This window comes from Lepisosteus oculatus, chromosome 2, assembly GCF_040954835.1.
Source record: "Lepisosteus oculatus isolate fLepOcu1 chromosome 2, fLepOcu1.hap2, whole genome shotgun sequence".
Taxonomy (NCBI): Eukaryota; Metazoa; Chordata; class Actinopteri; order Semionotiformes; family Lepisosteidae; genus Lepisosteus; species Lepisosteus oculatus.
This window is the reverse complement of record NC_090697.1, coordinates 75494469-75702261: the sequence shown is the minus strand read 5'-3', so window position 1 is coordinate 75702261 and position 207793 is coordinate 75494469. Positions and strand designations below refer to the sequence as shown.

Below are 207793 nucleotides of genomic sequence, written 5' to 3'. Positions count from 1 at the left end.
TTACACTTATATAGCGCTTTTCTGGACACTCCACTCAAAGCGCTTTACAGGTAATGGGGATCCCCTCCACCCCCACCAGTGTGCAGCCCCACCTGGATGATGCGACGGCAGCCAGAGTGCGCCAAACGCTCACCACACATCAGCTCTCAGTGGGGAGGAGAGCAGAGTGATGAAGCCAGTTCATAGATGGGGATTATTAGGAGGCCATGATTGGTAAGGGCCAATGGGGAAATTTGGCCAGGACACTGGGGTTACACCCCTACTCTTATTGAGAAACGCCCTGGGATTTTTAATGACCACAGAGAGTCAGGACCTCGGTTTGACGTCTCATCCGAAGGACGGGGAGGGGACGGGGAGCGGTCTGCAGGAGACTTCGGGAGACGTCTCAGGAGTTTTTAATACAGCAAATGGGCGACACAATTCCTGGGGTGCTGTCTGCGTGGAGTTTGCATGTTCTCCCTGCATTCACATGCTCAGCAGGACTTCGACACCTTTCCCAGCTCCCTATACAGCGGGAGTCCAGACGCTAGGATTCCAGGGGCTGTCCGATCGGGATCTCCCCCCGGCATCGTGCCGGGTTCTCCCTGGTGTGCACCTGGACAGGTACATCACCTGCTCAGCGTCCACTCTCGGGGGAAAGACGTTTCCTCTTCAGCCGGTGTTAAAATGTCGAGCCCGCCTGCACTCGATTAAATCATGTGGCTTATTTTATACGCGGAAGACCGAATATGAGCGTGGCAATATGCAGAGATCGGTAGGTGGAAAACAGAGCGCTACCTCGGGCTGATTATTCGTGAATACAGAGTTAGTGGCATTCCTGGTGGTGACGGCGGAGGGAATCCAATCTGAAAGACACGCATGGGCCTTGTGAATGCTTTCAGACAACCGGGGGCCGGCTGAAATCGAGTGGGACGCCCGCCCGTGGCTCGTCTTTGAATTGGACGTCCTCTCTGCTCGACTCGGTTCGCGCCTCTCTGGCTGCGGTCTCCCGGTGCGGGGCTGCACGCAGGCTGCTCTCTCGATCCGTCTGCTCCTCCTTGTCCCGCCGGGCGGGGGTGCCTGTCTCAGCCCTCGCAGGCTGCTCCTGAGCCGCGCTACCCGATGAACCCCTCACCTCCCAGCTCCCCCCTCCTCTTCCTGGAGCCCCGCAGCTTCCGCTGGGCGGAGAGGCTCCTCTGTGCAGCACGAGCCGTGCGGGGATTCAGCTCCGAGGATTCAGCGCGGGGCTGGCTGCGCGTGCTGCCGCTCTTTCTCCAACCCCCCCCCCGGCGAGGAGCTGGAGCACGTGCAGCGACCGTGGAGCAGACGTCGCTGGGGAACGCGCGCACACAAAAACATATTTGCGCGCCGTACGGCGAAGCATCTGTGTTGTTGTTGTTGTTGTTGTTGTTGTTGTTGTTTTTTTAAAAAAAAGAAACCCACAAAAAGCTCCCTCTTCCCCTCTTCGACGCCGCAACTTTGAAGACACCAGAAAGATGTCGGTTTTTTTTATTCTTAACCTTTGTTCCCGCTTGGCTGAAACGCCTGTGTGCGCCCCGCTGGCTCGGTGAGTGGTTGGTGGGTGCCCCTGGGTCCCATCCAATCCGCTTCAACCCTGGGTCCGAATACAGCGGGTAATCACCAATCTGCCTGCCTGCGGACCAGGCGACATTCCGGAATTCCGGAACTCGGAGTTCGGGATCAGTACGGAGGCGCGGCCGTCACTTGGGGGTCCCGTCCTCCTGGCTTTCGAGATGGGGCTGTATTCACCCCGGCGCCCTGGAGCACCAAACCGCCCATCTCGCCCGCGACCTTCAAAGAACTGCAAGGCCTTTAAACTAAATTGACGCTGCGTCTAATGAGTAATTATCTCAGTAACTGGGTACCTGCTGTGTGTTACTCAACAGCGTAACTGGGCCCCAGTAACCCTGGTCCAGAAATGCATGTTTGTGCTGGGAAATGAGAAATATATTGTGTGTATTTGCAGGGCTACCTCAGGTCCCTGTTTTTTCTGGGACGTCCTCCATTCTGATTCTCAGATCTCTGTCTGGAATTTATCCCCTATCGTCTTTAACACGTTTAACAGAAGCTGGTATAAATACCCCCCCCCGGCAGCAGACTGTTCTCTTTTTAACCCCAGTACTAGCCACATGGTGTGCAGCACAGCAAGGTCTAACGCAACAACCTTTGCCCACAAGATCCAGCCGAGGGGTAAGATCCCTGCGGCTTCCAGCTCGGTTCGGTGGCGAAGCTGCGGCGCGATCACGGCGCACATTAACAGCCCCAAAAACGTGCAAAACAAACTGTCAGCCTCCCCACTGACGAGACTGGAGTCAAACTCACAGCCTAAAAGTAGCCGGTCTCACTGGTCTCACTGGTCTCGGACAGAGCAGACTACAAGGGGCCCGATTGTGCAAGAGAGGGGGCGGCCGTCCAGACAGGCCCCAGCAGGGAGCTGTGAAGGAACGGGCTCATTCCACGCTGGAAGGAAAAGAGAAGAGGTGCAATGTTTCGGCCCAGCCAGGCCGTTGAAGCCGATACCCTGGTGTTTTTCTTCGGGGTAAACAGCTGGATGAGACCCTGGAATCAGCTAGCTACTGAACTGCCAGACAGGCCAGGTGGGTAGAACAGCCCCTCTCGTCTGCGTCCTTTCCTCTGTTCAAACTCTTGTGCTCTTGTAAGCGCTCTGTCTTCTATGAAGCAGCTTATACTCTTGTGTAAACCCCGCGCTGTCTTGTAGACACTGACTTTGTTGGTTACGTTGACATTTGGCCACGGCTCACAGGAGAAACAATTGGTTTGTTGTAGTGCTCTGCTGCTACAAGAGGAGCAAATGATTGAAGCCCCAAAGAATGCAGGCGCTTCAAAATATTTTCCTACAAGTAACTCGCTTCCAACATAAGTGCACAGTGCACCGGGGAAATCACCACGTGTTGCTTTGGAAGTATGTGAGTATGCGCTTCGTGACACTTGCGATTCCAGCCTACAGAAATCTCCGTGATACCGCCTGCCCATTTACTTAACTGCTGTATCAGCTACAGGGTCGCAGGGGAGCTGTCAGGAAGCGTACGTTCAGGACCCTACGCAGACAGCACAATCCGGGGAGGAGTCAGGAAAACACGGGGAAAAAGCATGCAAAGGGGCTGGAAGGAAAACAGGGGGCGTGTCCATGGTGTGCTGGTGTCCGGGGGGGGGGTGTCCGAGGCAAACAGTCCAACGGGTGTCCACAGGGAAATCCTTGACCACCATACGGACTAGACAGGCCTCCTCTCTCTTCTTGTGTAACAGTTCTTCTGTTCATAACATAACATAACCACTTTATTGGCCCTATACAATTTCTTGCATTAGGAATTTGTCTTTTCACAGACCCCAGCTTGCTCTCCAGGAGACACACAGACAGGGAGAGCAGTTGGGGGTCAGAGCGCAGGATCAGCTGTTGTACAGCGCCCCTGGAGCAGCTGGGATTTGAACTGATAACCTTCCTGCCACAGACACAGATCCTCAGCCACAGAGCCACTGCTCCGCCCTTCAGTGGCTGTGTGTACAGCGCCGTGTAGCAGTTACAACAGGGTGTTCATTATATGTTCACACTTAATCTTACAATCTCACACTTAGTCACATCTTAACTGAGACTTTTTGTTTCCATATCTCATTTGCTTGTGTAAGAAACTCAATACATTAACTACAGTAGTTAGAATGATATTAATTTGAAACATGTAGCAATGCATTAGTTTTATTGAATTAAAAAAATGAAAATTTAAGAGTAAAAAAGCCCTGGAATGGAATAATAACTATAGTATTCACATTCCAGAAAATGTTGCGTTTCTTTTTTCCATCAGTTTATATTGATTTAAAAGTCACTAATATAAGTGTCAAGTCTTTTAAATTAAATTACTGTTTCCCACACAACTTGAAATGTGATCCAGCTTTTATTTAGATACACATTTATTACATAAGTTTGTAAAGGTTTGTAAACTAAAAAAATTGCTAAACAACTAAACATACAAAGGAAGCCCATCCGCAAATTTAAATTTAAAATTTAAAATCTATTTAAAAGGACCAGCCTGAAATACAAATAGTACAAACGCAATAGTTTTATTAATCCGAGAACATCAATAGTCATTAATCTGTGCGCATTTACCTGCAGGAATAATTAAAAACACCAACAAAACCAGTGTGCAATGTTTGTCCAACACACATTACTGTAAATCGTTTAAAAAAATAACATTCTGCATGTGCTGTAATAATCAACAATAATTGGCAAGTATATAAAGAAACATTTCTCCTGGTGCTCCAGTTTCCTCCCACAGTCCAGAGACATACTGGTAGCTGAATTGGTTTCTGGGGAAACTGGCTGTGCTGTGCGTCTGTGTGTCCTGTGATGGACTGGTGTCCTGTCCAGGGTTAACATAGCTTTGTGCCCAGTGCTTGCTGGGATAGACTCTGGCTGCCCTATGACCCCGAGTTGGATAAAGTGGTTAGAAAATGGATGGAGGGATAAACTAAACTTTTTTTTAAAACGGCTAAATATTGATGAAGCAACTGAGTGCAGGAAGAGGGCCAGCTGATTGGAAAGGGGATTTTCATCACACTTTGTAAACCAGACAAGATTCTTGACTAAACAGCCACTGTCTTGCATAGCAGCCATGATCACTCAGTAAGGCCGTCTCATTTAACTTCCTGACTCTTCATGACCTTTTGACCCCACGAATAATCTGTTCCAAATGGTAACGTTCAACCGAGCACGAATGAGCGGAGTTTCATCATCGCACTTAGAAAGGTTCTCCTAGTGATAGGAGACCCAGAGAATAGCTGGGGGTCATACAATGGTTTCACAGCAACTCAGAAAGACTAGTCCCAGTTCAGAGAGACCGTATCCAGTACAGGGTCATGGGGAGCCGGAGTCTATCCCAGCAAGCAACGGGAGCAAGGCAGGGTCACCCTGACCAGGACAGCTGTATTAGGTAGCTGCCCATGAAGTTGGGTTGGGGTAAAGTGTCTTTTCCCTTGTGGTCTCACACTGCCCCCTACCGGGCAAAAGATGAGAAGTCAGAAACACTGATCTCCTGAGTTCGGCAAAAATCACCCAAATGTAACCAGCAGGTCTCTAGATACCCAGAACACTCCCCTGGGAATTCAGCCTAGGACTCAGAAATCAGTCATCTGAAAGACACCGCAAGATCTGGATATTTATAAAACAGGGTTCAACATTAAACTCTAAATATTTTACGAACCAGGTACCCTGATGTCACCCCCCAGGCCTCAGTAACTGAACAGGGCTGGTAAACTGAAAAACAAGGTAAGGTGGAAGCAAACACAATTGCTCTGGTAGCTCAGGGAGCTGTCTAGAGAAATCACACAGCGACCACCTCTGCAACTCTGCGTGAGTGAGTGCGACGTCTGCGTCGCAATCAACGTGGGTTAACACACCGAATAAAACTCCAGAAAATAAATCATTTTTTCAAACTTTTTTTTTTAATGTATTCCAAAAATTAAAAAAAGGGAAGACAAAAAGTAAACGGCCTGAGAAGAAGAGAGACGGGGAAGGGGGGGTAGACATGAAGAAAACAGATTACAAAAACTGAAAGGTAATGCATGTCGATGAGAAATTTCAATATGGACCATTTCAATGCTGCGGCTCTGTGTACAAGTGTGATTAATCAGGAGCATCCCTCCTCTTCTCCCAGCTGTGCTGTGGATCTTCAACCAGGAATTCTCCTCTGACCTCTGCAGGGAATAACAGGAGAAACACAAACGTCAGGTTTTTCCTCTCCGTCGGTCCAGCTGTGCAGACTGACTGGCGACCTCCGATTCCAAAGCCCAGGTTTCTCCGGAATCCACTGCCTCCGCAGGGATTGGGACTGAAGTCCTGTTGGAATCTGGTGGCCCACCCAGCGGAAGTTTGGACTCTCCGTTCACTTGGCTCCGCAGATCAGGGCACGAGGTGTGGGACTCTATGACGTTTTGGGTTACGGTGGCTCCACAGTGTGGAAGGCAGGCGCCCGGGATGGGTGGCATGTGATCAGTGCGTCCCAGGGACTCCCAGGTGGGTCCGCTATGGAAGGCGATTTCCAGGTTTTGCTCTGGGATTCGCCAAATGGGGTGAAAAGCCAGGATCACATCGCTAGACGACTGTAACCAGGTTTCACTAAGCAGTGAAGCCAGGATCGCACGGCTAGCCCACTGTAACCGAGATTCACCAGCAATAACACTAATATTGCGTGGCTAACGGACTGTACCCAGGATTCGCCAAGCAGTGAAGCCAGGGTCATTTCACTATCTGACTGTAACAGGTACTCAGCAAGCAGCAAATCCAGGATCACATGACTAGTCAACTGTACCCAACGGTGATGCCAGGATCACGTCATTAACCAACTGTAACCATGATTCATCAAGAGGTGACACAAGGATCTTGTCACTAGCCAACTATGACCAAGTCAGCATCGCATGGTTAGCCAACTGTAACTGGGATTCACCAAGCAGCAGCATGCCACTGGCTAAGTACCATCAGGTACATGGCTAGAATCTGTCAGTCAGGGTCCTCTTGGGCAACGGCACAGCCTGAGATCTCACAGTGATGTAGAGCTGTGCCCGCGCTCCTGTTGGCACAAACTCTCCTGTCCGCGGGGAACTGTGGAGCCCACAGCACCTCAACCTGCATGGCGGAAATGGGCGTGACAGGGGATCACGTCCACATTGCCTTGTCTCTCCGGGAGAGCTCGGGAGGTTGATGAGCCTTAAATGATGGTTTGGACATTCCTAAAAGGGCGTTTCTGGATTGAAAAAAAATCAAATCTAGCTGAAAAAAAAAAAAAAAACGGGTCATCATTGTGCGCACGTGCCCTGCGTCAGCGGTCCTTGCTGCTCCTCAGGTCAGTGGTCAGCGGGTCGTGCTGGATGGTCTGGTGCAGCATGAGGGCCAGCAGGCCGGCGCGGTTGGTCATGGCCGTCCTCACATTGCGCTCCTGCTCAAACAGCTCGTCCAGCTTGTACCACTGCAGAGAGGAGGAGGGCAGGGGCAGCCAGAGACAGAGAGAAACAGGTAAGACAGTACAAGCAGCACTGCACTGTCTTCTGTAAGAAGTCATGTTGGGCGATAGCAGACTGGGCAGCTCATTCAATTCAATTCAACGAGCTTTACTGGCATAGCTGACGGATTACAGTGCTGCACAAAGTGTACACAATTAATTCAACAACTACAGACATTTACAATACTAATTCATCGTAATAGATTTACATACAACATACAACCAATAATGCTCTGTATCGCTCTGTATCGCCCAGTATATTATTATTATTATTATTATTATTATTATTATTATTATTATTATTGAGAGACAGGCTCACTGTCTGTTCCTCAGGCTGGGACAGGAGATCACACACTGTATTATTATTGAGAGCCGATTACATGGCTGCTGAGAGGGTACGCCGGTTTGCTGCGCTCACCACCCTGACTCGCTCCAGGTCCACCTCGGCCCTGCGCAGCTTCTCCCAGCAGTAGTGCTTGTTACACTTGCGCTTGGCCACCCTGCAGAAGTCCCCCGTGGGGTCGAAGACGTCCCTCACCAGCGGGCACCCACACACCTCGTCCGCGGGCACCTGAGGGAGAGGAGGGGGCGAAACGGTGGGACGCGGGCGGTGCACCCCGCCCTTCAGGCCAGGGGGGGCCCATCCGTTTGTATAGGAAAACTGGGCCACTCCGTTAACTGGAACTGAACCGGAGCAGGTCTGCTTTGCTGAGCTCAGAGAGAGAGAGAGAGAGAGAGAGCGCGCGATGGCGTGATCCTGCCACAGTGCAGAGCCGCTGACCCCTGCTCTGCGCAGCACTTGCATTTCTCACTGCAGAGGCAGGAAACCTCTGGCCACAGCTGCAGCACCTGGCTCTGGATTTCACTCCAGCTCTGGATCACCCGGGAGATTAAACCAGGCCAAATAAACCAGACAAGGAGTCAAATCCGTCTTTTCCAATCGCGCCCCCTTAGCTACTGAATGTCTGCATTCCCTCTTGCTGCTGTGAAAAGCGCTGCCATCTTGTACGCGACAACGCTATACGAGTGCGGCGAGGGCAGGCAGGCCCTGCTGTATCCCCCCTGGACAAAACCCGCGTGACCCCCCCACTCCCCCTCCCCCGACTGACCTTGGGGTCTCTGGAATGCTCTGGACACAGCACCTGCAGCCTCTTGCAGTAGGTCTTACTCTGGGGGTTGTACACATCGCAGAAGAGCCGGGTGGCCCTGCACGCCAAGAGACAGTCGGGTCAGACGCACGCAGAGGAGGCTTGAAGGAAACATCCCTGGCCCGCGGTGACACCGGCTTTTTGGGGATTATTTTTCACAGCTGCTGGATGTCATTTTTTGTTTATATAATTCCCCAGCTGTTACTGTGAATGTAGACAGCAACCAACCTCCCCAACAACAACAACACCACCACCACCACCACCACCATTACACCTGGGGCAGTCAGAGATTCGCAGTCGCCCCTCGGGTCTCCCGCAGGCCCCTGGCGGGTCTTACCCTTCGATGCGCGTGGGGTACATGGAGCCGAAGGAAGTCTGGCTCTCGTACTGCAGAGGGGACACAAACAGAGACAGGCAGTCAGTGGCAGTGGACAGAGGACAAAGTGCCCGTGACACCAGCGACAGGAAGCCAAGAGAGGCTATTGATCGCTGCATTGCAGGAGTTGTTCCCTTACACTTGAAGACACGCTCGCCTGTTCCACTGCTACATGGCAAAAGGCTGTAATAAAAAACACACCAGTCTGCTTCATTTAGAACAATGTTGGAATTGAGACAACTCAACTTCTGTTCTATCACCAACCTAAAACTTGTGAGCAGACGCACAGAAACGCCAGAACTCATATTGTAATTCACTGATAGGAGCGGTTCAGCACAGGTTGAGGTCTACAACTGTGGGTTTGAGCCTGGTTCAAGTCACTAGCCGACTGTGACTACTAAATGGTGGAATTAGCCGACCAGGACTCATAGCTGACGACACAGTGACTGGTGACAGTGGGGTCAGTGACACTTAACAGTTTACTGGCAGTAGGTGCTGCTAAAAGCCAGGGATCAGACAGAAGAACCACTGTACCCACAGAACAAACTGTCACAACCAGGACTTTAAATTAATCAGGGGAAAATGCTAGATACTTCCTTTGGGTAGCAGTACCAACAAACAAAAAAAGATCAGCAATCTTTAGATTTTGCTTAGCAATCGGTTATTAATTATTGATTAGCTCTCACTCTTGACAATTGCAGGGCCAGACAGGCGAGATGTGAAGTATAGATCAGCCTGACTGCCAAGATGAAACACCTAAATGTTATGACGCAGGTTCCAACACAAGCTCCTTGTTGCCAAGCAACTATATAGACACTGGGACTCTCGCTCCCAAAAACGATTCACTGGAAAGCTAGAAAAGTTTTTTTCTAGGTCTATGAATACAGAAACACCTTAACCAGCTGTAAAAACAAGCATTACTTTCTCAAATCTTACGAAAATGTTTATGGACCAGTTCTCAGTGCACCTTTACAGCCACTCACCTTGGCATAGCACCTTTCCATGTGCCTGAGCGCCACCTTGGGGTTGATGGGGTGACTGCAGGACACACAGAAGATCTGCAGGTCTGTGTCGTCGCTGTCGCCCTCATTCACCTGCGCAGGCACGAGCGGGAGTTACAGGGACAGACATCGGAGCCGATCAGTGAACATTAGAGAAAGAAGAGCAACCCCCTCTCCCTCTTTTTCTCACGCCTGGTCCTGCGTGTCTATCAACGAAGCTGTGCCTTGCAGGCTCAGAGCTCTCCTCTCTCCTGCTTGATATTGCTTCTCATCATCCCAATCTGTAATCTTCTACTCTCTCTCCATATATATATATAAAGGAAGTTTCTACAGCAGAGTATAGTTTATCCACTGCCGTATAAACTCCAGCCCCCCTCACCTTCTTGACCTGCTGCCTGCTCTCTGTATCCCCCTCCTTCTCTGTGGGTCAGTACCCCCCTGTCCCCCTCTCCTCCCTCCCTCCCTGACCTCCTGCCTGCTCTCTGTATTCACCCCTCTCTGGGCTGATACACCCCTGCCCTGCCCCCCTCACCTCCCTGACCTACCTGCTGCCTCTGCTCTCTGTATCCCCCTCCTTCTCTGTGGGTCAGTACCCCCCTGTCTCCCTCTCCTCCCTCCCTCCCTGACCTCCTGCCTGCTCTCTGTATTCACCCCTCTCTGGGCTGATACCCTGCCCTGCCCCTCTCACCTCCCCGACCTGCTGCCTGCTCTCTGAATCCCCCTCCTTCTCTTTGGGCCAATATCCACTGGCCTGCCCCTCTCACCTCCCCGACCTGCTGCCTACTCTCTGTATTCACCCCTCTCTCTGGGCTGATACCCCCCTGCCCTGCCCCCTTCACCTCCCCGACCTGCTGCCTACTCTCTGTATTCACCCCTCTCTCTGGGCTGATACTCCCCTGCCCTGCCTCTCTCACCTCCCTGATTGACCTGCTGCCTGCTCTCTGAATCCCACTCCTTCCCTCTGGGCTGATACCCCCCTGGCCTGTCCCCCTCACCTCCCCGACCTGCTGCCTACTCTCTGTATTCACCCCTCTCTCTGGGCTGATACCCCCCTGCCCTGCCCCCCTCACCTCCCCGACCTGCTGTCTGCCCTCTGTATTCACCCTCTCTGTGTGCCGGTACCCCCTGCCCCCCTCACCTCCTCGTCCTGCTGCACGACCTGCTGCTTGGCCTTGACGATGATGCTCTCCAGCTCGTGGAAGCGGCGCTCCATCTCCTGCAGGCGGAGCCGGGCCTGCTGCTGCTCCCGGCGGATCCGCTCCAGCAGCTTCTTGCCCTGCTCCTCCGCGATGCAGGGGCTCTGCTGCCACTGCTGGATCCTCTGCGGCAGGATCTCGTAGATCCGGCTGCGGACAACGGACAGAGACGCTGGCAATAACGCCAAACGAGGGGGGCGGAGCCACTGAGAGACCCCCACCGCACGCGCGCGCGTCCGCAGCACAACCCGCAACTGACTGCTTCAGGAGCCATTCCTGCAAAACCGCAGGTCACTAGTCCTGCTTCTCTGCAAATATCCCCTGTAAACACCCTTCAGGGCGGAAGGGTCAGAGGTCGGACACGCAGGTGGCTCCTAGGCTGTCTGTCTCTCAGGAAAAGAAGGTAATCCTTCTTCTTGACTAAAATTTCCGACACGGTGCCGTCTTGAACCACCACCGTTTGAAAAAGGCTGAATGGTTTTTCACAGCGCTGTGCGTGGGACGGGAGAGTCATCAAGCAGATGCTTCTCGCCATCGAGACAGGAGAGCAGACTGTGCACCGACTCTCCTTCAGAAGAGCGAGCGGCGCTTTTACGCTGTGCTACCGGATTTAGGGGCACCCCTGTTTAACCGGGATTTCCTGAGCCCGTCTGCCTATCCCGATTCCGCCCGGGGAGATTCCCAGTTGAGCGATTCCCCTCGGACAGGGGCAGCGCACCGGACGGGCTCCTGGGGGTGACCTCCAGCCCTCCCGTGCAGCCACCCCGCCGGGGGAGTGGGGAACTCCTGCCGACGCTGTGCCTGCGCGAGACCCGGACAGAGATACGGGGAGGGGCGGGAAGGACCGGGAAGGACCGGGAAGGACCGGGGGGGGGGGGGCTCTTACTTGGCCGCCAGCTTCATGCCGCAGTCCTCGGAGCAGTACTTGGAGTTGGGGCGCGAGGCCTCCACGCAGCCGGGCCCCAGGCACTGCCGCAGGCCGCCCACGTCGCGGGACTCGGCCCGCTCGCTGTGCTTCACCCGGTCCTTGTGCTTCTGCTTCTGCTTGTGGCGCCGGGACTTGTACTCCTCCTTCTGGAACGCGTGCGCCAGGAGAGACAGAGTGAGAGGAGGGCGGGGAAACCGGACCCCGGCAGAGCAAGTCGCACTCTGGGGCGAGGGGTCTCGAGGCAAAAGCACATTTCGAAACTCTACTTTCAAAAAAAAATGTCCTCTAGAAACTTATAAGCATTCTGAGGTTGACGATTCTATGCTGGTCATGTCTAATCAGTCATTTAAAGAATCTGCTTGATCTTTTTTGCCCTGATCTGCTGGTTTGGGGTCTGAAGCTGAGGAGTAAGTACACACTGGGGGAGTCTTGCCAGACTGTGGCAGAAACTCACTGGAGCTGTGACCTGACGGCCCTACCAAACGTCTATTAGTTACGAGTCTAGCATAAAGTATATTCCATCCAAGAGGACCTTTCACACCCTTTTTTAAACAAATTCCAATTACTCCCCTCAGAGCCCAGATACAGATTTCCCTGTTTAAAAACAAACAGGTTCATAACCTTGATCAACAGCTGATTCTCCTGGCTGCGTACAGGTGCACTGCATGTCTGTGTGCTTTCTTTCTATTGACTCCCGCTGTAAAACAAGCTGCCCCTTGGGGATAATTAAGACGCGGTCCCAAAACTGCACCAGGAGGCCTCTTCCCAAAACTGCACCAGGAGGCGACAGGGAGAGGCCAAGTTTCAGCTCTTAGGTGCAGACAGGTGCTTTGGACACATCGGATGAACGCACGCGAGTCATTTGCAGAGACGAGAAAACTTTCAGTGAAACGTCTTTCGAAAAGAAGGGCCGGGACCACGTGCTGAGGGGGGGGCACCTTCTGTTCGGCTGCGAAGGAAGCGATTTCCCTCGAGCGAAAACTGAACTATGTTCAACCCGTAACCACCGAGAGCGGATATGATCATGCACGCATTGGAGGCGCAGAAATGCGCAGGCCCAGGGTTCACAAATTCAGCATTACCAATGTTTACCTCACTGGAGGCTGAATCGTCAAGAGTGAGATCCCTGCTGCTAATGTACCTCAGGCTAACGAGGCAAATGGACTGAAGGAGCTGTGTAGAAATTCTCCGAGCACAGTCGTGTGGGTGAACTGCGCTGTGGGAGGTCAGGGTGGCCTTCTCTGCATGGCGCTCGTAAACGGAGAAAAACAGGAATGACAATGCACGTTTTTGTCATGTCGCAGCACGTTTTTAAGCTGGGGGATGGGTGTACTTCATGCTCCCTAGACACATCGATCGGAGAGGAAGGTTTTCTTGGACGCCGAAAGCACACAGAAACGCACACATTGGCAACCGGAATCGTTCGCTCCCTGGAAGGGGAGAAAGGAAGCACAGAGTCTGCGGGCTCTTCCGGCTGGAGCAGCTCCTCACCTTCTTCTCCGACTTCTTCTCCCTCCTCTTCACATGCTTCACCTTGACGGCCCTCTTGCGCAGCACGGGGTCGAGGAAGGGCCCGTCGTCTTCGTCACTCAGCCATGGCTGGGCGGGAGACATCAGAAGGACACTCAGACGACACAGTTTCTTGCTGCACACTCTCAGTGTCATCAGTAAGGTACCCCCACACACACACTCTCAGTGTCATCAGTAAGGTACCCCCACACACACACTCTCAGTGTCATCAGTAAGGTACCCCCACACACACACACTCTCAGTGTCATCAGTAAGGTACCCCCACACACACACACTCTCAGTGTCATCAGTAAGGTACCCCCACACACACACACTCTCAGTGTCATCAGTAAGGTACCCCCACACACACACTCTCAAGTGTCATCAGTAAGGTACCCCCACACACACACACTCAAGTGTCATCAGTAAGGCGTGCGCACACACACACTCTCAGTGTCATCAGTAAGGTACCCCCACACACACACTCTCAGTGTCATCAGTAAGGTACCCCACACACACACACACTCTCAGTGTCATCAGTAAGGTACCCCCGCACACACACGGCCTCAGTGTCATCAGTAAGGTACCCCCACACACACACTCTCAGTGTCATCAGTAAGGTACCCCCACACACACACTCTCAGTGTCATCAGTAAGGAACCCCCACACACACACTCTCAGTGTCATCAGTAAGGTACCCACACACACACACTCTCAGTGTCATCAGTAAGGTACCCACACACACACACTCTCAGTGTCATCAGTAAGGTACCCCCACACACACACTCTCAGTGTCATCAGTAAGGTACCCCCACACACACACTCTCAGTGTCATCAGTAAGGTACCCACACACACACACTCTCAGTGTCATCAGTAAGGTACCCCCACACACACACTCTCAGTGTCATCAGTAAGGTACCCCCACACACACACTCTCAGTGTCATCAGTAAGGTACCCCCACACACACACACACTCTCAGTGTCATCAGTAAGGTACCCCCACACACACACACAGCGAGTTACCATGTTGTGATCCTCGTAACCGGCTGCCCGGTACTGCTGGTACAGCTCCATCTCCTGCTCGTCGTACTCGTCCGACAGCGGCTCGTCTTTCGGCTCCCCGTCCTCCTGCTCCTTCAGCTGCTGGAACTCGTCGTCACGGACACGCAGCATTTTCTGCAGAGCAGCAACACCTGTTCAAACCCTCTTCGTTCATTGACAGATCTCAGCTTTTCACCCTTCTCACCCTGATCCCTCTTCCTGTGGTCACTCTCTCTCTCTCTCCCCTGTGTGTGTCCCTCCTGTGGTCACTCTCTCTCTCTCTCCCCTGTGTGTGTCCCTCCTGTGGTCACTCTCTCTCTCTCCCCTGTGTGTGTCCCTCCTGTGGTCACTCTCTCTCTCTCCCCTGTGTGTGTCCCTCCTGTGGTCACTCTCTCTCTCTCCCCTGTGTGTGTCCCTCCTGTGGTCACTGTCTCCCTCTCCCCTGTGTGTGTCCCTCCTGTGGTCACTGTCTCCCCCGTGTGTGTCCCTCCTGTGGTCACTCTCTCCCCCGTGTGTGTCCCTCCTGTGGTCACTCTCTCTCCCCTGTGTGTGTCCCTCCTGTGGTCACTCTCTCTCTCTCTCCCCTGTGTGTGTCCCTCCTGTGGTCACTCTCTCTCTCTCTCCCCTGTGTGTGTCCCTCCTGTGGTCACTCTCTCTCTCTCTCCCCTGTGTGTGTCCCTCCTGTGGTCACTCTCTCTCTCTCTCCCCTGTGTGTGTCCCTCCTGTGGTCACTCTCTCTCTCTCTCCCCTGTGTGTGTCCCTCCTGTGGTCACTCTCTCTCTCTCTCCCCTGTGTGTGTCCCTCCTGTGGTCACTCTCTCTCTCTCTCCCCTGTGTGTGTCCCTCCTGTGGTCACTCTCTCTCTCTCTCCCCTGTGTGTGTCCCTCCTGTGGTCACTCTCTCTCTCTCTCCCCTGTGTGTGTCCCTCCTGTGGTCACTCTCTCTCTCTCTCCCCTGTGTGTGTCCCTCCTGTGGTCACTCTCTCTCTCTCTCCCCTGTGTGTGTCCCTCCTGTGGTCACTCTCTCTCTCTCCCCTGTGTGTGTCCCTCCTGTGGTCACTCTCTCTCTCTCCCCTGTGTGTGTCCCTCCTGTGGTCACTCTCTCTCTCCCCCCTGTGTGTGTCCCTCCTGTGGTCACTCTCTCTCTCCCCCCTGTGTGTGTCCCTCCTGTGGTCACTCTCTCTCTCTCTCTCTCTCTCTCCCCCCTGTGTGTGTCCCTCCTGTGGTCACTCTCTCTCTCTTCCCTGTGTGTGTCCCTCCTGTGGTCACTCTCTCTCTCCCCTGTGTGTGTCCCTCCTGTGGTCACTCTCTCTCTCTCCCCTGTGTGTGTCCCTCCTGTGGTCACTCTCTCTCTCTCCCCTGTGTGTGTCCCTCCTGTGGTCACTCTCTCTCTCTCTCTCTCCCCTGTGTGTGTCCCTCCTGTGGTCACTCTCTCTCTCCCCTGTGTGTGTCCCTCCTGTGGTCACTCTCTCTCTCCCCTGTGTGTGTCCCTCCTGTGGTCACTCTCTCTCTCTCCCCTCTGTGTTTCCCTCTTGTGGTCACTCTCTCTCTCTCCCCTGTGTGTGTCCCTCCTGTGGTCACTCTCTCTCTCTCTCCCCTGTGTGTGTCCCTCCTGTGGTCACTCTCTCTCTCCCCTGTGTGTGTCCCTCCTGTGGTCACTCTCTCTCTCCCCTGTGTGTGTCCCTCCTGTGGTCACTCTCTCTCTCTCCCCTGTGTGTGTCCCTCCTGTGGTCACTCTCTCTCTCTCCCCTGTGTGTGTCCCTCCTGTGGTCACTCTCTCTCTCTCCCCTGTGTGTGTCCACTCTTACCTGCTCTATCTCCTGCACACCTGAGCTTTATGTCCTCACTCCCTGTCTCTCTCCCTCACTCCTGAAGAAAGCTCTACAGCTGAATCCCTCTGTCCCTCCAGTCTGTTTCCCAGCGTGGAACTGACCTTCACTCGTGCCCGGCAGCCTTCCTGGAAGAGACTCACCCTGGCCCGGACCTCGCACTGCCGCAGGCGGCACTTCTGCCTGATCTTGTTGGGGCCCCCGAACTTCTTCATGTCCTTGCAGAAGTCACACTGGGCACAGTCCTCTGTCCTCCGGCACGGCTCGCACTCCCCACACATCCGGGCCGAGCGCTTGATCTGCAGGGCAGAGGGGAGGGGGGTCAGAGGGCGAGACGGGCGGTCAGAGGGGCGAGACGGGCGGTCAGAGGGCGAGGAGGGGGGTCAGAGGGCGAGGAGGGGGGTCAGAGGGCGAGACGGGCGGTCAGAGGGCGAGACGGGCGGTCAGAGGGCGAGACGGGCGGTCAGAGGGCGAGACGGGCGGTCAGAGGGGAGGGGGGTCAGAGGGGCAAGACGGGGGGTCAGAGGGCGAGGAGGGGGGTCAGAGGGCGAGACGGGCGGGCAGAGGGGCGAGACGGGCGGTCAGAGGGGCGAGACGGGCGGTCAGAGGGGCGAGACGGGCGGTCAGAGGGGCGAGACGGGCGGTCAGAGGGGCGAGACGGGCGGTCAGAGGGGAGGGGGGTCAGAGGGGAGGGGGGTCAGAGGGCGAGACGGGCGGGCAGAGGGGCGAGACGGGCGGGCAGAGGGGAGGGGGGTCAGAGGGCGAGACGGGCTGGCGAATGAGATTTAGATCGTGGAAAGGAAACCATCTTCTCTCAACTCACAGTCAGAAGGGTTGGAAATAATAATGGTGATTTAAACCAATTTATTTAACCAATAAAGGTTGCAAATAAGGTTGAACCCGGACTAAATTAATCTCCCCATGATGACCTGATTTCACTTTCCCATGTAAAATATATATAAATATTTCCAAATAAAAATATTTCTGTGTAGACCATGTTTGTTTTATCCCTAATGACCAGACTAATATAATATACATCTGACTAAGTAAATCTATTTCTCTAATTGCCCCCCCACTGTTGACACAATGTCCGCCGTTCTGAAAAAGTGCAACGGTCATCTAACAGAAGAGATGCAAGACAACAGAGGCTAAGCGGTCCATGCACGTTAGACCTGTAACCTGGTTCATCCATAACGAACAAGTGGAAACAAACAGGAGACGTGAGTGCGCTGACCCTTGACCCCCGCCGCCGGTCAGTCTTGAAGTCCGGAGTGCCGCGCTGCTTCTCCAACCGGTCCAGCTCTGCCTCCTTCTCCCGGCTCTTCTTGAGCCGGTACTTGATCTCCAGGGAGGAGTCCTTCTCTGAGGAGGGGAGACAGGGTCACACTGACTGACCGACACCCCTCCTTTCAGGCAGTCAGGCAGAAGAGAGCTGACCAGTGACAGCAGCGTGATCCAGTCCAGGTTTCACCAGGACCTACAGCAACAGCTGCACTTCCAGCCCGTGACCTCAGAAAGAACGAGCTCGTACGCCATGACGTTAACGTACGTCTACCTTTCGGCACCGGCTGTGCGGTTCGCACACTGAGATCGGCCTGCAGCTCACAGCAAAACCCGGAATGGACCAACCTGCTGTGCAATACGAGACAGGTCTGTTTCCCCACAGTGTCTTCTGAACAATCAGTAACACACAACCAAAACGTTTTAAAAAAATCATCCAGCCTGGAGCCCCGGATTTCTAAATTACTTTCTGTAGCCTGGATAAAACAGCCGTGTCCCTTCCCATGACTTCACAACACAGGGAACCTGAACTACACACAAGGGTCTCCGACACGCCTGAGCCTCGAGGCTGCTCCCCGAGGGAGAGTCCCCCAGAGAGAGGAGAGGCAGGTCCTCACCCCGGCACTTCCCGCAGTACCACTCCCGGATCGCCTTGGCCATCTTCTCCGTCACGTTGATGCAGTTGCCATGGAACCACTCGTTACAGCGGTCGCAGCCGCTGCAGATGAGGAGATCACGCATGGCACACACAGATGGACACGCATGCACACACAGGGCCATCACACGCACACAGATGGACACGTGTGCAAGCACAGAGCCATCACACGCACACAGACGGACACGTGTGCACACACAGGGCCATCACAAGTACACAGATGGACACGCGTGCACACACACGCATGGCACACACAGATGGATACACGTGCATGCACAGGGCCATCACACGCACACAGACGGACACACGTGCACACACAGAGCCATCACACACACACAGACGGACACGCAGACACGCAATCCAGATGCACAGGAGAAAGAAAAGAGAAGAAAACACCAGTGCAACAGTCAGAAACAAAAATGTGAGCTCAAACCCTTACACCAGAGGTGACGAACCCTGGTCACCCAGGCCAGCAGACTCTATAGGTCACCGCTAAGTCACCCATTTCTCAAGATTAGTCAAAATTTCACAGTAATGAATAGAGCAGGACATTTTGAGATAATATAGGACCAAATCACGTTTCTCTCAGTCTCCACGGACCACAGTATTGTTAACTGATTAATTATTACATTAATGTTACCAAAGTCTAAAGACCTAAAAGACTACTTGACTGGGGCTCTCCAGGACCAGGCTTGGAGACCCCTGCCTGACACAGTGCACAGTACCAAGCTGTGTCGTACAGGAAACCTCTGTACAGACCTGCACTCTAACACTGTGCACATGGCCAATATTCTGTTATAAACTGTTCCATAGCTGTTCAAAACTTTTGACAATACCCTTGTAACACACCTCGCCAACAAAGCCCATTTTGAATTCTCAATCTCAGCAAGCACAACTAACAACAACAACAACAACAACACAAATTGACTCGCAAGTTTATGTTTCTTCTAGACTTCCTAAGATATTGAAAAATAAAAAGGGAGGCTTTGTCTAGGCTGTGCAGCGTGAGTGGCAGAGGGGTGCGTCGAGGCTGTGCAGCGTGAGGGGCGGAGGGGTGCGTCGAGGCTGTGCAGCGTGAGTGGCGGAGGGGTGCGTCGAGGCTGTGCAGCGTGAGTGGCGGAGGGGTGCGTCGAGGCTGTGCAGCGTGAGGGGCGGAGGGCTGTGTCAGGGCTGTGCAGCGTGAGGGGCGGAGGGGTGTGTCCAGTCTGTGCAGCGTGAGGGGCAGAGGGGTGTGTCCAGTCTGTGCAGCGTGAGGGGCAGAGGGCTGTGTCAAGGCTGTGCAGCGTGAGGGGCGGAGGGGTGCGTCGAGGCTGTGTGGGTGACAAGAGTGTCGGGCGGTGACGCCCAGAGGCCACGAGCTGGGGCGCAGGCAGGAAGCTGCGGGCGGCGGCGGGCTCTCACATCATGAAACAGTTGATGTCGGGCTTGCGGCAGATGCAGTAAACCGGCGCGTTCTCTCCGTTCTCCCCATTGTCGCCCTCCATGCTGCTCTCGGCCCCGGGGGCCTGGTCCAGATCCGACACCTCGCTGTCCTGCAGGGAGAGAGGAGGACAGGTGACCGCGCTGGACTCCCCTGGCCGCTCACCGCCGTGAGACCGAGGGAGAGGGCTGCCAGTGCTCTTGCAAACGGTCAGCCATGAGCAAACCAGAGCCCCCTAAAGCAGAAAGCCTACCAGCGCTCTTTGCTCGCGGTTCTGTGACGGGTGAACAATTACAGGGCTACAGCATCACACCACCTGTCTGACTGCACACGAAACAAGCGCTAACATTACTTTGTTTCTAATGTCTGTCAGTTATTTAAATGTGAACAGTTCGGTCGCTCAGCTAAATATCGCTTCCAACTGCTATGCTACCGTTCCAACTGGCCTATCACAGCAGCCAACAGTAACCGAACACAATATCTGATCCGAAAGCACGACCTTTTTTCTAAATGTGAAACAAAACAGAGACCAAATGCAAATCTATGAGCGATGCGTTCACGGGCACTAACGTATAATACAGATTTTCAAGAGGAAAGGACTCCCCGGTTGCGGTCATGCTGTGATCTACTTTCAAGACGGGTTGAAACTTTCCAATTTAACATTTAACGAAGAAAGGCGACCTGGTCGTTTTACGTAAAAAAAAAAGATTAGCTTTAAGAGCGGAAAAAGAAACGTGTTTTTCACAGCTGTAACTACAGAGAAACGAATCGTTTCAAACTATGAAGCTCAACCACCTCACCATCGCAGGAAACACGCACGGCCGCCTCTTCCTTCTTCGGATAAAGAGTAAGAATGATGAAGTAAGGCTATTAGCAGGTAAAGAATAACCAATAAAAAAATAATAATCGTCGCAAAAATCCCCCCCTTTCACTCAAAATAAACACAAAACGGGCTGTCCCGACAGCCTCCTGACTTCCGCTTCCGGTTCAAACCACCCGTCTCCCCACACAGACGTATTGCCAGACTGCTCGTTTGGAGAACCGTTGGTGTCTCTTATATCAACAGAATATACTCCTAAGGGGAGAAAAAAATGTGTTTTTTTTTACAGACTGTGGTTTATGATTTCTATTATGACGAATGAACATGTTTCTATGTTTCTATATGAAGAATGGGCAGCGGTAAACACCGCCCTCTAGTGGCCGGAGGGTGTATGATACCAGAGCCTGCGGGAGCGCTAGGCTGCGCCACCTGGTCGCCTCCGCTCGGCCGAGCTGTCGGACTGGACACTGGCCTGGGACAGCCGGCAGGCGGCCATGACCACATAACATAAACGCTAATTGCGTGCAGAGTAGACTAAAGCACATTAATGAGCAGAAGGACAGGAAGGTGAATAATTATCATAAGCATTCTTCCTTTTTATTAGGATCCCAGTATGCAACGCAAATCTAAAAATCTGCTTCTCAGCTCTAGATTTATTTTCTTGCTTGTTTGTGTGCTTATACAAAGACGCCTTTTCATATTGGAGTTCCATCTGAAAGTATTTAACAGTTTGTACTATTCTTGTGTATGGTATGACCATTCTACTGTTCTGTTACCGTGACAGGACTGTTCTCCTGTACTGGGACTGTAGCCCCTACTGTAACAGGACTGTTCTACTGTACTGGGACTGTAGCTCCTATTGTAACAGGACTGTTCTACTGCACTGGGACTGTAGCCCCTACTGTAACAGGACTGTTCTACTGTACTGGGACTGTAGCCCCTATTGTAACAGAACTGTTCTACTGTACTGGGACTGTAGCCCCTATTGTAACAGGACTGTTCTACTGTACTGGGACTGTAGCCCCTATTGTAACTGGACTGTTCTACTGTACTGGGACTGTAGCCCCTATTGTAACAGGACTGTTCTACTGTACTGGGACTGTAGCCCCTAGTGTAACAGGACTGTTCTACTGTACTGGGACTGTAGCTCCTATTGTAACAGGACTGTTCTACTGCACTGGGACTGTAGCCCCTATTGTAACAGACTGTTCTACTGTACTGGGACTGTAGCCCCTATTGTAACAGACTGTTCTACTGTACTGGGACTGTAGATCCTACTGTAACAGGACTGTTCCACTGTACTGGGACTGTAGCCCCTATTGTAACAGGACTGTTCTACTGTACTGGGACTGTAGCTCCTATTGTAACAGGACTGTTCTACTGTACTGGGACTGTAGCTCCTATTGTAACTGGACTGTTCTACTGTACTGGGACTGTAGCTCCTATTGTAACAGACTGTTCTACTGTACTGGGACTGTAGCCCCTATTGTAACTGGACTGTTCTACTGTACTGGGACTGTAGCTCCTATTGTAACTGGACTGTTCTACTGTACTGGGACTGTAGCCCCTATTGTAACAGGACTGTTCTACTGTACTGGGACTGTAGCTCCTATTGTAACTGGACTGTTCTACTGTACTGGGACTGTAGCCCCTATTGTAACAGGACTGTTCAACATATTACTGTAAATTGTAAATGTATAGTATTTATTTATAATACTAATATTTATTTATAATAAATATTGTTACATTACGCGATGTGTAGGTTACTGAACATTTAGTACAAGCGGTAAATACAACACCTTTACGTCAGTTCAAGAATTGTGACCCACATAAAGTTCCAAATTGAGTCCGCAGTGAAGATACAGTCTTGTATATAATTCCTACGAACTGGGTTATTCCACTGTTAGTTTTTTTACTGTAACCCTGTAGCCACCAAGATGAATAAATAGAATTCGAAGATTCAAAACAGAAAGCTGTCTTTTCCGAAATGATGGACTACAGTCCTTGCTGTGTGTCGTGCAGAAATCAGCAGTGCTTTAAAGCGGATCGTGAGAAATCAGCCGCAGTTTAAATTTGAATCTGAAATCTGAGCGCCGAGCGAGAGAGGGAGAGGAGTCGGAGAATGTGTCTGTGTGTGTGTGTGCGAGAGAGTGTGTGTGTGTGTGAGCGATAGTGTGTGTGGAAGTGTGTGTGTGAGAGAGGGACGGGCTCTGTAAAAAGTTCTGGTTGCCGCCTGGAGTGGACACAACAGTTAACCTGTTCGGACGGTTTTCATCTGGCGCCTAACCGCGCGGACACCGGACGTGGCACTGACCGCTCAGATTCCTTAATCTTCGTTTTTCAAGAAACACAATTCGTCCTGTTTTCTCCTCCGCTGTTAGACGCTTCCACGGTCTAAGACTGGCTCTAATTACGCTAAGGTAAGATCGTGATGTTTTACGGATTTAACGCGCGACAGATTAAACACATTACAGAGATTTTAGCTGTCATATTTGTCAGCCTTGACTGTGGTAAATTGTGCATCATAACTTGATACTAAATAATTGTATTTTATATAGCCCCTTTTGAGATACACAATCTTTGGGCGTTTTGTCATAGGATCATCAGCAAAAGAGTCATAAACAAATAGACCTTAAATCTATAGTATTGAAGACATACATTCTTATACAATCTCTATATATGTTGTTTGTTTTCTTAAAATGTCGTTTAGCTTAACGTTTTGAGTTTTTAAAGTGAACGTAGTATGCCTGGAACTGACACTTCAAGAAAATCTAAAAATAAAATAAAAAACATTATTTCCTCCGGGCGTACTTACTGTACATGTTCGCCCTAAGCGTCGGCTGTAACTGAAAATGCTGCAACACGTTAAAATGCCAGCTTCCCTGTGTGTAGAGGAATATGGTTTCTTATTAAAATCTTCCATAGAGCCTTAACCACCGGAGGAACAGCCCGGGGACCCGATACTACCCTGGCACACGAGTAAATAGAAAATGATTTCCACAAACGCTTGTTCTGTTGGGTCAAAACTCGTGGGGTTGAGTCAGTCGCGTTCCTGGGGGACAAATTGGGATTCTCGGTTTGTGCTTTTCAGCGGGGAGTCGCCGATTCCCACTTAAATCGGTTAATTTTCTCAGGAGAAAAAAAAAACTAGTTCTTACTTAACTGTCTAGAATGAGTCATCAATTCCCCGGCGGGGTTCCCGCTGCCCGGAGACAGGGGGGTCAGCGCCGGTCCGTTCGGGACCCGGAATGTGGGTCTCCGCGGGTTGTGCTCGGGTGTCGCTCTCAGGGACATTTTTCTCGACACGGACCTCGAACCCGGTGTTACCCGCGCCTTTCGGAGGGACGCGGCTGGACTACACCGGGTGCCAACAGCCTCCCTGCGCCCCCCTCGCTCGGTTAGTGCCCTCTTCAGTGAACAGCAGCGGCCTGTAGTCTCCAACGTCGCAGCTTGTGACCCGGGCAGTGCGCTCGGCCTTGCCGGGGGGGGGGGGGTGTTTGGAGAAAATCCTGTCATGTTTCGTCATTTCGTGTAGAAATGGCACGTCTCTCCATTCCTGGTTCCGAGCGCACGGTGACCTTAGAGTCGGAGGGGCCATGAAGGATATCAGTGGTATGTTATTCAAATCTGACCTTTAATTAATGACAAAATATTACCTTCGATGAATGTCAAATCGTTACCACTGATTCGTTTTTTGTTACCTCAGCGGTCCTGAAATGAGGAGGACCTCAGGGAGCTGGTCCTGGGTGCGCAGAAGGCCGAGACTCACCGGTGTTTAACGGTACTACATTAGCAGCGGTGTGACCCGCCGGTCTCTGTAGGCGACGAGGAATCTGCTGGTCTCGGTGGTGGAGTTTTTGCTCTCCCTGTGAATCAGGACCGGTGTAAAACGAGTCGAGGTCTAGACGTGTTGTTTCTCTTTCCACCGGCCTCACCGGAACAGGCCTCTGTCGCGACCCGTCAACGGCACCGCCGAGAAGCCCTGCTGCTGTACGGGTCCGTTCGGGACGGGACCCGGACCGGACCGCGTCACAGTTGTTGTTGTTGTTGTTGTTGTTGTTGTTTAACTACAGCTGTTATTCCCAGTTCTGTCTATAAGTCTATAAGCCACACAACACTGTCCCATGTAGAGGCGTACACCGCGTCTTTGTCAGGTGTACCGGTTCTTTCACAGCGGGGATATTTTCTGATGCGGGAACAGATCCGATTTTCCGGGGTGTCTGGCTGGCAGAATACGGGGGCACGGGAGTGACCAGCGGTGCATGACCGTTTTTCAGGGGGATACCCCCACTGACCTGCTTTTCGACACTTCAGGCCCGAGACAGTGGCTTGCTCGTCCGGAGGCGTGCGGAAATGGAATTCGCCGCACAGTCAGGGTAACTCGCAGGGGCCAGATGGACAGTATCTGTGATTTGTATTAACGGACGAGCCCGGGGCAGAAGGATACAGCGCTGCTGGGGAGAAGTTTATACCCTGAGCGAAGCCCAGTCTGCAGCCCCACGAGCAGTTCGCACGCTGACACACTGCTACAGTTTGTGGTGAACGAGTGTTTTAGTCAAGGTTAAGACCGCGTTTCCAACCATGTGACTTTATTTTTTTGCACGGGGTTTTTGGTGATTTTTATTCCCGAACAAATCAGCAAAGCGTAATTATTAACATCGATTCGTTACCTCAGCAAAAGAAAAACAAAACAAGAACAAGGTCCAGCGTTTGATTAACAGCTGGGGTCGACCGGTGTCTTGCATCCCCCGGACAGAGTTCGGAATTGCTGTCTTGTTCTGCTCCGAGTACTGTAAAAAAAATGACCGATCAACCGCAAACACGCAGAAGAGCACTTGAAAGCGAGGCCAGGAAGGACGTCTTTACACACAGGGTTGTGGGAGTTGGGAACAAACTCCCCAGCCGTGTCGTTAAAGCCGAGGCCCCGGTGGTTTTCAAAACACCTGGAAGAGATCCTTAGATCAATTAGGAAACTGGGCTCCTCTGATTTGTACCTTTTCCTGTGTTCTGAACACGCCGTGCGGAGTCGACATTTTAGTTCGCCAGCCGAGCTACGACTGTCTCGTCTCACATGTGATTAATCTAGTTCATCCAGTAAAAGACGTGGGGTTTTGTTTTTTTCTTACTGCGCTCTGACATTACCCAGAAAGTCCGAGCCCGGAGACTTTCAGGTGTCTATGAGAGGCTGACACCCGGGGGAAAGGGTTTTAATGAGGCGTGAGGTGAGACCCGCGCGGCTCCGGCGGGACGGACGCGTGTCCAGCCCGGCGGACCAGTCCGCACGGAGTCCAGTCCGCAGATCGCCCTCAATGTATTCTGTTGGCTCTCGCTAGAGATTTTAACAGCTAATCGGTGAAAAAGAACAGTTTTAATTTAATCGAATTGTCATTTTAATAAGAATTCTTGAGTGGTTTTAAAGAGAGAGCGCGCATGTTCCTTTGATCCTTCGAGTCGTGTTAAAAAAACGTTTTTAAAAGATTCCAATTAAATTCAAAACGAGAATGATAGGATTTCTATAATTATAAGTTTTGATTTGGGGTTAAACCTTTTTTAAGTAAATGTCGAATTCCGCGTTGCTTTTTTAATGTCTGGATCCCACTAGAACACACAGTGACATGTATCATCAGGAGGGCTTTGGAAATAAAATGTGTTTGCAATCTAAAAAAAAAAACATGAGTCATTTCGAACCCCGCGTTATTACTGCAAACAATGCTGGACATCATGAAAAAAATCCCCAACAAATCTAGCCAAATAAATCATTTAAAACTGTACTCGCGAATTGAGCTGATGACATTTGGCTTCGGCGCGGCACCACATGTGCGAGTTGCGCTTTTAGAGAAACAGTGAAACAATGACCGTGTTGTGAAAAACAGGACTTGCGAAATCGCGCTCTTGGAAGAACAAGAACAGGACTGTGTTGCCCCTGTGTGACTGAAAACTGTTATTCTTCACCCCCGTTTATGCACAGTTATTCCCAGTAGCTCCGAGCTGGTTTCTGAGCGGGACGCGCACTTAGACACAGCTCGTCAGCTCCGGCGGGCAAGAAGCGCTGCCGGCCCGGTCCGGCCCGGCCCGGCCCGGACTCGCCTCGCTGCTGGAGACTCGCAGCGCCCACAGGCCGGGGAGATGCGCGCTGGGCTGGGCTGGGATGGGCTGGGCTGGGCTGAGAGGCCCCCAGAGCCCCGTGTCCTGCATTATTCAGTGCGCTGCTGAAGTGCGGTAAAGACTGGTGCGTTTTATTGATCCTCTCTGGCTGAAGTGTTTCAATTAAAGAGAGGAGGAGAGGGGGAGAGGAGGAGAGGCGGAATGAAGAGAGTGGGACTGGGACGGAGGGGGGGGGGGTGAGAGAGGGTGTGAGGCGTCATCGTTTTTATCCCTCGTTTTCGCTCATCAGCAGCAATAAGTGATGAACGACGACTGGGCAGCTCGCCCCGCGATTTAAAACCACGGTTCACTGCTCTGTCGTTATTAGCTTCCTTCTTTTTTCTTTTTTTTTTCTTTTTTTTACGGCTTCGACAAAAAGCCGCGGCGCTCCGGCTCCTGCTAATGGGCTCCGGGTCTCCTCGCGCGAGCGGGCGGCGCCGTGGTTCCGGCCGCGAGCACGCAGCAGGTGTCCGGGGCGGGGGTCGGTACCAGCACACGGGGGGGGGGGGGGCGAAAAATACAAGACGCAGAAAGTTCGTTATTAAAGTAGTGCAGCAGGACATGTACCTTGTCGGTACGGTATTTCATGTGAGGATTTACAGTATGGAAACTAAAATACAGAATTTCCAACCTCCTTCTCCCTAATCGTTCCTCAGAAAATGAAGTAAAACTAACGGACAGACGGAGCTAAAAAGACCTAATAAAAGAGCGCAGCAAAGCATATAACAGTTTCGAAGAAGCAAAAAAAAAAGTGGAAGGGCAGTGTTTTCGGGTATTATCCGAGGAGAGAACAAATCTAACAACCTCTTCTGTTTCATACAGAAATACTCGCGACAGGCTAAGGTCTGGGGGGGTAATACTGAGGCTCAAAGTGCCCAGAGATGGGGGCACCAAACTTCTTAAAAGCTCATGCTGGGTGTAGTATGAATCTAACTTTTCCCAACTTCAAAAACTGCAGCATTTCTCTGACTTGGGGGGGGGGGTGTCTTGAATTCTTTTTTGCTCGTGAAAAAACAGTGCCCTCCCTTCGAGGAAGCCATCGCCGGTCGTACGAACACACGATGCGCACCGCACCGGTGTAGAAGTGAAGGTGTTGGGGTATGTGGCTGGAGATGAAGCGGGCTGGAGTTAGAAAAAGCGACGTAAATTTGCACTTGAGCAAAGAGCCCGGGAAGGCGTGCTGTGGGGGTTGTGAGCTGAGTGAGAAGAACAACAGCCCCCCCCACACCCCACACACACACACAACCCCTGCAGCTGCAATAACAATCACACGTGGGCTTTTCCACGCTGTTTTCACACACCCCGTGCGCGATTTCGAGGCTACAAGGGGATATTTTATTTCTGAGAGTTTCTTTATGCAAGCGGTGGTCCAGTTTCCATAGTGTGGGGAGCTGGATTATCCTGCACCCTGCTCCTCCCCTTCTTGATGTAAAACAGCTTTACATAAAGGGGCTCCTTTAAGGAGGTGCTAGCAGTCGTCTGTATGTACCCGAGAGAAAATGGGCTCTAACGTCTGATGCTCAGCCTCCCGACCAAGAGAGGAAACAACAGGAGATACCAAAGGGTTCAAATCTTGTGCAGTTCTCAGGCTGGGACTTTTACTTAGAAGTGCATTTAAATCTAAGAACAGGAGGCACGTTTTACACAAAGAGTGGTGGGAGTGTTGAACGAGCTACCTTCCTTTAGCTTCTTTCAAGTCCAAAAAGTGTGTGAGATTCCCAGATCAATCTGCTACTACCAGCCGAATTGGCTAGAGAGGCAAAAATGACCTCTCATGTGTAATCCTCTGTTCTTATTTTATGGAACAGCTACAAAGATACTGGCATTACTTCCAATTTGTTTAGATACATTGGCTTTACTATTAATATCCGAAAAGAATTAAGACTACATAGGCCGGCAGATTTAGAGATCGAAGAGTAGTGTGTCATACTCATAGTTTGAACAGGAAGCATGAAGCTTCACAAACAAACAGATACGAATGAGAGACCACTTGGCCCATCTGTCCTCTTTCACATTTGGCAGCTGATTGGTCCAGAAGTCTCATCCATCTGTTTCTCGAAAGCAGTCAGAGTACCTGCTTCAACAACATGGCCGAATAGCTAGTTCCACACTCCCGCAACACTTTGTGTAAAGATGTGCCGAGTTCAAAATGCTCTTCTATTTAGCTTCGGCTTTTGTACTGTATGTACTTCAATGAGGATTTTTTGTTTCCAGTGAGCAGAATAGGGGATCAGGGAACTCCTTGTTTTCACAGAGGAACTCCTGTGCAAAGTTTTTTGGGAAAAATCGCTCCCTCAACCCCTTGTTTTAAAAAACAAATTAAAATAATCTATTAAAAAGACACCAGATGAAGGACTCCATAAAAAAGCACTTTCAAGCTGAGCTGTTTACAGGAAGCTTGTGAAAATTTACAAGACAGCTAAAAAATAATTCTGGGAGAGGTTAGATTACATAAAATAAAATACACGCTGGCTTCAGTAAAAGGCTGGAATCAGCACTGAATCAATCAGAGTCGATCTCTGGCCTCCTGCCCGAGAGGATGCTGGAGCGTGCCCGATGCAGGAGAGGAAAGTGTGGAGTGAAACATGTATCCCGTCACCCCCAAGACGGTAGTGACTCGGGACAAACCGGAATATTTCATTTCCTGGGGGCGTGTGTGGGGGGTCAGTGTGGAGACTACAGCAGCAGTATGGGGTGCCGTCCATAGGTATGGGCACATTCATTCACTGAGCAGCACACTCTCACTTCACCCACCTGAAAATGAAATATTTTATGATCTTAAATACAATCGTTCTTTTCTGATTGAGTTTGGCGCCCAATGGCAATGGCCCCCTTCGTTGTCAGCGCTGATGGCTAATTAAGTGTTCAGGTGGGCTTTAATTAGGGGGAATTCAAATCCGGCACCTGGGAGCGTGGCCAGGCTGATGTCCCGGTGTCCGCAGGCATTGGGCTATTCCACTTACAGTGCAGCCAGCAGGTGGAGAGGACTGACTGAATTAGAACCGGGTTTTGTAGCCGATTGCAGGCTTTGTGGCTAACACCTCCAGCCTAGAAAGCACGGGGTCGTGCCCCCCGCCGCCCGTTCCGGCCCCCACACCTGGGGCGCGAACCCGGGTCTCCGGCGTAACGCCACAGGGAGCCAGCCGCCTGAGCTGAAGGAGACCCCCCCCAGCCCGGGCGGCTGAGGTCCCTGCTACACGCAGGGAGGGCGCCGACGTCTCCACACCAGCTCCGCTACGGGTACGAGTGAAGGCTGTCTGTGTGCGTCCACCAGCAGGAAGAGCTTGGTTTCAGTGCCGTCACAGGGCACAGTGCTGTCACCGGCCCTGCAGGACAAGGAGTGGATGTCACCGCAGACACACTGTCGGCGTTTTCACAGCGGAACCCCGGGAGTCCCCCGGCTGGAGTCTCGAGCAGCAGCTCTGGCACTCCGAGCGATTCTCGGGGCCCTGCCGGTCACCTATCTCACAGCTCCACGGCGCCGACACAGGGGCTCCCTCCCTGGTCCAGCCGAGCTCTTTGCCACATCCGATCTCTCACGGGGCTAAGGAGATGCTTGATTGGAACCACTTCAGGCTTCGTTTTATTGGATACTCAAAAGTTTAGGGAGCTTTAGTTCCGAAATGCAATAATTACAACCGAAGAGGTCACATTAATGCTGTTATTCAGCCCAGTAAAAGGCTCAGTTGTGCAGCTGAGGGGACCGCTGGTCTGACAGACTTGTGCGCCGTTCCGGGTCCGAAGACAAACCGGCTTCAGGCTCCTGCCAGGTGGGGGGGGGAGAGAGAGAGGGGCAGAAATTTGCAGTGGGACGCCGCTGCCTGGCCCAGGCACTGTGGATCGCTGGGGATGATGGCGCAAGTCTTGGTGAGAGGTCTGTCTGACACTCAGGGGCTCTCTGTTTTGGGGTGCAGTCCGAGCTCATGCCTGTGATGAGCATCAGAGCTCAGAGGAAGTGCTGTTCCTGTGGGATCCAACCAGAATTCGCCAGGAAGGTCTGGCCAGAATTTTAAATCTGGTGTATCCTGGCCGTATGCACCAGGCGTGCCCTTATGCAGGCAGTCCTGCTGTAAGCCAGGATTGGGTAATCCTGATCCCGGAGGGTGGGTGTGTCTCCGGGTTTTCATTCCAACTCGGCTCGTAATGAGTTTAATCAATATTGACATAATGATAGCTTCTCACAGCTGCAGCTGCTGAAGACCTGCAGACACACTGACTAACCCTGCAGGACCAGACTGGACACCACTGCAGACACACTGACTGGCCCTGCAGGACCAGGACAGGACATCACTGCAGACACAGTGACCGGTCCTGCAGGACCAGGACTGAACACTACTGCAGACACACTGACCGGCCCTGCAGGACCAGGACAGGACACCACTGCAGACACACTGACTGGACTGGACATCACTGCTGTAAGCTGACATTTACTGCATATTTTACACTGCTGACCTGTAGAGGTGGCTTGAAAAACAGGCCGATTTCATTGCGCTTTGGAGGAAAGGGCTCTGTAGTGGGCTCTGTAGCCTATACTTTGGTCCACCTCCATCTTTGCTGGTCTCCACCCCTGTGTAGGCCTGACGCCAGATGTCTCGGAGCGAGGCAGACATCATGGATGCAGGACTCGGGGCAAAGGACAGAGAGACAGATCGTGAGGGCCCAGACATCCCAGGTTGCCCACAGAACCACGGCGCACAATCGGAACGCGACGGACACATCCACACTCCAGGTACAGATCCCAGAGCCAATCCCAGCTGTCCTGGTTCCTCCCGGTCGCTCCCAGTCTGCCCCAGCAGGGGACAATGCCGTCTGGCTGCTTTGGATGAGGGGAGGGTTATGGAGAAACAAAATCACGTTCCTATTCAATAATAACGGCGGCAGTAGAGCTGATACCAGCCCTCCACAACCAAACAGAAATCCACCAGAACTAGATCCAGAGTTTCACATTAAACCATTGATACGTTTGACCATCTTTGGATGAAGATGAGCAGCCCCTCAGGATAGTCTGTGTCCATCAGTCAGAGCTGGGGAGAACTGGGTTTTTGTTACTGACTGTGTGTCCTCCTCTGTCAGAGCCGCCCCAGGCGGGGGGCGCGTGTGTCCTGGACAGTGAGCACTCGCTGACTGGAGACACCTCAGCCAGCGAGAAAGCCCACCTCCTCCCTCACCAGCAGACAAAGCCCCCCTGCACAGCGGGACAAGGTAATGCTTCTGTCAGCTTTCCTCCCTCACTGTGCCTCCTCCCGCCTCACTGTCTCCTCCCGCCTCACTGTGTCTCCTCCCGCCTCACTGTCTCCTCCCGCCTCACTGTGTCTCCTCTCTCACTGTCTCCTCCCTCCTCAATGTGTCTCCTCCCGCCTCACTGTGCCTCCTCCCACCTCACTGTCTCCTCCCTCCTCACTGTGTCTCCTCCTGCCTCACTGTGTCTCCTCTCTCACTGTCTCCTCCCGCCTCACTGTGTCTCCTCTCTCACTGTCTCCGCCCTCCTCAATGTGTCTCCTCCCACCTCACTGTCTCCTCCCTCCTCACTGTGTCTCCTCCCGCCTCACTGTGTCTCCTCTCTCACTGTCTCCTCCCGCCTCACTGTGTCTCCTCTCTCACTGTCACCTCCCGCCTCACTGTCTCCTCCCTCCTCACTGTGTCTCCTCTCTCATTGTCTCCTCCCTCCTCACTGTGTCTCCTTGATGACTTAACTCAATCAGTTCATTAAGAAGATGGCTCCGTCCATCAGAATATAAGTGATGGGACAGCATTCGATTTCCGTGCACTAGGAGTCAGGGTTCTGGACCTTGTCTGAGCTATAGAAGTCGGCCATTAGAGTTATGGGCCACAAGAGCCGGTCATTTCTCTCCTGAGTGTACCACAGCTGTACACTCCTCTGTTGAGCCTGTTAGCAACATGGGCGTCTCTGAAACTGCTTGTTCTTGTTGTTTTTTGGTTTCCTTGTGGTCTAAGGAGAAGAATCTGTTCACCTACCTCAGCCAAAGACCACACCCACTGGGTGTGGCGAAGCGGACGGCACCACCCCCAAATCACAAGTCCGCCCCCACAACGGAGGCGGGCCCACCGGAGCCCCGCCCATCCGCAGCCCCCCAGGTGTCACCCGCGGCGGTCAGCGCGGCTGCTCCGGCCACATCTCTCCTCGCTCCTCCGCCTACAGCGGACACATGACCAGGCTGGCCTCCACGTCCACCACGAAGAGCCAGCACAGCTTCAAGTCCACAGCAGCCCAGATTCAGCAGGCAGCTGGAGACGGTGAGGACACATATTGAGGAAGTGTGCGTGCGTGTGTGTGTGTGCGTGTGTGTGTGCGTGTGAGTGTGTGGTGCAGTGCATATATGTACAGTATAGGCAGAAACCTAAAAAAGCTATCCTAACTCCCGGTCCCAGAGAGGCTGTTTTTTACTCCACCTGGGCTCTTGATGACTTAATTAGCCTAGCGGGTGCGATGTAGCGCTGCTCCCAGCTCCCTAACCCTGTAAACCACAGTCCTATGGCTCTCAAGGACCAGGAGTGAGGATCACCTTACATCCAGGACTGTGTTCAGATGACGGACAAAGTGCAGGCAGAAATCAGAAGTGTCAGCAGCCGGGGTCTGAACTACCCCCCTCTCTCACTCCATTAACGAGCCTCATCATCCTTCCATTACCGCTGCGCGGAGACTCGCCGGCGCACGGCCCCCCTGGGCTCGCAGAGCGCTGTGCGTGTCCTCTCGGCTTTCCTGCCCCGCGCCGCACCTGCTGCCTAATGCGCACTAACAGTGGCCTCGGCCTCTCTCTCTCTCTTTTCTGCTCCCCCCTCCTCTCTCTCTCCACCTGCTCTCCTCTCTCCTCCCTCCCTTCATTCCTGCCCTCCCCCCACCCTTATCCCCCTGCCCCGAGACTCTCCCCTCCTTGTCCCCGGATCCCCCTGCCCCCACCCCCTCTCCCAGACCTGTGCATGTCCATGCTGCTGGCCTGCCTGTGGTGCAGGCTGTGGGACTGTATGTTCCTCACCTCTGAGGCCTGCGAGCTGTGTGTCTCCTCCCTCTGCTCCTCCCTCTGCTCCTCCCCCCTCTGCTGCTGCTGCCCTGCTCTTCTGCGGCCCCTGCTGGAGGGGGCCGGGGAGAGCCCCTGCGGCTGGCTGGGGTGCTGCCTGGAGGCGCAGTGCTGCGGGTGCCAGTGTGACTGCTCGCTCTGGGACGCCTGCCTGCAGACCACGGAGTGCCTGGAGCTGGGAATGGAAATCTCCCAGCTGCTGTTCCACTGACCCGGGGCCTCTGGGCTCCAGCCCGGCCACGCCAGCGCTCCAGCGGTTCGCTAACATCCGTTTCCACCTGTTGTTTCCTGTGTCACTTTCGCGAGATTTTATGATCTGTCCAGATCATTAAATGATCTACAGGCGTACAGATCATGAGAGATTAATTACCGGACGTGTCTTATCTCATGAACTCCTATCCAGCACATCGTGATTGAAAGATGGCCAGAAGCCTATAAGGCTGATCTGGTTCTGCCTGAGAACGATGAAGGCAGACGCCTAATTGCATCTGGGTTGAGCTGTGGTATAAGTCAGGAGACCCCCCATTATAAAAAACTTTATTTGTTGTCAAACTTCTTGCTGTCAACCAGCTATTTGTAATGATTTACTTGGTACGTGCAGGCCTCTTTCTCTGACCTTCGACCTTTGGCCTTGCTGCTGAGTGGTTCAGTGGGAGCCCTTGCAGAGTGAGCGCTCCTCTGGCACGTCACAGGCGTGTCACTCTCGGTCGAGAACCCCACGCCTTCTCAGAAAAGTGCCACAGCTCTTCTGTAACAGCGCGCACGGGGACTGACGTGCGATGCACGCGTTAACATTTGAATCTTTCCCAGGGGGTGAAAGCAGTTGGACCTTTGTGTGATATTTCTCCTTAGTCTTCTGCTTCAGGACCCCTGGGGTTCGAGGGTGTGGCTGCACTGGGTCAGGGCACGGAGTGGGGGGTTTACTTTTCAGGCCTCTACTTTCTGATCCAACCAGCTCTTCCTCACCTACTGTACGGTGGCCTGCAGCTCTAGTGATGAAGATCCCTGGGCCTGGAGGCTTCCTAGGCGCTTTCAGGCCACTTCGCTCTAATCCTGACCAATAACTGGTTAACTGCTGTAATTGCAAGCTGGGTGGGAATGAGCACCAGCGAGTCCTGTAGCACTCCGGGACCAGAGACGCATGCACAGATGCATCCTTATTTGCTTGAAATGCAGAACTGCATGTTTTCATGAGCATGGGGGGGGGAGAGGGTTGAACGCTGCTGTCAAGCTATAAGGGGGGTCGAAGTAAGGACAGCGACGCACCGGGCCCTCTAGTGCTCTCTGCCACGGGAGCCTGGCTTGGACCGACAATCCTCTGTACCTGTTTCTTTAATAGCTGATTGAATACTATGGTCAAAGAGCTGGTGGCACCCAAAACCTGGAATGGACTTGAATACAGCGTAGCAAATCCTAAACATACAGAGTTCCAAATCCTGATCCCAGTGGTCCACACACCGGCTGGCTTTTCATTTTAGCCCAGTTCAGTTGCCTCATCTCAACATTAATTGAACGAACAAGTTGCTTGATTGGAATATTGGACAGTTTTTGTTTTCAACTGTTGGATTTCATGTGGCTTATGACGTGCAATAGTAAAACTGGAACCTAAAGAGCTGAAATCAGTCGAAGAACTCAGATTAGTCCTGTTATAAAGTCCATTAAGGGTTCATTCGTCTGACTTAGAGCCTGGCTGGCGTGTGAGTCTGGGAACCCTGCAGGAGAGACAGCGCCCCCAGCAGGACCAGGTAGCAGAGGGACAATAAAAAAAAAAAAACTCTAGTGTGTGACCTCATGGCACCCTGGACACATGAAAACAGGAAATTAAGGACATTTGTTTAACGTGACCAATATTTTCCTAAAACAGATGTTGATAGTTAAAGCAAGACAGCCTTTCAGTACAGAGCAGAAAATGCAAACAAGCGCAGAACATCAGCTCAATGTGTTGAACAGTCAACAAGCTGTTACTGTTTAGAAATATCTCAAATGGGCTATATCCAACCCAGCCCAGAACACAGATAATAAAAGGCCTAGTTGACATGCAGCTCTTTCTGTGCTTCGGTAAAGCTGGGCTGGCATTGAGCAACCACTGATGTCAATGAAATGACTAAGCAGCTGCTTGCAGTAAAATTCTGCAGTGGAGCGGGCTCTTCGGGATTCAGCACAAGAGCCCTGTCCTGTCTGACCCAAGAAGGCATAGGACTCTGTTTATAAAGCAATAAATTGTGGGCTGGATTATTTTATACAACATGTAGCCCTGAGCTTGCTTATTACCATCCCAGTTTAGACCACAAGCAAAGACATTGTTTATTAGCTCCTCCCTGCAGTGACGGTGGATGGGAGGGGCAGGTTTGTGTGATGGTCAGGAATGAACCGGGTGTCCTGAGCTGTATCTGTGACCTGTGTGTATGTCTCCCCCTGCAGACCGCTGTGTGCACTGCGTCCTGGCCTGCCTGTTCTGTGAGCTGCTGTCTCTGTGCTCCGTGCTGGTGGAGTGCCTGGGCTGTGGGCGGGGCTGCGGTGCCTTGTGCTGCTGCATGGGTGGGGCAGAAGGGGGCGGGGCCTGTGGGGGCGGGGAGGATGGCTGCTCCACCGGGGTGGATTGTGGGATGCTGGAGGACTGCTGCGAGTCCTCGGACTGCCTGGAGATCTGTTTTGAGTGCTGCTCCATCTGCTTCCCGGCCTAAACGCCACAAGAGCGTGACACGAAAGGCACAAAAAGCGCTCTCCATCACGCAGTCAATCAGACAATAAAACAATCAGGTTTACATTTATGCTACATCTCAAGGTGCATTACTAACAAAGTCCAGTCTAGCTGGGGCCTGGTAAGTCACTGTGTCCTCTGGTTCCTGCTCAGCTCTGAATGACTGTTTAATGAGTAAATGGAGCAATCAGTTGCTTAATTAGGATGAGATCCCAGATCTGCCCGTTAAACCTGCGGAGCATAGGCTCCTCAGGACATTGTTTGCAGAGCCCTGGCCTACCTGGTAAAGACGACAATGTTCAAGGCCGGACAACTCCTCCACGCCACACAGTCACGCGTGTCTCTTTCCCTTAACCGGCTTCCCACTGGCGCTGTGCGGCAGCGTCCTGGGGGGGCTGTGGTCCCCGTGACCTCGCTCCTCTCTCTCCGGACCCGGGTGCGAAGGCAGCTCCTGCCCGTGACACTGCGGCCCCCCCGTGGAAGCTGCCGCCATCTTGACAGCCAGCGAGTGTCGGGACTGGAGCTCCTGGCTGTCCCTGTTACTGATCACAGACCCCCACTCCCTCTTTAAATTGATTTAGTGACAATTTGTGTTGTAGCTGTTAACCTCCCCCAGACAAACGCTGGACATTAACCCAGGTGAAGTCCACTCCTTGACCGAAGTGCGAATCGGTCTGCTGGGTTTATAACTGGAAACCAGCCCACAGGTGGCGCAGGTCACTTGTCTCATTCCGCCCCTAACCTCTCAGTATGCCACCAGCATGACTGCGGTTTTAATACTATTCACATCACTGATTGAGCACGACACAGAAAACAGGCTCTGGAGATCACAAATGCGACGAGAGCTTAAGGATTTCTTCAAAGCATCCAAAGTACACTGGACATCATTCTCTTCCTTAGGATGAGGAGATCGAATTAAAAAGTATTGATTGTGGTGTAAAGCAGCGAGTCTCCACTCCCAGAGGCTCACTCCAGCTCAGCTTTAAACAAGTAATTGTCGGCTTAAATGAATGGATGCTTAGGATGCTGGAGGTATAGAGGGCCACAGAAAAATCCTACGGGCTGCAGCCCCCCGGGACTGGAGTTGGGCACCATGGGAATAAGACAATAAAGAGCCGATTTAGGTTTTATAGACAGTAAAACAATAAAAACTTTATTTTTTTAGACAATAAAGAGCTGATTTAGGTTAGTTAGGTAGGAACCGAGCAGGAATAGACACACTGACCATTCCTCCAGGACCAGGACTGGACAGCCCTGCTGCAGACACACTGACCGTCTCTCCAGGACCAGGACTGGACAGCCCTGCAGACACACTGACCGTCTCTCCAGGACCAGGACTGGACAGCCCTGCTGCAGACACACTGACCATCTCTCCAGGACCAGGACTGGACAGCCCTGCTGCAGACACACTGACTGTCTCTCCAGGACCAGGACTGGACAGCCCTGCTGCAGACACACTGACTGTCTCTCCAGGACCAGGACTGGACAGCCCTGCTCCAGGCACACTGATCATCTCCCCAGGACCAGGACTGGACGGCCCTGGTACAGACACACTGACCGTTGAGCTGGACTGCAAACACTTAAAACCAGGATTCCGACATATATTGGGAAAGATGAGTGAAGAAAATTAATTACAGTTGCTGAAGCACATCCATCTTCAAAGCCCGGGTCTGTGACAACATTATTACAGGCCTAACTGCTCACCTGAGAGAGATCCCTTCATAATAAACCCAAATTGTATTATTGTTTCTAAAAGGTTGTAAATATGTTATATTTGGCATCTGTGTAATTAAAATAAATATTCAGACTATATTGTGTGTTCAAGCCAATCTATGTTTTCTGTTTTACCTGTTTTTCTTCACCTCTGGATCTAATACCAGAAATGAATTGAATTATCCTGAGCATTTAGCATTCTAATTAGATAACGTGTTAGGGTTTAAAAATAATCCTGAGTGACGCTGTTTAGACAGTTTTCCTTCGCTGAATGAGTTCCAGTTCCTTCTTCCTCTTGTTTCTCTCTGTCCCTGGTTTCCTGCTTCACGGACAGGATATGTGTTCACAGTTACAGCATTGCCAAAGAGCTGGAACCATCAGGTCCACTGTACTGAGAGTACTGCTAAAAAAACAAGCTAAAATACAATTCTGGTTAAAAAAGAAATTCAATACACACCCCACAATTTCTCCCCCTTTCTCTCTGCTGCTGTTTCTGTCTCTCTCTCTCAATTCAATTCATTTCAATTCAAGATGTTTTATTGGCAAAACCAAAGAGTAAAATCAGTGTTGCCAAAGCAAAACAGATTCAATTAACATTTAAAAATTTACAATACAGACATATCATAAGATATTTACATCCAAACATATGGAGCATTATCGGGAGACAGGCTCGCTGTTCCTCAGGCTGGGACAGGAGATCACACACTGGGCTGCCAGTTCAACAGAGTTCCCTCCTCCCTCTCCCAGCAGGATTGGGAGCTGTTGTGATTCTGGCAGGTGAGGAGCAGTGAGAGAGGGGGAAAGAGAGGGGTCTGTAAGTCTGTCTCTCGCTCTGCTCCTGCCCTGTCTCTCTCTCTGTCTCTCTGCTGCTGTGTGCCATACTCTGTCTTCCTCTGGGTGTTCCTGAAGCAGTGTCTGGCCAGTATCCAGCGGCTGCACATCTGGCTGTGAGTGGAGTGTCCGGGGGAGGGTGGGGCAACAGGAGGAATAAAAGAGCCTTTTGTGTTCTCTCTCTTGCTTTCGGTGTATTTTCTTCTCTCTTGCTGTCAAGACACATCAAACCACAGAACCCACAGTCATGCAATTAGGCCCTCAGAAAGTATGCGCTAAAAATAGCCCCGAGAAAAACTCCGATCGCCGACTTGAATTCTGGCAAAGTCGTGCGTTAAAATATCGCCGATTCGGACTGGATCAGACCTCAGAGCTCACTCACGTGACAAATCCATTACCTGCAGGTGCGCGTCTCCCACCCCTAGGCCCGGCTGTGGATGTGCTGCTGGCCGGAGATGTTGCCGAGCCACGTCTGCACAACCCGCAGTCCTCCTTTCCAAACATCCCCCTTTGCATATTCAGTGGCAATAGTGTCTCATCATGGAGAGGGACCGTTTGCAGCTTACTGTGGCTATTCACAATGGCAGCAGCGGAGCCAGTGGGGTACTGCCATTGTGAAGTCAAAGGCACCTGCAATAATGAAGTATATCTATAGCCAAGCCTGCTCACCGCTTCCCACATGGAGTTAACGCATATGTGCTCCCAGAATGCATAGCGAGGAGCGAGGTGTCTTCGATGGCTCCAGCACTGAGAAGCTGAAGCAATTTTATTTTCCCCACAAGGCATTGCACCCGTGTGCTCTTATCACACGCCAGTTCCTGAGAGGCGTTCCCTAGAAGAGTCACAAGATACAGTGTGTTCGATTTTCAGCCTCCTTGTTGGTCTACCTCACAAAGCAGAGGCAGGGAAGGCGGCGTCCCAGGAGCTTGTGCTCAAGGTGTGTGTGTGCTTGTATAGACACTGAGGATGGCTACTCAGCGCCTGCAGGCTCCTGCTTGCCGCCCCTCCTGGTAGAGGAAGGAGCTCCTCTTCCCCCACGTCGATCACCTGACTGTGTGCAAATCCCATCCTAGGCCACAGCAGAAGTTTTCAAGATGTTTTGGGCGATACAAGGCTCTTGGAGAGGCCGGAGACCTCATACACGCGAAGCACAGCTCTACCCCTGAGCTACAGCCCCGATTTGCACGGTGGCGGTATCGTAGCCCGTGAGGTTTAGCCGAGGCACGATTATTGCTGGTTGTAAACTTTCCCCTAAACCGCAGGAGACTCAGAAGAGTGAGCTCCCTGCCTCTCTGCTTCCCGTTCGCGGCCTTGGCCCTGCCCACCCTTCCCCCTCCCGCCTCGGACCCCCCGTTTACAGCTGGGGCCCGAGAACTGCTTTCGCTACCCCCTGCGACGGCACGTCCTGTCCTGTCCTGTCCTGTCCCAGCCTCGCACCCGTGCGCGCACTGGCCCTGACGCACACGTCTCTGTTTGCACACACACAGACACAGACACACACACACACACAACTCTGTTTGCACACACACAGACACAGACACAGACACACACACACACAACTCTGTTTGCACACACACAGACACACAGACACACACAGACACACAGACACACAGACACACAGACACACAGACACACACACACACGCGTCTCTGTTCGCTGATGTGCTAAGTGCAGATTTACGACTTCCCCCTCGGCTGTGCCAGGCCTTCGGGGGGCTCTGATTTGCGTCAGTAGGGCGGGGGTGAGTGTGCCCCTGGGCACTGCTGGGCACTTCCTGCTACTCCAGCGGGCAGCCTGCCGCCACAGTGACTGACAAGCCCCCTGGCCACAAACATCCCCCCTGTAAACCAGTGCAGCAACACACTGACCCCTGCATGACCCCTGCAGAAACTCTCCTTTCCACCCGGGGCATTCACGACAGAGCTGCTGCCACGCCGTTACGCCGAGAGTTGCGGGTGTCTGGAACTGTCCCGCCCAGTCAGGCTGTCGAAGAAGAAGAAGAAATCCCTCGGGATCGATCAAGAAAACAGTCGGATGAGGCTGAGGTGCCTATTAAACGATGGACGAGAAACGACAGGAGGGAGCAGGCAGGCCGAACCGATCCCTGTCGCTTTCCCGAAACCCTGCCTGCCAATGGCCTGTTGGGTCCGGTGTTCGATTAAGGCATGAAAGGGCGAGATTACCAGGCAGGCTGCCACACTCTCACCGCAGTTTCACGGCCGCATTACAGTACGCGGACAGTGGCAATACCGATCCCGGCTAGACACCACCAGCCCTCCCGGGAGAAACAAACAGAAAATACCAGTCCACCCCTCGGCCAGCGTGGCTGTGACCTGCAGCGCACGCGGCGCTCTGACCCCTGGGTCTCTCCGGGCCGCCCAGGCGTGACCCGTGTCTGCTGTCGGACTTCTGGGCTCCGATCTGCGGCTCTGGGGGGTCTTGAGAAGGGCAAACGGGCTGGGATTTCAGGACTGATGTGGCGGAGACTCAGAGAGCCCTCTGTCGGGCAGTGTGGGAGGAGGGGGAGAGGGGGGAGTGAGAGGAGGGAGGGATGAGGAAGAGCAGGAAAGGAGAAGTGTCACACTGCCCCCGAAATCCCCCCCCCCCGCAATCCCATTGGCCCCGCGAGCCAATCACAGCTCCTGCCCTTTCACCTCAAAAACCCACCTGCGCCAGGGAGAAGACCGACAGCCCGCTCGCTCACGTCAAGCAGAGTCTGGGCCCTGACCTGCTGACCTGCTGCTCCAGGCTGGCAGGCCTCCTCTTCCTCCTCCTCCTCCTCGTGCGCCGGAGTGACCGGGAGGGGCGGGGGTGTCTGTATCCGGGAGAGAAAAATCGCACAACATATACTGTATATTTTAAGCTTTTTCGAAGAAAAAAAAAACAGCAGCAGCAGCAGCACAATTAAAAACAACAGCACTCTAAATGAAACAAGGGCAGCTCAGTTCCCGGACAGCTCCGAGGGGGATTGGAGAAAAAAGAACGGAAAAACACAAGGGCCCTGCTCGCCGGGTCCGGCCTGGGCGCTGACGGACGCGACGACGGAGGCTCGTCTTCAGCACTCGGCCGAGGCGCCGAACGCCGGTGACCCCAGAACGACAATCTGGGGGGCGCCCGCCGTCTCTCAAGGCCAGGCTGGAGCGGGGAGACTTTCTCCCTTTGGGGGGAGCGAACAACATCACCCCACCAGCCGGCGTCCCCCCCCCCCTTCTTTAGCTCGGGCAGGGGGCTGCAGTAGAACAGGTTCCGGGCTGCAGCGCCCCCTTGTGTCCGGTGGTGATCCGCGCGGAGCCCCAGCGCGCCACGGTTTTTGCCCTGCAGCCATGGGACCGGGCCTCCGGACGGGACAAACATCACAGAGAGAAGAAGTTCGAGTAGGGAGCTGCGTGGGCAGGCGCAGGCTGCAGAGGAACAAGTAGAGGTTTATTCCAGCCTGAAAAGTGAAGAAAAGAAACACTGGTGTCAAAAAACACCCGGAGAAGGCCTCACAGCCGAAACGTTGTGTTTCGTGGTCTTCTCCTTTCAGGCTTCACCTGTTCCTCCACAGAGAGGCCACGAGGCTCCTGCCGCTGCGTCAGGCTTCCGGAAACAACGGGCGTCTCTCCGGAGCGCGTTTCGTCAAGCCCGCCCTACCAGGAACCCAACGGCTCGATTAAAGATCAGCCCAGGTCCGAGATCAGCCCAGGTCCGAGAGCACCAGCCGTCTGGTTTGAACAAAAATAAGGGGAATCATCATTCCTTTGACCAGACCGGAGCCCGGCCTCCCTCCCTGGCTGGTACAGCGGCGCCGCCGCGCAGAGACACCAGGGTGAAAACGCAGCGAAGCTCAGAGAGGCTCAGGCCAGCCGTGATGCAAACGTCGAGCACAGGGATGTGGAAAACGCGCCTAAGCATGGTGGGTAAGTGTCCTACGGTAAACCTCCTTAACCGGCGGGGGCCCTGTTGCTCGAGAAACGCGCTGGGTTTTTACAGCCTGACGGGCTGCCCGTCTGCTCCCAGCATGCACCGCTCCGGCCAGGAAGAGCTTGTTTACGGTGGCGAACCGCTGCCCCAGCGTCAACAGGAAACACGGGAAGTGCTGCCCAACCCGCCGCGGGGGTGCTGGCTGACAGACCGGCCCCTGGGGTGCCGGCGTGGCGCTGCGCTGAGCCGCCCTCCGACCCCTGACCCCTGACCCCAGCGCGGCCGCGCTTCAAAGGCGCGTGGAGGAAGCAGCTGTTTCGCTGCCGGGGGCTCGGCCAGCTCTCGGAGCGGGGGGGTCACTGGCCAGGCATTGAAATCTTACAGTCCAGGGTTTGCAAACACACTCTCCTCCCACGCCGCTCCTCTCCGACAGCGCCGGCGGCAGCGCGCAGGGACGCAGACCGGCGTGACAGTCACAGTAACAGAAGGAAAGGGGGCCTTAATCAATGAACGGACTTCATAATCAATGAACGGAGTTCATCAGGCTGTGAGGTGGCCGCTCCTGTAACCTCTCTGGCGGGCCTGTTTCTCTATCAGCGTGTGAGCGGGCTCTTTTTTTTTCTTCGTTTTTAAAATTTTCCGTTATAACCCCCACCCCACCTCTTAAAGGGCCGGCGTTTTGTTTACTCGGAGTGCGTGTTCCCTTGTTTCTTTTATAAATAAGTGTCCTTCCTGCTGTCGCCGGTGCCGACCTCGCCTGCCAGCCGGGGGCTGCGCGTTCACACCTCGCGCGACGCTTGACGTATCCTCTCGTGCTTCAGCGCTTCTGTGCGTCGGTTGCATGCATGCGTGCATACGTGCCCTCCCCTTCTCCCAGCGTCCGACAAGCTTTGCTGGTCTTGCTCACCAGCAAGCGTCCCGACCCGAAAGCAACATTGCTTTACTATGGTTAGCACAGCACAGTAAAGTAGCACAACAGCACAGTTTAATTTCCACCAGGGAAGCCTTTTCCAGTGTGCGGGCTGGTGGAATCATGGTCAAGCTTAAAAAAAGGCACAACAGAAAAGTGGGGGAATTTTAAAAATCAGACCCGTAAAGGAAAACACAGAAAGGCGCGACACGATCTTTGAACTGCATCTCGGCTATCAGAGGCGAGAGAGGGAGTGTCACCGAGGTGGGGCGGATTAAAAACAGCACCAGGGGCGAATCTAGTGCCAAAGGCATCATCCTGGTGGTCCGCGTCTGCCGGTGCCACAGCCCGCCCCGGCTCTGCTTAAAAACAGAGCGCTCCCCACCCTGGCAGTAACCGCTGTCCTGATAGAAAAAAAACAACAGAATGGAATAATAAAAATGCCTTTAAACTTCATCCACCCAGCCTATAGCCCAGCCGTCCGGCCCCGGGTTAAACTAACAGAGCGCCAGCAGGAAGCGCGAGAGCCGCTTCCAAAATCAACACAGCCGCGCGGAGGGGAAATTAAATCTCACCTCCATCCAACTGAGGGACAGGAGATAAACCGGGCGATTTTCTCTGAAGCCCTGAAAAACTCTTGCTTTTCCGCTGCCTGTTTTTGTCTTTCCCCGACCCTGATATCTGCCTCCTGACCCGGTGCTTTCTTACAGCCCGGAGACCCGGCGCGACAGGCTGGGGGGTCTCTCGCTGAGCGGCTGCTGTTCCCGAGACGCACTCGCCCGCTGTCATCGCTCCCTGACCGGGTGCCTCCCCTGCGTACCGCCTTCATTCAAGCGAATCGTTTACGGGAGAGATTAATTAACCTTTTAATTGAAGTAACAAATAATTAATTGGATCCTTCTAATTGTTCTCAGCCCTTAGAACTGCTGAGAATCTAAAATATATATATATATTCTAGTTTTATAAATAACTCAGCATCAGCAATAGGGGCAGAAAATGATGATCACGTTTTAAATCAGGGGTGTCCAATCCTGCTCCTGGAGGGGGCGCTGTGTCTGTGGGGCTTCAGTCCAGCTTTGCTCTTGCAGAGCTCAATCAGCTCATGATTGACTGGACCAGTCTGACAGCCTCTCCCAGCACCCCAGCTGCAGCTGCTTTTAAGAGACTTGAAGACCTGCAGACACACTGACCGGCCCTGCAGGACCAGGGCTGGACATCACTGCAGACACACTGACCGGTCCTCCAGGACCAGGACTGGACACCACTGCAGACACACTGACCGGCCCTGCAGGACCAGGGCTGGACATCACTGCAGACACACTGACCGGTCCTCCAGGACCAGGACTGGACATCACTGCAGACACACTGACCGGCCCTGCAGGACCAGGGCTGGACACCACTGCAGACACACTGACCAGCCCTGCAGGAACAGGACTGTTCTAAATGAAGTGCTTAATTAAGCCACAGGCTGAGGTAATCCCATAGCAGCTAGACTGAAGCTGTGCACTTCTCAGCCTCTGCTCTGCTGGCTGGTTTCACAGCCCTCAGTCCAGCTGGTTTAATTGGTCGCCCTCCAATTATCAATTTCGAATCATTTTGCTGCGATTTTGCTTTGACCACTGAGACTGGTGATTTGCTCACTGTAGCCGTCGGGGTCTGTGGTTGACCTCTCCTGATTTAATGTCCTAAACTGAGCAGAAGCCGCACGTTCCAAATCTTTACAAACTGGCCGTTTAAAGGTGACCTGTGAGGTCTGCTGGTCCCTAGCTGGTCACCCCGGATGGGAGCACACACTCCATGGGAATAGTAACAACTCCCATTGTGCCATCGGTCAGTCTGACCTCTTGTGTGAAGGCAGCGTTTCTCCTTCCTGAACCTGGACCTGCAGATGTCATAGGGAATTCAGCTTCGAAGACCTTTATAATTAAATACAGCACTAAGAAACTCAACATTACTGTGAACAAACCCCCTCAGAAGGGTGAGATTCCCCCTGAAAAGAAATTATTTATGTGTAGCCCATCAGTTCTCACCTGCATGTTTGTGGACAGTGTGGGGGGGGGAGGGCAACAGCTGGCAAAGAAAGCCCACTTTTGCATGAGAGGAGCATGCAAACTCCACACAGACAGGCACCCCAAGCAGAAATCGAACCTGGGTCCGTGGAGCTGTGAGGCAGAAGTGATTCCCTTTGATGTCATGAAACCTCAGCTGCCAGGAGATCTCAGCTTCAGTCCCCTGATTGGAAGTCTCAACAGCCTTGACTGTGCCTAAGCCAGTCTCCACTGAAATGCCCCTCATGAGCAGTGTTAGTGCCTGGACACTACAAATCACCACACATCAGCCAGCAGGGACCACTGCTAATGAAGGAGAGGGTGTACACAGCGCATTACTGCATTGCAAAAACACACAGACCATTACTGCACCACAAACTGACATACAGACCATTAGTGCTCCATAAAAACACAGACCATTTCTGTACCACAAGAACACACACACAGACTATTACTGTACCACAAAAACACACACACACAGACCATTCCTGTACCAGAAACCCACACACTGCATTACTGCCCTACAGTAACAGGCACAGACCATTACTGCCCTACATCGCTCCAGCTGCCTGCAGGAGATCTCGGGTTTGGAATGTTCTGTGCTCTGTGTATGTGCACGTGTCCGTGTGTGCGTGGCTGTGTGTGTGTCCAGAGAAAGCATCAGCCACTCAGAGAGATCAGGGAGACCAAGAAAAAAATCAGAACAGGACAATGTGAGAGGCTTGCTTCTTATAGCAGTGTTTTTATTTATAATGATAATTCCACTCAGTAAGAGATCTGTAATACAACTGCAGAAGCGGCACAGGCCCATGTGCTAGATTTGAGCCTTTTCTCTCTCATTGTTCCAGGGGCAGGGATTCCCGATGTCTTGTGCACAGACGTCACCACAGTGAGCAGTCCCTGAAAGCCCACTGCAGCCTGGGGGAACACGGGGGAGCCGACTCCACACAGACAGGCACTCCAAGCTGCAATTGAGCCCAGTAAGGTTCACCTGCTGCAGACAGATGTTTGTGCGGAACGAGTCTGGGGGGGGAGCAGAAGTTAGAGGTACGAAGACAGAGGACGTGACTCCTCGGGCCACCTCCACTGCGGGACGTGGACACAGCCAGTTTGCTCGTTGCTGGATGAGATGAAAATGAGCACAACTGTTCAATCCAGGAGCTGGATGGACTTTAACAAACACCTGGACTGGATGAAATCAAAGACGGCACCTGGACTGAAACGGACAGGAAGTCGCAGATCAGCCGGTACCTGTAGATCAGATATAGGAGACTCTCCCGGAACCTGGAAGGTGGAACCAGGATGCCCCCTCCTGGTCAGATGTGAGCAACACACCCACAGTCCTGAAAGTCTTTTTCTGGACTCCGATGTTCGACCCACCTGAGCTATTTGTCCCTTATTTGAATCGATTAATCGGATTTAACCTTCAATGCAGGCAGCGATTTAATGAGACAAGATGAAAAAGGAATATTGCTTAATCACTATTAAGTACGTAATCACTTAATTACTGACACAGCAGCCCCGGGAAAAAAAAATCATCAGTTCACCCGTACTGTTTCTGAAACAGGTGTACTGTGCTTAATGACCATGAAACAAAAAACACAACAAAAGAAAGATATCTATGCTGAAGCAACTTTAAAAATAATAACTGAATACCAATTAATACTGTTTGTAACAACTGAAAAAATACATAAACCCGTTATTTTACTCGCGCAGTTTGTACCCCCTGTCACGACCGCCAGTCCTCGGAGATCGACCCACAGACGAGCTCACCAGGTCCCGCAGCGGACTGATCACAAGCGCCGCCGCACGTGTTAAACCATCCCCACCCGCTGTTCCGTTCCGCGCTCTCAGCTCTATTTAAACCCTCAACACTCACTGCTCGGTATTGATTCCTCTTCTAGAGAGCTCCCATCTCGCCCCACTTTTGTCCGATAACATTGGCTTTTTGAACTCACCTTTGCTCTTGACCACGAACTCTCCTGTCGACTCGGATTGGACACCTGTGTTGTTTCTGCCTCTACTCTCTCTCTCTCTCGTCTGCATAGGGTCCTCCTACGTCATCGCTCGGATTTGTTACAGAATTACCGAGCCGGCAAGACGGATCACGCGGACGTTCAGTCTTCTCGCGCTGTTCCCAAGCCCTCACCCAGCTTCACTCCAGCACCTCCCTAACCACGTCTCCCCGGCACCCACTACTGCGGCGCCTTTCGCCCGGGCACTGCCGGAGAAATACGACGGTAATCCAGCAGGCTGCAGAGGCTTTCCAGCCCCATCCAGAGCGTTTTCCTACTCCTAGTGAGCAGACCGGCTTCTCCTTTCCCTTGCTCACAGGTCCAGCCTTGGGTTGGGCAGTGGTGTTGCTTGCAAGGGGAGGTTCTGAGTTTTCCGATCTTCATCTTTCTGCGGACCGACCTCAGACGCCCTCTGGACCTTCTGACCGGGGACCTCGGGTGGCCTTCCGTGCGATCTGGTGTTGCTCACTATGGGCGGGCATGTCCGGTCTGTGCCAGGATTAAGACTCCACGTGCTGGGAGAGCCGGTCTCCTTCACCCCCTTCCGGTTCCCCCCGCCCTTGGTCTGGTAGCGGTTGACTTCATTACGGATCTCCCTCGCGTCGAAGGGAGTACAGTAATCCTGGTGGTCTCCATTGGCTTTTCCCAAGTCCACACATTTTGTTCCCCTCCCAGCCTTGCCTACAGCCCAGGAAATGCAGATGCTGTTTGTTCAGCAGGTCTTTAGGATACGTGGTCTGTCCAGGGGTGTGGTTCCCCATGGGGGTCCCCAATTCGTCTCTTGCCTTTTGTCAAGCACCTGGGACCCGTGTATCTAACCTCTGGATATCCTCCTGAGGCCAATGGACATGTGGAAAGGACTAACCACAGCCTTCACATTCACAGCGCAGGATGACTAGACATCGCAGCTACCCTGGGCAGAGCACGCCCACAACTCACTCCCCTCCTCCTCCACAGGTCTCTCTGTTCCTCTGCGTGTTGGGATATCGGCCTGCTCTCATCCCTGACACCCCTCCGGATACGGCCTTGCCTGCGGAGCAACACTACTTCCCATTTCCAAGTTGCGGAGGACCTGGAGAACGGCCAGGACAGCCCTCGCCAGGCCTAATTCACAAACTCGCACTGCAGACCCTGTTTTCGGAGAGGACAGTTTTTCTGGCTGTCCGTGAGCTTATCGGGAAGCTTAGCCCCAGGTGCACGGGCCCCTGCCGGATTCTCCCGGATCACTCCGGTCACTTCTCATCTCGCACTTCCTCCCCCCTTCAGGCTCCACCTGTCCTCCACACCTCTGTCCTGAAACCCCTCTGCCTGCCTCCCTAACAAGACTCGTTCTTGCAGCACCTCGACACGGGGAGAGCCGGCCTCTGTGGAGCGAAGGGTGACAACGCAACCCACCAACGGATCACACAAGAAAGGACTTCCAAATGGGTTTTTTTGTCTTTTTTTTATTTTTAATTATAAATTTCCTTACAAAAAATAACCAAAAATGAGGTGGGGTGGGTAAACAGGCGAGTGTAAAAAGTTTCTCCAACTGATAAAATGTTTTAAAAAAAATTGAAAAGCTACAGAGGGAGTGGCCGGTCACCTCGACTGGAATAGATTTTTTTTCCCTTTTAAGTTTTGCGTGAGCCTCTGGGGAGGGAACAGAGCGTTTCCCTGCTCCGCCTGCCACGCGGCTTTGTCTCGGGGGAGGGCACAGAGCAGAACGGCCAGTTCAAATCCAAAACGCAAGCTGGGGGGGAAAAGCATTCACAGAACACTGAACACCCTCCCGCAGGGCAGAGAGCAGGCCGGCTCGTTGGGCTGGGACACCGAGCAGCACGCTCCCTTTCCGACAGGTGCTTAGAAAAAATACATTTCCATGCTGTTGACCTAGAGTATGCGAACAGTGCTGAACAGCACTTCACAGCAGCAGTACATCACTACGCACACAGGGCCCTCCTGTATTCACAGAGCAGCTCATATGTCATGTGAACTGGGCAACTTCCCACTGCTCTTCCAAACGGAGCTGGGCTCACAGGAGAGCCAGGCACTGCTGCTGCCACAGGGCTGCATTCTGTGCATTAAAACCGCCAGGGGAAGACGAAAACCTCTGTTTCACTGTGCAGAAGGTCGGGGGGGTCCCCTGTGTGCCTTCAGTGCCCCCCTCCCCCCTGCGGAGCTGGGTGATAACCTCGGGGCCCAGCGGGAAGGAGACAGCGGCGTCACACCGACTGAGCAGTCCCGTAGGCCGATTCCTCTCGGCACAAAGCTCAAGATGATCCCGGCACTCGCTCTCCCCGGGCCTGGGAGCGCGGAGCACGTGGGAGTCGGTCGGCATGATCTCCACGAAGGCCAGCACAAACGGGCCGAGTGCAGTGCAGCCGCGGCCTCTTAGCCTCTCTTTCGGATCGCACCGCTTCCTCGCTACAGGTGATCTACCGCGCGTGCTGCTAAACAAGGAGAGCCGGGGCCGCCGCTCTCCCTGCGAGGCCGGAGGACAGCTCGAGGACAAGCTCGGCCGAATCGGCAGCCTCACCCACGGGTGCCGAGGCGGAGGGGCTGGAACTGGAGCAGCTCCCACACAGGTGCGTTCGCCGCATCTGAACGTTTCCTGGCGTTGGAGCGTTACGGTGGATTTTTGGAAGGCGCTCTGGAATCGGGGCGTTCTAAAGGGAGGATCGTTCCGGCAGTGTGTTTGGAATGGGAGCTCCCGGGGTGATCCGACTATCCGAACGGCTGGGCCCCGACCGCCGTGCTTGGGGGGGTGCACTGGGATTTCCCCCGCAGGGCAGGGCGCTGCTGCACGGGCTGGCCGCCTCCTGCAGGAGACGCTGTATAGATGTGCGTCTTGGGTTCAGTGTGACCAGAGACAGGCACGGACCGCCGCCCGTGTCTGCAGAGCCTCAACACGGCCCGAAACGGCGATGACCCGTGAACACGTCCCGGACACTTTCCACCCCAAAAGCGATGCCGCTTTTCCCCCGATCAAGCCTTCTAACACGCTGCCTCCAACACGCAGTGCAGATTCTACCCTGCGGGTGTCAAACTCCAGGTCAAAAATGAGTCATTTCAAAGAAAACCTTTAAAACTACGCACAGTGTGAAAGTCGTTATTAGGCTTTTAAAACCACAATGGGGAAAATAAGGGCTTCAGTTCTCGAGACCTTTAAGACAGTCTACAAAATGTAACATTATACATTGCTCTTTCATTTTTGAAAATATATACCTTTTTTGTTTTAGCACATCCTAATACATTGTACGTGATATACACAGTATATATATATACACACAGACCTAAAGAGAGCGCGCACTCAGACTTGACTGCTGGGCGTCAGTTACCTGTTGACGTTGCTATTGCTCTGTTGCTATTGGCACTGCTTGGAAGTGTAGAGTCTAGTGGTATAGCTGGCTCTGCACCTCACAGTAAACCTCCCTCCATCCCTGTATACCGCAAACATGTTCCCCAGGCTGAACAGGCACAAAATCCTTCAAAATTCTAAACCTGCTACGCAGATTATTCTGGAGTCACTGCAGACATTTTGTCCGCAGGAACCCAACTGCAGCTTGGTCACGAGGAACCTGGGTTCCATAGATCAATCCCAGGGCCCGACCCAGTTTCCGCTGTGCTTGTGATCGGCTGTGTTCCCGATCAGAAAAGTAGGGGGGGAAATCGTGCCCTGTGCTTTTTCTTCCCGAATGTTTCGTGACAACTGGAGCTCGAGTCCGGCCTGGGAATCGCCCTTTGTCCAGTTCATCCTGAATCGGCTCGGTTCGGCCGCACTAGAGATGGAGCGGTTTCCCTGGGTCCAAGCTGATCGGGCTGGACTCGTGTGGGCCCGGATTATGATTTTAGAAATGAGAATCAAATACTAAAAAAAAAATTTTTTTTAAGTAGTGACTGACATTGCTATAATCCAATACAACTGTCTTAGTTGCGTTTTCCTGGATTTTTGTTGCTGCCGTTGTGTGCATCAGAAATTAAACAGAAGCACGCTGTTTCTGGGCTTTTATGGAAACCCCCTGCACTCCTCTCTAAACCTATTGTACAAGAGTGCTGGTTTTAAGAACAAATGTGCCATGCTCTCTGGAAACCAGGTTCGTCAGGATTAATTATTGAGCGATTAATTTTAAGGGCAAGTTCTAAAAGAGAACTTCAGTGGAGTGTTTAGCACACATCCTTGTGTCTTGACTGCTCTCTGCTGATTTGTCCTTCGCAAGGCAGGAGTCCTGATTTCCCAGGATCAGCATCTTTTTAGTTTCAATTTCCTTTAAAATCATGTTGTCCTTCGCGGGCAGCAAACCTCTCATCAATCAAATGTAATTGTGTCAGATGGCTTTAGTCAAGAACAAACAGCTGCAAGTCCGCCTTTAAAAGACAGAAAACCTGATCATGGAAGAGTCACAGAGTATCTGCCGTTTATCCACAAAAAAATGATTTGTCACAAGAACGACATGAAAGTTGGGTCAGAGTGTAAGATGCATTCTCTATCACCCTGTGTGCGTCTCAGCATTGAATGAGAATGCATGTGCAGCATCTGTGTCAGTCTTAATAGGAGAGACTCTTGTTTTTGACATGCAGTTAATTAACGAAGTATTTCTTATTTAAAATCCTGCAGCTAGAAGTTCTTAGCGAGACTCTTCTGTAATGGGAGGCAAGAGCTGGTGCCCTATGGCGAAACTGGAAGGGATCAGGCCGCTGTGCCGGGGCAATCGGCTAGTAGAGTCTGGAGGGGATCAGGCCCCTGTGCCGGGGCAATCGGCTAGTAGAGTCTGGAGGGGATCAGGCCCCTGTGCCGGGGCAATCGGCTAGTGGCTGTGCCACTGTTATACACGTGTAGAAGCATATATGCATTTTTCTATTTTTTTCTGGACCCTGATCCCATTCAGTCCGTTCAGAAAAGAAATAAAACGACACTGTTTAGGGTGAGAGTCCCTGAAGGACTTCTGTGGCTCAACTCTTTCCTCCCGAAGCAGGAAGGCCGAGATCCCCGACTTCAACGTTTACTCCCTCTTTTCTACAGTTTCAATGAAGCGTCATTTTCGTCCCAGCTATCATACCGCACAGACAGGAAAAACAGAACGAGCAAACAGGAAAGACGAGAAACCGTAAAACATAGCCCGACTCTTATCTGCTATCTAGAATTCATATGTATATTTCCGCTCCTTTTGTCCATCTCACTTTTCAGCTCGGGATTAAAAACAGACCTGGCGGGTGCTGCCCAAGGGCCTCACAGCGCCCCCTGCCTGTGCTGCTCGGTCACAAGTCCTCCTCCATGCTGAAGCTGCTGCGCCGGCTGCTGCTTTTGGATGCCCCCGGGGAGACCGAGCAAAGCAGGGGGTCGGCGGCCCCGACGGGCGACAGGGCGCCCCCATCGTCCATCAGGATGTCGCCCAGGCCCACGTCCGACATGAGGGCGGAGTTAAAGGCCGCGGCGGAGTCGTCCAGCTCCGCGAAGCTCAGGGAGCCCAGGTCATGGGGGCTGTTCATGGCCACGCCCCCCGGGGAGGTGGACGGGGGCGGGGAGATGTAGGAGGAGGGGAAAGGCAGGGCAGCCCCACCCCCCAGGCTGCTGGCTGGAAGGAGAGAGGCGGACAGGGCGTCGCCCGAGCTGGGCTCCAGCTGCTGGCTGCCCTGCGGCTGCTGGGGCTGAAGGAGGCTGGCCGCCGGCTCGGTGCCGATGGAGGACGCCGGGGTCGCGAGGCCGTGCAGGCGAGCTTGCATCTCCAGCTCCTGGAGAGAAAAAGTAAGTCGTCAAGACAAAAAATACAGAAGATTTAATTTATTTTTACTTAGAACTGTATGCTTGGTTTAAAAATCACACATTTAGAAACAATGCCTGAATTCTCAAGTCCAAAGCATTGCTGTTGACTTAATGCAATGATGCAGAGACAGTGCTGTATGACGGAGCTTAGCCCAGCAGCCAAATAACTTGCAGGGAGGAGTTACAGGCAGCTCAAACTGGGCACCGTGATTCTGTTTTGGATGGCACCACGGGATTTGGGAAACAGGTCTGGAATTTCTGATCCAGCCCGAGAGAGAGGAGGGGATGAAAGCCAGGAAGGGACAGGAGGGAGATGGAGCCAAAGAGCAACAGCACCACCCGGTGGTCAGCCAGACCTCTGCTGTCGTACCGCTCCTGGGCGGAAGAGTCTGGCCAGAGCAGGGGCTTGCTGCGTGCGTCTCTCACCTGAATCCTGAGCAGCAGGCTGCGGTTCGCATGCTCCAGCTTCTTCTGCCGAGACTCGATCTCCCTGGCTCTCTGCTGCTCCTTCTGCAGCTTGCGGATGTAGTCCACCGAAGCCTTCAGGATGGTGCCTTTGTTCCAGCGCATCTCCCTGTCATGACACGGGAGGGTCAGGAACATGTAGGAGATTTGTTGTGGCCCAGATAAACAACTTGCAATAATTGGGTGTATTTACATAGTGGAATAAATCGCAAAGGATCCCAAGGCTCTTGACAAATAGGAGTGAGCTACTTCCCCCCCCATCTGGGAGACGCACAGGGGCCAGTCTGCACCGGCTGCCCCCCCCCGGGAGACGCACAGCATCGGCAGCCCCTCTGTGCTGCAGATCAGGAGGAGGAGTGAGAAACTGCTTCACCAGGTGAATTAAGGACGGACTTAAGGGAGACCAAACTGCTCCAGCCGTCTGCTCTGAGTGGAATTTCGTCACGACACCAGGGTTAGCACTGGTGCTCCTACAAACGGCAACTGGATCATCTCCCAGGTAGTGAGTCCCTTTGTTTGATATCACATCTTGAGAACAACCTCCCCTGCAGCACAAAATCACCACACTGAGGCACTGGTTTAGAGAGAAAAGTGCCCCCTACTGGTCCACTAGTAAACCTTATAGCTACAACCTGCTATTCCATGGAGGTCTCCCATCCCAGTACTTCTTGGATGTTAGCTGTTCTAAGTAGTATGGTTGTATCATTTGTCTTGTTTTCTAACCCCAATTCCCAAGACTAAAGCCCTTGTGCTACACAGGGGCACAGACACCTTGACGAAGTGTCGTTGGACTCCACCCATCCATGGCAGTGCCCTGCCAGCTGTGCGCCACCCTTTGGGAAGTCCCCGTCATGGCTGGCTGGAAGCAGTGGGCTGGGGAATGTGGAACACACCCACTTGGATTTCTGTCCCGGTGAGGACTACCCCACTCCAGTTTTACAGCAGAGGCCCTCTGGGCTTGAACACGTCAGGGCACGTGTGTCGCACAGCCTGCTTCTCCTGTTCCTCAAATCTAGTCCCCACTGATACGGTAACACCTACACGTGCACATGTGCAAACGCGCCCACGCACCGATACACACGTTTGTGTGCAAAGTCTCATCGGAGGGCTGCAGCAAGAGGACACTTACGGGTCGCTGGACTTTGGGATGAGAGTTCCCAGTTCCTTGATCCGGTCGTTGATGTTAAATCTCCTCCTTCTCTCAACTACACACAAGCACACAGAGACACACAGTTACAGCTCGGCCCGTCGGGGGGGGGGATCTCGTCGGAGCCCTTCCCATCATGCGTTGGGTTCTGGTCGTGGTCCCTGCTGGGCCAACCAGCCCTTCCTCTCCAGGGCTCACTGGCGCCTATAACTGATCTGCCTGCTCATTTCAACTGTTTTTTCTGCTCTCGGCCCTTCGATTCACAAAGAGAAAGGGGCTCCTCTTGCCACAAGCCCAGAGCTGAGGAATACCAATACCCTGTTACACCAGGCCTGCGCTGAAGAAGGATATTCCTGCTGTTTAGTATTTTACATTGCCGTACCTACAAATGCAAGCTGTAATTCTAAATTCATTGTAAATGAAAGCCCGATCTGAAACCAGAACTTGCCCCCGACCCGGACATTAGGATCCGGGGCCCGGGTCCTGCCCCAGCACGGCCGGTAATGTGGGGCGCTGAGTGCCCACAATCACCCTGTACAGCTGCACAGAGCCAGCGGTCTGTTGGTGGCTCGCAGTGCGCACGGCACTCACTCAGGTTGTGGTTGTCCTTCTTCTGCCGCTCTTTCATCAGGGCCTTCGCTTCGGCTTCTGCAAGCAGACGAGTCAGACAGAGACCCGTTAACCGCAGACGGGTCTGGACCGCGCGGGGAGGGGTACCGGCCGGCCACGGGGATTGTGGATCGCGAGGAAGGGGGGGGGGAGAGGAGGAGGAGGGAAGCCTGCAGCAGGACGGGAGAGGAAGTGAAACGGGGAGAGGCAACAGGGAACGACGGGTTCTCCCGGAGAGGACAGCGGAAAAGGGGCGAAGATCTCGGGATGGGAATGTGCGGGCTGGAGCGAGGCGGACGGAGCTGTGGGACCAGGTGTCCAGCGTCCTACCGGTCATCTCCTTCTTGATGTTGGGCAGGTCCGCCGGGCAGGAGTTACTGACCGTGATGGCGGGCGCCGCCACGCCCGGGCCGCTGTACACATCCAGCAGATTCCCCGACACCGGCAGCTGCGGAGAACCAGAACGGCACGAGTCAGAACCCGCGCAGGTCTGCCCACGGGGAGCGGCACCTTTACAGCAAGAGTGCTGGGTGTCTGGAACAAGCTCTGAACAGGGTCTGACTGTGCCGCCCGTCTTCTGGAGAGTGCCTATAGCTGGGAGCTGCTGGGTCAGACCCTACTAGTAACCAAACAAACAGGACAGACCGAATGGGCTCCCCTCCTCTCATTCGTAAGCGTACTGGAACAGTCGACTCCAGAACCTGCCCTACGACGCTGAGCTGCTTGTTTCTCAGGGGTTTCCCAGTATTTACAAAATGCTCTGTTATTCCGAGGGGAGGGTGAGACTATTGGTTTTGAAAAAGCAAGACTAAGTCTTCCGACCATTCACAGCACGGCCCGTCTCCACCACGCAGGAGTCAAAACACAGACACGGCTGCCGAGCTAATCTGTCTGGAAACAACACTGCGGAACAACACCGGGCCTGGTAGACAACACAGTCGGACACACACGCCGTTCCCTGCAGGCATCACCAGGCTCCAGGAGGCTGTTTCTGCCATGTGATGCCCACAGATGAAGGCACGACCCGAACATTCAGAACCGGGCCCATCGAGGTCATACCTTTAAGACCGTGAGAGCTCTTCCAAAGGAGAGGATACAGCTGTGGCCCGAAATAGTTATTTGCAAGTTAAACAAAAAGTCTAAGAAAGCAAGTAGCCCAATTAAGTTATCGATTAGCGCTGGTGATATAGAGCTTATCTAGAAGGGAAACCAGTAGACACAGTGTTCCTGCAGGACCAGGGCTGGGAATCACTGGTTTTACGCTAAAGGCTCTCAGAGAGGATCAGATAAGTTTTTTAACACATAAGGTGTTTACTGTCAACCTGGTGCATATACAGTGTACACACCGTATACCAGGTGTACAGTTACTAGCACAAAAGCCTGAAATTACAAAACAGAAACGTAACCGGATCTTCCTCAAGTTTAAATTGACAACTTCTGTTTGACTTATGCGGAGCAGAAAGGTTACAGAAACCTGCAGGCCCTGTTAACTGCCGCAACAGAAGAGTAGCAGGCATGCCTGGTATCAGCACAGTGTGCTTCTGTGTTACCACACGTGCTTCAGAAAAATACACCACAACAGCACAACCTTCTGCCCACATCCACAGACTCCCGGGGCATTTCTTCACAGCTCATAACAGCGCTGGGGCATCTATCCCAGCGGTTTCCCGGAAAGAGCAGGAATCTCCCAGGATAACCGTGAAAACACGAAAGCACGCCTGGCACCACCCTCCCCCAGTTGGGGCATTTTCTCGTCTTTTTCTTTAAAAAAATAAATAATCTGCAGTCGTATTTTACCTCAGCCTTCTTCCTCTTCTTGTCATGCTCTGGCAGCAAAACACAAATTCTCATCTTCAGCGCGATTCTCTTCCTCCGAGCCCCAGGAACCCCGAGAGCCGGCCGTAGAGAGGTGGGAAATGTGCTCGGTGGAAGTTACTCTACCGCTATCTCTGCTGCGCACACTGTGTCCTCCCTCTTCTTCCTCCCTCCCTCTGTCCCTCCTGCCTCCTGCCTGTTAACCCCACCCAGGGGCTGCTGGCCTCGCAAGTCTTATCTGCGTGTCAGAAGTGGATATTTACTCCCACCTCACAGACGGATTCCAGCAGCTCCCAGCGGATTAATCTGCACCATGAGCTCGGCTTCTTTCCTGGCAGGAGTAGAGCAGCTTGCAACACAACCTCATTCATTCTTTTCTGCTTTCACCTGATCTAAACTTCTACTGCCTGAGCTGTCTGTCCAGCTCTACTGGCTGTCTTATTATTACGAATAACAATGAAGTTGCAGACTGTCCCTGCAGTCTTCCAGGACGCCATATTGGAAGCCCTTGTGTTTGTGTCTTGTTTTTTTTTAATTGTGTCTATTCGATTTGGTAACTTTGATTTGGAGCGTGAGGCTGCCGTGTTTCTTGAAAAAATACACACCGTATTGGGCATCTGCAGGGAGGTGTCGATGAAAGACATGATGTCATCATTGAAACTGGACTCCAGGCTGATGATATCATCAATGACGTCATCGATCTGAGGACGGAGAGAGACAGGAGAGGAGATTTTCAAGCTGGTTCCCGAGCAGAACTCCTGAATTACAGAGCCCCCGTTATTACATTTACAAAGGGAGTTCACTAAATAGGATCACTTTTAATAAAAAAAACAATAGCGTGAATGATGGACCATTCATTTGGAAAATGAGTTTCTCTCAGAATGTTGCTGATTTCAGTGCAAGAGGTAGCACTAATATCCACACAGCAGCAGGGCATTCAACTCCGGGGACTACTGCACAGCAGTCTGACCCACTTCTGGTTCAATTCCAGTTATTACTGTTAAAAGTCATTTTCAGAACAGAAGAAGGTTGCCCAACGAAAGGAAGCCGATTGGCCCATCCAGCCTGCTTGGTAGCTGAGGATCTCATCCAGCTGTTTCTTGAAACAAACCAGGGTATTGGCTTCAACAGCCTGGCTGGGCGGACTGTGCCACACTCCCACCACCCTTTGTGTAAAGAAGTGCCTCCTCTGCTCAGTCCTCCGTGCTCTTCCACAGGCAGTTTCCACTTGTGTCCAGTGGTTGGTGTCTCACTGCTGGTTCTGAAGAAGAACCCCTCCGGGCTGTCTCGGTCGATGCCTTTGAGGAGTCCGAACACTTGCATCAGGTCTCTCCCATAGTCTTCTCTGTTCAAGACCGAAGAGTCTCAGTTCCTTCAGCCCGTCAGCGCAGGACAATCCTTTCCTCTTTTCAAATTCTAAAATCTATCAAATCGCATGTATCCGTTTATAGCTGCATTTCTGCTTTTTTTCCCCCTCCATTATTTGACCAAGAGGATTCAGCCCGAGAAGGATCGCAGTGCTGGGCCACAGGAGCCTCGCCGCTGTTCCTGGTCTCCCTGCCTGCCTGCGGGCTAGTGCAAATGCCATTAGGGCCTCTGTGTTGTATTTGACGGGAGAGTGAGACGTGGGGCCTGTAATGTGAGACGGCGGTGAGGACAGGGATCCGGGGCTCAGACGCGGTTCACACGCTGACCCCCGGGGGCTGGAACTCACTGACCCCCGCGCAGCGCGAGAGGGGCCGAGAGGGACGAAAGGTCTCCCGCTGCTGCCGATCCCCGTCTTAGTTACTCGAGCTCGATACGTTCCAGAGCTCCTAGAGGTCACTGGTCTAGAGCTCTCTAGAGACCTCTAGAGGTCACTGGTGATCTTAACGCACCAGTCACACCAGACGGGGCTCTCTCGAGTCCGGGCCTCGACGAAAACCACTTAAAAAGCGACAGATGTCCGGAAGAGACTGTGTAAAGAGATATATAATTCGGAGGAAATGAGATTCTCCTGGGAGGCCGTGCGGAGTCAGGGGAGCTCTTGCACGCGAGCAAGCATCCCCCAGCGTCGCGGGTTTGGGGGACCTGTGCCGGGACTGGGGCGCCTTACCTCCTTCTCGGAGTTGGAGCCCAGGTTGAGCAGCGCCATGGGGCTGTTGGGGGCGCTGCTGGCCGCCGCCGCGAGCTCGGGCGCGGAGCCCGGCTGGGGAGAGGGCGACACGCCCAGCGCCTGGGTGGCCACCTTGTTGCCCAGGGTGGTGGACAGGTACTGCTTGACCTGCTGGCGCTGAGCCTGCTGGATGTGGTACTTGGTGGGGTTCTCCAGGTTCGTCTGCACCTGCCAGGGGGGGGGCGACAGAGTTAACACAGGCTGCCAGCACTGCTGAGCACACACTCACTCAACACTGCTCTGCACTAACACAGCCCTGGCTTCACGTGTCACTGAACACAGACTCACTCAAGACCGCTAAACACTAACACTGCCCTGGCTTCATGCATCACTGAGCACACACTCACTCACCACTGCTGAGCACTAACACTGCTGTGGCTTCACGCGTCACTGAACACCGACACACTCAACACTGCTCAGCACGGACGCTGCCCCGGCTTCACGCGTCACTGAACACTGACTCACTCAACACTGCTCAGCACGAACACTGCCCTGGCTTCACGTGTCACTGAACACAGACTCACTCAAGACCGCTAAACACTAACACTGCCCTGGCTTCATGCATCACTGAGCACACACTCACTCAACACTGCTGAGCACTAACACTGCTGTGGCTTCACACGTCACTGAACACCGACACACTCAACACTGCTCAGCACGAACACTGCCCTGGCTTCACGCGTCACTGCACACTGACTCACTCAACACTGCTCAGCACTAACACTACACTGGCCCCAAGTGTCATTCAGCACATTACTGAACACTACGCATCCGTCAATACAGGCTTACTGACTGAGCGCTACTTCACACTACAGCTGGGTTACACTGACCCCGAAGAGGAGACAGCAGCCATCCCATCATCCTCCCAGGCAGGGCCTGCCCGTGTGACTCTTACCTTCAGCACCTCGACGGGCACCTGCGCGGGCGGCGGCCGGGAGGCGGGGCTGGGCGCGGACACGCTGATGGCGGGGGACGGGTCGGAGGGGCGGAGCTGCGCGGCGGACGCCTGCTGCTGGGCCTCCCTCCGCTCCTGCTCCCGGGCCTGCTCCCGCATCAGCTGCTGCCGTAGCAACACCCGCGACGTCATGGCGGCGCCCGGCGACGAGGAGGCGGGGCCTGCGGGGGGCGGGGACGGGCTGGGGGTGGAGACACACAGAGGGAGTGAGGACCACGCCTTCTCTCTCCTGCGTTAGCAGTGCAGCTCGTTAACGGAAAACCCATTTGTTTTGGAGAAGATAAAATAAGATCAAGATAAGATCACTATCAGTCATATACAACTTCTTGCATGAGGAATTTGTCTTTTCGAGAAGCTTGGGGTCAGAACGCAAGCACAGCCATTTATTCGGCGCCCCCGGGGCAGCAGGGGTTAGGGGCCTTGCTCAGGGGCCCAACGGAGTAGGATTCCTCTGCCAGCTGTGGGATTTGAACCAGCAACCTCCCAGCCACAGATCCTGAGCCACAGAGTCACCACACCGCCCCACACTCTGCCCCGTGTGAGAGAAACAGAACTAGCTAGAATACAACATACCGAGTACTTATTTAGTACACGTTATCTTTAGTCATAAAATTCTCCCATGACTTTTATCTACTGTTTCCGAGAAATACCAGATCCACGATCGTTTTTAAAAGGAGTGGTGAGGCCTGGAAAGCGAAGTCAAACTTGCAGAAAAAAAGGCTTCCTGCTCCTCAGCAGTTTTTTTTTTTTTACGTCCTCCTTAATTGACACAGTTTGAGCCGTTCGCTGAGCTGCTGGAGCTCCTACACAGGGCCCTCAGCGCGGGGACGTCTGTGGCGTCGCCCTCCCCTGCCTTGCCCTCGCACCCGCGCACGCGGTCGGCACAGGCCGGGATCTTCAACAGACAGACCCCCCCCCCCACAAACGCCCGGCCCTGTGTGATCTCCTGCGCCCCTGCGAGGCCTGGCGAGGACGATAATCCCGTCTCCTGCAAAGCCAAGCTCTTTGCTCTTTTATTCCTGGAGCTGCAGACACTGAGCCTCTGAGCCCGAACACTGCTGAGTCACTGTGACTGGCAGAGCGCGCGCTGAGCCACGAATCCGCAAAACCGTTCCTCCCTCCTCGCGAGCGCAGACCCCCCCGCCCAGCCGCCCGAACCGGGGTGCGCGGGGTGAGCGGTCAGGGTCGCGCCTCACGAGCCAGGCTCCGACCCCAAGGAACGAGTCTTCGCAAAGCAAAGCCCTGGAGCACGTCAAGACCGCTGAAAACGCTCGCTGCCCGAGAGCAATGGATCACACTTGCACTGCCTGCAGGCGTCACCGTGTGAGGGGGGGTAAAGGTGAGGGGCCGCTGTCGCAGTGGGAGGTTCCCCTCTACCACCGGCCTGGCCGCGCTCCTCCTCTCTCAGCTCAAGGCTCGGGCTGGGCATGTCAGGTCAGGTCAGGCGCCACCCCACCCCCGGAGCTGGGCCACGGGCCGGACGAGGAGTTCTTCAGTGTGTGAACGCTGCCTAGGGCGAGCGCCGAGCCAGACGCTGCTCATCTCCGAAAGGGGAAAGGAAAAACGTCGAGGGGGCGGGGGTGGCAGTAGGAAATCCCCCGCTCAGAAAGTGACTTCCTGCTCGGGGCCGCAACGGCTTTGCCTGCGATCTCGCAGAGCACGAGAGCCGCCTGCTGTTGTTTTTTTAAATGCCCCTCCAGGTATCCAGGGGTCTCTCTGGGCTGGAATTTACCCCAGGATCGGGACCGGTACAGTGAAGTGAACTGAGAGGGCAGGATGGCCCCTGAATGGGATGCCAAATCGTCACAGTTGAAGCAGCAGCCATGCTTGTGCCCATTTCCACAGCTCACCGAGCCACAGGGCAAGGCCAGGGCGTGCCCGGGCCCGGGACTCCACCTGAACCGAACCATGACCTGCAAAACGCAACCGGGACTCGACCCCGAAATACTCCTTTTAGAAATCACCAGTCAAGCGCACCAGCTGCGTCAGACAAGACCGAACTTGAAAGCCTGTATGACGGCCGATGGGGACCTTATCTCTTCAGACTTGTGCTCTGGCTGTCCTGCGAGGTGCGAGACTGAAATATCTCAACAGGAGGACACAGACACACAGGCGTGGAACTCCCCGAGCGTTCGGCCAGGAGCTGGGGAACCAACTCTCCCAAAACTGCGGAGGCCACGCCTGCAAACTATTTACAACGAAACCTCTGCTTACTCTTTGTCAGGCTGCGCTGCAAGGCACAGAACCGCTGTGCTCCCCTGGGTGTGGCCCTGTAGCTCCTGGCGGACAGAAGGCCAGGATCAAGCCCCGTGTGGCAGGAGGGCTGAGCTCTCGCAGATTCAGGGCCCGGCCAGGTGTGCAGAAGCATTCTGGGAAGCAGAGCACTGCATGTGCATTGTGGGAAGCAGAACTCCCACGGAGGGGAGAACGACGAGGTCAAGTGTCCCTGCGCAGAACGAGCGCTCAGTGGGGAACCGAAACCAACCGCAGTCCTACTTTCATTTAGCCAGTATCTGAGACACCAGGAACTGTGCCGTGAGACCTGCAGAATTCTGAAAGCTTTAAATCTTGTCTGTCTTGTGAAGAGCAGAGCCTTGAAGTCGAGGGACCCAACTCTGCCAGCACACAGATTTAGTCATCAGACCATCCCGTGTGTATTGTAATAATGACATCACTTTCCAAGACTGTTCACTGCTCATACAAGAAAAGACCCTCTTGTAACTCAGAATCCACAACCGGTACACAGGCAACAGCTGGACTGACTGGACCACAAACCCGGAGAAGCACCTGGAGGTGAGGAATAAGAAGGAAAAATAAATTGTTCTCCTTCCATTTCCAGAGGGCAAAGAAAGACCCGAAACTTGTACATCTGGCAGGGGACAAAAAAAATTCCTTTCAAAATTCCTTTCCTTTCAAGTTTACAGATGCCCTACTTGGAGGAGACTGCTCTTTCTGTGTGCCGCTGCGCACGCCAGCGCCGACAAGCTGATTAATGTGATGCAAGCATGTGTTCCCAGGGGTCTGGAAAACTTCCTGTTCCTTCGGGCCTGATGTTTGAAGCTCGACGGATTCTCCGCACATCCAGACTCCAGCCTGCCGAACGGCTGGCCCTTCCGGAGCAGCGGAGCGGAGCATCAGGGCCCGACAGCAAACATGACCGCGGACGGTTTGAATCGGACAGATAACGTGTCCCCTGCTCGGCCCCCGACGCGCCCCCTGTCCACAGAAGTGGACAGGTCAGCCACAGGAGAGAAAGTCGCACCTGGGCAGGACTCTGTCCGGCCCCGGCCAGCTTCGGCGTTTTGGCCACAATACGGGTTGGGGTCCGGGGGAGGTTGAAAAGCCAGAAAGCCCACGTGTTCCCTCGTTTAAAAAAAAAAGGGCGGTGTTTGGTACTGCAGATGGAGTTCTAGCTATGATGAGCCTGCATCTTTAACTGCGAGACCCCAGTACAGGTTTAGACTGGAGCCTGCTGGGCTCCTGTAGGGCCCTGTTGTGTTCAGTCAATCGCTGGTGTGACTCCTCAGTGTCTGATCCTCTGGCTGTGCAGCCCAAGACTCCGTGCCTGTCTTTAAATAGTGGACTCTCTCTGAGGCTTCCTGCTCAGGGCTGTTAATACCTCACCACAGATGTGTGCAAAGGTTACGTCTAAAGGTCGCAGTTAGATCTGCATGTTCGTAAGCAGCAGAGACCAGTGTCTCACACACTCATACAGACGGAAACACACACACAAATCGCAAGACAGCAAGACAGCAAGACAGCAAGACAGCAAGACAGCAAGACAGCAAGACAGCAAGACAGCGGCTCAAACTGATTACAGACAAGCTCTGAATTGTTGGAAAGAGTTGGGAAGGGTTTTGCAGCAGATACACAGGGGAACAGCAGTGTGGGAACATTTTCAGAGCCATCCATCTGTTCTGAATACCCCCTTGGTCCGATATAGGGTCCAGCACAGGGGGGCGGTCAGCTGCAGCCTACCCTCGCAGACGATGGGCACAAGGCAGAATATCCCCTAGACACAGACACACAGGGGGCAATTTAGAGATGCCAATCTACCTACACACCATGTCTTACCCACGCAGAGAACATGCAAAACTCACAGCTTCTGTATCAGGCCCTTAACCATGCTGTATTGAGAGCACCGGGCTACAGCTTCTCTATGCAGAGCCAAGATTAGCCAAGACTTTGCTGAAGGAGTCTCTTGGAGAGCTCTGGTAACGCATTTAGTGTTTTTTTCTAACCTGGTTCACTTCAATTGACACCAAAGTAAGACAAGCATCTCTCCTGCCTCTTGCAGGAACACTGCTGGTGAAGCACCACTGGTCTGGACTCTGGCTCTGCGTCTCGGTCTCTCCGCCCAGGGGGGAACGTGTGATGGGCTACCCTAATAGTTAACTGATCCCAGGATCTGAGACGGCTGTATCTTGAAAGAAACCAGGGTATCGGCTACAACAACACGGCTCGGCAAATTGTTCCACACTCCCACCATCCTTGGTGTAAAGTGCCTGGCCTGCTCTCACAGTGCACAAGGGAGGGACGGGCTGGGGGGAGGTGGTGTGGGGGTACCCGAGCGTGACCGGCTGGAGTGCAGAAGTATTGGGGTCACCTGAGATAGTCAGGCTGGAAGCGCAGCAGTGTGGGGGAGTTTGGGGGTGCTGCAGCGTGAGGATCACTTGAGAGAGACAGGTTGGGGCGCAGCAGTGTAGGTGCAGGAGTGTGGGGTAATTTGGGACACAACAGTGTGGAGGTTACTTGAGACAGGTTGGGACGCAGCAGTGTGGGGGAGTTTGGGGCGCAGCAGTGTGGGGGTACCTGAGTTCGACCGGCTGGCTCTTGAGCTGGTAGAAAGTCTCTGCGCTGGAAGCGACGATGTTCTCGACGTCGATGTCGGCGACGATCCCGGACTCGGGCAGGAGAGAATCCAAGCTGAGGGGGAAGAGGAGAGGGAAAACCCATTTACAAACCCCCACGGAAGGCAGAAGGGACATCCGCCGCTCAAGCGTCCTCCTGGGACGAGCAGCAGGTGAAGAAGAACCTGCAAACCACAACCAACACCATCTGAAGCAACCAGGACCCTGCAGGGAGACCGACACCACTGGAGCAACACCGGGGAGCTGATGGAGCCAGCCAGCATGAGGAACCGCAATGAAGAACAAAATTCATCAGGATTTGCTTTACTCTTAATTTATTTGGCCGATACTTTTATCCAAAAATAAAACTGCAGTTTCATAACGGGTTGTTTTCGCCGGGCGAGCCCGAGTGAACCGTCTCGCGCAAGAGGACAACAGCAGAGTCCCTAGCCAGGATTTGAACCCACAACCTTCCAGTCACCAGCCCACAGCCCTGTCTACTCCTCCACACCACACTACTGGTAAAGCACCTCCAATGCCAGCTGTACAGCAGCACAAACCCCACAGTGTGGGAAAAGACCCTTCTGGACTGGAGACTGAGGCTCTGCAGCTGCACAGGCTGCGGTCATCTACTCTGGGCAGCAGCAGCTGCTGGCTGATCTGCCTCGTTTGTGTCGGAGGAGGAGAAGTGCCCAGAACCGGGGCGGAGAAGGTTCCAGGCGGACTTTTCTCTGGCTGGGTTTCTCCCTGTGTGTCGCCCGACACCGCGGCGCTCCGGAATCTGCACAGGAAAGGCACCGAGTGGCAGGGAACCCTACTCGCGCTGCTGGTCTTGGGTTTCCCACAGCCCGGCTGCGCACAGAACCGGCTGGACTTGCTCAAAGGCTGCGTTTTCCTGGAATTCGCTCCGACTCCGCGGAATATACCATCTGTCTACAGAGCAGATACAGTACGTGCAGTGGGACTGTTCAGATATCCCATCAGTCTACAGAGCAGGTACAGCACAGGCAGTGGGACTGTTCAGATATCCCATCAGTCTACAGAGCAGGTACAGCACAGGCAGTGGGACTGTTCAGATATCCCATCAGTCTACAGAGCAGGAACAGCAGGGCAATGGGCTGCATATCTGTCTATCAATCCATCCAGAGAGCTGGGACAGCAGAGACCACAGGAGTCCCCTCGTCCAGCAGTGCTTCCAGCTGAATCCTGCCCTGAGCTACACGGATCTGAGCAGGTCAGCAGCTCACAGTCACACTGCAGTCTATAGAAGGATGCAAGTCTGAGTAGCTGCTGCATGAAGAGAGAGCTTGTGTCCCATGTTCTGGTGGGTTGTTTAGTCAACAGTGTGGGCCAGCATCTCAGTGTGTGTCAGTTTGCGTGCGTGCCACTGTGCATGTGTATGTGCCACTGTGTGAATGGCAGTGTGAATGTGTCTGTGTGTGTGTGTGGCAGTGTGAATCTGTCGGTAAGTGTGTGCGGATATGTGGCAGGGTGCACTCTGTGTGCGTGTGTGGCTGTGTGTCTCTAGCACTGTGTGGGTGTTTGTGTGGTGTGGCACTGTGTGTGTGCATGGCATGACATTTGTTATTTTTATTTTGAATTGCCTCTCCTTTTCTATTTGAAGGTCACTCAGCACAGACAACAGTCTCTACTTGCAGACAGGACTGGGAAACAGAGATGGTCCAACAGTACTGACCCCCCAGCTCTGCTAATTAACCTTAGTCTGCATTAACACCCAACGAGGCCTAATTACCCTGCAGGGCTTTCAGGAGCCTGAGGCAGATCAGACCAAACACTTTATCCCAACACTGTGATTCCAATCCAGCAGCAATATGCCTCCCAGGGTTGTTGTCATTTTTACTGATTTTTCTGATGCATTAGAATTTGTCTCTTCAGAACAGACGAAAGTTTCAAAACGAGAGGAGACCATTCGTCCTGCCCAGAGGCGTTGGGTAATAAGTAGTTAAGGAGTCCGAACACTTGCATCAGGTCTCTCCCATAGTCTTCTCTGTTCAAGACCGAAGAGTTTCAGTTCCTTCAGCCTGTTAAGGCTGGGATTTACTTTATGTATTACTGGAGCAGATGGATAAGAACATCTGCCAAGCTAATTAATAATAATAATAATAATAATAATAATTTGAATGCCTCACACACACTGGGGCCACTCCATCTTGCAGAGATAAATATGCTTAATGTAAATATGAGCAGCACAAAAAAAATACATTTGGGGATTTCTGAAACACCTCAGGGAGTTCTGTGCTGTTCTACACACAATACATTCTGATACAGTATCGTGCAGCACGTTACACAGAAAACTTCCCCAAAGCATCACACAATGCAGCTTTGATTTATGAGGAAAGGAGAGGCCCTGTACAAGCTCTGTTTCAGAGCTGTCCTGAAGCCCCTGTGCATGCGCACACGGTGGATACACGCATGTGCAAATGAATAGGCCACATTGTGATCGCAGCAGGGAGCCACACACACACACACTGCCCTGCAGGGCTCTGCGATTCATAAATCAATTATAGTTTATAAGAGGATATTTTGCACTAATCTAGCAGGCCTTGCGGTTCAGTGGAAACACGAGGAAAGTGAAGGGACACTTCAGCTATACTAAACCTCCACCACTGAGAAACCCTTATCCTGGTTTGTCTCTCCCGCACTCAGGTCCTGCCTGGGATCCAGTTCTGATCCCGCTGGTCCAGCCTGTGACCCAGTTGTGATCCCGCTGGTCCAGCCTGTGACCCAGTTCTGATCCTGCAAGTCCTGCCCACAGTCCACCTCTGATCCCGCAGGTCGTGTCCACGAAAAGGGTTCTGATCAGGCAGGTCTTGCCCACGGACCGGTTCCGAGGTGCTCCCTTAGAGGGAGCAGACGCAGACGCAGCGCTGCCGCCCCTCACAGGGGGAGGAGGTGCACATCAAAGAGCCGGCAGACATCCAGAAAGCCCCCCCATCCCAGAACAAGCCCGACCCAGTCCTGCCGGCCGGAGCGATCCAGCCGCCGGGCACACGATCAGCAGCAGAGCGCAGCGTCCAGCGGGGCTCTGCCTGTCCGGGAAAAGTTCCAGAAGTCGGCAAACGAGCTGAAGTTAACTCGCAGGGCCCTGGGGCACAAACCCGGCCCGGATCAGATCGCTGCGCAGTGGGAGACCGGTCTGGCTGCAACAAAACACGCCGCGGACTTCCAAACCAATACCACCTTCCCCACCGTCCACAAGCGCTGAAGGGGTTTTCCTGAACAAACAATCTGTTATTTTCACTCATTTTGTTTTGCTTTCTTTTTTCTTTTTTTTTTTTGGGAGGGAGGGGGGATATCTACTAATATTCCACGCTGAAACCACCTCTAACCCGGGCCAGACGATCACGGTAAACTCGCCACTGAGGTGCGGGGAAAGGCGAATCGAAAACGAAAGCCGGGGACGAGCTCGGAAGCTCACGGCTGCCTTCCCAAGCTCACTCTCCGCAGGTACCGCACCTGCCCGGAGCCCCGACAGCGCCCTCGCCGCGACAACAGCAGCGCGACCCCCGACAGCTGCAGCCCAGCGCCCCTCCTGCCTGTGCGCGTCGGTCCGGCTCCCCCAGGCGAAGGCTCGACTCCTGCTGCGTGAGTCCCTGCGCCTCCCAGCACGATGAGTTTGCTCGGGCTTAGCTACGCTCCTGCCCGCTGTACAGCTCCGGGCAAACGCGCACTGCACGGCGGCCGGGGAGCCCCATAACATCGCCCGCTGCCGCCGGGAGAGGGGGCGAGAGAATCGCAGTAATAGAAGCAGTTTAAAAATAATAATCATCATCATCATAATAATGAAAGGTGTGTTTATTTTCGCGGAGCAGACTCACCCACGTCCGTGGGGCCGGACGGCCGGGCCGGCGATGGGTGCCGACGGCCTCGCGCGGAGCAGCCCCTTTTGGAGAAGGAAAACCCGGGCTCCCCCGCTCCCCCAGACAGGGCGACAGAGGGGTGCGCGGCGCCCCGGAGTCGCCGCTTCCTCGTTCACTCCTGATTCGCCCCCGTGAAGGAGGAAGGCGCAAGCCGCGTCTCGCAAACCGGATTTTCAGAAACCAAAATAGCCGATTTGTTGTTTTTTTTTTCTCTCAAATACCAAATCTTGTCGAGGCTTTTTTTTTTCCGGCGTCGAGGACGTCAATAGGAAATAAAACGGGCCTCTCGGGGTTTAAAGCTTGTTCTTTCCGCGCTGATCAGCGCGTAAAACGAGAGAAAATAAACGGGTTAAGTTGCGCATATCCTAGGAAGCACCGACACATTGAGTTGTTGTTGCTAAAAATAGTTGAAAGACCTGAAAACATTGCCGCTGCCCTCGCTGTGGCCACCAGGGGGCAGAGCTGCTGTTCAAAAATGTGTCCAAAAAAAAAAGTTTTAACGTTTGACGACGATTGCGCGAGAGAAACGTAAACACAGCGGTCAAACAGCACGTTCCCGTTTTAGCTGTAAGGGTCGGGAAGGTGTATTTTTGGGGTCTACGTGCGTTTTCATACAAGGCGAGGTCAGCGCGAGCATTATGAGCACAGCAGGGGTTCCCTACCCTGATTATGGGGGTCCCCTGTGTTGGCTGGTGTTCAGTCCAACCCAGCTGTTAATCAGTGGAGCTAACTGACGCTTTTGACTGATCCATTTGCTTGGGGGGCGTTAACGTTTACTTTTTTTCTGCACACAAGGAATGGGTTTAAAACACTTCCAGACTTGAAGCATTTTGCTCCAGTAACCAGAGCACACAGGACGTGAGACAGCGTCTCCCCAGCCTGATCATTAAGCGTTTGCTGGGTCTCAACGCCCCTCAGCAGATCGGTTTCTGCTGCGCTGTGTCAGACACCCTCACGCTGAGCTCGTTTTCCTCCTGCACAGGGTACATTTCAGCCCAGTGACTCTGGGACGGGACAGGGTTCACACCTGTTGATAATCCTGTCCAGCCTTTTAAGAGCGGAGAGGAAACAGAACATTGAACCCTGTGAAACTGCGACTGGGAACTATGTTGGTTTCAAATATTGTGTTCAGGGGTGTCCATGACTGACCATGGACTGATCATCCCTCCCGAATGAGCACTGGACAACCCTGCTGCAGACACACTGACCATCTCTCCAGGACCAGGACTGGACAGCCCTGCTGCAGACCCACTGACCCCTCCAGGACCAGGACTGGACAGCCCTGCTGCAGACCCACTGACCCCTCCAGGACCAGGACTGGACAGCCCTGCTGCAGCCACACTGACCCCTCCAGGACCAGGACTGGACAGCCCCGCTTTACGCAAATCTCGCTCCTGCTCAGTCAGAAGTGTCTGCTTTGCCAGCTGGATTATTTAGGACATCATCCGCTGCTGCCGGGGAATTATTGGAGCTACGAAATACAAAACCTTCTATTGTACTGATGCTAAGACCACTGGAGACCAGGAAGAAATCCTCCACAATCCTGAGCTGATATTATTGCAGAATTACTATTCCTGTGCCACAAGCAGCAAGGAGCAGGCCACCACGTCCCTCCACAGACTACGACAATGCATAGGACACAGAAGGCAGTCACAGGCCCACGACGTCATTAATATTAATCATCCAGTTTTTCGTTGATGCCTTTCCTCCAATGGAAGTGACCTTCGTGCCTTTGCTTGCACGTTTGCACAATTAGGTGCTTTACTGGAGCCAATCAGAGGGGAGAGCCTTGCACAACAACAGCAGCCCTCTGTCCCTGGATTTGAACCCGCAAGCCTCCGGCACCGAGCCCAGAGCCCTGACCCCAGACCCCTAAAGAGCTTCGGCTGGTGCTACAGAGGCAGGCACCACGCAGACGGATCTTTTCAGCTAATTGGGTGTAATTACTGGAGAAGCCTGCTCATTCGCAGGGTGCCACACTTCCCTTCGCCCCCCTGCAGAGGGCGCTGTTCACCTCTCGCGCCCCACGTGTCGCGGACAGGGCCGCTGACGTGAGGAGCTGCCCGCGCTGGGGCTGTGTCTCACGCCGAGATCCCCACAGATGGAGAACTGAAAGTGCTGAGAGCGCGGGTCGACCGCCGCGGCACTCTTCGACACGCACGCCTCAGGCCCGACATATCTCAGCGTCACGCTGTCCCCCGTGTACGGAGTTTGCGTGTTCTCCCCGGGCCTGGGTGGGTTATCTCCGGGTTTCCTCCCACAGTCCAAAGACATCTGGTGTGTTACTGGCTTCTGGGAAAACTTTCCCTGTTGTAAATGTGTGCGTGTTGGTGTGCCCTGTGATGAACTGGCGTCCCATCCAGGGTGTACCCTGCCTTGTGCCCACTGCCTGCTGGGATAGGCTCTAGCTCCTATGCAACCCTGAACTGGAAGAAACGGTTGGAAAACCAACTGTGACCTCAGGCAGCCCAGCTGAGCCTGCAGCATCTGAGCTGGGTGCTGCTGCCACCCACAGCAGGGCAGCCTGGGCTTGGAGTGGTGGCTCTGTGGCTCAGGATCTGCGCCTGTGGCTGGAAGGTTGCCGGTTCAAATCCCCCAGCCGGCAGAGGAATCCTACTCCGTTGGGCTCCTGAGCAAGGCCCTTAACCCCAACTGCTCCAGGGGTGCTGTACAATGGCTGACCCTGTGCTCTGACCCCAGGCTCTCTCCCTGTCTGTGTGTCTCATGGAGAGTAAGCTGGGGTATGCAAAAAGATAATTCCTAATGCAAGAAATTGTAAAGGGTTAATAAAGTAATGTTAAAAAAAAAAAAAAGCCTGGACTTGGACCTGCAGCTCTCTGGAGCAGGGGCTACCGGTCCTGTTCCCCGAGACCCACGCTGGCTTTCGTTCCAGCCAAGCTCTCAGCCGTACAACCAGACTCCTAATTCCCTTAATAACAGGACGAGTCTGAATGGCTTTCAGAGCTTAACCAGGCAGGAAGTAGCCTTTAACTATTGCATTTCATCATTAAAATCAAATCCCCAACTTGAGCAGAAAAACAAAACGAATCAAGTAGGTTACTGGTGATTGAACTGGGCTGGAAGGGAAACCAGGGGTGGGAGTCGCTGGGACCAGGGCGCAGTCCTGGCCCGCTGGGCTGGTATCTCCAGCTCATCCTTCAGTCCTTCAAGCATGGTGTTTTTGAAGGCCAAGACGCTGCAATAAAACCTATTCTGTAACAGGAATCTGAAATTCGAGAACGGAGTCTGTGCAAGGAATTCACTTCCACAACCAAAACACGCCAAATACTCGGCCAGAGAGATTCGATGGCGGAGCTGCCTGTCCTCACCGTTCTTGCGCTCATTATTAGCCCACAACAGGGTGTGTGCAGCTTCCCCTCCGCCCCCTGACTTAACCTTTCACACGATATTGCGAGTTCAATGGGCCACTTCTCTCCCCTGGTCTGTGATGAAGTATTGCCCGAGAGCACAGGTGTAACAAAACTGAACTGGACAGACCGTCAACAACAAGGAAAGACACTCAGTGTTTTCATCTGGACTAAGCATGGGCTGACCCCAGCCCAGCAGAGCCAGGAGTGACTTAATCAGACCAATACTGACTTAATTATTACTCTTTAACATCTTTGTTTTAACCAGGCCTGCCCTCACTGGGGATTGAATCCAAGCCAGTGCCGCCTACTGTGCTGCAGTTGAATTATTTTATTCCGAATCAGCGGGATACTGGACTGAGCAGTCAGAGCGTCCCGGATCTGCAGGCTCTACTCTAAGCTGTACAGCAGAGGCACAGCACATGAAGCACATAATGGGAAAAAAAAGCACTGCTCCAGAGCAAATAAGGAAGAAATTCACGACTCCAATCTCCGTGTCCAGTAATCACCCCACAAGGCACGTTTTTTACAGTTCTCCCCACTGAGACCTCTTGCATGTTACTGGTTGAGAAACACTCACACATTCCATCTGCTGTCTAGAACGCAGGTGTCTGAATCCTCCCCTCTCTTACAGTAAAGCGATGAGCAGAGTTGCCTCAGGCACTCTTTGCTGCCAGCAAACATACTGGACATTTTTCTGCGGTTGCATTAACAAAGGCTCAATTAAGGAACGAGGATTTATAACGATGCTGTTTTTCCTCCCCGTTTTGTGCAGTATTGTTTACGAGATCCCTTCTCTGGGCACTGTTCCCTCACCATGACCCCGGGTTCGAACCCTCAGAGAGAGAGCTGAGAAATCTCTTTTAACGACACAAAAAACTTTTGTTCACTCACTCACTCCTTTCTCTCTGCCGAGGGCAGGCAGGTTCAAGTTTTGAGCTAGTTTGTCAACTGTGGGAAAAGACTCCTTTTTGCTGTAGAAGTAAAATCTCTGACTTGAGCAGCAAAAAAACACAAAAACAAGTTCCCAGACGCCGGAGCTCATCGATTTGGCTGGTGCGGGTGGGGTGGAGGGGGGGCTGTCGACTGTTTTTACAGAGCAAGAGAGAGACAAACACAGAGGAGGGGGGAGAGGAAAGGGAAAGGAATGCGACTCGAACCCGGGCCTGACAGCACGCCGAACGCCGGGCAGGTGGGAGAACAGGGAGGGAGAAGTGAGGAGCGTCTCGAAAAGAGAGCAGGAGAGCTCTGGGGAAGAAGAGGAGAGCAGAGGCAGCCCAGTGTCAGAAAGAGAAAAGCAGGGAGAGAGAGAGGGCAGGGAGGAAGTGGAGGGAAGGGTGTTGTTTTTGCGCAATTTTCAGTAAAAAGAACTCCTTGTTTTTCCGTGCGGAGAGGCTCCAGGGGAGGAGCAGTGCTGCTCTCAGCAAGAACTGCGAGACCACAGTCTGGAGAGCTGGAGCGACAACAGCCCAGCCCCCCCAACAAAAAACAGGACTTCGCTGGGCAGATTTTGCTGACTCACATCCTCACAGCTTCAAGGTCCACAGACTCGCAGCCGAGACCCGGCAGAGCTCCCCGGAGCTGGGAGGGGGTTATCTCTCCTCTGCCTGAAATATGGGTCAAAGGTCAGCAGAGTCTTCTCCTCCACGCCCACAATAATAGGTCCCACAATCCAGTGCACGTCCAAAACCGTCACCTTTATGAAAAAGTCAGAAAGCACTGAGGCCACGTGGCAGATGGACAGACCGATCGATTCAGACAAGGTTCGGTTAGATTGGAAACCTGCAGGGGGCGACACGGTCCTGGTGGAGGAGCAGGGTTCGAGCCGTGCTCGCAAGCACAAGCCGCGCGGCCGTGGGGTCAGCCCACGCTCCATGCTGGGCAGGAAGTGTCTTGTGGGAGGTATACAAGGGCAGGTTAATGCCCACTGCGCAGAAAGCAGAGAGCTCCCGACTAAACAAAAGTGCTGAGCTCATAACTTTGGTGCCGTTCAGCACAAGGTCTCCTTCGCTCTGCCTTTCGGTGGCTGTGCTGAGAGAGCAAAGTGCACTGAAGAGCAGAGTCGACGGACGCCTGACGATCTTACTTTCACAGAGTGTGCTGTCTGCAGAAAGGCAGGCGGTTCTACATGGAACTGATTTCTGATAGGCCTGTTCTCCTGTGTGTGACGCTGGCACGTGGACCTACACCTTCACACCTGGTGTGTAACTCGCATGAACAGGAGGAAACAACTAGTCCAAACAACAGAGGAGCCACAAGCAAGAGAAGGGCCGTTTTGAGCCCGTTTGGTAGCTCAGTAGTTAATTGATCCCATCCAGCTGTTTTCTGAAAGAAACCAGGGTATCGGCTTCAACAGCATGGCTGGGCATGGTGGGTTCCACCCTCCCACCACCCTTTGTGTAAAGACGTGCCTCCTGCTCCCGGTTTTAAATGCCCTTCCACGTAGTTTCTGCTTTTTTCCCTCTGCTCCGTGTTTCATTGTTTATTGTGAATGGAATCCTGGGCTTAGTGTCGGCACTTTCAGGATTTTGAATAGTTGTGTCACATCTTCTGATAGTCTCTCGTGTTCAGAACTAAAGAGCCTCATTCCTTTTAGCCTGTCAGTGTGGGCCGAAGGAGCACACACTATTCTTAATCCTTACTGGTGCGTTGTGCAATTTTAGCAGGTGATAGGACACGAAGGGTGGACAGGCCCCACAGCACGAGCTCTCGCCTCCAGCCACTGTGAGCACGAACCAGGGGTGAGTTCCAGAGTCGGCGCAGCCAGCGATGTGTAGGAGAGTGAGAGAGACTGCACCGCAACACCACCAAGAGAATCCGTGTCCCTTCAGGAACAGATACTAATCACAAACCTTACTGTATAAGGAGCCCTTCACGATACACCATCTCAAAGTTTTAACGCCCAGACATCGGTTGTCAAGCACCGAACAAAAACCTTAGTGGCCTTGTAACAGTCTACAAGTAGCCTTCAGTATATCCATCTGTGCTGGAAAACCTGCTGTTTTGGGGGACCCTGTCTCTGTAAGGAGAGCAGTGCGGGGCAGTGCTCAGGGTTCCGGACCTGTAGGTGGGAGGTTGCAGGTTCAAATCTCAGGGGAGACACTGCTGTTGTACCCCCTGAGTGAGGAGCTTCCTCCACACAGCTCTGGTGAAATTCCTGGGTACGCAAGGCGCTTTCGATGAAACCCTCAGCGGAAAACCTTTCATCAAAACGAGTGGTTTGGCAGTGGAGTCCGACTCTCATCCGCGCACGGAGAGAGGACATGCGCCGTGGCCAGTGTGCCTCACCTGGTTGAGGAAGGGCAGACCCTCTCAGACTGCCGGGACTGAGCCAGAGCCGTTCCAGGGGTGGGAGTCCCGGGTGCGAGACTTATATAAGCAGACAAGATTAGGATCCAACCTTCTTCCTGAATTCCTTTTACAACCTGGCTGTAATTCCAACAGGGACAGAGGGTTAAAGGACACCCTGACACTGCCCTCTCCCACACGCCCCTAGACACCCCAACACTGCTGCTGTCTCCCACATGTCCTGGGACACCCCGATACTGCCACTCTCTCCCACACGTCCTGGGACACCCCGATAACGCCACCCTCTTCCAAACGTCCTGGGACACCCCAATACTGCCACCCTCTCCCACACGTCCTGGGACACCCTGATACTGCAGTGCCCAGACTCTGCACCCTGTCACTGCCCAGCAGGTGATAGGACACAATCCACTGCATCTTGGCAAACAGGAAGAGGAAGTCGTCCACCTGGCAGTGCGGGAGGGCACGCTGGACATGCGAGGCCGTGACTGAGGCAGGCAGACTCTACAGGTTTGACCCAGGATTTAAAACATCTCTGACACCCCAGCCCAGTATTCTTCAAATCCAGTTCCCCCCGTTTTCTTCCATCTCCCTCTTCATTCAGGGAGAATCTGCCTGGCTAAGCAGACAGGTAAAGGAAGGGTTAATACAGACAGTGCAAAGGCACACCACTGCCGTAATGACAAGCTACTGGCGGCGAATTAGACTCTCTGTACGTGATGAGGGCAGCTCTCCCTTCTCCTGTCGGCATGTCCCGTGATACCCAAGACCTCCGTCAGGCCGGGTCAGAGAGAGTGATGTCGCGCAATGAGCCCTTTTCCACGCACACATATACACACACTACACAGCCACATAAACCGTTCTCTCAGCATTCTAGGTACTCAGAGCCGACTGTGCAATAGTACCATGGCCATGCCTACAACTCTGGAACAATGTGAATTCAGAATGTGGAACTTATTTAACTTGTTACAAAAGGGGTACGAAGGAGGAGGTTCATCCGGAAGAGGAGGCGGGCACAAGTTGCGTAAAGCAGTCTCGTAAGTCGCATTATTTAAAGGCCGTGCAGAAAACGTGACTCTGCTCCAGTGAGCGGGTTTTACACACCTTGCACAAACACAGCCAGGGTTACACAAACCAGGGGAGTCTCGCTGGAGCCACAGAACAGCCGCTATCGGGGAAACTCCTGGCGCCCGAGCCTGTGTGAACGTGCCCAAGACAAAAAAACTGCCACCGGCTCTTTCATTTCTCTGAAATACCAGCTCGCTGTACTGCCCTCACAGACCTCCCTTAAAAATCACAGCCAGGCGTGACCGTGTGTCAGCGAGAGGCAACGTCTGCCTTTCACAAGCAGCATCTTGACACCCAGACTCTGGAACAAAGAGCTCGGCTCCCCGGAACTACTTGTGGTAAAAACATAACTGCATCCATAAAACATGTTGTATATATTTTAAACACACTTAAATCATCCTATTTCACCTAAACAGAAGCAACACCTACAGTACGTACAGCACCACAGTAGTAACAGTAGCACGTAGTAGTAGTAGTAGTAGCTGCAGTTTCAGAGGAGTAGTAGCAATAGTAGCTGCACTATTGGATTAGTAGCTTTAGAGATAGTAACAGTGCCGTAGTAATAGCAGCGTGTAGTAGCAACAACAGTAGCAGCAGTACTTTTAGTGATAACAGTAACCGCAGCAGTAGTAGTTCTAGTAATATGTAATGTAATGTAATGTTGTAATGTAATGTCATGTTTCTTTATTAGCCCTGTACAATTTCTTGCATTAGGATAACAGTAGCTACAGCACTATTAGTAGTAACAGTAGCTGCCGCGGTAGTAGTATTTGTAGCAACAGTAGTAACAGTACTAACCTAATTAAGTTGACAGTGTCAGCGCTCGAGTCCAGGATGACGAAGACTGTCTGCGGCTGCTCGTGCGGTGCCAGTTGCCCAGGTAACGACACCTGCTCGCGCACCCCCCTGTCACCCCCGTCGACTCCGATGCTGTCGGCGTCCGGATGCAACTGCAGTGCCGGCGACAGCAGTAATATTCCCTGAGATCTCTTCCCTTGGTCGGGGGCGACGGCAGACATCTCTCAGCTGGTTTAGGAGAAAACAACAGCTCTTTTAGATCCCTCTTCTCGGCGTGCTGCTTAGAAACACACTTCAAAAGCAGAACGAAGTTTACGGAGGATAATGAACCACTCCACACGGACTCCTTAATCAATGTCTCTATCGGAGCAAAAATCAATGAATTATATCGTTGCTGCTTCCAATAGCCTTAACAAAATCAACGAAAAGCTTTTATAGGAGGAGCACGTCCTAAAAAAAAAATCCTATTTGAAAAGTTTCGGGTTTTCCAAACGAAAAATTAATTTTTAGTCACTTGTCGGCAGTTTTCAATATAGCGCAGTCGTACTACAAGTTGAAAACAGCGTGCAAAATAACGGCAGGCGGGGGTATATTAAAATATACCTCAATATTCACGCAATTCCATATTCGCCAGGCTTCAAAACAACCTCGTTAGGATGCGAGCTGCGCTCCCTCGGTGCGATTGAGGCAGAGTGACTGAGCTGTTGAGTCACCCAGAGCCGGCTACAGCACAACACGGGGAACTCCGAGGTGACGTAACCCTGACACGGCCGATCGGCCGAGACGAGACGGACAGGCGGCTCAGCCAATGGAGCGAGAAGAGGAGCCGGGGAGCTCGTCTTACCCAGCCAATCGGCGTGAGGGAGGAGGGGGCGGGGGCGGGCGTTCCGCAGATGTGTAGGTCAGAAAATAAGGGGTCGTGCGCATAACGTCGGGCCGGATGGGGGGGTGACAGGAGTTACCCAAGAGTTTAGAAGTTACAAAAACAGCGTTTTTTTCCCTCCCTCAGCGTTTTTGTTTTAAACGGCGTGGTGTTTTTTTTTTAACCCAAGGTGAAAATGTCCTCATCAAATACGTTTCATTGTCCTGGATTTGTATTTTGTTACAAACGCCCCTTCATCGTCTGTCAGCCCCTATTCCTTTATGTAGCGCCTATAGCCTATAATCTACGTACCCGTGCCAGAAGTAACACATCGGGCGACTCACTGGCCTGTAACCGAGACACGCTAGATCAGAATCTGTATTTTTCCATTACACACAACCTCCAAGTGAAAAACATGCTGATGATTACAAAGGAAAACCTACAGACTGTCACCGGATAAGTGTACACACCCCTGAGTTAGTATTTTAACACAACCCTAAAGCTCTTCAGCAAATCCAAGGTAGATTCTCCGTGGGCACTGTACATTTTCACCCTTTTATACACGCAAGGTCTCAGATTTTCTTAGCCCTGTGCGGTATGACGTAACTGGAGCTCCCCCTAGTGGTGTTCCAATGAGACAACACCCGGCCTCTTGGGTGCAGTACTGCCAACAGAGGCCGGTGACGCTTGAACTTTGTCAAGAGGTTATTATGATTTAGCGGTTCCGAAAGAAATGCCCAAACACACTTAACAGAGGCGTTTAGGAAAACGAGGGTTCGACAAGCCGCCCCCTACATTCCCCACCAGTGTTATTGGAGCAGGAGAATTTGCCTCCCCAGGACAGACCTGATCGAGTCACCAGTCTGCGCTGGAGATGCTGGGTTCGTTTGGAAGGACAGACAGCGGACCGCGTGTTCCTCCGGAAACAGGGTTCGGTGGCAGTGGCTAATCTGGGTAAAATACTGAGTGATTTTAACATCACTTGCTTGAATAGATCTCCATTCTTAACGATATAAACTGCTGTTGGCGTTTACAGTTGCTTTCCCGCAATGAGAACTTGAATAAAGTCAATGAACCAGACAGACTTTCTTGCGTGACACTAAAACGAATTTGCTTTACAGTGTCTAAATGATTTAATAACACGTTTAATAGCGTGTTTACGCTTTACTGTTAATGCACATATGTTGTGTTTTCTTCGCAATACAGGATCTCCGAATAAGTATTCAGGTTGCTAGTATCTGGCACTTTATTTTCAAAGCGTTTATGTGAGTGAATACAACAGTAATAATTTTCGCAGTTTCACAGTCTATCCTAAATCGGACTTTCCGTCCTGAGGCCTGTCGAATTGTCATTGACTGATTATACACACTTCTCTGTCGCCTGGCGACAGGCTGGTACAGTTCACGTCATGACATAATAAACGACGGGCCTTGCCGTCAGCAACCAATACATCTCAAGAGCCCAAGAAATGATGCACTCAAATTCAATGCGTGAGAAAACGGAACGACGACGTGACAGGCGACAACTGGCATTATCACGGCGTGACTGAGCTGCAAACGCGACTTTCTCAGCGCGGTCGGATTATGCAGAGATTCGCACGCTTGGTCACTGGTCAATCGGTCATATTAGTCTGGCAGGCGAGTGGTCGAGCCCAGCGGACAGAGATCCAGGGTCACCCCCTCCCCCATCTGTCCTAATCCAGATAGACGGGACAGTGAAATGGACGGTCACGTTCAGTAGACGCGAGCTGTAAATCGTGGCGTGACTGTTGAGGCTCGTTTTCAGTGCCTTTAAATAGAGAGATTACATCAGACTCCCGTGATCCTGTGCCGGCATTAATAGATAACTTGTTATCAGCAACCCGCGGAGCATTTGTTGTTGTTTCGTTGGTACACCTCTATCTCCAAAACCAGACAGGAGTGTGGAGGAGCAGTCTGGGTTCTGGGATAACTGCTAACTTCTGTTGATCTCTTGAGCAATGTGCCTCTCTCAGCCGGCCCCAGTCAGATGTCCAGCTGTAGAAATGGGCAGGCGTGCGATTTGATGGGGATAAAAGCACCAAGCAGGTCAATAATAATTAAGGAGCGTTCTAATTAACTGCCGGCTAACCATTTCTAAAGGTTTGAATTAATTACACTAGGATTAATTATGCAGGTGATGTACAAAATTAAGTAGAGACAATCAGACACCAAAATCATAGTATCCTCCAACCGCTGAAGACCAGAGATCTCTTCAGGTGGTCAGTAACTTAATGACTGTCTTCAAGAAGTCTCAAACCCCAGTCCCTGAGATCCGTAGATCTTCTGTCTTCCTTCCAAACTGTGCAGTCAATTAAACAATTGTGCAGTCAATTAAACAATTAAACAAACTTTTAGGAGTTTGGTGAAGGTCTTACAATGTCAAAGGGAGCAGTGAAGTGTAAGTGGGTCAGTCTCAGGCCTCAGAGCCAGGGGGTTGTGGGTTCGAGTCCTCACTGTGGAACCTACTGCTGTTCAGTGAGCAGGGTGCTTTACCCCAGTGGCTCCAGTCCACCCAGCTGTGTTACCGGGGACCAGCACAGCCAGGGGTAAGTAACCCCTGTTTACCAGCTGTCCCGCCTTATGTCCAGCACACCACGCAGTGCGAAGCAGCACAGTATCTGTGCATTCCAATATAGCACTCTTCACAATGACGTTACCCAAAGTGCCATCAGTCCAGCAGTTAAGACAAAGCGACAGGTACCCTGAGCAGCAGGCGGCTCACCGGTGCACCTGCACGCTCAGAAGCCCTGCTGTCTTCTTTGTGTCTGGTTTTTCCGCAGGTACTGCTGCTGCAGTTCATTATTCCACAGTCCTGGGGGGGGGGGGGCGGCTCAGTGGCACAGTGGTCAGCATTGCTGTCTGCTGGGATAGGCTCCGGCTCCCCTGCGACCCTGTACTGGATAGAGCGGTTATGAGACAGAGGGGTGGTGTGGGTGGAGTTTTCCTGAGCCGCAGGGACCTGCTGGACCTGTCCGATTTGGATTTCCAGGATCGGAGGATGGCCGAGCCTGACCTGGGGTGCTTGTGTACGGGGGGTCTTGCCCAGCCCCTGCTCCTGAACCCCTGAGGCACCTCAGCTGCTCACCAGACAGGAGTGGCGGCGATTTGAACGGCGAGGTGTCCACGCCCTGCAGGCACCACCAGTGCCACCAGCTTTGGGGCACTGCTGGCAAACTGGTCTGGAACTGGCCTGAGTGGCTTTAAGAAGAATATTCTCTCGTATGAACCGTGACAGAAATTATTTAAATAATACTTACTGGATAGAGTTATGTATGTTAAAAGGGTCAGTCCTCTCTCGAAGATTCTGCAGCTCAGAAATGAGGCCCTCCAGACTCTGAAGGGCCGATTCCTGCTGCTCTCACAGGCGTTTGCAACTGGGAACTGATCGAGGCGTCAGTGAACAGGTCATGTGACGTCCTATTACCTTCTTATGGGCAAACGCTGATCAAACGTCGAGTTTTTAGCATTGCAGAATGTGGGAGTCTGGAACGAACTGCTCTTCCGTGCTGTCGAAGCCCTTGGATGAGATTCCAGGGGGGGGGATGGAAGAGCTGGAGAAACGCTGATCTACAGACACTGTACCCAGAAGATGGAAGACGATCAACAGCCTCCGCTGCACACACTGAAACAATGAGTTCATAGCCACAAATTCACACCCACCACCTCCGTTTTGATGAAGAACCAACTTAAATGTTTTTATTTCATTTCGTTTTTAAGTTTTTATAAACTTCCTTTTGTCATCTTTGCACAGAGTTCATGGGGACATTAACATACAATGGTTCCCAGTGGCCTGCCACTAATATAATTAATAATAATATAATAACATCAATAATAATAATAATTATAACAGTAATAGTCATGTTTACAATAAAACCTATACAGTTTGTACTCACGATAAAACAAATCAAAAACGTGCCACAGCATGACTTCATGTTTGGCTTAGCAAGACGGAAAATACTGTTCGCACTCTCAAAGCTGAATGGTTTTTGGATTCTGGCAAAACGTTTTACTTTTCTTACATTGGAAAACAAGTCTCTCTCATGCTCACTATGCAGTTGTAACGTTTATTATCGACACAAGGTATTAGGGAAAAGATGGGGGAAAAAACCCGTCAACACCGGTGACAGGGCAGCCGGTTCTTGGTCCGAAGCCCGAACGGATTTTACTCTCATTTTCTTTTTGAATCTCTGTCCAGCTGTGGAGACAAACCGGCTGTGAAATTCCTGTGTGGAGTTTTCTTTTTAATGTGTGGAACGGACACGGCTTTTAAGTGTTCCCTCAAGAGGAATTCCCGCTCCCCTGCCGAAGGGAATGGAGTTTACTGGAGGGTTAGGAAAAAAAAACAGCGTCGGCCTGGTGAGAACAGCGGCAGGGTTTTCCGTGAGAGAGTCATTACTTATTTTACTTTTATTTTTGTTTTGTTCCGTGTTAATTTGATTATTTTTTTCTTGCTTTGGCAACGCTGATTGTACCCATCGGCCATGCTAATAAAGCACCTGGAATTGAATTGAAATGAAATTGAGTATCCGGGCGGCGCCAGCTGATGGAGTTCACACTTCTGCGGGTCCCACAGGCCACCCACGCGCGAGGCTGGGACCCACGGCCCCTGTGGTTCCAGCTGGGAGCACCTCCGCCCCCCCCCCGTGTCCGCAGCCGAGCTCACGACGAAGAGAGACGGGAGCCCCACGTCTGCGGCGGGCAGCCCGCGCTGCAGGTACACAGCTGGCCACAGGGGGGCACTGCTGAGGTCCAAGACAAGGCGACCCCGAGTGACCCAGTGCCATCTCACCCTGGAAAACGCCAGTCACTGACACCTACTGGCACCCAACCAGACTCGAACCGGCGAAGTCTGGGCAACAGGGCTCAACCTGGGCTGGCTGGGCTGCTCAGGAGCTCCTGTGATACTACGATTCAGCGCGGAAGACCTTCCTGAATGAAGTCCAGGGTGGCAAGCTTGTGCCCGACGCGTTATGACAAACCATAGACTTTGCACGCTCTGGGGTAGGAAAGCATGGGAGACCTAGGAGGAAGCGCTGCAGGGCTTGGTGAACCTGCAGAAGTTTGCTGCAAGATTCACTTTCCCAGCAGCATGCGGCTGCCCACTGTTGCCCAGTCTCTCCTCCGCACGGCAGGACAGGACAGGTCAGGGCAGAGCAGGCCAGCTCCCGGCCTGGAGACGAACCGGACAAACTGGACCAGATGGGAATAGAGATCAGCCTTAAAACCCAGCGACGCTTGGGAAACGCGTGCCAGCCCAGTGAACTGGACGAGGTCAGCGCTGCTGTGCGTCCAGTTAGGAGGGTCAAGGTCTCTGTCTCTGCTCACAACCTCTACCTTCCTGAACCGAACTCGTGGCCTGACAGACAAGGAGCCTGCAGAGGGGCTCCTCCGGAGGTCTGCGGCCGGACCCTCTCTCTCTCTCTCTGCCTGGTGCCCTGTGACTGGACTCCCCCTCTCTCTGCGGGCGGACCCTCTCTCTCTCTTTCTCTCTCTCTGCGGCCGGACTCTCTGCCCAGTGCCCTGTGGCCAGACTCTCTCTCTCTGTCTGAGGCCGGACCCTCTCTCTCTCTGCCCGGTACCCTGTGGCCAGATCCTCTCTCTCCCTCTCTCTGTGGCCGGACCCTGTCCCTCTCTGCAGCCGGACTCTCTGCCCGGTGCCCTGTGGCCAGACTCTCTCTCTCTCTGCGGCCAGACTCTCTCTCTCTGCGGCCAGACTCTCTCTGTCTCCGCGGCTGGACTCTCTCTGTCCAGCGCCCTGATGCGTAGTGGCACACATAGGCTTCATCTGAAGACGAGCTGGGTGAACTCTTCCCACACCTGCTGACATGAATCCCAAGCAAATAATTATTTCAAAGAAAAAAAAAACATACAAAAAACAACAGACACTGTTAAATATCTACAACTGTGGTCAGAAACAGATTGAATACACTCGGTAAGAGAGGCCGAGAGCTCCTCTCTGCTCTCCGGGTATAGAAGCATGATTGCAGGCTCAATGACTGGACAAGGGGTCATGTTGCAGACAGCTGGTTCTAAAGGAGAGCTCACTGTGGTTGTTATGAACTGGAGTCGTTACTGTATAAAAACACTGAGACACCGAGCTTGCCTATATCACTTGCCCAGCACCGGGCAATGAAAGAATAAATTATATTTACAAAAGCCAAAGATTTCTCGAGATTTTAAAACGCCCCTCCCCCCCTTTAATGTCAGACTTAACTTTTTATGTTTCATTATGGCTTCAAACTGCCAACATGGTAAAATGGCGCCCCCTATATCTGGAAAATATAAAAAAGTATACTGTTGCTCACATGCTGATTGAGAAACATTAAACACAGCTAACCAGAGCTCTGTGTGACAGCAAGTCTGTTAGCCATGAGCCCTATGCCTGTAGTTTTGTATGTACGCACACACTCTTACACAGCACTAAGGAAACCGTGCTCAGAAAATGACCTGTTCACTGTGCTCATTTTAACGACTCAACCCACAAAAAAAAAGTTAACTGCTGCCCAAGTGCGTAGTTTGCTACCAATAGCCGCAACTCGGTAATCTTAGCACCACCTTCTAGACCACTGACTAGTATCAGGGAGAAACAAGTAAATCCAGTCCGATATTGTACCCTGATCCACTCCAGGTCTTGCACTGAGCTGCAGGGTGCAAGTTTAACCAAATGCAAACGAAAAGCAAATATTCATATGATGTTCACACTCGACAGAGTGGCTGGAGTTATGGGCTTGAGAGTAAAATGTCAATAACCTGGGAAAACAGTGTAATGAAACTAGGAGTGGAACAAGCTTGTGTAATAGGAACCTGACCTGTTCCTCTCTGATAAACTCTCCTGACAAAGCCATTCCCCTCGAGTGCACTGGTCAAGCCCTCCACGGCAACATCCTGACTCTGTCCCTCTCCTGTCGACAGTATCCTGTACAACAACCCTGCAATAACCAAGAATGACCATCCCACCTGCATCCGAGAGTTCGATGCCACTCAACCTGCTATTGAAAATGTTAAACCACAGGTTTTGTTTTAACCCAAATACCAGGGTACTAAGCCATGCAGAGGGAAGCAATAAACATCAGCTACTTCAGCTTCCTTCTCTCGTAAAAGCTTCACATCGCTTCATCACATAATCATACTGTTCATGTACCAAACAGCAGGATATTAATCCTCCAAAATGCACACAGAGGTACACCAAAACACCAGACCCGGACCTCTCTCAGAAGTCAAGTGTTGAAACCTGTTTTAAATGTTTACAAGTAATTGAATGTCCCAGTGGAAATCAAAACATTTACAGGCCGATAAGCATCATTTGACATCATTTGATAAAAATTAAGATTTCACACAAATCACTTAAGTGTTTGAGAGCAGTCATTATCTCAGTTCTGTTTCACACATGCAAAATAGGTTATAAGCTGCAATGATTGAATGTGAAATTTACTCACAATTTAGCCCCAAAATTGAGAATGGACTATTGTAAACCTTGAAAAGTGCAATTCCAAATTTAACTTTCCCTTCTTAAACACAGGCTAGCGAATAGCTACTGTTCTATTAAACCTGTTTGGATGACTAACACTGGCATAATACCTTCCAAAGGAAACCATTCTTTACCATTTAAGAATTCAAGAAAATTACTTCCTGAGAAAAAAACAAGGGCAGAGACATCAATGTAGTAAGTGAGGAAAAGCAGTATTGTACCCTTTTTAGTAATAAAAAAAATAACCTGTGCTTACACTGACCAACAGGGGGCGACATGCATTGTAATTCTCTTATCGGCACACTAGGTGGCTCTTGTACAATAGGAATTTGAGCCAGTCCACAAAATGTCTCCCACACTTCCAGCTCAGACAAACTACTTCGCAGATTAACCCTGACTTCTCAAAATGCTGTATCAGGGGACTTGGACAAGTAAGAGACTGCGATCATGTCATTTCAGCAAGATCATCACCATTCCCCAATGCAGAGCAACTGCAGAGCACACGTGATAACATAAGGTTTTGTTATGTAATCAGGTGTTATGTATTCAGCGTGCAAGAGTGTGTGTTTTATTTTGTTTTATGCTGCAATTGACTTCATATTTCTAGAAGTCCATTCTTTTTTTTTTTTCGGGAGTGGTCTGCGTGGTCCAATCATAGCTTGCCCATCGAAGCTATCAGCCAATCACGTCGTCTCTTCAGTGGAGGCACCTGGCTCCTCCCCTTCCTCCTCTGCAGCCTCTGAGATGGAGGCGTGTCCCTGTAGCTCCTCCCCTCTCCCTGCCCTAGACAGAACCTCCATCCAGCGCCGTTGAAGCTCCTCCCCCTCGGCGCTGAAGTAGAGGGTCAGGTGACTCTGGCTGATCTTAAAGGCAAAGCGCCGCTCCAGCCTGTCTCCGGGCTCCGGCAGGGAGATCTCGAACCCGATCAGAGGCACGCTGCGCTGGGCTTTCACATCCTGGGGAGGAAGGGGGGAGACAGAGAGAAGGTGGGTGCAGGAAAGGAAGCGTAGGAAGAGCAGAGTAAGGAAGATTAAAGCTTCTGCATTAAAACACACTGTTCACATGTGCCCAATACACATGTAGGCAACCGATCTCAACACTGAAACACCAGTGTCTTGACCAGGTTACAGTGACGTCACGGTAGAAGATGTAAAAAAAAACATTCAAAGCCCATGGGGGTGGCTCCCTCTCACCTGTGGCGCCCCGTAGATGTAGAGGACGAGCGGCTCGTTTTCGGGGATGACGAACCAGGCCTTCTGCCAGCCCCTGCCGGAGCCCTTCTCCATGTGGTGGAGGAAGCTGCACAACACGCTGTTCTCCGCCACCACTGAGGCCTGTTTCTGCGCACAGAGAGGGAGGACAGGGGCCGCGTCACACCATGCAGCCCGGCCCTCAGGGTTGAAAGGCAGCTGCTGGTCAATTTCTGGGGGCTTCCAGCTGGCTCAAGCAGTACGAGGACAGACGGTATAGTCCAGACATGATGGGATGGAGTCGTGGCAACCCACTGTGACTGTGATTCCACAGGCCGTGCACAGCTGGCCACTAACCCACTGTGACTGTGATTCCACAGGCTGTGCACAGCTGGCCACTAACCCACTGTGACTGTGATTCCACAGGCTGTGCACAGCTGGCCACTATCCCACTGTGACTGTGATTCCACAGGCCTCCACAGCTGACCACTAACCCACTATGATTGGTATTCCTCAGATCGTGCACTACTGGCCACTGACCCACTGTGACTGGGATTCCACAGGCCTCCACAGCTGGCCACTAACCCACTGTGACTGGGATTCCCCAGAAACAAAGCTCGTCTGGGTGGTGGCAACTCTCCCACGAGGCACTGCAGATCGCTCAGCGTGGCATGCAGGAGGACAGCGTGAATCTGCTCCGGGTCCCAGGCTCCAGAATCCCATTCCTCCTAAAGCCAGTCTCCCTTCCCCATCAGCCTTGTCCCCCCTTATTCCTGAACCCCCCCCCCGCATTCTGCTCCCACCCCCCTTACCTCCAGGATGGAGCGGCGCCGGTGGGGGGTGTGTGACAGGCAGGCAGGGGAGAGAGGCGCCCCCTGCAGGGTGGTGTAGCAGTCCACACAGACGCGGTTCGGCCGGTTGTTGTCGTACAGGAGCCTCGCTCTGAACTCCGAACACTTCCCACAGACCACCTGGGCGCAGGCAGACAGGGATGAGGAGTGTGTATCAGTACTGTTAGTAGATATGGCGGCAGTAACGCTGCCAGCAATATCACATGGAAATTCTACATCGGCAGTGATAGCTGAATTAGCATTTTCACTATCAATTGCATCAAATGTAGTTATTAGCAGCAGCAATGTTAGAGAAGTATGAGAGGTTTCACCAGTATACCAGTAGTAGTATTAGTATTATACACCGTAATGTAGCTGTAGTATTAGCAACAGTAGTATTAGTATTATATACAGTAATGTAGCTGTAGTATTAGCAGCAGTATTAGTATTATATAATGCAGCTGTAGCAGTAGCAGCAGCAGTATTAGTATTATATACAGTAATGTAGCTGCAGTAGCAGCAGTATTAGTATTATATACAGTAATGTAGCAGTAGCAGCAGCAGTATTAGTACTATATACAGTAACGTAGCTGTGGAATTAGCAGCAGTATTAGTATTATATACAGTAATGTAGCAGTAGCAGCAGCAGTATTAGTATTATATACAGTAATGTAGCAGCAGCAGTATTATTTATACACAGTAATGTAGCTGTAGAATTAGCAGCAGTATTAGTAGTATACAATGTAGCTGTAGCAGTAGCAATGCCGTATTACATGTCCGCAGGCCTTGCAGTGGTGCCGTCTCTTGGTGATGGAGTTGAAGGGCTCCTGGCACTTCATGCACAGGGTCACCTCCTTCTCCCGGATGGGGGTCGGGGCGCGCTTTCCCAGGTCTGTGTTCTGCAGGGGAGCCGGGCAGCAGATGCCCACAGAGAGACAGAGAGCAGAAAGAGCAGTTGAGCTCTGTTCTCCACAGAACCAAGACTACGTGGGTGACAGAGAACGAGGGTGCTCTGAAGAAGACAGACATTGAGATGGTGGATATGAACTGTCTAGGAGAGGTTACAGAGAGAGGGGGCAAATCAGTAGGTGGCACCCACAACACCCCAACCCTGACACCCTCTGAATTTGTTATAATACAATATAAGTGACCATTTTTGGACCCGCGGTTCATTATTCTGCTAAATGGCATTCCCTGGACCTGCCACTGAAGGGCTGGGATCAGCACCCTGTCCTTACCTCCCAGTAACCTTTGACCCCTTGGCCTATCAGAAAAAACCTTTGGTTGGTTGGTTTGTTGTTTTGTTTTTTTAAAACATTCCTACAAACACAGCAATACCTTACGTATATGGGCACACGTGTGTGTGTGGGCACAGGTAGGTGTGTCTGTGTGTGTCTGTGTGTGTGTGGGCACAGGCAGGTGTGTGTGTCTGTGTGTGTGGGCACAGGCAGGCAGTGGTGAGACTCACGGGCGAGTTGGGGGGTGTGTAGTCCTCGTCTCGAGAGGAGCAGTTGAGCAGCTTGAAGGTTTCCAGCGTCTGTTCGTGTCTCTGAATGGTGGCCTGGATAGCCTGAGAGAGAGGAGGAGGAGGGATAAAGAGCAGGGGGAGAGAAGGTGAGACGCCCCACCACCACTCACTACAGCAGAATGAGAAGAGGAACCTGACCTGGTCCTGCACTCACTGGGTTCATGGGTTCATGACTGGGATGACTGCGCCCTACCTCTAATGTGAAGTGAGTGAGGCAGCACTGTACAGAGACAACAATGCTGACGTTTATCTTGAAAGAGTATCAACAGAAGGCATGATCTCAGCAGCTCTTCTCAGCTCTCCCTGTGTGTTTGTGCTGAAGATACGTGCAGTTCCAGATACCTGCATCCAGTCTTTCTTCTCTTCCTCTGTCCTGTAGTACAAAAAGAGAAAGATAAACAACAGAAATTAGCACGTGGTTTGAACCCGCAGGTGAGTTTATCTGCTGGGCTTCACAGTGAAAAAGACACTCGTCACTAGTGTGCATGCGAGGTAGAGAGCTCACCGCGCTTGCAGCTCCAGAGAACGTTGCTTTCCGGACACCAGGAAAGTCTGTGGTACGTTCACGCTGCTCGTCTCCTTCAGCTGGGGACACAGCATTACATCAGCATGACATCACACGCCATGACATCATATCATATCATATCATATCATATCATATCACATTACATCACAGGACGCAACATCACACCCCATGACATCATATCACGTCACATCACATCACAGGCCATGGCATCACACCCCATGACATCATATCATGTCGCATTACATCATAGGACATGACATCACAACCCATGACATCATATCCCATTACAAACCAAGCACTCCACTCTACTGCAGATCATGGGTATTGCAGGGAGAAACCAGAAAGAAACTGCCATGAGAGGACTCACCTCCATGCCATCCACATCAATCCTGGCCCGGACGCTGAACTTCTGCCCAATGAGCCTCAGTTTTGGGACACAGTAGAGTAACCTGTCGTTGAACTGCAGCGAGATACAGACGGAGACAGAAGCTCAGAGTTTTGAGTCTGCATTTTAAATGAAATGTGAACGCAGGACACTCTAATGCTATTGGAGGAGGGGGACTGCAACCTGCTCTCAAGTTCTTTGGTACCCAGGAGCAACAGGAAGCTTGAGATGCAGACATGCGCAGGGAGGAGTAGAAGAGGACAGGGACACAGGAGGAGAGGTATTATTGATGGTGATAAAGAGGGTACTGACCAGGATGAGGTATCGGTCCTGCGAGGTGCCGTTCTTTGCAGACAGTTTGAGGATGTGCCCCTCTTTAATGAGCTCGTTTGTGGGGTTGACAATGTCCTCCTCTCCCCCCAGCAGCTCGTACACCTTCAACAACTTGTGCATCCGCTCCTGGAAGGGCCAGACACACACAGACACAGAGACACACAGAGGGCCAGACACACACACACACACACAGACAAAGAGGGCCCAACACGTACAGACAGAACCAAGAAAACAAACAAACAGAAAAAACCATACATTAGTTTGTGTCCCTGTCTTTTAAGGATGTATATAGGTCTTAATACATGTTCAACGTCTTTATTTATCTTATTGGTGTCTTATTCACTCTAATTCATAACACAACCATAACAAAACCAGTGACCCACAGTGAGGGGTGAGGAGTGAGTCAGTGACCCGAAGTGAGGGGTGAGTCAGTGTCCCACAGTGAGGGGTGAGTCAGTGTCCCACAGTGAGGGGTGAGGCAGTGACCCGAAGTGGGGGGTGAGTCAGTGTCCCACGGTGAGAGGTGAGTCAGTGTCCCACAGTGAGGGGTGAGTCAGTGTCCCACAGTGAGGGGTGAGTCAGTGTCCCACAGTGGGGGGTGAGGCAGTGTCCCACAGTGGGGGGTGAGTCAGTGTCCCACAGTGGGGGGTGAGGCAGTGTCCCACAGTGAGGGGTGAGTCAGTGTCCCACAGTGAGAGGTGAGTCAGTGTCCCACAGTGAGGGGTGAGTCAGTGTCCCACAGTGGGGGGTGAGGCAGTGTCCCACAGTGGGGGGTGAGGCAGTGTCCCACAGTGGGGGGTGAGGCAGTGTCCCACAGCGGGGGGTGAGGCAGTGTCCCACAGCGGGGGGTGAGGCAGTGTCCCACAGTGAGGGGTGCACACGACAGAAACAAAACTATTTTTCCAGCTCTAGTTGAGCATTTGCCCAAAAGTGGCTCAGCTGATTGATTCCAGCACTGTTGAACTTGGAGGGGGGCAGGTTTGGGGGTCCATGGGGGGGGCGGGTCATCCTAGCAGGAGCAGGAGCCCATCCACAGTCCACACTCACCATCTTCCGGATGGCTGCGTTGGAGTGCTCCGCCGCTGTGGCGATCAGCTCCAGGGACTCTAGGAGAGAGGATTTCTCGTTACAGTGCATATTAATTAGGAACAGCAGCACATCATCCCACTGCCCACCAAGACAAGCGTAAGGGTGATCATAACAGACCAGACAGATATCATGGAGTCGTGTGCTCTCATGAAACTGCAGGACTAATGTGATGCAAAGCATTACAGCCCCTGTAATGGGAGGGGAGGGGGGGAGCACTAATGACTAAAGACTCAAGAGCTGCAGGGAGGAGGGCTGGAGCTCCACACAGCAACCGCAGAGAGCAGCCAGTGACGGCAGTCAGACTCCAACTGCACAGCAGTCTGATCCACTCCAGGTTTTACGAAGAGGAGCCTGTACAATTCTTTTGAGTCGGGAGCCGTGTCAGAATGGTCAGACTAAGCTCTCTCTCAGCTGATGGTACCCCATCTAACCTGTCCCAGCCACGGTCTCTCACTGACCTTCCTGTCTGCACCCTTTCACAGGGAAATTTAGGACTCCCACTCCAGGAAAACAACAGAATTTAAGAATATCCTAAAACCTGGATCACACCTTCCCCCTTCTGAATCCTCTCCAGTTTCAGTTATCAGCTCACCACCCTTCTCCCCCAGTACTCTCTCCCCTGTGTGTGTCCATTCTCACCCCTTCCTGTGGTCACTCTCTCCCCTGTGTGTGTCCCTCCTGCGGTCACTCTCTCTCTCTCCCCTGTGTGTGTCCCTCCTGCGGTCACTCTCTCTCTCTCCCCTGTCTGTGTCCCTCCTGTGGTCACTCTCTCTGTCCCCTGTGTGTGTCCCTCCTGTGGTCACTCTCTCTCTCCCCTGTGTGTGTCCCTCCTGTGGTCACTCTCTCTCTCTCTCCCCTGTGTGTGTCCCTCCTGTGGTCACTCTCTCTCTCTCTCCCCTGTGTGTGTCCCTCCTGTGGTCACTCTCTCTCTCTCTCCCCTGTGTGTGTCCCTCCTGTGGTCACTCTCTCTCTCTCTCTCTCCCCTGTGTGTGTCCCTCCTGTGGTCACTCTCTCTCTCTCTCTCTCCCCTGTGTGTGTCCCTCCTGTGGTCACTCTCTCTCTCTCTCTCTCCCCTGTGTGTGTCCCTCCTGTGGTCACTCTCTCTCTCTCTCTCTCCCCTGTGTGTGTCCCTCCTGTGGTCACTCTCTCCCCTGCTCCGTCCTCTGTTCCTGTCTTTATCCCTGCTCCTTCCTCTCTCTCCCACACCCCTGCAGGAGCCCTACAGCTGAAACTCTGTGTTTGTCTACTTCCCAGTGTGGAACTTCTCTGGCTACACTAATCATACCGATGCCTCAGTATGGCCAGAACGAGACAGTTCTCGGGACTCGGCTCTATTACTCTGAGCGTCCTTGTAGTCGGGGGCGTCCTGGGGCAGCCGGTGCAGGTAGTCCTTCAGCAGCAGCTCGTAGCGGGGGATCCTCTGGACCGGCTCCAGCATGTGGTGCTGAAGGGTCAGATTCCCACACACCTCCTCCTTCTGCTCCCCTCACACACAGAGAGGGAGATGCACAGAGACACACAGACACAGAGAGAGACACATACACACACAGAGGGAGATGCACAGAGACACACAGACACAGAGAGAGACACATACACACACAGAGAGGGAGATGCACAGAGACACACAGACACAGAGAGAGACACATACACACAGAGAGAGGGAGATGCACAGAGACACACACAGAGGGTGAGGAAGACACATAGTGACACACCAGAGAAAAGAAACAAAACACAGTATTAATACAAGGCTGGGTCTTTTTCAAGGATCTATTCAAACCCTTAAATTTAGCCTATTTTTGGCTTTTGGCCTCTTCCTGAGGGTGCAGGGTGAAAATCTGGGTTTTTTAAAAGCCTTAGCTACGACTGGACTCTGTGCCTTCTCTGTGCTTTGACTGGCCCAAGCTTAAGGAAATTTAATCAGGGAAATGGGGTGACAGAAATAGTGGAGTACCCCAGGGGTCTGTACTAGGACCACTTCCTAATTTAGATCAACGATCTAGACTTTGGTAATAGTACACTAGCCAAGTTTGCTGATGGCACCAAACTGAGACATTAGCAAACACCGTTTGCAAAGCTGCAAATGAGATTCAAATATGTCGAGATAAATCTCAAGATTGGGCAAACTCTGGCAGATTACTTTTAAAGTAGACAAGTGCGGGATTTTTGCATGCAGGTAGTAAAAAACTGTAAATACAAAAAAAAAGGACACGCTGACCTAGAAGAGGCTACTTCTGAACCAGACTGAGGCGTCTAGGTCGACTTATCATTTATGTCATCTAGGCAATGTGCAATGTGAGGAAGAAGTTTTTAAAAACCAAACAGAGCGTGTGGACATCTAGTCAAAAGTGGCGAATTAAAATCAAGGTCGTGATGGGAGAGGTGACAGCTCCTCCTCCTCTCAGAGAGCACTCCTCTGTGTTTAAATCTGCGCTCCCCGGCCAGCAGGGGGTGAGAGGTCACCCGGATGGGCTCCTCTTGTCCCGATCCTAATCCCTCCTCTTAAGGGCGCTCCGGCTCTTTCCCGTTTTAGTTGGTTTTGTGCACCTGCCTCCTGTCCAGCCCCTCCCTTTTTAAGCCAGATGCTCCTACCAATCTGGGCTCAGCTTTGGGAGATGGACGGACCGGAAGCCCGCCTACCAGCGGGTCCAGGAGAGACCCGACGGCATTCGGCTGCACCCCCGCGTCCTGACCATCTGGGTCCGGGGCTGGGAGCGCCTGGCCCCGTTAATTCTCTTTTTATTCACCGGGTCCCAGTCCAGTTTTTAAACCTTGGACTTGTACGCCTGGACCACTGGATCTACGCTGACACCTCTCTCCAGCAGTGCTCACTAAATCCTCAATGGGCTTTGAGACTCCCTGTGCAGTGAGACCGTGGGGCCTGTTTGGAGCTTCCCCAGCGCCGTGCTGCCAGAGACAGACGGTACCTGGATGTCGTGGATGATGGTTTTGAACTGGGATGATCGCTCCATCCAGGAGTTGACCAGCTCCATGGCGCGGTCGAAATTCTTCACGTACTCGCCGTACATCTTCAGGAAGGGAGCCAGCTTCTGCAGGATGTCGCCTATCCGCGGGTTCGAGTCCCTGGGACAGATGAGAGGAACAAATGAGACCCAGTCTCCCTCGCTAACCTGGAGCTTCACACTGATAAACTGACTGAGCAGCCCAGTGTCTAACACACTGATTGACTGAATGACACACCGATGTACTCACAGACTCATCATTTTCATTTTGATCATCACCCTTCCGGGCTGACCAACCGACCAGCACATTGACAGGCACATCGCCCCCTTCCCCACAACACCTGCCCCACCCTGGCCCCACCCCCACCCCACCCTGGCCCTGCCCAGCCCTGCCCCTCCCTCACCACTCCTCCATGCGCTTCTCCAGGGCCGGGAGCAGGAACTGCTGGTGGAAGCAGTAGATGGAGCAGATGTTGGAGAAGATACCCATCACCACCTCCGAGGGAAAAGAGTTGCGGGTTCGAGCCTCCTCCATCAGCTGGGTGCAGAACACCTGGGGGCAGGGAAGGAAGGAGGGGTGGGGAGAGAGAGAGAGACAGCCTCTCAAGTCACAGAAACACAGAACTCTATCAGCAGCATTGCACACGAAGAAAAGAAGAAGAGACCCCCAGGGAAACAGCTGAGCTCCCCAGGGCATGAAAACGCCACGCAAGGACAGAGCAGGAAACAGGAAGACAGAGAGACACAGCAGGGAGAGGCAGAGAAACAGGAGAGGAGGGAAGAGAGAACAGGGAGGTACAAAACGGGACATTTAAGAGAGGACGGGGGGGGGAGGACGCTGGGAAGATGTGGTCAGATGCAATGGGCACAGAAGAAGGAGAGAGGGGGGGCTGTGCAGGTGAGCGTACCTGGTCCAGGAGGTGCAGTCTGGACACGTAGGCCTTCTCTGTGAGCAGGAGCTCGTTGGCGATGTTGAACACCTTCTGCTGCGTGGAGAGCTGGGCAGGACAGACACACAGCACGCGCTCAGACGCAGAGAGGCCACCGTACCCAGAGGGCACAAGTCGACAGCTTACAGTACATTCTACTGTTACAGATATTAACAGACTTGACAATAGATACAGGTAAAGGTTTATCCCGTGTTGAAAAGAAAAGAGCCTTCTTCAGGTGTGGCAGGTGTGTGGAGTGTGATTTTAAGCCTGGAATAAACCTGTGCCTGTTCCTTTGCAGCCAGGAGTTTATAACGGAAGTTCTGGAGGAAGGTTAGATCCTAATCTCTCACATTTCCGCTTGCCTCTGTGCATGTACAAGTCTCACACCCAGGACTTCCCTTGGAGAACCTCTGCTGTGTCCCTCCTGCTGCTCAATCTACAGCCGTGCAGCAGCTCTCTAATACAACCTACTGTTATTCCTCAATACATGAAGCTGTTATCCACTGTGTTCACACTAGGAGGATCGGGGGTGGGAAGGAGTCTGGGGGCTGGGCTGAGTGTTGCTGTGGGGGGGTGGGGGGGGGGGCAGGGAACCTGCAGACTCACAGTGACGCCAGGCAGAGATGCGCCACTGTGGAGCGCTGTGGAGCTCTTAGTGTGTCGCTGGGTGGGAACGTGTCTCACTCTCTCCCTCGCACTCCTGTGATGGTCATGTCCAATTTCGAAAGGGAAATATCGAACACCAAACCGGTAATAGTGGAGGAGGAAGAAGGAGGGGGCTCACCTCAGACGAGTCCTGCCTCTCTGCTTTGAGGGGGCTGGCCAGGGAAGGCTGGAGGGTGGGCGTGGAGGCCAGCTCACTCTCATCCCCGCTGCCCTCCTCCATGTCGCTGTCCCCCTCCGAGTAGCGGGAGACCCCCCGGCCCCCTGTGGCACCCCTTTCACCCTCTCCAGCTGGGCAGCGAGGGGAGAGGGGGGGCAGGGGCTGGGCGGGGCTCGGGGGGCGGTCCCTCTCCGGCAGCCCCGCCCTCTCCTCCTCCCCCACGAAACAGAGCTCCTCGCTGTGGGAGGGGGAGCTGATGCTGTCGATCCCGCTGTCCCGGTTGGCCAGCTTGCCGTCCGTCTGAGGCGGGGGGAGGGACAAGCGGTCCGAGGGGACATCCGATTGGCCGGCTAGCAGGTCCCTCATCTCCAGGGCGTCCAATAACTTGTCGGAGGCGCTGTAGCCCGATTCGCAGGACAGGCGTCGCTCGGGACACCTGGCCGCTGCCCCACTCTCGCCCTCCTCTTCCTCTTCCTCCTCACCCCCCTCCATCCCTTCAGCTGTCCCCCCTGGAACCCCCCGGCCCTCAAGGGGCATGGGACACAGTCTGGGTGGTTCCAGAGGAGGAGAGGGTGGAATCTCTCCTGCCGTTTCGGTTTCCGGCTCGGAGGCGCGGGCAGGACAAAGGCAGCCACCACTGATATCGGGCACCACGATGATCTGCTCTCTGAGTGACCAACGAAAAGACAGAGGAAATTAGGAGAGCAAGTGGGACATTTCTGTGCTCCAGGGGCAGCCAGGGGAGTACTGCAGCAATGAGGACAGGGCATTTCAGAAGCAAACGGGGGGTGACCAGGTCAGCCCAGTCCATCCCCCTCATTGTCTCAGGAAGGCTGGGAGTATCGCCGAGGATAACAATCATCTCGTTTCTCACTTTCTCTCCCCTACCCTCTGGTAAGCGTTATAGGAGCATCAGGGCTCGTAGCTCCAGATTCAGAGACGGCTTCTTCCCGCAGGCTGTCAGATTACTGAGCTCTACCCCCACCACTGGCTCCCACTGACGTTTCTTTTTTTCTTCTCATACTGCTTGTCTGACCTTTTTTTAAGTTCTATGTTAACTTGTTGTGATGTTGCTGTTGTTGTTGCTGCTGCTGCTGCTGTTCTGTGTTCACGTTTCTGGCGCGCACAAGCAAAGAAGCATTTCGCTGCACTCGTCATCACACACCAACTGGACTGAGCTGAGCTCCACTACAGGAGGGGGGAGCAAGAGGGCGGCAGAGAGAGACAGCAGACAAGGGGAAAGAGAGAGAGAGAGAGAGAGAAAGGCCCACCTCTCAAACTTCTCGATGAGCGACAGCACGCAGGACGGAGTGGCGCCCCCCTCTGTGCGCGGCAGGGTGGCGCGGCCGGCCCGGGGATCCGCAGGGAGGGGGCGGGAGGGAGGCGGAGGGATGGGCTTGTCAGGACCCCGAGGAAGGCGCAGGCCCTGCAGATGGGGCGGCTTCGGGGGAACTGTGAGGTCCAGCACAAAACACACCAATCAGAGAGCAGCCGAGGCACATCAAGGACCGATTACAGAGCAGCTCCGTGCACACTGACGATCTTAGCCAATCACAAGGTACCTTTTTGCACACTGACACTCGTAGCCAATCACAGGGCAGCCGACACACATCAAGCACCAATCACAGAGCAGCTTTCTGCACACTGACATTCTTGGTCAATCGAAGAGCATCTCTGTGCACACTGACCTCGGAGCCAATCACAGAGCAGCTGACACACATCAAGGACCAATGAAAGAGCAGCTCCACACAGCCAACTTGCACAAAGGGCCAATCACAGAGCAGATTTCCAAGTACCAATCGGAGAGCAGTTGAAGAGGGATCCTGACTTGTGCCTATGGAATTTTATCTTGAAAAAGTAACTGGCCACTCAGTTGCTGAAGTGTTTATAAAAAAAGGAACAGCTCTAACGGGAGCTGCTAGCGCTCCAGTGAGCACAGGAGTCCCAGTCGCAAGAGCCAGGTCTTGAATCCAAATTGGGAGGGCGGGTAACAAACATGAGAGGTTTTAAATTGAAGAGCCTGTATAGCGAACTTCATAGCAGAGAAGGTTCTGCTGTAAAGTTACGGCACTAACAACTCTGTCTGTCACTAATCAAATTATTTTCTCCAGTTCACTGCGCCTGTGCTGCCCGAGGCAGAGTCAGCCTTGTAGTCTGATCTGGCCCGGGAGCTGCTGTGTGTAGTGCTGGACCAGCAGGGGGCGCTCTTCCCTCTTGACCAGAGTGTCCAAACCATGCCTGAGCAGCAGACAGGGGAAGCTGGTCCTGACCACTCCAAGGTCTTTAATGATCTCTACAACGGGTGGAGGAGCAGAGGTGTTGGCCTGGCTGAATTCCACTGTGGGTTTGAACACTGGTTCCCCTGAAGTTTTCCCGTAATTCCTCAACTCTTCCCTGTGATTCCTCATGTCCCCCCCAGGCTGCAGCAGGGAGGGCGGGCGTTTGCCTACCTTGCGGCTTGGGTCCAGGCAGCGGGGGCCGCGTCTTTGGGCCCGCGGGGGGCAGCTCCGGGGGCCCCCTCTCGCTGGTGCCGTTGCAGTCCTGGGGTCCCAGGGGCCCGGGGTCCGAGCAGAGGCGCTGGGGGGTCTCGCGGCTCCCCAGGCAGGGCCCCGGCTCCAGGGACAGGCTCTTGGTCAGGAGCCGCGGACTGGAGGAGGAGGAGCCTAACGAGGGATGAGAAAGGGTTTAGGAAGAGGGAGGAGGCACGGCACCCTCAAGCCCCCCAAAACAGTACTGCAGCAGGCGCTCCTGTCCACAGCCCCCCGCTGGAAAGCACAGTACAGCGCAGTCACCCCCTTCCCCCTGCAGATCCACTGGGAAAGATCGGTGCACAGGAAGACATGCAGCTTTCTGCACATTAAGAGAGCAGCTGTGAATACGCCTGATGGGCTCCTTTCAGGCGCCTCAGAGCTCCAGGAAGAGAAAGAGCGGAGAGCTGTGCTTCCAGCAGACGAGCGCGAGCCCTGAAAGATATTCTCCTCCTCCTCCTTCTTTTTATTACATTCATTCCCGTAATTGAACTTTCACAAGCAAAGAAGGAAGGGGAAAGCATGGAGCAGAGATATAATAAACAGGTCCGCATTCACAGCATGAGAATCCGCAGACAGCCCGCACCCCGAGTCCTGACCCCTCCTACACTGGACACAGCCCGCACCCCGAGTCCTGACCCCTCCTACACTGGACACAGCCCGCACCCCGAGTCCTGACCCCTCCTACACTGGACACAGCCCGCACCCCGAGTCCTGACCCCTCCTACACTGGACACAGCCCGCACCCCGAGTCCTGACCCCTCCTACACTGGACACAGCCCGCACCCCGAGTCCTGACCCCTCCTACACTGGACACAGCCCGCACCCCGAGTCCTGACCCCTCCTACACTGGACACAGCCCGCACCCCGAGTCCTGACCCCTCCTACACTGGACACAGCCCGCACCCCGAGTCCTGACCCCTCCTACACTGGACACAGCCCGCACCCCGAGTCCTGACCCCTCCTACACTGGACACAGCCCGCACCCCGAGTCCTGACCCCTCCTACACTGGACACAGCCCGCACCCCGAGTCCTGACCCCTCCTACACTGGACACAGCCCGCACCCCGAATCCTGACCCCTCCTACACTGGACACAGCCCGCACCCCGAGTCCTGACCCCTCCTACACTGGACACAGCCCGCACCCCGAGTCCTGACCCCTCCTACACTGGACACAGCCCGCACCCCGAGTCCTGACCCCTCCTACACTGGACACAGCCCGCACCCCGAGTCCTGACCCCTCCTACACTGGACACAGCCCGCACCCCGAGTCCTGACCCCTCCTACACTGGACACAGCCCGCACCCCGAATCCTGACCCCTCCTACACTGGACACAGCCCGCACCCCGAGTCCTGACCCCTCCTACACTGGACACAGCCCGCACCCCGAGTCCTGACCCCTCCTACACTGGACACAGCCCGCACCCCGAGTCCTGACCCCTCCTACACTGGACACAGCCCGCACCCCGAGTCCTGACCCCTCCTACACTGGACACAGCCCGCACCCCGAGTCCTGACCCCTCCTACACTGGACACAGCCCGCACCCCGAGTCCTGACCCCTCCTACACTGGACACAGCCCGCACCCCGAGTCCTGACCCCTCCTACACTGGACACAGCCCGCACCCCGAGTCCTGACCCCTCCTACACTGGACACAGCCCGCACCCCGAGTCCTGACCCCTCCTACACTGGACACAGCCCGCACCCCGAGTCCTGACCCCTCCTACACTGGACACAGCCCGCACCTCGAGCACTCTCAGGCCGCAGTGTGCTCAGTAGCTTGTGGGATTTAGTGTGTTCAGTAGCTCACGGGCCACAGTGTGCTCAGTAGATTGCAGGCCTCAGTGTGCTCAGTAACTCGCGAGCCACACTGTGCTCGGTAACTCGCGAGCCACACTGTGCTCAGTATCTCGCGGGCCACACTGTGCTCAGTATCTCGCGGGCCGCACTGTGCTCAGTGTCTCGCGGGCCGCAGTGTGCTCAGTGTCTCGCGGGCCGCAGTGTGCTCAGTGTCTCGCGGGCCGCACTGTGCTCAGTGTCTCGCGGGCCGCACTGTGCTCAGTGTCTAGCGGGCCGCACTGTGCTCAGTGTCTCGCGGGCCGCAGTGTGCTCAGTGTCTCGCGGGCCGCACTGTGCTCAGTATCTCGCGGGCTGTGGGGTTTTGCAGGACTCTGCTGCGGCGGCTGCCCTGCGGAAGGGCTGCAGGACACAGACGGGCGGGACGTCCCAGCAAGCTCTTCAAGCGGCGCGGGCAGCGTGCCCACAGGCGGGCCCGGGCGGCCGGGAGCTCTGGCCATCTTAAGGGAGAGGCTGTCCCCCACATGGCCTTAATTGATTCCATATGATGACACCAGTTAAGCATCGAGCTTTATTACTTCCACGTGTTGGGCTGGCTCTCCTGGCAGGAGCAGGCCCGGCTGTCTTGGCACAGGGATGTCTGGGCCTTCTTTAAGGATCTTCCCTGCAGCCTGAAATAATCCACTCACTTCATCCGGGCCGCCGATCGGCTTGCCAGCGAGACAGCACACAGGCTGTCCTCACTCCAGCCTTGCAACAAGACCCCCTTTTCAAACTGAGACACATGCAGACAAAGATGGAGCTGTCTCTTAAATGGACCCTTTAGCATGATTTTTTATTTGTATTCCAAGATCGATTTATTACTTTTCCCTGCTGAGGAGGCTTGGACCTAGTGATGTTTTAAATTTCAATGCATCAAGCACGATGTCCATTTCTACCAGATCTGACAGGAAATGCTCAATCCTGGCAGCTGTTCTGTTCAGGCTATCTCCTGGGATGTTGCTGTCCCATTGGACACCTGAAAACGCCACCTTTAGCTATCTCCTGGCTGAATCCCACCAAGCGCCCCTGGATTAAAATGCACACAAGATGTAATCTTGGTTTTTCTATACTGTGGTCCCCGTGACACAAGTGTCAGTCTTTTGCATGATCATCTAAGTCAGGCCCTACCTGGTACCAGCAGCAGACACAGCGGAATCTCAGGCCTGCTCCATTAAGGGCGGCATGAGAGGCTCCACTCAGCTCCAGAAAGAATGACCAGCTGCCACTTTCATCACTGTGAAACTTACGAAAGGTTGTGGCCGCCTATTACAGAGAAAACCCTTCTGCGCCAGGCTCTGTCTCAACACAGGCAGAGAACCGAACAAGCTGGATCTGTCCTTCTCTGCTTTCGGCACCATGAGGCCCTGCGCCTGGCAAGCACTTCCGGACGGCTTCCCTTCCGCAGAGCAGAGCTCCTCTCTCCCCGCACAACCGCAGGGTAAATGCAGGATAACTGCTTTGTGCATTTAAATAAACTGTAACCAGCTCTACTAGAAAATGCATGAGTCTAACTAAAATGGTAAATGCATACGGGAAGGCTTAAAGAGAGATTGTTAAACATATTTATCTTTTATGGGTTTTTTATGACTATTGGTTTTAGAAGAAGACAGAATGTTAAAAAAAATGAAAAAAACTTTTATCAGAATTATCAAATGGCTTTGGTCTGAGAGAGCAGGTAACAATTTATAAAGTAAACATCCTACATTCTTCCCAAGTGAAAAAAGGAGAAAAGAATAAGGCCTTTTTTCAGGCAGTCTGGAGTTCGCCACCTCAGCTAAAAATAGATCCAGAAAATGGGAGAAAAACATATCGGCAAGGAGTCAAACCCCAGAGTGTCCCGGGCCTGGTTTCCAGAGAGTCATCGAAACCATCAGGGCTCTCACACACAGGCACACGCACACACAGACACACTGACACACACGCACACACAGACGTGCATGCAGAGACACACGCACACACTGAGGCACACACACAGACACGCACGCAGAGACAGAGACTGAAACACACACACGGACGTCCACGCAGAGACACACACACGGACGTGCACGCGGAATATGTATGCACACACTGAGACACACACAGACAAATTTGCATATAGAGACACGCACTCGTGTGCACACAGAGACATGTATGCACACACACAGACATGGGTACACAGTGAAACACACAAAGAGAAGAACGCACACAGAGACATGCACACACACAGAGGAACCCACACACACACACATACACACTCACACTCCGGCACACAAAGAAGAACACATGCTCACAAATACAGACACATACACTCTAACTGTGTGTGTCCTGCAGTGAGCTAGTGACCAGTCCAGAGGCTGTGTGTGTTCTCCAGTGGACAAGCGACCAGTCCACTTGAGTTTCACTGTAGCTGAGCTCTTCCTAACTGAACTAACAGGTTGCTTGGTTAGAAAGTACACACATTTGTTCTACTCATAGTTTGGAGAACTTAAGTAACATAAAATGAATAATTAATAACATGTAAGAAGTAGCCTTAAGGAGCTGGAAAAATTATAGAGCCCAAATTAAATCCACAATGTGGTCTAGTCAGGACTCATTTTTCTAACTGAGTGCTCAGGTGGAATAAAAACAAGCCATGAGCTCCTCAGGACCACGGCTGGGAGCCCTTGATCTAAGAGCACGGGTGCTATATTTGTTTTCTTCATAACGTTGTTCTTTTGGTGTTGTTGTTGCACCACTTTTGTTGCTGCTTAAACTGCCCCCGTGGTGGTGAGTAAAGTATTATGAATTGAATTCTCTATCCTGTGATCTTATAAAAAATAGAAAAAAATAGGAAAAAAGTATATAGGAATGGCATTTAAAACAGTGAACAGGATGCACGTCTTTACATTAAGGGGTGTAGGAGTGATGAACAGGCTGCCTAGCCATGCCATTGAAACTGATGGACAGCTGGAGGCGATCCTGGGGTCAATTATCTAATAAACTAACTACCAAATGAGAAGATAGGTGGCAGGGATCCTCTTTCCTGTTCTTAACACCTCTGCGCGGAAGATACTGGCATCCGCAGCGCCTCTGGTCTCTGCCCTCTGACGGACGTCTCAACGGTTGATGGCAGGACGTTTGCCCCTTCCAACACGGAAGCAATCGGCACGTGCTTTCTTACTTTTTAAAAAAAAGTCGGGATTCCTGGTTTTATTATACCGCCTACTTGGGGATCACTGAGGTGCTTGGGGCTTGGCCCTCAAATCCGAGCCCCCAGATCCGTGCAGGCAGAAAGGGGACCTGCAGGGCCCGCGCCCCAGGGACACGCCCACCTCTCGCAATGCCAGCGCGGAGGGGTGGGGGGGGGCCCGATCTGCTCGGGGGGTCCGGTCTTGCCAAGAGGCTTGCCGAGGCCCACACTGGCCACGTCCTCTCGGACGATCCGGGTCGGCTGGGTGCTCTCGTGAGCCAGGCCCGGGCCAGTGGTACCTGTGTGAGTGTCTTTACGGGCTCAGCAGGACCCCAGCCCGGGGGCAGCAGACGAGGGGTACCCCCGAGAGCGAACGCGCAGCAGCCTGGCCCCCGGTGACGGGGTGCGTCTGACGCAGGCGAGCTGCTGGGGAGCCCCTCTCTCCCTGCCAGCTGCCCCCCATGGATGGCCCTGATCTTTGTTTCTGTTTTTCTGAAAAACGCGTTTTTGTAGCCGTGCGGAAGGTTTTGCTCAAGCTTCCCAGTGCTTCTGTATGCCCCCCGCCCCGATCCTGCTCCTGGGAGAAGAACTGCAGCCCTGGCTCGAACGGTCTCGACGTTTCTAACGGGCCACACGCGCAGTCTGTGCGCCGGGCGCAGGAGGAGGAACTCTCAAGCTGAAAACAAGCGGACGCATGAATCCTAATTTAAACTTGGTGCTGGTCAGCTACACGACAGCCTGCCTCACAGTATCCCAGTCTATCACGATTCCCAGGGAAGAAACAGGCCGAGACCGAATCTCGCGTTCCAGGACAACAGTACTCCCCAGACACACTTCCAGGAGCTACTGAACTGACTGCAGCTCGGAACTGTCTAATCTAGAATGAGATTACAAGTTCGTGTAGCAAATGAATCATTTTTCTGTAGGGACTGAAAACAGCACATGACGCACAACTTGTAAGATATATCAATGCATTCTCTGAATGCTCAAGTATGAAAGATTATATCACGATCGTGAACCCCACATGCATCTACGCTTGAAGTTTGCAGACAAAATGCTCCAGTTAACAAGACTGCTTTCCATCCACATGTCCTCAGACATAAATGAAAACAAACCCTAAAACCCTTCGGTTAAAGTCGGGTGCTTTGGACCAGAGCTCAAGGTTGAGACCCATTAGGTCGCAGAACTGGGCATCTTGCAGTTTAAAAACAGTCACGACCCCCTTTCAACACAGAGCAGGGGCAGCCGGACGGTGTTGGAGGTCGGAGGTCAGAGGTGAGAGGTCATGGGCGAGGGCACTGGGAAGTGAGCTGCCCAGCTGCGAGACATGAAAGGGAAGAGGCTGCTATTGATTATCCTGGTCCTCCGGCTCCTAATCAAACCAGCCAAAAACAGCGGGCAAGAGAGCCAACCTCATCGCCTGCTGTGAAAGGTTGTCGCCCAAAAGGAAAACAGCTTGGCTTCAAAAAACTGCCCTGACAGCAGCTTTGGCTGCATGAAATAAAATATGCCGATTATTTCAGCCCCTTTATTTTTTGATTCGGCACACATATTTCAACTAATTTGATGTCAGTTCCGTTTTCTCTCTTTTATGTTCCATAATTTATTTCTAAACTTGACATTTAAACACATTTTTGTATTATCGAACAGAAGAGTTTCAATGGGAAACATTGCACTCGTTTTCTGCTCAGAGCGAAAGGGACACAGGTATCCCAAGACAGATCCGTGAGACCCTTCATGCCATATGAAGACAGGCTGGAGGAACTGGACCTCTTCAGTCTCAAAAGGGAGAATAATAATAATTAATAACAATTCCTTACACTTATATAGCGCTTTTCTGGACACTCCACTCAAAGCGCTTCACAGGTAATGGGGATCCCCTCCACCCCCACCAGTGTGTAGCCCCACCTGGATGATGCGCCAGTCCGCTCCCCACACAGCAGCTCTCAGTGGGGAGGAGAGCAGAGTGATGAAGCCAGCTCAGAGAGGGGGGCTATTAGGAGGCCATGATTGGTCAAGGCCAGGGGGAAATTTGGCCAGAAGCTACAAGGGGACCTGATACAGGGGTTCAAACCCCTCGAAGCCATCAAGAAACCAGTTTTCTTTTTTTTCCCCCAGCAAGAAAAGTGTAACACGAAGCAGGGGACACACACGTGCAAACAACAAAGGAGCGCCTTTCAGAACGGACGGCAGGAGGCACCCTTTTACGCCAAGGGTGGGGGGAGCGTGGAACAGGCTGAAGCCGCCGCCCCGCTGGGTGAGATCCCGGGATCGATAAACCTTCAAGCCGCCACGCGAGCTGGACGGGCTGACCGGCCTTTTCTCATCTGCAGCCTCGCGTGTGTTCAAGGGGAGGCTGTGTGAAATAACGGCTTTTCCACAGCGGTGTACACAGACACAGACGGCGCACACTGGCGTTACGGGGAGAGGATGAAGTCACCGCAATCGCGACTGCTGCGACTCGGACAGCAGTGACCCCCCCAGCATCTACTGCAGCCCCCCCGTCTCCGCCCCCCACAACAAGAGCAGGAACCCCGTACCACAGGGTGCAGTGGCCCCCCGCCCGGGGACGAGGCCAGAGGCCCCACGAGCCCGGCAGCGCTCTCTCAGTCTCGCGCTCCCAGAGCCCAGAGTCCAGTCCCCTGACACCCGCTGCAACAGGCCGGGGGTGTAAGGGGTACAAGAGGGGTACAGGGGTCTCACTAAACACCAGCGCGGCCTGGACCAGCTCAGGCAGGGGAACCCCCACAGCTCAGACCCTCCTGCTAACGGCTGGGCGAGGGGCAAGACCCGAGGACAACCGCTTCCTGCAATCGGAAAGAGTTCAGAGTTCAGAGTTCAGAGTTCAGAGAACAAGGAACCAGCCGAAACGCTACACTGCCACCCCCGCCGACATCTGCCGCATTATCAAACTCCCCCCGCGGACACACAGCCCACGCGTGCCCCCCCTACCAGCGCCAGGGAGCTGGTCCGCCAGCCCACAGCTCCACTCGCGGCCGGGGGGGGGACGCGCGCCTCTCTCCTTCCTCGTCCTGTATATATAGACTCACACATCCCCCGGTTACCCATAACCGCCGGCGAGCTAGGACCAGGCCTGGCGGACAAAGGCCACCAGGCACCCCGAGGTGCACCCGCACCTCAGCGAGACAGTCCAGAGATCACGATTAACCTCGACGGCGTGTCTTTAGGCTGTGTGGAGGAAACCACGCTTCATGCGCACACACACAATACGCAATCAAATACATATTGTAATACAGATATGCCGACACGCCCACGTGATCCATGAACGCAGCAGCGCAGATGCGCCCGTACCAGTCTTGAAGGCAATTAGCATCCGGCGCAAAGGAGCAGATCAAAACCAGCGAAACTTAGCTCCACATCACACACACACACACAACCCCCCACCACCACCACCACCACCTCCACGGCACGGGCACTGACAGCCTGCAGGCGCCTCTCCCGCTGCCCGGCGCGCGCGCGCTGCATCGGCACCCCACGGCACGCGCGGCAGAAGCCCTCGCGCAGCCGCGCCGGAGACACCGGGGGTCTCGCCGTGGAAACACGCGGGGAGGCCCCAGCAGAGGCAGAGCACCGGGGCACCGTCCGGCAACTCCGGGCGCAGAGACTGGTCGGGGGAGAAGCTAACTGGAGATAAACAGATCATCCCAACCGCGGGGACGGGGCAGTGGGGTCCTAACGCGTGCTCTGTACAGGAAAACAACCACACAGCGCTTCACGAATAGCGCTGGAGAAGAGCAAGGCGTCCGCTCCGCTCTCTGCTGCTCCGGCGAGGTGTGACTCTGCGTGCAAACACACGCGCAAATAAGGACATGGGTCTGAGGGCGCGCCTGACTCACCGCCGCCACAATATCCATAATCATGACTGAGCCCCCGAACTCACAGCGCAGGGCTGGCTGATCTGGCAATATTGAGACAGCGATGTACTGCCCTCCATCGAGAGGCAACGGGGGTCGGACGACAGTTCGTGGTGGTTTCCTGAGCTTCGTTCTCACACGCGCATCACATACAACACACACACACACAACACACACACACACAACACAGGAGCGCTCGTCCTGCACCGGCTATCGCAGACAGCAGCGTCTCACACACACAACACACAACACACAACACACAACACACAACACACAACACACAACACACAACACACAACACACAACACAGGAGCGCTCGTCCTGCACCGGCTATCGCAGACGGCAGCGTCTCACACACACAACACACAACACACAACACAGGAGCGCTCGTCCTGCACCAGCTATCGCAGACGGCAGCGTCTCACACACACAACACACACACACAACACACACACACACAACACAGGAGCGCTCGTCCTGCACCGGCTATCGCAGACGGCAGCGTCTCACACACACAACACACACACACAACACACACACACACAACACAGGAGCGCTCGTCCTGCACCGGCTATCGCAGACGGCAGCGTCTCACACACACAACACACACACACAACACACAGCACGCACACACACACACACAACACAGGAGCGCTCGTCCTGCACCGGCTATCGCAGACAGCAGCGTCTCACACACACAACACACAACACACACACACACAACACACAGCACGCACACACAACACAGGAGCGCTCGTCCTGCACCGGTTATCGCAGACAGCAGCGTCTCACACACACACAACACACACAACACACAGCACACACACACACAACACACAACACAGGAGCGCTCGTCCTGCACCGGCTATCGCAGACAGCAGCGTCTCACACACACACAACACACAACACACACAACACAGGAGCGCTCGTCCTGCACCGGCTATCGCAGACAGCAGCGTCTCACACACACGCTCGCGGACACCGCGCACGGGGGAGCCGGGCCGGCGAGGGTCACGCGGCCAGCAGCTGGCCGGGCGCTCACTCACCCCGAGGCACGCCGGTCTTGTCCATGTACACGGCGCAGCAGAACACGAAGCCGGTCATGAAAGTAACGGACGCGGGAGCGGCTCCCCCCGCAGCCTCACGCCACGAAAACAGACCGGCGAATGCGCGTGTATGATCATTCGCCGTCCTTCAACGACCTGAGGGGTGGGAAGGCCGGCGGAAAATGACACAAAAAAAACCTGAATAATCTAAAAACTAAAAGGACGGAAAATCCAGGAGCATCCTCGCGAAGCGAAGGAAGACGCAGCCCGGCGATTTCGACAGCGAGAGGCGACGGTCCCGTTTCGGAGGCTTCTTTTCGGTCGAGTCGCGCACGTCTCCCGTCTCTCAGGCTAATTTTGTTTTGTTTTTTTTGTTTTTCTTTTTTACCGAAACGCAATTCGCCCACCCCGGCCCCCCGCCATCCCTGCAGGTTGCTAAGGCGAGAAGACTTCCCCGCACGCGCTGCCTCTGTCCTCGCTGTCTCGCACAGACACACACGCGCCCTCGCTCGCTCCCTCCCTCCCCGTGTTTCCTTGGCAACAGAAACCGAAATGACACCGGTTCGGTTTTCCGTCATCACACGAGTAAACATATAGATATAGATACTTAAAGTGAAAAAATAAATAATACGACCAGAGGCCACAAACGATAGCCAGTTATCGTGAGATATACCGGCGTTTCCTAACCTCGAAAGATAAAAGATGCGATTTTTGAGCAGATGTGTGATCGTTGCCACAGACAGTTCAGTTAATTTATACGGAAATATTTCTAAAGATGCAACTCTTGTTATTTTTTTTTTACTTTCCGAATAATTTGTCTTCATTCATTTGAGTATTTCCAGGATGAAGTGTTAATCTACTTTGGTGTCCAGTCAGCCAGTGCCTTTACTGTAGTGTCCAGTGTACACTGCAGTGTCCAGTCAGCCAGTGCCTTTACTGTAGTGTCCAGTGTACCTGGACTGTACTGGCCAGTCTACACTGCTACACTGCAGTGTGCAGATATCTTGCTTATCTGTGCCCAGTACATCACTGACTGTATATAAGTATCCAATCAGTCAATGCCTAGACTGTAGTATCCAAATAAGCACAACTGAACCATAGAGGCACTCAGCACACCTTTCATGTAGCATTCACTCAGTAAACCTCCATTAATGTTAATGTACTGTCTTGTCTGGTCATTCAGTGTGCCTTATCTGTAACATCTAGTCAGTCAGTGTTAAAGAACTGGAGTGTCCAGTCAGTCACTGCAATTGTACTGCAGTGTCCAGACCAGTCAGCATCACAGTAGTGTCCAGGCAGTCAGTGTTACAGCAGTGTCCAGTCACTCAGTGTTGCAGCAGTGTCCAGTCACTCAGTGTTGCAGCAGTGTCCAGTCAGTCAGTGTTACAGCAGTGTCCAGTCACTCAGTGTTACAGCAGTGTTCAGTCACTCAGTGTTGCAGCAGTGTCCAGTCACTCAGTGTTGCAGCAGTGTGCAGTCAGTCAGTGTTGCAGCAGTGTCCAGTCACTCAGTGTTGCAGCAGTGTCCAGTCACTCAGTGTTGCAGCAGTGTCCAGTCACTCAGTGTTACAGCAGTGTCCAGTCACTCAGTGTTGCAGCAGTGTCCAGTCACTCAGTGTTACAGCAGTGTCCAGTCACTCAGTGTTACAGCAGTGTCCAGTCACTCAGTGTTGCAGCAGTGTGCAGTCACTCAGTGTTGCAGCAGTGTCCAGTCACTCAGTGTTACATCAGTGTCCAGTCACTCAGTGTTGCAGCAGTGTGCAGTCAGTCAGTGTTACATCAGTGTCCAGTCAGTCAGTGTTACAGCAGTGTCCAGTCACTCAGTGTTACAGCAGTGTCCAGTCACTCAGTGTTGCAGCAGTGTGCAGTCAGTCAGTGTTGCAGCAGTGTCCAGTCACTCAGTGTTACAGCAGTGTCCAGTCACTCAGTGTTGCAGCAGTGTCCAGTCACTCAGTGTTACAGCAGTGTCCAGTCACTCAGTGTTACAGCAGTGTCCAGTCACTCAGTGTTGCAGCAGTGTCCAGTCACTCAGTGTTGCAGCAGTGTCCAGTCACTCAGTGTTACAGCAGTGTCCAGTCACTCAGTGTTGCAGCAGTGTCCAGTCACTCAGTGTTGCAGCAGTGTCCAGTCACTCAGTGTTACAGCAGTGTCCAGTCACTCAGTGTTGCAGCAGTGTCCAGTCACTCAGTGTTGCAGCAGTGTCCAGTCACTCAGTGTTGCAGCAGTGTCCAGTCACTCAGTGTTACAGCAGTGTCCAGTCACTCAGTGTTACATCAGTGTCCAGTCACTCAGTGTTGCAGCAGTGTGCAGTCAGTCAGTGTTACATCAGTGTCCAGTCAGTCAGTGTTACAGCAGTGTCCAGTCACTCAGTGTTACAGCAGTGTCCAGTCACTCAGTGTTGCAGCAGTGTGCAGTCAGTCAGTGTTGCAGCAGTGTCCAGTCACTCAGTGTTGCAGCAGTGTCCAGTCACTCAGTGTTGCAGCAGTGTCCAGTCACTCAGTGTTGCAGCAGTGTGCAGTCAGTCAGTGTTACATCAGTGTCCAGTCAGTCAGTGTTACAGCAGTGTCCAGTCACTCAGTGTTGCAGCAGTGTCCAGTCACTCAGTGTTGCAGCAGTGTCCAGTCAGTCAGTGTTACAGCAGTGTCCAGTCACTCAGTGTTACAGCAGTGTCCAGTCACTCAGTGTTGCAGCAGTGTCCAGTCACTCAGTGTTGCAGCAGTGTCCAGTCACTCAGTGTTACAGCAGTGTCCAGTCACTCAGTGTTGCAGCAGTGTCCAGTCACTCAGTGTTGCAGCAGTGTCCAGTCACTCAGTGTTACAGCAGTGTCCAGTCACTCAGTGTTACATCAGTGTCCAGTCACTCAGTGTTGCAGCAGTGTGCAGTCAGTCAGTGTTACATCAGTGTCCAGTCACTCAGTGTTACAGCAGTGTCCAGTCACTCAGTGTTACAGCAGTGTCCAGTCACTCAGTGTTGCAGCAGTGTGCAGTCACTCAGTGTTGCAGCAGTGTCCAGTCACTCAGTGTTGCAGCAGTGTCCAGTCACTCAGTGTTGCAGCAGTGTCCAGTCACTCAGTGTTGCAGCAGTGTGCAGTCACTCAGTGTTACAGCAGTGTCCAGTCACTCAGTGTTGCAGCAGTGTCCAGTCACTCAGTGTTGCAGCAGTGTGCAGTCAGTCAGTGTTACAGCAGTGTCCAGTCAGTCAGTGTTACAGCAGTGTCCAGTCACTCAGTGTTGCAGCAGTGTCCAGTCACTCAGTGTTGCAGCAGTGTCCAGTCACTCAGTGTTGCAGCAGTGTCCAGTCACTCAGTGTTGCAGCAGTGTCCAGTCAGTCAGTGTTACAGCAGTGTCCAGTCACTCAGTGTTGCAGCAGTGTCCAGTCACTCAGTGTTGCAGCAGTGTCCAGTCAGTCAGTGTTACAGCAGTGTCCAGTCACTCAGTGTTGCAGCAGTGTGCAGTCACTCAGTGTTGCAGCAGTGTCCAGTCAGTCAGTGTTACAGCAGTGTCCAGTCACTCAGTGTTACAGCAGTGTCCAGTCACTCAGTGTTGCAGCAGTGTCCAGTCAGTCAGTGTTACAGCAGTGTCCAGTCACTCAGTGTTGCAGCAGTGTGCAGTCACTCAGTGTTGCAGCAGTGTCCAGTCACTCAGTGTTGCAGCAGTGTCCAGTCACTCAGTGTTACAGCAGTGTCCAGTCAGTCAGTGTTGCAGCAGTGTCCAGTCAGCCAGTGTGCCTGCAGTGTGTGAGCCGACCCCCCTCCCTCTCTCACCCCTGCTGGGTGTGTGTTGCCCCCCCCCCCAGGCCCTGGGCCGGCACGTGTCCTCTCTTTCAGAACAGAGTCGACCCTCCTGATTTCCCAGGAGGCACTGCCATCTGCCAGCTGCCACCCGCTCCATTATCGCCACTGAAGGACCCTCACACACACACACACACCCCCACCCACTCCAGCGACACACGCCTGCCGTCCCCCTCCTGCACACAAACACAGGGGACCGTAATCCCACCCCCATGCTCACGGAGTCTCAGTCCGACCCCCCGCGGGGGGGGGGGGGGGGGGTGTTGGGCAGAGCTGTCAGGAGCCCTTTGATCCTCAGTCACAGCCCATTCGCCACGAGCCCGAGGTCAAACGGGGTCACGTGTACTGTACTGTAGCGAGTTCACTGATCGGCGCTCACACACACACACACACCCTGCTGAACCCCGGGAACCCCACCCTCGGCTCCCCCCCCTCGAGAGTTTTTAACCCTTCCCACTCCCTGAGGTTATAAACGAAGGAAGGAGGATTGAAACGTTCTGTGCCTCTGGCCAGAGAGGCTCACCACTGGCTCATCGCTGACTGCTACCAGCTCCAGCTTCGATAAATCGTGCCGGACGAGCACTGAGGAAAGTGCCGCTGCCCACCGAAGAGAGCCGAGCCCCGAGCCCCGAGCCCCGAGCCCCCAGCCCCCAGCCCCCAGCCCTGCGGCAGCAGAGACGGTCAGAAACAGCTGCTGTGGCCCGATTCAGCTCCCCTGTTACTTCATTAATGACTCCAATTAATCATTCGCTTAACGATATTCTTTACCACATCCCCAAAACTTAATGTCAAGGGACTCTTTTGCCAATCTCAGAGATTATTCTGCAATTATTTCTGAGGTCATAAAAATTGTCTACTGAAACACACAGCCCAGGTCAGAGGTCAACTCAGTAGCTCGAGTGCAATGACAACCCTGCTGGTCACAACTCCTCGGAATGAGAACCTAAAAAGTGTTTAGGAAACGCTTTGAAACATGAGTCGGAATGGTGTGAAATTTAACTTCTAGTTTGGATTTTAATTCATCACCAAGGGGCTATACAAAAAATCTAAGAACCTGTACACTAGGGGCCATACACCACTAATTGAACTCAACCAAGAGAGCAGAACTAGCTATCCCAAGGAAGCCACTGCAATTCTGATCCGGGGGTGACACGTGAGACGTCTCACTTTAAGGGGGTACTCCTTCTCTCCCTGCCCCCTCAGCTGTGGCCACTCACAGCTTCCTCCTCTCACCCAGCTGTCAGGCTGTCATAGCAACCCCACATTCCATCGCCTATGGCAACAGGGGCCAGCGAGAGAGCAAGACCCCCCAGTACTGACAAAGCAGATGCCTGAGAGAGGGCAGGACGGCAAGGAATTTTATATTTCTTAAAAATATATATATATTTTTTTAATCCAATATTTGCCATTTAAAAAATGCTTATGAATTAAACCATAGAGAAACTCTGGAACAAGTATTGTACAGTACGTGCACCAACTATTCACCTGTACTGGGACTGTAGCCCCTATTGTAACAGGACTGTTCTACTGTACTGGGACTGTAGCCCCTATTGTAACAGGACTGTTCTACTGTACTGGGACTGTAGCTCCTATTGTAACAGGACTGTTCTCCTGTACTGGGACTGTAGCTTCTATTGTAACAGGACTGTTCTACTGTACTGGGACTGTAGCCCCTATTGTAACAGGACTGTTCTATTGTACTGGGACTGTAGCTCCTGTTGTAACAGGACTGTTCTACTGTACTGGGACTGTAGCCCCTATTGTAACAGGACTGTTCTACTGTACTGGGACTGTAGCTCCTATTGTAACAGGACTGTTCTACTGTACTGGGACTGTAGCCCCTATTGTAACAGGACTGTTCTACTTTACTGGGACTGTAGCTCCTATTGTAACAGGACTGTTCAGTGAATCAGTGGTCAGATGTTCCAGGTCTCTAAAGCAGCACTAGAAGAGTTGGGAGAAGCTGGTAAACTGGCCCAGTTGAATAAGTAGTCCAGCTGGCTAAGAGCTGAGTTGGAATAAAAACCAAAAGAATAAACACCCCCCCAGGACCAGGACTGGACACCATAGCAGACACACTGACCGGCCCTGCAGGACCAGACTGGACACCCCTGGAGACACACTGACCGGCCCTGCAGGACCAGGACTGGGCACCACTGCAGACACACTGACCGACCCTGCAGGACCAGGACTGGACACAACTGCAGACACACTGACTGGCCCTGCAGGACCAGGACTGGACACTTGGTGATTTCAGTGCAATCGTTCAGCCTTTCCACCCATCCTCTCTCCTCTTTCCTGTTCTTTGGGGTCTATCGTTGCCTCCCTGCTATTCCTGGAGTGCAGGGGTGGCAGCCGGGGCGTCTGTGTGGAGGAATGCCGAGGGGCGGAATGCTGGGGCATTGCTCAGGGAATGTCAGCCCGTGACCCTTGACCTTTGCACCTATGTCCTAAAAGGGACGCCTCGATGCGTGGCGTGCGCCCGCAGCCTCAGCTCTGCGAGGAATGCCGTCTTCAGCAAACATATACATCTTCCTGGGAGACGTCTGTCAAACAGCACATCTGTGGTCAGGCACGGCGGCTGTTTACTCACTGGGCAACGCAAATTGGAGTTTTTAAGTCACACAGCACGGTGGGACCTCCATGTGCCTTAAGGATGTGGTCAGGCTAGGCTGAAGTAAAATCCAGGGCATCTCCAGACATCAAGGTTTCCTTGAACATCCGAAAAGGTCAGATACCAAGGAAAGAGGGATGTTGAAGAGTTAACAGCAGCTCACCTGGAGAGCTTTGGGCTCCCCTCTCAGGATTGTGAACACCAGAAACAATCTGTGACTCTACAAAGTCTTTTTTTCTACAGAAAATCCCCTGCATCTTCTCTTTCTCCCTCTGAACAGTGTGCTGGAAGAGCAGACTCCTCTCTCTCTCGCTGTGAAACACTGTTCTGTTCTTTTCTGAGTAAATAACATGCCTTTAAAAGGCCAGTCCTCCCTCCTCTATCCCTCTCTCTCACGAGTAATTAAAACTCTCTCTTCTGTATGATTAAGACTCTCTATCTCTTCCTCTCATGGGTGATTAAAGCTTGCTTGCTCCCTGTCTATCCCTCTCTCTCTCACGATTAAACTCCCTCTCTCTCTCTCTCTGCGGTGCCACGTTGCCTGTGGTTCACAGTGACATACTGACACACTCTCCAGTCACACACACCTCTCAGCTGGGCATGGCTGCTCTGCTGCTCTCTGTCTGCCCTGCTATCTGATCTCATCCTTCACACACACACTCAGCAACCAGAAACTCTTCACCCTCTTTTCTCAATGGCTTTTTTGTACCCTGGACGGAGCCTGTATGAATACAGTTCAGACTGGTGCTGTGGCAATCTGCAAAGAGCAGCCTGTATGAATACAGTTCAGACTGGCACTGGGCAATCTGCAAAGAGCAGCCTGTATGAATACAGTTCAGACTAGCACTGGGGCAATCTGCAAAGGGCAGCCTGTATTAGTACAGTACCGACTGGCACTGGGGCAATCTGCAAAGGGCAGCCTGTATTAGTACAGTACCGACTGGCACTGGGCAATCTGCAAAGGGCAGCCTGTATTAGTACAGTACCGACTGGCACTGGGCAATCTGCAAAGGGCAGCCTGTATTAGTACAGTACCGACTGGCACTGGGCAATCTGCAAAGGGCAGCCTGTATTAGTACAGTACTGACTGGCACTGGGCAATCTGCAAAGAGCAGCCTGTATGAATACAGTTCAGACTGGCGCTGGGGCAATCTGCAAAGGGCAGCCTGTATGAATACAGTTCAGACTGGCACTGGGCAATCTGCAAAGGGCAGCCTGTATTAGTACAGTACCGACTGGCACTGGGCAATCTGCAAAGAGCAGCCTGTATTAGTACAGTACTGACTGGCACTGGTGCAATCTGCAAAGGGCAGCCTGTATTAGTACAGTACTGACTGGCACTGGGCAATCTGCAAAGGGCAGCCTGTATTAGTACAGTACTGACTGGCGCTGGGCAATCTGCAATCTGTGTTTTACGAGAGCACACTGCTGCTGTGGTGATCTCCAATTTTCCTTTGCCCAGTTGCTATATAATGGGGAAAAAAACTATACAATGCAAGGAATTATTATAATTAGTGTCTTTTCTAGCTGTCATCTTCTTTCTTCAACTTCCTCCTTCTCGTCTCCTCTGACCTCTAGGATATGCGGAGCAACGCGACAGTTTGCCAGGATGGGATTTCGGATTCAAATTCCATTCGCTTTTCAAAGCAACCCTGCTTTTATAACCGGGCGCTGCTTATTTACACCACAGAAGGAATTCTATTCATCGTGGATATTTTTATTGTACCTTGTGAGCGCTCTTTGACCTTCACAGCTATTTGTATGAAAGCTTTTGATAATAAGACAACCTGTGTATGAGCACCAGTCCACAATGACTCTCCCAACTTAATCAGCGACACCGATCTGTGTTCCCTGTTGACTGCCACCTCCACTAAGGACCAACACCCATCCTGGCCCAGCTGTAGTGTTTATTTCACACGTCACTCTCTTAAGGCTCAAGGGCAATGTTCTAATCTCATCCTATTGCAGAATGCCTTGGGGGCCTTGTTCAGAAAAGAGCAGAGGAAGGCAGAGGACCCCAAGACAGATACTTAAACTTCCACACTGACTCGTCTCTGAGGTGACAGCTCTGAGCCCCAATACCCAGACAAGCTAAAAAACAAACCGTAAAGAAGCCTAGAAAGATGAGGTTAAAGAGTGAAGGAAGAGAGAGAAATTAAAGATCATCTACTTCACAGACGTGCACTGCGTCATTTCACAATTTACATCTTTTACGTGGGTCGTGTATCATAGTCTTGTAGACCAGACAGATGTTGACCCGATACAACCTGCTTCCTCAGCTGGGCACTGCTGCTTTTTTACACCACAGAAAAACTGTTATTGTACCATGGATATTTGTATTGTACCAGGGTTGGGGCGAAGTGTTGGCACTGTGGCTCAGGATCTGCGCCTGTGGCTGGAAGGTTGCCGGTTCAAATCCCGCAGCCGGCAGAGGAATCCTACTCTGTTGGGCCCCTGAGCAAGGCCCTTCACCCCAACTGCTCCAGGGGCGCCGTATAAATGGCTGACCCTGCGCTCTGACCCCAAGCTTCTCTCCCTGTCTGTGTGTCTCCTGGAGAGCAAGCTGGGGTCTGCGAAAATTCCTAATGCAAGAAATTGTATAGGGCCAATAAAGTGATCTTATTTTACCGGTGAAATCCTAAATGGCACCGACAAAGTCAGCCAGAAAGAGTTTTTCAAAATCATTAGTGAAACGCGAACCAGTGGACAAAGGAAGTGCGTTTAAAGCTGAAAACAGGAGGCATTTTCTTACGCCAAGGGTTGTGGGAGTGTGGAACGAGCCACTGGATGGATCCTGAGATCAATTATCTCCTAACAATCAAATACACTAGATGTGCTGACAGGACCTCCTCTCGACCGGTACCTTTATTATATTCTCAAATAACCTTTGCACAATGAAGACCGTCACAAAATGTCAGCGTCCTCCAGGCTGGATGATACGAGGCTTCTGGGCTTTTCTGTAAAGCCCTGTCCGAGGTGTGAGAATAGAGCTGTTCTCTCCTGGTGGCGGACAGAGTGACCCCGCTGCTATTTTTAGCTGCGTGTGGCTCGACTACAGCTGCTGTCACACACTCGCACGCACACACACATGACCTGGCCCGCCTGCCTGCCCGGCTGGCTCCCTCACCATTGTCATACAAGGCAGACCTGGGTGACAGCCCTTTCATTCCTCGTCCACAGACAGGCAGGCGAACGGCCAGGGTGCTGCTCCAGACAGCGCCAGCCAGCCAAAGCGTTCCTACGAGTCCAGACAGAGGGCCGGAGAGCTTGACTGTTCTACCAGCATGCCAGAGGGACTGGGGGGCACTGTCTCTGCCAGTCAGTCAGGCAGAGTGGGGAAAGTCAGACAGCGGGTGAGTCCACTGGTCACAGCTGACCAGCAAGCTGACACTCGGTCCTACAAACCCCAGCTCCGTCCATTCATCTGCAGGCTGATCACCCTCACGCTGGCATCAACTCTCACTCTTCTCCCAGCAAGGCCAAGAACGCCACCTGATGAAATCTGCTCAATCGAATGACACCGGGGCCAGCAGAGCGAAAGTTACTTGCTTCCTTCCTCCTTTTTTTCCAGTTACAAAACTCACATTCAAAGCCAGCAGAGCATGCCTGCATTCATTCAACACCTCAGAGATCTCCACATACAGGCCATCATGCCCACACTGGCAGCAGTCCATACACGCTGGCAATGCCCAGTTTATCATTACTGGTGAATCCGATCAGTGCTGAATGAGAGAAGCACTTGGAGCTGGTGTGGACTACATCATGACCTCACATGCACTCAGTATGAACTGAACAAGTAAATCTGCCATTACTTCGTGTATAATCACATCTGATTTACAACCACTGCTTCCACCCAGTTTACTGCGCAGTCCAATACAAGTTCAGGGAGAGCCCGAACCTAATCTGGTGGGCTGTGGGCACAAGGCAGGAGACAGACTGGATGGAACGCCAGGTCATCGCAGGACACACACACACACCCTGGACAGGACAACAGTTCATCACAGGACACACACACACACCCTGGACAGGACAGCAGTCCATCACAGGACACACACACACCCCCTGGACAGGACAGCAGTCCATCACAGGACACACACACACCCCCTGGACAGGACAGCAGTCCATCACAGGACACACACACACCCCCTGGACAGGACAGCAGTTCATCACAGGACACACACACACCCCCTGGACAGGACAGCAGTCCATCACAGGACACACACACACCCCCTGGACAGGACAGCAGTTCATCACAGGACACACACACCCTGAACAGGACACCAATGAAAGGGAGGAGGAAACCATGGCACTGGGAGAAAACCCTTATGGAAATTTTGAAAGAACAAACTCCAGACAGAAGGGCTCCCAGCGCCGCATTGAGCCCAGGACTCCAGAGAACGAAAGGGTCAAAAATCACCGCAGTTCAGACCCCAGCTCCACTCCAGGACGAGCCAGCAGAAGAACACAGAATGTTCACAGATTTATCTGTAATATATCAATCAGGTTCAGCTCACACTGGCCAATGGGCTGCGCACTCAGACACATACAATCAAAAACACACACATGCACACACACTCATTCCCTCTCTCACACAGGCCTCTACATTACAACATACACACACACTCTTCCTCAGCGTCAGGAATCTGTCACTTCCATGTAATCGCTAGACCAGATGGCTTTTTTTTTATGGGTGTGGGGGCGTTTATTAACCCCTTAAAGGGGATGTCTGATGCCTTAAAGGCAAAACGAAGACCCACGATGCCGAATGGGGCAACATCACTTCATCGTTACCAGCCCAGCCCAGCCCAGGGAGACCAACACGGCCCGAGCCAGCGCCACGTCACCCCGCCAGCTCCCGTAGGTCAAAGGGCTTCGTTCAAAACTCCACCGCTAGAGAAAAAACACATCGGCATGTCTTCCAGCCATCAACTGACTGTCCCTCAAATCACACAACCCGTGGAAAGAGCCTGGTGACCTGCCATCTCGGTCCTGCAAGACATCGCTGCTCGTGCAGGAGCCCATCTGAACGAGCCGTCACTGAAACGGAGTGATTTTGCACCCCACTGAAGGCATTCCAACCTTTCATCTTAAGTGCTTAGAGTAATCATCCAATTACTACCGACAGCTTGGAACTCTGACAAACCAACATGTTCACTGGCCTTCTGTGACACAGGAATAATGTATAGAGAGTCTCTTTAGGCCACCCGTGAACTATGCTCATAAAAAAGTGGGAAAAAAAGAGTTAAACTACTCCTCAGCCAATATTGAAAGCACACGGGCTCCCACTGCAGAGCTGTGTGATCCATTCCAGGTGTTACAAGCCACAGGATGTGGCACAGAAGCTCAGGAATGTGTACATCACTGACTTCCACATGTTTTCCGGGCGAATTCGCTCATCCGGAGGCAGTGAGCACCTGCATTCTGGCCTTGGCTTTGAAAAAAATAAAAACCTGGACTGAGAGCCGGGGCGAATCCGTCCGTTGTGCAACGGGAGTCTCGCGTCTGCCCGGCTGAAACATCCACGTCGCCTCTTGCACAAAGCCACTCCCTCTCCCTCTCCCTCCAGGGCTGGAGGAACATCTGTTGCCAGATGTTCACGGCGCCAGGTCAGAGGTCAGGGCCGGCCGCGATCTTCCCTCGGCCACATTCCACATGGACAGGCCGCGCGCGCACACTTCAGGCTCACAGCCGCGTCTGCCCCGCCCCCCCCCCGCGCCCACGGCCCCCACGCAGCATCCCTGCTGCAAGACACCCTTCACTGCCCCTGTCACGGGAGCCGCTGCAGAACTGGAGATATAAAACGACACCGTGTCTCCACCCTGTCTGGTGCTGCAGGCCTGTCACGTCCAGCACCAGCTACGGGCTCAGGCATGACAATCAGGCATGACGATCCAGGGCCCACTTCCTCCTCTCTCGCAGGCCGCCCTGGGCACAAGACAAGGCGCCGGGAGAAAATGAGCCGCGCGGGGAGACCCTGCAGGTGCGCGGAGAGCTGCTGGGGTCCCCTGTCCCCACGGCGGGGGACTGGCCTGGGGGAGACAGCCTCGCACATCCCGAGGAAGCGCGATTTCCTGCAGGACCCGTTCTGAGTTCGCACGCGTGGCGCCACCCCCAGCTCGCCGGGCACCGAAGCTCTAGTCCTCCTCACGGTTCAGGCGCCTGGATCGACCTGCAGCTGCACACACCTGTGTCCACCCCCGCCGCCCCTCCGGAGGCCCCCCGAATCCTCGGCCAGCACCGCCCGCAGCGAGAGGGGCTGGACCCTTTGAGCAGTCCTGCGGGAGCGTGAGGCCGAGGGGCCAGGCCCGGGCACAGCGACTGGCTCCTGTGGGCATCGTCCCACTGAAGAGGCCCCCGGGTGAGGTTCACCACAGCTTCGGCTCTCTGTCTGCCGACAGGCAGGGCGGTCAACTGGACAGCGACTCGCCGTGAACCCCCGCCCCTGCCTGAACCCCCCCCGCCCCCAACTCCAGTGGTCATTCCCATGGGATCAACACAAACTTCTCGCGAGACCGTCGCCGAGCTTCCGAAACTTTGTAAAGCCAGCTTCTAGGAACTAATCCAAGCTGCAAGGACATGGAGACCCCCCCAACATCCATCCACTTTCTAACCACTTCATCCCATTCCCAGTCAAGGGGGAACCGGGAAGGGCGGATTGGTCGGCACTGCCGCCTTGCGGCTCTCGGGATCTGGGTTTTATTCCTGGGGTGCTGTCTGTGTGGAGTCTGCATGTTCTTCCCATGTTCACGTGGGTTTCCTCCAGGTGCTCTGGTTTCCACCCACAGTCCAAAGAAAGCTGGTGGGTTAATTGGATTCTGGGAAAGCCCACCAACAGCTTTCAAAAGGACTCATTCTACACCCATGCCTGCTCCCTGTCCCATGCGTGATGTTGATTCCGAAACAGGTCACGCCCCCTGACCACAGGCCACACCCCCTGATCACAGCCCACGCCCCCCTGGAGCAGGAAGTGGGAACAGAAGAGAAGGAGCAGGGAGTGGGAACGGAGGAGCAGGAGCAGGGTGTGGGAATGGAGGAGCAGGAGCAGGAGCAGGGAGTGGGAATGGAGGAGCAGGAGCAGGGAGTGGGAATGGAGGAGTAGGAGCAGGGAGTGGGAACAGGGGAGCAGGAGCAGGGAGTGGGAATGGAGGAGCAGGAATAGGGTGTGGGAACATAGGAACAAAAGCAGGGAGTGGGAACAGAGGAGCAGGAGCAGGGAGTGGGAATGGAGGAGCAGGAGCAGGGAGTGGGAATGGAGGAGCAGGAGCAGGAGCAGGGAGTGGGAATGGAGGAGCAGGAGCAGGAGCAGGGAGTGGGAATGGAGGAGCAGGAGCAGGAGCAGGAGCAGGGAGTGGGAATGGAGGAGCAGGAGCAGGAGCAGGAGCAGGGAGTGGGAATGGAGGAGCAGGAGCAGGAGCAGGAGCAGGGAGTGGGAATGGAGGAGCAGGGGCAGGAGCAGGGAGTGGGGAGGGTTTGATGTTATCTCTGGGCTGAGCTCTCCCCTCTCGGAGACCTGTGGCTGCAGTGCTGTTTTCCTCCTGCAGTTAATTGGATTTCACAGCTCAGCGCACGAGCGCCCAGGCGGACAAGCCCACACACTGGCTCGGAGAGAGCCGGGCAACCCCGCGCCACAGCGCACTGCGGAGCGCCTCCCTCCTCCTCCTCCTCTCTGAAGGGACCCTCCTCCCCACCCCTGCTGCAGACGGAACACGCCGGAGCCACAGGCCCACAGGTCCGTGCTCTGCATGGGGGACCCGCCACTGCACAGCCGGGCCGCCGTCTCAGGGCCACAGAACCAACACTGCCGGCCCACTGCGCGCGCCGGGCTGACGGACCCCCTCCCTCCTGGACCCACGGGTCCCACTCACACACATGAGGCCGAGGGCGCAGTCTGACCTGTGGCTGAAAGGGAGAAACAAATTGTGCGGCGAACCTGCGCACAGATCAGACACGCGCTGGGGCGTTCATAACGAGCACAGCCTGTGCCAACACACTGCGGGGAAGAAGGCACTGATCCAGGACGATGGTGCTTCTTAGGGAATACCTAATCCTGCAAAGTCTCTGCACCTCGTACAGACACAGACTTCCACAAATTCAGCCGGCAGCTTGTGCAGCACCTCTGCACCGAGCCCAGCGCTGCTCGATGATGGTTTACGGTTGGGAATGTGTGTTCTCGTCCTGCACGCCCGCCACACTGATTTTTATAGCTCCCTTCCAGCGCGCTCTCCTGGGGCTGCTCGTTACTGGGAGCAGTCAGGGGGTGCAGGTTTGCCGGGCTCGTGCACGAGGGCAGTGCAGCGCCGCCGAGCAGCGAGTCGCAGGCTCACTGTGCACTGCAGCACAGCTCGCAGACGTACGCCGGGGGAGACCCGCTGCAAGCCCAGATTACAGTCCGCCGTCACGAGGGGGTCGACCGGAGGTCACCTGCTCCAGCCAAGACTGGCTCACAAGCCCACAGGACCTGCTGGAGGCCTGGGGTGCCACTGAGGACTTGGGGTGTCCTCGCTACATGGCACCCCTGAGCAGTCTGATGGAATGGGAACAGATCAAAAGTTTTCCTCTCTCTCATGCACACAGGTCCCACCTCAGTGCAGGGTGTTTCCTGGCCCGGGCTGTACTGGACCGCCAGAACACAATACTGCTATTTCCGAGCAGGTCACTCTCGCCTAGGACCCGCCGCTATCAGCCGCACCAGGGCTCGATCACCGCGAGGGTTTAAACTCGACGCCCGTGTGACACATCCGTTCTTTGAATTTCTGGTGCGACGGTTTGTTTTAAAAACGAGAGGCCCGCACCCACACGAGACGCATTGTGCAGAGCGAGCTCCAGGACAGGCCTCTCTCTCTCTCCCGCGGCTCCTGGAAGAATCGGGTGTTTGTGTCTGGCCATGTGTGCTCGTTTCTGGCTCCTCCACTGCGCCGGTGCGCGTTTCGTTCTCAATTCAATTCAAGGTGCTTTATCTCTCTCTCACCCCCACACACACATATTCTGCCAGCCCGGAAGTGACCTACCCCTCCAGGAGCATTGTTTCAAGCCGAACGACCCGCCGGCACGCAGGGCGGGGAGGGTGTGTGTGACCATAGGGCTGGGACACACCGGGTTGGGACAACCCCCCCCCAAAGACACCGCACCGCAGCGCGCCGTGCAGAGACCTCTCCTTGGGCTGTCGCTGGGCGCACTGCCCGGTCTTCAGTCACCATGAGAGGCGGTCAGAAAGATTTAACCTCCTGCCGCGCGCATTTCCATAGGTAGAGCACGAGCAGACGGGACTCCTCCGGACCCACGGAGTAGTATGTATCAGCATCACTGTCTGAATAGGTCGTGATCATGGTGGCGAAGAAGACAGAAAGATCCCTGTGTGCATTTCGAGACTGTACTGCAGTAGACGGGGGTTAGTCAGCGCCAGCTGACCCCGAGACACGTCCTGCATTCCTGACCCAGCCTAGCCCGACTGCAGCCTGGTGCTCTTCAGAAACCATCCGCCGCCTCGCTCATCGGACGGCGCTGTATCTGCTAACCATACAGCGGGCGACCCTGCTGTCAGTTACACGGATCGCAGCGCGGAGTCGAGAGTAGCGCCGGTCGCGTTCCTCTGGGGTGACGCGTCCTCCGCTTTCGAAATAAAAACGACCTTGATTTTAACGAGCTGAGCCGAGACTAGCGCAGCGCTTCACTGCCGAGCCGGAGAGACAGATCTTGGAAGGCGGGTGGGTGAGGGAGGGGAGTCACACGGCGTCCCGGAGGAGCCCGTGCGCAGAGATCTATTTATATTGCAGTGGGGGACAAACAAGAATTGGACTAGAAAAGGGGGGAACGCAAAACACACGCACACACACACTGCCTGTTCGTGTCTGGCGTGTGATCCGGCTGCATCCCTCTCCCCGGCAGCGTGATGCCTCAGGAAGAGCCGAGCCGGCCGGTCACGAACCGGCCCGCCTGCGAGGCTTAAAATAACGACACCGGCGTCAAAGCGTGGGGGCGCCGGCCCCGCTAGCCCCCGTTGTCAAAGTCGTGGAGAGGAGGCGGACCCGTTTATTCCCGGGTTGAGCACAGCACAGGCACTCAGATCGCGCCCGGGAACCGAGCGAACAGGCTACAGTTCTCACGCTCTTGTTTTATTCCCTGTACACACACGAACACAAACCGAGTTTAAAACAAGCCAACGGGCTACTTGTGTAGGGATCCCCCTCTGTTCACTCAACCGTCTCCGGAGAGAGGCTCTCAAAGCAGATTTCTTCCGCGACTGAGTGAGACCGAGACGGAAAAAAAAAGAAACTTTTTACGACTACGTGTTGACGTGGATCCGACCCCTAGTGAAATCGAAATGTTACGGCAAAAAAATGTTTAAACCCCGCGAGGAAGAGCCCGCAGCCGCCTGGTTTCACACAGAGCGAGCCGAGGCAGGGGGCAAGAGGAGGAGGAGGAGGAAGGCGGGCGGCGGCGGCGGCTCAGGCCGGTACTCACCTCTCCGGCGCAGGGGGGGCTGCGGGCTGGACAGACCCCCGCCGATGTGATAGGAGAACCGCATGGCCCTGAACTGGTTGGAGAAGGAGATCGGCGTTTCCGAGGGAGACCGCGGCGAACAGCTGACCAGGGCGCTGCGGGGTCTGTTCAGCTGCATCCCTGGTCTGTTCGGAAATAGATCCGTTCTTGTTCCTTTTTTTGGGGGGGGGGCGCTGTACTCGTTCCAATAAACACGATAACCTCCCCCCCTCTCCACGGCTCCCCGCCGGGCCCTGAGAAATTGATCTGCGGTGCGGGCGGAAAGCAGCCCGTGAGAGACGTCAGGCGTCCTCCGCCACCGGGGCAGCGAACACAGGCACAGTGGGTCCAATGATCAGTCCCGTCCCGGTACCGGGCCAGGGGAGTGCGCAGCCGGGGCTTTCTCGGGACCACAAACTCCATCCAAAAAGTCGATGCGGGTAACGAACGCCATTGGAATATCGAAGAGGATCCAAAACATCCAGAGTCGGTTTAACCGCAGCTGCCGCCTCCGGGGCGTCTCAAAACACACATCCCAAGTTCGGACCACGTAGAAACGCGGCGCGGCGTGAAAAGATCATTTCTGTGAAACGCGTTAGCGGCGTCCTCCCAGACCAAAACAATGCACGTAAAACAAAGTCACCCCCGGAGCGCCAGGAGAAACGTATCGCTAATTTCCGATAAGGATGTTTCCCTCTTCCACAAACAAAGCTTCGGAAGGCACATCTGGTCGTACTTTATATCCGAAAAGACGGCACGAAGCTCAGAACCCCCAAATGAAGAAACTCCCGACATTCGCACATGGCCAGTGCACTTTGAATTCTGAATCAGGCTTTTCAGGAACATAAACTATTTACATACATCCCCCCCGCCACCGCCACTGACCACCGACCACCGAAACCCAATTTCCATCGGTCTTTCCGCGCGCGGCGGAAACAGCTCTGGTCCTGCGGTTTCGCTTCGCTGTCTCCTTGTAAAAGACTCCCGAGTTTCCAAAATGCCCTCGGGGAAGGCGCTACAACTCTAGGCGCAGGAGCCCCGATCTCCTCCGCAAACTTACGGAGCCGCAGTCGGAAGGACCCCCCCGACAAACACGACCGCCTGTCCGACACGCCGGGGCGGGACGCCCGCGTTCACGGTGAGCTGCCGCCTCCTCCTCTCCAGTTTCCCGAGCGCGACCTGGCTCCGAGTTTCTCTCCCCCCGCCCCCCTCAGTCTTCCTTTCCAAAAAACCGTTTTCTACAAATATGCAGACTCAGCTGCTTGAGCGGGGGAGCGATCCTCGCTGGCCGTCTCTGCAGTTTCCTGGTTAAGTCTGGGTCCCCGCGGCGCGGCGCTCGCCCTCCTACGGGCCGGGGAGCTGCGGGGAAGTCGGGACCGGGGGGCTCCGGTAGATACCGAGCGCCTGTCCGCCTCTCCGCCGCCGCTGCGCGCTTTCACGCTCCTTTGTGTGCGAGTTGGCCGGCGGAGCCCAGTTCCTCCGTCTCCCCTGCGCTTCTCCGTGGAGCTCGTCGACAGCCGAAACCCCAGCCCCCCCTCCTCCCCCTCTCTCTTTCCCAAAGTCTGTTTCTCATTTGGAGTCGTTTTTTTTTTCCTCCGCTTGAAATTTGATGCTTTGTTTAAAAAGAACAAAACAGCGGGACCGCACTGCCTTCCTTTCAGTTCCCTTACGACGGCAAACGCTCCTGTGTTTGGAAAACTGCTTAACTTTACACCCCCACCCAACAAAGACACACACACTCCTTTTTTTTCTTTCCTTCTGTTTCACTGAAGGGTTTCTCACTACGCCGGCCTGTAGTGCTGCACCGAACTGCACTTCGTCAGCACTTTCTGTAGCTCTTCAACTCCAGACTCAACTTTTCAAAATCACGACACCCAACTACAGAACACCCTACGGACCAGCACCTAACTACAGAACACCCTACAGCCCAGCACCTAACTACAGAACACCCTACAGCCCAGCACCTAACTACCCAACACCCTACAGCCCAACACCCAACTACAGAACACCCTACAACACAGCACCTAACTACTCAACACCCTACAGCCCAGCACCTAACTACAGAACACCCTACAGCCCAGCATCTAACTACCCAACACCCTACAGCCCAACACCTAACTACAGCACACCCTACAGCACAACGCCTCACTACTCAACACCCTACAGTCCAGCACCTAACTACCCAACACCCTACAGCCCAGCACCTAACTACAGAACACCCTACAACACAGCACCTAACTACTCAACACCCTACAGCCCAACACCTGACTACTCAACAACCCCCAGGCCAGCTCCTAACTATCCATCATACCCTATAACCCAACACCTGTATACTCAACCCTCCATAACCCAACACCTGGCTACCCAACACCCAGTGTCCCAGCTAGATTTCATTCTGGGCTTCGACGATCTGGTTTCCCTAAAGTTTCCCCTTAATTAATTCACCCGCTATGTAAATAGGGATTCAATTCAGTTGTGGTCTTAGAAGGTCTCCTCATATCTGTGTAGCTCTTTGCGATCTTTCGGGATGAAAAGCACTAGCTAAAGGAAGGAGCTCTTATCCCAAAGACAGATCAGTACAGATATCAATGAGCGAGTGCTCTCATGTGGAGCGATCATCTGACTCGCCTGCCAGTGAACCTTGCATTGGCACATGGCCGGCAGAGGGCGCTCTTCCGCTTGACAAGGCCAGAATTCCGGTACTGTGCTACACTGCAGAGAGAGAAGTTTTGGTGCATTAATCTGCACGCTCGTTGCGGCACTGCGTGTGACAAGGGGAGTGTTGTACTGCGTAGAGGAACGTCCCCGCTATGATAATGGACTGAAATGGGCGCCATATGCTCACACACAACTAGATCTAGTAGCATATTTTGATTTACGCATGCTTTTAGAAAACTGAAGTTGAGGGGTTTGGGGTTCAGTCGCAATGTTTTAAAGCGACACGGTGGGCGCAGGGGGCAGCATTGCTGCCTCGCAGTACGGGGGGCCTTGTGCTCAGTGCCCGGGGTGCTGTCTGTGTGGAGTTTGCATGTTCTCTCCGTGTTCGCGAGGAATTTCCACCCACAGCCCAAAAGACACGCTGCTAGGTTACAGCTCTGGGTCCCCGTGTTAGGGTCTGTGTGTGTGTGTCCTTGATGGACTCTGTCCAGGGTGCACCCTGTTTTGCGCCCGTTGCTTGCTGGGATCGGGTCCGGCTCGCCCGTGACCCTGAACGGGTGGATGAATTTGTGAGCGTTCATATAAAATCCACCCCGACCTCTCCGCCTCAGTGCACGGCAGTTCAATTCAACTCGCATCAATACGCAGTAATTCACAAACCACATTTTTCGTTGCACAGTCAAAGAGGAAACTAGTAGATTTAATTCCACTGCGTTTATGAAGCGCTGCAAGACTCCTGTTCCTCGCATCTTTCTTCTTCAATTCGCAGGCTGCTCAGCTAATCGTACACGACTCTCCTCTGCGCCTGTCCGCTTGTCACGCGACACCCAAGCGTTTTTACGACAGTCCATGCGAGATCGAGCTAAACGGTGGCTTTACGGCAGCTCCATTGCCCAGCCAGGCTAGACGAAAGCATGTCGAAAGCGAGTGAGTTTGCGGGCAGATTGTTGTAGAAACCTAAATGACTGCTGTGATTACACTTGTTTTGTTTTTTTCTTTAATGACGAGTTATTAATATTTTGTTTTGTTGTTTTAGAACAGAAAAGAGCGAAGAGACTCGGTTTTACTGGGCGGAAAAAGGTAAGCGTGTTAACTATTTTCTAAACCATATGGGTAGCTCGTCTCTGCGTGAGGAGTCGCGTGGGATTATGGGTCTTGTAGTTTTTCGGGGAGAGGTTTAAATGTTGCCAATTAGGTCGGCGAACTACATCCCCCCGAAGCCCCACGTTTCGCCGGTCTGTGTGTTCTGTCTCATGTCTCATTATTTTCTGCTACTACTGTAAACAATTTGAGCAGGTTTTTTTTTTGGCATAACCGATCAATACATTGTTGTCAAAACAGTAATAACTAGCAAGACGTTTACAACACTGGAGGGTTATTTTAGGGACTCGGGAGCCGAGGTATTTCTCGCAGTGCAGCAAAAAGTTCTTCTGTCTGCTTCTCCCCGCTGGCAGTGGGAGCACAGCCTGTCCAATTCGACCCGGATACATGGTTCGAACTTTTTACGAAAAAAAAACGAAATAGTCCGGCGAAACCCGTCTCACACTTGAGTCCGCTCGTGTAGTTCAACGCTTGTGCAACTGCAATCTTCGTGACGATCGTTTCCAGAGTGTACACGCATATCCTTAAATTAATATTGATGCGCAATATAGAATCCTGTGTGATTGATAGACGTAATAAGATACAACCCAGTGTCAAAGGACTGCACATTTAACACTGTACCAGAATGTGTTCTTCCCAAACACATGCATCTGTTCACCTGCAGGCAAACGCTATCGAGTCTCTCTTTTCTGCTGTCTCACTTGCGTATAAGCAAGTGCAACTTCATGTACAGTATATATCACGTGTGTATTGATGGACGATGTGTGGGGGTTTTAAAAACCTGCTCGTTAGAGTAGGCTGTAAGATCAAGATTAATGTGCATGTGAAAGTTCACTGACTCAGCCTAGTGAGGAGCAGGAAAAAACTCCTTTAAGGTGACAGAGTTCACATGGGGCTGGGGTGGGGGATCAGTGCTGATATCAGGGTCCTGGAGGGTCCCTCTCGTGCCACGAGCAAGGTCCAATCAGTGCTGTTATTCGGTCATTTCGGGGTTCAGTTGTGTAGCAGAGGTGAGCAGGCATCCCAGAACCAGGGTGGGGGAACCCCTGTCCAGGAACACAGGAGGCCACCGCTCCTCTGACGCTGTTCTGTCGGCCTGCAGGGCGGCGATGGGGAGCAGACCAAGACGCAGGGAGGGAGGAAGGACCCAGGGGTGCCCAACGTGCGGCACGTCAAGGAGCATGCTCGGAGGGAGGCGGAGCTGAGGAAGAAGAGGGTGAGAGAGGGAATCGAGCTCCCCCCACGCACCACACGGCGCAGTCCGTTTCTGATCTTACTGTGAGCCGCAGGCTGTCGTGTGTAGCACCTTGCAAAAGTGCTCCCTCCCTCCCACTGATGTCCCACTTGAGTGCTTTGCAGATGACATATTGAATGTGAAATGTTTTAATCAGGGGGGGGCAGCTTTAGCATTGCAGCCTCTCAACACGGGGGGGGCCCTGGGTTCAATTCCTGGGGCAGCTGTCTGTGTGGAGCTTGCATGTTCTCCCCGGATCCGCGCGTGTGTTCCCTCCCACAGTCCCAAGACAGACTGGTGGGTTAACTGGCTCTTGGGGAGAGACTGGCCCAGGTGTGAGTGAGTGTGCGTGTTTGTGTTGGTCTGCCCCGTGAGGGACTGGCGCCCCCTGGTGTGATGGTGAGAGGGGGGGATAACTCCGTCCTGACTTGACTGGCCCCCGCAGCTGGAAGAGCTCCAGGAGAAGCAGAGGGCGTCCCGGGACAGGGAGCTCATGAAGCGCCGTAGCCTGGACAGTTTCCAGAGGGACGCGCAGCTCCGGCAGAGGGATTTCGAGCAGAAGGTAACGGGACACGGCTCCGGGCGCGGCTTCTCCGCAGGGAGGCTCCTGGCTTCGGCATTCCGCGTGGCTGTTTTTTAAAGAGCAGTTGTCACCCGCGGTTTCAGCACTGAACCAAAACCCGTCTTCCTGATCGTTAACGAGAAAGAGGAGCTCCCTCCTCATTCCCCTCCGGGGGCCGGCGACTGTGTCCGCAGTGCTGACCCTCCAGAGTCTCCGCTCCTGGGGTCACGGTCTCTGCGATCACGTCCCTGCAGATCTCCTGCTCAGGTGTTTGTGATCCGTGTGGACATCCATCGGGAGAACCTTATCCCTTCTGCCTCCCCACAAATTCACAAAGGCATTATAAAATGGCAGTCTTTTTTTCGTGCAGGGTGCACTGAAGTTTGATAGAGTTGATGTGAAGCAGGTAAATTCGTCACACTGATTAATATTCATCAACGGGGCTCTGCTGAGGAGTCCAAGGTACTTGGTACCGTCCAGTCGGAGTTCTGTAGCCACTAGACGCTGCAGTTGGGCTTCACACTGGGATCTTTCTCCTATTATGGCGACGCGTCTTGTCACAGTCTCCTGGGTCTTCTCTGGTTAGAATTGACTGATGCAGCTCTCTGAGGTTTTTTGAACAGTTATTAATCTCCATGTGCTTTAGTGTTCTGAAAGCACGTGTGCACAGAGTGAGACGCTTCTTATGATGTTTGTAAGAACCTCAAGCCTGTGAAATCTTGTGTCCAACCCCAGGGCAGGTCTAAGGAGACAGGCTTGGTGAAATTGACACAGAGGACCATCTGGCCCAGAGACTGTTCTAGGAGAATTGAAACAGTGGTGCTCCTACCTCGTTATGCACTTAATGCAATTTTTCTATCAGTCTTTACCCATTCTATTTGACTTTCTGTCCATAAGCTTAGGCACCTTAGTCTGTCTCCCATCAACATCTCATTCTTTCTGTTAATGAATGCTTTAAATGATCATAATGGAAGCATCTGGCAAATTCTACTGTTCTGTCTGCTGTCCACCCGTGTCTCTCATTATATTTATTTTCTGGCTCAGGAAACGGAGATCAGGAATTTGGAAAAACACGCCAACTTTGAAAACGAAAACTCCAGAAAGGCATACTACAGAGAATTTAAAAAGGTGTGTATTTTTATAAAAGTGTATCAGGTGCCACTCTGGCCAGTTTTGTCATAGGAGTGGGACGTGTGGTGTTTGTTTGACTTGTACCCTGTACAGTGATTGGCTACCAAAGATTAGTCTGTGTTGTGTTATGATTGGCTGGGTGCCGGGTGACTCCGCCTATCGTTGAGGTTTGCAGTGTCAGTTCTGTGTTACGATTGGCTGGGTGCCTGAGTGTTCCCGCCCATCACTGTAGTTGCCAGTCAGTGAGTGATGCGTGGGGAACAGAGGCTGACCCAGCCCCCCGTGATCCCAGGCTGTGTTCTGCCCCAGGTGATCGACGCGGCAGATGTCATTCTGGAGGTGCTGGACGCCCGAGACCCCCTGGGCTGCCGCTGCCCCCAGGTGGAGCAGGCGGTGGTGCAGAGTGGGACGAATAAGAAGATCGTCCTGGTGCTCAACAAGATCGGTATGCCGGGGTCGTTATTCCCTTGCTGGGAAGCTCAATGACAAGGAGCACCCGTTATGTTTTGTAAACTCACCTTGTTCAAAATAAAAGCTGAAGGACAGTAAAAGAGGGAGAGTACTGAAGTAACCATGTTTTCTCTGGTTATACTTTACCCAAAGAGTTGTGGGTGAAAGGAACAAGCTATTGTAGATTCAAAATTATTGTAATAACCTCTGTGTGTTTTTTTACTTGTCTAAACCAGTGCATAAAGTTATTTATAAACTAAACTTTTAACAAAAGAGTTCCCATGCATCTTGGAGCATTTGGGCCTTATTTTCTTAATCTGTCTCTTGCATTCCTAACTCTCAACTGTTATGTTCTCCCATCCCCCTCCTCCAATCTTCCTCTCTTCCCACTTCTCCCTCCCTCCTCAGACCTGGTCTCCAAAGACATTGTGGAGAAGTGGATCAAGTATCTGAGGAACGAGTTCCCCACTGTGGCCTTCAAATCCTCCACACAGCAGCAGAGCAGGAACCTGGTAAGAGCAGACCTGACTGACACGGCCCCCTGGACTGAGCCTGCCCCCCGGCTCATGACTGACACACCCTCGGTACTGATCCCGCCCACTGGCTCATGACTGACACACCTCCCGTACTGATCCCGCCCCTTGGCTCATGACTGACACGCCTCCCGTACTGATCCCGCCCCCTGGCACATGACTGAGACGCCCCAGTAATGACCCCGCCCACCGGCTCATGACTGACACACCTCCCGTACTGATCCCGCCCCTTGGCTCATGACTGACACGCCTCCCGTACTGATCCCGCCCCCTGGCACATGACTGAGATGCCCCAGTAATGACCCCGTCCACCGGCTCATGACTGACACCCCCCCAGTACTGATCCCTCCCACCGACTCATGACTGACACGCCCCCAGAACTGATCCCTCCCACCGACTCATGACTGACAAGCCCCCAGAACTGACCCCTCCCACCGACCCATGACTGACACGCCCCCAGTACTGATCCCTCCCACCGACTCATGACTGACACGCCCCCAGTACTGATCCCTCCCACCGACTCATGACTGACACGCCCCCAGAACTGACCCCTCCCACCGACTCATGACTGACACGCCCCCAGTACTGATCCCTCCCACCGACTCATGACTGACACGCCCCCAGAACTGACCCCTCCCACCGACTCATGACTGACACGCCCCCAGTACTGATCCCTCCCACCGACTCATGACACACCTTTGCAGGCCTACAAATTGAAAACGTGTTTGTTTATTTGTGAAATGCAGAAGCGCAGTCGTGTGCCAGTGGCCCAGGCCACCGCAGAGCTCCTGAGCAGCAGCGCGTGCGTCGGCGCCGACTGCCTGATGAAGCTGCTGGGCAACTACTGCCGCAACCTGGACATCAAGACGGCCATCACGGTGGGCGTGGTGGGTGAGTGACGCCCCAGGCTCTTGAGCCCTTCGCTTCGACACATTCCAACACATTCCGCAGAGGCCGGGTCGGGCGGAGAATCGCTGACCAGTTACTGCTTCTCAGAGTCCTCCTGCCCAAGAAAAACTAAATCCACCTTGTCTTACTGGCAGGTCCTTCATCACCAGTAGCACACGGTCACTGAGCCCTGTTCAATATTCCAGATTTTTTTCAGTAATTTAGAATGGAAACTGCAGTAATTCACTCCAGAGCTGTGGTCAGCAGCAGAAGACAGATGACCGGTCCGAGTGGTCAGCAGGGCAGGACAGCAAGCAGCCCAGTTCCCAGGGGAGTCTGGGGGTCCTGTGGCTTGTAGTCCGTCTCCTCTCCCGCTCGGGTTCCTGGCCCGATTGCTGGTCTGTCTGGGGTCGAGTGTCGCCTGTCCTCAGGGATGGCCGGGAGTCTGGGAGTCGGTACAGTGGCTCCCTACAGTCCGCGGTTTCCTGCGGTAAAGTCACACAGGAGCACAGCCCGGGGGGGGGGCTGGTGAATCGCAGGGGGGCCGCGGGAGAACACCCCGCACAAACGCGTCGGGCGGGGAGCGCGCCCCTCGGGCTCTGGGCTGAAGCACCTCCTCTCCCCTCTCCCGCCCCCAGGCTTCCCCAACGTCGGGAAGAGCAGTCTGATCAACAGTCTGAAACGGGCTCGAGCGTGCAGCGTGGGGGCCACGCCCGGGGTCACCAGGTAAGGCCGCGCTCCGCCGACGGCTCGGCCCGGCGGTACCTGCGCTCACACCGCGGGCACTGGTGTCCGCCGGCCGCAGCTGCAGCTCCGGGTTCACTGACCTCCTCCCCTGCGCGGAAGTGGCAGCAAGGTTGTTTGTACTGTTTGAAACCCAAGGAGCGGCATGGAGGCCGTGTCTCCCCGTGTCTATGTGGGTTTCCTCTCAGGTGCTCCTTTTTCCTCCCCCAGTCCAGAGACATACTGGGAGGTTAATTGGCGTCTGGGAAGTTGGCCCAGGTGTGCATGTCTGTGTGTCCTGCAGTGGAGAAGCGTCCTGTCCAGGGCGCGCCCTGCCTTGTGCCCGTTGCTTGCTGGGATAGGCTCTGGCTCCCCTGCCACCCTGAATTGGAAGAAGAAGCGGTTGGAAAATGGAGGCATGGATTGATGATTTTAGCCTTCAGCAGTACAATCGGGGCGACCATAAGCATTGCGAAACGGGACCGCGCTGCTATGCGGTTTCTGTCCTGATCCGTGTTCCCTGCGGGAGCAGGTGCCTGCAGGAGGTGCACCTGGACAAGCACATCAAGCTGCTGGACTGCCCGGGCATCGTCATGGCAACCTCGCTGACGGACGCCGCGATGGTCCTGCGGAACTGCGTGAAGATCGAGCAGCTGGTCGACCCCGTCGCGCCCGTGGAGGCCATCCTGAGGCGCTGCAGCAAGCAGCAGGTGAGTCATGTGACCGCGGAGAACACGCAGACTCCACACAGACAGGCGAGTCACGTGGTTGTAGACCGGTCTGCTCCTCCTCCTTTGTGCCTCTAGGTCTTTGCTGGCTGGCCTCTCCCCTCAGTACGTGACGCTGCACTGATAAAATACAAACAGCGCAGTTAGGAGGCATCCGCAACAGACGGCACTTTTCATCCCAGCTTTCCAGCATTGGAACTGCAGTCATAACACATTCTGTGTGCAGAGAGACAGAGCAGCGCTGGTCACCCAGACCATTAGAAAATGGATGCAGCTCTTTGTTTTTGTGTTGAGTTTCCTCTGCTCTTTGACTCCCTCGTTCCTGACACCCTTGTGCCTTGGCCCTGGCATACCGATGTTGAGCGTGCAGGAGTGGAGTGGAGTCGGGAGGCGTTGCTTTGCGCGCAGAGTCTCGGGTGCGTGGAGCGAGGGGCTCTCTCAAGCCGGCTCCCTTTCCTCCCTTCCTGTGCCCCCAGATCATGCAGCACTACGGCATTCCCGACTTCCGCAGCACGCTGGAGTTCCTGGCCCTGCTGGCTCGCAGGCAGGGCAAGCTGAGGAAGGGGGGGCTGCCCGACCACGACAAGGCGGCCAAGAGCATCCTCCTGGACTGGACAGGGTGAGGCGGCAGGACACTCGCTGGGGTTTTACTGCGGCTCAACTCAGCGGGGAGGGGCCTGCGCCTGGCACGCCCTCGGTGGGGAGGGGCCTGCGCCTGGCACGCCCTCGGTGGGGAGGGGCCTGCGCCTGGCACGCCCACAGCAAGCATTTTTCCTTCCGCAGAGTTGTGGTTGGTCACATTTCAGAAAACACACCTGGGTGAGGGTAGTACTGATACAGGAATGCAGCCCTGGTCCTGTAGGAACACTATATCTCTCTCCCAGCATCCTACTGGGGAGGGGGATACAGTATATGAGACAAGTGCACGGTGAGAATGTTACCCATTACAAATCCCATCTGACCTTTCTAAAGGCGGAAATACATTTGCAGATCTGCCCTGTATTGAACGGTGAAACCGGTGAGCCTGTGACTGAGACCCCAGCTGGAGCAGTAACCAGCAGCAGCTCTGTGTCCCAGCTACACCGGTGCCTGGTGCAGTACAGTACAGCGCCTTGTTCAGTCGTGACTCTGCCGTCTCTCAGGGGCAGGATCAGCTACTTCACCCACCCGCCCGAGACCCACACCCTGCCCACGCACGTCAGCGCGGAGATCGTGGCCGAGATGGGCAAGGCGTTCGACTGGGAGGAGCTGGAGAGGGGGAACCAGGAGGCGCTGGCTGGTAAGGCGGCGCTCTTGCAGCAGAGGTCACTTCCTGTGTGATCAAAGCGCAATGCAAGTCAACAACGAAAAAGACCTTCTCCGGGCAGGTGGAGGAAAAATGAGGTCAGCACAGTGGCCCGGGGGTTTTCCTGGGCCTGCTTCTCAGACCGGGGTCCTGTCAGTGTGGAGTTTGCATGTTGTCCGTGTGAGTGTTCTCCAGCTGCTCTAGTTTCCTCTCGGCTTCACGCGCTGGCGGGATCGGTTAGCGTTCGCGCTCGCGTGTGCCGGTGTGTGTGCGCGCGCGGGCTGCAGTCCCGGCCTGGACTCTGTGCTCCTGGCCAGTCTCTGCCTTAGAGGGCCTCCCCAGTGAGATGCAGCTTTCTGAGGACGGCAGGAGAGAAGTGGAGCAGAGCTCACGCGCGCCTGTCTGGTTCTCCTTTTCCAGAGGTGACCGGCCCCACCGAGCACGCTGGCTTCTGCATCACGACCTCGGGCATGACCCCGGGGGAGCAGGGGGAGCCCCCGGCTGAGCGGGACATGGACGACGCGTCGCGGGAAGAGCCCGACCTCGAGGAGGGGGCCGAGTCCATGGAGGACGACCAGGATGCGGAGGTGGGGTGGTGCTTAAGTGCACGTTTTTGGGGGGGGGATTTAGGCTGTGGGTGGGTGAGAACCGTGACGTGCGCGCTGGCGCCCCCTGTCTCTAGTCATGTGCACGGCGGGGCGCGTACTGGGCAGCCTCGGTGACGGCAGGGCCTGAGACCCCGCTGCTGTGCCGGTTCAGAGGCCTGTTAGCAGGAATAGGAGTGCGTGTGTCGCATTTCTCTCCATCGTTAGTGTTTGTTAATGAATCACACGCTTTTAGCGTGGAGTTGCGGCTGGAGGCGTCCAGGTGTGGCCTGGAGTTCCCGCGGTCTGGGACTGTCCCTCTCCCCTCCTCTCGCGCAGCTCGGGCCGATGACGGTGCAGCTGGCTCGGCCGCGCGCGAGGTCGGGCGGAGCCGGAGCCGCCGGGCGCGCCGAAGTGCCCCGGGCGCCCCGCCTGTCGGACATCCTGGACATCGACCCCCTGCAGCAGGGTCAGGCGCTGCTGGCAGCCGGCAAGAAGAGGAAGAAGCAGCAGAAGAGGGCAGGTACGCGGCCTCGAACCCGGGACCCCGCCTCGCGCGGCCTCCAGGGCAGCAAAGAGTGGGACCGGTCAGCTCTGGGAAAGGGCACGGGTCACATGAGCATGGCCACACAGCCCTAATTCGGTGTCCAGCAGGTCTTAGCTGTTGGCAACAGCTGTGCCCAGCTGTGTACCGGCACACCACAACTACCCTTGACCTGAGAAGAGGGTTCAAATGAGATTTCACCATCCATCCACTTTCCAACTGCTTTATCCAGTACGGAGTCGTGTGGAGCAAGCAGATAGCACAAGGCAGGATACACCCTGGATGGGACGCCAGTCCATCGCTGGACACACGCAGACAGACACACTCGAGCCAGGGCCAAATTTTCCCAGAATCCAGTTAACCCAGCAGTATGTCTTTGGACGGTGGGAGCAGATCGGAGCACCCAGAGGAGACCCACCCGAGCACAGGGAGAACGCACAGACAGCACCCCAGGAATGAATCCACCAGCCCCAACACTTTGAGGCAGCAGCTCTAACCAATGAACTCTATCCACTATTGCCCAGTATTTGATCAGATCAGTTCCATCCTTCTCCACACACGTGGCCTGGTAACAGTTTGAAGAGACTTAAGAAAATGGCTGTATGGTGGACTTGATATGTTAGAGATGGGATCCCCTCATGTGTGGTCTGTGCATGTGCCTCTAGGGACTATAGCCAGACGGTGCACTCACTGCCCCCCTGCTAGCTGACAGCAGGAAAGGGAATGGGCATGGCCGTGCATCATGGGATACTGCAGTTTCAGGCTTTAAGAGCTCGTACGATCTGCATTCCAGCTGAGCTCTCTAACTACCCCCTTGAGCTAATTAATTGGGCCAATTGAACACTTTGTTGCATTCACAGAATAAAAGGACCCAGAAATCCTGCTGGGCTACGGTGGGTGTGCAGCTGTGGCTCAGTGTGATCAACTCTGGCAAATATCTGTTTGTGATCAGTTCCTGTTTTTTTTCTCTCCCCAATCCCTCAGATAAAATCGCAACCAAGCTCTCGGACACCCTGACGGCCGCGATGAATTTCGGACTCTCCGACAGCTGAGAAACTCCGTTTGCTCTGGAGCCGAAGAAGGAGATTTGTACAAAACACGAGTGTACAGAGGAGAAACCATGTTTGTGTGTCAGCAAACTCTCTTGGCCTCACACCATCAGCGCCGCATGGTTGATGAGTGAACATTGCAAATAAATCCATATTTATCCTGTTTTTACAAGGAGGGTCACAGTTTCATTTGATGCACTTCTACATCCCAAATACAAATTTGTGAGGAACAGGTGGCGCCTTCAGAAATGGCTGTTTCCTGTCCAAGAGCACTTTCTTTATCTGCTGTGCACGAGTGACTGAATCACACCTAGACTCACACCCTCAGCTGTTCTTACAGCAGCTGTGTAGGGCCCTACAGGAGGACTGTGAACTTAGTGTTGTTGTTGAGAAAGTGGAGAGAACCTGAGTTGCAGAAGCAGACAACACTGTGAACAGAGTCCTCCTGTGAAGGGGATATTTTGTTTGCTGACCTTGCCAGTACAGAAGGCATTAAGTTATGCTGTTAGATTGTTTTTAGAAAAGGTTCAATTATAGCTTTTAATTTATATTGGATAGACATACTGTACACCTGGACAGCACTTCCGTCATTTATGTGCTCAGAGGTGATGGCATCACAAAAGAGCGCACGTTGTCAATACAGCCTTGATGTTTCACACACAAGACAAAACACTTTCGGCATCCGCTGCCAAGTTTTCATGAATCCCAGGACCCACGGCTGGCCTCTCTGGCCCCTCCACAGCCGGTCTTACTCATCCCAGAGTGCCGTCACATGGTTCAGGACCATCGTCACCAAGAGACAACTTGACAAACAAAGCTCCTTTGCCAGAATACAGATGGGTGTGGCATCAGAGCAGCCTGGGGTGGGTTGCAAGACTGCCCTCCCCCTGGAGAAATCAGTCCAGGACTCCCAGACCCCCGTCCGATCGATACTCGTTCCTGAATCAGAGCCGAAGACTTTCTACACTACACCAAGCAGCCCTGCTCTTCACAGGGCACAAGCTCATAATAATCTATCATCTACCTCGTGCGAGACGCATTTTCCATAGAAGCTACCCTGCATCAGACTAAGAATTCGGAATCGGTCAAGGGAAAGCCCAGTGGCATCTCTAACCAGTAGCCCTTCGCAGGAAGGGAACCTTTCACCTCATGGCTTAGGAAAGCAGACTGGGTCCCACAGCCTCTCTCCAAAAGAAAAGTGCTTCTTTTATAGAACAGATTTTAAGCAAGTAATTTGCAGAAACCGACCCGCAGCAAGACCCGTCCTGATCGAACATCCTCTCTGCAGACTGCCTTTTTCGACACTTTAGAAATGTAATACAATCAGCGCACACAACTCTTACCAAATGCAAAAAAATAGTCTTTATTTTAAAAAATGCAGAACAGATTGAAAATAGAAGAAGACATCACAAGATTCCACACCAAGACACAAATATGAAATAAGCCCGTTGCTATTGGGAAATTCAGGATCTGACTTGAACAGGCTGCTCTCAACGGTACTCCTGCGTCACTAGCACTGAATCATGAACAGGAGGGTGGCTTCTTCAAATAAAAACATGTTTCATCCCCTACAAGGATCTTGTCTTGAGCACAACCACCCTGACCCCAGGGCTGGCAGGCCCAGATGTGCCCCTCTGTCCCAGCGTCACTGCGATTCTCCTGCAGACACGGCGCCAGGCATGGACTTCCGACTCCTCCTCAGGTTGTACCTCGGCTGCTAAGGGCAGAGAAGAGAGAGCAGGCGATTCAGGGCAGGGAGGAGCAATCGCACCCAGAGCAGATCCTTTAGGAGTGAGGATGTGGAGAGAAGGAAGGAGCAATCGCAACCAGAGCGGGTACTTCAGTACGAGAAGGGGGGGGAAAAGAGGAGCAATGACTTGTCAGGTCTGACTGAAACAAAATGGCTTAGCATCACGGAGTGCAAGAGAGACCAAATACCGTGGAACAGCCTCCGATCATACTGTAGCAACTTGCTGGTCCAGACTGCAGTCTGAACACAAGGTCTAAAGGATAAGTACTGCACAGGCTAAAAAAAAACAACAAAAAAACCCTTCATCCTGGAACACGGATCCTGGCTTTGTGGGATCTGGCATTTTTAACAAGGATGAATGAACGGGATCAAGTACGCGAAGGCCGCTGACGACGCACCTGCTCCGGGTCCACCAGCACCGCGTACACCAGGTCCGGGGGCGCGCGGTCACCCCGCCGGAGCCGAGCCCCCGACAGCCGGGATCGGCCGCGCTTCTGCACCAGACTGGAGGCGCCCCCCTCTCCCGGGGCTCGGGGGGTCTGCCGAGCTGCAGATGAACACAGAAATGCTGAGAAACCAGGAGCCCGCTGTCCGGATCGGTGGCTGAACACTGCTGCTGCAGCTCTGAGCCCTGCGGTGAACGTTCACGTCTAAACCCTGCTCGTGGGGTCGCTCTCTACCACCTCACCTGCGATACAAGGACCCCCCCAGCACATCCGAGAGCCACCCCCAACTACACCTCTTAGAGCCCTACGAGCCCCCAGGGGCCCCAGGGGACACCCTTCAGCCCCTGTGAGCGAGCCCTTACAGGAAAGGTATCGCTGCTCTGAGATCAGTCCAGAGGGGAGCAGCGAGCTGCATCCCGGGGCTTCAGGGCAGGACCTGCACCTGCTGAAGGAACTGGATCTCTTCAGTCTTGAGCAGAGAGGACTAAGAGGGGAGCCGATACTCCTGAACCCCCATCGGCGCCGACAACCCAGCACGCCTCCTCAGGTCGCGCGGTGAAAGGGACCGGAAACTAAACTAAACGGATAACAAAGGGCCCCTTTTCCTCCGGGCCGCAGGAGGGTGGCCTGGGACGAGGTCCCGGGATCGATGAGCTGCCGATCAGCCCACGGGCCGGTGAGGCCGATGTGCCTGCTCGTCTGCCACCTCTTCTTTCTCCACCTGTGACCAGGTGTGGGGAGGGCAGCTGGTATGAGGGTGCGGGTCTCGTGTTGGACGAGCTTCACACTCAGATTCACACATCCTGCACTAGAGCTGCTGTGACACGTCTCAGGTCACGACGGTTCTGAACCTCGATGCCCTGGATGACCCATGACCTTTTCTTGTCATGAACTCCTCATGGTCTTCTTACTTGCACGCTGCACAGCAGGGTATGTTGCCGACTGAGAGGATCACTCACACTCAGAGACAGTGTCCTCAGACAGCAGGAGCTCCTTCACCGAAACCGGGGCGTCAGGGGGCATCTGGGGAGCCGGGATAAACGACCCCTCCAGCACCTCCGGATCCTGGGACACGTCCTTCCGACTCCATTCCTGGTCTCCCTCCCCGCCTGCCAGCTTCTCCTCCTTGATCCTCCCCTGCAGCACCTCCCAGTCCGCCGCCTGGGAGAGATGCTCTGAGGGGACAGAACCAGGAGGGAGGAAGTTCTCGGGAGAGAAATAAACAACTTCAAAACAAGCAGCGTCGCTCTCTGAAAGAACAAATCTCCCCGTGCACAGGAGTGGGGGAAACAGGAATGCCTCCCGGGATAGCAACTTTAAACTGCAGGCTCCCAGACTGGGTCACCTGCTGGTTTGTGTTCCAATCCCAGGGGAGACGCTGCTGTTGTACCCCCTGAACAAGATCCTGTACCCCCCACCCTCCCACCTCCAGTCCAGCACCCCGCTGTGTCAGGAGGCATGTGGGTGAAAGAGTCAGGGTGCGCTATACGCTGAACAGATGCTGTAGGACCTGACCTGAGTGCATTCTGAATTTACAGACACCTGCTGGAAGTGACATTTCAGGAACAGCTGAAAGGCGGGGATAGCGTTGTCAGAAATGGCCACTGTGCCATGGGTGGAAATATATTGTGCAGGTTCTAATGCCATGGTCACATAGGACCACGAATGGGTGTCCTAACAGAGGGTGACCAGAGCTGTACGCAGACTACAAAGTGTTTAGCAAAACTGCCCGGATTCAGAGGATGGAGGACACACCATTTTGTGTGCATTTTCTGTAGTGTTCTGTAGGCCTTGTTCATCCCAGACCCGCCCTGAACCGCGCAGTGACCTCCCGCGCCCGGTACGACGTCGCGTGCAGCCGGGGTGCCCACCCGTCCTCCGCAGGCTCAGCTCCACGCTCCTGCGCAGATCCCCCAGCTGCCTCAGGATCTCCAGGTTCTCGCGCCGCGCGTCCCGGAACCGCAGGGCCGCCGCCGCCAGGACCAGCAGGCCGGCCAGCAGCATGGCCCGGCGCAGCAGGCCCAACAGCCAGGCCAGCCGCTCCTGCTCGGGACCAGGGGACAGACGCGCGGGCCGGTCGGAAAAGGGCAGCTCCCGCCGCCGGGGGGCCGGAGGCATCCGGGCCGCACGGCGGAGCGCTCCGAGACCGGGCAAAGATCGGGAGCCAGATCAACCAAGAGCACAAGTCGGAGACGACGCTAAACGGCTAGAATCGTGTCAAAGAGGAACTGCAACTCGGATTTTAACAGCTCAGCATTAGAAAGAAGCAGCCTGTCACCCTGCGATGACAGTAAAATGTACACAGTAACGTGCAAAACCTCCAACTTGCATCACAAAATAGACTGAACTGCCAGGTGTGCCCAGCACCAAGTTCTGCCATTTAGAACGATCCTTGCATTGCAAACAAGCAGACTTGCGAATAAACTTCAGGACAGTTTTTCCCCCCACAGATACTGGATTGGATTCTGCTGTAAAATATCCGCTGCACAACCTGTATTTATTCACTTGAATATCACACTGGTCAGTGCAGGGACTGGCGAGCAGGAAGGGCTGCATCGCGTCTGAAGTCCCGCAAACGGACGCTCTCAACTGCGGCAAGACAAGGGATCTGCAACAACATGGTGCACTTTCACCACGCTCGTGATTTTGGGCTGAATTCGAAATTCCGTAAATTTTTTCTAGACGGTCAAGGAATTCCTGTTTGTCACCAAGATTTAATAATCGGTCTGAGAATGTGGGGCTGCAGTTCCCCTTGAAACCAAAACCATGCCGGTCCAGGGACATTAACAGAGGAATACCTGCATTCCGCCACCCCGTAGGGCAGTCTGCGTCAGGCCCTGCGTCCCGCTTGGCGTCCTGCTGGGTACTCACCGACTGCTGGAAGCTGGGCTCTGTGGACTCCAGCAGGGCCCGGCAGATCACCCGCTCCAGGTACACATTCACAGCCACCAGGCCGAAGAGGAGCAGCCTGGAACACAGCCACGGAACCGGCAGCTCGAGGGAGGAAGAGGAAGAGGGAGAGGCGTGTTCCCCTCTCGGAGCGGAGCGGGCCCCACCTGGCCCCGGAGGTGCGCCGGGCGGAGGTGAGCAGGAAGGCGGCGCCGAGCGCGCCCAGGTTGTACAGCAGCGACCAGAGTGTGTGCGACTCGGACAGCAGGTAGGTCTGGAGGAAGGCCACGCGGTTGAAGATCTCGGAGAAGGCCATGCGCTGCTCCTGCGCGGAGCCCCGCATCTCCTCGAACACCTCCTGCACCCCTGGGAGGACGGGCACCCGGGCCGGAAGGTGAGGAAGAGGAAGGGCGCGAGGGCACGCGCACAGACTCCTCTCCTACGACGGAGGATCGACACACAGACACACAGACACACAGACACACAGACACACAGACACACAGACACACAGACACACAGACACACAGACACACAGACACACAGACACACAGACACACAGACACACAGACACACAGACACACAGACACACAGACACACAGACACACAGACACACACCCTGGGCGGAGTCCCGCAGCGTCTGCTTCAGGAGCTCGCCGTTCCTCAGGATGGCCTCCTGCGACCTCATGGCCGCGCCCTGGGCCTCTGCCAGGCCCTCCGCCAGGCGCTGCGTGGCGGCCAGCTGGTCCGCGATGCCGGCCGAGCTCTCCGTCAGCCTGCGGGGAGATGGCTCCTTCAGCAGGAGGCTCGCGAGGCAGGCGACGGCCCGACTGGCGAACTCGAGCCAGCTCCGGCACTTCCCGGAGAACCCCGCCGGAAGAGGATCCTGGGATCCATTAGCTACTCGCAACCGGACCAGCTAGAAGCACCAGGTGGCCTCCCAGCCTTCTCGTTTGTCTCTTTTAAACGACAGAATTCAGATCACAGCAGGAGTCTACTGTCAGGCACCAGGACAGCACACAGTCCAAACCCAGCAAGGAGGTAAAGCACCAGACTGACCGCTTTCCTTGGCCTGTGGACAGAGGGGTGTCAAACAGATCAACTACTGAGCAAACAGAGGCAGTAGAATAAGAGGAGCAGGGAGCCGGATTGGGGGGAGTGAGGTGGTGGTGGTCAGCAGTGCTGGGGCTCCGGGTTCAATTCCGGACCTGAGGTGCTGTTTACATGGAGTTTGCATGTTCCCATGGCTTTCCAAAGACATGCTGGTGGGTTTTTATCTCAGGGAAAACTGGCCCTCATGTGAGTGTCTGTCTGTCTGTCTATGCCCTGTGATGGACTGGCGTCCTGTCCAGCGTGTACCCTGCCTCGCGCCTGTTGCCTTCTGGGATAGGCTCCACCCTGCGACCCTGAATTGGAAGAAGCAGTCAGGAAACGGGTGGGGCGAGAGCTGGATGGGTCCCATCCTCGACACACAACGCAAAGAGCCCAAGAGCCTCGCACACTTTCCGAGGAAGAGGGTGTTCCGACTCCTCGTCCTCCGCCGCCGGGCGCCCTGTCCTTACCGGTGGATGGTGTTCTCGGCCTGGTGCTGCCAGCGCTCGCTCTGCAGGAAGTAGCAGATGCTGTGGGCGTGGGTGAAGAACTCGGTGTAGGTGCCGAACGCCGCGGCATCCATGTGCCTGGTGCAGTCCTCCACCGAGCTGCTCCCGGTGCACTCTGGGAAGGAGCGGCCCGACCTGGAGAGGGACACCGGCGAACAGTGAAATCGCAGGCGTGGCCAAGGCGGGGGGGGGGGGCAATCGGATAGATCAAGAGGCACAAGAGCCCCGAAGACCTGGGCCTTGCCCATACTGGACCCAGATCCACAGCCGTCTCGTGCCCAAGCCCCGCCAGTGCTCTGTGAAGGAATGCATGGATACACGGGTGCGCCAACGTGCAGGCAGGTGGAAGGACGGCTCTCCCTCCCTGCGCCCTAATCACCCCGTGAGGGCCGAGCTGAGGGGCCCCCAGTAAGGGTGGGGGTGGTGGGGAGAGAGAGCCGCGCACGGCCTCACCTGCGCAGGTGGCAGTGCGCGAAGGCCAGCGCCACGCGGCTCTGCGTGTCCTCGGTGAGCTCCCGGCAGCCCCCCCGGAGCCGCTCCAGCGCCCGCGTCCAGCACGCGCCGTAGCGCGGCTGCGCGGCGAAGCCCTGCACCCGCTGCAGCTGGGCGCGGCCCTCCTCCACCAGCGCCCCGTCCGGCCCCAGCGGCCGCGAGGGGCGGGGCCAGCTCAGGGCGGCGACGCACAGCAGGGCGAGGGGCCACATGGCCAGAGGGGCTGGGAGACAGGGAGACAGGGAGACAGGGGGGTCAAGCGCCGTCTGGCCCGCGCCGCTCAGATTGTGACCCGTTCACATGCTCGTCCGGGAGCCACAGGGACAACAAGTGGCACCGCACGCCAGCCCTGACCACCGCGCGGACGCCGCGCAATGACCCGACACCGGCCGAGCTAAAGCCTGGTGATCGTTAGCGCGTCGAGCCGGCCGAGTCGGAGGGGTGAAAAGCCCCGCCACACGGCGGCCCGGCGGCCCCTCTTCAATGCGCAGGGAGGGACGCCCATCGCCCAGCAAGGGCGTTGGCATCTGGGGGCGAGAGGAACTGCAGAAATAGATATGACATGACAGTAAGACACAAAACACAAGCACACTGGCTAACGATGGTGGTGGGATCAGTCAGGCTGAGCAGACGGAAGTTTTTTTATTTTAAAAACAAAAAGCTTTCCTCTGAACCAGTTTGCCTATATTTTCGACCTCGGGTGTGTTTTTAATCAGCTTGAGCTTCGGACCGCCCCTCCCTGCTCCTGCAGCTGTCACTGGGACGCAGGTCAAATACCCCCCAGTTATTGAAATTCAGGAGAAACCGCAAGGAAAACAAGGCGTTTGACGCCGATTATGTATAATAGAAGGCTGCCAGTTCGAATCCCGCAGCCGGCAGAGCAATCCTACTCCGTTGGGCCCCTGAGCAAGGCCCTTCACCCCAACTGCTCCAGGGGTGCTGTATAAATGGCTGACCCTGCGTGCTGACCCCCAGCTTCTCTCCCCGTCTGTGTGTCTCATGGAGAGCAAGCAAGAAATTGATCCGATTTTATAATCGCTGAACAGCCTTTTGTACTGCACATTCATGCCTTCACGCTTTTGTTTGGCAGGTGACGCACAAGGCGTGCGTGCCATCACGGGGGACGTGAATCGGTTAACTTCTAGCAAAAAACAACAACAACAAAACACTTCCAAGTACGCCTCCAGCCTGAAAACGCGTCGTGTCTTCTGTTCGCTAGCGGCAGGGATCGGACAGACTCCAAGCGAAACGCAAGTGGCCGATGACAGCGACTTGATTTTGAGGTCGCATATCCCGCTCTTCGCTTTCTGCGCTTCGGAAACGTCATGTGCTCGATGCCCTGCCTTGGCAAACTCCTGGTACCCGGCTCCCCAGCTCAAATACAACACGTCGTGTATCGCGGTGCTTTGCGGGAGAATCTCGAGAATGACCGGGTGGGCGAGGGGAGAGGTGGAAGAACATACAGGAAACGTCCGGATGTAAAAAAGAAAACCAAACGCTGCGATACTTCCCTCACCCTGACGTCTGAAAAACCTACGCGTCGCAGAAACGGCATGGTGTAAAAAGACTCTAAGGAGACACTGTGTAATGAGAGAATTATGACGAACACATGCCTGTAATAACGAAATGGACTTTAACGGTTATAAAGTTGATAAAAACAAATGTTCTTTCGCGGTTTTCACGCGCGTCCCAACGCTAATATTTCATTTTACCGATGCGTTTTACGTACCACGTAACACCACGCGTTCACTCTTCAGCGATTTAGTTTGTTTTCGAGTAGATCTAACTAAATCGCTATCACTTTTAAAGTAATGATTTCAAAGACACATGCTCTTTAAGCGTCTACACGTCAATGAGAGAAACCGACTTACCCTTTAGATTTCGCTTAGAGTTGTCGAAAAACAGAGCGAGCGGATAGCGACACGTTTTTTCTCTAAAACTTGCGGCGCACAAGGACTCTCCCCATTGGCCAGCTCTTGAAATCTTCTACTAATTGAATTACCCAAATGCCGCCTCCCGATTGGGTGTAATTATACAATTATGAGTGTAGGGAACATGGGATTTGTATTTTTACGGAGATTTAATTTAAAGGTAACTGGCCTTGGATGTAATGTAGCTGCTTTCTGCAGCTGAGCGGTGCAGCATTAATTAGCGCTTTGCTGTTTCGTTTTTTTGCGTTTTTAGGCAAATGCAATAGTGAGAGTTATGTATAGGCTGGTATTTATGACTGATAAACAAACATATCAAGTTCCTCATTAAGCTGAGCTGTACAGTGTTGTCCAACATCTACATGCTTAAAAATGCTTTTTGAAATCTACATGCTTAAAACACGTGTACACCTGGAGTACAGACTCTCACTGGGGTCACTGTATACACACACCTGGAGTACAGACTCTCACTGGGGTCACTGTATACACACACACACCTGGAGTACAGACTCTCAGTGGAGTCACTGTACACACACACACCTGGAGTACAGACTCTTACAGGAGTCACTGTATATACACACACCTAGAGTACAGACTCTTACTGGAGTCACTGTACACACACACACCTGGAGTACAGACTCTTACTGGAGCCCCAGCACACACACACCTGGAGTACAGACTCTTACTGGAGCCCCAGCACACACACACCTGGAGTACAGACCCTTACTGGAGACACTGTACACACACACCTAGAGTACAGAATCTTACTGGGGTCACTGTACACACGCACACCTGGAGTACAGACTCTTACTGGAGTCACTGCACACACACACACACACACACCTGGAGTACAGACTCTTACTGGTGTCACTGTATATATATATTCCTTAGTGCTCGCCTGTTCCTAGTTGTGATTAATAACCTTCCAAATGACAATAAAAACACAGAAATGTATTGTTTTTCTATTTGCTGCAGATTTAATTCCCATCAAAAAAGAATAACATATATAAATTATGTGTCCTATGGTATCGTGTTTTTTTTTCTTTTTTTCTTTGCAGGATTACCTAGAGCAGAAGGCTTTATAATAATAATAACAGCAGAAATAAATACACATCCTCTTATCAACACTTTGTACAGAGCCGGGTAGAGCTGTTCTTCGACAATTTACAGGTGTTTTAGAACCTGTTTTCCAGAACTCGGGTACAAATTGATACACAGTGCAGAGATACTGAATTAAAATACCGTGCTAGGCTTGTCCAGTACTGACCATAAACAACGCCTTAAGACACTGACCACTGGCAATGTCATCACTTCAGTTACATTCCTCGGAGTGCTAAAAATTGTACAGAAAACAAGTTTTCCTACTTTCAAGCTTCAATCAACAGTTCAGTGCCATTCTGTTGTCATTCAGAAGGATAAAATGTGAAAACCAGTTTTTCTGTGTTAAGATATGAAGCTGCTCCCTGCATACAATTGCAAGGGCACAAGGAAGAGTCTCTACAGATTTATGTCCTGGCATGGAGTCGTCCTTTGCAAGCATCAGAAGTTCTGCAGAAATCATTCGTGGTTTCAACAGTGTCAACGTGCACATATGGGATAGTCACAGCTTGAGGTTCCCATTTTTTTTTTAGATTTAACCCCACCAAGGAGAGATTTACGCACTGATCTCCTCATATGCTGAGTGCTGTGCGTTTGTACGGCACACAGCCTATAAAGAAATAAACAAGAAACATGAAGAAAAAATACAATTCTGAGCAATCAAACTGACCAAAGCACAGTTCCAGGGGAGATTCCAGTCTCAATCTAGTCTTGTTACTCCAGCCCAAACTGTCTTGAGGCAGATGCAGCCTGCTGTGCTGCTTTCAGATTGATCAGAAAAGCTGTGTCTCATCCTGCACACCCTGTATAGCACAATGGCCTCCACGTCTGGGGGTGACAGAGTAAGATGAGACCCCTCGATTAGCCATGCCTGATCGAACAGCACATCTGGCTTATCAGACACAACAGCGTGGCCAGGTCATTCAGCATTACAGAGAAGGGGACTGCAGAGACATAAACTGTGAACCATTTGTTTTACAAATCGGATTTCTTATTGATGGGGAGATGGTGAGTGCATTATTACAAAATACACCTTAAAGAGTGCTATTTCTGAATATAAAACAGTAGTAGCAGCATAAGCAAATTTTTAATCAGCGCAATACTCTCTCCTGCGGTGTTCCTAGCGGGTTAGGAGATAATGAAATTTGAATAACGACACTTTTAAAATGAAAAGGTCCACTGGAGCAGGTGGTGGTGTGATGTAACTCAATACCTCAAAATGAGAAGAGGTATAAATAAAATATTTTTTTACAGAAATATATACAGATTTGCTTTGGGCTGTCTTTATAACACAACCGTCCCCTGTCGTTACGGTTTGCCTGTGTTGTCTGTGAGTATCTTACGCGATAGACAGAAGGCGGGTTGTGCTGATGAGTTGGTGTTAAAGCAGGGACGGTAGACCGAGAGAGTCATTAATATACTGTGTATTTGTACGAGTCCTTCACATATTTTGTTGTTTTTTTTCCCATAAGATAGTTTTTTTTCTTCTTCTTCTTTTTTTTTTGTTAAATTCGTCGGACGAGTTCTCCTGGCGGGTTCCCGCGGCGCGCGAGGTATGGCGGTTATTTTACGCGGGAGAGACGGAGGAATTTGAGACCGAGGAGACTTCCGTTTTGGACGCTGAGGACAGTTCGGACCCGTCGTCCACCTTCTTACCGAACAGCTGCATTATGCAGTTGCGGAACTGAAACGAAGAAGAAGGGGAAGAGGAGGGGGGGGGGAGACATTTGGAAAGGTGAGGTGTTCGTTAGACAGGAGTCGTCATCAGCGTCAAGACGACCGCAGCAAAGGGAGCTGCGTGTGTTGTGTTCAAACACCGGACCGTGACGTGAAAGATATTGCCAGTCACAACATCCTAGCAGCGTAGTGCGCTTACAAATTCGGTTGTCTGTGAAAAATGAGGGGTCGCTGATTCAAAACAGCGTCCTTCTGTATAGTTTTAGTGCAAATGTGTAGCGTAACGGACTGGAAGTCGGCACACGGAAAAACGCAAGAGTGTGTTGTTCTTTTTTGAAAGTCTGAAGGACTTCCCCTCCCATTTTAATCTTGCTCAATTTCTTTGTGTGTGAAAACGTTTATGCTTAAAAACGTGCGTCCCACATCTTACACACTAGGAGTTTGCCGGGGCTCATCTAGAATTTGTGTGAATCGCCCCCGTGTGGATAGGCTTTGGCACAGCAAGCGAGCTTTCTATATGTGTGGTATTTGCTCTGGTAGAACTGAACTTAAAACTTGAAATGAGAACCTCGCACCTGAAGAAGGCTCCATAGCCGAAACTTTGTTTTTCTTTTCTTTTCAGCCTGGAATAAACCTGTTCCTTTGCAGCCTACGCATGCTGACGCAGCCACCTACTTGAACTTAAAACTTTTATCACTTTTATCCTTTTTTGCTTCCCGTACTGCAAAGATTGAATGGCTGCAATTCAGCTGTGCAAGTCTTTTTTATTTTGTTCTGTTTTGAAATGGGATATTTAAGATGAAAAATCTAGCACTTCATGCATGTGAGCTTCACCACACAGGGAGTAAATTACATACAAATCTGAAACGTTGCAGGCCCTTGGATTTATTTAAAATCAAGGGTTTAAAGTAGGGAGCTGCATCAGTATGCATAGGCCGCACGGGAACTGTTCAAGGCTGTTCCTGTTTCTTCACCTTTCAGCAGGATTGAACCTTAACCTGTTCCTTAAATTACAAGGCAGGTAATGCAGCACATACTGTAGTAACAATGCAAATGATTTCATATGGTCCCCCTCCTGCTTGTAGCTACAGTGGAACACACGTCAAACTCAGCCCTCACCTGTCTGTTCATGAAGACGTAGATGACGGGGTTGTAGATGGTGGCGCTCTTGGCAAAGTAGGCAGGCATGGCGGCCGCCAGGGGGTGGAAGGCGTACCCAGGGTAGGCAGTACCGAAGCAGACAAAGAAGGTGTACGGGCCCCAGCAGACGCAGTACGCCACGATCATGACCACCACCATCCTGGACACTTCCTTCTCCGCTTTCTGGGTGGACTCGGACTCCTTCTGTTGCTGGGCGACCTGGAGGGGGAATAGGGCCAGCAGAGATCAGAGGCCTGTGAGGCAGGACCCGAGGACGGGGCTCTGCCGGCTCGGTGCTAGCGCCGCGAGCCTCAAGCCAGGAAACGCCAGCATGACGTCCAATTCATGATTATTATCTCTGGAGAACGTGACTGAAGCGGGGCTTGTAAAACTGAACAGAAGAAAATTCGAGTTTGCATGGCCACCCCCTGATCCTAAAGAGCTCCATTTCCGCAGGTCCCCTAGAATTACAGATCATCGGATTATCTGGAACAAGCAGTTCCTACTTGGCAAAACCCAGCTACAGCGTGAATTAATATATTAAGATTTGAGGTTGCCTGCCGTCTTGAGGAGACATCAGTGAGAGATGCTCTTCTCCTTCAGTCAGAACTAAGCTACCAGTACATTATTGCAGAGCTGCTAGCTTATTAAAAAGGGATTGATGCAGGTGAAGTGTGGGAACCTGTCTCCACTTCTTTACTCCCCCTCCACGGCCTCATTGTGAGCCAACACGTAAAGACACAATTGGATTGAAGATTGATTTTTTTTTTTTAATGTTGAGGGTGAGAATAACAGCTCAGAGGGAGTACAGCTCTACCCCAAAGAAGCTCCAGTAAACCCATGTGGTACTCTGCCACTTTTCTTTATGTACCAGCGCGTCTCTATGTGTTACAATCAATTTCCGATGTAGGAAATTGCGCGCATGTGTGATCTGCAGGGTACGTACAGAGCGGATGGCCAGCCACACAGCAATGTAGCAGAGGACGATGATGCCCAGAGGGATTATACAGCAGGTGATCATCAGCACCACCATGTAGGACACCATCCCAGGGTCCTCATTGCCACTGAACACATCAGGTCCACAGGATGTCTTCAGACCATGAGGCCAGTACCTGAGGCGCAGACAGAGAACAAGAGAGGGTGTAGGAAGAAGCGAACAATTCATTTAAACCTGGATTTGGTTTTTGTGCGTTTCCTTCTATCTTTATTTATACAAGAGCATTTTACGGGAGTCCTGAGTGAATCCACCTGAAAAGCCGGTCATCTGGAGCTCAGGTTTGAGCTCTGACTGAGTTCTCACTGACTTCTGTAATCCTCTGTACTGGAGCAGTTTGAGTCTGGCCTGTGTGTGTGATTGTGGTGCAGACATGGCCTTCATTTGCCGCACAGTATTGGTCCATCTTGATCACTGGGCAGTGACCTTGCAGTGTTCCCACTTAGAGGGAGACACTTGCTCGAATAAGATATTGGCTCTATTGACTGCACTGGGCCGCTTGTGGTGTAGAAATGGCGCATGGCCTGTGGTGTGACCATGTACTTGGGAAGGGAAAGATTGTACAGTTTTAACCCCTCCCCTGCTGAAAGATATAGAGTTGAGCTGACTTGCCTAGCAATCATTGATTCCAGTTAGGGGAGAGACAGAAGTGATTGATCATTATTTATGAGGAAAACCCATACCTGCTCCAGCCAAAAACGGGAGGCGCGCACCAGCCGGCAGACCACACCCAGGTAAAGATGATGCCTCCCAAAGCCCATTTGGAATCAAACTTGACGTTTCCAAAGGGCTTGCAGACCACCACCCACCTCTCCCAGGAGATCACAGTGAGAGACCACAGACCAGCAATGCCTGTGGGGAAACAGAATGATTGGATCTAGAGGCAAGCAAGAGAAGGCATTCTTCCAAATACCTGTACACTTTTTTCCTTCTTGTCCTTTATGCATTCCTATGCGCAAAAAATTCTGATCACGCACAGATTGACGTAAGATTGACGTTATGGCCTCTTCTTACTTGTAGCCTTTTATTGATTTCCTGCTTCTGTTTCAGTCATGTACCCATGACCTGACAGTTATCTTAATTTATTAGGTCAAGAGCACTTGCTTTCAAGACATCATGCTCTTGCTAAAGTAGGTGGGGTGGGTTGTGTTTCCAGCTGTGGTGACACGAATCATGAAGTGGGACCCATGCCAAATAACAGGCATTTCCAATTATTCGTCCCTCCAAGCCGACCAACTAAAAAAGTTCTCAATCCATGTACTGGAGAGTCACAGTTCAGCTGGTCACAAAGGTCACGCTTATGTCATCAATGGGTAAAGAGTTTGAACATGTTTTTAAAGCAATTTAGTAAGTTAATTCAATGACTCAAATCAGGAATGGCCGATTAGAGTCCTTGAGCTCTACAGGGTTTTGTTATTTCAATTTCAGATGATCCCTACACGTCTTAATTAAAGAGGTCACCCAACAGGTCGATTCAAGCTTCAGTGGTCCAAACTGACTTATTCCAAGTGTTAAGGAAGTGACGGTTTGTGGGTAAAACCAACTGTATCATCAACAGTGTTGGCCACCTCTAAATTGAAACGACAGGGAAAGCTTGTAATATCATGTCAATTGTTAAACGGCACTCTTTGGCACCTCCACTTTCAATCCAAATGCTTTCGTACCAACAACGGGCGATGTGACATCCTGAATCCTTCGGCTTGGCACTTCACCTTTACAGTTCCTCTTTTTTTTGTTGACCTGTGAAGCTCAACTAGACCTGTGTCTCCATGAGAAAAATGATTTCTTGCATCTCACAAGCAGAGATCAGCTTTGCACAGGAGCTGCTCACAGACTTAACACATCAGCAGTTATGTGTTAGCAATTACTGAAGGCATGCTTTGCTTGCAGTGTTAGATTTCAAGCCTTACCAAGATTTAGGCAGAGTGCTTACCGCAAGTGGCAACGGTGAAACCCTCAAAGACGCACATGGGGTGGCCAAGGATGAAGTAGCCGAAGATCTGGTTGCAGATGCTGATCGTGGTGGCCAGCAGAGTCTCGCCCAGGTCGGCGATGGCCAGGTTCACCAGGATCCAGTTCAGCGGGTGTCGCAGCTTCTTGAACTTCCAGGTGGCCACCAGCACCAGGCCGTTGGTGAAGACGGAGGCAGTGAACACGAAGATCATCCACAGGGTGGAAAGGTTGTACACCCAGCGGGGTGCAATATGGTAGTTCGGCCCCTCGAAGGGACCTGTGAATAATCACATCACGTCAACTTCACTTGTTGGTTCTCGTGTTTTATTGCATGTAGTTTACAGCATGACATGATCTAAGCAAATACTGTGTGTGTGTTCCTGGTATCCCCCAGTCTGTTTGGATCAGCTATGAAGTGATCCCTAGGTTCTTACTTTGTGTATTGGAAGTGTATTCGTAACAGAATTTGGATTTTATTCTAGCATACCACACATCTACTACTGTAAGTGCCCAGAGTGGTATAATGTAAAGAAACCAATTTAAAAGCCCCAAAAATCGGGATCTGATGGGTAGCAAGCTCATCACAACCGGTGATTGGCCCTTACGTGGGTCTTCAGTTTTGGCCAAAGGTTTCTGCTTTGGTGTAGTGTGTCCCTTGCTCTGTCTCTCACCTCTGGTGTTGTTGGTGTTGGTGTAGGTGAAGATGGAGTCCCTTGTGGTGTCCTCTTCATGTTTTCGACGGGCTGCGAACACAGCGCTCCCCCAGTGCTCCGTCATCTTGTGCCGGCGTTCTTTGTGGCACGAGAGGGCTGCTCTCTGTTTCGCCTCTACTCCTTGTCGCGCCCCTGTCTCTCCTTCCCTCTGTTTGTAGCCCTTGGTGTTTGTACGTACCGCTGTCCTGTCTTTCGGAATCTCCCTGTCTCTTTTTCCGCCTCTCACCTTATGCGCAACCAATGGTCTTCCACCCACCGGACACAGCTCTTTTATACCGGACTGGTCTCGGACGGATTACGGCCAACGTCATCCGAATTAGAGCCGAGGGTGGGAGGGGCGATGGTGTAAGGCAGGAACCAGTAGTGAAGTTTTTCGACTAACTGATCTTTTAATGAGGATCCTGGTATTAATGGGGGCCGAACTGAGCTGTGTCCATCACACACAATCACACAAAGGTAGGCTCACACACACAGGGCCCTGGCATGTATACAGTTTGAGGGTAATCTTCCTTAGATAAGAAGTGGGTCTTTTCTGGCCAGTTCAGGTGAAATCTCCGATCCTTCTCTTTGTTAATCTGATGGACTAATTAACCAGGAAGGCCAAAGTGTTAAATTTTTTTTTCCTAAATCACTCTCCTGCAAATTGGGTTGCCCTCCTTTTTAGTTTTCTTGTGCGGCCTTAGGTAAGTTGAGAGTTTGAAAAGCAGCTGCCAAAGCCATTACCAGTTCTCGTTTAAGCTTTGCTTGCGTCGGATATCATTTGTCTCTGTTACAGTGATGGGTAAGCTTTAGTATCTTCCAAGAAACTAATCAATTCGGCTGCCCTCAAATCGCATGGTGGCCACAACTTTAGAAGTTGTTGAAACCCCACACTAGCTCTTGAGCTGGGATGACCTCACCTTTGCCAATCTTTTAGGGTGTTTGGTAAACGTTGATTGCCTATCAGGCCTCATGAGAGTTTAAGGTCTGTGATCAACAGCGGCTGTTTTTATCAATGATCGTTTTTCCAAAAGTACTGTGAATGCAAATGTCTAAAAGCATCAGTTGACCAGGAGATGCCTTTAGTATTAAAATAAATGTAAAGTGGGTTTTATTTAATTCATTTATTTTACTGGTGGTTTTGGAACACGGAGGCGGAGTGAATAAAAAAAATAACAGGAACATATACCTTCGGTAGAGTGAAAGGTCACTTTTCTGTGCCAGCACTTTAAAACAACAACAACGCTCCCTGAGAAGAATCCTGAGCTGTATTTTCCTCGATGGCGTCCAGCATCAGGTCTAGCAACCTGACCCTTCAGTCTCGGAGAGGAGGCCTAAAAGGGAGCCCTATTTTTTTGGATCTAGCTCTAAATGGGACCACATCCATTAAAAAGAGGAATGTAAACGTGATCTTATTTTAAAGACCACCGGAGCAGAGCGAGGTGTTCAGGACACGTTTACATCCGTACTCGTCCTTCTCCTGTGCAAGCATGCTGCCTAATCCCTGCACAGGATGCTGGCGTTTCAGTCTGTGTCCTTCAAATCATCACTCTCATTTAGCCTTACCCTCACCTACTTGGCCTCACTGAACGGAAACTTCTGAAAAGTGGGTCTGACCGGCTTTGTGCCTTCGACCTGTACGTCCAGAAATACCCTTTGGCCCCCTTCCGGCCATAATACAGACCACGCTTGGCCTCAATGTGCGGAACTATTTTGTACTGAAGTGGTTCACCTGCGCTGTAAAAGACCAGTTAAGTTCCAGTTAACCCTTTGTGTGCTGGCCCTGGAGCATGGGGTCCGTCTTGGGTTGGACAGTGTTATTCTGAAATGAGCCGACTATGACATCATCGTCTTGGTGTTCGCTTTGTGGAAGTATGAACAGCTAAGCTTTGTGGTTACTCTGGTATTCCTGCTGTGTGCGTATAAACTCCTAATAAATATCCCAATCATACATTCTGACTTGTGTGTTTTTGTAAGAGGTGCTTCAAAAACAGCACTGGAGATGTAAGGGGTTTTTGTCTATCTGTGGGCACATGAGAGTGACCAAGCTGAGGAAGGTCAATTCTCTCTGCAAGATTCCCTACTGGGCTCATTGCTGCCAATCTCTGGCACTGAATTCCAGAGTTGCTCATATGTAGCTTTTCCCCTGGAATTTTGTAAATATGTACTGTGAGCCTCTTCTGAAACTATGGAGGCTGAAAATTAGTCTTCATGTGCTTTTTTATTTCTATTTTGCTCCCTACATAGAATGCAGCATTTTAATATTTGCTATGAAAGATCTATAGGTATTTATTGCTCTTTTTCCTCTGTACACTACATGGCCTTTGAGAATGTCGTGATTTCCAGTCTTCAGTGGTAGTGGTGTCTGATGCCTTGCTGTGTATAGCTGTAATTTCCACCTGCTTTAATAACTGCTTTACTAAACTTTTTGCCAAAATATGGCAAAAAGCGATAGATTTATTATTGCCGTAGCTGATGGAGAACATTCCCTTTGGCGGGGCACCGCTCCCTACAGCCAATGTCATCAAAACCGTACCTCCACGAGCCGCCCGTGCACCGTCAGTTAAACCCCTCGAACGCCTCAAAGGCGCGTTTCTAAAGCGCCCTTTATTTCTGCAAACCCTGACCCAAGCTGCTTATCCGGGCGCTCGGGGTGTCACCGGAGGCGAGCGAGATCCCCGCCGGCCGCTGACCCTGATTGCAAGCGACAGTGCGGGCAGCAGAACCCACGCTAATCCTCCGCGGATTGGCGGTTCAGCTCGGGCAAAGCGGGGTTTAACTGCAAAACCCTCTTCGGAGCTGCCTGTAATCGCTCGCGCCCCAGGGCTCCAGTTTCCACCTTCTGCCCCCTCCGCCTTCCCAGTCTAGACCACAAGGGCGCTGGCGGGCGGATAGGAAACTCAGACCGTCGGGCTCTGGCTGAACGGGAAGGAGGAGTGCGTCGCCCAGACGGCTGTCTGCAGAGCAACCTTTCCTTGTCCGGTCCTTGTTCTCTCATTTAAAATGCCTGTTTGTTTTTTTTTAATCTTGTACTTAACATCCAGAGTTTTTACAGATATATTTTTAGACGTAAATGCAGGGCTTGAGACTGAATTTGTACGCGGGCGGTTTGCACCATATTTCTGTTCAGAGAAGTGGTGGGGGGGAACTTTAGATGATTATTTTCAGCGAATCGCAATGTTGGCGACCGTGTTTGCAGTAGATCAGCACATTTGTTTCTCTCTTTTTCCGTTATCACAGTACAAACGGGATATGGAGATACCTTACTGAAATAGTGTATAACTCAAACTAGTGAAAGAACTGAAGCTGTTACCCTGTTTGAGGTGACCGAAAATGATAAGGCACGGGAGCAGATTTACCATAACTAGAAAAAAGATCATATTTCTAAGGAATTCTTTTTTTCTCTCCTTTTCGATGTTTTTATAAACAATTGTATAATTATTGTTATTACTTGTAAAAGTCCTGGGAATGTCTCATTTCTGTTTGGACTAATATTCAATATATAATATATGATATCGTTTAGATTTTGAAATAATATAAAATTACAAAAGAATTATTAGGGTGCGTCACTTAATTGAAATGTGTTAGACAACTGCTTAAAGTAGTTGAATCATGCCTGAATTAGCATTGTTTTTGGTTGAAAGTATTATCATATAATAAAGAACGGTTTCAGATCTCTCTGCCTAAAATCATTAGCCTTACAATCTACTGTGTTTGAAACTGATTTGTACCTGAAATTTTTTTTTAATGTTAAACTCGTGGAAAGAAGACGGTGAGTGTAAAACTGAATGCATGCAGTTCAAACTCTCCCCCCAGCAGTATCCGTTTGAGACCGTTAAGGTACTGTAGATCTCCATTGAGATGCTTTATGCGCGCATTACACTTTGTTTGTTATTGTTGTTGTTTTTTTTTTCAAATTTTGCGTTTGAAGAGGTACGAATGTAATGGAACAACCACACCCGCGCTCTGTCTGTGGAGCTGGTAGATCTCCGCATTCTCCAGCCCTCGGCCCGAGTCCGCACGAGCCGGCGCGGGGCGTCCCACCCTCGACACGCGCGTCGCTTGGAGCCGCGTCTGGGCCGAGGTCCTGCTGCGGAGAACCGGTTCACTTTAACCGAAACCAAGTACAGCACCCCAGGACAAGCCCCACAGCCCAGCCCGCAGCTCTGGTCCGTCCGTGAACGGAACGACTGATCAAAATAATATTCAGTTGGGGAAAATAGTTTTTCTTTTAAATACAGACAACTGTTTGTCTTCACCTGTCTTTACAACATATATAGCGTAGTCGTATTTATATCTCAGCTACAGTCAGCTGCTACCATACTGCGTATGATCTAAAATGATGAATACAGTACGATTTGACTGCTCGGACGTCCTCGGAACTGGCTGCCTGTGTGTGTTTTCTCTTCTGATTAGTCTGACGTTACGGGCAGGTGATTCAATCGGTTAATTTAGCGTGAGGATTAATCTTTTTCCTTCTGCTTTTTTATTTATTTTTGTTTTGTTTTTTTGTGCCCGGACAGGGGGAGATGATAGCCGGGCGGGTCGCCCGTACCCCCGCCGCCACAACTCCGTCACCCGCTGCCCGGCCTGCGCGCCTCAGCTGCCTTTCGGGGGCACGTCTGGAATTCCGCTAGTTCTGAACTATTCGGGGTTGGAAAAAAAGTTCACTACTAGCAGAACTCGGACTTGCACCCGGCTCTCCACGAGACGACCCGCCGGAGAGCGCCAGGCCACGCGGCGCGGCGCGGGGCGGGGGTAGGCTGTGGCGCGCGACCCGCCGCTCGCCCGTGTTTTGTCTGGAAGGAGGGGAGCGCGAGGGGTCGCTGTGCAGCTGACAGGCCCGGTTTCGATGTGTCTTGTTTTGTTTGTTTTTTTTTTGCTTGGGTACTTGTTAGTTTGACACGCGATAACGGGAATGTTTTATTGCTTCCAGCCAAAAAATACTCATAATTCTAATCCCACGAATGCTTCTTGAAAGTGATTATCAATACAATTGATCACAATGGCAAATACTGACGCTGATTGGTAGCTTGAAGGCAGGTTAGGGTTTCTCATTTTGAGATCGACAGTCGCTTTAGATTTTGTAAAGCACCAGTTTCATTATTTTTCAGAACCCGACTGAGTCATCGGTGACTTTGATGTTTGCAGAATGATTTATGATGATATTTTTTTGTTTGGCGTTACGATGCCTATGCTGTTGAAAGGACTGGAACTCGTTTTGCATTGATTAGTCTCGGTGCCCGCACGAGCGGAATGAGATCTGACCGATGCGCGCGGTCAGTGAGTCCAACTGTCCACCCGGAAACTGCAGCGGAACCGGGCCCAGAGAGTCGGGGGGTGCGTGCAGACAGACGCGGGGACAGTTCAAATCTGTTTCATATCGGCCTCACGTCTCTTGGCCCTGAGCGCCTTGTTTCCGGTCCTGCAGCAGCGCTGTTCGAAAATGAACAGATACTCTCGCGCCCATCCTGCGGCACGCGGACGGAGCTGGACACGCGGTGTGACGCAGGGTGACGCAGGGCATTTTCTGTGACGCATGAGCCTGCGAGTGCTCCGTCCTCTGCGCGCTGGGCCTGCGGGGCTCGGCTCGGCTCGGAGGTGCAGGAGAGGAACTGGCCCGTCTGCGGTGCTGATCTTATCCCCTTCTCCTCCTCAGCGGATTCTGTCCGTCCTTGTCTTGTCAATGAGGGTCTCCGGAGGGGAACACGTGGGAACAAGGTAGGAAACCGGTGTCTCGTGTGTGTGTGTGTGTGTGTGTGTGTGTGTGTGTGTGTGTGTGTGGTCGGGCTAATTAAGACACTCCAAGGGGTAACAGTGACCCCACAAAGTAATATACTGTTACTGCAAGCACTGCTGCTGACATTACTACTATTAATAATTTTAGAACAGCTGCTGCTATTGTTAGTAACTACCATTGCCTCTGCTACTGTTAGTAATTCTACCAATTGTAAGTAGTGCTCTTGCCACTGCTGCTCCTCCTGTTAGTATTTTTCTTACCGCTGCTCTTTCTAGTAAACGTACGACTGCATTACTGTCTCTACTCGTGCATCTCCTGCTACAGCCTCCACTTGAACTGCTGACGCTACTTCTGCTGCTACAATTCCCTGTCGTATGACGCTTGTGAGCTTCCGTTACACCGAAGGGCAATCCTGTCTGTCTCGCTTGCTGCAGATTTCTCTAAATGCCTCGTAAAGACACTGAGCTGAGGCACCACTGGAGTCTGGGGGCCCCACCATGGCTGTGGGCATCAGGGAACCGGACGTGTTTCTCAGGACGGGCGTTCCGAGATCTGCAGAGAGCACAAGGCGTCGGCAGACGGCAGAAAGCGCACCACAGCTGCCCTGCGACCGATCTTAAACATCTGCTCACTGGGTGTGAGATGAGGGGTTCGTTTTTAGGCCGTGGCTGCAATGTCTTCTGACATTTGCAGGTTGCTCCTAGGGTCACCCCTCGACACTCTGACCCCTGACCCCTGTGAGGACAGCACCCTTCCTCGCCGTGCTGTGTGACAGGGGATTGAGCCCCGGGTTCTGGCTGCCCTGCAGCCCCCATCTGAGCTCTCAGCACCTGGGGTGATGCTTCAGCTCCTGCGCCCCGGTCTCCTGTGAGTCTGGCAACAGAGTGTGGAGCAACGCGAGTCCAGTGAGGGAGAACCCCCGAGATGGGCGGTGTGCGGCTGGGGGTGATGTCATTCTCCGCGTCTTTCATTGACGCGGAGCTGTAGACCGTCAGGGCAGTGGTTAGTGCTGCTGCTTCACAAGTGGGGCCTGGGGTCAATTCCAGACCCGGGGTGCTGTCTGGGTGGAGTTTGCATGTTCTCCCCGTGTTTGACTGGGTTTCCTCCTGCAGTCCGAAGACGTGCTGATGGGTTAACTGGCTTCAGGGGAAACGGGCCCTGTGGTGTGAGTGTGCCTGTGTGTGTACCCCGCCTGGCTCCTGTTGCCCACTGCCCCGGCTCCCCCTGTACTGGATGAAAGCGGTTGTGAAATGGGTGGGTTGATGGATGTAGAACAGTAGCCGGGCTGTGGAAAAAACGGAACGTCGTGCACATGAGCGGAAACACCTCTGAGAGTCTCCCCTCTCCCTCCCTGTGACCTGCCGGGCTGGGGTCCCGATCCAGACACACGCCAGACACGGGTCGTTCGTCTTCCTGCCCGCACTGCTGCAGGGTGCACGGGGAGCCCTGCCCTGCACCCCGTTTTCAACGCCGCAGCGCCACATCCAGACACGTCATCCTTCCAGCCTGCTGCACTCCCCACCCCCCCGCCCCCCCCAAAAACACACGCTCGCCCTCCTCCCTCTGTGTACCCCACAGGTCGGCAGCTGGCCGGACCGCGGCCCGCCCTGGAGATTGGCACGGGGGCCTCCTTCAGGTTGCCAGTCCAGCCCGTCAGCACCTTTACCCAGAACCTCGGGGCCTGTGCCCCAGCCCACACCTGGCTAAAGGAGCCGACCCGGAATCGACCTGGGCTGCTGACCTCTGACCTCTGATGTGGGGAGCCGGTGACTGGCTGCTGTGGCAGGGGGTGTGGAGGGGAGGGACAGGAAGGTGTCCATCGATGCTTCACGGTTTGGGGTTTGCTTGGTTTCTGGGTCAAAGCGTCTCGCTCCGTTGTCTGGGAGCAGCTGTTGTTTTGTTGTTCAGTTAAACTGAATAGAAGCAAATTCTTTAAGCCCAGCCCAACACACAGCTGGTATCCACAAGCGGATCAATAAACAACCGGGCTTGAACTGGGAGAATTACAGGGGAATGCACAGCTGCCTGTCTTCTTGCTTCAGGCATCCTTACCTACTAATTGTGTCACTACCTGCTCAATCAGATTAAAGCCCAGCTTTGCTCAGACCATTTATTTTCTCATGCTAGAAATGCATGATGTGCTTTTTTTTTTTTTAGAATTCCCTACTGGTGCTAAAACTAGACAAGTTATGCTGCTTCATCTTTTGCAGGCAGTTTTGCTTGCAGAGTTGTTTTTGTTTTGTTTTTTAATCTGAGCCCCTGAGGCATGCTGGGAAGAGGGGTCCACGCGTTTCTGTGCGGCCCAAGACAGCCAAACTCCCGCCAAGCAGCAATCCACAACAGCGTTGAAAAGAAATGCTTCCAGAAGAATTGTAACTTTCCCCCATGTGTCTGTGTGTCTTCCTGTGCGTTTGGTGGATTGAAACTATGACTTTTTCTGAAGCCATGTGTGACTTTCCTAATTTAACATCAAAAACAAGGGCCAACAAAAACATTATTTCCATTGCACCCCAGAAATCTGATGATGACATATTATCGTTGTTCGAAATTGCTGAAACATGTGAAAAACAATCATTGAAATAAATAAAATATTAAAATCTCAGAACTCCCTAAGAACTTGGGGTCTTTCTTCCCTGTGAGATACCCACACAATGAGGGTGGTCAAAATCCTGCCGGACAACAATTAAAAGGACTAATTAATCAATTAATGGTTGAATCAAGCCATTAAACATGAAACTGAAATTAAACAGGAACTGGAACGAAAAACTGATGACACTGGGCTGATGGAGACCCAGACAGGGGCATCCTGGACCGCCCCCCGAAACAGCTTGTGGGGTTCTTCTGTCAGGCGGGGGTCAAGGACTCCCAAGAAAACCAGACCAGGCCGCAGTTCATTTTTTTGTTCTTTTTTAAAGATGCACCTTTCATTACAGATCTCTTTACTGCAGTAAACACCTGTCACAGCTACTACAATTATAGCAACGGTGTTTTCATAAGCACAGTAGCCATACATTCGTAAAAAGCAAAGTGAGAAGAAATGTTTTTTTTTCTCTCTTTCCTTTCACATTATTTACAATATACAGGAGCGGTTCGTCCGAAAACAGAACCCGGTTCGGAATGAGCGGAGAAACAGGAATAAAATCTGGTGCTTCGGTTCTCTCTAGCGAAGTAGCAACAGAATTGTCCAGGCCAACTGACCACCTGAGGCTCCCTCCCTCCCATAATAGAATGATCTAGATCCGGGATGGCCAGCCCTGGTCCTACAGAGCCACTGTCCAGCCGGACGTACAGGTCGCCTGCACATCCTCAGTTTGCACAGAGTTGGAACAATTTAGTTTTGACCACTGAAGCAGGAGATTTGGTCAGTTAAGCTGTTTAGAGACCATCTGAATCGAAAGTGCCGACATCCTGTTGTTCTTAATAATAATAATAATAATAATAATAATAATAATAATTGCTTGCACTTATTTAGCCTTTTTTCTGGACACTCCACTCAAAGCACTTTACAGGTAATGGGGACTCCCCTCCACCACCACCAATGTGCAGCCCCACCTGGATGATGGTTGATTAAGCACCACACATTACTTTGACGGACTGACTTAATTGAACTAACTAGCTGATTAAAATCGATCAAAACTCACACGTTCCAAGTGTTGCAAACCGATGATTTTAGGGGTGACCCATATGGACTGTGGCTCTCCGGGACCAGGGCTGGCCAACCTCTGGATTAGCCAGATCATTTAGGAAGATAAACGTGTGGGCAGCATGGAGGTGGAGTGGTTAGCTTTGCTGCCTAGCAGCGCGGGGGTCCTGCTTTCAGTTCCTGGGGTGCTGTCTGTGTGGAGTCTGTATGCTCTCCCTGTGTTTGTGTGGGTGTCCTCCAGGTGCCCTGGGTTCCTCCTGCAGCCCAAAGACATGCTGGTGGATTAATTGGCTGCTGGGAAAACTGGCCCTGGCGTGAGTGTGTCTGTGTGTGTGTCTGTGTGTGCCCTGCGATGGACTGGCGTCCCTTCCAGGGGGTGCCCTGCCGTGCGCCTGTTGCTTGCTGGGACAGTCTCCGGCTCCCCCGCCAGCCTGAATTGGCTAAAGAGGTTAGAAAATGTAAGGATGGAAGACAAGCAGGTGATCACTAATTTTACTTAACCCTGAAAACTGTTTTAATGCAATTTTCCAAATAGAATTGATCATCACCTTTACTGCTTTACTGTGAGGCAAGAAAAATGACAGCCACAGCAAATCATCGTAACTGATGCTTCTGCCTAAATGAGCTTATCGACAAAGAGACCCTCACCCATCTAGAAATCCTTAAGTCTTTTACTCCTATGTAACGATAAAATAAAGGAATCAATAAAGTGTGTGTGATTACTTATTGGATGGATATGGATCCAATACTACTTATTGGATGAGGATTTCGAAGGACCCGCATCACTGTGAGTTATGAGGGGCCATGTGTGATGGCTTTTCCTCTATGCGTGAAAGGATCAATAGCGCCGCCCCTGTGGCTGACCTGAGAGGTGCGGCCTCTGTCAGGGGTCGCATACGGGGGGGGGGGGGGTTGATTCAGAGGGTTAAGGGGCACTGTAGCACCGCTCGCCCCCTTTTATAAAACGCAGTACGTGTGCCTCTCCCATTTTCTTCAGGCACGAGCGGAGGACGATGCTTTCTGCGTGCAGCCCAGGGTGCGAGACAGAGAGGGGGAGAGAGGGATGCGGTGGGTGGTGAGCTGGCCGGGCTGTGGGTTGCGTAGTGTGGCACCAGTCCCAGGAGAAAGAGATTGGGGGGCCCCCCTCTTACGCGGGGGCCACCTGACTGCTGGAGACGGAGGAGACCTGGGTGGTCTGAGAAGAGGAGTCCTCTTCCTCCCCGAACGGGCTCTTCCCGCAGAAAACCATCTTCAACATGCAGGAGCGGAACTGCGGGGCAGGGAGAGAGACATTGGGACCGTTTCTAACGGGCCTCGGGTGCTGTCTTGTCCGACCCGCCGGGGCTCGCTGGGTCTGCTCTCCTGTCTGCGCCCAGCGCATCTCTGGGGGTACTGGGAGGCGCCCGAGAAAGGACGGAGCAAATCCCAGCCGGGGACAAACCGGACCCCCGAACACAGGCTTTCCTTCTTCGTTTCAGACCTCCCTCTTCCTGCTGTCCAGCTGTCTTCCTCACTCCCCCCGCTCCCCCACCTCGTCTCCCGCTTCGCCCTCCCCCCTCCGCCCTGCCCCCAGCCCCTCACCTGCTTGTTCATGTAGACGTAGATGATGGGGTTGTAGACGGTGGAGGCCTTGCAGAAGACGTTGGGGATGGTGGCCAGGCGCAGGTCGAAGCTCTCCCCGCGGTGCGTGATGACCCACAGCGCGAAGCTGGTGTAGGGCAGCCAGCACGCCAGGAAGCCCATCACCATCACCACCACCATCTTGGTCACCTCCCGCTCGGCCTTCTGGGTCGTGGCAGACTGCTCCTGAGCCTTGGCCACCTAAGAGACATGGAGAGAGAGGGGCAGATACTCACTCACACACCACACTGCACTGAGACTGAGAGAGGGGGGCCGATGCACACTCACACCACACACTGCACTGAGACTGAGAGAGGGGGGCCGATACACACTCACACCACACACTGCACTGAGACTGAGAGAGGGGGGCCGATGCACACTCACACACCACACACTGCACTGAGACTGAGAGAGGGGGGCCGATACACACTCACACACCACACTGCACTGAGACTGAGAGAGGGGGGCAGATACACACTCACACACCACACTGCACTGAGACTGAGAGAGGGGAGCCGATACACACTCACACACCACACACTGCATCTGCAACATCTGAGCAAAGAGCTCAAATGAAGCCCACTATGCGGTCCTTTGAGGTTTGAACTATTTAACTGAGATCTCAGGAAGAACAGAGACCAGCAGGACAGGAGGAACAGCCCGACACCCCACAAGAGGAGGAGAATAGAGAAAGCCCTTCCCAGAACCCCGCAGGGAGAGGAGAGAAAGCCCTTCCCAGAACCCCGCAAGGAGAGGAGACCCTGTCCAAAACCCCGCAAGGGGAGGAGACCCTGTCCAAAACCCCGCAAGGGGAGGAGACCCTGTCCAAAACCCCGCAAGGAGAGGAGACCCAGTCCCAAACCCCCCAAGGAGAGGAGACCCTTCCCAGAACCCCGCAAAGAGAGGAGACCCTGCCTGAAAGCTCGCATGGGGAGGAGAGCAAAGGAGCGCCTTGGGTGCTGAGGGCCCCGCCCAGCCTCACCGATCGCAGTGTCATGAGCAGGCGGATGTAGCAGGTGACGATGGTGCTGAAGGGGACCCCAAAGCAGAACACGAAGAGGAACATGACGTAGGACTCGTTGTTAAACTTGTTGTTGGTGGTGTACCAGTCGGGCCCGCAAGAGCACTGCAGCCCCTCGGGAATATACCTGGGAGGAGCAATGGGAAAGAGCTGCTGAGGACCGGGAAGTGGATCGTGCCAGTGCCCCGCAGTCTGGGACATTTCAGTCCTGCATTGGGCCAATGCCTGGCGATGGAAAGTCCAGTGTTTACCCAATGTTAAGCTAACTGACATTATTACATAGACTGCACTATTGCTGCTGCTTCATCAGTATAAGAGCTAGTATTGCTCACACTAAAACCTGGATGGGAATGCGAATAGTTTCCCTGTAATACAAATGCAAGCCAGGCAGAGCAAGGTATAGAGTACAGCACTGCTCTTATGTACATCCCAGTACACAGCAGGCTGGGAAAGACTGGTATATTATGAATTTTGAGGTTGTAGCCAGTACATAGCCTCCGACACGCCTATGTCTGAGTGTCTTTGCACTGCGGTCCTAAACTTCACACAAACCCAATCCAAGCAGGGGTGCTCAGACAACAGAGCAGTACAAAGCCTCCCACGTAGCACAGTGTATGCAGAAGAGTGCAGGACTGCGCAGACAGCAGAGCTACATTTATGCTCAGACTACAGGACAGGACACGACAGCTCAGGCAGTGCAATGCGCACAGAGGGGTGCAGGACTGCGCAGGCGTCTGCAGGCACTGACCGGCTCCAGCCGAAGAGTGGCGGGGCGGAGGCCACCAGAGCAAAGACCCATGTGACCGCACAGCCTATGATGGCGTGGGAGCTCCTGAAGGTGAGGTTGCTGATGGGCTTGCAGATGACCAGGTACCGCTCAAACGCCACCACGGCCAGGGACCAGAGGCTGACCATGCCTGCAGACGGAGACAGGTGGAGAGAACAGGGATATTCTGAGCATTGTGTCTGCAGGGAGTCATTCCCATCAGATACTCCACCAGGGTGGGGCAGAGCGTGGGACTGGCCGAATGTCAGGTTCAAACCCAGCAGGATCAGCATTGTGAGAGCGATTTATGATAGAATAATAGAATTCTAGTTCTGATGTTCTACAGGCAGCACGTAACTTCAGACAGACAGCAGGCAGATACAGACAGACAGCAGGCAGATACAGACAGATAGAGGCAGATACAGACACAGACAGACAGCAGGCAGATACGGACACACAGCAGGCAGATACAGGCAGACAGCAGGCAGATACAGACACACAGCAGGCAGATACAGGCAGACAGCAGGCAGATACAGACAGACAGATACAGACTGACAGCAGGCAGATACAGGCAGACAGCAGGCAGAGACAGGCAGCAGACAGACAGCAGGCAGCAGGCAGATACAGACACACAGCAGGCAGATACAGACAGACAGATACAGACAGACAGCAGGCAGATACAGACAGACAGATACAGACACACAGCAGGCAGATACAGGCAGATACAGGCAGACAGCAGGCAGAGACAGACAGCAGGCAGATACAGACACACACAGCAGGCAGATACAGGCAGATACAGGCAGACAGCAGTCAGATACAGACAGCAGGCAGAAACAGATACACACAGCAGGCAGATACAGGCAGCCCGCTTCAGTCCAGCGGACACACAAGCAGACCCCCACCTGCCAGCGCCGATGTGAAGCCCTCGATCTTGCAGGCGATGGGGCCCATTGTGAAGTACATGTTGTAGAAGCTCAAGAAGGCGGTGAAGGAGCCCAGGGAGCACACGAGCAGGTTCGCCACGGCCAGGTTCACGAGGATGTAGTTGAGGTGCGAGCGCAGCTTCTTGTACTTGAAGGTGCAGATGATGGTGAGCAGGTTGATGGGGACGCCGGCGATGGTGAGGAATAACATGAAGGCGGCCATGCTCATGAACATGGTCGTGCTGCCCAGGTGCGTCTGCGGCACCAGGAAGGGAGACAGAGCCGTGATGTTGTTGGTGTTGAGCTTGATGGGGATATAAAAGTCGTCCGGGAGCTCTTGCTGGTAGGAATCGGGCCGAAGTTGACGCATTTTGTCGCTTTATAGAAAATCGCCTACGTGCATGCAAGAACAAACGGTCTCTACTTGGGTTAAAATCTTTCTCGGTCCTTTGTTTTTTTTTTATATATATATTGTTCTTTTACAGTTACACTGCAGGAAAGTAGATGGACACGTACTTATACACAGATTTCTGAATTTGGATCTGGTCCTGCAACAGCGTCGGCGCGCGCGAGCCGATTTCCCTCCTGTTTGGCTCGAGCCGGCCTTTTATAGAAAGCATGCGACCCCCCAGAAAGCATGCGACTCGATCGCCCCCCGTCCCGCTCTCGTCCAATCAACCCCCCCCTAGCACCTGAAGGATTTGGAAGGTTTTTTCCCTCCACCATCTCCCTTAATCCAATTTTTGCCGCCCGAAAACCCCCGTTAATCAGGATTATCCCCCTCGCAAAGCAGCGGCATTCGGCGTTAGAGCCGCTCGCTAATCCGGCCCGCGAGGCCTTTGGAGCGGCTCATCGCGCGCGCTCGGCCCCGCTCTAATCCGCTCCGGGGCGGGTGTCGCCTGCTCGCGCCCCCCCCCCCCCCCGCCGGGGCGACGCCTCTCGGCTCCGGGAACCCAGACCAGTGGTCCCTCTCACTCTGAGTGCCTTTGTGCGCAAAACTTCCAAGTTGTGCAAATTGTTTCGCGCCCCCCCCAGTGACAAACACTTGTCGCGCACCACATTGAGTGTTGGTCAGATTTTAAACCTGAAATTATCATTTTTGGGGGGGTTTGTTAACGTACTCATTCTCATAGACGCACAGAGACCCTAAAGACCGGGACAGCGATCCCACGAGCCCAGCCGGTGGAGACCGAGCGTGGAGCGAGCGCGAGCAGGGAGGGACGAGACTGCGAGAGCGCGCAGATGCCGAGGGTCACGCACGCAGCCCGGCCTCTCGCCGCCAGTCTCGTGTGGTCAGTTCGGCACTTTTCAATCGGCGACCGTGTTTGTTTAATTATCATCATATTTTGGGAGGGGTTTAATTTTTGGTGCGCAGTTCAGTTTCCTATGTGCGCTGATTTCATGACCTGAGTGAGTTCAGAGCGAACATTGACCCGGACCTGTCTGTCCCCGCCTGAGTCCTGCTGTCGGCCTCTGCGGGCTGGGTCTATCCAGCAAGCCCTGGGCTCTGGAGTCCCGGGAGGGAGAACTGCCTACAGTGAATTCGGGGCTCCGTAGGGGTCTCTTCATTTAAGATCTGTGAAATTAGAGCACCTCAATTTAGAAGAAGAGAAAAACTGTGCGCTGCTTTCGCGGGAACAGAAGTGTAACCCTGGAACACACTGAGCGTGTGACTATGCAGAGTCTCTGTTGAGTTTCCTGCCCTTGTCCAAACCTCTCCGCTCCTTCACATGGCTCAGTCCAGCGCTGATTTGTGATGTGCCTGTGTCACTGTTCGCTGGGTCTGGACGAAGTCCCCATTCACAGGAAGCAGGAAAACACAGATCTTTTCCTCTTTGTTACAGAACAATTGATTTTTAAGAACTGGAGTTAGTGCAATCACTATTAGTAGTATCAGTGCATTCATTATTAGTGTAGTTACTAATAGTGCACTGATTATTAGTACAATTACTATTAGTGCATTCTTTTTTAATGCAATCACTATTAGTGCAGTAATTACTAGTGCAATTACTATTAGTACAGTCACAGTACAGCCACTATTAGCATAGTCATTATGAGGTCAGTTACTATTAGTGTGTCGCTATTAGTGCAGTTACTGTTGGTGCAGTCACTACTAGTGTAATCACTCTAAGTGCAGTCTTTATTTGTGCAATCACTATTATTGCCCTCACTATTAGTGCAATTATACTATAGGACAAGCTTTAGAGTTTTGCACTCCTGTGTGAAATTTGCTTCCTCTTTCCTCCATCATAATCGAGGATCACAGCCAGTGCAGGGTTTGGTAATGGAGACATTCGTACAGTTGACTATTTCCCGTGTATGTGTGCTGATTCCTCTGTAGGTTTTATTGTTTCCTGTGTGTGGGTTGTGTGTTGATTCATGCTATGTAGGGTGTGTACATGGTTTATTAACTTCGGCACAGTTTACTCCTCACAGTGCACATTTTAGTGAAGTAAAACGAGGAAAGGAAAAGACACAGGAGCATTTTTGTGCAGCTGGAACCCCTTTGCCATTGGTTAGCATTGCTGCCTTGCAGTGTTTCTTGGGGGCACCTGTCCCCAGAGGTGAACCACAGCTGGTGGCAAACTCGCACACTTGGCCGTTGGAACAGATCAAGAAATGAGAAAGGATCACGAACAATCAAGGAGCTGTTCTTTGCTACATGTAAAATGTTATGCAGGTAATATTGAAATGGTAAATACGGAGTCGGATAAAACAGATTGAGACTGATTTATATGCAGTTCACTGTTTCAGTTGCACAGTTGACTGACTCGATTCCACAGTTCATTCATTTGAAAGCATAGTTCAGTAATTAGGTTTTACATCCGCACACTCGGTTTTTGTGGTGAAATGGACTGTTTTTCTGTGAATCTGCTGAAGATGCTAATGTGTCGTCCTTCCCCTACGTTCTGCACTGAGCACAAGGAGAATATCTCTCTACGTCAGGCCAGAGAGCAAGCCCGGAGCTGGGCGAGCTCCCCCCTGCTGGTCAGTCTGTTATACGCCTCACGCAGATGATCCTCTCTGGGTCCCCACGTCCGTGAAGATACAGACTCGATCCTCTGTGGCATCACTCACTGACACCAGCTCACGACTCCATAATCCCTGATTAGCAGTGTGTGCACAGGGCTGACCGAGCTCTGGGCTCGGCTCAGCAGCCTGTGTGCACAAACAAGTCTCTGTTTTTTTTTTCATGGTGACAGAGTGGTACAAAGAAATCATTTTTAAAATAATGCCAGTGTTCCTGCTTTTCTTTAAATAGCACCACTTTGACAGTAGCGGTTTGAGAGAGAGAACATCAGGCGTCGTTTTTTCAGCTAGCGGAGAGGGTTTCCCACGCTGCTCGAGCCCAGACTCCAAGAGCCTCTGTGCACAGGATTCTCTCCCTTTGGCCTTCATGGTGCTCTGCTGCCGAGGAAGAAGAGGGCTTGAAGTGTCCCATCTCGTCTGTGACATTCCTGATGTTCTTGTGAGCCCAGGCAGGCGGATAAGGGAGCAAGGCAAACATCCAGGGAGACAGTTTCCCTCCGAACCCGTTACAGACTTTACAGAAAAGTATTTGCTCTGCAGTGTTGCATGATATCACTTCCATCTGAGAGGCGCCGTGTTCTTTTCCCTGTAGGTGCAGACCTACACTGCGATTGTGGACAGAGTTGAACAGTGTTTGACAGTGTTGAACTTTGTTGGACAGTGATTGACAGTGTTTGACAGTGTTGGACCGTGTTGGACCGTGTTGGACAGTGATGAACAGTGTTGAACTGTGTTTGATAGTGTTGGACAGTGATGAACAGTGTTGAACTGTGTATGATTGTGTTGGACAGTGTTTGACAGTGTTGAACAGTGTTGAACAGTGTTGGACTGTGTTGGACTGTGTTGGACAGTGTTTGACAGTGTTGAACAGTGTTGAACAGTGATGAACAGTGTTGAACTGTGTTTGATAGTGTTGGACAGTGATGAACAGTGTTGAACTGTGTATGATTGTGTTGGACAGTGTTTGACAGTGTTGAACAGTGTTGAACAGTGTTGGACTGTGTTGGACTGTGTTGGACTGTGTTGGACAGTGTTTGACAGTGTTGAACAGTGTTGGACTGTGTTAAACAGTGATGAACAGTGTTGAACAGTGTTTGACAGTGTTGGACTGACACAGGAGAGGAACGTCCCACTTTCTCAGCTCACTGAATTGCCAACAGCCCCCTCTGATGGATTCAGAGCAAAGTCCTGCCTGCGGACGATCAGAGGGAAGACAGGGAGCAGAGAGGTTGTCCGAGCACTACAGCCCTGAAACACCAGCACACGGTGGGGGTGGAGGGGAGCCCCAGTACCTGTAAAGAGCTTTGAGTGGAGTGTCCAGCAAAAGCACTATAGAAGTGTAGGGAATTATTATTATTATACAGAAAGTATTCGATATTGTCAAAATAGCGCCGTGTCATGAATGAATCTTGTAAACAGTAGACTGTGGAAATTCTCATTTAAAAGGATGTTTTCACAGGTTAAATTGCCCTTTTATGCTTTAAGCCGGGCAGCACAGTGATGCAGTGGTTAGCACCACTGCCACGTAGCGCTGAGGCCCTGGGTTCGATTCTGGAGCTGAAGTTCTGTCCCTGTGGAGTTTGTGTGATTTCTCTGTGTTTGTGGGGGTCTTGTCCTACAGTCCAAAAACACACTGGTGGGTTAATTGGCTTTGGGGAAAATTGACCCTGGTCTGTGTGTGTCTGTGTGTATCTCTGCGTGTGTGTCTCTGTGTATCTCTGCGTGTGTGTCTGACCCTGGTCTGTGTGTGTCTGTGTGTGTCTCTGCGTGTGTGTCTGACCATGGTCTGTGTTTGTCTGTGTGTATCTCTGCGTGTGTGTCTGACCCTGGTCTGTGTGTGTCTGTGTGCGTCTCTGCGTGTGTGTCTGACCCTGGTCTGTGTGTGTCTGTGTGCGTCTCTGCGTGTGTGTCTGACCCTGGTCTGTGTGTGTCTGTGTGTGTCTCTGCGTGTGTGTCTGACCCTGGTCTGTGTGTGTCTGTGTGTGTCTCTGCGTGTGTGTCTGTACGTGCCCTGCCATGGAGGGGCGTCATGTCCAGGGCGTACCCTGGCTTGTGCCCATTGCTTTCCAGGATAGACTCCAAGCCCCGGCAACCCTGAAGTGGATAAAGCAGTTAGAAAATGGATGGATGTTTAAAGCTGTCAAAGAAACCACAGAGGCTTTAAGTGTTCCTGCGGAGCGCCTGCGGAGCCGAGTCTGTCAGGCCAGTGCGCGGCAGCCTGGCTGCAGTTCCCGCACGCTGCCACCAGAGGGCGCCAAAAGCCCTGCACAGCCAAGGACGGCAGAACCGAGCCTGTTGAAGACTCAATTCTCAGTGGGAATCGGCGACAGTTATCAGCTCTTAAAGTGTTTCGAAAATACAACCCACGGTCTTTCTGTGACATAATTAAAAAAAAAAACATCCAGTCCATCAAAGCTGCGCTACTGATCCAGCTTCTACACCCACTTCTTTCGCTTCGCCACATACAGTATCTTGCCTCCTCGATTACTGTGGGTCAATTGGTGTTATAGAAGCGCTGTAATCTTGCAGAGGTTTACTGCGGTACAGAGCGCCGTTACAGAACAGTGAAACTGCAGTAAAACGTGTCAGAGCACAGAGATTTGGGGTACAGTGTGTCAGAGCACAGAGATCTGGGGTGCAGTGTGTAAGAGCACAGAGATTCGGGGTACAGTGTGTCAGAGCACAGAGGTCTAGGGTGCAGTGTGCCAGGGCACAGAGATCTGTGGTACAGTGTGTCAGAGCACAGAGGTCTAGGGTGCAGTGTGCCAGGGCACAGAGATTTGGGGTACAGTGTGTCAGAGCAGACAGATCTGGGGTACAGTGTGTCAGAGAACAGAGATTTGGGGTACAGCCTGCCAGAGCAGACAGATCTGGGGTGCAGTGTGCCAGAACACAGAGATTTGGGGTACAGTGTGCCAGAGCACAGGGATTTGGGGTACAGTGTGTCAGAGCACAGAGATCCTGGATCCAATTCATATCAGTTCAGTTCAAAGGACTTTACTGGCCTGACCGATCCAGAACAGTGCTGCCAAAGCACAGAAACAGGCACCCATTGCCTACAGTGCAGGAGTCTATACACCACATAAAACAGGACAATCAGCCGGACACTGACAGCAGCACCACTCAGACCCACAGCACTGTAACCCCAGAATCACAGCGCCTTCTCTCTCTTTCCCTGTTTCTCAAATTCACATGAGAAAAAGGAGCTATACAGACTCAGAATGCTGGTAAAAAATGACCCAAAAAGACACATTATTTGAGAGTCTCACTCTCTGTTCCCCAGGCTGGGACAGAATATCACACACGGGCTGCAGCTCTGTTGAGTTTCCTCTCCCAGTAGCAACAGTAGCTGTTCTGCTCCTGGCGGGTGGGGGAATTCTTGGATTAGATTTGTTATTTTAGGGAAGAATGTTGGTCTAATCCCAGAGAATTCCTCTCTCTTTCCTCTCTCCCCCACCTCACTCTCTCCAATGCAAGAAGCTTGATGAATACAATGTTGCCAAGGCCAAAAAAATTAGCAAAACATTTCCAGACATTATTATGGAGGCTCACTCCCTGTTCCTCGGGCTGTGACAGGAGACCACTCTCCCTCTCTCCCCTTGTCTCTCTCACCTTTCTCTCCTCTCTCCCCCTCTCTTCTCTCCCTCTCTCCTCTCTCTCCCTCCTCTCCCTCTCTCCCTGTCTCTCTCACCTTGCCTGCGATGGGCTCTAACCCTCTTTTTCTCCTCTCTCTCCTCTCCCTCCTCTCTCCTCTCCCTCTCTCCCTGTCTCTCTCACCTTGCCTGCGATGGGCTCTAACCCTCTTTTTCTCCTCTCTCTCCTCTCCCTCCTCTCTCCTCTCCCTCTCTCCCTGTCTCTCTCACCTTGCCTGCGATGGGCTCTAACCCTCTTTTTCTCCTCTCTCTCCTCTCCCTCCTCTCTCCTCTCCCTCTCTCTGTCTCTCTCACCTTGCCCGCGATGGGCTCTAATCCTCCCTCTCTCCTCTCTCTCTCCTCCCTCTCCTCTCTCTCTCTCTTCCTGTCTCCCTCCCTCTCTCAAATTCAAATTCATATTCAAAAAGCTTAATTGGCATGACCGGTTGATGACAGTGTTGCTAAAGCAGTTCCATCCATCATTACTACATCTGCAGACATTAATAATACAGACACCACGGGACATTTCCATTCACATACAATATACAACACACAGAGCGTCCCTCTCTCTCACCTTGCCTGTGATGGACCCTAATCCTCTGTCTCCGTCATCCCCTGCACGGGCTGTGATCTTGTTAAGGGCTCAGCGCTCGTTAGCCAAATGGTGTTAAAACTCTTAAGGAGGCTCTACAGGAAGCACCTTGACTGAAGTTGAGGTGACTTTCCTCCCGCCCCCCCCTTCCCCCACCCAGCTCAGCTCACATCTGCCAAAGATTTCACAGAACGTTTTTAGCAGAGGGGAAAATGGGGAGCTACAGGCTGCCTTCATTCTCCGACTGGCTTCAGTCCATTGACCTGGGAGGCCTTAACAGTGGTAGAGGTGTGAGCAGGAGGGACACGTTAGGCTAAGCAGGAACTTCATTACATCTGCGACAATATCACTTACCTGAGAGTCAGAAAACGATCTATGCAAAGGGGATCTGTGCCATAACAGCCTCACCTATAGTTCAAGACCCCAGATTCTCAGTAATAACGGGGTGCCAGTCTCTCTGCTGTTGTTTTTACCCATGGTACCCCAGCTGATAGTACAGCCTCCCTGTTCCAGCCGTCTCAAGAGGTCATTTCTCTGCTTGTCGCCATAGTGCCAGAGGATCCGCAGAAGACAGAGCTCTCTCAGCCCGGTGCGCTCATGTGGCTGGACTACGGGATACAGGGGGAACAGCCCCCTCAGGTGTGAGGACCAGTACAGGATGCACTGGGAACAGCCAGCTCAGTGTGAGGACTCCTACTAGCCTGGTGTTTGTCTTGCATCTATAGTACATCACCCTACAGCTCCCAGCTGGCAGCCCACTGGAGCTCAGCAGGTGGGAGCCTGGTCAGTACCTGGAGGGGAGACTCCTGGGAAAAACTAAGGCTGCTGCTGGAAGAGGTGTTAGTGGGGCCAGCAGGGGGCGCTCACCCCGCGGTCCGTGTGGGTCCTAATGCCCTAGTATAGTGACGGGGACACTAGACTGTAAAAAGGCGCCGTCCTTTGGATGAGACATAAAACTGAGGTCCTGACTCTCTGTGGTCATTAAAAATCCCAGGGCGTTTCTTGAGCAAAGAGTGGGGTTTTTATGTGTGTGTTTAGGTGCTCAGGTCCCGGACAGATATCCCCCTGGCCTTTACCAGTCATGGCCTCCTAATGATCCCCATCTCTAAACTGGCCTCATCACTCTGCTCTCCTCCCCACTGAGAGCTGGTGTGCGGGGGGCGTTCTGGCGCATCATCCAGGTGGGGCTGCACACTGGTGGTGGGGGTGGTGGAGGGGATCCCCATTACCTGTACAGCACTTTCAATTTCCACACACACACACACACCCCTGCCTGCCCACTCACCCAGCGCCCGTTTCAGAGGAAGCTTGCTGGCGGCCTGTGGAGGCCAGGGAAAGGCCTGCTGGGACAGCGCACCCGGAGGCCCAGTCCCGCTCGGCGCTCGGGCTGACGGCGGTTACGTGACTCCTGCCCCCCTGCCGGGGCGGCGCAGCTCAGCGCATCGCAGGTTATGAGGTCAGTGAGCGATTACAGACGATTAACGCCCTGACCCCTGACCCCCCCGCCCCCCCCCGGCCCCAAGTTGTCCGGTAAGAGCGATCCTCTCGGAGCACGCGTGCCGAGCTAAATCCCTCTCCGCCTCTAATCCCATCAGCGCATTTCCTCCTGCTCCCCCACACCCTCCGCTGCTTCAGGCAATTCATCCAATTACCCCCCCCCCCACTGACACACATCTCCTCACCAGTTACCCGGTACCCGGGGGGCGTGTGTGCGTGGGTGTGCGTGTGTTTGTGTGTGTGTGTATGTGTGTATGTGTGTCTGTGTACATACCTGTGTTTGTGAGTGTTTTTAGGTACACGTGTATGTGTAGCCATGCGTGTGTCTGTGTACGCGTGTGCATGCGTGTGAGTGTGTGTTTAAGTGTGTGTGCGCGCGCGCGTGTGTTTATGTGTGTGCGTATGTGCATGTTTATGTGTCTGTTTACATGCATGTGTGTTTGTGTGTGTTTTTAGGTTTTTAGGTGTGTGAGTTCAGGTATTGTGTGAGTGTGTGTGTTGAGGTGTGAGGTGTGAGGTCAGGTGTGTGAGTGTGGAGTTAGGTGTTGTGTATGCTCTTCTAGTCAGTGTGTGGTCTCATCTTTCACCTTTAGGGCCCAGGAACGGCAGTGTGTTGCTGAGACCCTCAGCAGCTCACGGGTGAGAACGAGCAGGAAGAGGAGGCTGTCCAATGCCCTTTGCTCACCGTTATCAGCCTACGAACCTGAGGAGCCCAGGAAATCAGCTTCTGCAGCCTGGCAGGACAGTATATTACACCCATCCACTACTCTTCATGTAAAGCAGCACGTCCCCATTTCCAGTCCTGGATGACCCTCCCTACAAACAGGAACAGGCCTCTTTCATGATGCCTGTCTGCCCCTCACATCTTCCTGATGCCTGTCTCTGTTTCTATGCCAGGCCATAGTGCTTGTTCAGAATCAGGACATGTTACAAATGTTGTGAATGAGCTTCAGGCTGCAGTACATGTGTCTCCTGTGGTCTTCAGGCTCTCAGGCTCCAGTCTGAAGCTCTGCTGCTCCCCAGCTCTGAGGGCTGCTGGCTGCTCCAGTCAGCTGTGTCTTCCTGCAGCTCCAAACCCTGGGAGAGACTGAAGGGAGACTGTGGGAGACAGTTTGAGACAGTGGGAGACTGTGGGAGACAGTTTGAGACAGTGGGAGACAGTGGGAGACACTTTGAGACAGTGGGAGACTGTGGGAGGCTGAGGGGAGACTGTAGGAGACAGTGGGAGACTGAGGGACACCGTGGCGGTCTGTGAGACAGAGTGCTTACAGCACTGTTCCTCTAGTACTGTGGAAAGGACACCCAGCACATATCAGATCAGGTCAGTCAGCACTTTCCAATCCTGTCAGATACTCTAGCTTGAATGTTATTAAACTGTGTGTGGAAGAAGTGCTATATTTAAATAAAGACTACTGCTTCTGTCTGAGAGCCCTTTCCCCAGGAACCAGGGGAGCTGAGTTTTGTTTTGGACGCACACTGATTTGTCTATTTGTCGAGCGCAGCGCAGTTCCTCAGCTGAGCGCTCCCCCCGCGAGGAAGGTACCCCGAGACAACCCGATGGCCGCGGAGCTCCGCGCGCAGCCCGCGAGCCCACGCCCGGCCCCGCGCGCGCAGATGGGACGGACAGGAAACTGGAGCCGGTGTCTCGTGTCGAGATCTGAACAGCCGGCGCGTTTTCCGGGTGACCACACTCAATCTGTTCCCAGCTAATTGACTTCATTACTCCCGCTATTAATTAAACACAACTGAGACCGTTTTTTTTTTCTTGACAGTTTCTATTGGATTAGGCCACTCTCGGTATGACAACTGACGGGCGCTTGGCTCACGCGAGCCAGTTTCTCACACCGCGTGGGTAGGAAATTAATAAGCGAGGAGATGAGCGGCGCGAGTCGTTGTTATCATCGCGATCGCTGGTTTGCGCGCGTCTTGAGGTGCGGCACGAGGAGACGGCCCAGCCCCCCCACCCCACACACACCCAGGACCGCCCCTCCGGCACGAGTCAGGGGGTTCGGATCCAGGAATATCCGGGCTTCAGTGTGCTGTTGCGCGGCGGTTCGGAACCGCGACTCGAATCGAAGTGAAATCACCCCGCCCCGCGCGCCCGTGAACGTTAAGACAGCGTGCACGCTGTCAGACCAAGCAAAAAACAAACCAACAAAATACAGTCGTGTATGTTCTTTGAGGAGACATCTATGGAACGGTACTTAAATTATTTAACCGTGGAGTCTTTAAATACTTCGGCTCGTAAGGGGCAGGGTGACTTCTGAATCACGCCCCGAGCCCGGTTCTGGTTATTTCTGTTGGGGGTCCATGGAGAAGGCAGAGCAGCTCTGTCACAGAGAGCCAGTGCAACGGACATCAGAAGGTGGAGTCCAAGAGCTCTGGACAGTGGTGTCCAGTCCTGGTCCTGCAGAGCCAGTCAGTGTGTCTGCAGTGGTGTCCAGTCCTGGTCCTGCAGGGTCAGTCAGTGTGTCTGCAGTGGTGTCCAGTCCTGGTCCTGCAGGGCCGGTCAGTGTGTCTGCAGTGATGTCCAGTCCTGGTCCTGCAGGGTCAGTCAGTGTGTCTGCAGTGATGTCCAGTTGTGGTCCTGCAGGGCCGGTCAGTGTGTCTGCAGTGGTGTCCAGTCGTGGTTCTGCAGGATCAGTCAGTGTTGAGACAGAGCAACTGTGGGCTGAAGGTGGGGGTTCCCAGCCCTGGTCCCTGGGGGACCCCTGTCACAGCTGGGTTGTACCCCACCTGTGTTCCCCATCACAGGCCGAGTGATTTCAGTTTTAAACTGGCGTGCAGCTCCTGAAAAGCCCACTGGGAGTTGCGATGGGTATGAACCCTGTCTGAGTCTCACTCAGGCGTGTTGCCCCGAAATCTCACCTGCAGGGCCTGACCGACTCCCCGCTGGGGGGCCGCCGGGTCAGAAACGGGGGGCGCAGAGGCGGGGTACAGGCCTGTGTGCTGACAGCGCAGACAAGGGGCTCCAGTCCCAGAGCTGAGGGCAGGAGTAAGGAAACCCAGAGTCCAGAGAGAGACAGCAGTGAGCCCTGGGGGCAGAGACAAGGGGGTCCCCCAGCCCTGATGATGGATGGAAGGGTGGTGGGCTCATCTCTTGCAGGGTGCGGGGCGTTATACAGACTGTCAAGCACAAGGCTGGCCTGGGATCAGATCTCAGTGCCCTTTGACCCCTTTCCCCCCTGGTCTCGCCATGGGGTGGAACAGGAGAGCGGAGGGTCTTTTTGCTGACATCAGCCTGTTTCAGAGCAGGACTGGTGCACCAGCCACTGCATAGCCCTGCAGCTCCCAACTGGCCGCCCACTGGAGCCTGGCCAGTACCCTGAGGGGAGACCTCCTGGGAAAGCTCAGGCTGCTGCTGGAAGAGGTGTTAGTGGGGCCAGCAGGGGGCGCTCACCCTGCGGTCTGTGTGGCAGATGCTCCAATATAATCACAGGGGCACCATACTTTAAAAGTGGTGCTGTCCTTTCGGATGAGACTTAAAACCAACTCCTTGTGGTCATCAATAATCACAGGATGTTTCTTGAAGAGTACGGGTGTTACCCTGGCATCCTGGCCAAATTCCCCCCTGGCCTTTACCCATCATGATCTCCTAATACCCCCCCTCTCTGAACTGGCTTCATCACTCTGCTCTCCTCCCCACTGAGAGCTGCTGTGTGGGGAGAGGACTGGTGCACTATGGCTGCCGTCGCATCATCATTCTGGAGTGTCCAGAAAAGCGCTATAAAAGTATCAGGAATTATTTTCCGCTCAAAGCTGGGCTCTGGTAGGTGACTTAAAGCATCGAAAAGTGTATCCTGCCCTCTGGTGGACGTTACGGGGAACAGCAGGAGGAGTGATGTTTTTTTTTTTCCTTAGCGCTCATTTAATACGAGACCCGTATTGGAACAGTTGGGGAATTTGTAACGAATACGCGTTGCCTTCATTTGCAGTCACAGGAAACCATGAGCTATTTCAGTATTAATGGGAGCTCACATGGTGGTCGTCTAGAATGATTAAAGTTTCAGCGTTTTCATTTTGAATCTAAAGTAAATCGTTAGAGTAAATGCGTCACACGGTACAGGCAAGGAAATCAGACCCCCATTGCTCAGTAACCAGATCCACCTCAGGCCCCTGCAGTATCAGGAACTTGTGCTCATCCCACACCACGCTTCCCCACTTGCTTTGAGCACATTACAAAAACCGAAGGACCGGACCACGTGCGCATGCTTTTCAAACTACAAACAGGAGGCACTTCTTTACACGAAGAGTGGTGGAGGTCTGGTGCAAGCTACCCAGCCATGATGCGGAAGCCACAATTTTCTTTTTCTAGCAGGGAACAGCGGGGTGAGATGCTGGGATCGGTTAGCTACTAAACTACTGAGCTGGCTTGACGAGCCCAGTGTTTCCTCTCGTTTGTAAAAAAAAAACTATTTTCTGCTCTGCTACAGAACCAGGACCTTTTATTCGCCCAGTACAAGATAGACAAGGAATTTCTCTGGGCGCAGGCGTCGACATCAGTTCCAATAAGATAAAAGAGTAACAAAAAAGCAATCCACAGGTAAAGACAGATTTCAGTGATGTAGACAATTTAAAAGTCTATGCAGTTGATTAATACAGTGTACAGTGAATGCTGTGTATATTTACAGAAAGTATCAGTAGCGTGTGTCGTTAAATGAAAGAGTCATGGCCGGGGGGAGACACCATGCAGCTGTCGGTTAGTCCTGGTTTTTAGGGGTCCCCAGTGGTCTCTGCGGAGAGGGAACACGCTGGAAGAGAGAGGGGCCGGGGTGTGAGGGGTCGTCCTGGACAAGTACACAGCTCCTCGGCAGCTCGCCGTGATCGTCTAGTGCTCAGCACTCTGTGTTGTGGCCTCAACGACCCCGGGTCGAATCCGGGCCACGGCAGGTGTGAACCTGGCACAGCAGAGGAGTTCTCTTCGGGGCCGAGCGGCGGCTCTGTGGCTGAGGATCTGTGGCTGGAAGGTTGCCGGTTCAAATCCCGCGGCTGGCACAGGAATCCTACTCCATTGGGCCCCTGAGCCAGGCCCTTCACCCCAACTGCTCCAGGGGTGCCGTATAAATGGCTGACCCTGCGCTCTGACCCCCAGCTTCTCTCCCTTGTCTGTGTGTCTCATGGAGAGCAAGCTGGGGTCTGTGAAAAGACAAATTCCTAATGCAAGAAATTGCATACGACCAATAAAGTGATCTTATCTTATCTTAACTGCTGTGCAACAGGACTCTGAGCTCTCTCCCTGTCGCAAGAACACGAGGATCACCGGAGAGGTGGAGAGTGACAGGAGAAACAGCCAAGCAGGAACTCTGACCCCTCTAGAGAAGACAGTCCACCTCCAACTGGCTACAGAGGGCCCAACCACACAGCCTGTCTCCCTCGCGGAGCCCAGCTTTGGTCCTGCAGAGCCACAGTCCGACTGGCTGCCCTTCAATCAGCAGCTTGGCAGAGGACCGGTGTGTGTCACCATCACCCTACCAAGCGTAGAGGGTCAGTTAGTTCAGGAATGGGCAGATTCCTTGGTCCAGACAAAGTGGAGTATTTTTAAAGGACACCCAGAAAACCGGCTGGACTGTGGCTCTCTGTCCCGGCCACAGAACAGGCAGATGAATTCAGGAGAGGAAACAGGTTTCAGCACTTCTCACATCTGAACTGTTGGCAGTTCTAAGGGCGTTAGCGTCAGAGCAGGCACTTTTATTCAAAATGACTCATTAACAACCATTCTTGTCTAGGCACAGTTACGGCAGTTACAGTTAAACTGCTACAGGAATATAAAAAAACAACACAAACGAAACATCACAGACGACATCGCTCAGGGTTGCAGAAACTGCTGCTTTAAGGGTGACCATGCTGGACACTTGCTGGACAGGCCCAGGGCTGGCTGTGCTTGCTCTCGTTGGGACAGCCGTTCTGCTGTGATTGGACCCGACTGGACCCGCGCTCAGCGTTGAAGCGTGAGACAGACCTCCCAGAAGCTGCAGAAGGAAACGAGGCCTCCGGCGCCGGAAAAGGGAGGGACCGTTGTGCACGAGGACAGGGTCTGGAATTTCACATCCCAAGACGGCAGGTGAGGCCCGGATCAGTCCGCTCTCAGGTTCAGCTGCCCGTGTGAACAGAACAAAGCCCACTGCGTCTTTCAGAGATCTGAGCGATGTCGCATCAGTGTGTCTGCAGTGGTGTCCAGTCCTGGTCCAGGAGGGTCGGTCAGTGTGTCTGCAGTGATGTCCAGTCCTGGTCCTGCAGGGTCGGTCAGTGTGTCTGTAGGTGTTCCAGGTCTCCTTAAAGCAGCAGCACCAGCAGACTGACCAGCCCTCCGGGGGAAGGGGAGGACCGGTCTGGTCTGGTCTGGTCCAGTCCGGTCCGACTGAATCAAACGTCGCCCCTCCTGCCTGCAGTGTAACAGCATGTCTCATCGCTCTCCTGCCTTGAATTCCTTAATTCCCAGTCCACCTGCGTCTCCTGCAGGAGAGCCTCAGTCTTGGAGCGGCTCGGTTTAGGGGTCTCTGGGGTCTGCCACAGGTCCCCAAAATTCCCCTCCCCCCCGCTCTCTGCCTCTGGACCATTAAGGGGGAACCATCCATACTGTGGAAAAACGAGTGATTAGACTCGACCCCCCAAAACACAGAAGGCAGAAAAGCACCAGTGTGTGCTAGCCCCATGGGAACAGCATAAAATACCGAGAGCCCTCCCTTGAAATACCCAAAGTATATCATGAGGAACCCTGTCTAACTTTAGAGTGACACTTTAGGATAACCTTGACCAATCATGGCCTCCTTATAACCCCCCTCTCTGGACTGGCTTCATCACTCTGCTCTCCTCCCCACTGAGAGCTGGTGTGTGGGGGGAGGACTGGAGCATCATCCAGGTGGGGCTGCACACTGGTGGGGGTGGAGGGGATCCCCATTACCTGTACAGCGCTTTGAGTGGAGTGTCCAGAAAAGCGCTATAGAAGTGTAAGGAATTGTTATTAATCATTATGGATTTCACGGCGCCGGTGGCATACAGTACCCTGCTCGGACACCTCAGGTGCATTTTCATTCGATTTTATTGGAATGAACCAGCGAGCAGCGGTGTTTGGGCTCAGAAGGATTCTCTGCATTCGTCTGCATCACAGTCGACGCAGATTTGCGGTGTTTTCTGTACGCTGACACTGAAGGCACAAGCGGCTGTAGTCCCCTCGGAAAACGACCCACGACTGATCTACAGGCTCCTGCCCCACACCTCGGGGCAGTTTCCCGGAGAGCCTGTGTCTCGCTGTCGAGCCGCTTTCGCAGGGAGACGTGGAAGCCAGCAGGTGCTTTTCCCCTTCCATCAAACACTATCTGGGAAAATAATGCGCTAAACTACTCTTTTATTTATTTTAAAGTGTTTTTGACCCATACCGTCGTACAAGTCAACAAGAAAGTAACCTGTTTTATTTTATTTATTTTACTATAGCTACTTTACTTGCGTTCAAATCTACGTATTCTATTGCACAAGACGAGCTTCATCGCCAGCACAGCGGCCAGACTACCGCTGGACCGTGGTGGAAGACGTGCACAGGCGCGGAACAACTACACCTGCGCGCCGCAAGAGTTTCAGGAAACACCCAGCCTGCAAGAGAGCACAGACCCAAAGTGAAACTGCTGCGGCTGACCCGTTTTCAGAGCTGCGACAGTTCATGCTGCTGCGTTAGAAACAGTTTTCGCGGAAACGCGGCAGGATTTCTTCTTTTTGCGTCGTCTCGTCGGGACGCCCCTCTTTGGCTGCTGAAGGGCAGGGCAGCGCTGTCCCGTCCCCCCCCACCCTGAATTAAAAATGCCAGTTGAGCTAACGAACGATGTAATTAAATAAAAACCTGGTCTTTTCCTCGCCACCTCTGACCCTCATTCATTCCGAAAGCCGCGGCGACCGGACACACGAGGCGGCTGAACCCTCTCTCTCGCGCGCGCGCTGCAGGAGCTCGCGGCGACTCCCTCGCGTCCTCCGCGTGCGGGCCGCCTGGGATGGGCGTTCACTTCTGGTTTTTTTTTTTTTAAACGCTAACGGCCACTCCGCCGACCTGCCGCCGGTAGTTTCGAGAGAGAAAAAACACACACCTCGTTTTAATTTTCCTTTTAATCGTCCCACGCCCCCCGCCGCCGCGACAATGAGCCTTGCCTCGGGTACCGGTCCAATACGCCTCGTTCACCTCGAGGTGGGAGTGAAAGGGTAAGTTTATCCGTCGTATTTTTTATTTTTTTCCTGGGCGCTTTGGTATACTTTTCGAAAGGAGGAATTGGCCGGAGTTTTCCCACGTTCGTATTTTCAGCGAATAAAAAATCCCCCCCCCAAAAAAAAAAGTTATTTTCGAGGTTTGAAACCTGCCAGGTATCACTGCGGTAGGCGAAACACTCAACTCTTTTAACGCGGAGACTCAACTGTTCACGGGCGAGCTTCAGTTTATCGCTGTAAATTCCTTTAAAATCGGGGGGAAAACCCCCACAAAGACATACAATTCTGAATCTCCGTTTCGCACTTAAAGATGCTCGGTAATCACTTTTGTACAGCAATACGTTTTTTTCCGCTTTCTTAGCTTTGCTAGCTATTCAGTTTCAGTTTGGCTGTAAGCAGTCCGTACCGCCTGGGTCGTTTAGGAGATGAATGCGCTCCGGTGTCGGGATACACATTTTTATTGGCAAAAATGCGTCGCCGTTCACAATAACGTTGTCATTGTTCTGTACATGTTCAGTATAAGTCTAATGAACGGATGTCTTCAAAACCGTTTATCTGCGTTACTCAGAAAGCATTTAACACCATCTCCCTAAGCTGAAACAGTTTCACATGATTTCAAAAAGGGAGTATCCTGTGAATAATTCAACTCCTTTACCTCCTATGTATAAACAGAAGAATGTGAATACATGTTAGGGTTTCCTGTTGAGGATTTCTTTAAAACTTAGTTTGCGCCATTTCTCAAGTTTTACAATTAGCTTTTAGATTCACCGCTGAAATATGGAGCGACATTGTTCACTCTAGGTGTATAAAGTTTTCCCGCGGTTGTAATTTTAAATCGTACAAGGAAACAAAATAATAAACCTGCTACCTTTTCCGATAGACCATGAGTACTCATTCAAAAACTCGGGAATAATGAACCAACGACTGAGCTGAGTAAAAGCCAATCAGTTCGGGTTTTAGTGGACTTTCAAACGAAGAAGCTGCGCTCCAGACACCGCTGATGTTTGGACGGATCCGTTTCTTCGACCAATCGGAGCTGACTGGCATTTTTTTTAACCTATCAGCGCCTAGATAAGGCAATTGAGTGATTTTCTGGCAAGCCAATGACATTCACCGTAGATGAGTGTCGTTTCTCGTAGCCAATCAACGGCAGGACTTGGTCGTTGGGGGCGGGCTACTCCGGGGATCCTTTTCAGCGAGAGATTTTTGACTTCGCAGTTGCCATAGAGTTCTCGCGGGAACTCCGGGCCCCAGCCTGTAGTTTCCTATGGGCTAGATGGTGTAATCTCGCGAGAGCTACACTCACCGATGGGAGGGTGATGTGGGGAGGGGGGGGCTTCCAAAAGATGTGTAGTGAATTTTTTTATTTATTTATTTAAATATAAAAAATGGCCGCCGCAGAGAGCGGAGAGGAGAGACTGTAAGTGTGAATTAAAAATATTTCTCCCTGTGTCTTTTTAGATAAACGAGAAAGCAGTGGAGTCGTACAATGTGCACTATACAATTCTCTGTTTTAAAGAATTGCATATCTTCTTTGCTCACGGAAGGCGGGGTAAATACCCCATTAAAGGGGAGTATTTTCACCCGCTTTTTCATCTCAGTGGGGTGAGAAAATCAGTATTTGCGCGATTAGTACAGGGAAGAGGTGTGTGTGTTTATATGTGGTTATTTTTTATGTGTCTGTGAACTCAGTCCTGCATTGTTACGAATATTATTTTGCTTTATTGGTGTAGATTTCTACTTAATGCATTATTTTCCTAACTGCATCCCCACCCCCTTTGTAAGTAGAATTTAAAACACAGCTTTCTGTCTGTTTGGCTCTGAAAAGAAGTACACGGGAAGGACCGTGTTTTGATTTTCCTTTCCGTGCTGGTAACACTTTGAATAAAGGGTATGGGTGAGCTACTGGGCAGCTTTTCTCTGCGTATCAGAAAGTCCTGTGTGATTCGGCACCCTCACACAATGCGTATAAATAATGAACTTTTTGGATTTGAAAATGACACGCGATTAAATATGAGTCAAGATTGGTATTTTTTAACATGCAGCTGGGTGGTGTTTGTGTCGATGTTGACCGTTTTATAGGCAAGAAAAATGAAAGTGTATTTTGATTCCTGAACGTGTGTTCGTTTATGTGTATGGAGTGTGTTTTTTTCCTCCCTTGAAAAAGACCAGACTGGTGCACACGAGTCGATTATTACGTACAGCACAGATTAGATATATTTTAAACATTTAGACGAATCTATTGTTACAGTTGTCGGCACTGAAAGTTTTGTTTTAACAAGCTGTGTTTCTTAGAATTGGAAAAAGACACCTCTAGCTTCTCAAATACACTGAACAGGCTTGTTGCGTCATTTGTTATGCTAGGGGAAAAAACACTGGAGGTTAACATCTTTCTGCTATTAGCATTTCCGTTTCAAATCCGTGCTGTGTGCGATACAAATCCACGCGTATTTTTGTGTTTTAACCAGAAAAATGAAACGGCAGTTTCTGTCCTTGGAGGGGCTTAGATGGGCTTGGAACGATCCATCTGTCTGAACTGTGCAGTGTGTGATTTAACATTTTGCCACGACCAAAAAAAAAAAACACACAAATGCCCTTGTTTTTAAACTGAGAAATTTCAACTCGAAACGTCTAGGGAATAATTTTATGCGACATATCGAAGTGTGGTTTTGCTGATTATTGCTAAGAAACGCGGATGTGAGAGGTTTTATTGTCAGGATGCGGGATAAATACACCGGTGTACTTAGCATTTCAGCTCGAGTGGCGCCGCACACAGCCGTCTTCAAAGTGCGTCATTGTGTAGAAAGACGGTCATATTTTTGGGAAATGTTTTGTAAGGGGTGGGGGAAAAAGACGTGTTTGTGAAATATTATTTTTTCATTTCATATCTAAGAATTGTTCTTTTTTTAATTCACAGCCCTGCTCCTAATATTAAAAAAGGCTATTTTTGTGCTTAAATTCGCAAAAAACTGTCCACTTCACGGCTGGCCGTTTGTATTTATTATATTAGGTTGTTTTACTAAATGCATAATTTAAAATGAAACTATTTGGGTCTCAGTACAACACTAAAGCTCAACATATATTCTTGCCCGTGTCGTAGGTATATACACACAAATGTGTGTATTCGTAATGCAAAAATACATTTTGATAGTTACTTTAGTAGCCCTAGATGATTTATTAAAATATTTCATTAGATCTCCTTTGGTGTTAGAAGCAAGATTTTAGTGGAAATGAATATATACTAGTTTTTGATTTTACAGGAATAAGACGTTGCGACGCACGTCGTTTATTTGTTGTGTTTTCTTGCCACTGTTGTGTAAAACATTGTAAAAATCTAAAATGTTTACATCGGAATCCCCCGACTAGCGTTTCAGTTCCAAAAGTATTTCAGATGAATGTGCATTTGAAATAACTTTTTCAAGAATGAGTTGTCTTGGTTTTCCTGGTGAATAATTATTCAGTGTCTGCAGTATTTTAATACTTGGGCCTAATGTGCTCTTTAGATTTCTGAAGAAAATCAATTTCTCTGTTAATCAATAGTCGACGCTCGCTTGTCATTGTGAACTGGGTTCCAGCGTAGTTAAAAAGCGTTGCAGTTAAATTATAAACCAACAAGGAAGCACGATTGTATTCACACTTTTCAATTTACATGTTGCACATCCTGACTTTTACTTGCATGAGTATCTTGGATCGATTTTCAAGAACGAGTTCAGAAGTACATGTCAGCTGCTGAACATACACAGTGCTGTAAGCTCAAAGGCCCAACATATAATGACACTATTATTCATACAAGCAGTCGTAGCATAGGACATGTATTTACAGTTTTTTGTGTTTGCAAAGAACGTTTCTACTGTCTGTCTTTCAAGGTTTTTTACAATGTGCTGTATTTACATAGCTTCAATAATACTGCTACTGCAAATCCAAGGTGTAGTCACATTTATTTTCTTGCAGTAGAAATAACTATCCTGAAAAAAGTAATTTATCCTTTGAATGAGTTCCAAAATGTAAAGGCAGAGCTCTTGTCAGGATGCCGTGGTTAAAGCCAATGGCTAGATAGCTCATATTATTGGAAAAACTTAACAGAGTGCTTGAGAGAAGTTTCTGTGAATGCGTGTGACCTTCACAGTAATATGGTTTCAGACCTTAACTAGGGCCTTCATATCGGAGTATCAAATAGCTCATAACCTGTAGTGTTTTTAGTGTCTACCGTTGAAAGTCTGCCTTCACGTGCTGGAATGTGAAATCATTCCATTTTTAAAGAGTTTGGGATGGATTTCCTACTTTCCGCCACTGGCTTTTGTGCATGATGTGCAGGGGAGTTGCTTGGCTTCAGATAGTTTCCCGAGACCCACTCATTTCTAGCTGCTTATGTGCGTGCTTTATTTCCTGGAATGCAAAAAGTGGTGAGTCCAGCCGTGTTGTCTGCTAGCCTTTATTTCCAGGGTTTTTCCTGCCTTGAAAAGGGACGAAACTGTTCTTCTGGTTAAATTAGAGGGGGCTGTAGTCGTGCCTCATAAATGACTTTAATATAAATTCCGGTTATATGCTTAAAACAAAAGCTTTTTGTTAAATGATGATTACGTAATTAAAAACTTGAAGTTTTATCATGTAAATGTTGGAAATAGGAGTCCGGGTGCATTTGTAAGGACTGCTCCCTCTTCTGGAGCACGATATATATTACTTCTTAAAGGAAAATTGGGTTTCTTCTGATTCTCCGACAATATGATATAAAATTGAATGTATCTTTGTGAAAATGTCAGAATCTATGTGGAGTTTTGAAAATGCTGTTGAATTGAGTATAGATATCGAATTATTTCACAACGGTCTTGGAATGCTCCAGAAGTTATTCTGATTAAATAGTCCTACCACAATCATTTATGGAAGTGCTTTTGTTTTTCCAGTTGTATAATTTGTTTGAGATGGTCCATATTTTGCTTTGTGTTTTTTAGCACAATTTACAAATAACTAGTGTTTCCAATTTCTCAGATAAATTTTTTGGATAATTTTATGAAGCTGTTACAAAGAAAACGATAGTTTATCGTCACTGTTTAACCTCTCCATTTCAACTATTACACATTGAAAAGTCCAGTAAAACGATTTTCACCAAATATCGCAACTTTAAGTAAGATTTTCCAGAATATTTTTGTAGTGCATTTTTAGTGCGTTTGTCCTTTTGGGTTGCGGACTAACATTTGTGGATGTGGTGTGTATATATATGTTAAATCATTTAATCTATCTGTAAACATACCCTTAATGAATATCAGTGTTACAAAGGTCTTATAAAAGGAAGCTTAAGGTCTTATTGTCTGCCTAGGGGAGCCTTCTCTTAGTTGATCAGCAATCAGATTCTACAGTAATTGAGACTTACGTATTTGTCAATATTTCTTCATGTACAGAGTTACTCTCCACAAGAACATTGAGATGCATACAATGACCACTGGAGACTTACAATTTTTTCTTAGCGCAGATCAGCCTCTCTGTAGTTATTCAATCAACAGAGAATTAATAATCTTTTCCTGAAGTCTAGGTGTATTCGATAAGTTTTTATTTAATTTAATGCCTGTCATATGAACTGTTTAAAACCTTGCCTTAAAAGTCTGATATTATTTCGCAATACAAAATGTTGTATTATAGTTCAGTCTTAAGTAAGGTTCTACTAATCTTTTACACGTATGCCTTTTATGTTGTTACTTTTGCAATTCCTGGTGACCTTTTTTGTTTCTGCATTTTATAAAGCCATTTCAAACTTTTAAAATAGCCCTCAATATCTGGGTAGCAGAGGAGGAGTTTTCAGTGATGAATTTCCCTCTGATCTCATCGACAAATCGACTTTACTCATTTAACGAGATGTACGTGAGCATGGTTTTAGCAAATTTCTTTCGGCAGTGCAGATTAAGAATTAATTGTTACTGTCACTGAGTAACAGATTTTCAGTCCACAGCTAAGTTTCTAGAATTGGCCACTACTTTTTATTCAGTTGTCAAGTTGTGAATTTTTTACATGTCTCTGTGTGTTTGCCTTATCATTATTTTAAAATCTGCAGATTGTACTGAATAGGAGGATGCATGAGCAAACGAGATAGATCTGTCTTCCTCTATATAGATGCTGTTTGTGGAATATTGGACACATATACCACCAATATAAAGACCATGACTAAAAACAATAATTGTGCAAACAATTAAAAGAAATAAAAACAGAGTTGAACTGCAGCTCATGAACCTTTCTTATATATTCCTTGGCATGCTTTCTTCAAACAGTTGCTACCTCAGTGTTGCTTAAAGTGGTTGTCAGTTTCCCACTACAAGTCTGGCACATTTAGCAAAAGTAATCTGGTTGTCATTTTTTTCCAACTGGAAATCAGAATAAAAATTGCTTATGTGTTTCTGGCCATTGTATATGGTTATTTTTACCAAAGCAAAGTAGTCAAACATCTGTATTGGGTGTTTTTTCATGTCCAAGCATTCTTTTAAAAAGTGGACACATATTTTGGTAGAGTGCTGTAATTTCAAATTAATTGCAAACACATAATCGGGTTTGTCCCGAAGAAGAAAATGTCACCATTGTAAAGAATTGAAAGCAAAATAGGAATAAGGGAAGTTACGTAGACTTAGATATTTATAGGTTTTCACATTTATTTTTAACAAGGCCTCCATTTGTAGTTTGATCTAAAATGTTTTTACCTCTTATCGGCTCGTAGAAAAGAAAACATGACCTCATATGTAGGTGTTCACTTTACATTTTGTACGTCTTAAGAGTCAATGGAGCAAATACAAAGCAGGATTGTAAAAGCAAAGTTGACAGAAACAAGTAATTGTTCATGTTTTTTTTAAAGAAGAAATGTTGTATAAGAAGCATCAGCACTGTGCCATTTCACTCGGACTGTTTTACTGAATTTTGATTAAAAAACGTTATTTCTGCCTGATTCAAGTTCATGGCTACTTTAGCTTCAAACCAATTTCTTTTATTAATTCTAGTTCGTGATTTTGTCCACCACTACTAGAGATGTCAATTAAGAATACATTTAGAAAACATAATTAGCACCTAACATTATAAGAAAAGCAAGATTGTTTCATCTATAAAGTGTATACAATCCTCTTTGCTGAGATGTGCGCTTTCCACGTGTAGCGCAGTAAATAAGTAAATTTATTTGGTTTATCATCTTACTCGGTTGTTTTCAAACCTAGCATTTGCGACTAGACGATACAACCAAGCTTTGCAACTGAAAGGAGGAACCTAAATCTGTGTAGGTTCTGATGTCACACTCTTCATGTTGCTACGGTATGATCAAGTAAATCTGCCTCAGTCGTGTTTTCATTACTGTGTCAGTGGGAGCACTCAAAGTCACACCAAGACGGGCATCTCAGTTCAGCAATCAGATAGACGAGAGCTCTTCTGGTCGCAAGGTAGACCTGATCCGTGAAATGTTTAGTGGCCAGGAGAGGCACTGGGCAAATATAGCACACTAGTGTAGGCTTAAGGTGAAATATAGTTAAAGGTTGTCAAGTACAGTGAACTCTTGCTTTAAAAAAAGACTTCAAATTTAATGGACAAAATCTGCTAAAGGGGAATTTTGTGTGTAAAATTGTAAATAACGGACTTTCCCTTCAATAGCATGCAGGACTTTGTCTAGCATTAACTGGTGAGGACAGCATGCTTGGTTCATTCTTAAAACAGGGCAAAATAGAAGAAATAATAGTATAAGTGAGTTGAAGTTTACATTTAATGTAAAATGTTGTTAAAGTACTTTTACTGAACAGTGACTCCATCAGGGTTTGAGTGTAATGTGTGCGTAATGTGGCACAGCATTTTATGCATTTACAATAAACAATTACAGTAATGTACACTAAAATGAAACAAATGTAATTTGGTTGTTTAAAGTAAGCGAAGGCATATATGTATTTTTTCTCATATAATAGTGCATTTTTGGGCTGAAAAAATGTAATTTGTGATTAAAAGGACATTCAGCAATTACAGACACCCCTTTTACCCTATTTCTCAGTTAAACTGAGGGTTGTTATGTATAACGTTTTTGTTAATTTAGGTTTGGCACTGATGTTGGTTTTTTATTTTGCAAAGAGACGTGCACAATTTCGGTGCTTTAATAGTTAGGTGCTGGAACTTTGTTTGATATTTTTTGGATTAAAAAAAACAATAAATTGAAACTGATTTTATTTGTATACTCATTTTTTTTAACATAGAAGAGCAATTTTAATCTTTTTTAAGGTAAAATTTGCTAGCTTGGCCTTTTTTTCTTATTAATCTTATTATGGGAAAATGTGTGAACAGAAATGTTTTACTGGATGTTTTCTTACATTTATTTATTCAGTTTTCTTCTATTTTGGGGCAAGATTTAGTTAATGTGGGGATGAATGAAAACATCAAAGAATGTAAAATAAGCCGAAGATGTGCGTGAAGATCAATTGAAAAGGATTATTCATGCACAGTCTCACTATTGATGCCTATGAAGACGACCTCACACAGACTTTCAGACAGAAAGAACAGACCAGCATTCTGCAGCTGCAGATAGTGTTGTCTCTGCAACTGTTCTGAGAACATCAAGGTTGGATGAAATAATAAAACAGCTTGCTTTCAGTCTTTATTGTACTTAAAACTATCTTTAACAAAAATGTATCAATACAGAATTTTATCTACCTGTAGTAAGTTGCCATTTTTAATGCAGTTTGCTTTGGGTAAAATAGGCCAAGTGCAAATTGGGCCAGAAAGGAGAAGAAATTTGCTTTCATTTTTAAATTTGTATTTTTCTTTTTTTCTCTGTTTCCAATTCGCAGTCTTGAAATTCTGAATAACTGTTAAACTTGCTTGTAATTAACTTTATTTTGGAATGCAATAGCACTTTTTAAAATATTAATTAATCAATACAATATTCTCCTTCCAAGTAGTGATGTTTAAGTGCAGTAGCTTATTATATTGTTATTATTTATTATTATATTATATTGTAGAATTAATATTGATGTATCTTGTATTTTTAAGTCATTTCTGTATGGATATACTGTAGGATGAGTTAGAACATTGAGTCAAAATAATAAAGGGCTGGTGTAATCAGATTACATTCAGATAATACATATTAACTCTTACTCTGCTAAACCCTGACAGGTTTTATAATTCGGTTTTCTTGCGTTCTGTTCTGCTTACATTTTAATACACTTTAGTTTTTCCATCTGGACGTATTTTGCTGAGAACAATTTTCATGTTTTTTAAAAAAAAAGTTAATTTGTCCTATTTTTCCCCTTTTCTGTTTACTAGTTTTCTGTTTTTAAATGTGGTCACGTTCTACCTCTGCTTTAGCTCCTTTTGCTTCTGTTCATATAAATACATTTAAAAGTGCTGTCATTACAGTACAGTAAGTATACACATCTGAATTAAGATCCTGTTCAAAACAATTTGGAACAGTTTATTTTTCCCTTTCTACACCCACATTTGGACTTGCCGGTTGTTAATCAGCTTGGTTCTCTGCTGCAGCCTTTGTACAGAAAGACAATGACAGTGCACATTGTGGAGGATGCGTGCACAAAGTCTACGTTTGCTTCTTTCACGCTGCAGCTCCACAGCACCATCAGCAGAGTTAAGCATGAGGTGGAGGGTTGAGGTAACTCTCTCGGCCAGCACTCCTGACCCACAGGAGTCACTGCTGCACAGTGAACCGGAGGACCCCAGCCAGCTTGAGCTCACCGAGCCCCATTAACGCAGGGGCAGTAGTGTGCAACAGCTTGGGGTGTCCAGAGCAGTTCCACAGCCACCGTTTCAAATAGCGGACATTTTTAACACCATGAACATTGTGCAGGGATGTAAACGTTTTAAAATAGGATAACAGGATTAAATGAATAAATTACATTAAATAAAAAATTTCTTCTAACAGAAACACTAGAAAATGTTAAAGGGATACACACCCAGTCCACATGCTAATCTAAGGCCATGACTGATTGAGCCAGTTAGTTCCATTAAGTATTTATGCTCCTGGTGGACAAATACACTTTAAAGAGAGCAGGATTGAAAAACCTAAACTTCCAAATGTGCTGCGAACAATTTGAGAGTGTTTTGTGAAATCTGAACTTAGACATATGCAAACTATAGCTCTACAAGCTCCTATATTTGTAAGTAATGATAATAAAATACAAAGCTTCTCTAATTTTAGGATCAATCACGATTTAACAATAATTAACAAAGTTTGCTGAAGCCTTAAGATTGCTTGAAAGGGTTTAAGATTACTTATAATAAAATGTCCAAATGGAAATCTTCTTGAACACAAAGAATATTGTCGTAAAACGAGACTGCAAGTCTTTCATGTAAAAGGAAACAGAATTTTGCAACATTCATTAGAGACACTGAAAATGGGCAAAGTGTGACCATGTTAGCCATTTAAATAAATGAAAAAATATGTTCTTAATTTTTGATGACCACAAAAAACGGGACAGAACAACTATACGTAAGCCTTAAATTTTAATTACTGTAACAGAACTCAGCATTGTAAATTTAACAGTGTTTTATTGATATGCAGTCACTATCTACAGTGGGCATAAAAAACTGCGAGATTAACATGCAATTTTGACGGCTCTGTAATATGCAGATAAGTATCCTGGCAGCCTATTATTAAGAAAAGATGTATTCTTTTTTTGCTTTTATATTTAACAGTACAGTGTTTTTTTAATTTATATTCTTTTTATCGATTGGAAGTTATCAATTTTGTATTAATTTTTGCATTATGCAGATATTGCTTTTAATGTTTTTTTTACCCTTCAAATATTTTCTAGCGTGTTTGAAGAAATGTGAATTTTATGTAATTAAAGATTGAATGCCATTTAATTTTTTTTCACATCCTTGCATAATGCATTCTGGGTGCTAGTCCTCCAAAGGTACAGTGATGTCATTTTTCCAGCTGCATCGAACTGTGATGAAAGCACTATATAAAACGTCAGTTTTACCTTGCACAACAAAAATAGTTATATATAGCATATACTTTATTTTCCTGTCTGTTATTTTGGACATATGAGACGAACCAATTTTTTATTTTTGTGTTAACAATTGGATGTCATGTATGGTTCGGTTTGCCTTTTGGAGCTGGATTGAACATTTAAAAGTGCGTAGAAAAGGGCTGTTTTTAGACGATTATTGAAATAACGAAAAAGTTCACCTTTGTATCCTTTCTTTATTTAACCTTCAGCTGAAGCTTTATATAAAGGCTACAAAATAAGAATATGAGAACTTGATTTTGATGATGTGTCGACTGTTCCTGGCTTTCAGCATTAATGTAGTTATATTTTCTTTGTGTGTTGTGGTAGTGGCACATTTTCAGACAGAAGTAATGGATTGATCAGAGTAATTTGGGATGCCTATAATGCCAAGGCATGACGTACAGTATATATTGACAGCATGGCTTTCAAAATTAGTTTTGCCAAGTTTTAAAAAATTTAAATATTCTGTAATGGCACTTTTTGCGTTATGGCATGTTTTGTAAATTTCCTCTGTTGGGGAAAAAAAAATCAAGCTTTGTAAATTCCCATTTAATGTCTATTACAATGGTTTATTTAATGTAAGTGGGCGAGCTTGGTTATCTCTACTTTTTTAGAGTAAGTGGCATATACAGTCACAGCAGACTGATTTTCACAGAATATAATTTTTTTGCCCTGTGCCAGTTTAATGAGAACAGCCTTTTGTAGAAATATTTGGTCAAGTTTATTTTTCAGGAACTACTTATGCCACGTTCTTTATTTTTAGAGTGACTTTTGCAGCATTTCTAAAATTTCTTCTAACAGAAGGATTTCTGGTTAGGCCTCATGCAGTATATCAAAAGGTAAATCATTAGCTTAGATGGCTTTGTTTAGGCCTGTTTTTTGTTAAAAGCAGGATTCTGTTTTTTTTTTCACAAAAAGGGTTATCAGCAGCAGACAGAGCTTATACAGACTGTGTGTAGCATTTATGTGCATTGAATGTTGAATTAGAGGAGGGGCTGGGATGATGAGTTGGAAAGATGTGCCTGCGGAATCCTGAATTTCCCCTGGGAATAGAGTGGATAAGCTAATCAGCAGCAGGTCAAAGCATGCTGTCTGAGAGGTCTCCCGAGTCGGTATGCCTGTCTGTTCCAGAGCCCTGCCATCCCGTACAGGGGGAGAGCGCACAGCGGAGCTTCGCTCTAGCAGGGATCTTGTCAAAGAGTTCGTAGATGGAATTGTTTCCTTCAACCAGAGAAAGGCTCTTCTTTTAAATCTGCCACTCCTCAGGAGTTCGTCACCTACTTTTATTTCAGGTGTTTTAAATTCTGTTGGATCCTAATTACTGTTGAAGAATTTGTCCTCTGCACATTGCCTTTCTCATGCAGTGGAGGTTTTATCTGTCACATTATCAGGGAAACATCTCAACATGTAGATTCTACTGTTGGAAATATTGAAGTTCATTAGTCACCCCCAGTGGCAAAACACTGTTTTCTCCCCTTCTGAGAACAGCCCCCCTTTTCAGTCAATTTCAAGTACTGTTTAAGTTTTGCAAGCCATGTAGTAAACACTGAAGGAGAAATATTTGGATGATCTTGCATCTGACCTTGTCACTCAGGGCGTGTCCTCCAGGAGGGAGGATACAATTAAACGAAAAATCGGTTTGCATTTCTTTTACACGTATATTTTTTGTTTTGAGTGTACAACATTGGTCCTTGCTTATCCACCAGTTTGGAATCGTTAGTTATTGCTTCACTTCTACATTCCTGCACTTACCTGGGAAAAACCAAGGTGTCCCGAGACCTGGTCCCTCTTTTCCACCCGTATAGGAAGCAGATGAGGTTACGATCTGATTTTAGAAAAGCATGGTCTCGTGCTTCCCCTCCATCATCCTGCAGATGTCTGGACAGTTGTAAGTAAGGCATTGCTGTTGTCTAACTTGGTGAGATGAGGCTAAAACTCCCCAAACCCATCCTGGGCAGGGCTTTTACCTGTTCAGATTCACAGATGGTGCAGCCTGGGGCGAAATGCTCAGACTCTTGGCTGTGTGTAAGTAGGAACCTGCTGTGGCGTTTACCGGATACGCCAGCCTTTTTTTTTTCTTTCAGTCCCTTCAAGGGTGATTACAGTTACACTGGGAAGTTGTAACAGGGACTTTCCAATGAGGTGTACATTCAGTTTCTTTTACTGTGGCTTTTCTTGTCAGACTAGTTCACTATTGTATCATCTACTTAATACTGAGCATATCTTTGGTTTCATTGTCTGTTCAAAAAAGCAAGTGTAACAAAACTTTGAAAAAGGGAAATCTGTTTTGAACCAGGATGTTCCTTCACAAGAGCAGCTGCAAAGACGAAAAGTAGAATGTGATATGGATGCTGTAATATTAGAGCTGTTGTATGAAGCAGCAGTTTTTATTTAATTCTGGGAACGTTCAAATGTACCAAGTACTTTATATTGGAACCGTAGTGTGGGAAGGGGGAGGGAGGCACGGCTCCTCGTCAGATCTCAGTTGCTTTGCGTGCGAGTTGTCGTTCCTGCGTGTCTGAAAGTGTGGGGGCTTGTGTGTTGCTTGCAGTGAGGAGAAGAGTGAAGACCAGGACCAGCAGGGCCAGAAGGATAAAGCGCCAAAGCCCAAGAAGGTAAAGAAGGAGCGCAGGGATGAGGAACGGGCGGAAGCGGCTGCCTCCGGCCTGCCCTCGGCCCCGGGGCCGCAGGGACAGCAGCCTGCGGAGGCGGGGAAAGCCGAGCCTTCGGAGGCGGTATCGGGGGCTGCTCCAGAGTCCTCCGCCTCCCCCAAACAGCGGCGCTCCATCATTCGTGACCGCGGCCCCCTCTATGACGACCCCTCGCTACCGCAGGGCTGGACTCGCAAGCTCAAGCAGCGCAAGTCTGGGCGCTCCGCGGGCAAATACGACGTCTACCTGATCAAGTGAGTAAGCGTCCTCCGAGATACCTGCACGGGCCTGGGCCTGGTCACGGAGAGCCCAGGGGTTCTGTCAGCTCTTCCTGCTTGGCTGAAAGAGTGAATCGCCTGGCGAGGGTCAGTTTCTCAGTTCACATGCCCTCTTTCACGCCAAGTTCCAATCCCCGTTCCTTTTTTATATTTTTAATTTGATTAATTTTCACGGAATTGGAATTGGGACTAAGTTTGAAGAAAGGAATTGGAATGGAAAACGGGAATTTTAACTATCCCATGTTATTGATGTGTTTGGTCTGAATTGACCGTGGCTGCAAGTCCTTATGGCAAATCATCTCCACATAAAACAGGCATAGCTGTCCAAGGTCCAGAGTATTTATGTACGGTACTTGTGTTTCGAAACCACAACTAAAAGCATTTGGTGAGAACAGGAACTTTGTTTTCCAAAGAAGGCTCAGCTAGTGTTTAAATGTATCTTTTTCCATTTCTGTGTGATATTCCATAGATCATCTTAAAGAAAATGAATAAAAAGTTTGAATTCGGTTTCCTTTTCAGATTCAAAAGTCAATTAAAGTCCGTTTTGCTTCAGACTTTAATTTGACTATGTAGATAAGAAAATAGTTTTTGTTATTCCTGTTTTGGTTTTCATTTAGTGTTAATGATAAATATGGTTTTGCGAAGACGGTAACGAATGTAAAAAATATTGAAAATGATGTAATCTGTTAAATTTACTTATGATGTATTGCAGTCTGAACGTGATGCTTTCAGTTGCATAACTGGCAAAAGGAAAACCCCAGTGCCATGTCTTTCCAGTGTCTCACTCTCACGTCTGGGAGCCACACCTGGTGTTTATGTCTTGTGTTCCATTTCTTGAACGTTAAGACCAGGTGAACAATCACAGGAAAGCAGAAGCTGTTTAGTTTCTAAGCGTATCCTTCCAACGATGTTTGTGAGTGATATCAGTGGGTGTTTTCACTTTTTTTGTCTCTTTACATGTCAGTTTCTGTGCTCTATACTCTACACGTTGACACTTGTGGGGAATGGTCATTTGTTTTAATTAATACCTTTCTGACAGGTGCCTTATGTGAAGCAGTGACACAAAGTCACAGTTCTGACTCTCGCTTCCGCCCTGAAAAACCAACACCAGGGTCCAGAAGTTGTATTACGCACCGCCTGCGTGTCACACTTTATTGACCCCACTTAGTCTGCGAAGTAGGTGGGCTGCAGGATATCTCTCTAACTGGCCTGAACAGAGCAATGTTGAATATCCCTCAAAACAGGCAAAAAGAGATGGCAGTGCAGAATAGGTGGGTCTATTTAGAAATAGTTTTTCCTGAAGAGCTTCTCATCAAGTCCTATTGTTCGTGCCAGGCAGATTCCCCCCCCCCCCCCCCCCAGGTAGTTATGCAGTTTAATTACCAGAAGGGGGGGGTGTTCTGTGAATGGCTCAAATTTATTGTTTTGTAACAGCCTTGCAAACAGGAGCTAAGGTATATCATAAGTTTGACATGTATTTGAGGCAGGATATGTAACCTTTTGGAGAAGCTTAGGAAAACAATCTCTGTGAGAAAGTGAAGTGTTCTCCTGATTTTGTGGGTCAGATTAATCTGTGTAATTTTAATTTTCCTGTTTGGTCTGTGATTTGACATTGCTAGTCTGTTATGGAAAATTCACACATGGGGTGGGGGGGGACAAGAAACATGGTGTTTAGAATTTAGTGTGGCCTATGAGCATAGAGCACTCTGATACCTTGGCTGTAAGAGCATATCAGTTTGAAGAAAAGACCAGAAAATTGCAATGTTCTTGAGCCTATTATAGAGGGGATTCCCCTTTGGAATACTGCTTTTTGGAAGAATGTTCATTGAACGTTTTTCATTGACAAGTATTAGGCAGATGCCTTAATGTGACTCTTAAGCTGAAAGGCTATTTATTTTTTGGTGAGGAGTTTTGCACATCATGTAAGATTTATAAGCTTTCTGTATATCTTTTGAAGTAGAAGTTATTTTTATAGGAATCTCAACGTAGTGAAAATTGTAATGTTATAAAGTTATAAACTTTTAGCACGTTCTGAAGTACAGTTGTCAAAATGAATAAAGAACGTGGCCCTTTTTAAAAATATTATATACAAAACATAATTGTGTATTGTGTGTGACTTACATGTGATTGTTTTTGAAATGCTGAATATTTCATTGTTTACAAACATTCTGAGGAGCTGATTCCCTCTACTCCATACCTGAACTAAAAAAGAGTCATTATTAGAAGTCTAAGCAGTGTTGACATGCTGTCAGATTGTGCTAAAAATCTGGAAAAGATCACACATTCGTATGCGGTTTCCTTTCTGAATCGGGAACTTGTGTATCAGTTCCAGAGCAGTGTTTTTTACAACCTGACAGGGCTTGTCCAGGCTGACAACAGCTACCTAGGTTGTAAAGACTTTAACACATTACATTGATGGCAGAGCTTTCCAGCAGTGTAAATAAAGGTGTAATACATCTGCTGGTGTGGAACACCATTGGAACAAGGCTGTTTTTTCGAACGATGGCCTCAACAACCCTGTCCTAGTGATAAAGTAGCTTATTGAATTTAGCCGGCAGTAATAATGGCATTATTTATATTCCACAGGACAGACATCCATTGCGAGCATTGAGGTTTGTCTGCTGTTCAGCACAAACAGCAGTCAGATATATTTTATTTCTGACAGCACAGTGTCAATTTGTAATTTCAACAAATATTTTCTGTTAAAAACAAATATACACTTGTTTGAGCAAATATATTCCTTTTTTAATTTCACAATATACTTTGAAGAAAATTAGTACAAATTGCCAAAAACATTTAAGCTATGCAGGTTTGAAAAGCAAAACATTTTAACTGATCCGTTCATTTATTTTAAGCACTGTATGAAGAAAATGATATTATCCACTAATGTACAAGTTAGTAATACAGTATGTGTAACAGTGGGAATATGTGTCACAAATGTGCACCTGTCTACCTACCCACGATTTGAAACAGCAATGCAATACTGCTTTATAGAAGCAGAATTAGCTTTTAAGAGGGAAGATTCCCAAAACATTTATACATAAGAACAGTACAGCTTTTGTAAAATGAAATTGTCACCAGAGATCATTTACTGGTAAAATGATGACACTCATCAAAATTATTGAAATATTTACAGAATTTTAAAATGTAATTTGCAACCCTTGATCCAACGTGCTTCCTTACTCTTCTCCATATAATTTAACGTACTGAATGCACACAGAAGTGCTTTTAAGAGATGCGAATCCTTCAATACTGTTGAAAATATTCTGCAACTAATATATTTTATGTATTATGAAATGGAACTTGCATATTCTGTGAAGGGGACATTTTGAATGTTACGAAGATGCAAGATAATGCTAATTTTTCATTGCTGTGAAAATGTTTCCAATTAAGGACAGCTTACACATTGTCCAGTCAACTTAAAGCTGAGGAAGTAAGCATAAATCCCAAAGTATCAGCTAATCACCTTGACTATTTATAATGTACCATTGCCAAGCCTGAAATTCACAGTATATCCTCAAATAAGATGACTTATTTTAATATCCAAAGGCTATTTTTGTCTTTAAGAGCTGGTACTAACTCTAAAAGAGTTATCTCTTGTTTAAAAAGAAAAAAACATCTAAGTATGGATATTCAGTTTATTGTACAGTGTTTGCTCTTGTATTTTAAAAAGAAAGTCAACATAACATATAAGTTACCTAGCTGACTAGTACATGTACAAATCATGCCTTTATTACTCTTATTACAGTAACTCTATATCTTTGAGCTGTGTGGCTCAGCACAGGATCTATTCTATGGAGTTGTGGAAGTTCTGCAACATGGAGAATCTAACATTGAGGGTGGAAACACTGTGATATTAATGGGGTTCTGCAACAGTCGCTCCCATCTTGAAAAATCCCATCAAAACCAATGTACTGAGTGGTGCCACTCCGTGAAATACACATTATTCTTCCTGTACCTGAGCTGCAGACATTTTGATAAATCCCGTCTTAGGTTTCTGGGTCCTAAATACATGAGAAATTGAAAAAGAATCGGGCTGTGTCCTTGAAGCGCTGTCTGGATTTACAGTAGATGATGTCTGTATTTATGTCGACCAAGGGGGGGACTATTCCACATGAAGAGCCTGGTGTCTGAGGCAGCAAGAGTGACAGATGACCTGTGTGACAAGGTCCTGTTAAACCTCCATCAACATCCCTCCATTTATGGGTTCCTAAATCACTTTTATTAACAGGCTAATTCACTGATAATGATGTCAGCCCTCAAAGTACAAGCAGTGCGCAGGGTACTGTGTAAGGAATTGATGGAGAGAGGCAGGGAGAATTGTGCCCGCTGAGGTAGAGGGGTGGCCGACTGGGCTGTAGAGGAGGAAGGATTTCATTCCTCAAGTGACTCCAGTTCCTGGTTTTGATCTTAGCAGGGAATGTGGGGCAGTGTGACACCATGCAGCTGTATTGCAGCTGTGTGCCCCATATTAGAACTATTCTTAGCTTTCTGCTATTCTACTGAACCCCCTCTAAGACACTAAGGCACCCCCACAGGGAGAAACTGGTGACAAAGTGACAGTCATTCCAAGAGCTTTTTAAAAAAAAATCAGGTCCTGATTTTTAACTTCTTAATATTATTGCAATTAACATCATAATTGATGTCAAAATATTTGAGCTCTTCATGAAAGCACAATGATGAATAGAATGACCTGTAGTTTATATTTTTTTCCCTTGACAGTTTATTTTTTCAGATTATCTTAATACGCCAAAACCTTAAAATATCATGAAGGTTGCCATATTCCAAGACCAGTATAGGGGGAAGGATGACTTTACAATATTGCATAAAAGTGTGATTCGAAAATTGTCAATTTAATTTGGTAAACAAGGTAAGGTGTTTGAAATGGGGGGGGGACATTATTCTGACTTTTTTAGTACAGTTGAGCAGACAGTTGCAATATCTCTTGAACTGAGGCGTCTGTGTCTTTGATGTCCGGCTGCTTTATCTCACCTCTTAGACAACTCTGACTTTTCGTCTTCACAAAGCCCTTTGATGAAAAGGTGACAGCTGTATTTTGGTTCAAAACCATCATGGTTTTGGAAAGTCAGGATGTGGAAGGGGTTTTGTTGATTTTTATCCAAATAATAAAATAAAATTTATTTTTCAGCCCAGAGGGGAAAGCCTTCCGCTCAAAAGTGGAGCTGATCGCATACTTCCAAAAGGTAGGAGACACCACCACTGACCCCAATGACTTTGACTTCACCGTCACGGGCCGGGGTAGCCCCTCGCGGAGAGAGAAGAAGCCCCCCAAGAAGCCCAAGGTGGTGAAGGCCTCAGGAAGGGGCAGGGGGCGGCCCAAAGGCAGTGGCAAGATGCGCCTGGCCTCAGAAGGAGTGGCGGTGAAGCGGGTTGTGGAGAAAAGCCCCGGCAAGCTGCTGGTTAAGATGCCCTTTATCACCCCGAAAGCCGAGGCCGGGGGTCCCTCAGGGCAGGCAGCAGTTGCAAAAAAGCGCCCTGGTCGCAAGAGAAAGTCGGATCAGAGTTCGCAGACGGTGCCCAAGAAGCGGGGCCGCAAGCCGATGGCAGCCGCAGGGGCCGCAGGGAGCCCAGGGGCCAGTGCTCCCAATCCTGCCGCCGCCATCCAGACCGCCGAGGCCAAGAAGAAGGCCCTGAAGGAGTCTTCCAGCAAGCCGGTGCAGGAGACGGCACTGCCCATCAAGAAACGCAAGACGCGCGAGACCGTGGAAGAGCTGGAGGCCCCTCCTCTGGCTGCAGCCGTCGGGACCGTGACCGCCACCGCGACCGCGACCGCGGCTGGGGCAGCGGCCGGGGCGGGGGCGGGGGCTGAGGTGGGGGGGGCAGTGGTGGAGGAAGTAGAGAAGGGACAGAAGCTGCCAAAGAGCCCAGGGAGGAAGCACAAAGAGGGGGGCACCGGGAGCAGTGGCAGCGGCAGCAGCAGCCCCCCTAAGAGCCACAAGAAGAAGGAGAGGCAGCCGCACAAGCACCATCATCATCACCACCATCACCACCACCACCACCAACACTCTTCCTCGCCCCAGCCACCTCCACCCTCCGCAACCCATGCACACCACCACCAATCCCAGGGCAGAGCCGCGCTTGGGGGGGGACCAGGGCCACAGGACAATGAGCCCCAGGACTTGAGCACCCCTAAGCCGTGTCACGACGAGAAGCAGCAGCAGCAAGCAGCCCCCCGGCGCGAGGTGACCGTCAGGGCTGACAGCTGTCCTGGCAGGGAGACCGTCACCAAGACTCAGGCCGCCGCGGTCACGGCAGAGCCGAAAGGCAAACACCGGGCCGCCGGGGTAACGGTGGGGGGCGGGGCGGTGGAGGGAGGGGAGATGAAGGACATTGTGCCCACATCTGCTGTGCCCAGGCCCAGCCGGGAGGAGACGGTGGAGTCCCGGACGCCCGTGACCGAGAGAGTGAGCTGACTGACTCACCCAGGAAACAGAAAGTGCGAAAGGAGGAGGGAGACAGCGGCAGTGAAGACGACGACTTTTCAAGAAGAAAAAAATATATATTATAATACAAAAGGCAGCTGTTGTGTCTTGTTCTCTCTGTGGGTAGGGCTGTTTAACCAACAACGTTGACATCAAAAGTAAAAGAAAAAGCAGATTGCTTCCTGATAAATTAACAGATGTATTGTTCAATAGATTTTTTTTTTTGTTTTATTTTCATTATTTTTAAAAACCCAACAACAGCCCTTCCGGTTTGTTCCTTTTTCGAAGCTTCATGAGAGAGTGAGGAAGGTTGGCAGCATATTTTTTTTTTGCATAGAGTGTAAGGTAGGTCTCAGTTTGGAGATTAGACCCCTGCCAGAAAAACTCTGTTGCGAGTCTCCTGTCAGTAGGTTATCTTGTCATGAAACATGTTCTGCTGACAAATATTTAATTGATGAGCAAATGGTGTCCCCTGTACCATTTTGTGTTCCAAAGCAATACAATCATATTTCCAAAATTTCAGGTTAAGAGATACTGTCCATGATCCTCCAGTGTGTCATATCTGAGTCTTTATCCATTAGATCCAATCAGTTTTATCCCTGACAAACATGTTTTTCCAGCCAATGGTTTTGTAAACCTGAGGTATATATCTCACAAGGCCGACTGAATTGTAGATTGTTCTTTGTTAAAACTGTAAAGTAGTTATTGTTTCCAATTGGAAAACATTTTACCAATG

At 51.6% G+C, this 207793-nt stretch overlaps 9 protein-coding genes, 3 long non-coding RNA genes and 1 pseudogene across 25 annotated transcripts; 6 read left to right on the top strand and 7 right to left on the bottom strand.

Moving 5' to 3' along the window:
• Window positions 1-5432: 5432 nt before the first annotated feature.
• Window positions 5433-23452, bottom strand: LOC102696943 (CXXC-type zinc finger protein 1). 4 transcript variants are annotated; one of them, XM_069183855.1, is made up of 15 exons: window positions 23369-23452; window positions 19372-19502; window positions 17933-18033; window positions 17269-17396; window positions 16139-16333; window positions 14190-14342; window positions 13148-13255; window positions 11615-11802; window positions 10671-10878; window positions 9515-9625; window positions 8493-8542; window positions 8117-8213; window positions 7426-7578; window positions 6822-6974; window positions 5433-5706 (listed from the first exon to the last, which is right to left on the bottom strand). In XM_069183855.1, the coding sequence occupies exons 2-14, from the start codon at window positions 19452-19454 to the stop codon at window positions 6828-6830; spliced, it is 1722 nt and encodes a 573-aa protein (XP_069039956.1). In that variant the 5' UTR covers window positions 19455-19502; window positions 23369-23452; the 3' UTR covers window positions 5433-5706; window positions 6822-6827. The 4 variants fall into 4 exon arrangements, with proteins under 4 accessions (XP_069039956.1, XP_069039949.1, XP_069039938.1 ...); XM_069183848.1 differs by lacking the exon at window positions 23369-23452 and adding an exon at window positions 20191-20402 and having other exon boundaries at window positions 5433-5710; window positions 6827-6974; XM_069183837.1 differs by lacking the exon at window positions 23369-23452 and adding an exon at window positions 20191-20401.
• On the top strand, window positions 22383-37904 carry LOC102697133 (myoD family inhibitor-like). Of its 5 annotated transcripts, none has more exons than XM_015341093.2 (5): window positions 22383-22630; window positions 30930-31083; window positions 31428-31556; window positions 32310-32609; window positions 35813-37904. In XM_015341093.2, exons 2-5 carry the CDS (start codon window positions 30942-30944, stop codon window positions 36073-36075), a joined length of 834 nt encoding a protein of 277 aa, XP_015196579.2. In that variant the 5' UTR covers window positions 22383-22630; window positions 30930-30941; the 3' UTR covers window positions 36076-37904. The 5 variants fall into 5 exon arrangements, with proteins under 5 accessions (XP_015196579.2, XP_015196547.2, XP_015196569.2 ...); XM_015341061.2 differs by having other exon boundaries at window positions 33286-35906; XM_015341083.2 differs by lacking the exon at window positions 22383-22630 and adding an exon at window positions 23511-23607 and having other exon boundaries at window positions 33286-35906.
• A 1908-nt stretch (window positions 37905-39812) lies between these two features.
• LOC138226669 (U4 spliceosomal RNA) lies at window positions 39813-39945 on the top strand (annotated as a pseudogene).
• A 12673-nt stretch (window positions 39946-52618) lies between these two features.
• tfe3a (transcription factor binding to IGHM enhancer 3a) lies at window positions 52619-78419 on the bottom strand. 5 transcript variants are annotated; one of them, XM_015337709.2, is made up of 11 exons: window positions 78276-78419; window positions 77673-77900; window positions 65214-65327; window positions 60342-60582; window positions 59387-59614; window positions 57897-57992; window positions 55807-55924; window positions 55459-55515; window positions 54850-54925; window positions 53682-53829; window positions 52619-53224 (listed from the first exon to the last, which is right to left on the bottom strand). In XM_015337709.2, the coding sequence occupies exons 2-11, from the start codon at window positions 77891-77893 to the stop codon at window positions 52751-52753; spliced, it is 1773 nt and encodes a 590-aa protein (XP_015193195.2). In that variant the 5' UTR covers window positions 77894-77900; window positions 78276-78419; the 3' UTR covers window positions 52619-52750. The 5 variants fall into 5 exon arrangements, with proteins under 5 accessions (XP_015193195.2, XP_006625353.3, XP_069039921.1 ...); XM_006625290.3 differs by having other exon boundaries at window positions 77673-78419; XM_069183820.1 differs by lacking the exons at window positions 77673-77900; window positions 78276-78419 and adding an exon at window positions 69091-69295.
• Window positions 68535-69536, top strand: LOC138225061 (uncharacterized). The gene is made up of 2 exons (XR_011183626.1): window positions 68535-68857; window positions 69085-69536. It is a non-coding gene; the product is annotated as an uncharacterized lncRNA (long non-coding RNA).
• A 3803-nt stretch (window positions 78420-82222) lies between the features above and the next one.
• Window positions 82223-127485, bottom strand: fgd1 (FYVE, RhoGEF and PH domain containing 1). 2 transcript variants are annotated; one of them, XM_069183774.1, is made up of 18 exons: window positions 125920-127485; window positions 99069-99281; window positions 97890-98070; window positions 96580-97285; window positions 95772-95861; window positions 95268-95416; window positions 94828-94984; window positions 93242-93380; window positions 91862-91920; window positions 90794-90940; window positions 90464-90556; window positions 90076-90155; window positions 89913-89943; window positions 89511-89612; window positions 88816-88941; window positions 88025-88183; window positions 87216-87362; window positions 82223-86978 (listed from the first exon to the last, which is right to left on the bottom strand). In XM_069183774.1, the coding sequence occupies exons 1-18, from the start codon at window positions 126074-126076 to the stop codon at window positions 86706-86708; spliced, it is 3009 nt and encodes a 1002-aa protein (XP_069039875.1). In that variant the 5' UTR covers window positions 126077-127485; the 3' UTR covers window positions 82223-86705. The 2 variants fall into 2 exon arrangements, with proteins under 2 accessions (XP_069039875.1, XP_069039876.1); XM_069183775.1 differs by lacking the exon at window positions 125920-127485 and adding an exon at window positions 109056-109611.
• A 1903-nt stretch (window positions 127486-129388) lies between these two features.
• On the top strand, window positions 129389-139579 carry gnl3l (G protein nucleolar 3 like). Its single transcript, XM_069183782.1, has 15 exons — window positions 129389-129522; window positions 129632-129675; window positions 130799-130912; window positions 131376-131492; window positions 132537-132620; window positions 132933-133068; window positions 133482-133585; window positions 134353-134497; window positions 135133-135220; window positions 135750-135927; window positions 136422-136564; window positions 137088-137224; window positions 137651-137817; window positions 138154-138337; window positions 139343-139579. Exons 1-15 carry the CDS (start codon window positions 129510-129512, stop codon window positions 139408-139410), a joined length of 1722 nt encoding a protein of 573 aa, XP_069039883.1. The 5' UTR covers window positions 129389-129509; the 3' UTR covers window positions 139411-139579.
• A 1196-nt stretch (window positions 139580-140775) lies between these two features.
• LOC107077304 (uncharacterized) lies at window positions 140776-148530 on the bottom strand. Its single transcript, XM_015346388.2, has 10 exons — window positions 148454-148530; window positions 146544-146805; window positions 146052-146225; window positions 145108-145265; window positions 144660-144858; window positions 144475-144571; window positions 143475-143646; window positions 142563-142778; window positions 141556-141704; window positions 140776-141124 (listed from the first exon to the last, which is right to left on the bottom strand). Exons 2-10 carry the CDS (start codon window positions 146792-146794, stop codon window positions 141053-141055), a joined length of 1488 nt encoding a protein of 495 aa, XP_015201874.2. The 5' UTR covers window positions 146795-146805; window positions 148454-148530; the 3' UTR covers window positions 140776-141052.
• A 934-nt stretch (window positions 148531-149464) lies between these two features.
• On the bottom strand, window positions 149465-156317 carry LOC102687467 (red-sensitive opsin). Its single transcript, XM_006625291.3, has 6 exons — window positions 156044-156317; window positions 155353-155649; window positions 154103-154271; window positions 153372-153537; window positions 152405-152644; window positions 149465-151292 (listed from the first exon to the last, which is right to left on the bottom strand). Exons 1-6 carry the CDS (start codon window positions 156147-156149, stop codon window positions 151176-151178), a joined length of 1095 nt encoding a protein of 364 aa, XP_006625354.1. The 5' UTR covers window positions 156150-156317; the 3' UTR covers window positions 149465-151175.
• A 3303-nt stretch (window positions 156318-159620) lies between these two features.
• On the top strand, window positions 159621-164412 carry LOC107076597 (uncharacterized). Its single transcript, XR_001477797.2, has 2 exons — window positions 159621-161785; window positions 162239-164412. It is a non-coding gene; the product is annotated as an uncharacterized lncRNA (long non-coding RNA).
• Window positions 164413-164674: 262 nt separating this feature from the next.
• Window positions 164675-170342, bottom strand: opn1sw2 (opsin 1 (cone pigments), short-wave-sensitive 2). Its single transcript, XM_006625292.3, has 5 exons — window positions 169757-170342; window positions 168837-169005; window positions 168050-168215; window positions 167029-167268; window positions 164675-166717 (listed from the first exon to the last, which is right to left on the bottom strand). The coding sequence occupies exons 1-5, from the start codon at window positions 170145-170147 to the stop codon at window positions 166595-166597; spliced, it is 1089 nt and encodes a 362-aa protein (XP_006625355.2). The 5' UTR covers window positions 170148-170342; the 3' UTR covers window positions 164675-166594.
• Window positions 170343-184177: 13835 nt separating this feature from the next.
• LOC138225044 (uncharacterized) lies at window positions 184178-186447 on the bottom strand. Its single transcript, XR_011183599.1, has 2 exons — window positions 186360-186447; window positions 184178-185104 (listed from the first exon to the last, which is right to left on the bottom strand). It is a non-coding gene; the product is annotated as an uncharacterized lncRNA (long non-coding RNA).
• Window positions 186448-186628: 181 nt separating this feature from the next.
• mecp2 (methyl CpG binding protein 2) lies at window positions 186629-207251 on the top strand. Of its 2 annotated transcripts, none has more exons than XM_015368177.2 (3): window positions 186629-186712; window positions 200237-200590; window positions 205764-207251. In XM_015368177.2, exons 1-3 carry the CDS (start codon window positions 186651-186653, stop codon window positions 207046-207048), a joined length of 1701 nt encoding a protein of 566 aa, XP_015223663.2. In that variant the 5' UTR covers window positions 186629-186650; the 3' UTR covers window positions 207049-207251. The 2 variants fall into 2 exon arrangements, with proteins under 2 accessions (XP_015223663.2, XP_015223729.1); XM_015368243.2 differs by lacking the exon at window positions 186629-186712 and adding an exon at window positions 188104-188135.
• Window positions 207252-207793: the final 542 nt, after the last annotated feature.

Coding starts and splice junctions, on each gene's coding strand:
- mecp2 (XM_015368177.2), top strand. CDS start 186,651: ATGAGCCTTGCCTCGGGTACCGGTCCAATACGCCTCGTTCACCTCGAG. Junction 186,713..200,236: donor CTCGAGGTGGGAGTGAAAGG/GTAAGTTTATCC, acceptor TGTTGCTTGCAG/TGAGGAGAAGAGTGAAGACC. Junction 200,591..205,763: donor TACGACGTCTACCTGATCAA/GTGAGTAAGCGT, acceptor TTTATTTTTCAG/CCCAGAGGGGAAAGCCTTCC.
- LOC102697133 (XM_015341061.2), top strand. CDS start 30,942: ATGTCTCGGAGCGAGGCAGACATCATGGATGCAGGACTCGGGGCAAAG. Junction 31,084..31,427: donor CGGACACATCCACACTCCAG/GTACAGATCCCA, acceptor CTCCTCTGTCAG/AGCCGCCCCAGGCGGGGGGC. Junction 31,557..32,309: donor CCCCTGCACAGCGGGACAAG/GTAATGCTTCTG, acceptor TTGTGGTCTAAG/GAGAAGAATCTGTTCACCTA.
- LOC102687467 (XM_006625291.3), bottom strand. CDS start 156,149: ATGACGGAGCACTGGGGGAGCGCTGTGTTCGCAGCCCGTCGAAAACAT. Junction 154,272..155,352: donor TTTCACCGTTGCCACTTGCG/GTAAGCACTCTG, acceptor GTTTCCCCACAG/GCATTGCTGGTCTGTGGTCT. Junction 152,645..153,371: donor TGTGGCTGGCCATCCGCTCT/GTACGTACCCTG, acceptor TTCCCCCTCCAG/GTCGCCCAGCAACAGAAGGA.
- gnl3l (XM_069183782.1), top strand. Junction 134,498..135,132: donor CATCACGGTGGGCGTGGTGG/GTGAGTGACGCC, acceptor TCCCGCCCCCAG/GCTTCCCCAACGTCGGGAAG. Junction 137,225..137,650: donor GAACCAGGAGGCGCTGGCTG/GTAAGGCGGCGC, acceptor CTCCTTTTCCAG/AGGTGACCGGCCCCACCGAG.
- tfe3a (XM_006625290.3), bottom strand. CDS start 77,893: ATGTCTGCCGTCGCCCCCGACCAAGGGAAGAGATCTCAGGGAATATTA. Junction 54,926..55,458: donor GAAGGACAACCACAACCTGA/GTGAGTGCCGTG, acceptor GCTTGTGTGTAG/TTGAGAGAAGGAGGAGATTT. Junction 53,225..53,681: donor GCCTGCTGCTCAGGATTCAG/GTGAGAGACGCA, acceptor TTTTCTCTCCAG/GAGCTGGAGATGCAAGCTCG.
- LOC107077304 (XM_015346388.2), bottom strand. CDS start 146,794: ATGTGGCCCCTCGCCCTGCTGTGCGTCGCCGCCCTGAGCTGGCCCCGC. Junction 142,779..143,474: donor GCTGAGCCTGCGGAGGACGG/GTGGGCACCCCG, acceptor CTGTCCCCTCAG/AGCATCTCTCCCAGGCGGCG. Junction 141,705..142,562: donor TGAGGACACTGTCTCTGAGT/GTGAGTGATCCT, acceptor GTTCATCTGCAG/CTCGGCAGACCCCCCGAGCC.
- LOC102696943 (XM_069183848.1), bottom strand. Junction 18,034..19,371: donor GACATCAACTGTTTCATGAT/GTGAGAGCCCGC, acceptor CCTCATCTGCAG/CGGCTGCGACCGCTGTAACG. Junction 6,975..7,425: donor ACCTGGAGCGAGTCAGGGTG/GTGAGCGCAGCA, acceptor TCCTCTCTGCAG/TGGTACAAGCTGGACGAGCT.
- opn1sw2 (XM_006625292.3), bottom strand. CDS start 170,147: ATGCGTCAACTTCGGCCCGATTCCTACCAGCAAGAGCTCCCGGACGAC. Junction 168,216..168,836: donor CCACTCTTCGGCTGGAGCCG/GTCAGTGCCTGC, acceptor TGCTCCTCCCAG/GTATATTCCCGAGGGGCTGC. Junction 166,718..167,028: donor ACGTCTACATGAACAAGCAG/GTGAGGGGCTGG, acceptor CCTGCCCCGCAG/TTCCGCTCCTGCATGTTGAA.
- fgd1 (XM_069183774.1), bottom strand. CDS start 126,076: ATGCAGCTGAACAGACCCCGCAGCGCCCTGGTCAGCTGTTCGCCGCGG. Junction 99,282..125,919: donor GCCCCCCCTGCGCCGGAGAG/GTGAGTACCGGC, acceptor ATCCCTCGTTAG/GCTCCTCCTCCTCCAGTCCG. Junction 89,613..89,912: donor AGAAGAAAGACTGGATGCAG/GTATCTGGAACT, acceptor CCTCTCTCTCAG/GCTATCCAGGCCACCATTCA.